The following is a 288,358-nucleotide window of genomic DNA, read 5'->3' as shown; positions in this document are numbered from 1 at the left end:
ATCCCGTGCACAAGACATTCGGGAAAGGTAAAACAAATCCAGCAAGGCCACCTAACATGTCGACGAACCCGATAGGAGTCGTGTATCTCGTTCTCAGGAAACGACCAGATTGTCCAAACTGGCCCGGGGGTTGATTAATTATCCACGGGGTCCCGAAAGTCCCTATGCAATTTTATTATTTAGTAGGCAAATGTGGTACCAATGTTGTGCCTTTACTGAAGAGTTTTCTCGCAGAACAAATATCAAGGGGGTCCCCATAACAACTCCAAGTATGTTAGGATCACTCAATATGGAACATAACACCGATACACAAGTGACTAGGGCGGCAAAGGTGGAACAAAACACCAATCCAAAAGGCTCAAGCCTTCCATACTTTACTAAGTATATAGGTTTATTAAATTAAATAGCAATAATATGGTGATATCTAAATAATATCCATGTTGTCACATGGAAGCATCTGCACCTGCAACTAGCAATGCTATACGAGAGCCAAGCAAATGGTAACATAGCTAAACAAAGGTTTGTTGGGATGTGGAGGATGTTAGGGGATTTTATGACAATGTTGGGTGGATGACATTAACAGGTGGTAGGCAGAGAGACATAACGATAGAAACAAGACAACTAGCATAGCAATGATAGTAGTGGTTTCTAGGGAAATGATCATCTTGCCTGTGATCCCGCTTGCGAGAAGAACAAATCCATGAAGTAGATGAACCGGCGTAGTCGAACGAATCCTCACACTCTGAAGCGGTTCGGAACTCTATCGAGAAGAAACAATCCGGAAATAATAATCAACACACGATAAACATCACACATATGCATGACATGATGCGCAAACAAATATGATGCATGTTCAATTAATTATGTATGGTATGGAAAAGCACAACAATCAACTCATACACATTAAATGAAGTTCAATATGCAATGAGTTGCATATTGCATATTGACGAAACTCCATATTTAAATTCTTTAGTTCACACCCATTTAGGTACACATCAATGTTAAAAGTTGTTAAACATGGCAAGAGGTGAAGCATAATAAACTACACTATCTAGGCATTTTAAATGAGGTTGGAAACAACTTATAGTATTTCTGAAAAGACCCCATATGTTAATTTCGAAATTTGCCCTGATATGTACTAAACACATTTTATATTTATTAAACTGCAAAATAAAGTATACCATGCAATTCTACACGTCTTTCTAGTCGGTTTACAATATATAGATCATCTAAAACGTAGCTACAGTCTAAAAGATATGACCACCGCAAGATAATATGTCATGAATGCGAAATAGATGCAAATGAGAGCCACAAGCATGATAAGACATGGATGAACAAAATATTATGGAATTTTTTATATGAAATTCAAGGAAAGTTTAAATGAGGCCGGAACAACGAATAACACTTCCGGAAAGTCCCCATATGCAAATTCAATTTCGAAACTGTTCTTCCTATAACACAATTTTAGAGTTGTTAAACAACAAAATATATGCTACATGTTGTTCTACACAATTTTCTGGTCAAGTTACATATATGAAACATTTGAATCAGAGCTAAGATTATTTAATTATGAAATTAATCATTTTAACATGGCATTTATGCAAATTAAATGAAAACAACAAGTTAAAATTTTATACTTGGTTGAAAGTTGGATATTGTGAAACTACACAAAATTCTAATCATTTTTCATGTATAAAGTTTTTAAATTCGATGCATGGTTATTTTGCTATGAATTAAATCATGTCAATATGGCATCATGCAAAACAATGCAAACGGCATGTTAAATATTTGTAGACATGCATGAAAGTTGGATATTACGAATCTACACAAAATTTTGGACATTCTAAATATTGAAATCATTTTAATCTGAAGCACGGTTTGTGAGTTATTAATGCATGAACACGCGGGACTAATCTATAAAACGATAATTAACTGGATAATAGAGGAATTCGTAGACAAAAAAACGTGTCCTCGGCTGAATTTGGACGAGCGCAAGATAACAGTATGACGCCATGGGTGAGGGATAGGGTGACAACATCTCACCTTGCAGCCTAATGGGATGGTCCGTGGAGAGGGTTCGATTTGGCCTAGAGACGCTAGGATGGGCCTTGCAGGGCTCGCTTGGTCGCATCGTGATGCGGGAGCTGGGCCGACGGAGGTGCTGGCACAGCTCGACCTGGCCAGTGGTAGAGGCCGGGGTGGACTGGGCTGGCAGGCGTTGCGGCCCAAGTGCTGGTCAACGCGACCGAACCGAGCGCCACACTCATTTGATCCAGAGCTCGCACTGGACGGCAGAAACGACGGCGATGCGGCTTTGTGGCGCCGCCGACGAGGCAGACAAGGGGTGGCGGTGAAGATGCCAGATCCAGCCGATGGTGAGCTCCACAGGCAGCGGTCGGAGCTTGGGGCGCCGAGCTCGACGAGCTCGGCGCCATGGAGAGAGACAGGGAGAGGGAGTAGCGAGGGGGGGGGGGGGAGACCGGAGCGAGTAGGGAGAGACGAGGCCCAACCTGGTCGAGGTCGCTGACGGCGGTGCTCGACGGAGCTCCGGTAGCTGGCTTGCCGGCCGTCGTGGGCATGACAAGGCGGGGTGTGCGTTGCGAGAGGAGCAGCGCAACTGTACTGGGCAGAGGGCTTGATTTTTTCGATAACAGAAGGGACCCAGAAGACTTGAGAACCAAGGCAGAGGACCACGGAGGAGGCCACGAGCCCCCTAGGCGCACCGGGGGGGGGGGGGGGCGCCTAGCAGGCTTGTGCCCCCCCGTGCCTCTTTTGCCCTACCTCTTTCGCCTATAAATTCCCTAAAATCCCCAAACCAACAGAGGGAGCCACGAAAATACTTTTCCGCCGCCGCAAGCCTCTGTTTTCGCGAAATCCCATCTGGGGACCGTTCTGGTGCCCTCTCGGAGGGGGATTCGGACACGGAGGGCTTCGTCCTCAACACCATTGCCTCTCCGGTGATGCGTGAGTAGTTCACGAAAGACGTTCGGGTCCATAGCTAGTAGCTAGATGGCTTCTTCTCTCTCTTGGATCTTCAATACAAAGTTCTCCATGATCTTCATGGAGATCTATCCGATGTAACATTCTTTTGCGGTGTGTTTGCCGAGATCCGATGAATTGTGGATTTATGATCAGATTATCTATGAATATTATTTGAGTCTCCTTTGATTTCTTATATGCATGATTTCGTATCCTTGTAATTCTCTTTGAGTTATGGGTTTCGTTTGGCCAACTTGATCTATAATTCTTGCAATGGGAGAAGTGCTTGGTTTTGGGTTCATATCGTGCGGTGTCCTCACCCGTGACAGATGGGGTAGCGAGGGACGCATCGTGTTGTTTCCATCAAGGGTAAAAAGATGGGGTTTATATCATATTGCATGAATTTATCCCTCTACATCATGTCATCTTGCTTAAGGCGTTACTCTGTTTGTTATGAACTTAATACACTAGATGCATGCTGGATAGCGGTCGATGTGTGGAGTAATAGTAGTAGATGCATAAAGTATCGATCTACTTGTCTTGGACCTGATGCCTATATGTATGATCATTGCCTTAGATATCTTCATGACTTTGCGCGATCCTATCAATTGCTCGACAGTAATTCGTAAACCCACCATAATACTTGCTATCATGAGAGAAGCCTGTAGTGAGCACTATGGCCCCCGGTCTATTTTACACATTATATATTCAGATCTACATACAAATATACCAAAAATACCTTGCTGCACTTTTATTTATTTATTTATATTTACCTATTATCACAATGAGATCTCACTTTGCAAGTAATCGTAAAGGGATTGACAACCCCTTTATCGCGTTGGGTGCAAGTTTGTTTGTTTTTGCGCAGGTGTCTTGGTGCCTCATCTTGATACTCCTACTGGATTGATACCTTGGTTCTCAAACTGAGGGAAATACTTATCTCTACTTTACTGCATCACCCTTTCCTCTTCAAGGGAAAAACCAACGCAAGCTCAAGAAGTAGCAGGAAGAATTTCTGGCGCCGTTGCGGGGGAGTATTCAAGTAAAGCATATCTACCAAGTACCTATCGCAAACTCATCTATTCCATTTACATTATTTTCCATTTGCCTCTTGTTTTCCTCTCCCCCACTTCTAAAACAAAATTTACAAAATATTTGCCTTTCTTTATTTGCCTTTTCATTCGCCCTTTCTTTCGCTTGCTTTCTGTTTGCTTGTGTGCTTGTCTGCTTGCTAAGTCACCATGTGTGAAAACACTAAATTATGTGACTTCTCTAATACTAATAACAATGATTTTATTAGTACTCCAATTGCTCCTGCCACTAGTGCGGATTCATATGAAATTAATGCTGCCTTGTTGAATCTTGTTATGAAAGAGCAATTTTCCGGCCTTCCTAGTGAAGATGCCGCATCCCATCTTAATACCTTTATTGAGTTATGCAATATGCAAAAGAAGAAAGATGTGGATAATGATATGATTAAATTGAAGCTATTTCCTTTCTCATTACGAGATCGAGCAAAAACTTAGTTTTCATCTTTACCCAAAAATAGTATTGATTCATGGAACAAGTGTAAAGATGCCTTTATTTCCAAGTATTTTCCACTTGCTAGGATTATCTCTCTCCGTAATGATATCATGAATTTTAAGCAACTAGATCATGAACATGTTGCACAATCTTGGGAGAGAATGAAATTGATGATTAGAAATTGTCCCGCTCATGGCCTAAGTCTTTAGATGATTATACAAATTTTCTATGCTGGTTTGAATTTTGCTTATAGAAATATCTTGGATTCCGCATCTGGTGGAACTTCTATGGAAATCACACTAGGAGAAGATACAAAACTCCTAGATAATATCATGACAAATTATTCTCAATGGCACACTGAAAGGTCACCTAGTAGTAAAAAAGTGCATGCTATAGAAGAAATTAACCCTTTGAGTTCTAAGATGGATGAGTTAATGAAGTTCTTTGCTAGTAAAAGTGCTCTGCTAGATCCAAATGATATGCCTTTATCTTCCTTGATTGAGAATAGCAATGAAAATTTGGATGTTAATTTTGTTGGTAGGAATAATTTTGGTAACAACAATGCTTATAGAGGTAACTTTAATCCTAGGCCTTTTCCTAGTAATCCCTCTAATAATTTTGGCAATTCCTACAACAATGCTCATGGAAATTATAATAAAATACCCTCTGATCTTGAGAGTAATATTAAAGAGTTTATTAATTCGCAAAAGATTTTCAATGCTTCCATAGAAGAAAAACTACTTAAAATTGATGACTTGGCAAAGACTGTTGATAGAATGTCTCTTGATATTGATGCTTTGTAATTGAGATGTGTTCCTCCCAAGATTAATATGGATGAAACTTTGAAAGCTATGCGTGTTTCCATGAATGAGAGTACAGAAAGAACCGCCCAAATTCGTGCTAGACATGAATGGCTTAAAAAGGCGTGTTCTCGTGATGAGAATCATGAAGATCTTAAAGTGCTTGGTGTGACTCCTATTGAATCCTTGTTTTCTAGTGTCAATCTTAATGATGATGGGGCTGGATGTGAATCCACTTCGGTTGAGAAACGCCCCAATGATTCGGAGTCTATTTATCTTGATGCTAAAAATAATAAAACTGGAGTAGAGGATGTCAAAACTTTGAATAGTGATGAAATTACTACTTTGGATTTCAAGGAGTTTAATTATGATAGTTGCTCTTTGATTGAATGTATTTCCTTGATGCAATCCATGCTAAACTCTCCACATGCTTATAGCCAAAATAAGGCTTTTACCAAACATATCGTTGATGCTATCATGAAATATCTTGAAGAGAAACATGAGTTGGAAATATATATTCCTAGAAAACTTCATGATGAGTGGGAACCTACTATAAAAATTAAGATTAAAAATTATGAATGCCATGCTTTGTGTGATTTGGGTGCTAGTGTTTCCACAATTCCAAAATCTTTATGTGATGTTCTAGGTTTCAATGAGATTGATGAGTGCTCTCTTAATTTGCATCTTGCGAATTCTACTATTAAGAAACCTATAGGAAGGATCAATGATGTCCTTATTATTGTAAATAGGAACTATGTGCCCGTAGATTTCATTTTGCTTGATATTGATTGCAATCTGACATGTCCCATTATTCTTGGTAGACCTTTCCTTAGGACTATTGGTGCTGTTATTGATATGAAGGAAGGGAATATTAAATTTCAATTTCCATTAAAGAAGGGCATGGAACACTTTCCTAGAAAGAAAATAAAATTTCCTTATGAATCCATTATGAAAGCTACTTATGGTTTGAGCACTAAAGATGACAACACTTGAATCTATTGCCTTACGCCTAGCTAAGGGCGTTAAACAATAGCGCTTGTTGGGAGGCAACCCAATGAATAAATTTATTTTTGATTTTTACTTTCTGTTTTGTTGAGTCCACACCATCATGATTCTGTTATGATTGTGTTTTTTATGTTTTAATTAGTGTTTGTGCCAAGTAGAACCTTTATGATTAGTTTTGTTGATAGTTGTTTAATCATGCTGAAAAAAGACAAAAACTTTACGCTCACAAAATTATTTTTAATTCCTATACAGAAAGATCTTTTGAGTTGATTCATTTTTCTGCCGATTGATATGCAAATTTACCTAATTATCATAATTGTTTCAGAATTTTTGGGATAGCATAGGTATACGAAATATACAGATTGCTACAGACTATTCTGTTTTTGACAGATTCTGTTTTTGTTGTGTTGATTGCTTATTTTGATGAAACTATGGTTAGTATCGGGGGGTACGAGCCATGGAGAAGTGAGAATACAGTAATATAACATCAATCTAAATGGAAATTAAGTTTACTACAGTACCTAAAAAGTTGGTGGTTTGTTTTCTTATGCTAATGATATCACGAGTTTCTGTTTAAGTTTTGTGTTGTGAAGTTTTCAAGTTTTGGGTGATGTTCTTATGGACAATGGAATAAAGAGTGGATAGAGCCTAAGATTGGGGATGCCCAAGTCATTCCAACCCAAATTCAAGGACACCAAATAGCCTAAGCTTGGGGATGCCCCGGGAAGGCATCCCCTCTTTCGTCTTCAATCCATCTGTAACGTTACTTGGAGCTATATTTTTATTTACCACATGATATGTGTTTTGCTTGGAGTGTCCTGTATTATAGGAGTATTTGCTTTTTGTTTTATCACAATCATCCTTGCTGCACACCTTTTGCAAGGGACGTGCACTCATCGTGAATTTGTTAGAATACTCAATGAGCTTCACTTATATCTTTTGAGTTAGGCAATTTAGCTCGCATGTGCTTCACTTATATCTTTTGAGCTAGATAATTTTTCTCCCATGAGCTTCATTTATATATTTTTAGCTAGATAATTTTGCTCTAGTGCTTCACTTAAATCTTTGTAAAGCACGGCGTTGTCATATTTTGTAGAAATAAAAACTCTCGATCTTTACTTATATCATTTTGAGAGCGCTCTGTCTAAGTAACTTGGTAATTGGCGTGTGTTATGAAATTAGTCCTAAATATGATAGGAATCCGAAGAGGATATAATAAAAACTTTCATATTCAAGTGCATTAATTATTAAGAGAAGTTTGATCCCTCACAATTAGTTTTGAGATATGGATATGGTAATATTAGAGTTATGATAGTAGGGTGTTGTGAATCTAGAAATACTTGTGTTGAGGTTAGTGATTCCCATAGAATGCACATATGGTGAACCACTATGTTATGAAGTCAGAGCATAATTGATTTATTGATTGTCATCCTTTGTGTGGCGGTCGGGATCGCGCGATGGTTAACTCCTACCAACCCTTCCCCTAGGAGTATGTGTTTAGCACTTTGTTTTGATTACTAATAAAACTTTCGCAATAAGTATATGAGTTCTTCATGACTAATGTGAGTCCATGGTATAGATGCACTCTCACCCTTCCACCATTGCTAGCCTCTCCAGTGCTTCGCAACTTTCGCCGATGCACAAAACCACCATATACCTTCCTCAAAACAGCTACCATACCTACCAATTATGGCATTTTCATAGCCATTCGGAGATATATTGCCATGCAACTTCCACCGTTCCATCTCATGACATGTGCCATCACTTTCATATTGCCATTGCATGATCGTAAGATAACTAGCAAGATGTTTCAACATCGTACACTAAGCTAGATCGTTGCACATCCCGGTACACTGCCGGAGGCATTTCATATAGAGTAATTATTGTTCTAAGTATCGAGTTGTAAGTAAATAAAAGTGTGATGATCATCATTATTAGAGCATTGTACCATGTGAGGAAATAAAAAAAAAGAGGCCAAATATGCCCACCAAAAAAAAGAAAAAAAAGAAATGAAAAAATAGAGGCCAAAGAGCCCAAACAAAAAAATGAGAGAAAAAGAGAGAAGGGACAATGCTACTATCTTTTTCCACACTTGTGCTTCAAAATAGCACCATGTTCTTCATGATAGAGAGTCTCTTGTTTTGTCACTTTCATATACTAGTGGGAATTTTCATTATATAACTTGGCTTGTATATCCAATGATGGGCTTCCTCAAAATTGTCCTAGGTCTTCGTGAGCAAGCAAGTTGGGTGCACACCCACTAGTTTTTTTTGAGCTTGCATAGACTTATAGCTCTAGTGCATCCGTTGCATGACAATCCCTACTCATTCACATTGATATCTATTTATGGGCATCTCCATAGCCCGCTTATACATCGAGTCGATGTGACCATCTCCTCCTTTTGCCTCACAACCTCCACCACACTCTATTCCACCTATAGCGCTATATCCACGACTCATGCTCATGTATTGCGTGAGAGTTGAAAAAGTTTGAGAAAGTAAGAATGCGAAAACAATTACTTGGCCAATACCAGGGTTGTGCATGATTTAAATTCGTTGTGTGGGGATGATGGAGCATAGCCAGACTATATGATTTTGTAGGGATAACTTTCTTTGGCCTTGTTATTTCAAAAGTTCATGATTACTTTACTAGTATGCTTAAAGTATTATTGTTTTCATGTCAATGTTAAACTATTGTTTTGAATCTTATGGATCTGAACATTCATGCCACAATAAAGAAGTTACAAACAAGAAATATGTTAGGTAGCATTCCACGTCAAAAAATTCGGTCTTTATCACTTCCCTACTCGAGGACGAGCAGGAGTTAAGCTTGGAGATGCTTGATACGTCTCCAACGTATCTATAAGTTTTGATTGTTCCATGCTATTATATTATCAACTTGGGATGTTTTATATGCATTTATATGCTATTTTATATCATTTTTGGGACTAACCTATTAACTCAGTGCCCAGTGCCAGTTTCTTTTTTATCCGTGTTTTTGACCTTTTTCAGATAAGAATATTAAACGGAGTCCAAACAGAATAAAACCTTCAGGATAATTTTTCCATAACAGAAGGGATCCAGAAGACTTGAGAACCAAGGCAGAGGGCCATGGAGGAGGTCACGAGCCCCCTAGGCGCGCCCCAGGGGGGGAGCTAGCAGGCTCGTGCCCCCCTGCCTCCTTTGCCCTACCTCTTTCGCCTATAAATTCCCTAAAATCCCCAAACCAACAGATGGAGCCACGAAAATACTTTTCCGCCGCCGCAAGCTTCTGTTTCCGCGAGATCCCATCTGGGGACTGTTCTGGTGCCCTGCCGGAGGGGGATTCGAACACGGAGGGCTTCTTCATCAACACCATTGCCTCTCCAATGATGCGTGAGTAGTTCACCACAAACCTTCGGGCCCATAGCTAGTAGCTAGATGACTTCTTCTCTCTCTTCGATCTTCAATACAAAGTTCTCCATGATCTTCATGGAGATCTATCCGATGTAACTTTCTTTTGCGGTGTGTTTGTCGAGATCCGATGAATTGTGGATTTATCATCAGATTATCTATGAATATTATTTGAGTCTCCTCCGATTTCTTATATGCATGATTTCGTATCCTTGTAATTCTCTTCGAGTTATTGGTTTCGTTTGGCCAACTTGATCTATAATTCTTGCAATGGGAGAAGTGCTTGGTTTTGGGTTCATACCATGCGGTGTCCTCACCTAGTGACAGAAGGGGTAGGGAGTCACGCATCATGTTGTTGACATCAAGGGTAAAAATATGGGGTTTATATCATATTGCATGAATTTATCCCTCTACATCATGTCATCTTGCTTAAGGCGTTACTCTGTTTGTTATGAACTTAATACACTAGATGCATGCTGGATAGCGGTCGATGTGTGGAGTAATAGTAGTAGATGCATAAAGTATCGGTCTACTTGTCTCGGACGTGATGCCTATATGTATGATCATTGCCTTAGATATCGTCATGACTTTGCGCGATTCTATCAATTGCTCGATAGTAGTTCGTTCACCCACCGTAATACTTGCTATCATGAGAGAAGCCTGTAGTGAACACTATGGCCCCCGGGTCTCTTTTACGCATTATATATTTAGATCTACATACAAAAATACCAAAAATACCTTGCTACACTTTTATTTATTTATATTTACCTATTATCACTATCAGATCTCACTTTGCAAGTAATCGTAAAGGGACTGACAACCCCTTTATCGCGTTGGGTGCAAGTTTGTTTGTTTTTGCGCAGGTGGCTTGGTGCCTCATCCTAATACTCCTACGGGATTGATACCTTGGTTCTTAAACTGAGGAAATACTTATCTCTACTTTGCTGCATCACCCATTCCTCTTCAAGGGAAAAACCAACGCAAGCTCAAGAAGTAGCAGGAGGTCATCTATTTATAGTATGGGGGGCTAGGTTTAGCTAATTTCATCCGTTTTCGGACCGTCGGATCCCGATCTGGCTTTCTGGGACATAGGGGTAGGCCTGTGACAGAGTTTTTTATAAACCGAATACGCCCGACGTTTGACCGGCTATAGTATCTCTATACCTTTAATGGTTCAGGTATCAAACGGACTCCGATAGCGATCAAATTTGACAAGCGGCCTACCTACACTATATTAAGACCGAACACAAACTTTCAACCCAATTTGAGAAAGTTTTAGTCACACTGTCGCGGGCGTGTGCGTGTGTGGTTGGTCTTTAACGGTCAACAACAAAAACGGAGAGAACCAACGACTAAAAAATGGATGCAAGGTTTGAAAAATGACGACAACGGAGTGCCGATGCAATGTGGATGATGCGATGATGAATGCGACAAACAAACGAATCACATGATGACAATGGAATAAAAGGGGAATCTTTTATAGCGTCGGTTTCGGGCTGTTACAACTCGCCACTAGAAGCGGAATTCTCCCACGTATCTGGCTGGTAAGAAGGCTAGCAACATCAACAAAGGTATATTTGATAGACATGTTATTGATGTGTACATTACTAGCTCCTCACAGTAGTGCGTGGGTGTTTAATACCAGTTTGGTTGCTCGTATTTGTAACTCGAAACAGGAACTATGGAATAAACGGAGGCTAGCAAAGGACGAAGTGATGATGCGCGTCGGAAATGGTTCCAAGGTTGATGTTGTCGCCATCGGCACGCTCGCTCTTCCATTACATTCGGGATTAGTCTTAAACCTGAATACTTGTTATTTGGTGCCTACGTTCAGCATTAGCATTATATATGGATCTTGTTTATTGTGAGACGGTTATTCATTTAAATAAGATGGCAATGTTTGTACTATTTAGATGAGTAACATATTTTACGGTCATGCATTCAATGTGAATGGTTTATTCTTGTTGAATCTCGATAGTGATGATACACATGTTCATAACATTAATGCCAAAAGATGTGAAGTTAATAATGATAGTACTAGTTCTTGTGGCACTGCCACTTGGGTCATATTGGTATAAAACACATGAAGAAGCTCCATGACGATGGACTTTTGGAATCACTCAATTTTGAATCGCTTGATACATGTGAACCATGGCTTATGGGCAAGATGACGAAAACCCCATTTTCCAAAACAATGGAACAGGCAAGAAACTTGTTGGAAATCATACATACTGATGTGTGCGGTCCAATGAGTGTTGAAGCGCAGTGGATATCATTATTTTCTTACCTTCACTGATGGTTTGAGTAGATATGGATATATTTACATAATGAAGCACTAGTCTGAAATGTTTGAAAAGTTGAAGCAATTTTAGAATGAAGTTGAGAATCATCATACCAAGAAGATAAAGTTTCGGTGATATGATCGTGGAGGAGAATATATGAGTTATGAGTTTGGTATGCATTTGAGACAGTGTGGAATTGTTTCACAGCTCACACCACGTGGAACACCACAGCACAATGGTGTGTCCGAATGTCATAATCGTACCTTATTGGATACGGTGCGTTCTATGATATCTCTTACCGATTTGCTACTATCGTTTTGGAATTATGCATTAGAGATAGTTGCATTCATTTTAAATGGGGCCCCATCTAAATCTATTGAGATGACACCATATGAATTATAGTTTGACAAGAAACCTACACCATCATTTCTTAAAGTTAGTGGCTGCGACGCTTATGTCAAAAAGCTTCAGCGTGATAATCTCGAACGAAAGCGGAGAATTGTGTCTTCATAGGATACCATAAGGAAACAATTGGGTATACCTTCTATCTCAGATCTGAAGGCAAAGTCTTTGTTGCCAAGAATGGATCCTTTCTAGAGAAGGAGTTTCTCTCAAAAACATTGAGTGGGAGGAAGGTAAAGCTTGATGAGGTTATTGAACAATCATTTCAATTAGAGAGTAACAAGACGCAGAAAGGTGTTTTTGTGACGCCTACACCAACTGAGGAGGAAGCTAATGATGATGATCATGAAGCTTCAGATCAAGTCACTACCAAACCTCGTAGGTCGACAAGGACACATATTGCTCCTCACTCAGACGGTAATCCTGTCTTGGAGGTCATGTTGTTGGACAACCGTGAACCTACGAGCTATGAAGAAGAGATGGCGGGCCTGGATTCCAACAAATGTCTAGAGGCCATGAAATTTGAGATAGGATCCATGTATGAAAACAAAGTATGAAATTCTAAGGAATTATTGATACTTGTGATCTGCGTTGGGTTTTCCATGAAGAGGAACGGGTAATCACATCACAATGCAGATAAGTATTTCCCTCTATTAAGAAACCAAGGTTTATCGAACCAATAGGAATATCAATGCTCAATCGTATTTAGTGGTTGCACACAAAAGAGCAAACAACTTGCACCCAAAGCGGGCATGAGGGTTGTCAATCCCCCTGATCTCGTTATTTGCAAGCAAATGAAGTGTGTTGTTAATTGTAGACAGTTGTGACTTGCAAAAAATAAAAGAGAAATAATAACGTCAAGAAAATTATAATTTTTATGAATACATAAGTGAATACACCCGGGGGCCATAGTGTTCTCTAGTGGTATCTCTCATGAAAGCAACATATGGTGGGTAAAAAAATTACTGTTGAGCAATTGATAGAACAACAGATAGTTATGCGATTTCCACGACAATGATCAAGTGTATATAGGCATCACGTCCATAAGCAAATAGGCCGACTCCTGCCTTCACCAAGTAGTATTACTCCACCCATCAACCGCTATCCAGCATGCATCTAGACTATTAAGTGCAACAAAGTAATGCTTGGGGAACGATGACATGATGTAGACAAAGTAAATACAACCAATATGAAGAAACGCCATCATTTTATCCTTAGTGGCAGCAACACAAAGATGCAACTTGTCCCCTTCTGTCACTTGGATATAGAAACTTGCTAGGTTGAACCTACTACAACGCACCCCTCTCACTAAAGACATACCAAACTACTTGGCCAAAGCAATTCCATAAACCCACAATTCATCGGATCCCAACAAACACACCATAAAAAAGAATTATATCGGATAGATCAAAGCAAAGATGCGATGATCATTTTATTCAAGATCAAGAGAAAGAGAGATAGCCATCTAGATACTAACTATTTAGGGTTAGTGATTGGCAATGATATTTAGGGTTTCTGGAATATCTATGAATTTATAGGACAGAGAACGGAGAAAAAGGGGCCACACGTGTGGCTTCAGGTCTCCTCCCAAAGCTTCCATGTCTTCTTTTTGTCGAGAAAATATCATAAAAAAGTTTCGTGGCAATTGGAATTCGTTCGGTACTGAAAACCTGAAAAGCAAAAAACACGATGAAAACAACAAGTGAACATGGGCAATGGGTTAATAGGTTAGTGCTAAAAAGTCATATAATTTGGTGAATTATAAACTAAAAAGTATCCTAGGTTGATAATATGACAACATGGAACAATACAAAATTATAGATATGTTGGAGACGTATCAAGCATCCCCAAGCTTAATTATCGCTCGTCCTCAAGTTGGTAAATGATAAAAACAGAATTTTTGATGTGACAAGCTATCCAATATGTAATCTTTTGCATGTATGCTCATTAAGAAACGATGAATTAACAAACATCAACATAGTAATAATTATAAGCACAAGCAACAAAACTTCATTCTTTCAAAGTACATGATCCTAAAAGAATGTTTACCACCATTAATCTTTCATATTAGAAAAACATGGCTCTGTCTTCGCCACATTAATACAAACGTCAAGCACCACGGTGTCCGAGTGAGACAATTGGATTATACTTTTTCAAAGTGAATCAACTTTTTATTCTTCACGCAGTACATGAGCATGATCCATGGACATAGCATAAGGTGGAATGTAATATGGTGGTAGATATCAAAGGGGTAAAATGGAGAAAATTGTCTCACATCAACTAGGCGTACTAACGGCCTATGGAGATGCCCAAAGGTATATGTAAATGCAAGGAGTAGGGATTGCCATGTAAATGATGCACTAGAGCTATAAGTGTATGAAAGCTCAAATGAAGCTAAGTGGGGCGTGCATCAAACTTGTCTGCTCATGAAGACCTCGAGCATTTGAGGAAGCCCATCATCATAATATGCAAGCCAAGTTTATAATAGTGATAATATGATTCCCAATAGAATATGAAAACGATACACCATGAGACCCTCTCTATGAGGAACATGGTGCCACTTTGAGGCACAAGTGTGGTAAATGATAGGTGCATAGTCCCTTCTCTCTTTTTCTCTCATTCATTTTTTCATCTCTTTTTTATGGTGGGTTCATTTGGTGTCTCCCATTTCTATTTTTCGTCTGGAGTATCTTCCCAACTTGTGGGAGAATCATAGTCGTCATCCTTTCCTCACTGGGACAATGCTCTAATAATGACGATCATCACACTTTTATTTACTTACAACTCATGAAAGCTCGATATGAAGAACTATGACTCAATATGAATGCCTCTGGCAGTGTACTAGGATGTGTAATGATCTAGTGTGACATGTACCAACAATATACTGAATGGTGACTTTGCCACAAATGCTATGTTAGCCCTATGATCATGCAAAGCAATATGATGATGAATGAACTAGTCATATGATGTAAGGGTGGAATTTACATGGCAATATATCTCAGAATGTCTATGGAAATGACATTATAGGTAGGTATGGTGGTTGTTTTGAGGAAGATATAGAAATGTTTATGTGTGACAGATCATATCATGCCACGGGGTTTGGATGCACCGGCGAAGTTCGCACTGATCCTCGAGGTGAGAATGGGCAATGCACGGTGCCGAAGAGGCTAGCAAAATATGAGGATGTGAGAATGCATATGTCCATGGTTTCACATTAGTCATGAAGAACTCATGTACTTATTGCAAAGTTTTATTATTCATATACTTATTACAAAGTTTTATTAGTTTCATCACAAATCAAAGCACTACCCGCATGCCCCGAGGGTGAGGGTTGGGAGGAGTTAACCATCACACGACTCCGACTCAAAACAACACTAGGATTTCAACGAGGAATAGAAATGCTCACACATCCCCGTCATGCCTTTTTAATATTCATAGAAACAAGGAATTAACACCTATTAATACTGCTACTTCTACGAATCAACAATGATGCACTCACACCTTTTTCAAATTACCACATCAATATCATTAACCCACAAATTCTCTATATGTGCTACATGATGGTTTTGATTATCATACATTAAAAACTTATTAAGTTTGGGCCCATTATTGCTACTGTTTATTCACTCTCCAACAAATATAAGTGAAGAACGAGAGTTCAAATATTTCTATAAGATCTACATGCCATCGTGCTCAAAAAGATATAAGTACCAGGGCAACTGCTTAGCTCGAAAGATATAAGTGATGCACAAAGAGTATTGTAACAAATCATGATAAATGTGCGTATGTCTTAGTTTGGTGTGTCCAGAAAAATATGATTGTGGCAAACAAAAAATAAAAAGGAAACTAAAGAAAACGACTCTCCAGGCAAAACTCATATCATGTGACGAATAAAAATGTAGCTCCAAGTGACATACCGATGGATAGAGACGAAAGAGGGGATGCCTTCTGGGACATCTGCAAGCTTAGACGCTTGAGTGTTCCTAGAATATTACCTTGAGCTGACTTGGGAATCCCCAATCGTAGGCTCTTTCCATCCCTAATCCATTTTCCATCGCGGTAACACCCAAAACTTGAAAACCTCAATCATACAAAACTCAACAAAACTTCATGACATCCGTTAGTATAAGCAACATATAAAATACTTAGGCACTATTGTAAATTGATTCATATTTGATTATTCCATAATAGGTATTGTATTCTAACTTCTCCATGGCTTATACCTCCGATACAATCCATAACATCATCGAAACAAGCAAACTATGCAAGAAAAAAAATAAAATCTGTCTAAAACAATACACTCTATAGTAATCTGTAATGAACCTATACGTCTGTGACTCCAAAAATTCTGAAAAAATAGGAAGACATGAGTAATTTGTACAGAAATACTGCATAAACATTCAGATTATAAAGCCATTCCAATAAAATCATAGAAATTCTAAAGTGGACGTCAAAGCTTCTGTTTTTGCATCGTATCAATTATACTTATCATAGAAGTCATCCCCAAGGCTTTACTTGGCATAAACACTAATTGAAGCATAAAAACACAATCATTACAAAGGTAATAATCATGTCATCACACTAAGACCTGAAGTAAAAAGAAAAAAACTAAGATAACTATTGGGTTGCCTCCCAACAAGCACTATTGTTTTATGCCCCTAGCTAGGCATAATGCATATGATCTAGTGTTCGACCCCTTCATGTCCTTCAAAATTAGTTACTCCAAAATTTTACTTAATAAATCACCTCTATCAAACCTAGTTGAAGAGCTCATGTGTTCAAAGATATTTATAATATCAGTGTTCTTCATATAACACATGGATTTCTTTACTCATAGGTTCCGTAATAGTGTTTTCTTGCCATTCTTCACTAAACCCTTCTTTAATTCCTTTTGGAATTGATTCGAATTTATCACAAGTGTGGAGAAATAATTATTAATTCCTTGGGAAGCACATACCTCCTCATATTCATATCAAATCCATGATAGTCATTACATTCCAGCCTACGTATAACATCTTTGTCATGGAGGATTGCTTCTATGGGAGGATGTTCAGATTTTATTCCATAGAAGGCAAAAATTTCTTTCACTTCATACAAAATATAATAAAATTCGGGCATAAGGATAGTCATAGAAAATTTCTTAATCTCGGGATGATGCAAGCTAGGGAGTCCCAAAAATATATTTGGAAGCATAGGGTGGAGATGCACAAATTTTCCATTTTCAATATAAGCATGGTAATAGCATCCACATAAAAAATTATTTCATAAAGTATATATCTTTTAATGAGAGGGGAAGCTAACGAATACTCAAAGAATTCCTGGATGACATGCTTTCCAATAATGTTCCCACTACCCACATGATAAATTTTAGAATTTAGAGTCGTGTGAGTGTTACTAGTAGGGACTTGATTCATAGGAGGATCATGAGTGCAATCAATAAATTTTAGTCTCTCTTCATCCAAGTCACCAGTATTATCTTCACTAGATATTTCAACGATAACTTTTTCAAATGCAGACATGGTAGCAACTTTCAATCAAAGGCGACAAGCTAAGCAAGAAAAGGAGTAACAAGTAAAGATAAATATTTTTGTATTTTTGATTTTTTTGAAGCAAGCAAGATATAATAGCAAATAAAAATAAGAACACGTGAATGATAATTTGCGTGAAGTTACTTGATAGTTGGTGATGATATTCCCCGGCAATGACGTAACATTACAAGGAATATGCTAATACACGATGACATTTTTTCGTCGCTACATCGTCACGGTTTTTAATTTAAGATGATCTCACGACGAAAAACCAAGCGTCGAAAACGGAGCGTCAGAAATGAACAGCAGCGATGTTTTGATCAAAATCGTCGTAACCTTTACGACGATTCCTGGATTGTCGTAACCTTTACGACGATCCTAAATCGTCGTTGGCAATCAAACCCAGTCCTACGTGGCAAAATTACAACAAAATCAAAACGTCATGGTTAAAATTAGCCCAACCCATTTCAATTGATCACATGGGTTGGTTTTATTTTTTTGGGGTTTTGCTTATTGGGCCTTAGCCTATTTACAGCCACTATAATAAAAAAAAATCAATTTTTTGCGCCCTCGCCTTTTAGTGTCCAAATACATTTGGTCCAGTTTTAGTTTTGGCCTTTTTTCATTTTTGAATTCAGCAACTTTTTTCTTTTATGTTGTTAATGGATCTACAAATAACATCCGAGTCATGTGAATTTTCAGTAAATTTTTTAATAAGATAACGCGTCGAAAGAATCCAAACCAACAAGAATGATGCAGTGTTGTTGTTCATTTCAAAACTGATTCGTGCACTTGCACTCGAAGTGCAAATCAGTCAATACATTCACTAGATTAAACTTTCCATGTCACCATCCTACCAAATCATTTCCACAACACCCCAAACTAAAAAAAATACTCGCTCATGGATGAATTTAACAACTTCTACTACTCGCTGCTGGCCCTTCCTTCCTTGTCTTGTCATTCTTCCACAACGCAGGCATTGACTCGCCAAGACAGGCCTTCCTTCGTTCCGTGCAATGAATACAAAAGGAGCTCAGATATAGCACCCAGCAGAACGCCAAGCCATCATTAGACACTTCACACCATACGACATTATCACACACTTCACACCGTATGACACCCAGTCGTCCAACTACAACCAAGTGGCACTACAAGCTCCATCCATCTGGTCTTCTCGCCTTTGCAATATCAAACTTCCCGATGACCTGGGCAGGGAGACACACACACACACACACAGAGATAACAAGATTAACTGGTGGCCTCAACCACCCATAAAGGACAAACAAGCCATAGAGCCAAAGCAACATAAATTTGTAGAACAACGAAAAGAACAATATGTGTTGCATGTATTTTATACCAGGAAAAGGAACATCAGTCTAAAAGCCTACATATGCACTACATTGGCTGATAGCCGCACAACCAAAAAATTATCAAGCTGCAACTATGATACTCTCTTGGTTGCAACTAGCCTGGCCAGTGTCGGATCACGTTGGGACAATGTCTAACCATTTTGTTACTTTGTGCAAGTGGCACTACAGAAAAAATATATTATAAGTTGGGGTGTATCTGAATGTAGGCCAGTCCTCATACTTGTAAGCCGGGTATGAAAGGAAGAAACCACAGCAAACAAAGTGACCTACTTGATTTGCTTATAGGTTGCTGGCGTGGAATTCCGTGTGAAAAATCACAGCGAAATACATATGCATGAATCTCGTCATTGTGTGTAACCGTGAACCTTTTTTTAATTACAATAAAGGGGCCGTATGCATCGTGTTGATGCAGAGGCCGGAGGTAACCCTCTTTTTCTAAAAAAAACTACATTCAGATCAACATGCATGCATGCACGGGGACTAGTGCTACGTGTATTTCATAGTCAGTCAATGACCTGATTAATCTGAACATTTGGTGCATGCATATGGTTGGCCAAAACCTAGGACTCTGAACGTGAGAGTACACACTACACGACTAGGACATGTGGTTTACTTAGCAGACCAGTACTGCATGCATAATTATCTTTTGCTGTTTAATTTGGCAGAAATCACACAAGCTTATTTCAACGACGTATGCAAAAATCCAACGAAACGATTGAAAACTTGAGTTGCGAGCTGAACGCTCAATAATAGAACGATTTTCCTATAAGCTGCAACTAGCCTGGCTTATTTCTAAAAAATATTATGTTCATATTCAGCCCCCATTGAAAATCGCGTGCATGGCATGTACATGCCTGCGTCCAAGCAAAGGAATTTGTCAGATTCTCAGTTCCCTTTCATCCTGATTATTTATTTATTGGAAATAATACAATTATTATATATGGAGAAAATCTATAAATACAATAATAAAAATAACTCCAAAGCATGGTATCATTCACGCATGTAGGATTCACTAAACTGTCCTATCAATCGCTTTTTTGAAAATGAAGGGGGCGAGAGTGTAGGGAAGGTCCACCAAAAGGTTTTGTTCAGTGGACTGTAGGTAGTATGCTCTGAAATAAATGTCTTATCAAGAACTGCACCTGAGCACAATAACATAACACATCAAACTGGTTTCACATTGAAAATGAAGAGCTATCTCCAAATAACATAAGGAAAATTTTAGCTATAGTTCTGAAATGAAACAAAATGTCGTCAAAGGTGTGGCTCACTGGGTGGCAGCAACATAATGTATGCCTAATAACAAAAGTATAAGCAGCACAGTTGTAGCAACTTTGGTTCAGTGGACTCTAGTAACGCAAATGTATGGTCAAGCACTACACAGCCAACAACAATTACATAGTAGACTAGTAGCCAGGGTCGGTCCTGATATTTCGGGGCCCGGGGCAAAACGAGAACGAGGGGACCTTTGATATAAACATAAATAAGATGTTTGGCCTTGGCTCTTGAACAAAAAAAAATCTATGTATATTTAGATAAACTTGCAAGCACAACTTGGATTCTCCTTTTAATATGAACTCCAAAGCACTCATATAGAAAATTCTAGACTATAAATATTGATCCAGTTTACAAAATCGAGAAAACAAGACATCAGGATGTTTAACAGGAAGTTATCTACAGGTTTCATGTTGTAATCAAAAACTGGTTATGCATAAGAATAGATTAGTTCTTCTGAGATAGGAATCGCCTGAACTTGCCAAAAAATATCTACTAAACACTAATCTGATCCAATGATTGGATTATCAAAAACAAGTCTCGGCATCAACTTCAACTAACAATAAACAAATTTAGGAACAAGAAACTACCGGAATGGTTACCTTTCAGCTCTGGAACATGGATTTTAAAATCAATTGATAGTTTTTCTGATCGACCGTATGCAGCACTCGTCTGCTCTTGTCGCTTGTTCCTGGCTGCTGTTGCGCATGCCGTATGTTTCTGGCCGCCCCCTCTGCCCCCCCTCAGGGCCGGCCCTGCTAGTAGCCCTAACTCCCTTCTCACAGAAAACATTCTTGTAATATAGGAGGACATGTTAGTCTTCAAAGGTAAGATCCTAGTCTAACGTTTGTGCAGGTAGTAAGGCGAGACAGAGCATGTGCCAAGGACTTTACACATTGCTCTCCTCAAGCTGAACCAGATGGTACTTTGCCGCGTATTGCAGGAACAGGTGAAGAGCCAGTTGCACCCCAGTAGTCCATCCCTATGTTCAAGTTTGTCGTAGGACCAGCAACTCCTCCTATTCAGAATTCAGAATTCAGAATCAAAGCCATATCAACTACAAGCTCTAGACCATCCCCATTCCTCAACCAGGCCCTTCCAAAACATATATACGTGTCTCAATTTAAACTCTATATAAGCACAGGGAAATCGGAATCATCCAGGCCACATGAAAGATATCGGTGATAAGACCGACCTTGAAGAGGCAGTGGTCAATGCTGATCAGCTGCACGTCCTTGAAGGCCTCGCGCACGCAGCGGCGCTTGGGGGCCTGGTCCAGGCACGCGCGCAGCACCATCCTTTCCAACGCCGGGTCGACCCCGTCCCACCTCCTCGACGAGAAAGAAGTTAGCAATAAGTCGTCTAGGATAATCGTCTAAATATGCATAATTCTATTTTGGAAATAAACTAAGGTAAAAAGGATAATTATTTAGAAGAGGTTGCTCGTACATGTCGTGGCCCACCATTCTGGTTAACATAGCAGAATGTATGAGATTAATTTTTGTTTAATGGCATACAATTATTTTAATCCTAATTTAAGTAAATCACACTTCGAAAATGTTTAATTCGTAATTTCAGCAAATCATAAACAACAGTTGACAAACACCAAAAGATTTACTCGGGCCAACCGATCCACAAGGCTTCACAGGGTAGATCCTTCTATACTTATCTACAACAAATTCAATGACATGCCATTTTAATAACAAAATATGTCTCACAAAACCAATAACAAAACATGTGATTCGCGTGCCTCCAACTTATCAAGGAAACCTGATTAGTGACCTTATGGCACAAATTACCCAACAAGCTTGTAATAACTACTTAGATGATTAGCATCCATAAGGAACCGTTCTAAGGATGACACACGATCCTGCTACTACCAGTAAGTACTGTAAATGGTAATCATATTGCTAACTGAACAAGAACTGTATTAAGAAGAGCTGCTGAATGAGAGGTGTTGAGTCACATGTTGCTTGGGATCATAGGGGTCGGCGCCATGGCCGGTCGGCTGGCCGGTCAATCAACAGGCGCTGGTGAGGCCCCGCACGAGGGAGGGGAGGGGAGAGGCGGGAGCTTCGTATCCTCTGCGGGCCTCCTCTCACGCCGGACTGGACAACGTAGTGGAGCCCTTGGCACATCCACAGAGGCAGACGAGGCCACGCGATGAGGCGCGTATCCTGAAGGCCCGATGTGGCCGTGGCAGAACTGGCGTGGATCCCGAAGACCTCGTCAGCGCGATGGTAGGGGGGTTGGTGGAAGGGAGCGGTCGGAGGTGGTGGTGGTGGGGAGGGGGAGGAAGGAGCCGAGGCTCGATCTGGTCGGCCGGCTGGAGTTAGCGCGAGGGAGCCCCAGCGGCGCCAGGGAGGCCGCCAAGTTGGCTATGGTGGTGGTCTTCCCGACGTGTAGGGGGAGAAGATGGGCAGCAAATGTGGGGGAGAGGGAGGGTGCAGACCGGCGGCAAGGGGAGAGGGAGGTGGGTTCCGGATCTGGATCGGGGAGATGTTTCTGCGAGAGAGAGATAGAGGAGGAGAGGGAGGGTGCAGACCGGCGGCTAGGGTTGGTGTGCGCGAGAGAGAGGGAGATGTTTCTGCGAGAGAGAGAGAGGGGGAGCGCTAGGATGGACCGACGGATGTATGGATGGATGGGGATGGAGAGATGGATGGATGGATGGACGCCATGTCATCGATCCGTGTCACAACCAATTTCACCAATTAGAACAAAGCATATGCAATTGTATTTTTCCTATTGTTTTGCTTCTACTTTTTCACATGATAAAATTCAAAAATGATCTTTTGGAGTAGACAAGCTTGCATCTTGAAATTACAAACAATGTTGCCAAAGGGACTTTTCATTTTCTTTGCACGAAAAAACCATTTCCCATTTTTCGAGTGCCCAAACTAAGTTTTTTTTGTGAAGAATCTACCAAATATCTGTTGCAAAATTGGACAAAATAATTTTTCTAAAATTTAAAGTCTTATTAAATGTACAATTGACCAAATGATTTGGTGTCAAAAGCTTTTGATCCACCTCTCGTGAAAAAGACAAATTTCCATTGATGGAGCTCGAAGCACGTCAAATTTAAACTACAACTGCTTGATAGATTGCTCTTTAATTTTTCCAAAAATCATTTCTAGGTACATAATTATCTATTTAATCATCGAAACACCAAAAGTTTTGCAACATTCAACAACTAGCTAGGGACGGACATGCCCACCGTTTTGACCACATTTTGAAGTGGGCGTGAAAAATTCAAAAAATTTGGAAATTTGCTGAGAAAGATTCACTAGGAAAATTGTTCCGAAAGTTTTCATGAGGCAATGATTTGGATAGGAAAGAGTGCTAAAAAATATGAGGGTAATCAAACAAATAGAAATAGCACTTCCTTCACAAAGTGCTATTCTGAATAGAATAGGAAAATGAATATTGCTGAATTATTTTTGAACTATGGAAGGAAGGTTTTCACATATTTGAGGAATATATGATCCAAAGTATTTATGAGAATTTTTCAAGAATTTGTGGAATGACAGAATAGTAGGTTGCTTCACAAACTAGGCGGGTTTGGCGCATGACATAGAATGGACCCACGAGTGACATGTCAACATAGTTAGCACATGTTACGACATTTTTATAATCGTCGTAAAAGTTATGACGATCTCAACTTATGCAGTTACGACGTTTTCGACTCACATCGTCGTAATTTATATGTAGATTTGATCCCCTCAAATGGTTTACGACAATCTCAGATGAAATCGTCATAGATTTATGATGAATTCATCAACGATGTCTTAAAAAACGTCATATATGAGCATATTTCTTGTAGTGTAAAAAATCCTTCCTGATACTTGTGATCTACATTGGATATTTTGTGAACAGGAATGGGTAATCGTAACACAATGCAGTTAAATATTTTCCTTGATTAAGAAACCAAGGTTTATCGAACCAATAAGAATATCAACCATCAACCGTCTTGAGCGGCCGCACACAAAAGAGCAAACAACTTGCACCCAATGTGAGCAAGAGGGTTGTCAATCCCCCTGATCTCGTTATTTGCAAGAAAATGAGGTGTGTAGATAATTGTGACTTGCAAAATAAAATAAAAGAAAAATAATAACAGCGAGAAAATTATAAATTTTCTGAATATATAAGTTAATAGACCTGGGGGCCATAGTGCTTTCTAGTGGCATCTCTCATGAAATCAACATACGGTGGGTAAAGAAATTACTGTTGGGCAATTGATAGAAGAATGGATAGTTAGGCGATTTTTAGGAAAACGATCATGTGTATATAGGCATCACATCCATAAGAAAGACTGACTCCTGCCTGCACCTACTACTATTACTCCACCCATCGACCACTATCCAACACGCATCTAGAGTATTAAGTAAAACAGAGTAATGCTTGGGGAACGATGACATGATGTAGACGAAGTAAACTCAACCAATATGAATAAACCCGATTGTTTTATCCTTAGTGGCATCAACACAAAGACGCAACCTTTCCCCTTCTGTCAGTGGGATAACGAAACTCGTCAGGTTGAACCCACTACAACGTACCCCTCTCACCGAAGACATACCAAACTACTTGGCCAAAGCAATACAATAGATCAGAGAGAATTACGAAGTTATGATGATCAAATAAATAAGAATCATAATAATTTCATAGAATATTCAAATACTTTTCATGAATAATCTGAACATAAACCCACAATTCATCGGATCCTGCTAAACACACCATACAAAAGAATTACATCGGATAGATCAAAGCGAAGATGCGATGATCATTGCATTGAAGATCAAGAGAAAGAGAGATAGCCATCTAGATACTAACTACAGACCCATAGGTCTAAGGTTAACTATCCACACATCATCACGAGGACATAAAGGTTGATGAAGAGGCCCTCCATGACCGATCCCCCAGGGTGCCGGAACGTTGCTCCAGATGGGGTCGCCGTGGAACAGAGACTTGCGACGGTGTAAAAAGTGTTTGGTGATGATATTTAGGGTTTCTTGATATCTATGAATCTATAGGCCAAAGAACGGAGCAAGAGGGGCCACACGGGAGTCACAAGCCATCAGGGCGCGACCACCCCACTGGTCGCGTCGTGTTGGCTTGTGGGCCGCATATGTGGCTTCGGGTCTCCCCCGAAGCTTCCATGTCTTCTTTTGGTCCAGAAATATCATAAAAAGGTTTCATGGCAATTATACTTCGTTTGGTACTCAAAACCTGAAAAGCAAAAAACATGCAAAAAACAACAACTGGCCCTGTGCACTGGGTTAATATGTTAGTGCTCAAAAATAATATAAATTAGCGAATTATGACCCAAAAAGTATCCTAGGATGATAATATAACAAACTGGAACAATCAAAAATTATAGATACGTTGGAGACCTATCAATTACCTAATGGTCATAAGGCTATTCACAGTAAATGGATATTTAAGAAACAGATGAACACGCACGGTAACATCGCCATCTATAAAGCATGACTTGTTGCAAAAGGGTTTTCACTAGTTTAAAGAGTTGACTATGATCAGACTTTCTCACCCATAGCGATGCTTAAGTCCGCCAGGATTGCGTTAGCAATAGCTGCATTTTTATTATGAAATATGGCAGATGGATGTCAAGACAACGTTCCTTAATGGTTTCCTTAAGAAAGACCTGTATATGATGCAACCAGAAGGTTTTGTCGATCCTAAAAATGTCGACAAAGAATGCAAACTCCAGCGATCCATTTATGGACTGGTGCAAGCATCTCGGAGTTGGAATCTTTGCTTTGATGGGGTGATCAAAGCATTTGGGTTTATACAAGTTTGTGGAGAAGCTTGTATTTACAAAAAAGTGAGTGGGAGCTCTATAGCATTTCTAATATTATATGTGGATGACATATTTCTGATTGGAAACAATACTGAACTTTTGGAAATCATGAAGATATATTTGAGCAAAAGTTTTTTAGTGAAAGATCTCAGAGAAGCAACTTACATATTAGTGATCAAGATCTCTAGAGATAGATCAAGGTGCTTAATAGGACTTTCACAAAGTACATACCTTGCTAGAGTTTTGAAGAAGTTCAAAATGGATCAGTCCAGGAATGGGTTCTTGCCTGTCCTGCAAGGTGTAGATTTGAGTAAGACTCAATGCCCAGCAACTAAAGAGGACAGAGAAAAGACGAGTGTCATCCCCTATGCCTCAACCATAGGCTCTATCATGTATGTACTGTTGTGTATAAGACCAGATGTCACCCTTGCCATAAGTGTGTCTGGAAGGTTTCAGAGTGATCCAGGAGTGGAACACTGGGAATGGTAAAAATTGTCCTTAAGTATCCGAAGAGGACTAATGAGATGTTTCTCATCTATGGAGGTGATCAAGAGTGCATCGTAAAGGGTTACATCAATGCTAGCTTTGACACAAATCTAGATGACTCTAAGTCTCAAACTGGAAGCTTATTTATTCTGAATGGTGGAGCTATTAGCTGGTGTAGTTTCAAGCAAAGTGTGGTAGAAAATTTTACATATGAAGCGGAGTACATAGCTTCTTCGGAAGCAGTAAAGGAAGGTGTCTGAATGAATAAGTTCATGACGGATCTTGGAGTTGTGCCCAGTGCACTGGATCCAATAACCGTCTTTTGTGACAACACTAGTGGCATTGCTCTAGCCAAGGAATCCAGGCTTCACAAAAGGACCATACACATAAAGCACCATTTCAATTCCATCGACGATTATCACAAGAAGGTGTACATCAAAATTTGCAAAGTACACACGGATCTTAATGTTGCAGATCCGTTGACTAAACCTCTCTCACGAGCAAAACATGATCATGTTGGGGAACGTTGCATGGGAAACAAAATTTTTCCTACGCACACAAAGATCTATCATGGTGATGTCCATCTACGAGAGGAGATTTGGATCTATGTACCCATGTAGATCGCACATCAGACAGCGTTAAGAAACGCGGTTGATGTATTGGAACGTCTTCACATCCCTTGAACCACTCCGTGAACCGTCCCGCGATTCGTCCCCCGGTCCGTCCCGCGAACCGTCTCGCGATCCGTCTCATGATCCGTTCCGATCTAGTGCCAAACGGCCGGCACCTCCGCATTCAACACACGTATAGCTCTATGACGATCTCCACCTTCTTAATCCAGAAAGAGTGGGCGGAAAGGTAGAAGAGTTCTCCGGCAGCGTGACGGGGCTCCGGTGGTGGTGACGATCTAACCTTGTAGGGCTCCGCCCGAGCTCCGCAGAAATACGATCTAGAGGAAGAACTATGGTGTCTAGATCTGAGTTGCACGTGGAAAAAAGTTGTCTCAAATCAGCCCTAAATCACCACTATATATAGGAGGGAGGGAGGGGAGGAGGCAGCCTCAAAACCTCAAGGTTTGGCCGAAATTGGAGGTGGAGGAGTCCTACTCCAATCGTACTTGGAGTAGGATTCCACCTTCCCACTTGGAAATCTTTCCACCTTGTGTTTTTTCCTTCTCAAACCTTATGGGCCTTAGTGGGAACTTATTCGAGACCACTAGGGGATGTTTTATCTCTTCCCATAGCCCATGAGACCCCTTGGGGCGTGACACCCCTCCCGATGGTCCCCGACACCCCTCCCGACACTCCCCGTACACTACCAATGAGCTCGAAACTTTTCCGGTGACCAAAACAGGACTTCCTATATAGTAATCTTTACCTCCGGTCCATTCCGGAGCTCCTCGTGACATCTTGGGTCTCATCCGGGACTCCGAACAACTTTCGGTTACCAACACCTATAACTCAACTATACCGAAACATTATCGAACCTTAAGTGTGCAGACCCTGTGGGTTCGAGAACTACGTAGACATGCCCCGAGGTACTCCTCGGTCAATATCCAATAGCGGGACCTGGATGCCCATATTGGATCCTACATATTCTCCGAAGATCTTATCGGTTGAACCTCTATGTCAAGGACTCATATAATCCCGTATGTCATTCCCTTTGTCCTTCGGTATGTTAGTTGCCCGAGATTTGATCGTTGATATCCGCATACCTATTTCAATCTCGTTACCGGCAAGTCTCTTTACTCGTTTCGTAATACAAGATCCCGTGACTTACACTTAGTCACATTGCTTGCAAGGCTTGTGTGTGATGTTGTATTACCGAGTGGGCCCTGAGATACCTCTCCGTCACACGGAGTGACAAATCCCAATCTTGATCCATACTAACTCAATGGACACCTTCGGAGATACCTGCAGAACACCTTTATAGTCACCCAGTTACGTTGTGACGTTTGATGCACACAAGGTATTCCTCCGGTGCCAGTGAGTTATATGATCTCATGGTCATAGGAGCAAATACTTGACACGCAGAAAACAATAGCAATAAAATGACACGATCAATATGCTACATATATAATTTGGGTCTTGCCCATCACATGATTCTCCTAATGATGTGATCCCGTTATCAAGTGACAACACTTGCCTGTGGCCAGGAAACCTTGACCATCTTTGATCAACGAACTAGTCAACTAGAGGCTCACTAGGGACAGTGTGTTGTCTATGTATCCACACATGTATTTGAGTTTCCAATCAATACAATTCTAGCATGGATAATAAACAATTATTATGAACAAGGAAATATAATAATACCTAATTTATTATTGCCTCTAGGGCATATTTCCAACAGTCTCCCACTTGCACTAGAGTAAATAATCTAGTTCACATCACCATGTGATTTTAACGAATCTAACACCCATATAGTTCTGGGGTCTGATATGTCTTGCTCGTGAGAGAGGTTTTAGTCAACGGTTCTGAATCTTTCAGATCTGTGTGTGCTTTACAAATCTTTATGTCATCTTATAGATGCTGCTACTACGTGCTATTCGGAAATACTCCAAATATCTACTCTACTATACAAATTCGTTTTAATACTCATAGTTATTCGGATTAGTGTCAAAGCTTGCATCAACGTAACCCTTTATGACGAACTCTTTAACCACCTCTATAATCAAGAAAAAAAATCCTTAGTTCATTAGTTACTAAGGATAACTTTGGCCGCTATTCCGTGATTCAATCCCGGATCACTCTCTGTACCTGTTAACAGACTTGTGGCAAGGCACACATCAGGTGCGGTACACAACATGGCATACTGTAGAGTCTACGACTAAGCCATAGGGGATGACCTTCGTCCTTTCTCTTTTTTCTGCCGTGGTCGGGCTTTTGAGTCTTACTCAAATTCACACCTCACAACACACCCAAGAACTCCTTCTTTGCTGATCTATTTTGAACTCCTTCAAAAACTTGCCAAGGCATGGATTTCATTTGAAAGTTCTGTTTAGCATTTTGATCTATCTCCATAGATCTTGATGCTCAATGTTCAAGTAGCTCTATCCAGGTCTTCCTTTGAAAAACCCCTTTCAAACAACCTTTATGCTTTACAGAAATTCTACATTACTTCCGATCAACAATATGTCAACCACATATACTTATCAGAAATTCTATAGTGCTCCCACTCACTTCTTTGGAAATACAAGTTACTCATAAACCTTGCACAAACCCAAAAGCTTTGATCATCTCATCAAAGTGTATATTCCAACTCCGAGATGCTTGCACCAGTCTATAAAAGGATCGCTGGTGCTTGCATACTTGTTAGTATCCTTAGGATCGACAAAACCTTCTGATTGTATCACATACAATCTTTCCTCAAGGAAACCGTCGAGGAAACAATGTTTTGACTTCCTATGTGCAATATTTCACAAATAATGCAGCAACTACTAACATAATTCCAACAGACTTTTAGCATCACTACGAGTGAGAAAGTCACATCATAGTCAATTCTTTGATCTTGTCGAAAACATCTTTGCGACAAGTCGAGCTTTTCTTAATAGTGACTTATCACCATCATCGTCTGTCTTCCTTTTAAAGATCCATCTTCACTTAATATTCTTACTACCATCAAGTAGTTCTTCCAAAGTCTACACTTTGTTTTATACATGGATCCTCTCTCAGATTTCATGGCCTCCAGCCATTTGTCAGAATCCGGGCCCACCATTGCTTCTCCATAACTCGTAGGTTCATTGTTGTTCAACAACATGACCTCCAAGACAGGGTTACCGTACCACTCTGTAGTAGTACGCGACCTTTGTCGACCTACGAGGTTTGTAGTAACTTGATACGAAGCTTTAATGATCACCATCATCAGCTTCCACTTCAATTGGTGTAGGCGCCACAGGAACATCTTCCTGCTCCCTGCTACACACTGGTTGAAGTGACAGTTCACTAACCTCATCAAGTTCCACCACCCTCCCACTCAATTCTTTCGAGAGAAAGCTTTCCTCGAGAAAGGACCCGTTTATAGAAACAAACACTTTGCTTCCGGATCTGAGATAGGAGATGTATCCAATTGTTTTGGATATCCTATGAAGATGCATTTATCCGCTTTGGGTTCGAGCTTATCAGACTGAAACTTTTTCAAATAAGCGTCGCAGCCCCAAACTTTCAAGAAATGACAGCTTAGGTTTCTCCAAACGATAATCTATACTATGTCATCTCAACGGAAATACGCGGTGCCCTATTTAAAGTGAATGCGGTTGTCTCTAATGCATAACCCATAAATGATACTAGCAATTCGATAAGAGACATCATAGTATGCAACATATCAAAATAGGGCGTGGCTATGACGTTCGGACACACCATCACACTATGGTGTTCTAGGTGGCATGTATTGCGAAATAATTTCCACATTGTCTTAAATGTGTACCAAAACTCGCAACTCAGATATTCATCTCTATGATCATATCGTAGACAGTTTATCCTCTTGTCACGACGATCTTCACTCTGAAATAGCTTTGAACTTTTCAATATTTCATACTTGTGATTCATCAAGTAAATACTCCTGTATCTACTCAAATCGTCAGTGAAGTAAGAACATAACGATATCCACTGCGTGCCTCAACACTCATTGGACCGCACACATCAAAAATGTATTACTCCCAACAAGTTACTCTCTTGTTTCATGTGGCATGATTTGCATGTCTCAAGTGATTCAAAATCAAGTGAGTCCAAACGATCCATCTCTATGGAGCTTCTTCATGCATTTATACCAACATGACTCAAGTGGCACTGCCACAAGTAAGTGGTACTATCACTATTACTTTGTATCTTTCGGCACCAATATTATGAACATGTGTAGCACTACGATCGAGTTTTAATAAACCATTGAAGGGTAATTATTCAAGCAAATAGAACAGCTATTATTCTCTTTGAATGAATAATCGTATTGCAATAAACACGATCCAATCATGTTCATGCTCAACGCAAACACCAAATAACAATTATTTAGGTTTTACCACCAATCCCGATGATAGAGGGAGCGTGCGATGTTTGATGACATCAACCTTGGAAACACTTCCAACGCTTATCGTCACCTCACCTTTAGCTAGTCTCTATTTATACCGCAGCTTTCATTTCGAGTTACTAATCACTTAGCAAACGAATTGGTATCCAATACCCTCGTGCTACTAGGAGTACTAGTAAAGTACACATCAATATCATGTATATCAAATATACTTCTGTCGACTTTGCCAGCCTTCTTATCTACCAAGCATCTAGGGTAGCTCCGCCTCAGTGACCGTTCCCCTCATAACAAAAGCACTTAGTCTCGGGTTTGGGTTCAATCCTGGGTTTGTTCATTAGAGCAGCAACTGATTTGCTGTTTCATGAAGTATCCCTTCCTTCCCTTGCCTTTCTTGAAACAAGTGGTTTTACTAACCATCAACAATTGATGCTCCTTCTTGATTTCTACTCTTGAAGTGTCAAACATTGCGAATCGCTCAAGGATCATCATATATATCCTTGATATGTTTATAGTTCATCACGAAGCTCTAGCGTCTTGGTGGCAGTGACTTTGGAGAACCATCACTATCTCATCTGGAAGATTAACTCCCACTTGATTCAAGCGATTGTTGTACTCAGACAATCTGAGAACATGCTCAATAATTTTAGTTTTTCTCCTCTACTTTTTAGACAAAGAATCTTGTCGGAGGTCTCACACCTCTCAACAAGGGCACGAGCATGAAATCTCAATTTCATCTCCTAGAACATCTCTTATGTTCCCCGACGTTTCAAAACGTCTTCGGTGCCTTGCTTCTAAGCCATTAAGTATCACGCACTGAACTATCACGTAGTCATCAAAACGTGTACGTCAGATGTTCGCAACACCACAGACGAGGCTCGAGGTGCATGTAATGCCCCAAGTGTGTAACCTTCCATATTTGGAACCTTGTCTTTGTGGCTCCAACTTGTCATTGAGCATGAGGTTATGCAATGTTATATTTCATGTGATGCTCCCTTTGTTTAATACTCTTTTGCATGCAAGCATCCATGCCATATCATTCATACCTTGTCTTGTGTTGTTGCCCTGTGAGCATATGTGTTGGTGTGATTCTTGTGAGGTGGTGATGTCATGTGGTATGTGTTGGCAAGTGGAGTGGTGCATTTGCTTGTAGCACTATGTGGTAGCTCCATGTCAATAAAACTTCCCTTCTCTAGCTTATCCCAAGCCAAATATTCTTTTGCCCCTTCTCTGTTTTATAAATGCCCATGGTTTAGTATATGTTGGGATGGTTTTGAGTTGTGGAAGTGCTGTTTTGAAAAGGTGTTTCAAGACGTGCAAATATTCCCAAAACAGATAAGATAATGCTGTTTTGAAAATATTTAGTTGCCCCAAATAATTCTTTTCTATTTTATTCAAATTGTTCATAATTCCCTTATGACCAGGGTGTATTTGTTTTATTTTTATGCCCCCTCAAATTTGCTTTGAATTTAAAACCTTCTATGGCTTATTTAGAAAAATAGGAAAACCCCTAAGAGAGTCTTTCTATCTTTCTGTCGCTAGCGTGGGCCATTTCTCCTCCCGTGGCCCAACTACTCTCTCCCTCGCGCGGTGGCCCACGCAGTGCGTCCCTCCTTCCTCCTCTGGCGGCGTCTACACCCGGTGCTACTTTCCGTCCGAAGTGCAAAGAGAGGGAGGCGCGACAAGACGGCGTCCATCCCATCAGTGGCTTTATAGACTCGGCGTCCGGGCCTTTCTCCCTAGGGTTTCCCCTTCCCCATCTGTGCCGACACCTCTCTCCATCTCCCTCCTTCCTTCCTTCCCCCTCCGGTAAGTCTCTGCAAATTAGTAGCAGAGAGAGGAGAGCAGCACCTCGCCGGCGTCTACCCCGCTCCTGTCGGCATCCGGCGCCGCCGCCATGTCCAGGGGCTCTGGGATGCTCCCCGCGCTCCATTCCCGCCATCACTGAGGTCGAGGAGCGACCTCACCGATGGGCAGGAGCTCTCCATCATCTCGGTTCTGGTGATCTCCATCTCCTCCCTTGGTTCTGCAGCAGAGCCATATGTCTTCGTCAGGGAGTCTTCTCCGGCTTCTTCCCGCTCGATTGGCGCCCTCTCTTCCTTCCCGAGGTGAGCAAGCCTCTCCTTCCCCTTCCCCATCAGGTAGGTGTGCAGTAGGAGCTCCGGCCGACGATCTTGCTGCCTCTGTTCGAAGAGGGAGACGACAGGTCCCGTGTGGTTTAGAGTTCATGTGATGGTGTCATGTGCTCGTTGGTTTCAGTAGCAGAGAGAGGTTCCTCCTCGTAGCCGTAGTGTTTCCTCCTCGCTGCATGGAAGCAGTAGCAAGGGCGCTCCGGTGGTTCCCTGTCGCTGGCGACCCTGCGCAGGCAGAGCAGAGTGGCATGTTAGTATACCTACCTTACCTCCTTCTCTCTGTCAGATCCCGTTCGGTGTCCTAGTGGTTAGCAGCGTGTGCCTGTTGTGTGTGTTGGCGTCAGGTGCAGGGTTCGAATCCCAGTTGTTGCACCCCCCTTTTTTCGGTCGACAATAGAATAGCTACAGCAGATGAGATATCTCTGTAAGCCTTCCTTCTCTGTCGAATGTAGTGGCAGCAGCAGGGTGGCAAGAGCAGCAGAACATGTTCAGAGGGGCTTGGGTTCGAACCCCCCCCCCCCCAAGCCCTTATAATTTTTCCTGTTTTCTCTTTTGTTGTGTATTTTTTATTGCCAGCAATAGTGGCTGCAGGTGCATGTGAGTCAGGTTATGTAGGCTAGTTTATTTCCATCCTTGTGGTGTCTTTTATTTTGCTGCATGTGAAGGTATGATATGTGTATGTTATGTGGTGATGTGTGTAGGTGAAGGACCTTGTGTAGCATACATGTTGTGATGTGGAGGTGATGTTCATGTGCATGAGTGTGGTGCAAGCACCAAGGATGTTATGCTTGTGCACCTCTTGTGCAATATGTGATGTGATGTGTGTGTGGGTTTTCACCCTCACCTACCTTCGGTATGTAGGAGCTCTTGTCATGATGTGTGTGTAGCTAGTGGTGGTGATACTAGCAAGTGTAGGTGATTATATGCATGTTCTTGATGTGTGTGGTGTGTGGTGGTGTGGTAAGGCACATGAGTATGAGGTCTACCCCTCATGTGCACCTAGGTAATGTTGACAGTGTGCTTGTGCTTATGTGGGTGTTGTTCTAGTGAATAGCACATGTGATGATGCACTATGCACTATTCACTAGATATTATTCCATGTAGATTTTCTTTTCTAGTTTGTGCTCATTTGTTCTATACAAGTGCATAGGTATTTTATATGTTTTGGGGGTAGAATCATCCCAGGAATCCATTGGTGAAGTCAGTTTTGCCATTGGAACATTTTCTGGAGATGGCATATTTCAGATTTGTTCTATGTTTGGAGTTTGGTTCCATGAGATGTGGTGGACCCAAGGGTTTGATTCTTGGTTGTGGCAGTAGAGGGTGACCCCCTCTACCACATATTGGTTTTGTTTCACGCTTAGGAATACATATGTGCAAGTTGTACCCAATCAAAGTAGGCATGTGGCTGAAATTCCAGATTAGTGAAAATCTATGAGATTCTGTTTATATTTTCTGCTCCTATTGATGAGCTTGTGCAGGTCAATGTGTTGTGATGCAGCCTTAGCTTTCAACTAGAAAGTTGATCTTATGTGTTTGTCTAGCTCCCTATAAATGTTCATTCCATTTGGAGTCCTGTAGATATTGTTTTGGGTGCTGTCAAAATGCTTCAGAGCATAAACAGATAGTGAGAATCTGGAATTTTCACCAAGTCCCTCAAATCTGATATTTTTGGGCAAGTTAGCAGCTGTGTAACTTTCTGTGTGAAACTCCTTTGCATTATCTTTTTGCTTGTGCTTGTAGTACTCTTGGATAGCTACTGCCACATATCTTATTTGGCATGTTTGGGTGGCTGTAGCTGCTTTGCATGTAGCTCACAAAGTGCTATGATGCTATTTATGGCAGATTGTGTAGTTTTGGTATTTTGATGTTTGTGAGTGCATAGTTGATGGTGTGGTGATATTCTTGGCACCACCCCATCCATATTGGCTTGTTTTATGTCTTGGCAACCTGGGAATACCAGAGTTATGCCATTGGAGTGTGTGGTGATGTATTTGACACGTAGGACGTCATTTCTTGTTTCGTTGTTTCCCGTTGATCCGTAGCTCCGTTTGTAATGTTCTTTATATGCTTTCGCAGCGTTTTCATGAGACACATCTGATAATGTCCTCCTCATGCATGTCAAGATACCTTAGGGTGCAGTTCTGTACAGGAACATGTATTTACTTCTCATGCTTGTGCTAGTGAGTAGAATAGAGATGCATGTTCATATTCATCTCATGCATCATGTGCTTGTTGCATCTTGATGTGCTGTTGTTCATTGGATGTTATTTTTATGTTGGGTAGGACCAGGATAGGAGAACGAGTACGTGGATTCGGGAGAGTACGTGCAGGACGAACAAGAGCAGTTCCAAGCTGAGGATATCACAGGCAAGATGATATGACCTTGATTCCATCTCTAGACTTGTTATGCTAGATTACGTTTCTTCCATCTTATGCTCGCTGCCTACCACTGAAATAATTGCCTCCTGAATTGCCATGAAACCCAAACACTTATCCCTTCCTAGCAAATCTAGATTGGCTAAGTAGGCTTTGCTAAGCTTCTAATATTAGCGTTGCTAGTTGCAAGTGCTTTGTCTCATGTGATGACATGAGCTTGATATCATTATCTTAATTCTGTTATTTAATTAATGCACCTATATACTTGGTAAATAACGAAAGGCCTAGCCTTTTGCCGGGTATTTAGTTCCATTATTGCCGCCATAGTTACCGGCTGCCGGTGTTTGATTCCATAATGATCGCTCCTAACATGTTCGGGGTTGTTATAGGGACCCCCTCGATAAATCGCGTAGTGTTAAGACTTGTCCGGTAGGACCCAACATTGGTGTTAATTTGCTAATCACTGAATAATAATCTGCATAGGGAATGATCACCCCGAGGATCTTTAATCAACAATCCGGGCGAGTGCTCCTCATGAGTGTTGGTCCAAACTAGAGTCGTGTGCGGGGCCAACCCGGGGCAACTCGGGAGATGTCTATCAGGCCACTGTACGCTGTGCTCATCCGACGTGTCCTGAGACTGAGATACGCGGCTGTTATCAGGTCATCGACACGTCGGGAGGTCCTCCTAGTCTTGTCTTACCTTAGCGATATATCTTGTGTATAGGAATCCCGGTGAAGCTTTCGTTCTCCCCAGAGTTGAGGTTTTCCTCTAAGGAATCCGACGTGATCACGAGATTTGTGATAGAGGATTACTTTGCGGCTCGTGTACGTTTGTGATGGACTAGTTGGAGCACCCTTGTACGGTTTAATCCTTCGAAAAGCCGTGCCCGTGGTTATGTGGCAACTTGGAATGTTTGTTAACATCCGGTAATAGATAAATTAAACACAAGCTAATAAAATTACCAACTGTGTGCGTAACCGTGACTGTCCCCTTCGAAGATCTCTCTTTGATCGAGACACGGTGGGGTTATGATTGACGTAGGTAGGTGTTCAGGAGCACTTAGTGATCATCTATCATCGACCGCTAGAATAGACCACGTTCAATTCAAGTTCTACGTAAGTTAGCCACCATATAAAGCTTAGGATGCTGCAACCCAAATACTCCACCTTTCCAACCTAATAACTTGACTAGTTCTGGCACCGAGGTCATAGATTGCTGAGTCCCCATGGCTCACAGATTCCTTCACCACACCAACAGGTTCAGGTACCCCCAAGACAGGTGATCCCAACGGCACGCAGCTAGCGTGGCAGTACGACGAGGAGAACGACCGCCTGTACGTGAACTATCCAGAAGACTGAGGCGTGGTCGTGATCGTGGGCAAGCATGCAGGGTAGCATAGTCATTTCTCATGTTTTGTAGTCCGTAGCGGAACTACCTTGTTTGGATGCATGATGTACTCTGATATATTTATGAGATAACAGTTGAATCCCTTATTGTCATTCCTCTATTATTATGTATCTGCTATGTTACCATGTTTGCGAAACGCTTAGATGCGCTTCTTTCCAATTCTGGGCCTTGCTACTGCAACAAAAGACCTTCCAACGGCGCCAGAAACACGTGCTGATGGGAGACTATTCTTGTCTTGATACTCCTCAGCAACGACACCAGGAATCCTTCTGCTACGGCTACGCCTTTAGGGACTTCCTAGGAAAATATGCAAAGGATTCCCCCCGTGGCCTTGGAGCCTTGCGTTGGTGTTCCCTCGAAGCGGATAGGGTGATGTAGCACAGCGGCGGTAAGTATTTCCCTCAGTTTTGAAAACCAAGGTATCGATCCAGTGAAGGAATATCACAAGTACCTGCACAAACACAAAGAGCTTCCTCCCAACGCTATGAAGGGCTTGTCAATCCCTTATAGATTGTTTGCCAAGTGATAACTGAAAGCAACAAAGTAACAAAGCAAAGTGAAAGCGAAAGTGGAAACGATAGGTGTGAATAGACCCGGGGGCCATAGTGTTCACTAGTGGCTTCTCTCATGAAAGCAAGTAGACGGTGGGTGAACAAATTACTGTCGAGCAATTGATAGAACCGCGCAAAGTCATGACGTCATCAATGACAATGATTATATCTATAGACATCACGTCCAAAACAAGTAGACCGATACTTTCTGCATCTACTACTATTACTCCACACGTCGACCGCTATCCAGCATGCATCTAGTGTATATAGTCCAAAAGAACAGAGTAATGCCTTAAGCAAGATGACATGATGTAGATGGACAATCTCATATCTACGATAAAAGCCCATCTTGTTACCCTTGATGGCAACAACACGATGCGTGCCTTGCTGCCCCTTCTGTCACTGGGAAAGGTCACCACATGGTACGAACCCAAAACCAAGCACTTCTCCCATTGCAAGAATCATAGATCTAGTTGGCCAAACAAAACCCAAGACTCAGAGAGACTTACAAGGATATCAAATCATGCATATAAAAAATCAGCAAAGACTCAAATATATATCATAGATAATCTGATCACAAAATCCACAATTCATCGGATCTCGACAAACACACCGCCAAACAGGATTACATCGGATAGATATCCATGAAGATCATGAAGAACTTTGTATTGAAGATCCAAGAGAGAGAATAAGCCATCTAGCTACTAACTATGGACCCGTAGGTCTGAAGTGAACTACTCACGAGTCATTGGAGGGGCGATGATGTTGATGTAGAAGCCCTCCAACTCCAAAGTCCCCTCCGGCAGGGCACCGGGAAGGGTCTCTAGATGAGATCTCGCGGAAACGGAAGCTTGCGGCGGCGGGAAAGTGTTTTCGTGGATTCCCTGATTTTTTCTGTATTTTAGGGAATATATAGGCGAAGGAGCTAGGTCAGGGGGGCGCCAGGGAGGCCACAAGCCTGGTAGCCGCCGCCCCCTGGTGGCGGCTACAGGGCTTGTGAGCCCCGTGTAGCTCTCCTGCCTTCGCCCTCAAGCCCCCTGATCTTCTTCCGTTCGGGAAAAAATTATTTTGGGGATTTTATTCCATTTGGACTCCGTTCCAAAATCAGATTTGAAAAGAGCCAAAAACACAGAAAAAACAGGAACTGGCACTTGGCACTGAATTAATAAGTTAGTCCCAAAAAAGATATAAAAGATACATGAAACATCCAAAGATGAAAAGATAACAGCATGAAACCATAAAAAATTATAGATACGTTTGAGAAGTATCATGCCTCGTTCCCCAAATGGAAAAGGACCGTATCTTAGTCGTTACAGTACAGCACACCGAGTGGTGCATTAAGGACATAAGCCTTCCGCGCAGCAATGAGGACAATGCTCAGTTTTACGGAGTTAGTCCGTAAAGTTGCTACTATCAACTTTCAACTAAATTTTCTCTAGGATCATATAAAAACAGTAGAGCTATAGTGCAAGCTACATCATCATTCGCAAAGAACTTTTGACTATGTTCATGATAATTAGAGTTTAACTAATCAAATTACTTAATAAACTCCCACTCAAAAAGTACATCTCTCTAGTCATTTGACTGGTACCTGATCCAAATCCACTAACTCAAGTCCGATCATCACGTGAGTTGAGAATAGTTTCAGTGGTAAGCATCTCTATGCTAATCATATCAACTTTACGATTCATGCTCGACCTTTCGGTCTCTTGTGTTCCGAGGCCATGTCTGCACATGCTAGGGTCGTCAAGTTTAACCCGAGTGTTCCGCATGTGCAACTGTTTTGCACCTGTTGTATGGGAACGTTGAGTCTATCACACCTGATCATCACGTGGTGTCTCGAAACGAAGAACTGTCGCAATGGTGCACAGTCGGGGAGAACACAATTTCATCTTGAAATTTTAGTGAGAGATCACTCATAATGCTACTGTCGTTCTAGGCAAAACAAGGTGTATAAAAGGATTAACATCACATGCAATTCATAAGTGACATGATATGGCCATCGTCTTGTGCTTCTTGATCTCCATCACCAAAGCACCGACACGATCTTCTTGTCACCAGCGCCACACCATGATCTCCATCAACGTTTCGCCATCGAGGTAGTCGTGCTACTTATGCTATTACTACTAAAGCTACGTCCTAACAATATAGTAATCGCATCTGCAAACACAAACGTTAGTTTAAAGACAACCCTATGGCTCCTGCCGGTTGCCGTATCATCGACGTGCAAGTTGATATTAACTATTACAACATGATCATATCATACATCCAATATATCACATCACATCATTGACCATATCATATCACAAGCATACCCTGCAAAAACAAGTTAGATGTCCTCTAATTTGTTGTTGCATGTTTTACGTGGCTGCTATGGGTATTTAGTATGATCGCATCTTACTTACGCAAAAACCCCAACGGAGATGTGCAAATTGCTATTTAACCTCTCCAAGGACCGCCTCAGTCAAAACCAATTCAACTAAAGTTGAAGAAATCGACACCCGCCAGTCATCTTTATGTAATGAGGTTGCATGTCAATCGATGAAACCAGTCTTTCGTAAGCGTACGAATATTGTCGGTCCGGGCCGCTTCAATCCAACAATACCGCCGAATTGAGAAAAGACTAAGGAGGGCAGCAAATCGAACATCACTGTCCAAAAAACCCTTTGTGTTCTACTCGAGATAAAACCTATGCATGAATCTAGCTCATGATGCCACTGTTGGGGAACGTTGCATGGGAAACAAAAAAATTCCTACACACACGAAGACCTATCATGGTGATGTCCATCTACGAGAGGATATTTTGATCTACATACCCTTGTAGATCGCACATGTGGAAGCATTAAGAAACGCGGTTTATGTATTGGAACGTCTTCACGTCCCTCGAACCGCCCCACGAACCATCCCACAAACCGTCCTGCGATTCGTCCCACGAACCGTCTCGCGATCCGTCTCATGATCCGTTCCGATCTAGTGCCGAACGGACGGCACCTCCGCATTCAGCACACGTACATCTCGATGACGATCTCAACCTTCTTGATCCAGCAAGAGGGGGCGCAGAGGTAGAGGAGTTCTCCGACAGCTAACGACGCTCCGATGGTGGTGACGATCTAATCCTGCAGGGCTCCGCTCGAGCTCCGCAGAAATACGATCTAGAGAAAGAACTATGGTGTCTAGATCTGAGTTGCACCTGGCAAAAAGTTGTCTTAAATCAGCCCTAAATCACCACTATATATAGGAGGGAGGGAGGGGAGGTGGCAGCCTCAAAACCTCAAGGTTTTGGCCGAAATTGTAGGTGGAGGAGTCCTACTCCAATCCTACTTGGAGTAGGATTCCACCTTACCACTTCGAAACTCTTTGCACCTTCTTTTTTTTTCCTTCTCAAACCTTATGGGCCTTAGTGGGAACTTATTCCAGCCCACTAGGGGCTGGTTTATCTCTGACCATAGCCCATGAGACCCCTTGGGGCGTGACACCCCTCCTGATGGTCCACGGCACCCCTCCCGGCACTCCCAGTACACTACCGACGAGCCCGAATCTTTTCCGATGACGAAAACAGGACTTCCTATATATTAATCTTTACCTCAGGACCATTCCGGAGCTCCTCGTCATGTCCTGGATCTCATCCGGGACTCCTAACAACTATCGGTTACCAACACCTATAACTCAACTATACCGAAACATCATCGAACCTTAAGTGTGCAGACCCTGCGGGTTTGAGAACTATGTAGACAAGCCCCGAAGTACTCCTCGGTTAATATCCAATAGCGGGACCTGGATGCCCATATTGGATCCTACATATTCTCCGAAGATCTTGTCGGTTGAACCTCAGTGTCAAGGATTCATATAATCCCGTATGTCATTCCCTTTGTCCTTCGGTATGTTACTTGCCCGAGATTTGATCGTCGGTATCCGCATACCTATTTCAATCTCGTTATCGGCAAGTCTCTTTACTCGTTTTGTAATACAAGATCCCGTGACATACACTTAGTCACATTGCTTGCAAGGCTTGTGTGTGATGTTGTATTACCGAGTGGGCCACGAGATACCTCTCCGTCACACGGAGTGACAAATCCCAGTCTTGATCCATACTAACTCAACGAACACCTTCAGAGATACCTGTAGAACACCTTTATAGTCACCCTGTTATGTTGTGACGTTTGATGCACACAAGGTATTCCTCCGGTGCCAGTGAGTTATACGATCTCATGGTCATACGAACAAATACTTGACACACAGAAAACAATAGCAATAAAATGACACGATCAATATGCTACGTATATAATTTGGGTCTTGTCCATCACATGATTCTCCTAATGATGTGATCCCGTTATCAAGTGACAACACTTGCCTATGGCCAGGAAACCTTGACTATCTTTGATAATAGTGACCATCTCCTAATGATGTGATCCCGTTATCAAGTGACAACGAACTAGTCAACTAGAGGCTCATTAGGGATAGTGTGTTGTGTATGTATCCACACATGTATTTGAGTTTCCAATCAATACAATTCTAGCATGTATAATAAATGATTATTATGAACAAGGAAATATAATAATAACTAATTTATTATTGCCTCTAAGGCATATTTCCAACAGATCAACACCAGAACTCTATGTGTGTTAGATTCATTACCTTGTAATGCTAGATTATTGGCTGTAGTGCAAGTGGGAGACTGTTGGAAATATGCCCTAGAGGCAATAATAAAGTGGTTATTATCATATTTCCTTGTTCATGATAATCGTTTATTATCAATGCTATAATTGCATTGATTGGAAACTCGGATACATGTGTGGATACATAGACAACATCGTGTCCCGAGTGATCCTCTACTAGACTAGCTCGTTGATCAATGATGGTTAAGGTTTGTTAACCATAGACATGCGTTGTCATTTGATAACAGTATCACATCATTAGGAGAATGTTGTGATGGACAAGACCCAACTATAAGCATCACATTTGATCGTATCACTAAGATTATTGTTATTGCTTTCTACATGTCAAGTATATGTTGTCAAGACCATGAGATCATGCAACTCCATGACACCGAAGGAATGCCTTGTGTGTATCAAACTTCACCTCGTAACTAGGTCATCATAAAGATGCTCTACAGGTATCTTCGAGGGTGTGTGTTGGATTAGCATGGATCAAGACTGGGATTTGTCACTTTATATGATGGAGAGGTATTTCCGGGCCCTCTCGGTAATACAAACATCATAAGGAGCTTGCAATTAATGTGACTAAGGAGTTATTCACGGGATCTTGTATTATGGGTCGAGTAAAGAGACTTGCCAGAAACAACATTTAACTAGGTATGGTGATACCGATGATCAAATCTCGGGCAAGTAACATACCGTTGGACAAAGAGAACTACATATAGGATTGATTAAATCCTTGGCATCGTGGTTCGACCGATAAAGATCTTCATTGAATATGTAGGAACCAATATGGGCATCCAGGTCCTGCTAATGGTTATTGACCGTAGAGGTGTCTCGGTCATGTCTGCATAGTTCTCGAACCCGTAGGGTCCGCATGCTTAACGTTCAATGATGACGTAGTTTTGTTTAGTTATATATTTTGGTAACCGGATGTTGTTTGGTGTCCCGGATGAGATCCTAGACATAACGAGGAGCTTCAGAATGATCCAGAGGTAAAGAATGATACATTGGAAGTTCCGTTTTGGTCAACGGAAAGAATTCATGCATCACCGTTAATGTATTGGGAGTGTCGTAAGGGTTCCGGGGTCCACTTGAAAGGGCCCACCTGCCCTGGGGGACACATGGCATGAGAAGGGTGCGCACTAGCCCCTGGTGAGCTGGGCCCGTGATACGTCTCAAACGTATCTATAATTTTTGATGGTTTCACGCTGTTATCTTGTCAACTTTGGATGTTTTATATACCTTTTATATCTTTTTTGGGACTAACTTATTAATTCAGTGCCAAGTGTGAGTTCCTGTTTTTCTGTGTTTTTGACTCTTTTCAGATTTGATTTTGGAACAGAGTCCAAACAGAATAAAATCCCCGAAATAAATTTTTCCAGAACAAAAGAAGATCGGGAGGCTTGAGGGCTAAGGCAGGGGGCCCACATGGAGCCCACAAGCCCGGTTACCGCGGCTAGGGGGCCCGCGGCAACCAAGCTTGTGGCCTCCCTGGCGCTTCCCTGCCCTAGCTCTTTGTCCTATAAATTCCGTAAAATCACAGAAAAATCAGGGCATCCACGAAAACACTTTTCCGCCGCTGCAAGCTTCCGTTTCCGCGAGATCTCATCTGGAGACCCTTCCCGGTGCCCTGCCGGAGGGGACTTTGGAGTTGGAGGGCTTCTACATCAACATCATCGCCTCTCCAATGACTCGTGAGTAGTCCACTTCAGACCTACGGGTCCGTAGTTAGTAGCTAGATGGCTTCTTCTCTCTCTTGGATCTTCAATACAAAGTTCTCCATGATCTTTATGGAGATTTATCCGATGTAATCCTCTTTGGCGGTGTGTTTGTCGAGATCCGATGAATTGTGGATTTGTGATCAGATTATCTATGAATTATATTTGAGTCTCTGTTGTTTTCTCTTATGCATGATTTGATATCCTTGTAAGTCTCTTCGAGTCTTGGGTTTTGTTTGGCCAACTAGATATATGATTCTTGCAATGGGAGAAGTGCTTGGTTTTGGGTTCATACCGTGTGGTGACCTTTCCCAGTGACAGAAGGGGCAGCAAGGCATGCATCATGTTGTTGCCATCAAGGGTAACAAGATGGGCTTTTATCGTAGATATGAGATTGTCCATCTACATCATGTCATCTTGCTTAAGGCGTTACTCTGTTCTTTTGGACTTAAGACACTAGATGCATGCTGGATAGCGATCGACGTGTGGAGTAATAGTAGTAGATGCAGAAAGTATCGGTCTACTTTTTATGGACGTGATGCCTATAGATATAATCATTTCCTTAGATAACGTCACGACTTTGCGCGGTTCTATCAATTGCTCGACAGTAATTCGTTCACCCACCGTCTACTTGCTTTCATGAGAGAAGCCACTAGTGAACACTACGGCCCCCGGGTCTATTCACACCTACCGTTTCCACTTTCGCTTTCACTTTGCTTTGTTACTTTGTTGCTTTCAGTTATCACTTGGCAAAAAATCTATAAGGGATTGACAACCCCTTCATAGCGTTGGGAGGAAGCTCTTTGTGTTTGTGCACGTACTTGTGATATTCCTTCACTGGATCGATACCTTGGTTTTCAAAACTGAGGGAAATACTTACCGCTGCTCTGCTACATCACCCTTTCCTCTTCAAGGGAACACCAACGCAAGGCTCCAAGGCCGTGGGGAAATCCTTTGCATATTTGCCAAGGAAGTCCCTATAGGCGTAGCTGTAGCAGCAGAATTCCTGGCACTGTTGCCAGGGAAGGTCTGTTGTCACACTAGCAGAAGGATTTCTGGAGCCGTTGCCGGGGAGGAGAGGTCAAGTCAAGATCTATCCAAGTAGGTGTCACAAACTCATCTCTTGCATTTATCTTTTTTGCCAGTTGCCTCTCGTTTTCCTCTCCCCCACTTCACATTTGCCGTTTTTATTTGCCTTTCTCCCTTGCCGTTTCCTTTTGCCTTTTGCCTTTCTCCCTTGCGTTTCCTTTTCCCTTTTTGTCGCTCTCTTTTTCCCGCTTACTTCTTGCTCGTTTGTGTGTGGGATAGTCCATCAATGGATAGACCCAATACTCCAAACGATACCCCTCAGAACGAAGTTCTCAATTTCAGGCAGAATGAGGAAGAAAATTTAAAGGACGCTTGGTACAGGATTTGCAATGCTCAAAGTAGATCTACTCGTAAGCAATCCACTACCGTTCTTCTTCGCAATTTTTATGTTGGAATCTCTCCTTGGAATAGGTATATCCTTGATACCATCGTAGGCAGGAAGTTTTTGGGGAGCCATACTGTTGACTCCTATGGAGCTATCATGAATTTGGTAGCCTCACCCCCGCTCATGGTTAATGGAACCACCTTGACCTTGGAACACGTGATGCAAAGGCTTGACGCTATTGAAAACAAAATTGCCACAATTGAACATATTGAGGGTTTGGACAGAGTACGGGTCCAAACTGGGAATGGTCTTGAAAAATTAAAGGGAGAAGGAACCTATGATTAATGATTCCTCTTGAATTGGCAAACTAGAAGACGTCATAACCAACTTGGGTTCTGCTTTTGCCGCTGTGCAAAATACTCCAAATCTCACTCTCAAAAAGACCATCAAGTCTCTTTTTGTTCCTAAAGCTAGTGGCGAGTCATCCAATAACGATGAAGATCTTAAGATGATAAATGATCACGCTACTTATGGTTTGAGCACCAAAGAAGACTATACGTGATGCCATCACCTTTTGCCTAGCTAAGGGCGTTACACAATAGTGCTTGTTGGGAGGAAACCCAACGAATCTATCCTTTTTCTTTCTGTTTTGTGTTTTCCACACTTTCATAATTCTGTTATGATTGTGTTTTTTGTGTTTCTTTTTGCGTTTGTGCCAAGCAAAACCGTTATGATTAGTCTTGGGGATGATCGTTTGGTCATGCTGGAAAAGACAGAAACTTTCTGCTCAGGAAAACAATTTTCATATTTTTCTGTAAGAGCTTTTGAGTTGATTCTTTTTTCTGCTGATTGCTACGCAAATTCTTGAGACTGTCATAATTTTTCAGAATTTTTAAGTAACAGAAGTATACGAAGTATACAGATTGCTACAGACTGGTCTTCTCTTAACAGATTCTGTTTTTGTTGAGTTGGTTGCTTATTTTGATGAAACTATGGATAGTATCGGGGGGGGGGGTATTAGCCATGGAAAATTGAAAATACAGTAACCCAACATCAACATGAGTAGAATTTAAGTTTTCTACAGTACCTAAGGAAGTGGTGGTTTGTTTTCTTATACTAATGTTATCACGAGTTTATTTTTAAGTTTCGTGTTGTGAAGTTTTCATGTTTTGGGTGAAGTTCTTATGGATAAAGAGATAAAGAGTGGCAAGAGCTCAAGCTTGGGGATGCCCAAGGCACCCCAAGTTGATTCAAGGATGACGTAAAAGCCTAAGCTTGGGGACGCCCCAGGAAGGCATCCCCTCTTTCGTCTTCAATCCATGGGTAGCTATACTTGGGGCTATATTTTTATTCACCACATGTTATGTGTTTTGCTTGGAGCGTCTTGTATCGTAGGAGTCTTTTATTTTCTTGTGTCACAATCATCCTTGTTGAACACCTAGAGAGAGAGACATGCACTCACCGTGAGTTTGTCGAGCTTCACTTATATCCTTTGGTTAGACAATTCAGCTCACATGTGTTTCACTTATATCTTTTGAGCTAGTTGATTTTTCTCTGTGTGCTTCACTTATATCTTTTAGAGCACAACGGTGCGTGGCTTGGTGGTTTATCTATGCTTTGATAGTAGTCTCAAAAAGGGTAGTTATCCATAGTTATATGAAAACTTCCACCTTCATGTGCATTGAGTAGTTGGAGAAGTTTGATTCATCTCAATTAGTTTTGAGTTGTGGTAGTGGTAATATTGAAGTTATATTAGTAAGGTGTTGTGGATCTAGAAATACTTGTATTGAAGTTAGTGATTCCCGTAGCATGCACGTATGGTGAACCTCTATGTGATGAAGTCTAAGCATGATTAGTCTATTGATTGTCATCCTTTGTGTGGCGGTCGGGATCGCGCGATGGTTCATACCTACCAACCCTTCCCCTAGGAGTATGTGTTGAATGCTTTGTTTCGATTACTACTAAAACTTTTGCAACAAGTATATGAGTTCTTCATGACTAATGTTGAGTCCATGGTTTATATGCACTTTCACCTTCCACCATCACTATCTTCTTTTGTGTCGTGCAATTTTCGTCGGTGCACAAAACCACCCATATAGCCTCCCTCAAAACAGCCACCATACCTACCTACTATGGCTTATTCAAAGCTATTCCGAGATATATTGCCATACGACTACCACCATGACATGTGCCACCACTTCTACATTGCCATTGCATGATCATAAGATAGCTAGCATGATGTTTCCATTGATGTCTATGCCATGCTAGATCATTGTCACGGTACACTACCGAAGGCATTCCATATAGAGTCATCATTGCTCTAAGTTTTGAGTTGTAAGTGTGATGATCATCATTGATGGAGCATTGTCCCATGTGAGGAAATAAAAGAGGCCAAAGATGCCCACCCAAAAAAATATATAAATAAAAAAAAAGAGGCCAAAGAGCCCACAAAAAAAATGAGAGAAAAAGAGAGAAGGGACAATGTTACTATCTTTCCACACTTGTGCATATTAAGCACCATGATCTTCATGATTGAGAGTCTCTCGTTTTGTCACCACCATATAGCTAGTGATAAATATTCATTATATAACTTGGCTTGTATATTCCAATGACAGGCTTCCTCAAAATTTCCTTAGGTCTTCGTGAGCAAGCAAGTTGGATGGACACCCACTAGTTTTCTTTAAGGGCTTTCACTTACTCTTAGCTATAGTGCATCAATTGTATGGTAGTCCCTACTCATTCACTTTGATATCTATTGATGAGCATCTCCATAGCTCATTGATATGCCTAGTCAATGTGACCATCTTCTCCTTGTTTGCCTTGCAACCTCCACCACACTCCACACCACTTATAGTGCTAAAACCATGGCTCACGCTCATGTATTGCGTGAGAGTTGAAAAAGTTTGAGAAAGAAAAGGTGTGAAAACAATTACTTGGCCAATACCGAGGTTGTGCATGATTTAAATTCGTTGTGCAAGGATGATAGAGCATAGCCAGACTATATGATTTTGTAGGGATAACTTTCTTTTGGCCTTGTTATTTTGAAAGTTCATGATTACCTTGCTAGTTTGCTTGAATTATTATTGTCTCCACGTCAATAGAAAACTATTGTTTTGAATCTAATGGATCTGAACATTCACGTCACATAAGAGGAGTTACAAAGGACATCTATGCTAGGTAGCATGAAAGCATCAAAAATTCATTCTTTATCACTTCCCTACTCGAGGACGAGCAGGAGTTAAGCTTGGAGATGCTTGATACGTCTCAAACGTATCTATAATTTTTGATGGTTTCACACTGTTTTATATACCTTTTATATCTTTTTTGGGACTAACTTATTAATTCAGTGCCAAGTGCCAGTTCCTGTTTTTTTCTGTTTTTTTGACTCTTTTCAGATCTGATTTTGGAACGGAGTCCAAACGGAATAAAATCCCCGAAATAAATTTTCCAGAATAGAAGAAGATCTGGAGGCTTGACGGCCAAGGCACGGGGCCTACAGGGAGCCCACAAGCCCCGTTGCTGCGGCCAGGGGGCCCGCGACAATCAGGCTTGTGGCTTCCCTGGCGCTCCCCTTCCCTAGCTCTTTGGCCTATAAATTCCGTAAAATCCCAGATTAAATCAGGGCATCCACGAAAACACTTTTCCGCCGCCGCAAGCTTCCATTTCCGTGAGATCTCATCTGGAGACCCTTCCCGGTGCCTTGCCGGAGGGGACTTTGGAGTTGGAGGGCTTCTACATCAACATCATCGCCTCTCCAATGACTCGTGAGTAGTCCACTTCAGACCTACGGGTCCGTAGTTAGTAGCTAGATGGCTTCTTCTCTCTCTTGGATCTTCAATACAAAGTTCTCCATGATCTTCATGGAGATCTATCCGATGTAATCCTCTTTGGCGGTGCGTTTGTCGAGATCCAATGAATTGTGGATTTGTGATCAAATTATCTATGAATTATATTTGAGTCTTTGCTGATTTCTCTTATGCATGATTTGATATCCTTGTAAGTCTCCCCGAGTCTTGGGTTTTGTTTGGCCAACTAAATCTATGATTCTTGCAATGGGAGAAGTGCTTGGTTTTGGGTTCATACCGTGTGGTGACCTTTCCCAGTGACAGAAGGGGAAGCAAGGCACGCATCGTGTTGTTGCCATCAAGGGTAACAAGATGGGCTTTTATCGTAGATATGAGATTATCCATGTACATCATGTCATCTTGCTTAAGGCGTTACTCTGTTCTTTTGGACTTAATACACTAGATGCATGCTGGATAGCGGTCGACGTGTGGAGTAATAGTAGTAGATGCAGAAAGTATCGGTCTACTTCTTTTGGACGTGATGCCTATAGATATAATCATTGCCTTAGATAACGTCACGACTTTGCGCGGTTCTATCAATTGCTCGACAGTAATTCGTTCACCCATCGTCTACTTGCTTTCATGAGAGAAGCCACTAGTGAACACTACGACCCCCGGGTCTATTCACAACTATCGTCTCCACTTTCACTTTTACTTTGCTTTGTTTACTTTGTTGCTTTCAGTTCTCACTTTGCAAACAATCTATAAGGGATTGACAACCCCTTCATAGCGTTGGGTGCAAGCTCTTTGTGTTTGTGCAGGTACTTGTGACTTGAACGCTCCTCCTACTGGATTGATACCTTGGTTCTCAAACTGAGGGAAATACTTACCACCGCTGTGCTACATCACCCTTTCCTCTTCAAGGGAAGACCAACGCTAGGCTCCAAGGCCGCGGGGAAATCCTTTGCATATTTGCCAAGGAAGTCCCTATAGGCGTAGCCATAGTAGCAGGATTCCTGGCGCCGTTGCCAGGGAAGGTGTGTTGTCACAGTAGCAGCGCCCTTTCCCACCTAGGACTATGTGGCTAGGCTGGTGGAGGGCAAGCCCAAGGGGTAGCGCCACCCTTGCTTGGGTGGCAAGCCACCCTTGGCCGTCGCCCAACCCCGAGGCGAAACCCTAGGGCCGCCCCTCCCCCTTACCCCTATATATATGAGAGGAAAGGGAGGGGAGCCACACACCAAGCATTTTGTGGCACCCCCTCTCTCTAGATCAGTTTTCTCCTCCGTCGCGTCTGCGAGAGTGATATCGCTTGAACTATGTCGGTATTTCCCAAAGACAAAGGGATGATGTAGCACAACAACGGTAGGTATTTACCCTAGTGATGAGAGCAAAATTATTGAACCAGTAGTGGAATCATGCAACACTATGTAGACGGCGCCTGCACACAAATAACAAACACTTGTAACCCGACGTAAGAGAGGGGTTGTCAATCCCTCACTGGTAAAAAGATAGATAGTTTGATGATAGTTTGGATAAATAGATCTCTCATAAACGCGAAATAAAAGAATTAACAAAAAAGTATAGCATGATATTTTTGTGTTTTTGATAATACAGATCTCAAAATAAAAGTTGCAAATAAAGGAAAAGGAAAATAGCAATAGGGATCTGAAAGTATATGATGATGAAATAGACCCGGGAGCCGTAAATTTCACTAGTGGCTTATCTCAAGAAAATAGCAACAGTGGGTGAACAAATTACTGTTGGGAAATTGATAGAACAACAAATAATTATGATGATATCCATGATAATGATCATGTATATAGGCATCATGTACATGGTTAGTAGACCGACTCCTGCCTGCATCTACTACTATTACTCCACACATTGTCGGGACCCCGATCCTAAGCCATAGGAATCTAGCCTGTAACACATCGCATCTCTTTGCGGTCTCACGCACGGTTATCCCCACGGCTGCAGCCTTACCTTAGCCGGGACTGTTTGCGCCTTTTGACTCGCGTATGCAATTGTGTCGCTAGCAATCCAATGAAAGAGAACCCGGATCGACATGTCTAGTCAAAAACCAAAGCGGCAGTTCCGCACAGGGACATGCATACATGACCCAACAAAGCAGGTGTCGGTCACCAGCGAATGTAGACGAGTCGTAGCAATGCTACAAGGACTCCATTATATCCCGTGACATTTCCCCAAAGGGGACAGACACAGCAGCTAAGAAGGACACATGCCGGTCAACCAATGTGTCCGGAGCAGTAGAGAACTACCATGGCTCGTTGGAATCACAAAGGGGCATTTCCCTGTAAGGACTGCTACTAAAGCCTACGACTAGGTATTCGAACCCCATACATATCAAGTACGACACACGTACGCATGTCATACCGATATGTATAGATACATCGATGGCATCACAACATAACCATACACATACAAACTTTATTTAGAAGGCTCGGAAGAGCCACACACATAATATTACAAGGTAGGGGTCTCACGACCTATCATCACAAGTCATACACACAATCCTTACAAGCCAGCGGAAGATTTAAAACTGTCTGAGTATAGACAGAGGGAAAGATAAAGGCACATGGCTTGACTATCTACAGACCCATCCTAGGGCCAGATCGTAGGTGGCATACCAGCTACTCGTCGTCGTCGATGTCTAGGTAGAACCCTCCATAAGGGTCATTAACAACCTCTGCAACAATTATTAAGCAAACGTGAGTACAAAAGTACTCAACAAGACTTTAGGATAAGCTATCTACTCATGCAATGTATCAACAAGGAGTTGTGGGGTTTCATGCAGAAAGCCAGCATTTGACTCATGGCTAGACAACTTGCATTTTTTTAAATAGTTTTGACAACTTTTATTTATCGCACACGAGTCCACTAACACCACAACAATACTCCATCGTGGAATCATTTCGTCTCCCTACGGAAATGCCGTCCACGACACTCACGCTTATCTTGACAATTTTATGAGTAGCCATTATAGTTATCTATGAACAACATATGTCTCCAAGTAGTCCATATCCGCAGACGCGGCTATTCGAATAGATCATAACCCTACAGGGGTGTACTTCTTCACACACGCTCTCGCCACTTATCGCCATGTGCACGTCATGCACCTCGGCAACCTTCAAGCGGAAGCCCAGCGATGGACTCGGGCACGACCGTTAACCACGCTAATACTTAGTCCAGGTCTATCGCCTATCTAAGGTTAACCCGCACGAAAGTCCGACCGAGGTTTCCACCACGGCCCTGAACAATGTGTGCAGATTTCCCAAGCCCACCATCCGGGTGCCACTTGGTACACCGTGCCACTGCCTACCGCATCATAGCCCACCTCTAAGGTCAGCGCTGTGCACGGCCTCCAGCATGACTATAAACACCAGAAACTACTTGCAACTCTTGGACCGAGTACTAAGCGATTAATAAGTCGAGCGGGGTCATATTTCAGGGCCCAACATGTGGTAGTATCTCGTCTTGGATTAGATACACGGAACTCAGTTCCTAAGGACGGTTCCAATGAAACAACCCGCCATGTACTCCTACATAGCCTTTCACCGGTACCTTTACCAAATCAGGTTCAACACACAACCTTTACTTACTGAACACATTCTCACAATTCGGTTCATCACCCAGATGACAGACCATACACAACTCTAAGCATAGCATGCATAGCAGGATAAGGCACATCATGGCTCAAGCATCTACCAGGTATGCTAGGTTGCAAGGTTCAACTATTTACTGTGACAAGGACTGGTCATGCAAAGGAAGTGGGTTCAACTAATGTAGTAAAAGCAGTGAAATCATTTTCCCTAATGCAAGAAATAAGAGCAGAAGCGAGAACATGGGATTTATCGGGATGCTCAAAATGGTTGCTTGCCTTGTTGCTCAGCAGAGGGACAATATCCGTTAGTCGGATATTCGGTGGAATCCGGAGTAGTGGGGCCTACCGGTAAAAACAATATCAATCAATAACAATCATATGCAACAAGATGATGCATGAGCATGGCATGAAAATGAAAGGTGGTAGGCTAATGTAGCTACCATTTCTTAAGTTGAAGTTGATTTGAATCAAGATTCAAATATCACTTCAAACAAGGTATTTTCAAATACCCTTTTAATTGATTCGACCTGATGCTCAGGTAATCTTGTTTTAGCATGCATGATGATGGTACGTTGGGTTGCTGCTTGTGCTTGATCATGGTTTGGTCATAATATTTGAAGTGGAATTCAAATTGATTTCAAATTCCAACTCCAAATTACTTAATAAGGCTATCCTAATCATCATTTAATCTATTTGGTGATGTTAACATCTTCCAACATGTTTGAAAATATCAAAATCAGATTCCTTGGATTTTTCTGATACTTTTTCATATATAAATTATTTTCGTTGGAGTTACATACTATTTTCTATGATTTTTAGAAGTTCTGGGCATTTTCTGGAATTCTTTTAAATCAGAAAATCTCTTTATTGCGGCATAACCACGTCAGCACTGCGTAAGCAGGTCAACCGACCTGGTCAGGTCAAACCTGACAGGTGGGGGTCCTTGGTCAGCGACACAAGAGATAATCCCGCTCTGACCAGCCCCTAAGTGGGTTTGACCCACTGCTAGGGCCCACTGTGAGTGGCTACTTAGCGCTGATTAACGGGGATTAGGCCGGCCACGTCGTCCCCTGCCGGAGACTGACTGGCGGCGACCAGATCCACGACGGATCTTTGCCGGAGATGCACCAGGTTGTGCTGTGGTGCTCGGGATCGAGTGCCGAGAGCACTGGGATGATCCCCAGGCTCGGCCTCATCCTCTACGGGCATCTGGAGGGGCTGAGGGTGGCCGGAGCATGCCGGCGACGAGCCGAGGCGGCTGCCGAACTCGGGTTCGTCGGTCTTGGGGCTAGAGTGCCGGAGAGAGAGGGGAAACAAGGGGAAATGCTCTCAAGCTCACGGTGGAGATGAAGCTGGGCTCAGACTGCTCGGGGAGGGGCTGTAGCCGGCGATCCATCGTCGACTTGTTGGCGGCCGGAGGTTGAAGACGACGATAATGGGCCGTTGCAGGGCTCGGGAGGACGATTCCATTAGCATGCGCGTCGAGCTCGATGTTGCGGAGAGGATGGAGAACTTGGGGGGGGGGGCTTCCCTGTGGCCAGAGAGCTCGGGCTCCTCGAGCTCCAGCTCGTGTCAATGGCGGCAGGAAGAGAGGGGAAGAAACCAAGAGGAGGGGGAGGAATGGAGAGTGGGGAAGGATAGGGATGCGCTCGGGGAGGTCATCCCCGTTGTCGCGCTATCCTGGGGGCACCGGAGAGTGCCACGACGAAGCAGGAGGTGGAGGAGGCCGCCGTCTCGATCTCTCCTATGCCAAAAGGCACATGAAGAAGACGACCCTGCCCGTGGTGGGCTGGGCCTCGCAGGTGAGCGTAGTTTAGGTTTTTTCTTTTCTTCTGTTTTTGTTTTCTATTTTAGTTGCTGACATCGTTGTTATTTATTTTTGGCACTAAATCAAAACTAAAAATAGTTTGAAAAATGCTGGGGTGTTAGTTGGAATATTTCCAATCACCCATAAAGTTTTCAACATTTTTGCAAGCTTATATATTTTTGAATTCAAATATAGGTTTGAATTCAGGGACTTGCTGGTTTTAAATAAAATGCCAAAAGTGATTTCAAAATAGTTTTCTCCCCTGATAATTTGTTTTCAAGATTTATCAGAAATTTTGAACTTTTAAGAAGGCCATTTTGGGTTCATTGATTTTGGCAAGATTTGAATTTCCTTGAATTAGAAGTGGCTAGGGTTTTTGGTTTGAGTTTCACCACTTCTTTGGAGTGTGTTTCAAATTCTTGAATGCAATGGAAGAAGACATGAGCAAAAATACTAAACCTTAGTTAGGGATCCAGGGATGTGACAACTCACCCCCACTCAAAAGAATCTCGTCCCGAGATTTGGAAGTCGTCGGGAATAGCGCAGGATACTCAAGTCGGAGACGATCCTCTCTTTCCCATGTTGCCTCCTTTTCGGAATGATTTGACCATTGAACTTTAAGAAACTTGAGGTTTCGACATCGAGTGGTACACTCAACTTGATCAAGAATACGCACAGGGTATTCTCGGTATGAAAGGTTATCTTGGAGATCAAGCGTTTCATGATCCACTTCACGGATATGATCCGAAAAGCAACGCCTGAGTTGCGAGACGTGGAAAACATCATGAACCTTGGAAAGATGCGGAGGAAGTTCCAACTCGTAGGCAACTTCTCCTCGTTTGGCAAGAATGCGAAAAGGACCAATGTAACGAGGAGCCAACTTGCCCTTGATACCGAATCGATGGGTACCCTTTAAAGGTGTAACCCGAAGGTAAGCCTTCTCGTCAACTTCAAAGGTCACAGCCTTATGATGACGATCATATTGGCTCTTTTGACGAGACTGGGCTGTTTTCAACTTTTCACAAATAATGCGAACCTGTTCTTCTACATCCTGGGTCATATCCGGGCCAAAGAGTTGCCTCTCTCTGGTTTCTGACCAATTAAGATGTGTTCGACATCTTTGTCCATAGAGAACTTCAAAAGAAGCTTTGCCCAAGCTTGATTGATAACTATTGTTATAAGAAAATTCAGCGAATGGAAGGCACTTCTCCCAATTCATACCGAACAATATAACACAAGCTCGGAGCATATCTTCTAGGACTTGATTCACTCTTTCTACTTGAACAATTGATTGAGGATGGAAAGCAGTGCTAAAAGATAAGCGGGTCCCCATAGCATTCTGAAAACTCTCCCAGAAGCGAGAAGTAAAGATACTTCCACGGTCTGAGTTAATCTCCAGGGGAACACCATGAAGAGACACTATTGAGAGATATATAACTCTGCTAGTTGGCTAGCTGTTATACTCTCACGAACTGGAAGAAAATGAGCTACTTTGGAGAGACGGTCAATGACCACAAAGATAGCATTATTTCCTTTCTTGGTCTTGGGAAATCCGGTGATGAAATCCATACTGACTTTATCCCATTTCCATTCAGGAATAGCTAAGGGTTGAAGGGTGCCAGCACGCCTTTGATGTTCTGCCTTAACTCGACGACAAACGTCGCAGTTAGCAACAAACTCATCAATTTCTCTCTTCATCCTAGTCCACCAAAGCCTCTGGCGTAGGTCCTGATACATTTTAGTACTACCAGGATGAATGGTGAGAGGAGAATCATGAGCTTCCTTAAGGATTAACTGCCTTAGATGTGGATTCTTAGGAACCACTAGACGATTCTGAAAGAACACAACACCTTGATCATTCATGGAGAATTCATTAGCGTTTCCGCTAATCATATTCTCCTTTATCCGTGATATACCCTTATCACGCTTCTGGCCAGGTATGATTTGATCCTTAAGAGTAGGATTCGCCACCAGGGTAGAAAGGAATCCTTGAGGAACAATGTGAAGATTTAACTTCCGGAATTCCTCATAGAGATGTGGTTGACCGCGTTGTAGCATCAAATTGTTACAGTAAGACTTATGACTTAGGGCATCAGCCATAACATTGGCCTTCCCCGGGGTGTAAGTTATTCCCAAGTCGTAGTCCGTGATCAACTCCACCACCGTCTTTGCCTGAGATTCAAATCTGGCCGGGTGAAGATATATTTCAGACTTTGGTGATCAGTGAATATTTCGCAACGATTACCAAGAAGGTAATGTCGCCAGGTTTTAAGTGCATGGACTACAGGTGCAAGCTCAAGATCATGTGTGGGATAATTATCCTCATGTGGATGCAACTGTCGAGATGCGTATGCAATCACATGACAATCTTGCATGAGAATGCAACCTAATCCTTGTCGCGAGGCGTCGCAGTAGATAACAAAGTCCTTAGAGAAATCTGGTGGTAGCAACACACGTGCGGAAGTGAGGCGTCTTTTCAGTTCCTGAAAACTATGCTCACACTGTGGTGTCCACTCGAACTTTTTATCTTTCTTGAGGAGTTCAGTTAGAGGCTTCGCAACCTTGGAGAAATTCTCGACAAAGCGGTGACAGTAGCTCGCTAGACCAAGAAAACTCCTAACTTGCTTAACCGATTCAGGTTGAGTCCAATCAAGGACAGCTTGAAATCTCTCGGGATTGACAACAATACCCTTACGAGAGATTACGTGACCTAGATAGATCACTTATGGTAACCAAAATTCACATTTTGAAAACTTGGCATAAAGGCGATGCTCTTGAAGTTTCATCAATACCAGCCTTAGATGCTCGGCATGTTCTTGTTTATTCTTCGATTAGATGAGAATATCGTCGAGGTATACTACGACGAATATATCCAAATACTCCATGAAGATTGAATTCATCAAGCGAGAGAAGGTGGCTGGGGCATTGGTTAAACCGAAGGACATGACGGTGTACTCGTATTGGCCATAACGAGTGACAAAAGCCGTTTTTGGAATGTTCCCGTTCTTGATCTTGATTTGATGGTATCCCAACCTCAAATTCATTTTTGAGAAGACTGAGGATGCAGCGAGCTGATCATACAGGTCGTTGATCCTGGGGAGCGGATATTTGTTCTTTATGGTGACCAGGTTAACTGGTCGGTAATCTACAACCATCCGATCCGTTCCGTCTTTCTTCTTGACGAAGAGGACGGGACAAGCCCAAGGAGAAGAGCTAGGACGAATGAAACCTTTATTCAAGGCCTCATCTAGTTGCTTCTTAAGTTCGGCTAGCTCCAAGGGTGCTATCTTATATGGTCTTCTCGCTATTGGGACAGTTCCCGGAACAAGGTCTATTACAAACTCTACATCTTTGTCAGGTGGAATTCCTGGCAGTTCCTCTGGAAAAACATCCGGGAAGTCACGGACTACAGGAATGTCTTCAAGTTTCGGAAGAGGGTTGGCATTAAGGGAATAGAGTTGGCATTTGGCAACTCGAGTAGAGACATTGACTATCTCACCCGAGGAATGGGTAAGCTGAACATTTCTAGAATGAGTATCAATCTTGGCATCGTGAGCTAACATCCAGTCCATACCCAAGATGATATTGATATCCGAAGATTTCAGGGCTATCAATGATCCTAGAAAAACTAGCCTGTCTACTAGAATTTCATTGTCATAGGTTATCCTGGAGGTTTGCCACTTACTACCAGGAGTTTGGACAACCAATGGGATTGGCATATCACAGAAAGACATGTTATGCAACTGTGCATAACTTTTTGAAATGAAGGAATGAGAAGACCCAGTGTCAAAAAGAACACACGCTGGGTGATGATTAACAAGGAGCGTACCCAGCATGACGTCGGGATCCTGTGCAGCTTCCTCCGCTGAAACATAGTTCACACGGCCACGTGCAAGAGTTGGCTTCACATAGTAAGCTTTGCCCGACTTCCCTTGCCGAACGGACTTTCCGGGTTGCTTGGCACCCACATTCTGAGGACATTCTCGGGAATAGTTCCCTGGTTCTCCACACTTGTAACAAATCACCTGATTGGCACGTGGTGCAACATTGCTAGCTGGACCACCATAGGTTTTTGCTGGAGGGTTGGTCTGATTCGTGTGAGGCGCCACATAGGATGGCTTTCGGAGTGTATTTCGCGGCAGAGAACTATTTGGAACCCACAGCCTGCGTTTTGGGAACGCGGAACCAGATGACGAGCCAAAGTCACGGGAGTGCTTCTTTGTGGCTTCATAGTCGGTATGACCAGTCTCGGCACTGATTGCCTTGTTGACCAGGTCTGGGAAGCTTGTACATTCGTGGAGGCGCAAATCACGACGAAGCCCAGGGCTCAGACCCTTACGGAATCTTGCTTGCTTCTTGGCATCAGTAGACACCTCCTCTGTTGCATAGCAGGCGAGGTTACCGAACTCGCGGCTATAGGCATCCACGGTCAACTTTCCCTGGGTGAATGCACATAACTCCTCTCTCTTTCTGTCCATCAGGCCCTCTGGGATATGGTGCAGACGGAAGGCTGCACTAAAGTCTGCCCATGTGGCTGCTGGTTCAGCAGGACGCATAGCTTCAAAGTTCTCCCACCACAAATTGGCGGGTCCTTCCAGAAAGTACGCCGCAAAGGTCACCTTGTCGGCCTCAAAAACATTCGCAGAGCGAATCTTGCGTGATATACTGCATAGCCAATCATCAGCGTCGAGGGGATCGATGGAGTGATGGAACTTTGGAGGATTCAGCTTCACAAAGTCATTGAGGGGCACTGCAGCATTCCTAGGCTGACGAGCCGTATTTTGCTCAATACGCTCTAACAGACGGTTTGTCTCCCTTTTGTTTCTCTCTGCCTCAAGCATAACTTCCGCCACAGAGGGCGGGTGAGGCAGTTCCTCCTGCGACGCTTGACTACCCTCGCCTTGCTCATGAGCAGGGGCACGGTTCAACCTGGTGAACACCATCCTGACAAACAAACTCACAGCTTATACCAATACCAACATCAAAACTAGCTATGGATTAAGAATGCACTGAGCACATGGAATGCGGAAATGAATATCCGAATAGCATGGTAACAAGCAACTGCTATATATACACCATGGTTCATACACACCATTACATAGTTCAGTACAACCTTAACCGAAGAGCAAACTACTGAAAATATGAAACTACTCATCAGAGGCTTCCAAGCTTCCTATACATTATTTATCTATGCCTCCGGAATTCATTTCACGACACAAGCATACTTCACAAGTCACACAAGACTTTGGAAGTACAACTACTACCATGCTATCCTTCCACTCACGGTTCAGGCATCCGCATAGAACATCTCATAAAGATTGCCTCCATGGCCTGGAAGCTCAACCTGCGGATCAGGAAATACTCGAGCCTGAGACCCCTGGGATCCGTAAGGACACGAGTGTGGCCTTGGTCCCCTGACTGGTGGTAGTAGAGGTCCCCGAAGAGGGGTGACTCCTCCTATAGCAGGCAAGTAAACATGAGCCAGAAGATGGGTCCTAACAGGGTTCAGCATCTCCATATCTCCATACCCTGTCTGGACTACAGGTGCCAGCTGCATCAAAGCCGTCCACAGACGGGCACGTGTAGCATAGAGCTCCATACGAAGGGCACGAGCATCCCTGTCTCTATTCTCTAGCATCTCAGCAGTGGACTGCAGCAGTTAATCCTCCATAGAGGAATCAAAGTAGACGCCACTGAGGTATCCTTCTTCACCTGGCTGAGAGGCAGGAACATAGCAGAACTCTGAATTCTGCAGCAGTGCATGTCTAGCCCTCATGATGGTCAGCAATGAATAGGCAACATCTTGTACCGCCATGTCAACAGTGGCCCCCAATCCATAAGACCAATGGATCGGCTCCTCAGCTCCAGGGTAATCTGGGAATACCCTAACAGTGCAGAGATACTGACTCTGGTTAAAATCTCGGTACTGCTCCTCCACTGTGTACTTAGGGTACCAGCGGTAACCGCACACTAACATCATCCTGAATAGCATGGCCGTATGACCCGACACATCAATGCACCTAGTCAGACAAACCACCTGATGAGAAGGATGGCCAGGCATCTGAAAATAGAGAGTAATGTAAAAGCATTAGAGCTCTAAAGACAAAATTGGGCAGCATAACAGCCGTAAATGCTCAAAAACAATTTTGAGGCAACCCATAAAAATTAAATAGCGTAACCACTCAACTATCAAGTTCAATTCCCTGGTCATCAAAACTTACTTCCTTTTCCTTGGGATAAAATAAACCCGAAATAACTCTCGACCCGTTGTCCTATAATCTACAAATCAGATGTCACATCCCTGACACCTTAATCAAGTTAGCTTTGTGCTCATGTTTTCTTTGCATTGCATCTAGGAAATTTTCAACAAGAACAAAGCAAGTGGTGAAGGAAAATTCTAAAACCCTAGCCACTTTTCAAAATAAAGGAAAATTCAAACTAGTTAAAATCAATGAACCCAAAATGGTGTCAAGAAAAGTTCAATTTTTTTGATAATTCTTGGAAACAAATAAGCAATAAAGGAAACCATTTATTTTATACTCTTGGCATTTTAAATAAATGCAAAAGCTACTGGTTTCAAGTTTTAAATTTGAAATCAGAAACTTTAAACTTTCAAAAATGTTGAAAACTTTAGGAATGGTTGGAAATATTCCAACAAATATTCTGGGGTGTTCAACATTGTTTTTACAAACTATTTGGGAGCTGAAATAAATACTAAGTCAATGAAATAGCAAAACAGAAACAAATCAAAAAAAATAAAAGAGAAAGAAAAGAGGAAACCCTACCTGCCGCTCACCTGGCCCGGCCCAGCTTCTTCCTGTCGTCTTCCTCCCCCGCCAGTGGGTAGCAGGAGGTGGCCGCCGCGTACTCCGGCGCGGCCACGCACCTGTGTGCCTGCCTGGCCGCCGCTCTGCACTGGCACGCGAGGGGACAACCCCCCGGGGCGTGCCCGAGCTCATCCTCTCCTCATTCTCCCCCTCTGCCTCGTTTCTTTCTACCGCCATTGGAGCCCGAGCAGAGCTCGAGCTCGCCGTCATTCTAGCGTACCTTTCTCCCTCCTGACCCGCGCAATAGGTCCTCCGCAACTCCCTGAAGCTTTCTAGCAATGAGCCCGACGCCGAGACGCAGTCGTCTTCTTCCTCGGGTCACCAAAGTTCGTCGCCGGCGTTCTTCCTCTCCAGACCGTCCCCGAGCAAGCTAGCGCCACCACTGCACTCCCCGTGAGCTTGCGCAGCTTTTCCCCAAATTTCCCCCATCGATCCCTTCCTCTAGCCATGATTTCACTGGAGCCCGACGAGATGCGCCGCGGGAGCTCGTGCCGGTAGCCCTCCGGTGATCAGCTCGTCCTTCTGAGGCCACCAGCAGCTTCAGGCCGTCGCATAGATGCCGTAGGAGCTGAGTCCCGTCCGTAGCTCCCTCTGTTTCGATGACCCCGATGACGCCCGAACTTTGGCCGCCGCGAAGCTCGTCGCCGGCGTCATCTCCGGCCAGATCAGCCCCGGCTAAGTACAAAAATGAACCCGCGGGAGAACTGTCGTTCCTCTAGTGCTCTCCGCGCAGAGTTTGGCCCCCTGTGCGCCGTTTCCGAGCCCCTCCGTCGTTCTGGTGGTCGCCGGAGGCTCCCCGCCGGCGAGGACGACCTCGCCGCCGGTGGATCTCAGCTGGCCTGAGCCACTGACGCGTGGGGCCAGCCTCTGGGAGTTTAGGAATAATAAAAAATAAAATCAAATAATTTAATAAGTCACTGACATGTGGGTCCAGTGAGATTAATTAGCTAATTAAGATGAATTCTAATCTAAAACTGACCAGAGTCACTGACCAGTGGGTCCCACTGGTCAGGTTTGACTTTCAACGGCCAGTTGGACCTGCTGATGTCATGCTGATGCAATAAAGAGTTTTCTGATTTAAAATAATTCCAGGAAAATGTTAAAACTTCTAAACTTCATAGAAATTAATCTGTAACTCCAATGAAAGTAATTTATATATGAAAAAGTATCAGAAAAATTCAAGGAATCTGATTATGTAATTTTCAAACATGTTTGAAAAAGTTACAGAACACAAACATGTAGATTAATGAATAAGTTAATTCTTATAAATACTTTGTAGATGGAATTTGGAAAATATTTAAATTTCACTATAAATGACATGATCAAACATTGTCCTAATTACAAACCAGCAACCTAACATGTCATCCCATGCATGTTAACATCAAGTTGATCTGAGCATCAGGTCGAATCAATTAAAACGGTATCCGAGAATACCTCGTTTGAAGTGGTATTTGAATTTGATTCAAATCAACTTCAAACCTAATACATGTTAGCTATAATAGTTTACCATCTTGTATTCTCATGCCATGATCATGCATCATCTTGATTGCATATGTTTGATATTGGTTGTTGTCATTTCTTTCGGTAGGCTCCGCTCCCCCGGATTCCACCGAATATCCGTCTGACGGATATTGTCACTCCTCTGAGCAACAAGGCAAGCAACCATTTTTATCATCCCGATAAATCCCATGTTCTTGCTCCTACACTTACTTATTGCATTAGGATCAAATGCTTCAACTGCCTTTGCCACGTTAGTCGAACCCACTTCCTTTGCATGACCTATCCTTGTCACAGTAAATAGCTGAACCTTGCAACCTAGCATACCTGTAGTTGCTTGAGCCATGATGTGCCTTATCCTGCTATGCATGCTATGCTTAGAGTTGTGTATGGTCTGTCATCTGGGAGATGAACAGAATTGTGAGAATGTGTTCGGTAAGCAAAGGTTGTGTGTTGAACCTGAATTGGTAAAGGTACCGGTGAAAGGTTGTGTAGGAGTACATGGCGGGTTGTTTCATTGGAACCGTCCTTAGGAACTGAGTTCCGTGTATGTAATCCAAGACGAGATACTACCACATGCTGGGCCTGAAATATGACCCCGCTCGACTTATTAATCACTTAGTACTCGGTCTAGGAGTTGCAAGTAGTTTCTGGTGTTTATAGTCATGCTGGAGGCCGTGCATGGTGTTGACCTGAGAGGTGGGCTGTGATGTGGTAGGCAGTGGCACGGTGTGCCAAGTGGCACCCAGATGGTGGTGTTGGGAACCCTGCGCACATCGTTTGAGGCCGTGGCGGAAACCTCGGCCGGACTTCCGTGCGGGTTACCCTCAGATAGGCGATAGACCTGGACTAGGTACTAATGTGGTTAACGGTCGTGGCCGACTCCCTCGCCGGGCTTCCGCTTGAAGGTTGTCGAGGTGCATGACGTGCACATGGCGATAAGTGGCGAGAGCGTGTGTGACGAAGTACACCCCTGCAGGGTTATGATCTATTCGAATAGCCGCGTCCGCGGATATGGACTACTTGGAGATATATGTTGTTCATAGATAACTTAAATGGCTACTCATAAAATTGTCAAGATAAGCATGAGTGTCGTGGATGGCATTTCCGTATGGAGATGGAATGATTCCACGATAGAGATTTGTTGTGGTGTTAGTGGACTCGTGTGCGAGAAATCAAGTTGTCAAAATTATTTAAAAAATGCAAGTTGTCTAGCCACGAGTCAAATGCTGTCTTTCCGCATGAAACCCCACCATACCTTATTGATACATTGCATGAGTAGTTAGTTATCCTAAAGTCTTGCTGAGTACCTCCGTACTCATGTTTGCTTAATAAATGTTGCAGAGGTTGCTAATGACCGTAATGGAGGGTTCTTCATAGACATCGACGACGACGAGTAGCTGGTGTCCCAGCTACGATCTGGCCCTAGGTTGGGTCTGTAGTATAGTCAGGCCATGTGCCTTCTAGTTGCACCTATCTGTACTCAGACAGTTTTAAACACTTCCGCTGGCTTGTAACTGAATGACTGCTATGATGGGTCGCGAGACCCTTACTGTGTAATTTTATGTGTGTGGCTCTGCTGAGCCTGTTAAATAAAGCTTGTATGTTTATGGTTATGTTGTGATGCCATCGTTGTATCTATACATATCGGTATCCCATGCGTACGTGTGTCGTACTTGATATGTATGGGGTTCGATTACCTAGCTGTGAACTTTAGTAGCACTCCTTCCAGGGAAATGCCCCTTTGTGATCCAACGAGCCATGGTAGCTCGCTACTGCTCCGGACACATGGTAGCGACACAATTGCATACGTGAGTCGAAAGGCGCAAACGGTCCCGGCTAAGGTAAGGTTGCAGCCGTGGAGTTAACCGTGCGTGAGACCGCAAAGGGATGCGATGTGTTACAGGCTGGATTCCTATGGCTTAGGATCGGGGTCCCGACAACGTTGGTATCAGAGCCTGACTGACTGTAGGACTACTAAGCCAAACTGGTCGAAGTTGAGTCTAGAATTGCTTTAGTTATATAAAAGGGAATTGTTTGTGGAAGGGAACGTAAGACCCTTGTTCTCTTCTCAAGTTATTCTCATCTTTTCTGCGGGAATTAAGGACTAGGTTACTCATCTTCTTCTAGGCTCGTGTTTCTGATCGGTAGATTATAGGACTACGGGTCAAGAGATATTTGGGTTTCTTTCATTCCTAGGAAAAAGGAAGTAAGTTTGATGATCAGAGAATTGAACTTGATAGTTGAGTGGTTACGCTATTTTGGGTTGTCTCAAAATTTGTTTTTGAGCATTTACAGCTGTTATGCTGCCCAATTTTGCATTGAGAGCTCTAATGCTTTTGCATTACTCTCTATTTACAGATGCCTGGCCGTCCTTCTCGTCAGGTGGTATGTCTGACCAGGTGCATTAATATACCGGGTCATACGGCCATGCTGGTCAGGGTGATGTCGGTGTGTGGTTACCGCTGGTACCCCGAGTACACAGTGGAGGAACAGTACCGAGACTTCAACCAGAGCCAGTATATCTGCACTGTTAGGGTATTTCCAGACTACCCTGGAGCTGAGGACCCAATCCATTGGTCCTATGGGTTGGGAGTCACTGTTGACATGGCAGTACAAGATGCTGCCTATTGAATGCTGACCATTATGAGAGGGATACATGCACTGCTGCAGAATTCAGAGTTCTGCTATGTTCCGGCCTCTCAGCCTGATGAAGAGGGATACCTCAGCGGAGTCTATTTTGATTCTTCTATGGAGGATCCATTACTGCAGTACACCGTTGAGATGTTAGAGAACAGAGACAGGGATGCTCGTGCTCTCCGCATGGAGCTTTATGCTACCCGTGCCCGTCTGTGGACGGCTTTGACGCAGCTGGCACCGGTAGTCCAGACAGGGTACGGAGATATGGATATGCTGAACCCTATTAGGACCCATCTTCCGGCCCACGTTGACTGGCCAGCTATAGGAGGAGTCACCCCTCTTCGGGGACCCCTCTTACCACCAGTCAGGGGACCAAGGCCACATCCGTGTCCTTATGGATCCCAGGGATCTCAGGCTAGAGTGTTTCCTGATCCGCAGGTTGAGCTTCCAGGTCATGGAGGTAATCTCTATGAGATGTTCTATGCGGATGCCTGAGCTATGAGCGGAAGGATAGTATGGTAGTAGCCGTACGTTCACAGTCCTGCGTGACTTGTGAAGTATGCCTGTGATGTGAAATGAATTCCGGAGACCTAGATAAATAATGTATAGGAAGCTTGTAAGCCTCTGATGAGTAGTTTCATAATTTCAGTAGTTTGCTCTTCGGTTAAGGTTGTACTGAACTATGCAAGGGTGTGTATGAACCATGGTGTATATATAGCAGTTGCTTGTTACCATGCTGTTCGGATATTCATTTCCGCATTCCGTGTGTTCAGTACATTCTTAATCCATAGCTAGTACTGATATGATATTGGTCTAAGCTGTGAGTTTGTTTGTCAGGATGGTGTTCACCAGGTTGAACCGTGCCCCTGCTCATGAGCAAGGCGAGGGTAGGCAAGCGTCGCAGGAAGACCTGCCTCACCCGCCCTCTCTGGCGGAAGTTATGCTTGAGGCAGAGAGGAACAAAAGGGAGACCAATCGACTGTTAGAGCGTATTGAGCAGAATACGGCTCGTCAGCCTAGGAATGCTGCAGTGTCCCTCAACGACTTTGTGAAGCTGAATCCTCCAAAGTTTCATCACTCCGTTGATCCCCTCGACGCTGATGACTGGCTGTGCAGCATCTCACGCAAGATTCGCTCTGCGAATGTTTCTGAGGCCGACAAGGTGACCTTTGCGGCGTATTTCTTGGAAGGACCCGCCAATCTGTGGTGGGAGAACTTTGAAGCTATGCGTCCCGCTGAACCAGCGGCCACATGGGCAGACTTCAGTGCAGCCTTTCGTCTGCACCATATTCCAGAGGGCCTGATGGACAGAAAGAGAGAGGAGTTCTGTGCTTTCACCCAGGGCAAGTTGACCGTGGATGCCTATAGCTGCGAGTTCGGTAACCTCGCCCGCTATGCAACAGAGGAGGTGTCTACTAACGCCAAGAAGCAAGCAAGATTCTGTAAGGGTCTGAGCCCTCAGCTTCGTCGTGATCTGCGCCTCCACGAGTGTGCAAGCTTTCAAGCCCTGGTCAACAAGGCGATCAGTGCCGAGACTGGTCATTCTGATTTTGAAGCCACAAGGAAGCACTCCCGTGACTTTGGCTCGTCTTCTGGTTCCGCGTTTCCCAAACGCAGGCTGTGGGTTCCGAACAGTTCTCTGCCGCCAAGATACACTCCGAGGCCATCCTATGTGGCGCCTCAAACGAATCAGCCCAACCCTCCAGCAAAAACTTATGGTGGTCCAGCTAGCAATGCTGCACCACATGCCAACCAAGTGATATGCTACAAGTGTGGAGAACCAGGGCACTACTCCCGTGAGTCTCCTCAAAATGTGGGTGCCAAGCAACCTGGAAAGTCCGTCGAGCAAGGCAAGTCGGGCAAAGCTTACTATGTGAAGCCAACTCCTGCACGTGGCCGTGTGAACTATGTCTCAGCAGAAGAAGCTGCAGAGGATCCCGACGTCATACTAGGTACGCTTCTAGTTAATCATCACCCAGCGTCTATTCTCTTTGACACTGGGTCTTCTCATTCCTTCATTTTAGAAAGTTATGCACAGTTGCATAACATGTCTTTTTGTGATATGCCAATTCCATTGGTTGTCCAAACTCCTGGTAGTAAATGGAAAACCTCTAGGATAACCTATGACAATGAAATTCTAGTAGACAGGCTAGTTTTTCTAGCCTCATTGATAGCCTTGAAATCTTCGGATACTAATATCATCTTGGGTATGGACTGGATGTCAGCTCACTATGCCAAGATTGATACTCATTCTAGAAATGTCCAGCTTACCCATCCCTCGGGTGAGATAGTAAATGTCTCTACTCGAGTTGCCAAATGCCAACTCTATTCCTTAAATGCCAACCCTCTTCCAGAACTTGAAGACATTCCGGTAGTCGGTCACTTTCCGGATGTCTTTCCAAAGGTACTGGAAGGAATTCCACCTGACAGAAATGTAGAGTTTGTGATAGATCTTGTTCCGGGAACTGTCCCAATAGCCAGAAGACCATATAAGATGGCACCCCTGGAGCTAGCCGAACTTAAGAAGCAACTAGATGAGGCCTTCAATAAAGGTTTCGTTCTTCCTAGCTCTTCTCCTTGGGCTTGCCCCGTCCTATTCATCAAGAAGAAAGACGGAACCGATCAGATGGTTGTAGATTATCGACCAGTTAATCTGGTCACCATAAAGAACAAGTATCCGCTCCCCAGGATCAACGATCTGTACGATCAGCTCGCTGGATCCTCAGTCTTCTCCAAAATGGATTTGAGGTTGGGATACCATCAAATCAAGATCAAGAACGGGGACATTCCAAAAACGGATTTGTTACTCGTTATGGCCAATACGAGTACACCATCATGTCCTTCGGTTTAACCAATGCCCCAGCCACCTTCTCTCGTCTGATGAATTCAATCTTCATGGAGTATTTGGATAAATTCGTCGTGGTATACCTCGATGATATTCTCATCTACTCGAAGAATGAACAAGAACATGCCGAGCCTCTAAGGCTGGTATTGATGAAACTTCGAGAGCATCGCCTTTATGCCAAGTTTTCAAAATGTGAATTTTGTTTACCAGAAGTGACCTATCTAGGTCATGTAATCTCTGGTAAGGGTATTGCTGTCAATCCCGAGAGAGTTCAAGCTGTCCTGGATTGGACTCAACCTGAATCGGTTAAGCAAGTTAGGAGTTTTCTTGGTCTAGCGAGCTATTGTCGCCGCTTTGTCGAGAATTTCTCCAAGGTTGCAAAGCCTCTAACTGAACTCCTCAAGAAGGATAAAAAGTTCGAGTGGACACCATAGTGTGAGCATAGTTTTCAGGAACTGAAAAGACGCCTGACTTCCGGACCCGTGTTGCTACCACCAGATTTTTCTAAGGACTTTGTTATCTATTGCGACGCCTCGCGACAAGGATTAGGTTGCATTCTCATGCAAGATCGTCATGTGATCCCATACGCATCTCGACAGTTGCGTCCACATGAGGATAATTATCCCACACATGACCTTGAGCTTGCATCTGTGATCCATGCACTATAAACCTGGCGACATTACCTTCTGGGTAATCGTTGCGAAATATTCACTGATCCCCAAAGTGTGAAATATATCATCACCCAGCCAGATTTGAATCTCAGGCAAAGACGGTGGGTTGAGTTGATCTCGCATTATGACTTAGGGATAACTTACACCCCAGGAAAGGCCAATCTTATGGCCGATGCACTAAGTCGTAAATCTTATTGTAACAATTTGATGCTACAACAAGGTCAACCACATCTCTATGAGGACTTTCGGAAGTTGAATCTTCATATTGTTCCTCAAGGATTCTTTTCTACCCTGGTGGCGAAGCCTACCCTAAAGGATCAAATTATAGCTGGCCAAAAGCGTGACAAGGGTATATCACGGATCAAGCAGAATATTTTTAGCGGAAAAGCTAAAGAATTTTCCATGAACGATCAAGGTGTTGTGTTCTTCCAGAATCGTCTAGTGGTTCCTAAGAACCCACATCTAAGGCAGTTAATCCTTAAGGAGGCTCATGAATCTCCTCTCACCATTCATCCTGGTAGTACTAAGATGTATCAGGACCTACGCCAGAGGTTCTGGCGGACTAGGACGAAGAGAGAAATTGCTGAGTTCGTTGCTAACTGCGACGTTAGTCGTCGAGTTAAGGCAGAACATCAAAGGCCTGCTGGCACCCTTCAACCTCTATCTATTCCTCAATGGAAATGGGATAAAGTTAGCATGGATTTCATTACCGGATTTCCCAAGACCAAGAAAGGAAATAATGCTATCTTTGTGGTCATTGACCGTCTTTCCAAAGTGGCTCATTTTCTTCCCGTTCGTGAGAGTATAATAGCTAGCCAGCTAGCGGAGTTATATATCTCTCGAATAGTGTCTCTTCATGGTGTTCCCCTGGAGATTAACTCGGACCGTGGGAGTATCTTTACTTCTCGCTTCTGGGAAAGTTTTCAGAATACCATGGGGACTCACTTATATTTTAGCACTGCTTTCCATCCCCAATCAAGTGGTCAAGTAGAAAGAGTGAATCAAATCCTAGAAGATATGCTGCGAGCTTGTGTTATATCATTTGGTATGAATTGGGAGAAGTGCCTTCCATTCGCCGAATTATCTTATAACAATAGTTATCAATCAAGCTTGGGCAAAGCTCCTTTTGAAGTTCTCTATGGAGGAAGATGTCGAACACCTCTTAATTGGTCAGAAACCGGAGAGAGGCAACTCTTTGGCCCGGATATGATCCAGGATGCAGAAGAGCAGGTTTGCATTATTCGTGAAAAGTTGAAAACAGCCCAGTCTCGTCAAAAGAGCTAATATGATCGTCATCATAAGGCTGTGACCTTTGAAGTTGACGAGAAGGCTTACCTTCGGGTTACACCTTTGAAGGGTACCCATCGATTCGGTATCAAGGGCAAGTTGGCTCCTCGTTACATTGGTCCTTTTCGCATTCTTGCCAAATGAGGAGAAGTTGCCTACCAATTGGAACTTCCTCCGCATCTTTCCAAGGTTCATGATGTCTTCCATGTCTCGCAACTCAGGCGTTGCTTTTCGGATCCTATCCGTGAAGTGGACCACGAAACGCTTGATCTCCAAGATGACCTTTCATACCGAGAATACCCCGTGCGTATTCTTGATCAAGCTGAGCGTACCACTCGACGTCGAAACCTTAAGTTTCTTAAAGTTCAATGGTCAAATCATTCTGAAAAGGAGGCAACTTGGGAAAGAGAGGATCGTCTCCGATTTGAGTATCCTGCGTTATTCCCGACGACTTCTAAATCTCGGGACGAGATTCTTTTGAGTGGGGGTGAGTTGTCACATCGCTGACACCTTAATCAAGTTAGCTTTGTGCTCATGTTTTATTTGCATTGCATCTAGGAAATTTTCAACAAGAACAAAGCAAGTGGTGAAGGAAAATTCTAAAACCCTAGCCACTTTTCAAAATAAAGGAAAATTCAAACTAGTTAAAATCAATGAACCCAAAATGGTCTCAAGAAAAGTTCAATTTTTCTGATAATTCTTGGAAACAAATAAGCAATAAAGGAAACCATTTATTTTATACTCTTGGCATTTTAAATAAATGCAAAAGCTACTGGTTTCAAGTTTTAAATTTGAAATCAGAAACTTTAAACTTTCAAAAATGTTGAAAACTTTAGGAATGGTTGGAAATATTCCAACAAATATTCTGGGGTGTTCAACATAGTTTTTACAAACTATTTGGGAGCTGAAATAAATAGTAAGTCAATGAAATAGCAAAACAGAAACAAATCAAAAAAAAAAAACAAAAGAGAAAGAAAAGAGGAAACCCTACCTGTCGCTCACCTGGCCCGGCCCAGCTTCTTCCAGTCGTCTTCCTCCCCCGCCAGTGGGCAGCAGGAGGTGGCCGCCGCATACTCCGGCGCGGCCACACACCTCTGCGCCTGCCTGGCCGCCGCTCTGCGCTAGCACGCGAGGGGATAACCCTCCCGAGGCGTGCCCGAGCTCATCCTCTCCTCATTCTCCCGCTCTGCCTCGTTTCTTTCTGCCACCATTGGAGCCCGAGCAGAGCTCGAGCTCGCCGTCATTCTAGCCTACCTTTCTCCCTCCTGAGCTGCGCAATAGGTCCGCCGCAACTCCCTGAAGCTTTCTAGCCACGAGCCCGATGCCGAGACGCAGTGAAACGACGAGACGCAGTCGTCTTCTTCCTCGGGTCACCGAAGTTCGTCGCCGGCGTTCTTCCTCTCCAGACTGTCCCCGAGGAAGCTAGCGCCACCACTGCACTCCCCTTGAGCTTGCGCAGCTTTCCCCCAAGTTTCCCCCTTCGATCCCTTCCTCTAGCCAATATTCCACTGGAGCCCGACGAGATCCGCCGCGGGAGCTCGTCGCCGGTAGCCCTCCGGTGATCAGCTCGTCCTTCTGAGGCCACCACCAGCTTCAGGCCGTCGCGTAGATGCCGTAGGAGCTGAGTCCTGTGCATAGCTCCCTCTGTTTCGATGACCCCGATGACACCCGAACTTTGGCCACCGCCAAGCTCGTCGCCGGTGTCATCTCCGGCCAGATCAGCCCCGGCTAAGTACAAAAATGAACCCGCGGGAGAAGTGTCGTTCCTCTGGTGCTCTCTGCGCAGAGTTTGGCCCCCTGTGCATCGTTTCCAAGCCCCTCCGCCGTTCTGGTGGTCGCTGGAGGCTCCCCGCCGGCGAGGACGACCTCGCCGCCGGTGGATCTCAGCTGGCCTGAGCCACTGACATGTGGGGCCAGCCTCTGGGAGTATAGGAATAATAAAAAATCAAATCAAATAATTTAATAAGTCACTCACATGTGGGTCCAGTGAGATTAATTAGCTAATTAAGATGAATTCTAATCTAAAACTGACCAGAGTCACTGACCAGTGGGTCCCACTAGTCAGGTTTGACTTTCAACGGCCAGTTGGACCTGCTGATGTCATGCTGATGCAATAAAGAGTTTTCTGATTTAAAAGAATTCCAGGAAAATGTTAAAACTTCTAAACTTCATAGAAATTAATCTGTAACTCCAATGAAAATAATTTATATACGAAAAAGTATCAGAAAAATTCAAGGAATCTGACTATGTCATTTTCAAACATGTTTGAAAATGTTATAGAACCAAAACATGTAGATTAATGAATAAGTTAATTCTTATAAATACTTTGTAGATGGAATTTGGAAAATATTTAAATTTCACTATAAATGACATGATCAAACACTGTCCTAATTACAAACCAACAACCTAACATGTCATCCCATGCATGTTAACATCATGTTGATCTGAGCATCAGGTCGAATCAATTAAAACGGTATCCGAGAATACCTCGTTTGAAGTGGTATTTGAATTTGATTCAAATCAACTTCAGACCAAATACATGTTAGCTATAATAGTTTACCATCTTGTATTCTCATGCCTTGCTCATGCATCATCTTGATTGCATATGTTTGATATTGGTTGTTGTCATTCCTTTCGGTAGGCTCCGCTCCCCCGGATTCCACCGAATATCCGTCTGATGGATATTGTCACTCCTCTGAGCAACAAGGCAAGCAACCATTTTTTATCATCCCGATAAATCCCATTTTCTTGCTCCTGCACTTACTTATTGCATTAGGATCAAATGCTTCAATTGCCTTTGCCACGTTAGTCGAACCCACTTCCTTTGCATGACCTATCCTTGTCACAGTAAATAGCTGAACCTTGCAACCTAGCATACCTGTAGTTGCTTGAGCCATGATGTTCCTTATCCTGCTATGCATGCTATGCTTAGAGTTGTGTATGGTCTGTCATCTGGGAGATGAACAGAATTGTGAGAATGTGTTCGGTAAGCAAAGGTTGTGTGTTGAACTTGAATTGGTAAAGGTACCGGTGAAAGGCTCTGTAGGAGTACATGGCGGGTTGTTTAATTGGAACCGTCCTTAGGAACTGAGTTCCGTGTATGTAATCCAAGATGAGATACTACCACATGGTGGGCCCTGAAATATGACCCCGCTCGACTTATTAATCACTTAGTACTCGGTCCACGAGTTGCAAGTAGTTTCTGGTGTTTATAGTCATGCTGGAGGCCGTGCATGGTGCTGACCTGAGAGGTGGGCTGTGATGCGGTAGGCAGTGGCACGGTGTACCAAGTGGCACCCGGATGGTGGGCTTGGGAACCCTGCGCACATCGTTTGAGGCCGTGGCGGAAACCTCGGCCGGACTTCCGTGCGGGTTACCCTCAGATAGGCAATCTGAGGTTAACCCGCACGGAAGTCCGGCCGAGGTTTCTGCCACGGCCCCAAACGATGTGCGCAGGGTTCCCAAGCCCACCATCCGGGTGCCACTTGGTACACCATGCCACTGCCTACCGCATCATAGCCCACCTCTAAGGTCAGCGCTACGCACGGCCTCCAGCATGACTATAAACACGAGAAACTACTTGCAACTCCTGGACCGAGTACTAAGCGATTAATAAGTCGAGCAGGGTCATATTTCAGGGCCCAGCATGTGGTAGTATCTCTTCTTGGATTACATACACGGAACTCAGTTCCTAAGGATGGTTCCAATGAAACAACCCGCCATGTACTCCTACATAGCCTCTCACTGGTACCTGCACCAAATCAGATTCAACACACAACCTTTACTTACTGAAGACATTCTCACATTTGTGTTAATCACCCAGATGACAGGCCATACACAACTCTAAGCATAGCATGCATAGCAGGATAAGGCACATCATGGCTCAAGCATCTACCAGGTATGCTAGGTTGCAAGGTTCAGCTATTTACCGTGACAAGGACATGTCATGCAAAGGAAGTGGGTTCAACTAACGCAGTAAAAGCTGTGAAAGCATTTGCCCTAATGCAAGAAATAAGAGCAGGAGCGAGAACATGGGATTTATCGGGATGATCAAAATGGTTGCTTGCCTTGTTGCTCAGTAGAGGGACAATATCCGTCAGTCGGATATTCGGTGGAATCGGGAGGAGCGGGGCCTACCGGTAAAAACAATATCAATCAATAACAATCATATGCAACAAGATGATGCATGAGCATGGCATGAAAATGAAAGGTGGTAGGCTAATGTAGCTACCATTTCTTCAGTTGAAGTTGATTTGAATCAAGATTCAAATATCACTTCAAACAAGGTATTTTCAAATACCCTTTTAATTGATTCGACCTGATGCTCAGGTAATCTTGTTTTAGCTTGCATGATGATTGTATGTTGGGTTGCTGGTTGTGCTTGATCATAGTTTGGTCATAATATTTGAAGTGGAATTCAAATGGATTTCAAGTTCCAACTCCAAATTATTTAATAAGCTTGTCCTAATCATCATTTAATCTGTTTGGTGATGTTAACATTTTCAAATATGTTTGAAAATATCAAAATCAGATTCCTTGGATTTTTTTGATACTTTTTCATATATAAATTATTTTCATTGGAGTTCGAGATTATTTTCTTTGATTTTTAGAAGTTTTGGGAATTTTCTGGAATTTTTTATAATCAAAAAATCTCTTTATTGTGTCATAACCACGTCAGCACTGCGTCAGCAGGTCAACCGACCTGGTCAGGTCAAACCTGACAGGTGGGGGGCCACTGGTCAGCGACACACGAGATAATCCCGCACTGACCAGCCCCTAAGAGGGTTTGACCCACTGCTAGGGCCCACTGTCAGTGGCTACTTAGCGCTTATTAATGGGGATTAGGCCGGCCACGTCGTCCCCTGCCGGAGACTGACGGCGGTAACCAGATCCGCGGCGGATCTTCGCCAAAGATGCACCAGGGTGTGCTGTGGTTCTCGGGATCGAGTGCCGAGAGCACTCGGATGATCCCCAGGCTCGGCCTCATCCTCTATGGGCATTAGGAGGGGCTGAGGGTGGCCGGAGCATGCCGGCGACGAGCCGAGGCGGCTGCCGGAACTCGGGGCTAGAGTGCCGGAGAGAGAGGGGAAATAGGAGGGAAATGCTCGCAAGCTCACGGTGGAGATGAAGCTGGGCTCAGACTACTCGGGGAGGGGCTGTAGCCGGCAATCCACTGTCGACTTGCCGGTGGCCGGAGGTTGAAGACGACGGCAATGGGGCATTGCAGGGCTCGGGGAGGACGATTCCGTTAGCGTGCGTGTTGAGCTCGATGTTGCGGAGAGGATGGAGCACTCGGGGGGGGGCTTCCCTATGGCCAGAGAGCTCGGGCTCCTCGAGCTCAAGCTTCTGTCTTTGGCAGCACGAAGAGAGGGGAAGAAACCAAGAGAAGGGGGAGGAATGGAAAGCGGGGAAGGATAGGGACGCGCTCGGGGAGGTCATCCCCGTTTTCGCGTTGTCCTGGGGGCACCGGAGAGCGCCACGACGAAGTAGGAGGTGGAGGAGGCCCCCGTGGTCGATCTCTCCTGTGCCAGAAGGCACAGGAAGAAGACGACCCTGCCCCTGGTGGGCTGGGCCTCGCAGATGAGCATAGTTTAGGGTTTTTTTCTTTTCTTCTGTTTTTGTTTTCTATTTTACTTGCTGACATTGTTGCTATTTATTTTTGGCACTAAATCAAAAGTAAAAATAGTTTGAAAAATGCTGGGGTGTTAGTTGGAATATTTCCAATCACCCATAAACTTTTCAGCATTTTTGAAAGCTTACATATTTTTGAATTCAAATATAGGTTTGAATTCAGGGACTTGCTGGTTTTAAATAAAATGCCAAAAGTGATTTCAATATAGTTTTCTCCCCTGATAATTTGTTTTCAATATTTATCAGAAATATTGAACTTTTAAGAATGCCATTTTGGGTTCATTGATTTTGGCAAGATTTGAATTTCCTTGAATTAGAAGTGGCTAGGGTTTTTGGTTTGAGTTTCACCACTTCTTTGGAGTTTGTTTCAAATTCTTGAATGCAATGGAAGAACACATGAGCACAAATACTAAACCCTAGTTAGGGATCCAGGGATGTGACACACATCGACCACTATGCAACATGAATCTAGTGTATTAAGTTCATGAAAAAATGGAGTAATGCCATAAGAACGACGACATGATGTGGACAAGATATATTCATGTAGGAATAGACCCCATCTTTTTATCCTTAATAGCAACGATGCATGTGTGCCTTGCTGCACGTTCTTTCACTGGGAAAGGACACCTCAAGATCGAACCCATCACAAAGCACCTCTTCACATTGCAATAGAAATAGATCAAGTTGGCCAAACAAAACCCAAATATCGGAGAAGAAATACGAGGCGATAATAATCAAGATTGGATATAAAATTGTGGGGACCGCGACTTACGAGTCGAGATCGCCCAATGAACGTGTTCAGTGATCCCAGAGAGCAATGCTCACCGAACACACAGATACTGAACATTAAGAGTCTTACATCCAACATACCGTTTGATACAACAAATGACCATCATGGTAAAGTCTCTCATAGGTGGGGCCTATGAGGCCAATCACACCGATACAACTACTAGCGCAAATCTTGGGAATAAACGGGAGCCCATGCCATCAGCCTTCACCAACAGACATTCTGACTGGGAAGCGTCCTAGTTCGCGTGTCCGTCTCCGATGAAGAATTCTTCTCCAAACTCCGGTTTTTTCATGTGTGGTCAATAACATAACCAGTGGCAAGCCAGTGAGTACTTTGAATGTACTCGCGGGCAGCCCATGATATGGATAATGCAGTTGGTACGATATTCAAGTGATATGCAACATTGGTGGAAAGCAAGCTTTGAATGTAAATGAACATCGCCATAGATGGTTATGCATCATAAGCTAGATGATATTCAAAAGAACAGGTTACAAATATCAACATATCTGTTGAGGGATGAACACTTCGGGTTCACCCGATATGCCAAGTCACCAAACTTGGTCATATCCACTCTTTCACATAACTCCTTGAACACACACACACTCTTGGTTTATGCGGAAACGATTGGACGTAGTTTAAGCAGGATTACCCAACTGTCCTTGACCATGGACATGGGTATTCAAGTAGTTTTACACTCTGCAGACCTTGTACACTGTACCCACGAGATGCGAGAAACTTCCGTGTCATCCACGACTCGCGGTATATAACATACCCGAGGTAAGTACACGATCAATGCCTTTCCCTTGACGACACTATACAAAGAGTTCCACTCGATTGGTACCCAGCCCACTTGATGTACGTCTTACGAGCACCAACTCTAGACAGTAACATCCATGCGGGGACCAACGGTGTGCCCGGAACACGTAAAAAGTCGACCTACCTGGTACGACCCCGTCACGAGAGTGACCACATATCACTCCCACCACTAGTAATGTGCCTCTTTGCTAGCACCGACCAAAGTAATCAACAAAGCCCCATCCCATAAAGGGGTAACGTGGTCACACATGTAAGGTTGGGACGATTGACACATCATAAATCTATTCCTGTTTGCGAAACCACTCACACAAAATATACCACTGCATCACTTCTCCGCAAGTGGCCACCTAACAGATCATCACCTTCGGGTATTAGTGGCACCCGACGGGGTTTTCGTAAACCTTTGATATTTATCATCATCATGCATATGCTTCTACTATTTTTAGCTCTACTGTCTACTTGTCAACATAATATTAGCGTGACCCTCATGGGTGGTAGGATCATGCTCAAATGCATGGGCTCCAGAGGAGCCATCTGTAACATCATATCAATGACTTACCGAATACTCATGATCATATGCAACGGGAATATTACTCTACTTGGTATGCAAATAATACTTTGCTCAAACATGGTCAAAGGTTGCTTGCCTTGGTCACCTAGGTATCCGGGGTCTTCAGGGTCCTCGAGTCCAACTCCTTCGTCAAACGTGGAATCTATTGTAGTAATAATAGTAATAAAATAAGTAGCTCACTCAAAAATAGAACACAAACTCACTTTGAAAATGTTATACTATTCTGATAAATCTATATTATAGTTTTAAAAATATTTGTCTCCGGTTTTGATAAGAAGATTATTTTAAAAATCAATTTAACAGGAGCTAAGGTATTTAAAATAAGCCTTTTAATTATAACTATGCAGAAAAGTTTTCATAAAAAATTGTATAACAGCTCTATTAAATTCTACACATTTTTAGAAAAAATTTGGTGGAAAAAAAATTAAATTTAATTAAATAACAAACTCTGCAAAAAGCTTTTTAAAACAGAATATAAATAAAAATAAAAAGTGGGCTTAGCCCTGGCCTGGCTCGGCCAGTTGTTGCGCCGGCCCAACTGGCCAACTAGCAAGCGAGCCAGCCAGCAGCCTAGGCGCGTGCGCCGTCAGGTTCAAATCTCATGCGCGGGCCCTTGCGGTCAGCGGCTGAGAGAGGAGAGAGGGGGGGAGACGAGCCACCGATAGGTGGGGCACGCCTGTCGGGGTCGTCTTCCTCCTCTGGACAGAGGGGAGGGGAGGCACGCCGATGGTGACACTGATGCCCTCATGCCCCAACGACGGCACGAACCAGCGCATCGCCTCCTACCTGCTGGTGGTCGAAAGAATGACGGGGAGGCCCTGGGTCTCCGGCGACGAGGTGGGAGCGGCGGAGCAGATTCAGGAGGTGGAGGAAATGGGGGCTTCGGGCAGGGATTCGCTCAGGGAAGACGTGGGGAAGCTCCCTGAGCTCACTACGGTCACGAAGGAGGTGAGAGGAGCTCGAGAGCTGGCCTGTAGCCCGAGATCGAGGGAGCTCCGAAATGGTGTGACTGTGCTGGAGCAAGGGGAGGCCTATTTATAGGCCAGCAACGGTGCACCAAGCGGGGAGCGCCGGTGGTGTCACCGTGCCTTGAAGGAGAGGAAGAGAGAGCTCTGGCTGAAACCACGGTATTGCGGATGTGGTTTAGGACCCCAGAGACTCAACGAGAGAGAGAGAGGGAGGGGACGAGGAGCACGCATGCTGCGTGGCCGCGTTCTTCTGGCCGAATCTGCTGCGCGTGGGCACGCATCACCCTGGTTGACGGAGAGGGGGAGGAGGGGCCAGGAGGCTACCTTGATTCAGGTGGGTTGTCAGGTACATGGAGAGGCATCGAGGGGAGGTGAGAACCAAATAGGGCTAGCCACCTTTGCCTCGAGTGCGCCCTATAGCGCACCCAGAGTACTGTTTTGGCGTGCCACGACATGTTGGCGCGCTCTGGGGTGCTTTGGTTGTGTCTGGCATGTTTGGGGGTTGGGTTGGATGATCCCTAGCCATTTGAGAGCCAAGGGTCTCCCTGCTAGTCAAAGGAACTGATTAAAGAGGAGATGCGAGACTTGAGCCAGAAACTAAAATGGATATTTTGGGCTCTTCTGCTCGGAACCAGAGAGGAGCCACTCATCTGCAGCCGAGGAGTGGTGCTGGCAGCTTGCACTAAGAGTTTGGTGGAAAGGGTGTGGGTGTAGAGTAAGTTAAGAGCTGATTTACCAAGATGGCAGAAGGTGTTCCAAAGGTGTCTGTGGTAGTTAACCTCCACCACTGGTGCCGAGAGTTAACAGGATTGGATTTGATGCAAAAATAGGATGCGCCACCAAATTTGAGCTTCATTGGATAAGTTTGGCAGTGCAAACTTGAAATCACCCCCAAATGGTCATTGTGTACTTTCAAAAGGGAATGTGGGTAAATTAATCCCCACAAACCCAAGTTTTGGCAAGGTCTTCTCAGTTGGGGTGTTGAGCACTCCTGCAAAGTTTCACGTCATTTCGACAAACTTTGCTATGTAGAGTTGCTTCAACTTGATTTTGGACAGAAAGGGTTTTTAGGATTGTTTGGTGAACCAAACCACCTTCTAATGAGGTGAAAGTTGGTATGGCCACCAAATATAGCTTGGGAAGCATGCTAGAATGTTCTAGGAATTTATTGGAAATATTTCAAAAGGTCAAAACAGACAGAATATGTTTTCAAGGATTCTCTCAAATATTTTGAACATAAATAGGGGTTGAAAATCTTATGTATGGAAAATATATGTCCTCTAAGTTTCTCCTATTTTTCTCAGATTTTTCTAAAGCAGAAAATTAATTTTCCATACACAAATATCATTTCTGGCCTCAGAAAAGGACATACAAATAAAATAGAAAAATATTTTATAAAATAATTATTTTATTATATTGGAGAGTTATAATAGTTCCAAAACCAGAATACAATCTTTGGGTGGAGGCACACCCTTGAAATGAGGGACTTGTAGTGCAAACGCAAAGCAAGGTTTTGAAATAGCCAAACATGAGAAAGTAATCTTTTTAAAATAACATGTTATAAAAATATGGTTTTTGGATCCACTCACTCAAGCATACACACATACAATGGCAATCATGGCATTCATAACACTTGCTTAAAAACTTTTAATAAACTCAGATTTTTGAAGAGACTACAGTTGAAGTAAGCTATCTAGCTACTTCCTATGGTCCCGTAGGTCTGATATGAACTACTCACGCATCATCGAAGAGGCACCAATGAGGATGATGAACCCCTCCGTGATCGTGTTCCCCTCCGGCGGAGTGCCGAAATAAGGCTCTAGATTGTATCTCGTGGGTTTGGAACTTGCGGCCGCTGGAATTGTTTTTTGTCGACTCTCTTAGGGTTTCACGAATATTGGGGGATTTATAGGGCGAAGAGGCGGTGCAGGAGGCCATCGAGGAGGGCACCACTCACCAAGGCACACCTGGGATCCCTGGCGCGCCCATGTGGGTGGTGCTCCCCTCGGAGCCCCCTTGTGGTACTTCTTTGGCCAATCTTGTGTCTTCTCTCCTAGAAAAATTATCCAAAATGTTTTGCTGCATTTGGACTTCGTTTGGTACTGACTTCCTCCAAAGTAAAAAAAACAAGCAAAAAACAACAAGTGGCACTAGGCACTATGTCAATAGGTTAGTCCAAAAAATGATATAAATTTGCTATAAAATGATTGTAAAACATCCAAGAATGGTAATATAACAGCATGGACCAATCAAAAATTATATATACGTTGGATACGTATCAGCACCCCCAAGCTTAATTCAAGCTCGTCCTCGAGTAGGTAAATGATAAACACAGAATTTTTGATGTGGAATGTTGCCTATCATGTTCATCACATATTCTTTTCTTTGTAGCATGGACATTTGGACTTTTATATGGTTCAAAGAAATACTCAAGCATATCAACAAGCAACCATATCTTTCGAAATATCAACACTAAAGAAAGTTATCCCTAGCCCACCATGCTCTATCATTGATCTATTCATGAAACACACTCACATATTAGCTACACTCAATGCTCAAGTATGATCATGGTGCCCCCTAGTTGGTTCTTTTAATAAGAAAAATAAAGACACAAAGTAAAAATTTCATAAAGTAAATAGAAAGGCCCTTAGCACAGAGAAGTAGGGATTTGTAGAGGTGCTAGAGCTCAAAGTGAAAAATTTAGAGAAAAAACATTTTAGGAGGTATACTTTTCCCGTTAACATGAACGACTTATAGTTCCCCATACTTTCCATTCTTGATACATCATAGGCGGTTCCCAAACAGAAAATAAAGTTTATTCCTTTTCCACCATTTCTTTCACATTCCACGGCTAGCCGTACCCACGGGTACCGTCCATACCAACACTTTCCAAGGAATTTATTATTTAAGAACATTTCTTTTCCATTTCGGGACTGGGCATCCCTATTACCGCCATCCTCTCGTGCGATGACAAGTAAATAAACACTCATCTTGAGAATAACACATCTAGCATGAAAAAAAATATAAGCCACCCTTCACCGCCTCATGAGCTAGTAAGGGTACACAAATTTGCTAATTTATTTTGAAAATTACAGAAATTTATTTTGAAAATTTATTTTGAAAATTACATATGGCACGTACAAATTTGCTTAGATCGGCAAGAAGATACCGCATATAGGTAGGTATAGTGGACTCATATGGGAAAACTGAGTTTAAGTAGTTTGGATGCACAAGTAGTATTCCTACTTAGTACAAGTGAAGACTAGCAAACGATTGGGAAGCATCCAACCAAGAAACAAAGAATCACGTAGACAAGCATTGAGCATAACTAACACCAAAAAATGCACCACAAGTAAGATGTAATTTCATTGCATAAATATTGACTTGCGTGCTTGCATAGGGAATCATAAACCTTAACACCAATATTCTTACTAAAGCATAATTACTCATCAACATGACTCACATATCACTATCATCATATCTAAAAACTATTACAAGGAATCAAGTTTAAATTGTCCAATGATCTTCATGAAAGTTTTTATTATACCCCTCTTGAATATATATCACTTTGGGACTAGTTTCATATGTTGCTATTGCTTTTGACAAGCTCAAATAATTTAAGTGAAGATCATGAGCATAAAAAAATTCATCTCTCAAAACAATCTAAGTGAAGCATGAGAAGATTTCTTCAAAATTACTAACTCTCAAATAGATCTAAGTGAATTATTAGAGCATTTTTTCAAAAATAATAAAGCACACTGTCCTCAAAAAGATATAACTGAAGCAACAGAGCAATTCCATAGCTCTAAAAGGTTTAAGTGAAGCACATAGAGCAATTCTAACAAATCATAGCATATTTTGGATCTCTCAAATAGGTGTATCCAGCAAGGATACAAATGAAAAACTAAAAAGCAAAAGAAGTAAAGACTCATATCATACAAGACGCTCCAAGCAAAACACATAATATGTGACAAATAAAAATATAGTTTCAAGTAGAATACCGATGGTTGTTAGAAGAAATAGGGGATGCCACTCGGGGCATCCCCGAGCTTAGTTGCTTGATAATTCTTGAATATTGTCTTGGTGTGCAGCAAGCATCCCCAAGCTTAGGCTTTTTTACTCATTATTCCTTCATCCATCATGATCTCACCCAAAACTTGAAAACTTCAATCACACAGAACTTAACAAAATTCTCGTGAGATCCATTAGTATAATAAAGCAAAAATTACTACCTTAATTTACTCTTGCAAACCCATTCATGTTTTAATATTGTATTATATCTAATGTATTCCAACTTTACCATGGCTTATACTACCTAATACAAGTGGTTGCTTCATCAAAACAAGCACACAATGCAATGAAAACATAATATATTTTAAACAGAACAGTCTGTAGTAATCTGTACTATAACCATAGTTCTGTAACTCTACAAATTCTTAGAAATTAGTTCGACGTAAAGAATTTGTAGAGAAATATTGTGTTAGAATTTCAGCCCATTATCATGCCCCAGTAAAAAATGAAAATCCGTGCACTGGAGACAAAGTTTCTGTTTCAGATATAGTATTATGAATCATCCTAAAGGTCTTACTTGGAACAAACACTAAATAGAACATAAAATACACAATCATAATAGAAGCATAACTGTACAAACATAAAAAAAGCAAAATAAATTTATTCATTGGTTTGCCTCCCAACAAACGCTATTGTTTTACGCCCCTAGCTAGGCATATAGCATAGATTTCAAGTATTGTCATCCTTGGAGGATGATCCATAGGTTGCCCTCATTATAGATTCATATGGCAATTTTATCTTGGTTCTAGGGAAGTGTCCCATACCCTTTCTTAGTGGAAACTGAAATTTAATATTCCCTTCTTTCATGTCAATCATGTCACCTATAGTACGTAAAATGGTCTACCAAGTATAATGGGACAAGACGGATTGCAATCAATATCAAGGATAATAAAGTCTATGTGCACATAATTCATATTTGCAAGAATAAGAACATCATTAATTCTTCCCAAAGGCTTTTTAATAGTAGAATCCGCCAAGTGCAAATTAAGAGAACATTCTTCAATATTGGTAGGACCAAGAACATTACAAAGAGACTTAGGAATTGTGGAAACACTAGCCCCCAAATCACATAAATCATTGCACTTACAATTTTTAATATTGATTTTGATATTAGGTTCACATTCATCATGCAATTTTCTAGTAATAGAAAACTTCTAATTCCAACTTGTCTTCAAAAGCTTTCATCATGGCATCAACAATATGTGTAGTAAAAGCTTTATTTTGTTCATAGGCATGAGGTGAATTTATCATGGATTGCAACAAAGAAATACAATAAATAAAAGATAAAATATCATAATCAAAGTCTTTGTAATCCAAAATAGTGGGCACATCACTAGTTAAAGTCTTGACCTCTCCAAACCCAGTTTTATCAAAAAAATCAACAAGATTTTCACCCTCTGAATTATCGAGACGCCTTCTGGCTAAATTTGACTCATCTTGAGTCCCTTTTTCTTCAGTCTTAACATTACTAACACAAGAAATCAATAGAAGAAACGCCAATAATTTTAAGATCTTCATCTTTTTTATGAAAGCAATCACTAGAAAATGCTCTTTTAGCTATAATCATAGCGGTTCTTTTCATACTTTAATCCATAGAAACATATAAAGCTTTAATTGATTCCTCTACTTTAGGCGCAAACATTTTCAACTTGAGATTTTTCACATAATTAGAAATTCTATCAGTACTTCTAGCCATATCATCAATCTTACTCAACTTTTCTTCTATCGTAGTGTTTAAAACTTTTTGAGTATTGATAAATTCTTTAATATTATTCTCAAGATCAGAGGGGTTCCTATTATTATTATAAGAGGAATTACAATAGTTATTAGAGGAATTTCCAGGAAAAGGCCTAGGATTGAAGTTTCCTCTATAAGCATTGTTGTTCAAATTGTTTCGCGAGATAAAATTCACATCTATGGCATCACTATTTTTCTCAATCAGAGTATACAAAGGCACATCATTAAGATCAATAGGAGCATTTTTATTATCTACCATTTTCAAAAGAGCATCAAAATTTTCACTCAACGTACTAATTTCTTTTACCGAATTAATCTTCTTACTAGTAGGTGCCCTTTCGGTATGCCATTGCGAATAATTTGCTATAATATTATCTAGCAACTTAGTAGCTTAATCCAAAGTAATCTCCATAAAAGTAAGACCTGTGGAGGATTCTAAAAGATTTCTAGAAACAAAATTCAATCATGCATAATGTTTTTGTATGATTAGCCAAAGATTTAACCCATGAGTTTGGAAATTCCTCAGCATCAATTTCATTATTTCCCAAGATTGCGCAACATGTTCATTGTCAAGTTGCTTAAAATTGAAGATTTGAGTTCTAAGAGAAATAATTTTTGCCTACGGAAAATACTTAGTGACAAAAGCATCTTTGCACTTATTCCAAGAATCAATACTATTGCGAGGCAAATATGAGAACCAAATTTTAGCACCATCAAGCAGAGAAAACGGAAATAATTTCTACTTCACAATATAAGTGTCCACCTCTTTTTTTATTTTGCAAATCGCATAATTCTACAAATGTGTTTAGATGGGATGTGGCATCCCCATTAGGAGTGCCGGAAAATTTCTCCTTCATAACAAGATTCAACAAGGCGGTATTAATATCATAAGACTCCACACTAGCGATGGGAGGAACAATCCGAGTGCCAATAAAATCATAATGTTTGGTGCTAGAAAAGTCACACAACTTGGTGTTTGATACGTCTCCATCGTATCTAATTTTCCAAACTCTTTTGCCCTTGTTTTGGACTCTAATTTGCATGATTTGAATGGAACTAACCCGGACTGACGTTGTTTTCGGCAGAATTGCCATGGTGTTGTTTTTGCGCAGAAATAAAAGTTCTCAGAATGACCTGGAAATTTTCGAGGATTTTTTGTGAAATATATAAAAAATACTAGCGCAAGAATTACTTGGAGGGACAGAGCCAGGAGCCCACAAGCCTAGGAGGCGCCCCCCTGGCCGCGTCTCGCAGGCTTGTGAGGCCCTTGTGGCTCTGCCTCCTCCAACTCCAGCTATATGTAGTCTCTCTCACCCAGAAAAAATTAAGTGATAAGAGTTCATCGCGTTCTACGACACGGAGCCGCCGCCACCACCTGTTCTTCCTCTGGAGGGCCGATCTGGAGTCTGTTCTGGGCTCCGGAGAGGGGAAATTGTCGCCGTCGTCATCACCAACCATCCTTCATCGCTAATTCCATGATGCTCTTCATCGTTCGTGAGTAATCTCATCGTACGCTTGCTGGAAGGTGATGGGTTGGATGAGATCTATCATGTAATCGAGTTAGTTTTGATGGGGTTTGATCCCTAGTATCCACTATGTTCTGAGATTGATTTTGCTACTACTTTGCTATGCTTAATGCTTGTCACTAGGGCCCGAGTGCCATGATTTCAGATCTGAACCTATTATGTTTTCATCAATATATGTGTGTTCTTGATCCTATCTTGGAAGTTGTAGTCACCTACTCTGTGTTATGACCCGGCAACCCCGGAGTGACAATAGTCGGAACCACTCCCGAAGATGACCATAGTATGAGGAGTTCATGTATTCACTAAGTGCTAATGCTTTGTTCCAGTTCTCTATTAAAAGGAGACCTTAATATCCCTTAGTTTCCATTAGGACCCCGCTTCCACGGGAGGGATGGACAATAGATGTCATGCAAGTTCTTTTCCATAAGCACGTATGACTATATACGAAATACATGCCTACATTAAATTGACGAACTGGAGCTAGTTACATATCTCCCCATGTTATAACTGTTACATGATGGATGTCATCCGACATAATTATCCATCACCGATCCAATGCCTACGAGTTTTTCCTACTGGTCCTTGCTAAGTTAGTGCTACCGTTGCTGCTGCCACTGTTACCACTACTGTTGTCACTATTGCTAGTGTTACCGCTGCTACCGTTACTATCACACTACTTTGCTACTGAAACTTTGCTGCAGATACTAAGTCTTTCAGGTGTGGTTGAATTGACAACTCAACTGCTAATACTCGAGAATATTCTTTGGCTTCCCCTTGTGTTGAATCAACAAATTTGGGTTGAATACTTTACCCTCAAAAACTGTTGCGATCCCCTATATTTGTGGGTTATCAATGTTCTCTTACGTCATCATGACTATGCACTGAAGAACAGATCTGACGAGAAAACAACAAATGTTTGTGAAGTGGGGGAGATGAAAACGAGAGACAAAAGGCAAATAATGTAAATTACAAGGAGATGAGATTTGTGACTAGGAACCTGATAACGCTGATGGTGTCTCCCCGACAACAACGCCAGAAATTGGCACGTTGATGGGAGACTATCTTGACTTGATCCTCCCCGGCAACGGCGCCAGAAATTCCTTTTGATGTCGCTTGAACTACGTCGGAATTTTCCCCAAAGAGGAAGGGATGATGCAGCACAACAACGGTAGGTATTTCCCTCAGTGATGAGACCAAGGTTATCGATCCAGTAGGAGAATTATGCAACACTATGTAGACGACGCGTGCACACAAATAACAAACACCTGTAACCCAACATAAGAAAGGGGTTGCCAATCCCTCACGGTTAAAAAGATAGATAGTTTGATGATAGTTTGGATAAATAGATCTCTCGTAAACGCGAAATAAAAGAAGTAACAAAAAAGTGCAGCAAGGTATTTTTGTGTTTTTGATAATATAGATCTGAAAATAAAAGTTGCAAATAAAGAAAAAGGCAAATAGCAATATGGATCTGAAAGTATATGATGATGAAATAGACCCGCGGGCCATAGATTTCACTAGTGGCTTCTCTTAAGAAAATAGCAATGGTGGGTGAACAAATTACTATTGGAAAATTGATAGAACAACAAATAATTATGGCGATATCCAAGAAAATGATCATGTATATAGGCATCACGTCCAAGATTAGTAGACCGAGTCCCGCCTGCATCTACTACTATTACTCCACACATCGACCAATATCGAACATGCATCTAGTGCATTAAGTTCATGGGAAAACGGGGTAATGCAATAAGAACGATGACATGATGTAGACAAGATCTATTCATTTAGGAATAGACCCCATTTTTTATCCATAATAGCAACGATACATGTGTGCCTTGTTGCCCCTTCTGTCACTGGGAAAGTACACCACAATATCAAACCCATCATAAATCACATCTTCACATTGCAAGATAAATAGATAAAGTTGGCTAAACAAAACCCAAATATTGGGGAAGAAATATGAGGCTATAATAATCAAGATTGGATATAAAATTCAAGGCGAAATCAGATCATAAACTCATTGTTCATCGAATCCCATCAAATACACCACACATAAGCTTTACATCAAATAGATCTCCAGGAGACTATCGTATTCAAATACATAGAGAATAAGCCATCTAGCTACTTCCTACGAACTCGTAGGTATGATATGAACTACTCATGCATCATCAGAGAGGCACCAATGAGGATGATGAACCCCTCCGTGATCGTGTTCCCCTCCTACGGAGTGCCGGAACAGGGCTCTAGATTGGATCTCGTGGTTCTGGAACTTGCGGCGGCTGGAATTGTTTTTAGTCGACTCTCTTAGGGTTTCTAGAATATTGGGGGATTTATAGGCGAAGAGGCGATGGAGGAGTCCACCGAGGAGGGCATCACCCACCAAGGTGTACCTGGGCTCCCTGGCGCGCCCATGTGGGTGGTGCTCCCCTCAGGCCCCCCCCCCCCTGTGGTACTTCTTTGGCCCATCATGTGTCTTCTGGCCCAGAAAAATTCTCCAAAAAGTTTCGATGCGTGTAGACTCTGTTTGGTACTGATTTCCTATGGCGACCGGTTTTTGAGAAAACTTTTCCAGAAAACACGTTTGTGTTCAATAGCCCTAGGACTACTGTTAGCTGGTGGACACTCACTTGATACAGAATATCGAGGCAAAATACAAAATCTGGGTGACAAGACTATGAAGGTCTACTCGTTCGAACAAAATTCTGAGGCTGACAGCGGAAGCGACTCGAGGAATCTCTAGTGCCCATGGGACTCCATTCCCATAGGAACAACTGACGTGGATAAATTCCTATCTCACAAGGTTGCTATCGTTGACTCGGAGGTTCTGGTGTTGACGACATCGTGCTTCTCTGCGAGGGCAATCTGGCCAAGACAATAGCCAGGGACAAGCTAGTGAGTACTTTTAATATACTCATAAACATCAAGAAAACAAAGAAGTTAAAGCACGTGAGATGCATGCATAGTTCACTTAATAACTCTATCATGCCATAAGAATTAATTCACAGACGCATTCATGCAGATAAGCTGTTTCCCCCAATGTTTTATAAACAAGCAAGGAAGGGTAACAATAAATAAATAATAGCATGCGTGTCGTAGTCGCGTGTCGAGGCGACACCGCCTAAAGGGCTCACGTACAAGTAATAACAGTTGCCACAGTCGGGCGTCTAAGCGACACCACAGAAAGGGCTTATATGAAAGAAATACCAGTTGCCACAGTTGGGCATCTAAGCGACACCACATGAAGGGCTTATACGAAAGAAATAACAGTTGCCGCAGTCGGGGGTCTAAGCGACACCATAGATAGGGCTTATATGAAAGAAATAACAATTGCCACAGTCGGGCGTCTAAGGGACATCACATAAAGGGCTTATATGAGACAATAATAAATATTGAATATCCAGGAGATAGAAACGTCCCAGGGATATCCACCAATCATAATCATAGGGGTTAGTCCACAGTAAAAAATACTATGATCATCCACCATATTTCACGATTAGTCTCACGATTTCTTTAACTTCCTTCGAAGACTGACACTCAGACCGACACTTTACTAGTCAACCAATCATCCTTGACCGTGGACACGGCTACTCGAATAGTTTTGACTCTGCAGAGGATGTACTCATTACCCACAGCCCACGGGTTTCAATAGTCACTCGGACTAATGTTGCGTACGGTATCTAAAAAATAAACACTCAGAACCAGTACACACCCATCCCCCCCCCCCCCCCCGTGAAAACCGGCCTCACCCGGGCTACGCTATCAGGGAAAAACCATAAGACGGGGAGGCTCCAACCTCGACTAGCATGGGATCAAATTAATACCGCGTGCTACAAGGGAAGAGCTCTTCCCTCTGAGTCCTAGACCGTCAACACCCATGCCCCCTGCCCGGATGACTGGATTTAGTCCAGGGCCATGGATACCTTCATTCCGGCCCCTCTACTTGGTGTGTACCTGGTAATAGGTTTATGACCTACTAAACTGCATTCCCTTTCGGGAAGACCTGTGGCAGCACAAAAGGTAAGGCGACATACTCACAAGACTTGATCTACAGTCGACTTAGGAGGTTAAGCTTTCCTGCAAGGGTTAGTATCACACCATTTTTTTCTAAATGATAAACTTCAGTGTTACCACCATCACACCTCGGTAAGCCCTCACTCACCACTCTCGTCTCGCGAGATGTCAGTCCATGGTCTCATAATATCCACGACAAACCTCCCTTTGAGGTTGTCCGGACCAGCATGGCATACGAGGCATGGGGTATTACCCACTATTGGAAATATGCCCTAGAGGCAATAATAAATTGGTTATTATTATATTTCCTTGTTCATGATAATCATTTATTATCCATGCTAGAATTGTATTGATTGGAAACTCAAATACATGTTGGATACATAGACAACACACTGTCCCTAGTGAGCCTCTAGTTGACTAGATCGTTGATCAAAGATGGTGAAGGTTTCCTTGCCATAGACAAGTGTTGTCACTTGATAACGGGATCACATCATTAGGAGAATGATGTGATTGACAAGACCCAAACTATAAACGTAGCATATGATCGTGTCAGCTTATTGTTCCTATGACCAAGAGATCATGTTACTTCCGGACACCAGAGGAATACCTTCTGTGTATCAAATGTCGCAACGTTACTGGGTGACTGTAAAGGTGCTCTATAGGTATCTGCGAAGGTGTCTGTTGGGTTTGCGTGGATCAAGAATGGGATTTGTCACTCCATTTGACGGAGAGGTATCTCGAGGCCCACTCGGTAATACAACATCACAACAAGCCTTCCAAGCAATGTGCCTAACGAGTTAGTCACGGGATCTTGTATTACGGAATGAGTAAAGAGACTTGCCGGTAACGAGATTGAACTAGGTATGGAGATACCAACGATCGAATCTCGGGCAAGTAACATATCGAAGGACAAAGGGAACAACATACGAGATTAACTGAGTCCTTGACATAGAGGTTCAACCTATAGAGATCTTCATAGAATATGTAGGAGCCAATATGGGCATCCAGGTCCCGCTATTGGTTATTGACCGAGGAGTGTCTCGGGTCATGTGTGCACAGTTCTCGAACCCGTAGGGTTTGCACACTTAAGGTTCAGTGACATTTCGGTATAGTTGTGTTATAGGTGTTGGTGACCGAAGGTTGTTCGGAGTCTCGGATTAGATCCTGGACATCACGAGGAGCTCCAAAATGGTCCCGAGGTAAAGATTGATATATAGGAAGTCCTATTTTGGTCCCTGGAAAGCTTTCGGGCTCATCGGTAGTGTAATAGGAGTGTCGGGAGAGTACCGGGGGACCACCGGGAGGGGTGTGAGGACCCAAAGGCTTCATGGTCTGTGAGTGGAGGCAAACCAGCCCCTGGTGGGCTGTCCAAAGCCTACCCTAAGGGCCCATGCGGCTGGAGTGCAAGGTAAGGAAAAAAGCCAAAGGTGGAAAGAGTTTCAATGTGGGTAGGAAGGAATCCTAATCCTACTAGGATTGGAGGAGGACTCCTCACTTCGGACAACCCAAAGGGGAAACCCTAGGGCGTCAGCCTCCCTCCTATCCTCCAATATATACTAGATATATTGAGGGTTTTTGCACACACAGAAATAAGCCACGGCTGCCTCTCTCTCCCTCTAGATTTGTTTCTCCTCTAATCTAGTTCGTCGGTTCTTAGGTGAAGCCCTGCAGGATTATTTCACCACCACCACCACCACGCCGCCATGCTGGAGAACTCATCTACCTCTCCGGCCCTCTAGCTGTGATCGTTATCGAGTTGTACATGTGCTGAACGCGGAGGTGTCGTCCGTTCGGCACCAGATCGGGATGGGATCGTGGGACGGATCGTGATGAGATCGTGGGACGGGCTGCGATTTGGATCACGAAGATGTTCCACTACATCAACCGCGTTATATACGCTTCCGCTTAGAGATCTACAAGGGTATGTAGATTCACTCTCCCCTCTCGTAGATGATCATCACCGTGGATAGGTATTGCGTGTGCGTTGGAAAGTTTTTGTTTCCCATGCAACGTTCCCCAACAGTGGCATCATGAGCTAGGTTCATGTGTAGACGACATCTCGAGTAGAACACAAAAGAGTTTCTGGGAGTTGACTTTCAATTTTCTGCCCTCCTTAGTCTTTTCCTGATTCGGCGGTATTGTTGGATTGAAGCGGGCCGGACCAACATTACTCGTACGCTTATGAGAGACCGGTTTCATCGACTAACATGCAACTTGTTGCATAAAGATGAGTAGCGGGTGCCTGTTTCTTCAACTTTACTTGAATCGGATTTGACCGAGGCGGTACTTGGAGAAGGTTAAATAGCAACTTGCATATCACCGTTGTGGTTTTGCGTAAGTAAGATGCAATCATATTAGATACCCATAGCAGCCACGTAAACCATGCAACAACAAATTAGTGGACGTCTAACTTGTTTTTGCAGGGTATGCATGTGATGTGATATGGCCAAAGACATTATATGATATATTGGATGTATGAGATGATCATTTTGTAATAGTTAAATATCAACTTGCATGTCGATGCTACGGCAATCGACAGGAGCCATAAGGTTGTCTGTAATTATTTTGCGCTTGGTGATGCTTTGCTTTATCTCTAGTAGTAGCTTTAGTAGTGAAAACATAGTTAGCGCGACAACCTCGATGGAGCACAATGATGGAGATCATGGTGTGGCGTCGGTGGCGATGGATATCATGCCGATGCTTTGATGATGGAGATCAAGAAGCATAAGTTCATGGCCATATCATGCCCTACAAGAATTAGCTTCTTTGTCATCAGCCATCACAGACGGCAAAGAGTAATCCACCGACGGCAAAGAGTAATACACAGACGGCAAAGAAAACTCCTATCGGCAAAAATTCTGCGTCAGCCTATGATGGCATTGTAGCTTCTTTGCCGTCAGCCTCACCGAAGCGGACGGCAAAGAGCTTTGCCGTCAGCTTTTCATAAGAGCAGTCGGCAAACATGTCGAGACGGCAGCCGACAGGCGTTGCCTCTGTTAGGGGCTAACGGAGGCTTTGCCGTCTGCCTCGCCCTCTTCTTTGCCGTCTGCCTCCACCTCCTCCTCCCGTCCACTCTTTGCCGTCTGCCTCCACCTCGACTCTTTGCCGTCTGCCTCCACCTCCTCCCCCCCTCCACTCTTTGCCGTCTGCCTACCCCTCCTCCCCCTCCTTTGTGCCCTCTTCTTTGCCTTCTGCCCCCCAGGAAGAAGATGGCAAAGAGACTATATGGACACCCAGGGAGCACAGCTCAGTGCCATGTGGCACCTTTGCCGTCGGTTAGCTGATGGCAAAGGCCTTTGCCATCAGCTGGCAGACGACAAAGAGCCTATATTGTCACATTTTTGTTTATTTTTCCTATTTCATAGCACACACACACACACACACACACACACATATATATATATATATATAAAGCTCATCAATGCCATTTGTTCATCAACGTACATCCCATATATCAAAAGAACCAACACATACAAAGTTTCATCCATATATACATACATATAGTTGCACATATATTGTTCATCCATATATACATATACATATAGTTCCACATTGTTCATCAACTCAAATAAAAACGAGAACTAAAGCACTCCAATGCCAGCTTCCATGCATGTAGTACATCCAATCTGCAAAATGGGAATAAGAAAGTCAGAAGAAGAAGAACAACAACATATATATGACAAATAAGCTAAATTGAAGAAAAAAGAGAAGAAGCAAGAAGATAAGAAGGAGAAGAAAAAACAAGAATAAGGAGGAGGAGGAGGATGTGGAGAAGGATAAGGAGAAGGAGGAGGAGAATAGGAGAAGAAGAAGGAGAAGAAGAGCAGAAGAAGAGGAGAAGAAGGAGGGAAGAAGAAGGAGAATAAGGAGGGCTCCTTCTCTTCCTTCTCCTTCTTCTCTTCTTCTTCTCCTCCTCCTTCTTCTCCTTCTCCTTCTCTTCTCTTTCTCTTCTTCTTTTTGTTCTTCCTTTTCATTTCTCCTCTTCTCCTCTTCTTGGAGCTAAATTAGCTATCTATGTCTTTTTGGAGCTAAGTGGGCTAATTATTTTATTATAGAGGAAAACAAGCTAAGTATATAATATTAATGAGCTAACCAAGGTTCTTATGCCATTTTGAGCTTATAATGTCTTTTTGGAGCTAAATGAGCTAATTATCTCATTGTTGGGGAAATTAAGGCAAGGAGAATATGAAAGAGGATAAGAAAGAGGAGGAGGAGAAGAAGAAGAAGAAATCAAGAAGAAGGAGGAGAAGGAGGAGGAGGAGGAGAAGGACTAGAAGGTCCTTGGCCTTCTCCTCCTTCTCCTCCTCCTCCTCCTCCTCCTTCTCCTTCTTCTCTTCTTCTTCTCCTCCTCCTTCTTCTCCTTCTCCTTCTCTTGTCTTTCTCTTCTTCTTTTTGTTCTTCCTTTTCATTTCTCCTCTTCTCCTCTTCTTGCAGCTAAATTAGCTAACTATGTTTTTTGGGAGCTAAATGGGCTAATTATGTCATTATAGAGGAAAACAAGCTAAGTATATAATATTAATGAGCTAACCAAGGTTATTATGCCATTTTGAGCTTATAATGTCTTTTTGGAGCTAAATGGGCTAATTATCTCATTGTTGGGGAAATTAAGGCAAGGAGAATATGAAAGAGGAGAAGAAAGAGGAGGAGGAGGAGAAGAAAGAGGAGGAGGAGGAGAAGAAGAAGAAATCAAGAAGGAGGAGAAGGAGGAGGAGGAGGAGAAGGAGGAGGAGGAGGAGAAGGACTAGAAGGTCCTTGGCCTTCTCCTGGTTCTCCTCCTCCTCCTCCTCCTCCTCCTTCTCCTTCTTCTCTTCTTCTTCTCCTCCTCCTTCTTCTCCTTCTCCTCCTCTTCTCTTTCTCTTCTTCTTTTTGTTCTTCGTTTTCATTTCTCCTCTTCTCCTCTTCTTTGAGCTCAATTAGCTAACTATGTCTTTTTGGAGCTAAATGGGCTAATTATCCCATTTTAGAGGAAAACAAGCTAAGTATATAATATTAATGAGCTAACCAAGGTTCTTATGCCATTTTGAGCTTATAATGTCTCCTTGGAGCTAAATGGGCTAATTATGTCATCGTTGGGGAAATTAAGGCAAGGAGAATATGAAAGAGGATAAGAAAGAGGAGGAGAAGAAGAATAAGAAGAAATCAAGAAGAAGGAGGAGAAGGAGGAGGAGGAGAAGGAGAAGGACTAGAAGGTCCTTGGCCTTCTCCTCCTTCTCCTCCTCCTCCTCCTCCTTCTCCTTCTTCTCTTCTTCTTCTTCTTTTTTTTTTCATTTTTCCTATTTCTTCTCCTCTTCTCCTCTTCTTGGAGCTCAATTATCTAACTATGTCTTTTTGGAGCTAAATGGGCTAATTATCCCATTTTAGAGGAAAACAAGCTAAGTATATAATATTAATGAGCTAACCAAGGTTCTTATGCCATTTTGAGCTTATAATGTCTTTTTGGAGCTAAATGGGCTAATTATGTCATTGTTGGGGAAATTAAGGCAAGGAGAATATGAAAGAGGAGAAGAAAGAGGAGGAGGAGAAGAATAAGAATAAATCAAGAAGAAGGAGGAGAAGGAGGAGGAGGAGGAGAAGGGCTAGAAGGTCCTTGGCCTTCTCCTCCTTCTCCTCCTCCTCGTCCTCCTCCTCCTTGTTCTCCTTCTTCTCTTCTTCTTCTTATTATTATTTCTTTTCATTTTTCCTATTTCTTCTCCTCTTCTCCTCTTCTTGGAGCTCAATTATCTAAATATGTCTTTTTGGAGCTAAATGGGCTAATTATCCCAGTTTAGAGGAAAACAAGCTAAGTATATAATATTAATGAGCTAACCAAGGTTCTTATGCCATTTTAAGGTTATTATGGCATTTTGGAGCTAAATGGGCTAATTATGTCATTGTTGGGGAAATTAAGGCAAGGAGAATATGAAAGAGGAGAAGAAAGAGGAGGAGGAGAAGAATAAGAAGAAATCAAGAAGAAGGAGGAGAAGGAGGAGGAGGAGGAGAAGGACTAGAAGGCCCTTGGCATTCTCCTCCTCCTCCTCCTCCTCCTCCTTCTCCTTCTTCTCTTCTTCTTCTTCTTCTTTCTTTCTTTTCATTTTTCCTATTTCTTCTCCTCTTCTCCTCTTCTTGGAGCTCAATTAGATAACTATGTCTTTTTGGAGCTATATGGGCTAATTATCCCATTTTAGAGGAAAACAAGCTAACTATATAATATTAATGAGCTAACCAAGGTTCTGATGCCATTTTGAGGTTATTATGGCATTTTGGAGCTAAATGGGCTAATTATGTCATTGTTGGGGAAATTAAGGCAAGGAGAATATGAAAGAGGAGAAGAGAAACTTACTGTAGTGGTCATCAAGGAGTAGAAACACGTGGAGAAGGGTCGTGCGATGACGCTCGGGAGTTATTCTGCAGAAAAGATATTTTGCAATGTCTGAGTTAGCATGATGACACTCAATTATTAATACTAGTTTATAATGAAACTCACCGTGCCAATCAAAGAGAAGACGGGCATCGGCAGCGGGACTTGACCACTCTTCTCGGACAGACCCTGAAGAGTGGGTCGTATTAGTTAGTAATGAAACAGACATTCCGAGCCCTCTCCTCCTCAATCAATCGTGCTGTGGTCTGGCCCTCTCATCAAGAGTAGCTTGAAGAGCAGCCTGGCTTGCCAATCTCTCTTTCTCAAGAGCAGCCTGCTTTGCCGCTCTCTCTTTCTGAAGAGTAGCCTGAAACACCATTCTCGTTACCACAGTAATGATCTATGGTGACACACATAATGAAATGGATGAAAGTTTTCTGAGTCCGTACAACTAACCTCGATGGCAAGATGGACTGGCTGTGGACGACGCATTATCTCAGGACAGCTGCTCGGTTGGCGCGCCTTGCTCTCCGGGAGAGTGAGTGGACAATGTATTATCCCATCTCCAATGGCTATTGAACCATGGGGCCTCCCACCAACAGATATCATCACCGGCTCTGGATCCAAAGGTTCCTGGCTCGGGTTAAAGTCATCCCCTTTCGTAGCCTTCCCCGTGACCCTGTATGTCACGTTCTTGTGGTGGGATGATATGTTGGTGAAGTTATTTGGATCATCCAGGTCAGACTCAGAGAATGCCTTTGCCTTCTTGTACGAGGCAGTATGGGCCATGCGATAAAGGTCGTACAAGTGTGGCATCTCCGTCTTATTGTGATGCGCCTAAAAGAGAGGAACAAAATATTAGCATGAAGAATGAATTGCATGAATCATGAAGCAAATCACATACCCAGTTTCGTCCGAACTGAAGTAAGCTGGCGCTGCCTTGATGGTGTGGCACACCAACCATTTGGCTACGCCGATCCTTCGCATTCTCGTGGACGGCTCGCCAGCTGCCTGTGCACCACTCATCAACCAACGCCTCCCAACAATCCATCTTATCCACACACCATCTCGGGGGCACCTGTAAGTTATTAGAAAGAATTTTGAGCGCTACGCCTATGAATGAAATCAAGAAAACTACGTAGAAGGACTTATGAATAGGTAATTACCTTCATGTATTGCTCCTTCTTCAGAAACTTTCCGCGGCAATCCTTCTTCTGCTTCTTAATACCACGCGTGGCATAGTAGTCTCGAATAGCCTACGGCCGAGCCTCGTGGCGTAAGTTCTGTAGTAACCGCCTACACCCGGCCTCGAGAACCTTGGCCGCCTCCTCCTCATATCCATCCTCACACTTATAGAAGGTCTGCAATCAAACGTGAAAACACCGATTAGTACAATAATTAGCTATACTGTTGATTTTAGATTGTGTAAAAGGATAATTTACCCAAAAGCTCTTGATCACCATCTCGTCCCTCGTGTGGCACAAGACACCATCTATAATCTCCTCCGGCGGGGCCTGCGCAGCCTGGTAGTGCTCCTAGGAAAATCCTAGTGTAGGAACCAGACCCTCACCACGCAACGTGACAAACCTCGGGAAATTTGTTCGGCAAAGCACACCAAGACGGAGTTCGGCTTGCGGACTACACGAGGGTGCGCCCATCCCCTGCAGTATGATAAGGTCAACGCATTAGATATTTGAACAAACTTGAAGGCAAAAGCTAAAAAAAGAGTAAATGTACTTACCTATCTCCTTCAGGTTTAATCATCGGCCTCCGCTCGCGGGTAGCCGACATGACCGGGAGACGTGTACTACCACGCTTGTACACGCTGGCCCCGTCCACCTGCACATCGCCCTCACTATCCGTAAACTCATCCCCGCCATCCCCGCCCCTTGAGCCACCCGGACCCTCGGTCCAATCCGACAACTCGGTCCGATCCGGCCAGGCATCCCATTCGGGCCTCTCCACGTCGGGTGAAGCCTCCGGAACCGTAGTCTCGTGGGCCAAATGCACCTCGACCCGAGGCTGATCCTGGATGGGATTCTCATGGGACGAATGCCCGTCAACACCAGGCTCCTGGACCGGAGTCCCCGATACCTCCTCCGCAAATGGGTCGACCATAGTAGTCCTATGCTCGGGTGAATGAGATGGTGGTGGTGGCGAGGACGGCTCAACCGACCTCCTGGATCTTCCGCGGCCACCACCTCTCCCTGTACCCTTCCCCTTCTTCCCTACCCGACCGGCACCTCTCCCAGTGGGCAATGCCGCCGACGAATAAGAACCCACGGGTGGTGTCGACAAACTGTTTGCCAAGGCTCTACGGAGAGATAGGGGTGGAAGGGAAGTACCACCCCTCGTGCGGGGCCCCTGGGAAGAACCCGTCGAGCGATCTGGACCAGCGCCCACCATCTTTCAACACCTGGTGACCTGCCATGATAAATATTAAAAGAAATTAGTACAACATAAAAAAATTGAATAACTGACATGAATAATAAATATTAAAATATATATAATTTAAGTTGTGAATCTTACAAACTAATAATCATCATCAATAAATGCATCATCATCATCACTATCACGCATGTCTTCATGAATGACGTGCTCGTCGAGTTCAACGGCGTGAAGTTGTGAAAGGCCTTTCTTTCATCGTTGAAGCATTGACAGGTCATCCGCATCAGTAACCTCTATGAGTTCCAGGTCTTCTTGTTCCGGCTCAGGGGTGGAGTCGGATTCATTGTCGCTGTCTACTTCCATGTTCTTGGGTGAAGCACGGCGGTTCTTGAAATGTTTCTTGGAAAGACGTGTTTCTTGGAAGAATTGTCCATCATATGTGTCTGGGTTAATGTGAGGTTCATAATCCTGTTCATTTGGGAGAGGTGGTCTGACATGTGGCGGCACTTCATAAACAACATACCAACCTTCCAGATTCTTATCCGTTTGGCATGCCCACGGTAGATAGAAAACTTGGGTCGCCTGTTGAGCCGTAATATAGACATCGGGAACATCTAAATGGGTGTTTGGATTGATTTCGACTAGTCCTATATGTTCATGAGTCTTTCTAGTCTCCTTCCGCTGGAACCAATAACATTTGAAGACTACGACATTCGGTGGGTTTTCACCATAGAATTGAAGTTCATAAATTGCTTCAAACTCTTCCATAATACTCGATAACACCTTCGCCGATAGCAGAGACACCACAATTTGTACATTTCCAGTCGGGCATAGATAGCTCTTTGCCAAAGGTACGAAAGAGATACCCGTTGATGTTGTATTTCTCAAATGAACGGACCTTATAGTCAAAACGATTAGCGACTTGTCTCAATTCGGCGTCCATAGACTCTGAATTAGCCTACAAGTTTAATACGAAACGATTGTTGCATTAGCCGCAAGTTAGACCAAGAAATGAAATGGTCCATTATTGATAATTACCGTTTGTTTGAACCAAGAGATGAAACCGGGATAGCCGCCTCCTCTCTTTGACAGAAGCTCATACTCTTCGATGGAATCATTTTTGATCACCGCTCCATCCAAGAATTTGGCGACATAACGACTGTTTGAAATATCCGGGAATAAAAGCAGTTCAAAGGAATTAGAAGTTACGGGAAAATGTGCGGAGAACTCACTCGATGTACGGCCGCACTTCTGTTAGGTTGTTGAAGATATACAAGAAATCTTCCGCCATTCTTCGACATCCAACATTATTGGTTCCGAAGCACCGGCTGGTGCGAGCTTCCCTTTGAATAGGCTGAGGTTGGACCCACCTTTTTTAGGGTCTGCATCATTGTGCCGAGGCTTCGGATTATGCAAATGATGATTTTTGGCTTCGTACTGTGCTGTCACAAAGTTTGCCACCTCCTCAGTAATGAATGCCTCAGCCATAGATGCTTCAATTCTACGCTTATTTTGACATTTAGCTCGAAGGGTCTTCTGCATCCTCTCAGTTGCATAGCACCAATGATCTTGCACGGGCCCACCCAATCTTGCCTCGGTCGGTAGATGTAAAATCAAATGTTGCATTGGATTAAAGAAGCCCGGTGGAAAGATCTTCTCTAACTTGGACAACAACTCCGGTGCAAACTCCTCCATGTCTTCTACCACGCCAGGTGACAATTCTTTCGCACAAAGAACACGGAAGAAATAGCTCAGCTCCGCCAGTACTAGCCATTCATCCTAAGGAATAAAGTGTCACACCCTGTTTTCCACCCCAAGTTTTCTGTATTGCAAAAATCAGAGCTTGTTACAACTTTTCCAAATAATGTTGTGAGTGCAATGTCAACCCTTGTTTGAGTGTATGCTTGCTTGTTTGATGACCCGACCCATGAAAAACTTATTATTTTGCTCTCATCAAAAACCCTTTTCCCTTTACATCAAGATCACCTTCATCATGTTGGGATACACTACTAGCTCTTGAAGCCAAGTGGCACTTTCAACTAAAGTTGGTGATCTGATCCTAATATCATTTTCATTCATTAAAAACACTATTTAGTGATTTAAAATATTATTTTCCTATTTTATATCTATGTCCATTTCTAAGGCCAGTAATGATATTTCCACAAGGAAAATTACTTTCCTGCCTTAGAAAATTCTGAGTAAATTCATGGAAGCTCAGAAGGACATATATTTTCCATACATAAGATTTTCAACACTATTTTATATTAATATTATTTGAGTAAAACCCTGAAAACCATTTCTGTCTGTTTTAGCTTTTTGAGATGTTTCCAAAGGAAAGTATCTCAGTAAATTCCCATAAAATTACAGGAGCCCTCCCAAACCATATTAGGTGCTCACCTAAAATCTCACCTTGATCCAAGGTGGGTAAGTGCACTTAGAGAGCCCAAAACCCTCTCTGTCCAGAGTAGAGTTGGAACAACTCTACATTGCAAAGTTTCTCCAATGGAGCTGAAACTTTGCAGAGGTGTTTAACACCCCAAATGAGGACACCACACCAAAAATGGGATTTGTGAGACCCTGTTTGACAACACTTCCTTTGTAAGGGACAGTACTGGTCACTATGAGACATTTTCAAGTTTACAAAGCCAAACTTGTTCAATGGAGCTCATATTTGGTGGAACCCCATGTTTTTACCCCAGGACCAAACCTGTTAAGTTTCATTTACAGTGGTGGAGTGGAAGCACCCCAAGTCACTGTCGAACACCTACTGACAGGAAGGTAAAAACCTTCCTAGCCACTGTTTTACCCAATGTCAAGGCCCCAAACTTGGTGGGTTAGAGCACCAGAACACCCTGAGCACCCAGTCAACCAGGCCCTCCCCAATTCCAAGCACAAGTGACAAGAACTCCAATTTGAGCTGCAAGACAGTACTGGCAACACCAGTGTTCCTTGCTCCCTTGACCAGCTCGAGCTCCCACTAAACCACAACGACTAAGCACACTCCCAGCAACACTCAGGACATGGAGGACACGTCCCAAGTGCCCCAGAGCGAGCCAGCATGCCGTGGCATGCCAAAACTGCGCTCTGGGCGCGCTGTAGAGAGCCACCCGCAAGGGGCCGACGCTCCGGCCGGTCCCATCCTCCCGAGTTGTGTCCAAGCACTCCCCCGACAGCCCCTCAGTGCAAAGCTACCCCGGGGACCCTCTCCCCCTCGCGCAAGAGCTCAGGTGACGCGTGCCCGTGCGCGCCCGACGCGGCCGAGCATGCACGGTCGATGCAGCTCGTCCCCACTCACTTTCCCTCTGCGGCCGTTGCATCAGGAGGCCCTACACCACGCCCCGAACCCGTGGTTTCGCGGCCAGCGCCTCACTGTGCTTGCACGCGTGCCACGGTGAGTCACCGGCGTGCCCGAGTTGGGTCACCATCGTTGGCCTATAAATAGACCCCCCCCCGGCACTCCAGCACCCTCCAGCAGCTTCAGCACAACCAGTAGACACTCCCTAGCCGCCCAATCGAGCTCGCAGAGCCCCAGTGCTCGAGATCGATCGAGGCCCCTCCGCCTCGGAGCTCCGGTCGATCTCCGGCTACACGTCGGCTCCTGCGCTGCCCGACCTGTCATTACACTCCCCTCGAGACCAGGAACGTTTCCCCTAACCCTCCCGAGCAAATCCATACCTCTAGCCCCTAGTTCAACACGAACCCGAAACCCTTCCGCCACGAGCACCTCGTCGCCGGCGACCCAGACCACCTCCGGTGACGTCCCGACCACGAGCAGGTAGGCGGAGGCACGAGGAACCCGTTCCCGTTCCTAGCTAGGCCTGAGGACAACGGCAGCCTCGCCGGCGTCCATCTCCACCTCTCTGGCCAGAGGTAGGAGAAGGACCCGACAGGTGGAGCCTACCTGTCGGTGTCCTGGGGCAGCCAGCGCGCGCAGCCGCTGACGCTGACCCCAGGGGCCCGCAGATCAGGTTTGAACCTGGCCCGCACGCGCATGGTGGCCAGGCCTGCTGGCTGGGCCGGCTTGATCTCTTTCCCTGGCCTTTTTCTTTTGTTTTAATCCAGCAAACTAAATGATTTTTACAAAAAGATTTAGCCAGTAGAAATATATAATTCTTCCACCAGTATTTTGCTAAAAATGAGTAGTATTTGATTATGTAATAATTTACATTTATCAATAACAGAAACTATTTTGGTAAAATAAAATGATATTAAAAAGCACTTGTTTTCTTCTGTTTGCTTTTAAATAAATATGCTTAGCTAATAAAACAGTAGGGAACATTTTTCAACATAATAACCTGAATTTATTCAAGCCTTGCAACATTTTTAAAAGCACCTTGTGAACTGTTTTAGTAAAAGCTAGTATTTATTTATTCCTTTCTCGATGGTAGAGTTACCGAGTGACGGAGGATCCGGAGCGGAAGACCTCGAAGACCCCGGATACCTAGCTGACCAAGGCAAGCATGCCCTTTTGCCATGACTTAAGTAAATAAAATGATGCATGCTAGAATAGCAAGTATTTTCCTGTTGCATGTGATCACGATGCCGGTTCATCATTGATATGATGGTACCGAAGGCTTGTTCGAAGCATTTGCATTTATAGTGGTGATATTCACATGGCTCCTCGGAGGACAAGCATGATGAGCTGACCCTACCATCTACGAGGATCATGCTACGGTCATGTTGGCTAGTAGACTAGAATCACTGCATTGAGCTTGACCCTACCCCGTGAGGGTCATGATTTTATCATGATGTTATCATATTGACAAGTAATAATAGAGCATTTTATCATGAGCATGATGATGAGTTAAATAAAGAGTTTATGAAAACCCCGTCCGGTGCCCCTAATGCCCGAGGGTGATGATGAGTCGGTGATCACTTTTGGTGAAGTGATGCACCGGTGATTTTGGTGTGAGTATGGTTTCGGAAATGGATTAGATTTATGATGTGTCGACCGTCCCGACCTTACCCAGTACGACCACGATACCCCTTTATGGGACGGGGCTTTGTTGATTACTCTGGTCGGTGCTAGCAAAGAGCCACATTACTAGTGGCGGGAGTGATCGGTGTCACTCTTGTGATGGGGTCGTGCCAGGTAGGACGACTATGCCATTATTATGAGTTCCATGCACACCGTTGGTCCCTGCATGGTTGATATAGTCTAGAGTCGGTGCTCGTAAGACGTACAACATGTGGGCTGGGTACCAATCGAGCGGATCTCTTTGTCTAGTATCGTCAGGGGAAAGATGATGATCGGATACTTACCTCGGGTATATGTGATATACCGCGAGTCATGGATGACACGGAAGTATTCCGTTTCTCGTGGATCCAGCGTACTACCTCTACAGAGTGTAAACTATTCGAATAGCCGTGTCCACGGTCAAGGACAGTTGGGTGCTGCTGCTTAAACTATGTCCTGAGTTTCCGCATAAACCAAGGTTGTGTGTGGTGTTAAAAAGGTGTCGTTATAATCATGATAATCACAATAATATGATCAAGTTCGGTGACTTGACATATAGGGTAAACCCGGATGGTTTAGCCCTCATTAATACCTTGAGATTATGACAAGTCCGATGACTTGGCATCTAGGGTGAACCCGGTGTCTTCAAACCTTTACGGATATGTCAATATTTGTAACCTGATATTCACAAGCAATTCTTTAACCTGATGCATATACATGATCATACCATCTCATCGCATTCCACTCAAGATAACTGTCACTGTTATTCATTACCATTTATGTCATGGGCTGTTTGCGAGTACATTCAAAGTACTCATTCGCTTGCCACTAGTTATGTTATTGACCAGACATGGAAGGACCGGAGTTTGGCGATGCGTACGACGTCGGAGATGGACCTGCGATCTAGGATGCTTCCAAGTCAGAATGCCTGTCGGTGTAGGCTTGACGGCATGGGCACCGCTTAGCCCTTTCGAGTTTCCGCTACTCGATGTATCCCTTTATTTGGCTTTAGGCCTTGCTCTTGAACCCGACCTTCTGGTCATTTGATGTAATAATTTGGTACTTGGATGTAAGATCTATTATTCAGTATCTGTGGTCAGTGAACATTGATCCTTGGGGTCATTGGGCACGGCGAACTCGACTTGCTAGTCAGGGTCCCCACAGAACTGGTATCAGAGCCATCCTGACTATAGGAGGCCTTAGATAGCATGGACGTTAACCAAGAACGTTAGGATGCCAGCCTTGCACAAGACTCTTGCTCAAAAAACCTCCTGACTTCTCTCCTATGCCTTGTAGATGGCTAATGACTCCCCGTCTAGTTGGTTCTTTGAAGGACCACAGATGGGAGAGCTAATGTTGGCAGTGGAGACGGCTGCACGAGAGGTGCTCGTGCAACTCCGCAGCATCCTCCCTGAGATGGATAATGAGCCTGTCACTCGTCATCTACCTTTCATTAAGGAAGGAGTGGATGGGAGTTGGACACTCACCCCCGCCACGGAGGATGGGATGCCACTGAGGTTTCAGACCTACTTCAGTCTCTCGTCAGACACCCTGACACACTTCCTGGTTAAGGAATCAGTCAAGCTTCGCCAAGAGCTGCACCTAGTCAAAGGCCTGCTCCACACCGAGAAGATGCAGAACCGCAAAGTAAAGAAGGCAAGCGCACCTGAAGGGAGGGCAGCTGTTGCCACTACGATTGGTGTGTTACCCATCCAGGCAGTCCCTCTTCAGAGTCGCCGCCTGACAGTGGAAGAGTACACTGAGATCTTCGCCGCCTCTCCCAAGAGGCGCCGAGATGTGTGGATTCTTTCTTCCACTCCTATAAAGGAAGAGGATGTTGATGAAGATGAGGACCCTGTTGAGTCCGCCTTTGAGACCGAGCAGTCCGCCGTGTAGGTTTTAGCGTAGGCTATCAGAGTACCCGAGTATAGGGTATCCTTGTATCCGTTTTTAAATTGCGTATGTGTGCTTGATGTAAGTCACCTATTGCCTTGGGCAGTCTGTAAGTGACTACGTCACCTCGTTGTTATGAATGCAATTTCCAGGTTGTCAAAAACTTTGGTTTTAAAACAAAAAACTTGGCACATGCACGTATTGGACCCCCTCTAACTAGGAGCAAATCCTTGTACTCCCGAGCAAGGTGGCATTTTGACCTGTCTGTTTCTATGACAGGATGGTGAACGCAACCCGCAACAGCACCTTCGGCAACCCCGGCGCCGGCTCCTCAGGGATGCCGTAGGGAACCGAAGGAGAAGCTCACGCTGGAGGTCACCACGAGCAGCCTAGAGACCTTCCGCCGCCACCTCCTCCTGAGAACTTGACGATGGCTCAGTTCCTTCAAGCTCTTCGAGAGGAGCGTCAAGCCAGCAATGCCGCTATCCAGCAGCTGACCCAAATCCTGGTGGACAACCCGCCGCGGAATGAGTATGGTGGTGGTCGCTCTACCCTTTCTGAGTTCATCCGGACTACGCCCCCCATATTCACGGAGTCGACTGAACCCCTGGACGCCGATGACTGGATTCGCACCATTGAAGACCTCCTTGCGCTGGTCAAGTGCACCGATGATCATGAGAAGGTCCTTTTTGCTTCTCACTGTCTCGGAGGCACCGCCAGGGCATGGTGGGATGGATTCCAGATCATGCGGGCAGGGCAAGTCATCATGTGGGAGATGTTCAAGGAAGGATTTTGCGCGGCTCACATTCCGCCTGGACTGATGACCATTAAGAAGCGGGAATTCCGAGCCTTAAGGCAGGGCAGTGGAACTGTTAAGGAGTACGTGCAGAAGTTTAATCTCTTGCGAAGGTACGCACCTGAGGATGTTAACACTGAGACCGCTAAGGTGGAACGCTTCATGGAAGGGTTACAGCAGTCCCTGCAATACCAGCTGGTGGTTTGCGGCTGCCAGACTTTCAGCGAGTTAGTTAACAAAGCGCTTATGCTGGAAGACAACCGTCGTGCAATGGACGACACCCGCAAGCGCAAGCTGATAGGCAGTGGATGACCCGGTAATGCAAGACCAAGACCGTGGCAGTCAGCACCTGCAAGACCCAACTTTCAGCAGCAACAGTACAAGTACCTGGTGTTCCGCCAGAATTATCAGCCTCAGCAGCAAGTCAAGCCAGTAGTCAAACCGCCGAACAACGGTGGAGTCAAGACCAACCCTCCAGGGCAAGTCACCTGCTTTGGGTGTGGTCAGACTGGACACTATTCCAGGCAGTGCCCCAACAAGAAGCCCGACGCACCGCGTCCCAATGCACCCAACCCCGGTCAAGGTGCACCAGGGAGGAACCAGGCTCCCCGCAACCAACAGTTCAATGGTAGGGGCCGGATCAATCACATCACTACAGAAGAAGCACAGGAAGACCCGGACTGCATTCTGGGTACGTTCCTCGTCAACTCAACTCCAGCAACAGTGTTGTTTGCTTGTGGTGCTTCGCATTCTTTTGTCACTCAAGGGTTTGCGGAGAAATGTGGTTTAAAACCCACTTTACTCCGCGGACAGATGGCAATTAAAACCCCAGGAGCAGTATTAAGAACCAACCTAGGGTGTAGAAGGATCGAGGTAGTTATCAATGGGACGAGTTTCTTGGTAGACCTCATTGTGCTTAAATCACAAGGTGTGGAAGTAATCCTCGGTATGGATTGGTTGGCCAAGCACCAGAGTCTTTTGGACTGTGCCAATAGAGCCATCACCATGATAAGCAACCAAGGGGTCAAGGTCAAGTTCGTCTCCGAGCCAGTATCGGCTCACGCACCTCGAGTCAACACTCTCTCCGAGGTAGAGCTTGATCGAGCGCCTATAGTCTGTGAATACCCGGACGTCTTTCCAGACGAGCTACCCGGAATGCCTCCTGACCGAGACATTGAGTTCATCATTGAGCTTATGCCCGGACCGAGGCCTATTTATAAAAAGCCTTACAAGATGGGTTCCGAGGAGTTGGCAGGGCTGAAGAAGCAGCTGGATGAGCAACTCGGGAAAGGGTTCATTCGTCCGACTGCGTCACCTTGGGGATCACCTGTTCTGTTTGTTTCAAAGAAGGATGGTACCATTCGACTCTGCGTCGACTACCGTTCCCTTAATGAAGTCACAATTACGAACAAGTACCCGCTCCCCAAGATCGAAGAACTGTTTGACCAGTTAAACGGGGCCAGGGTATTTTCCAAGATCGATCTCCGATCGGGATACTACCAGTTGAAGATCCGACTAGAAGATATACCCAAGACTGCATTCGTGACCTGGTACGGTCTATATGAATGCACGGTCATGCCCTTCGGTTTGACAAATGCCCCAGCCTAGTTCATGTACCTCATGAACAAGGTCTTCATGGAATATTTGGACAAGTTTGTCGTCGTGTTCATCGATGACATACTAATCTTCTCCAAGTCCTAAGAAGAGCATGAGCAACACCTGAGGCTAGTTCTGGGAAAGCTTCGAGAGCACCAACTTTACGCCAAATTCAGCAAGTGTCAGTTCTGGCTGAACGAAGTTGGATTTCTGGGTTATACCCTGACGGCACGCGGTTTAGCCGTGGATTAGTCCAAGATTTCAACAGTGGCCAACTGGGAATCACCCAAGGACGTGAAGGATGTCAGGAGTTTCCTCGGGCTCGCGGGATACTACCGCAAGTTTGTCGAGGGATTCTAAAGCATCGCTCGACCTATGACTCAGCTCTTGAAGAAAGGCCGGAAGTTCGAGTGGACACCGGCGTGTGAAGCAAGCTTCCAGGAGTTGAAGAAGAGGCTAACTACCGCCCCGATATTGGCTACTCCGGACATCAACAAGGAATTCGTGATATATTGTGATGCCTCGGGAACCGGGCTCGGTGGAGTCCTGATGCAAGACGGCATGGTCGTGGCGTACTTGTCACGGCAACTGCGACCGCATGAGGAGAACTACGCCACCCATGATCTCGAGCTAGCAGCGGTAGTGCATGCTCTGAAGATGTGGCGACATTACCTTCTGGGAAAGCGATGCGAGATATATACAGACCACAAAAGTCTGAAGTATATATTCACCTAGAGAGAGCTGAATATGAGACAGCGGAGATGGCTTGAGTTAATCAAGGATTACGACCTCAGCATTCAGTACCATCCCGGCGAGACGAACGTGGTAGCCGATTCCCTGAGCTGGAAGGCAGGCTCCTTGAACGTCGCGCTCAAGGAAAGGTTACTCATCATGTATGATGAGATGGAGGGCTTAGGACTTGAAATAGTCGAACCAGGGTACCTGGCCAACCTCGAAGTCAAGCCTACTCTGGCAGACGACATCAAGGAAGCCCAGAAGGGGCACAAGAGTATCGAAGGCCTCAAGAGGAAGGTCCGAGAAGGCAAAGCCCCAGGATTCTCGATTGATGAGCAAGGAGTATTGTGGTACGGGAAGCGCTTATGCGTACCCAACAAGGCCGAACTTAAGGACTTGATCCTGCAAGAGGCACATGACACACCGTACTCTATCCATCCAGGTGGTACCAAGATGTACCAAGACATCCGAGAACGATTCTGGTGGCATGGCATGAAGAGGGAAATTGGCTCCTATGTCGCTAAATGCGATGTATGTCAGCGAGTCAAGCTGAACACCAACGACCCGCTGGATTGCTACAACCTCTTCAAGTGCCAGAATGGAAGTAGGATATAGTCGGCATGAACTTCATCACCGGGTTGCCCCGGTCGAATAAGGGTCATAACTCCATTTGGGTCATAGTTGATCATTTGACCAAGGTGGCCCATTTCATTCCCGTTAACACCACTTACGACGGCAGCCAGCTGGCCAGTCTGTACATTCATCGAGTGGTGAGTCTCCATCGAGTCCCCAAAGAGATTGTGTCCGACCGCGGCACACAGTTCACCTCAAGATTCTGGAGGAAGTTTCAAGAAGCTCTCGGAACCAAACTCTCCTTCAGTACGGCTTTCCACCCGCAGACGGGCGGACAGACTGAGAGGGTAAATCAGATACTTGAGGACATGCTCCGCGCTTGTGTTTTGGCCCATGGTGCCAAGTGGGAAGACTGCCTACCATTTGCTGAGTTCTCTTACAACAATAGCTACCAGTCCAGTCTTTAAATGGCCCCATTCGAAGCATTATATGGGCGTAAATGCCGCACCCCGCTCAATTGGTCCGAAACCGGTGAAGGGCTAGTTTTCGGGCCAGAAGCACTGCAGGAAGCAGGGGACAAGGTTCAGCTTGTCCGAGAGAACTTGGAGGCAGCAAAGTCAAAGCAGAAGAGCTATGCGGACCCTCGCCGCAGAAACGTGGAGTTTGTTCCCGGAGACCAAGTGTACTTGCGAGTCACGCCTCTCAAGGGGACCAAGCGTATCCATGTCAAGGGAAAGCTAGCTCCAAGGTTCATTGGACCCTTGAAGATCACGGCAAGGCGCGGGGAAGTAGCTTATCAGTTGGAGCTACCTTCTGAACTTTCGGGTGTGCACAACGTGTTTCACGTGTCACAGCTCAGGAAGTGTTTGCAAGTGCCGAACCGTCCCGATCTTTACAAGGACATTGATCATCAAGCTATTGACCTTCAACCAGATCTTACCTACCGCGAGAGACCGATCCGCATTTTGGACGAAGCAGAGCGTTGCACCAGAAGCCGCATCATCAAGTTTTTCAAGGTTCAGTGGAGCAACCATACCGAAGCAGAAGCCACATGGGAGCGTGAAGACTATCTTCGATCAGAATTTCCCGACCTGTTTACGCTTAGCTTAGGAATCTCGGGGACGAGATTCTTGTAAGGGGGATAGGTCTGTCACACCCTGTTTTCCACCCCAAGTTTTCTGTATTGCAAAAATCAGAGCTTGTTAAAACTTTTCCAAATAATGTTGTGAGTGGAATGTCAACCCTTGTTTGAGTGTATGCTTGCTTGTTTGATGACTCAACCCATGAAAAACTTATTATTTTGCTCTCATCAAAAACCCTTTTTCCTTTACATCAAGATCACCTTCATCATGTTGGGATACACTACTAGCTCATGAAGCCAAGTGGCACTTTCAACTAAAGTTGGTGATCTTATCCTAATATCATTTTCATTCATTAAAAACACTATTTAGTGATTTAAAATATTATTTTCCTATTTTATATCTATGTCTGTTTCTAAGGCCAGTAATGATATTTCCACAAGGAAAATTACTTTCCTGCCTTAGAAAATTCTGAGTAAATTCATGGAAGCTCAGAAGAACATATATTTTCCATACATACGATTTTCAACCCTATTTTATATTAATATTATTTGAGTAAAACCCTGAAAACCATTTCTGTCTGTTTTAGCTTTTTGAGATGTTTCCAAAGGAAAGTATCTCAGTAAATTCCCATAAAATTACAGGAGCCCTCCCAAACCATATTAGGTGCTCACCTAAAATCTCACCTTGATCCAAGGTGGGTAAGTGCACTTAGAGAGCCCAAAACCCTCTCTGTCCAGAGTAGAGTTGGAACAACTCTACATTGCAAATTTTCTCCAATGGAGCTGAAACTTTGCAGAGGTGTTTAACACCCCAAATGAGGACTCCACACCAATAATGGGATTTGTGAGACTCTGTTTGACCACACTTCCTTTGTAAGGGACAGTACTGGTCACTTTGAGACATTTTCAAGTTTACAAAGCCAAACTTGTTCAATGGAGCTCATATTTGGTGGAACCCCATGTATTTACCCCAAGAACAAACCTGTTAAGTTTCATTTACAGTGGTGGAGTGGAAGCACCCCAAGTCACTGTCGAACACCTACTGACAGGAAGGTAAAAACCTTCCTAGCCACTGTTTTACCCAATGTCAAGGCCCCAAACTTGGTGGGTTAGAGCACCAGAACACCCTGAGCACCCAGTCAACCAGCCTCTCCCCAATTCCAAGCACAGGTGACAAGAACTCCAATTTGAGTTGCAGGACAGTACTGGCAACACCAGTGTTCCTTGCTCCCTTGACCAACTCGAGCTCCCACTAAACCACAACGACTAGGCACACTCCTAGCAACACTCAGGACATGGAGGACACGTCCCAAGTACCCCAGAGCGAGCCAGCATGCCGTGGCATGCCAAAATTGCGCTCTGGGCGTGCTGCCGAGAGCCACCCGCAAGGGGCCGACGCTCCGGCCGGTCCCAGCCTCCCCAGTTGTGTCCAAGCACTCCCCCGACAACCCCTCAGTGCAAAGCTACCCCAGGGACCCTCTCCCCCTCACACAAGAGCTCAGGCGACGCGTGCCCGTGCGCGCCCGACACGGTCGAGCATGCATGGTCGCTGCAGCTCTTCCCCACTCACTTTCCCTCTGCGGCTGTTGCATCAGGAGGCCCTAAACCATGTCCCGAACCCGTGGTTTCGCGGCCAGCGCCTCACTGTGCTTGCACGCGTGCCACGGTGAGTCACCGGCGTGCCCGAGTCGGGTCACCGTCGTTGGCCTATAAATAGACCCCCCCGGCACTCCAGCACCCTCCAAGCAGCTTCAGCACAACCAGTAGACACTCCCTAGCCGCCCAATCGAGCTCGCAGAGACCGGTGCTCGAGATCGACCGAGGCCCCTCCGCCTCGGAGCTCCGGTCGATCTCCGGCTACACGTCGGCTCCTGCGTTTCCCGACCTCTCATTACACTCCCCTCGACACGAGGAACGTTTCCCCTAACCCTCCCGAGCAAATCCATACCTCTAGCCCCAAGTTCAACACGAACCCGAAACCCTTCCGCCACGAGCACCTCGTCGCCGGCGACCCAGACCACCTCCGGTGACGTCCCGACCATGAACAGGTAGGCGGAGGCACGAGGAACCCTTTCCCGTTCCTAGCTAGGCCTGAGGACAACGGCAGCCTCGCCGGCGTCCATCTCCACCTCTCTGGCCAGAGGTAGGAGAAGGACCCGGCAGGTGGAGCCCACGTGTCGGTGTCCTGGAGCAGCCAGCGCGCGCAGCCGCTGACGCTGACCCCAGGGGCCCGCAGGTCAGGTTTGAACCTGGCCCGCGCGCGCCTGGTGGCCAGGCCTGCTGGCTGGGCCGGCTGGATCTGTTTCCCTCGCCTTTTTCTTTTGTTTTAATCCAGCAAACTAAATGATTTTTATAAAAAGATTTAGCCAGTAGAAAAATATAATTCTTCCACCAGTATTTTTCTAAAAATGAGTAGTATTTGATTCTGTAATAATTGACATTTATCAATAACAGAAACTATTTTGGTATAATAAAATGATATTAAAAAGCACTTGTTTGCTTCTGTTTGCTTTTAAATAAATATGCTTAGCTAATAAAACAGTAGGGAACATTTTTCAAAAAAAAAACCCTGAATTTATTCAAGCCTTGCAACATTTTTAAAAGCACCTTGTGAACTGTTTTAGTAAAAGCTAGTATTTATTTATTCCTTTCTCGACGGTAGAGTTACCGAGTGACGGAGGATCCGGAGCGGAAGACCTCGAAGACCCCGGATACCTAGCTGACCAAGGCAAGCATGCCCTTTTGCCATGACATAAGAAAATAAAATGATGCATGCTAGAATAGCAAGTATTTTCCTGTTGCATGTGATCACGATGCCGGTTCATCATTGATATGATGGTACCGAAGGCTTCTTCGAAGCACTTGCATTTTATAGTGGTGATATTCACATGGCTCCTCGGAGCACAAGCATGATGAGCTGACCCTACCATCTACGAGGATCATGCTACTGTCATGTTGGCTAGTAGAGTAGAATCAGTGCATTGAGCTTGACCCTACCCCGTGAGGATCATGATTTTATCAGGATGTTATCATGTTGACAAGTAATAATAGAGAATTTTATCATGAGCATGATGATGAGTTAAATAAAGAGTTTATGAAAACCCCGTCGGGTGCCCCTAATGCCTGAGGGTGATGATGAGTCGGTGATCACTTTTGGTGAAGTGATGCACCGGTGATTTTGGTGTGAGTATGGTTTCGCAAATGGATTAGATCTATGATGTGTCGACCGTCCCAACCTTACCTAGTACGACCACGATACCCCTTTATGGGACGGGGCTTTGTTGATTACTCTGGTCGGTGCTAGCAAAGAGCCACATTACTAGTGGCGGGAGTGATCGGTGTCACTCTCGTGATGGGGTCATGCCAGGTAGGACGACTATGCCATTATTATGAGTTCCAGGCACACCGTTGGTCCGTACATGGTTGATACAGTCCAGAGTCGGTGCTCGTAAGACGTACAACATGTGGGCTGGGTACCAATCGAGCGGATCTCTTTGTCTAGTATCGTGAGGGGAGAGATGATGATCGGATACTTACCTCGGGTATATGTGATATACCGCGAGTCGTGGATGACACGGAAGTATTCCGTTTCTCGTGGGTCCAGCGTACTACCTCTGCAGAGTGTAAACTATTTGAATAGCCCTGTCCACGGTCAAGGACAATTTGGTGGTGCTGCTTAAACTACGTCCTTAGTTTCCGCATAAACCAAGTGTGTGTGTGATGTTAAAAAGGTGTCATTATAATCATGATAATAACAATAATATGATCAAGTTCGGTGACTTGACATATAGGGTAAACCCGGATGGTTTAGCCCTCATTAATACGTTGAGATTATGACAAGTCCGATGACTTGGCATCTAGGGTGAACCCGGTGTCTTCAAACCTTTATGGATATGTCAATATCTGTAACCTGATATTCACAAGCAATTCTTTAACCTGATGCATATACATGATCATACCATCTCATCGCATTCCACTCAAGATAACTGTCACTGTTATTCATTACCATTTATGTCATGGGTTGTTTGCGAGTACATTCAAAGTACTCATTTGCTTGCCACTGGTTATGTTACTGACCAGACATGGAAGGACCAGAGTTTGGCGATGAGTACGCCGTTGGAGACGGACCTGCGATCTAGGACGCATCCAAGTCAGAATGCCTGTCGGTGTAGGCTTGATGGCATGGGCACCGCTTAGCCCTTACGAGTTTCCGCTACTCGATGTATCCCTTTATTTGGCTTTAGGCCTTGCTCTTGAACCCGACCTTCTGGTCATTTGATGTAATAATTTGGTACTTGGATGTAAGACTCTATTATTCAGTATCTATGTTCAGTGAACATTGATCCTTGGGGTCACTGAGCACGGCGAAGTCGACTTGCTAGTCGGGGTCCCCACATAAAGCCACGTAACATCACCGGCATTACCCGCTCTATCCAGATGTGCCAATCATGACTCTTGAGACCAAAGATTTTTAATTTTTGAAGACTCGCTCCCCTCTTTAGATTCGCTGCATACCCATCGGGAAACATCAAGTGCATTTTGACCCACAAGATAATTTCCCTCATAGTTGGCCTTCCAAGATTGAACCAGGCCTTTGGCTTCGACCACTTCTGCTTTCGATTGCCTTCTCGCATGTTTTGTAACGCTCTATGACATAGTGTATCTTGATCGACTCTAGCCTTAGTATTATCCTTTGTCTTCCCATCTATGTCGAACAATGTACCAAAAATAGCCTCTCCGATATTCTATTCAGTGTGCATCATGTCGATATTGTGTGGAAGAAGGAGGTCTTTGAAGTAAGGCAGATCCCAGAAGCATGGCTTATGAGTCCGGGCGTGTTTTGAATTATACCCCTTGAGATACCCTGGACGCTCTAGATCAGGCTCGAGGGCGTTTAAATAATCCAAGATCTGTTGGCCTGTCAACGCATGGGGTGCCAAGTTTTTGACAACTTTACCTTTAGTAAAGTTCTTCTTGTCTTTTCTGAACTAATGGTCAGGATCGAGGAACTGTCCATGCAAGTCAAAGCAAGAATACTTCCGACCTTCCTGCAACCAATGAAACTGAAAAGCTGCCTTGCATTGGGGGCATGATGACCCACAAGTATAGGGGATCAATCGTAGTCCTTTCGATAAGTAAGAGTGTCGAACCCAACGAGGAGCGGAAGGCTCTGACAAACGGTTTTCAGCAAGGTAATGACTGCAAGCACTGAAAGTAGCGGTAACAAGTGATGATGTAGCAAGGTGAAACATAGCAAGTGAAAAGTAACAAGTAACAAGTAGTAGCAATGGTGCAGCAAGTGGCCCAACCCCTTTTGTAGTAAGGGACAAGCCTGAACAAAGTCTTACATGAGGAAAAACACTCCCGAGGACACACAGGAATTTTGGTCATGCTAGTTTCATCATGTTCATGTGATTCATGTTCGTTACTTTGATAGTTTGATATGTGGGTGGACCAGCGCTTGGGTACTGCCCTTACTTGGACAAGCATCCCACTTATGATTAACCCCTCTCGCAAGCATCCGCAACTACGAAAGAAGAATGAAGACAACGTCTAACCATAGCATTAAACTAGTGGATCCAAATCAGCCCCTTACGAAGCAACTCATAGACTGGGGTTTAAGCTTCTGTCACTCCAGCAACCCATCATCTACTTAGTACTCCCCAATGCCTTCCTATAGGCCCAAGTATGGTGAAGTGTTATGTAGTCGACGTTCACATAACACCACTAGAGGAAAAGACAACATACATCATATCAAAATACCGAACGAATACCAAATTCACATGACTATTATTAACATGACTTATCCCATGTCCTCATGAACAAAAGTAACTACTCACAAAGCATAATCATAATCATGATCAGAGGTGTAATGAATAGCATCAAGGTTCTGAACATAAACTCTTCCACCAAGTAATCCAACTAGCATCAACTACAAAGAGTAATCAACACTACTGGCAACCTTACAAGTACCAATCGGAGTCGCGAGACGGAGATTGGTTACAAGATATGAACTAGGGATTGGAGAGGAGATGGTGCTGATGAGGATGCCTCCCCTCCGACGAGAGGAGTGTTGGTGATGACGATGTCGACGATTTGCCCCTCTGGGAGGGAAGTTTCCCCAATAGGATCGTCGTGCCGGAGCTCTAGATTGGATCTGCTCAAGTTCCGCCTCGTGGCGGCAGCGAAACCACGAAAAAGCTCCCTCTTGATTTTTCTGGAACGAAACCCTTTATATAGCAAAAGAGGGGGGCAGTGGGCCGTCAGGGAGCTAACAAGCCCTGTAGCCGCCACCAGGGGGTGGCGGCTATCAGGCTGGTGGGGCCCTGGTAGCTCCCCTCTCGTACTTCTTTCGCCCAGTATTTTTTATATATTCCCAAAAAATTCCACGTAATTTTTTTGGGCATTTGGAGTTGTGCAGAATAGAGGACTCAGATTTGCTCTTTTTCCAGTCCAGAATTCCAGCTGCCTGAATTCTCCCTCTTCAAATAAACCTTGCAAAATAAGAGACAAAAGGCATAAATATGGTACCACAAAGTAATATAACAGCCCATAAAGCGATAAATATCAACACGAAAGCATGATGCAAAGTGGACGTATCAGGGCACGGGAACCTTCCGTGCACACACCACCCAGAGAATAGTGCATACGCCGGCAAGTCATGCATAGAGTACATGTACCACACATGCATTTTGAAGTTTGTTTTCTAGCGGCATCGTATGTCTTGACCCCATTATCCCAAGCTTCTTCCAATTCATCCTTAAGCGGCTGCAAGTACACATTTATATTCTTCCCCGGATAATTGGGCCGTGGAATTATCAACGTCAAAAATATGTTCTTTCTTTGCATAATCTGTCCGGGGGGAGATTGAGTGGAATGACAAATACAGGCCAACAACTATATTTGGTTGCCGTCATGCTGAAGGGATTAAAACCATCCGTGGCAATTCAGACTCGAGGATTCCTTGGATCTACCGCTTTATCCTGATGCAATCCATCGAAATGTTTCCACGCTTCCCCATCCGATGTGTGTACCACCATGTTATTCCCATCTGCATCTAGTTCGGTTCTTTTGCCCAACTTGTGCCATGTCATCTGTCTGGCTGTCTCTTCGACCATGAAAAGACGTTGAAGTGTTGGTACGATTGGCATATACCAAAGAACAATAACTGCGATTTTGGTCTGCCTCTTCTCACCCATACCGTTGTCTACCACAAGATACCTGCAAGACTCGCAATTGGGACAATAGTCCAAGTGTGCACACTCCTTCCTAAATAAGACACATCCTTTCTCACATGCATCTATCTTCTCATAGGGCATCTTAAGTACACGAAGTATTTTGTCCGACTGGTACAAGTTTACAGGCATGACACGACCTTTGGGTAGGAATCTCCAAATAGTGTCATCATCGCGTCGTAGCATTCTCTTCCCAAGTTGAACTGAGCCTTGAGAGCCATTACTTGTGCAATTGCATCCAGCTGACAAAGCTCAGTGTGCTCATGGAGAGGACGTTTTGAAGATAGAAGAAATATATTTATATATAATTTAGCATTTATATTCATCAGTTAATCAGGTTCGCCATTTTTATTACGTCCACGCAACCTACACGCTAATAGGTAAAGATAGGTCCTAATCCCACCCGAGTATGTGTAGATTGGGTTCGTTTTCCCATGCTCTGCTCCGGATCCAACGCAAAATTTCGGCAGCACCTCCCCGTTGTTCTCCTGATACACGTCTCCGCAATAAACAGAGAGCCTGTGCATCCGGAGAACAACAGGGAGGCACTGACGAAATTCCGCATCGGATCCAAAGCACAGCATAGGGGAAAACGAACCCAATCTACACATACTCGGGTTGTCCATGGATAATGTTGGACAATTCGAAAGGATGGCGGTTATAAATATGCAAAGACATGCATATTTATAGATGTCGCCCTTTCGAACGGGAGACGCATACTGGTCACGGATACTGATAAATTAATTTAATTACCTAAATCTAGAAAGTTTCATCCGGAAACCGAGCCAGAGCAAATGAAGGGGCGAGGAGGAGATGAAATTTGTACTGACCCACGAATGCAGTGGCGGAGCTCGTACAATGCATGGGGAGGTCTTCGCACACCACACCTCACAGCGACGAGACAACTATCACATGTAAATCCACCCGATCAACACAAATATGCCAATTATGTCATTTTAGTGGAAAACAAGTTAAGAATATAATATTCATGAGCTAACCAAGGTTTTTATGCCATTTTGTAGCTAAATGGGCTAATTATCTCATTGTTGGGGAAAATAAGGTAAGGAGAATAAGAAAGAGGAGAAGAAAGAAGAGGAGGAGAAGAAGAAGAAGAAATCAAGAAGAAGGAGAAGGAGGAGGAGAAGAAGAAGGAGGAGAAGAATGAGAAGGTATTTTTCTTCTCTTCTTCTTCTTCTTCTCCTTTCTTTTCATTTTTCCTATTTCTTCTCCTCTCCTCCTCTTGTTGGAGCTAAATTATCTAATTATGTCTTTTTGGAGCTATATGGGCTAATTACGTCATTTTACAGGAAAACTAGCTAAGAATATAATATTCATGAGCTAACCAAGGTTCTTATGCCATTTTGGACTTATTATGGCATTGTTGAGCTAAATGGGCTAATTATGTCTTGTTCTCTTCTTCTCTTCTTCTCTTCTTCTTCTCTTCTTCTCCTTCTTGTTTTTTTTCTTCTCCTCCTCTTCTTCTTCTTCTTCTTCTCCTCCTCCTCCTCCTCCTCCTCCTCCTCTCCTCTTCTCCTCCTCCTCTTCTTCTACTTCTTCCTCTTCTTTCTATTAAGCTAACTAACTAACTAACCTAACTAACCAAGCTAACTAAACAAATCGCTAAACCTATACAACTCTAAAAAACAACAAAATAACAAAAACATCATCTACCACTAAGTAACTAAAAAAGAATCTAGCTACCACTAATTAACAAAACAGAATCTACCACTAAACTACCTACTAAATCTACTAATTAACTAACTAAATCTACCAACTAACTAAAGATAATCTACCAACTAACTAAACTACCACTATATCTACTAAGTAACTAACCTACCAACTAAACTATATATACCACTAAATCTATTAATTAGCCAAAAAAGAAAAAAAATCACCTTGGTTAGTAGTGGGCAGCCGGGGCGGTGACGGTCGGGCGGTGGGTGACCTGGCCGGAGCTGGTGGAGGAGGGGGTCGCGGGGAGGAGAGGGCACCAGGGCGAGGGGTGGCGCAATGATGGATGAGAGGGGGTCGTGGGGAGAAGGGGGCGGTGGTGGAGGAGGGGTCGCGGGGAAGAGGTGTTGGAATTATGCCCTAGAGGCAATAATAAATATAGTTATTATTATAATTCCTGTATGAAGATAATCGTTTATTATCCATGCTATAATTTTATTAAATGAAGACTTATATACATGTGTGGATACATAGACAAAACACTGTCCCTAGCAAGCCTCTAGTTGGCTAGCCAGTCGATCAAAGAATGTCAGGGTCTTCTGATTATGAACAAGGTGTTGTTGCTTGATAACTAGATCACGTCATTAGGAGAATCATGTGATGGACTAGACCCAAACTAATAGACGTCGCATATCGATCGTGTCATTTTGTTGCTACTGTTTTCTGCGTGTCAAGTATTTGTTCCTATGATCATGAGATCATATAACTCACTGACACCAGAGGAATGATTTGTGTGTATCAAACGTCGCAACGTAACTGGGTGACTATAAAGATGCTCTACAGGTATCTCCGAAGGTGTTCGTTGAGTTAGTATGGATCGAGACTGGGATTTGTCACTCCATGTAACGGAGAGGTATCTCGGGGCCCACTCGGTAATACAACATCACACACAAGCCTTGCAAGCAATGTGACTTAGTGTAAGTTGCGGGATCTTGTATTACGGAACGAGTAAAGAGACTTGTCGGTAAACGAGATTGAAATAGGTATGTGGATACTGACGATCGAATCTCGGGCAAGTAACATACCGAAGGACAAAGGGAATGACATACGGGATTATATGAATCCTTGGCACTGAGGTTCAAACGATAAGATCTTCGTAGAATATGTGGGATCCAATATGGGCATCCAGGTCCCGCTATTGTATATTGACCGAGGAGTCACTCGGGTCATGTCTACATAGTTCTCGAACCCGCAGGGTCTGCACACTTAAGGTTCGACGTTGTTTTATGCGTATTTGAGTTATATGGTTGGTTATCGAATGTTGTTCAGAGTCCCAGATGAGATCACGGACGTCACGAGGGTTTCCGGAATGGTCCGGAAACGAAGATTGATATATAGGATGACCTCATTTGATTACCGGAAGGTTTTCGGAGTTACCGGGAATGTACCGGGAATGACGAATGGGTTCCGGGTGTTCACCGGGGGGGCAACCCACCCCGGGGAAGCCCATAGGCCTTGGGGTGGCGCACCAGCCCTTAGTGGGCTGGTGGGACAGCCCAAGAAGGCCCTATGTGCCTTAGGAAGAAAATCAAAGAGAAAAGGAAAAAAAAAAGAGGAGGTGGGAAAAGGGGGGAAGGACTCCTCCTTCCAAACCTAGTTGGATTCGGTTTGGAAGGGGGGGACTCCCCCCCTTGGCTCGGCCGACCCCCTTGAGGGTCCTTGGACCCCAAGGCAAGGCTCCCCCTCTTCCCCCTATATATACGGAGGTTTTAGGGCTGATTTGAGATAACTTTGCCACGGCAGCCCGACCACATATCTCCACGGTTTTACCTCTAGATCGCGTTTCTGCGGAGCTCGGGCGGAGCCCTGCTGAGATTAGATCACCACCAACCTCCGGAGTGCCGTCACACTGCCGGAGAACTCATCTACCTCTCCGTCTCTCTTGCTGGATCAAGAAGGTCGAGATCATCGTCGAGCTGTACGTGTGCTGAACGCGGAGGTGCCGTCCGTTCGGCACTAGATCGTGGTACTGATCGCGGGACGGTTCGCGGGGCAGATCGAGGGATGTGAGGACGTTCCACTACGTCAACCGCGTTCACTAACGCTTCTGCTGTGCGATCTACAAGGGTACGTAGATCGAATATCCCCTCTCGTAGATGGACATCACCATGATAGGTCTTCGTGCGCGTAGGAAAATTTTTGTTTCCCATGCGACGTTCCCCAACAGTGGCATCATGAGCTAGGTTCATGCGTAGATGTCTTCTCGAGTAGAACACAAAAGTTTTTTGTGGGTGGTGATGTGTGTTTTGCTGCCCTCCTTAGTCTTTTCTTGATTCCGCGGTATTGTTGGATTGAAGCGGCTTGGACCGACATTACTCGTACGCTTACGAGAGACTGGTTTCATCGCTACGAGTAACCCCGTTGCTCAAAGATGAATGGCAAGTGTCAGTTTCTCCAACTTTAGTTGAATCGGATTTGACCGAGGAGGTCCTTGTATAAGGTTAAATAGAAATTCATATATCTCTGTTGTGGTGTTTGCGTAAGTAAGATGCGATCCTACTAGATACCCATGGTCACCACGTAAAACATGCAACAACAAAATTAGAGGACGTCTAACTTGTTTTTGCAGGGTATGCTTGTGATGTGATATGGCCAACGATGTGATGTGATATATTGGATGTATGAGATGATCATGTTGTAATAGATAAATATCGACTTGCACGTCGATGGTACGGCAACCGGCAGGAGCCATAGGGTTGTCTTTAAACTAACGTTTGTGCTTGCAGATGCGTTTACTATTTTGCTAGGATGTAGCTTTAGTAGTAATAGCATGAGTAGCACAATAACCCCGATGGCGACACGTTGATGGAGATCCTGGTGTGGCACCGGTGACAAGAAGATCATGCCGGTGCTTTGGTGATGGAGATCAAGGAGCACGTGATGATGGCCATATCATGTCACTTATGAATTGCATGTGATATTAATCCTTTTATGCACCTTATTTTGCTTAGAACAACGGTAGCATTATAAGGTGATCTCTCACTAAAATTTCAAGACTAAATTGTGTGCTCCCCGACTGTGCACCGTTGCTACAGTTCATCGTTTCGAGACACCACGTGATGATCGGGTGTGATAGACTCAACGTTCACATACAACGGGTGCAAAACAGTTGCACACGCGGAACACTCGGGTTAAGCTTGACGAGCCTAGCGTGTGCACACATGGCCTCGGAACACATGAGACCGAAAGGTCGAGCATGAATCATATAGATGATATGATTAGCATAGGGATGCTTACCACTGAAACTATACTCAACTCACGTCATGATCGGACTTGAGCTAGTGTAAGTGGATCTTGAACCACTCAAATGACTAGAGAGATGTACTTTTTGAGTGGGCGTTTAGCGAGTAATTTGATTAAGTTAAACTCTAATTATCTTGAACATAGTCTAAGTCCACTTTGAATATATTTGTGTTGTAGATCATGGCTCACGCGACAGTCACCCTGAATTTTAATACGTTCCTAGAGAAAGCTAAGTTGAAAGATGATGGAAGCAACTTTGTAGACTGGGCTCGTAATCTTAAGCTAATCTTACAAGCTGGGAAGAAGGATTATGTCCTTAATGCTGCGCTAGGAGATGAACCACTCGCTACGGCTGACCAGGATGTTAAGAACGCTTGGTTAACACATAAGGAGGACTACTCAGTAGTTCAATGTGCAGTCTTGTATGGCTTAGAACCGGGACTTCAACGTCGCTTTGAGCATCATGGAGCATTTGAGATGTTCCAGGAGTTGAAGTTCATCTTTCAGAATAACGCCCGGATCGAGAGGTATGAGACCTCCGATAAATTCTATGCTTGCAAGATGGAGGAGAACTCGTCTGTCAGTGAACATGTGCTCAAAATGTCTGGTACTCAAACCGTCTAGCTAAGCTGGGGATTGAACTCCCGCAAGAGGCTATCACTGACAGAATCCTTCAATCACTGCCGCCAAGCTATAAAGGCTTTGTGTTGAACTACAACATGCAAGGGATGAACAAGTCACCCGGCGAGTTGTTTGCGATGCTGAAAGTCGCAGAGTCTGAACTCCGTAAAGAGCATCAAGTGTTGATGGTGAATAAGACCACTAGTTTCAAGAGAAACGGCAAAGGCAAGAAGGGTAATTCAAAGAAGAGCGGCAATGCTGTTGCCAATGCGACGAAGAAACCCAAAGCTGGACCTAAGCCTGAAACAGAGTGTTACTATTGCAAGGGTATGGTTCACTAGAAGCGCAACTGCCCCAAGTATCTGGTTGATAAGAAGGCGGCCAAAGAAAATCAGGTATATTTGATATACATGTTATTGATGTGTACTTAACCGGCTCTCGTAGTAGTGCCAGGGTATTCGATACCGGTTCTGTTGCTCATATTTGCAACTCGAAACAGGAACTGCGGAATAGACGAAGGTTGGCGAAAGATGAAGTGACGATGCGCGTAGGAAATGGTTCCAAGGTTGATGCAATCGCCGTCGGCACAGTTTCACTTCAGTTACCATCAGGATTAGTTATGAACTTGAATCATTGTTATTTAGTGCCTGCATTGAGCATGAACATTATATCTGGATCTTGTTTATTGCGATACGGTTACTCTTTTAAGTCAGAGAATAATGGTTGTTCTATTTCTATGAGTAACATCTTTTATGGTCATGCACCCAATGGGAGAGGATTGTTCATATTGAATCTTGATAGTGATACACACATACATAACATTGAGACCAAAAGAGTTAGAGTTAACAATGATAGCACCATATTTTTGTGGCACTGCCGCTTAGGTCATATTGGTGTAAAGCGCATGAAGAAACTCCATGCCGATGGACTTTTGGAGTCACTTGACTTTGATTCACTTGACACGTGCGAACCATGCCTCATGGGCAAGATGACTAAAACTCCGTTCTCCGGAACAATGGAGCGTGCAAGTAACTTGTTGGAAATCATACATACCGATGTGTGCGGTCCGATGAGCGTAGAGGCACGCGGCGGATATCGTTATTTTCTCACCTTCACTGACGATTTGAGTAGATATGGTTATGTCTACTTAATGAAGCACAAGTCTGAAACATTTGAAAAGTTCAAGAAATTTCAGAGTGAAGTTGAAAATCATCGTAACAAGAAGATCAAGTTCCTACGGTCTGATCGTGGGGGTGAATATCTGAGTTTCGAATTTGGTGCTCACTTAAGACAATGTGGAATTGTTTCACAGTTGACACCGCCTGGAACACCACGGCGTAATGGTGTGTTCGAACGTCGTAATCGTACTTTATTAGAGATGGTGCGATCAATGATGTCTCTTACCGATTTGTCGTTATCGTTTTGGGGTTATGCATTAGAAACAGCTGCATTCACTTTAAATAGGGCACCATCAAAATCCGTTGAGACGACACCATACGAACTGTGGTATGGCAAAAGGCCAAAGTTGTCGTTTCTTAAAGTTTGGGGATGTGATGCTTATGTCAAAAAGCTTCAGCCTAAAAAGCTGGAACCCAAAGCGGAAAAGTGCATCTTCATAGGTTACCCAAAAGAGACAGTTGGGTACACCTTCTATCTCAAATCCGAGGGCAAAGTGTTTGTTGCTAAAAACGGAGCTTTTCTCGAGAAGGAGTTTCTCTCGAGAGAATTGAGTGGGAGGAAGATAGAACTTGATGAGGTTGTCGAACCTCTCATCCCTCTAGATGGTGGCGCAGGGCAAGGGGAAACCTCTGTCATTGCGACGCCGGTTGAGGAGGAAGTTAATGATGATGATCATGAAACTCCGGTTCAAGTTCCTGTCGAACCACGTAGGTCGACGAGACCACGTGCTGCTCCAGAGTGGTACGGTAATCCCGTCATGTCAATCATGTTGTTAGACAACAATGAACCTGCAAATTATGAAGAAGCAATGGTGGGCCCAGATTCCAACAAATGGCTAGAGGCCATGAAGTCCGAGATAGGATCCATGTATGAGAACAAAGTATGGACTTTGGAAGTACTACCTGAGGACCGCAAGGCTATTCAGAACAAATGGATCTTTAAGAAGAAGACGGAGGCTGACGGCAATGTGACCATTTATAAAGTTCGAGTTGTGGCAAAGGGTTTTTCTCAAGTTCAAGGAGTTGACTACGATGAGACATTCTCACCCGTAGCGATGCTTAAGTCCGCCAGAATCATGTTAGCAATAGCTGCATTTTTCGATTATGAAATCTGGCAGATGGATGTCAAAACGGCGTTCCTTAACGGTTTGCTTAAGGAAGAGTTGTATATGATGCAACCCGAATGTTTTGTCGATCCTAAGAATGCTAACAAGGTGTGCAAGCTCCAGCGATCCATTTATGGGTTGGTGCAAGCATCTCGGAGTTGGAACAAACGCTTTGATGAGGTGATCAAAGCATTTGGGTTTATACAAGTGGTTGGAGAATCTTGTATCTACAAGAAAGTGAGTGGGAGCTCTGTGGAGTTTCTAATATTATATGTGGATGACATATTGCTGATTGGAAGCAACGTAGAGTTTTTGGAGAGCATAAAGGATTACTTGAATAAAAGTTTCTCTATGAAGGACCTAGGAGAAGGTGCTTACATTCTAGGCATTAAGATCTACAGGGATAGATCAAAACGCGTGATAGGACTTTCACAAAGCACATACCTTGATAAAGTTTTGAAGAGGTTCAAAATGGAACAGTCCAAGAAAGGGTCCTTGCCAGTTTTACAAGGTACGAGATTGAGTAAGACTCAGTGCCCAGCAACTGATGAGGATAGAGAGCATATGAGCACCGTCCCCTATGCTTCAGCCATAGGTTCTATCATGTATGGAATGTTGTGCACTAGACCGGATGTTAGCTTGGCCATAAGTATGGCAGGCAGGTTCCAGAGTAATCCAGGAGTGGATCACTGGACGGTGGTCAAGAATATCATGAAGTAACTGAAAAGGACCAAGGAGATGTTTCTCGTGTATGGAGGTGACGAAGAGCTCGCCGTAAAGGGTTACGTCGATGCAAGCTTTGACACAGATCCGAACGACTCTAAGTCGCAGACCGGATACGTATTTATTATTAATGAGGGTGCGGTAAGCTGGTGCAGTTCCAAGCAAAGCGTCGTAGCTGATTCTACATGTGAAGCGGAGTACATGGCTGCCTCGGAGGCGGCTAAGGAGGGTGTCTGGATGAAGCAGTTCATGACGGATCTTGGAGTAGTGCCAAGCGCACTGAATCCAATAACCTTGTTATGTGACAACACGGGTGCCATTGCCCTAGCAAAGGAACCACGGTTTCACAAGAAGTCCAGACACATCAAACGACGCTTCAACCTCATCCGCGACTATGTCGAAGGGGAGGACGTAAATATATGCAAAGTGCACACGGATTTGAATGTAGCAGACCCGCTGACTAAACCTCTTCCACGGGCAAATCATGATCAACACCAGAATTGTATGGGTGTTAGATTTATTACAATGTAATTCGCATGATGATGTGAGGGCTAGATTATTGACTCTAGTGCAAGTGGGAGACTGTTGGAATTATGCCCTAGAGGCAATAATAAATATAGTTATTATTATAATTCCTGTATCAAGATAATCGTTTATTATCCATGCTATAATTGTATTAAATGAAGACTTAAATACATGTGTGGATACATAGACAAAACAATGTCCCTAGCAAGCCTGTAGTTGGCTAGCCAGTTGATCAAAGATAGTCAGGGTCTTCTGATTATGAACAAGGTGTTGTTGCTTGATAACTGGATCACGTCATTAGGAGAATCACGTGATGGACTAGACCCAAACTAATAGACGTAGGATATTGATCGTGTCATTTTGTTGCTACTGTTTCTGCGTTTCAAGTATTTGTTCCTATGACCATGAGATCATATAACTCACTGACACCGGAGGAATGCTTTGTGTGTATCAAACGTCGCAACATAACTGGGTGACTATAAAGATGCTCTACAGGTATCTCCGAAGGTGTTCGTTGAGTTAGTATGGATCGAGACTGCGATTTGTCACTCCGTGTAACGGAGAGGTATCTCGGGGCCCACTCGGTAATACAACGTCACACACAAGCCTTGCAAGCAATGTGACTTAGTGTAAGTTGCGGGATCTTGTATTACGGAACGAGTAAAGAGGCTTGCCGGTAAACGAGATTGAAATAGGTATGCGGATACTGACGATCGAATCTCGGGCAAGTAACATACCGAAGGACAAAGGGAATGACATACGGGATTATATGAATCCTTGGCACTGAGGTTCAAACGATAAGATCTTCGTAGAATATGTGGGATCCAATATGGGCATCCAGGGCCCGCTATTGGATATTGACCGAGGAGTCACTCGGGTCATGTCTACATAGTTCTCGAACCCGCAGGGTCTGCACACTTAAGGTTCGACGTTGTTTTATGCGTATTTGAGTTTATATGGTTGGCTACCGAATGTTGTTCGGAGTCCCAAATGAGATCACGGACTTCACGAGGGTTTCCTGAATGGTCCGAAAACGAAGATTGATATATAGATGACCTCATTTGATTACCGGAAGGTTTTCGGAGTTACCGAGAATGTACCGGGAATGACGAATGGGTTCTGAGTGTTCACCGGGGGGGAACCCACCCCGGGGAAGCCCATAGGCCTTGCGGTGGCGCACCAGCCCTTAGTGGGCTGGTGGGACAGCCCAAGAAGGCCCTATGCGCCATAGGAAGAAAATCAAAGAGAAAAGGAAAAAAAGAGGAGGTGGAAAAGGGGGAAGGACTCCTCCTTCCAAACCTAGTTGGATTCGGTTTGGAAGGGGGGGACTCCCCCCTTGGCTCGGCCGACCCTCTTGAGGGTCCTTGGACCCCAAGGCAAGGCTCCCCCTCTTCCCCCTATATATACGGAGGTTTTAGGGATGATTTGAGATAACTTTGCTACGGCAGCCCGACCACATATCTCCACGGTTTTATCTCTAAATCGCGTTTCTGCGGAGCTCGGGCGGAGCCCTGCTGAGATTAGATCACCACCAACCTCCGGAGCACCGTCACGCTGCCGGAGAACTCATCTACCTCTCCGTCTCTCTTGCTGGATCAAGAAGGCCGAGATCATCGTCGAGTTGTACGTGTGCTGAACGTGGAGGTGTCGTCCGTTCGGCACTAGATCGTGGGACTGATCGCGGGACGGTTCGCGGGGCGGATCGAGGGACGTGAGGACGTTCCACTATATCAACCGCGTTCACTAACGCTCCTGATGTGCGATATACAAGGGTATGTAGATCGAATATCCCCTCTCGTAGATGGACATCACCATGACAGGTCTTCGTGCGCGTAGGAAAATTTTTGTTTCCCATGCGATGTTCCCCAACAGGAGGGGCGGTGGTGGAGGAGGGGGTCGCAGGGAGGAGGAGGGGGCGAGCTCCGGCGGCGGGTCACGGGGAGAAGGGGGCAGTGGGGGGCGCTACCGGGGGCAGTGGAGGGTGCTGCCGGGGGGCTGTGGGCACCGGGGCGGCGGCACCGGGGGCGGTGGGGGGGCGATGTCGGGGGGCTGTGGGCACCGGGGCGGCGCGTGGGGCTGCGGGGCGGCGACGGGGGCGGCGAGGGCGGCGGCGCGACGGTGGTGGCGGCGGTGTGGGTCGGGGGAGGAGAGAGAGTGGCCGTTTGAGAGAGAGAGGGCCGGGGTGGGGGCGGGACGGCCGTTAGTAGATTCATGAACTTTGCTGTCTACTGGCGGACGGCAAAGGGTCTATACTCTTTGTCGTCTGCCTGTGGCATCTTTGCCGTCCGCCAGCAGACGGCAAAGAAGGGTGTAGTTTGACCTAATGTTTCCCCGGCCAGATGAGCATCTTTGCCGTCTGCTGGCCCCTTCTTTGCCGTCTGTGGCAGACGACAAAGAATTGACTACTGGCAAAGACCTTCTTTGCCATCAGCTAGTTCTTTGTTGTCTCCTTTCTGGGAGCTGACGGTACAGACACTCCTTGCCATCAGCCAGCAGACGGCAAAGATTTGGCAGACGGCAAAAAATTGATTTCCAGTAGTAGCTTGTTTTTCTTAGGACGACGATAGCATTATAAGGTGATCCCTCACTAAAATATTAAGAAAAAATTGTGTTCTCCCAGACTGTGCACCGTTGCGACAGTTCGTCATTTTGAGCCACCACGTGATAATCGGGTGTGATAGACTCAACATTCACATACAATGGGTGTAAAACAGTTGCACACACGCAACACTCAGGTTAAACTTGACGAGCCTAGCATGTAGAGACAAGTCCTCAGAACACAAGAGAACGGAAGGCCGAGCATGAATTAAATAGTTGATATGATCAACATGGAGATGTTCACCATTGAAACTAAACTCAACTCACGTGATGATCGGACTTGAGTTAGTGAATTTGGATCATGCGACACTAAAATGACTAGAGGGATGTCAATTTGAGTGTGGGTTCTTAAGTAATATGATTAATTGAACTCATTATCATGAACATAGTCAAAAGGTCTTTGCAAATTATGTTGTAGCTTGCGTTGTAGATCTACTGTTTTTGATACGTTCCTAGAAAAAACTTAGTTGAAAGATGATAGTAGCAATTATGTGGACTGGGTCTGTAAACTGAGGATTGTCCTCGTTGCTGCACATATGGCTTATGTCCTTAATGCACCGCTCGGTGTGCTGAACCCCGAACATCGTCTGTGGATGTTGCGAAAATCTGACATACACGTTTTTTATGACCACGTGATAGTTAAGTGTATAATACTTAACGGCTTAGAATTGAGGCGTCGGAGACATTTTGAACGTCAAAGAACATATGACATGTTCCAAGAGCTGAAATTGGGATTTCAGCCTCGTGCCCACGTCAAGAGGTATGAGGCCTCCGACAAGTTTTTGGCCTGCCAAGTAAGGGAGAAAAGCTCAATTGTTGGGCATGTGCTCAGATTGTCTGAGTACTACAATCGCTTGAATCGACTGGGAGTTGATCTTCCAGATAAGATAGTGATTGACATATTTCTCCAAAGTCAGTGCCACCAAGCTACAAAGCTTCATGATGAACTATAATATATCAGGGATAGATATGATGATCCTTGAGCTATTCGCGATGTTTGACACCGTGAAAGTATAAATCAAGTAGGAGCATCAAGTGTTGATGGTTAGTAAAAGCACTAGTTTCAAGAAGGGCAAGGGCAAGAAGGGATACTTCATGAAACAACAAAACAGTTGCTGCTCTAGTGAACAAACCCAAAGGTTGAACCCAAACCCGAGACTAAGTGCTTCGGTAATGAGCGGAACGGTCACTGAAGCAGAACTACCCTAGATAATTGGTAGATGAGAAGGCTGGCAAAGTTGCCGAAAGTATATTGGATATACATGATACTGATGTGTACCTTACTGGTACTCCTAGTAGCACTAGGGTATAAGATAACGGTAAGGTTGGTAAGTGTTAGTAATTCGAAATAAAGGCTACGGAATAAACGAAGACTAGCTAAAGGCGAGGTGATGATGTGTGTTGGAAGTGTTTCCAAGGTGTATGTGATCACCATTGCACGCTCCCTCTACTTTTGAGATTAGCATTGAACCTAAGTAACTAATATTTGGTGTTTGCGTTGAGCATGAACATGATTATATCGTGTTTATTGCAATACGATTATTCATTTAAATAGAATAATGGTTATTCTATTTGCTTGAATAAATACCTTCAATGGTTTATTGAATCTCGATCGTAGTGATACACATGTTCGTAATATCGATGCCAAAAGATAAAAAGTAGTAATGATAGTACCACTTACTTGTGGCAGTGTCGCTTGAGTCATATTGGTATAAAACGCTCGAAGAAGCTCCATACTGATGGATCTTTGGTCTCACTCGTTTTTGAAACATTTGAGACATGTGAACCATGTCTATTGGTGTAAACGCATGAAGAAACTCCATGCAGATGGATCATTTGGACTCACTTGATTTTGAATCACTTGACACATGCAAATCATGCCACATGGGCAAGATGAGTGAATGCCTCATTTTCAGTGAGATGGAACAAGATAGTAACTTATTGGAAGTAATACATTTTGATGTATGGAGCCCAATGAGTGCTGAGGCACACAATGGATATGTTCTGACTTCACAGATGATTTGAGTAGATACTGGTATATTTACTTGATGAAACACAAGTCTGAATTATTGAAAGCTTCAAATAATTTTAGAGTGAAGTTGAAGATCATCATGACAAGAGGATAAAATATGTACGATATGATCGTAGAGATGAATATCTGAGTTGCGAGTTTTGTACACATTTAAGAAAATGTGGAAATTGTTTCACAACTAATGCCACCTGGAACACCATGATGTGATGGTGTGTCCGAACGTCGTAGCCGCACCCTATTGGATATGGTGCATACTATGATGTTTCTTATCGAATTACCACGATCATTTTGCGTTAGGCATTAGAGACAACCGCATTCACTTTGAATAGGGCACCACGTAACTCCGTTGAGATGATACCGTGTGAACTATGGTTTGGAGAAACCTAAGCCGTCATTTCTTAAAATTTTGGGGCTATGACGCTTATGTGAAAAAGATTCAGCATGATAAGCTTGAACCCAAAGCGGATAACTACATCTTCATAGGACACCCAAAATAGTTAGGTATACCTCCTATCTCAAATCTGGAATCAAAGTGGTTGTTTCTAGAAATGGATCCTTTCTCGAGAAAAAGTTTTTCTTGAAAGAATTGAGTGGGAGGAAGGTAGAACTTGATAAGGTTATTGAACTGTCACTTCAACCAGTGTGTAGCAGGGAGCAGGAAGTTGTTCGTGTGGCGCCTACACCAATTGGAGTGGAAGCTGATGATAGTGATCATGAAGTTTCAGGATCAAGTTCCTACAAACCTCGTAGGTCGACAAGGTCACATACTGCTCCAGAGTGGTACGGTAACTCTGTCTTGGAGGTCATGTTGTTGGACAACAATGAACCTACGAGCTATGGAGAAGCGATGGTGGTCATGGATTCCGACGAATGGCTGGACGCCATGAAATGCGAGGTAGGATGCATGTATGAAAACAAAGTGTAGACTTTGGAAGAACTACTTGATGGTCGTAAGGCTGTTGGGTACAGATGGATTTTTAAAAGGAAGACGAACGAGGATGGTATGTTTCACACTTAAGAAATCTCGACTTATCGCAAAGATGTTTTCGACAAGTTCAAGGAGTTGACTACGATGAGACTTTGTCAGTCGTAGCGATGCTAAGAGTCTGTTGGATTTATGCTAGAAGTTGTTGTATTATTTATGAAGTCTTGTAGATAGGATGTCAAAACATTGTTTCGTCGACGGTTTCCTTGAAGAATGGTTGTATGTGATACAATCAGAAGGTTTTTTCGATCCTAAAGGATGCTATCAAGTATGCAAGCTCCAACGATCCTTCTATGGACTGGAACAAGCATATCGGAGTTGGAATATACGCTTTGATAAGATGATCAATGCCTTTTATTTTATACAAAGTTTTTGAGAAACTTGTATTTCCAAAGAAGTGAGTGGGTGCACTATAGAATTTTAGATAAATATATTTGGTTGACATATTTTGATCAGAAATAATCTAGAATTTCTCAAAAGCATAAAGGGTTGTTTGAAAGGAGTTTTTCGACGGAAAACCTGGATTAACCTACTTAAACATTGAGCATCAAGATCTATGGAGATAGATCAAATCTCTTAATAGAACTTTCAATGAAATGCATGCCTTCACAAGCTTTTGAAGGAGTTCAAAATAGATCGGCAAAGAAGGAGTTCTTGTCTGTTTTGTGAATTTGAGTAAGACTCAAAGCCCGACCATGGCAGAAGAAAGAGAAAGGACGAAGGTCGTCCCCTATAGCCGTAGGCTCTAAAGTATGCCATGTTGTGTACGTCACCTGATGTGTGCCTTGCCATGAGTCTGTCAAGGGGTACAAATAGTGATCCAGGATTGAATCACTGAGCAGCGGTCGAAGTTATCCTTAGTAACTAGTGGACTGATACGTCTCCAACGTATTTATAATTTTTTTATGGTTCCATGCTATTATCTTGTCAACTTTGGATGTTTTGTATGCATGAATATGCTATTTTATATCTTTTTTGAGACTAATCTATTAACTCAGTGCCAAGTGCGACTTTCTGTTTTTTTCACCTTTTTCACAGGAGAATATTAAACGGAGTCCAAACAGAATAAAACTTGCGGAATGATTTTTTCCATAACAGAAGATACACATGGGACTTGAGAACAAATGCAAAGTACTCCGGGGGAGGTCACAAGCCCCCTAGGCGAGGCCTGGGGGGCGCCTAGCAGGCTTGTGGGGCACCCGTGGATCCTTTGCCCTACTTCTTCCACCTATAAATTCTCTAAAAATCCAAAACTGCTAGAGAGAGCCACGAAAATACTTTTCCGCCGCCGCAAGCTCCTGTCTCCGCAAGATCCCATCTGGAGCACGTTCTGGTGCCCTGCCGGAGGGGGGATTCGGACACGGAGGGCTTCTTCATTAACAGCATTGCCTCTCCGATGATGCGTGACTCGTGAGTAGTTCACCACAGACCTTTGGGTCCATAGCTAATAGCTAGATGGCTTCTTCTCTCTCTTGGATCTTCAATACAAAGTTCTCCATGATCTTCATGGAGATCCATCCGATGTAATCTTCTTTTGCGGTGTGTTTGTCGTGATCTGATGAATTGTGGATCTATGATCAGATTATCTATGAATATTATTTGAGTCTCCTCTGATCTCTTATATGCATGATTTCGTATCCTTGTAATTATCTTCGAGTTGTGGGTTTCGTTTGGCCAACTTGATCTATAATTCTTGCAATGGGAGAAGTGCTTGGTTTTGGGTTCATACCGTGCGGTGTTCTCACCTAGTGACAGAAGGGGTAGCGAGGCATGTATCGTGTTGTTGCCATCAAGGGTAAAAAGATGGGGTTTATATCTATTGCATGAATTTATCCCTCTACATCATGTCATCTTGCTTAAGGCGTTACTCTGTTTGTTATGAACTCAATACACTAGATGCATGCTGGATAGCGGTCGATGTGTGGGGTAATAGTAGTAGATGCAAATAGTATCAGTATACTTGTCTCGGACGTGATGCCTATATGTATGATCATTGCCTTAGATATCATCATGACTTTGCACAGTTCTATCAATTGCTCGACAGTAATTCGTTCACCCACCGTAATAATTTCTATCATGAGAGACGCCTCTAGTGAACACTATGGCCCCAGGGTCTACTTCACATCAGACTTTCAGGTCTACACTTTTACTTTGTTGCACTTTCCACCTTCAGATCTAACCTTGCAATTAATCGTGAAGGGATTGACAACCCCTTTATAGCGTTGGGTGCAAGTTTGTTTGTTTTTGCGCAGGTACATTGGTGACTTGTCTTGATACTCCTACTGGATTGATACCTTGGTTCTCAAACTAAGGGAAATACTTACTGCTACTGTGCTGCATCACCCTTTCCTCTTCAAGGGAAAAACCAACGCAAGCTCAAGAAGTAGCAAGAAGAATTTTTGGAGCCGTTGCCGGGGAGTATCAATTCAAGAATAGTCTCCCTTGAACGTGTCAATTTCTGGCGCTGGGGACTATTCTAAGTGAAGCTTATCCAAGTAACTATCGCAAACTCATCTCTTGCATTTACTTTTTTTGCCTTTTGCCTCTCATTTTCCTCTCCCCCACTTCTGAAAAACAAAAATTTACAAAAATATTTGCGTTTTTCATTCACCCTTTTCTTTCGCTTGCTTTCTGTTCGCTTGTGTGCTTGTCTGCTTGCTGAAGTCACCATGACTGAAAACACCAAATTGTGTGACTTCTCGAATACTAATAATAATGATTTTATTAGTACTCCGATTTCTCCAGCCACTAGTGCAGAATCATATGAAATCAATGCTTCTTTGCTTAATATTGTTATGAAAGAGCAATTTTCAGGCCTTCCTAGTGAAGATGCAGTATCCCATCTTAATACCTTCATTGATTTATGCGATATGCAATATTAGAAAGATGTGGATAATGATGTGATTAAGTTGAAGCTATTTCCGTTCTCATTACGAGATCGAGCAAAAACTTGGTTTTCATCTTTACCCAAAAGTAGCATTGATTCTTGGAACAAGTGTAAAGATGCTTATATATCCAAGTATTTTCCATTGGCTAAGATTATCTCTCTCTGTAATGATATCATGAATTTTAAGCAACTAGATCATGAACATGTTGCACAATCTTGGGAGAGAATGAAATTGATGATTAGAAATTGTCCCGCTCATGGCTTGAGACTTTGGATGATTATACGAATCTTCTATGCTGGTTTGAATTTTGCTTCTAGAAATATCTTGGATTCCACCTCCGGTGGAACTTTCATGGAAATCACATTAGGAGAATCCACAAAACTCCTAGACAATATCATGACAAACTATTCTCAATGGCACACTGAAAGGTCACCGACTAGTAAAAAAGTGTATGATATAGAAGAAATTAACTCTTTGAGTGCTAAGATGGATGAGTTAATGAAATTGTTTGCTAGTAAAGGTGCTCCTCTAGATCCAAACGATATGCCTTTGTCTTCCTTGATTGGGAATAGCAATGAGATCTTGGATGTTAATTTTGTTGGTAGGAATAATTTTGGCAACAACAATGCTTATAGAGGTAACTTTATTCCTAGACCTTTTCCTAGTAATCCCTCTAATAACTTTGGCAATTCCTACAACAATGCTCATGGAAATTACAATAAATTACCCTCTGATCTTGAGAGTAATATTAAAGAGTTTATCAACTCACAAAAGATTATCAATGCGTCCATAGAAGAAAAACTGCTCAAAATTGATGACTTGGCTAGGACCGTTGATGGAATGTCTCTTGATATTGATGCTTTCAAATTGAGATGGGCTCCTCCCAAGCTTAATATAGATGAAACTTTGAAAGCTATGCGTGTTTCCATGAATGAGAGTAAAGAAAGAACCGCCCAAATTCGTGCTAGACATGAATGGCTTAAAAAGGCGTGTTCTCGTGATGAGAATCATGAAGATCTTAAAGTGCTTGGTGTGACTCCTATTGAATCTTTGTTTTCTAATGTCAATCCTAATGACTATGGGGCTGGATATGAATCCACTTTGGTTGAAAATACCCCAATGATTCGGAGTCTATCTATCTTGATGCTAAAAGCACGGAAAGTGGAGTAGAGGATATCAAAACTTTGAGTAGCGATGAAATTACTACTTTGGATTTAAAGAAATTCAATTATGATAGTTGCTCTTTGATTGAATGTATTTCCTTGATGCAATCCATGCTAAACTCTCCACGCACTTATAGCCAAAATAAGGCCTTTACCGATCATATCGTTGATGCTATGATGAAATCTCTTGAAGAGAAACTTGAGTTGGAGATATCTATTCCTAGAAAACTTCATGATGAGTGGGAACCTACTATCAAAATCAATATTAAAAACTATGAATGCAATGCTTTGTGTGATTTGGGTGCTAGTGTTTCCGCTATTCCAAAGTCTTTATGTGATGTTCTAGGCTTCAACGAGATTGATGAGTGCTCTCTTAATTTGCATCTTGCGGATTCTACTGTTAAGAAACCTATGGGAAGGATCAATGATGTTCTTATTATTGCAAATAGGAACTATGTACCCGTAGATTTCATTGTGCTTGATATTGATTGCAATCCGACATGTCCCATCATTCTTGGTAGACCTTTCCTTAGGACTATTGGTGCTATCATAGATATGAAGGAAGGGAATATTAGATTTCAATTTCCATTAAAGAAGGACATGGAACACTTTCCTAGAAAGAAAATAAGATTGCCTTATGAATCCATGATGAGGGCTACTTATGGTTTGAGCACCAAAGACGACGATACTTGATTCTATCGCCTTATGCCTAGCTAAGGGCGTTAAACAATAGCGCTTGTTGGGAGGCAACCCAATGAATTTATCTTTGCTTTTTGATTTCTATTTTTTTGTGTCCACACCATCATAATTCTATTATGATTGTGTTTTTTGCGTTCTTTTTGTGTTTGAGCCAAGTAAAACCTTTATGACTAGTTTTGGTGATGGTTGTTTGATCTTGCTCAAAAAGACAGAAACTTTGCGCTCACGAAATTATTTGTAATTCCTATCCAGAAAGAGATTTTGATATGATTCTTTTTGCTGCTCGTTTATATGCCAATTTACCTAATTTTCAAATGTTTTCAGAATTTTTATATACCATAAGTATACAAAGTATACAGATTGCTACAGACTGGTCTGTTTTTGACAGATTCTATTTTTTGTTGTGTTGATTGCTTATTTTGATGAAACTATCGATAGTATCGGGGGTACTAGCCATGGAAAAGTGAGAATACAGTAATCTAACATCAATCTAAATAGAAATCAAGTTTACTACAGTACCTAAAGAGTTGGTAGTTTGTTTTCTTATGCTAATGATATCGCGAGTTTCTGTTTAAGTTTTGTGTTGTGACGTTTTCAAGTTTTGGGTGATGTTCTCATGGACAATGGGATAAAGAGTGCAAAGAGATCAAGCTTGGGGATTCCCAAGGCATCCCAAGCCAAATTCAAGGACACCAAAAAGCCTAAGCTTGGGGATGCCCCGGGAAGGCATCCCCTCTTTCGTCTTTAATCCATCGGTAACGTTACTTGGAGCTATATTTTTATTCACCACATGATATGTGTTTTGCTTGGAGCGTCGTGTATTATAGGAGTCTTTTTTTTGTGTCACAATCATCCTTGTTGCACACCTATTTGATAGAGACATGCACTCATCGGGAATTTGCTAGAATACTCATTGAGCTTCACTTATATCTTTTGAGTTAGGCAATTTAGCTCGCATGTGCCTCACTTATATCTTTTGAGCTAGATAACTTTTCTCTAGTGCTTCACTTATATATTTTTAGAGCACGGCGGTGTCATATTTTGTAGAAATAAAAACTCTCGATCTTCACTTATATCTTTTTGAGAGTGCTCACTCTCAGTAACTTGGTAATTGGTGTGTGCAATGAAAGTAGTCCTAAAGATGATAGGCATCCAAAGAGGATATAATAAAAACTTCCATATTCAAGTGCATTGATTAGTAAGAGAAGTTTGATTCCTAACAATTAAGTTTTGAGATATGGATTTGGTGATACTAGAGTTATGTTAGTAGGGTGTTGTGAATCTAGAAATACTTGTGTTGAAGTTAGTGATTCTCGTAGCATGCACGTATGGTGAACCGCTATGTTAGGAAGTCGAACCATAATTGATTTATTGATTTTCATCCTTTGTGGGGCGGTCAGGATCGCGCAATGGTTAACACCTACCAACCCTTCCCCTAGGAATATCCGTTTAGCACTTTGTTTTGATTACTAATAAAACTTCCGCAATAAGTATATGAGTTTTTCATGACTAATGTGAGTCCATGGTATAGATGCACTTTCACCTTCCACCATTTCTAGCCTCTCGAGTGCCGCACAACTTTCGTCGGTGCACAAACCCACCATATACCTTTCTTAATACAGCCACCATACCTACCTATTATGGCATTTTCATAGCCATTCCGAGATATATTGCCACGCAACTCCCACCGTTCCATCTCATGACTTGTGCCGTCACTTACATTTTGCCATTGCATGATCGTAAGATAGCTAGCGAGATGTTTCAACGTCATACGCCAAGCTAGATCGTTGCACATACCGGTACACTGCCGGAGGCATTTCCTATAGAGTCATCATTGCTCTAAGTATTGAGTTGTGAGTAAATAAAAGTATGATGAGCATCATTATTAGAGCATTGTCCCATGTGAGGAAAAAATAAAAGAGGCCAAAGATGCCCACAAAAAAATGAAAAAAGAAGAGGCCAAAGAGCCCAAAAAAAGAGAGAGGAAAAGAGAGAAGGGACAATGCTACTATCTTTTTCCACACTTGTGCTTCACAATAGCACCATGTTCTTCATGATTGAGAGTCTCTTGTTTTGACACTTCCATTTACTAGTGGGAATTTTCATTATATAACTTGGCTTGTATATTCCAATGATGGGCTTCCTCAAAATTTCCCTAGGTCTTCGTGAGCAAGCAAGTTGGGTGCACACCCACTAGTTCTCCTTTTGAGCTTTCACACACTTATAGCTCTAAGTGCATTCGTTGCATGGTAATCCCTACTCATTCACATTGATATCTATTGATGGGCATGTCCATAGCCCGTTGATACGCCGAGTCGATGTGACCATCTCCTCCTTTTCATCTCACAACCTCCACCACACTCTATTTGGCTCAGGCTCATGTATTGCGTGAGAGTTTAAAAAGTTTGAGACAGTAAGAGTGCGAAAACAATTACTTGGCCAATACCGGGGTTGTGCATGATTTGAATTCGTTGTGTGGGGATGATGGAGCATAGCCAGACTATATGATTTTGTAGGGATAACTTTCTTTGGCCTTGTTATTTCAAAAGTTCATGATCACCATGCTAGTTTGCTTGAAGTATTATTGTTTTCATGTCAATAGTAAACTATTGTTTTGAATCTTACGGATCTGAACATTCATGTCACAAGAAAGAAGTTACAAAGGACAAATATGTTAGGTAGCATTACACATCAAAAATTCAGTCTTTATCACTTCCCTACTCGAGGACGAGCAGGAGTTAAGCTTGGGGATGCTTGATACGTCTCCAACGTACCTATAATTTTTGATGGTTCCATGCTATTATCTGGTCAACTTTGGATGTTTTGTATGCATGAATATGCTATTTTATATCTTTTTTGGGACTAACCTATTAACTCAGTGCCAAGTGCCAGTTTCTGTTTTTTCCGTGTTTTTGACCTTTTTCAGAAGAGAATATTAAACGGAGTCCAAATAGAATAAAACCCGCAGAATGATTTTTTTCATAACAGAAGATACGCAGGGGACTTGAGAACCAAGGCAAAGGACCCCGAGGGAGGTCACAAGCCCCCTAGTCGCGGCCTGGGGGGCGCCTAGCAGGCTTGTGGGCCACCTGTGGCTCCTTTGCCCTACTTCTTCCGCCTATAAATTCTCTAAAAATCCAAAACTTCTAGAGAGAGCCACGAGAATACTTTTTCGCCGCCGCAAGCTTCTGTCTCCGCAAGATCCCATCTGGGGCACGTTCTGGTGCCCTGCAGGAGGGGGATTCGGACATGGAGGGCTTCTTCATCAACACCATTGCCTCTCCAATGATGCGTGAGTAGTTCACCACAGACCTTCTTGTCCATAGCTAGTAGCTAGATGGCTTCTTCTCTCTCTTGGATCTTCAATACAAAGTTCTCCATGATCTTCATGGAGATCTATCCAATGTAATCTTCTTTTGCGGTGTGTTTGTCAAGATCCGATGAATTGTGGATTTATGATCAGATTATCTATGAATATTATTTGAGTCTCCTCTGATCTCTTATATGCATGATTTCGTATCCTTGTAATTCTCTTCAAGTTGTGGGTTTTGTTTGGCCAACTTGATCTATAATTCTTGCAATGGGAGAAGTGCTTGGTTTTGGGTTCATACCGTGCGGTGTTCTCACCTAGTGACAGAAGGGGTAGCGAGGCACGCATCGTGTTGTTGCCATCAAGGGTAAAAAGATGGGGTTTATATGTATTGCATGAATTTATCCCTCTACATAATGTCATCTTGCTTAAGGCGTTACTCTGTATGTTATGAACTCAATACACCAGATGCATGCTGGATAGTGGTCGATGTGTGGAGTAATATTAGTAGATGCAGACAGTATCGGTCTACTTGTCTCGGACGTGATGCCTATATGTATGAGAATTGCCTTAGATATAATCTTGACTTTGCTCGGTTCTATCAATTGCTCGATAGTAATTCGTTCACCCACCGTAATACTTGCTATCATGAGAGAAGCCTCTAGTGAACACTATGGCCCGTGAGTCTACTTCACATCATATCTTCACCTCTACACTTTTACTTCGTTGCACTTTCCACCTTCAGATCTCACCTTGCAATTAATCGTGAAGGGATTGACAACCCCTTTATAGTGTTGGGTGCAAGTTTGTTTGTTTTTGCGCACGTACATTGGTGACTTGTCTTGATACTCCTACAGGATTGATACCTTGGTTCTCAAACTGAGGGAAATACTTACTGCTACTGTGCTGCATCACCCTTTCCTCTTCAAGAGAAAAAGCAACCCAAGCTCAAGAGGTAGCATGTACTAAGGATTTTTTCTTGATTATGGAGGTTATTAAAGAGTTCGTCGTAAAGGGTTACATCGATGCAAGCTTTGACACTAATCCAAATAACTCTTAGTGGTAAACCGGATTCATATAGTGGAGCAGTCATTTGGAATAGTTCCAAATGGTGCGTGGTAGCAACATATATAGGATGATATAGATATTTGTAAAGGACACATGGATCTGAAAGGTTCAGACACGTTGCCTAAAACCTCTCTCACTAGCAAGACATGATCAAGCCCAGAACGGTATGGGTGTTAGATTCATTACAATCACATAGTGATGTGAATTGGATTATTGACTCTAGTGCAAGTGAGAGAGTGTTGGAAATATGCCCAAGAGGCAATAATAAATTAGTTATTATTATATTTACTTATTCATGATAATCGTTAATTATCCATGCTAGAATTGTATTGATTGGAAACTCAAATACATGTGTGGATACATAGACAACACACTGTCCCTAGTGAGCCTCTAGTTGACTAGATCGTTGATCAATGATGGTCAAGGTTTCCTGGCCATAGACAAGTTTTATCACTTGATAACGGGATCACATCATTAGGAGAATGATGTGATGGACAAGACCCAAACTATAAATGTAGCATATGATCGTATCAGTTTATTGTTACTGTTTTCTGCATGTCAATGTATCTGTTCCTATGACCATGAGATCATGCAACTCCCGGACACCGGAGGAATACCTTGTGTGTATCAAATGCCGCAACGTTACTGGGTGACTATAATCATATGTGTATCTCCAAAGGTGTCTGTTGGGTTAGCATGGATCAAGACTGGGATTTGTCACTCCGTGTGACGGAGAGGTATCTCGGGGCCCACTCGGTAATACAACATCACAACAAGCCTTGCAAGCACTATGACCAACGAGATAGTCAAGGGATCTTGTATTACGGAATGAGTAAAGAGACTTGCCGGTAACGAGATTGAAGTAGGTACGGAGATACCAACGATCGAATCTCGGGCAAGTAACATACCGAAGGACAAAGGGAACATCATACAGGATTAACTGAATCCTTGGCATAGAGGTTCAACTGATAGAGATATTCGTAGAATATGTAGGAGCCAATATGGGCATCCAGGTCCCATTATTGGTTATTGATCGGGGAGTGTCTCAGGTCATGTGTGCATAGTTCTCGAACCCGCAGGATCTGCACGCTTAAGGTTCGGTGACGTTTCAGTATAGTTGAGTTATATGTGGTTGTGACCAAAGGTTGTTAGGAGTCCCGGATGAGATACTGGCCGTCACGACGAGCTTCGGAATGGTCCCAAAGTAAATATTGATATATAGGAAGTCATGTTTTGGTCCATAGAAAGGTTTCGGGCTCATCGGTAGTGTATCGGGAGTGCCAGGAGGGTACCGGGGGACCACCGGGAGGGGTGTAACGACCCAAAGGCTTCATGGGCTATTAGAGGAGGCAAACTAGCCCCTCGTGGGATGGCCAAAGCCTCCCCTAAGGGCCCATGCGGTTGGAGTGGAAGGATAAGGCCAAAAGCCAAAGGTGGAAAGAGTTTCCAAGTGGCAAGGAAGGAATCTTAATCCTACTAGGATTGGAGGAGGACTCGTCCTCTCCTCGTCACTTTGGCCAAACCAAAGGGGACACCCTAGGGTGCCGGTCTACCTCCTCTCCTCCTATATATACTAGAGGTATTGAGGGTTTTTGGACACACAGAAATCAGCCACGGCTGCCTCTCTCTCCCTCTAGATCTGATTCTCCTCTAGTCTAGTTCGGCGGTGCTTAGGCGAAGCCCTGCTGGATTATTTCACCACCACCACCACCATGCCTCCATGCTAGAGAACTCATATACCTCTCCACCCCTCTTGCTGGTCAAGAAGGCGGTGATCGTTATCGAGCTGTACGTGTGCTGAACACGGAGGTGCCGTCCGTTCGGCACTAGATCGGGATGGATCGTGATGGGATCGCGAGACAGATCGTGATGAGATTGCTGGACGGCCTGTGATTTGGATCACGAAGATGTCCCACTACATCAACCACATTATATATGCTTTCGCTTAGCGATCTACAAGGGTATGTAGATTCACTCTCCCGTCTTGTAGATTTTCATCACCATGGATAGGTATAGCGTGTGCGTATGAATTTTTTTTCTTTCCCATGCAACGTTCCCCAACACCCACTTACCATTTGCATCACATAAAATCAATAACATACTTAGCTCATGCACACATGCCATGATATGATTTTATGTGGGGTTCTTTATCAACATAACCAAAATCACGCAATTAAAGCATCACAGCAAACATCACACACTTAATGCAAACCAGAGTTCAAGATGCTTGCCTTAGGAGTTGAGGAGGTGGTGTGCACCCCAACATCTTGAAGGAAATTTCCTTCCTCCAAATTCCTATTTGAAAAATATTTAAATTAACACACAATTTCGAAACAGCACATAAAGTTGTTTGAATATTTTAAAAAAAAATTGTAAATAAACTAGAGGAAATTTTAGAGAGGTAGGAAAAGGAATGAGTCCATTTGGAGTTTTCTTTAAAACGTTGTGGCTAGTCAAAGTTTCCGGTCAAATATGTTTCTAAAAGTAATTAAAAATAAAATGTTTCAACTAGGAATATGCTTTCCCGCAGAGGAAACACATCCACTGAAATGCTACGACCGAAGTGCGCTTTATTGAAAGGGAAACGCACCAGGAGGGTTCACACCACTCGGGGCTTGGTTGGCTCACCGACAAGTCCTCTCCTTCCTCCCGCGCGTAGGGACAGGGTCAGGGGCGAGCTCCGACGAGGCTTGCCGACGCCAGGAGGCTCCGTTCCCGGAGCTGGGCACACTGGCATGCTCAGGAGGGATGGCCCCATCCTCTCAAGGCAACAGGATCGGCGGGGGGGCTCGGAGTGAGCACCCTCTCGCCGCGGCGGCAGAGAGTTCTAGTGAACGTGGCTTCGGCCTATGATAACCCACAAGTATAGGGGGTCAGAACAGTTTTCGAGGGTAGAGTATTCAACCCAAATTTATTGATTCGACACAAGGGGAAGCTAAAGAATATTCTCGAGTATTAGCAGTTGAGTTGTCAATTCAACCACACCTGAAAGACTTAGTATCTGCAACAAAGTTTCAGTAACAGGGTAGTGTGATAGTAATGGTAGCAACGGTAACAGTAGCAGCAGTGACAGATGTAGCGGTAAAGTGACGTAGCAAGGACCAGTAGTGAAAGACTCGTAGGCACTGGATCGGTGATGGATAATTATGTCGGATGACATTCATCATGTAACAGTTATAACATGGGGAGATATTTAACTAGTTCCAGTTCGTCAATGTAATGTAGGCATGTATTCCGTATATAGTCATACGTGCTTATGGAAAAGAACTTGCATGACATCTATTGTCCATCCCTCCCGTGGCAGCGGGGTCCTAATGGAAACTAAGGGATATTAAGTACTCCTTTTAATAGAGAACTGGAACAAAGCATTAGCACAAAGTGAATACATGAACTCCTCATACTATGGTCATCTCCGGGAGTGGTTCCGGCTATTGTCACTCCGGGGTTGCCGGGTCATAACACATAGTAGGTGACTACAACTTGCAAGATAGGATCAAGAACACACATATATTGATGAAAACATAATAGGTTCAGATCTGAAATCATGGCACTCGGGCCCTAGTGACAAGCATTAAGCATAGCAAAGTAGTAGCAACATCAATCTCAGAACATAGTGGATACTAGGGATCAATCCCCATCAAAACGAACTCGATTACATGATAGATCTCATCCAACACATCACCGTCCAGCAAGCCTACGATGAGATTACTCACGAATGCTGAAGAGCATCATGGAATTGGCGATGAAGGATGGTTGGTGATGACGATGGCGACGATTTACCCTCTCCAGAGCCCAGAACGGACTCCAGATCTGCCCTCCAAAGGAAGAACAGGTGGTGGCGGCGGCTCCATGTCGTAAAATGCGATGAACTCTTCTCTCTTAATTTTTTCTGGGTGAGAGAGACTATATAGAGCTGGAGTTGGAGGCGACGGAGCCACGAGGGCCTCACAAGCCTGCCAGGCGCGACCAGGGGGGCGCGCCTCCTGGGCTTGTGGGCTCCTGGCTCCGTCCCTCACTACTGGAATTAAGAAAATTTCCCGTCTGCCGTGCCTTTGCCGTCTGCTGACGCATGGCAAAGATGCTCTTTGCCATCAGCTGGCACAAAGCAGACGGCAAAGAGGTTGCTGATGGCAAAGGTTTTATTTTCCATCGGCCACCTCTTTGTCGTCTGCCAGCGGACGGCAAAGATGCGCCAGGCAGACGGCAAAGATTGTTGTCGTCAGCTCCCTCTTTGTCGTGTGCCTCTCCCTCTTTGCCGTCTGCTAGCAGACGACAAAGGGGATGGCCACATAATGGCAGCGCTCGGTCCCTCCCACCCCATCTCCCCACCTCTCTCTCCCCACTCCCGACCTCTATCTCTCTCTCACACTCCCCACCTCTCTGTCTCTCCCACGCCGCCCGCACCACCACCACCGCGCCGCCCCCTCCCTTCCTCCCCTCGCTCACCCTGGGGTCTCCCCGTGCTTCTGGGCCGCGCTCTAGCTCCGGCGCCTTGACCCAGCCTCCGCGGTCACCCTCATGCCCCGGTACGCGCCCCACCTGTGCAACCTCCGCCTCGCCGGTCGCGCCCTTACTTCGCACCGCCGGCCTCAGCTCGCTCCGCCTCTCTGGCTGCTGCGACCTCACTGACGCCGTGCTCGCCGTCCTCGCCGTGCGCCACGGGGCCCTCGCCGAGCTCCACATCAGCCCCGACCTGCTCGATCGAATCTCCAGCGACGCCCTCCGCAGCGTCGCCCTCAGCTGCCCACGCCTCCGCTGCCTCTGCCTCTCTAGCCTCGCCGAGCTCCACATCAGCCCCGACCCGCTCGACCGAAGACTATTTGGATTCTTCTTCCTTCACAACTGCACTTACCCTCTCTTTTGATTCACTAATTTATTTATTTTCAATTTGGATTTAAAGGCTAATGGAGTGGTTGCATCTGGTGGTGTCGATTTTGCAGAAATTCCTGATATTAGAGGCAGCAAACCAATCATTTGATATTTGAGGGACATCAATCAGTAGGATTTTTCCGGAAGCATTGGTGTTGGCAAATAAAAGGATGCTTTAGGTATACTCTATTTTACATTGTTCAATTGGTTCGATGACATCCGTATGTGATTGACTGATTAATTAAGAATGGAAATATTCCTTTCTATTAGAAATTTGTATGGTAGGTTGTGCCTGCTGATTCCTAATTTGATCTAGCTTACTAACTATAAGCTATAGTGTACTTCCACGGTAATGCAGTAAAGGATGAATTACTGGCTATGGATGATTACTATGAGCGGGTTTGATATTATGAGTTGTAGGTTTCTTAAGCTACATGTCTTGTGATGGTTAAGTTGTTTAGGCAATAGCAATACTAGATCATTTTAATTCTGTATCAATGCAACTAAGCAGGGGTACAGTAATGTAGATAAGCAAGGGTTGGAATGCGTCACTCTTTGTTATGAACAAATGGCCTAGGTAGCAGCGATGCTGTTACTGGCTTGTATTTGATCTGAGTGAAGTGTAGCCAATTGAAGGTAATTTGAAGATCCTACATTAGAGTATATTTCGTTTTCATTAACCCACAACATAGTATGTATAGGGAAGTATATAGTTTTGTGGACCGTTTAGTGCTCGCATCTCTTACTGTACTGTATTAGGCTGTTCATGTTCTAATTTTTCAGCATTTTGTTCACATGAAAGATGCTTCCTATAATACCATCATTGAATTTTGACTATTTAAAGGAAGAAAACACAAACTTATCTACACTACAAATTCAGCCTTCTACATTTCATTTGTGTTGAACTATCACCATTTGGTCCATATGTACATTTCCATGCTCAAAGAATGCAGGATATGACGTGGTTGTTTGAAATAATGAAATTTATGGGACACAAAGGCCACATGAACTTGTGTTAGTTCAAGTAACACTCTTCTTATGCTTCCTACTTGTGTTGTACTTCTTCAGTGTCCATAGAATGCGTCCATATTTCCTACTTCTCTTACAAAATTTGTTGAAGTTCAGATATGTAAACCATTTTATTTCTTGCATAAGCTTGATTGTGTTTTTAGTGATAATTATGATAGGATGGATGATCTCACATCGATTATGTACTGCAGGGTCTGCCCTTTGCTGTTCGTGCTACTTTGGCTTGCATTGGATCGATTGTCACATGTACTTCCATAAGGTTGCAAACAATGGTTCAGTACGGCCACTTCCTTCCTAATTTTACTTATCTGTCCACATTATATAGGATGGGCCTAATAACTAACATGAGGTAAATTGTAACGAATGTGGACTATATATATAGTGTCGTATTTCATAAAAATATTGTATGACGTTTATAACTTGGCCATTCTTCTTCAATTTTTGGTTCAATTAGATGTATTTCACAATGCTCCTGCACCATCAGATTCTTGAGTCACATTCGCAAGCTCTTAGCTTGTCCACCATCTGCCTTTAATGCCCCTGGCTTGTTAGTTCCTATTAGCTCCTAGCCTGTTCACCATGTGCGGCATTTGTAGTTTCGTACTGCTATTGTGAAGCATTTTGTTTGTTTGTGTACATGGTTCAGAAATAGATGTGATGTCAATTTTCCATGGCTATGCAAATGGTAGACACGGCCAAGCAGCCCATGTAATTGTAGTTGATGCATTTTCCTAGTCTGTGTTGAGGGTTAAATTGTAGTTGTTGGTCACCATTTATGATTGATATGCTTGCCTGAGTTAGAAGCATTTGTAGTATTGCCAGCTAGCAGGATTACTTTTTTAGAAGACCATGCTTTCCTATTTTTAGTTGTTATTTTCTAAACTCAGAAATTGGCAAACAATAACCTTCACTTTTCAAACAACATTGGTTAAATCTTTCATATTTGTTTACTGTTTCTTCCAGCCACTATTTCTTGTAAGATACGTAGTGTTGTGGTCGTATCAATCTGATCTGAAGGTCATATTTGTCCAATAATATGCGAGCTGACCTGCTTAAGTTGACATGGTTTTGGTGGAGGCCGTGGGCGCCGACCTCGAGCGCCTCGAGTCCATGGCCTTCGGCAATGTCTCCGTCGAGGCCGGTGGCGTGGCGCGGCCCGATGAACCAAGCCAGGGAGTTGCCGGGGCCGGATCTCCCCACGCCCACGGATGAGTCGTCCGCCCCTGCTGTTGTTCCCGTTGCCGCTGGAGAGGAGTAGCAGCAACTTCCCGCCGTCGCTGTTGAGGAGCAGCAGCCACTTCCAACCGCAACGCCATCGGCCGCCGCCCCCACATCAATCTTTGATGTCGGGTAGAGGGGCATCCCAGTGCAGCATCTCCCTCCAACAACCTCAATTTCTAAGGAGAATCCCCTTCCAATTTGTAAGTTTGATGGATGAGGATCTCTGGATCTGGCTGATTAAATTAGCAAATAAATGACATATGATTTGTCTTTGAATTCTAGCTGATTTTTTGACAACCAACCATATTAAGTTTGAATAAGCTCCTTATCAGAAAAAAAAGGTCTGAAGAATATCAACATGATCACATAGTGAATCAAGTAGAAGTATAGGACGAATTTATCCTACAACTATGCATGGTTTTCATACAGGGACAATGACTCCATCTTTTTTTTCTACTACTCTATCGAATGACTATATGGATTAACATATAGACTCATGTGCACATTTTTATTGCAAAAGAGGATCAACAATATGCACATTTTTATTTTATAGTTTTATAAGAGCCAAATCAAGTTGTTATATTTTTATTTTACTTTTTAACACAACATTAGCTGAGAACAAAAAGGGAAAAGGAGAAAAAAATAACAAACTGGCTGAAAATGTTCCACAACAGAACCTATAGTTTGAACGGGCTCCAGGATTATACTACATAATATACTTTCATGCTCCATGTTAGATTTGGAAGCAATATAGCTGCACAAAGATGAGCCGTCGTTCACACTCTGAATCCTGATTATAGCTGCAGGAGAATAATATGATACCTTGTCAGCCATATAAAACAGAGCTAATTACTAGAGCTTCTAAAATAAGGGATCATTTGGAAGAGAACACATGGGAATATATTCTCATCTCAATAGTTATCTAAAATATGAACATATCACAGTCTTTCTACTTTTGTATTTGTTTTGATATAGGTATGAACTGAACATTTGGGGTGATGCGACCTAGTCCTCGAGCGTTCTTAGTTATTTTGGCCGTTTTGATTTTTCTAAATCCTATAATGTACTTTATCCAGCTAAAAACTGTACATTATCAATCAAACCTAGAGCTACATAATGTCCTTTCTCCCTTGTTTCAATTGCAGAGACTCCCGCTTTGAGAGTTTTTTTTTCTAGGGTTGTTTGCTAAGGTTCTTATTTTATTTCAGCTCATTATAGCTTGTGCCGAGGGAGCAACGAGCATTGAAGATCTTACAGAGAAGTTCCCTGATAAGATTGTTAAGGTCATCTATTTCTTTCACTTGATTTTGGATCAATGCATATATATCTTGACTAGCAGCTTCACTTGTCATAAGAGAGATACAACACTACATTTAGTTTGCATCGATTTCATAATCTGTTGGGTAGTCCTATTTAATTGATTGTATGTTGAAAGTAGATGTAATCTTATTGATTTTCACATTAGATGCCTCTTGTAATGTTAGTATTTTTTTGTCAGGCCTTAACAAGTTGTCTACATATATGCAATGAACATTCCCGCATATATGCACCTTCTACCTCTTCTTCTTCTTTTACTTATTATTCTTTTAGTATTTTTTCTTCTTCTACTTCTTCTAACTTTCTTAACTACTCTCCTTTTTGCAGATTTGATTAATTTCATGGAAGCTGGCATTGATGGACTGTTAGTGTTTAGTTTTTTCATTTGTATTGACGAACGATGTAAAACTTATGTATGTATATATATGGATGAACTATGTGAAACTACGTATTGTGCTAGCCTTTGTGTTCTCTAGCTTGTTAAATATTTCATGATGATGTTGGAAATATATATGCTGTGAAATATATGTGTTGAAGATGTCTAAAACTATATATGCTGTGAAATATGTATATAGATATAGTATAATGTGCTAGTCTATGTGTTCTCTAGCTTATTAAATATTTGATGATGATGTTGGAATTATATATGCTGTGAAATATATGTGTTGAAGATGTCTAAAACTATATATGCTGTGAAATATGTATATAGATATAGTATAAAAATGTAGGGAAATAAAAGAAAATAGACAAAAAAGGAGCAATACAGGCTCTTTGCCATCTGCCAGCAGATGGCAAAGCCCTTTGCCTTCTGCCAGCAGACGGCAAAGGGCCGCCCCACGGCAGACGGCAAAGGGCCCAAAGCCCTGGGCTGAAGCAGATTGAGTGCCCCCTTTACCGTCAGCCCCCTCATGGCAAAGGGGGAAGGGCAGACGGCAAAGAGGGGAGAGAGAGGGGTTGTGTGCCCCCTTTGCCATCAGACCCCTCATGGCAAAGGGGGGAGGGCAGACTGCAAAGAGGGGAGGCCTGCCGTTAACACTTAATGGGGCCGTTGCAGTATATGCCGTCCCATTTAATTTGCCGTCTGCCCCCTCATGGCAAAGATTCATTGCCGTCCGCTTTGAAAAAGCAGACGGCAAAGAACCTCTTCACCGGATTTTTTTTTGCCATCTAATTTGCCGTGTGCTGACCGACGGCAAAGGCTTTGCCGTCCGTGGTTCCCCCCTTTGCCGTCCGCCATGGCGGACGGCAAATTCTCAGATTCCTGTAGTGCCTCCAGGTAATTCTTGCGCCAGTATTTTTTATATATTCCACAAAAAATACTCGTAAATATCCAGGTCATTCCGAGAACTTTTATTTCAGCGCAAAAACAACTCCATGGCAATTCTGCTGAAAACAGCATCAGTCCGGGTTAGGTCCATTCAAATCATGCAAATTAGAGTCCAAAACAAGGGCAAAAGAGTTTGAAAAAGTAGATACGATGGAGACATATCAACTCCCCCAAGCTTAAAGCCTTGCTTGTCCTCAAGAAATTCAGTTGACAAACTGAAAGAGACAAAAGAAAAACTTTTACGAACTCTGTTTGACCTTGCTGTTGTAATTATGTCTAACTCATATTCAGATTTTCAGCAAGATCATAAGCTAACCACATAAGCAATGCCATTTAGGTCTCATGGTATACTAATATCAATGGCATAATCAACTAGCGAGCAATAATTGTAAGTTTCAAATGTCAACACTTCAATCAAAGCAATCATAACACAATATGAACAGGTGGTATCTCGCTAGCTCTTTCTGAGACCACAAAACATAAATGCACAGCACCTTCAAAGACCAAGGGCTGACTGAACATTGTAATTTATGGCAAAGAAGAACCAGTCACAGTCATACTCAATAACAATTAATAGCAAAGCATAAAAATGAGGGAGGTGCTCTATAATTAGTGCCTTTATAAGAAGATGATGACTCAACAGAAATGTAAATAGATAGGCCCTTCGCAGAGGAAAGCATTCATTTGCAGAGGTGCCAGAGCTCAAGCTTATAAAACAGAGTTAAATAATTTTGGGTGGCATGCTTTCATTGTCAACGCGATGACCAAAAGTTTTCACCATCTTCCATGCTACACATATTATAGGCGGTTCCCAAAAAAGAAAAGTAAAGTTTTGACTCCCCCACCACCGAACAATCACACTCCACGACTAGCCGAATCCTCGGGTGCCGTCCATACCAACAACAATCCAGGGGGAGTTTTGTTTGCAATTATCTTTTTGATTTGAGCATGGAACTACGCATTCCAATTACCGGCCCCTTTCTCGTGAGTGATAGTGAATAAACACGTACCGAGGATAACATGCCTAGCATGGAAGATATTGATCGCCCCTTGTCACCACATGAGCGGTTCGGGCATGCAAAACAGATTATTACTTGAAGGTTTAGAGAGTGGCACATGCAAATTTACTTGGAACGGCAGGTAGATACCGCATATAGGTAGGTATGGTGGACTCATATGGAACAACTTTGGGTTTATGGAAGTGGATGCACAAGCAGTATTCCCACTTAGTACAAGTGAAGGCTAGCAAAAGATTGGGAAGCGACCAACTAGAGAGCGACAACAGTCATCAATATGCATTGAAATTAACCAACATTGAGTGCAAGCACGAGTAGGACATAAGTCACCATAAACATGAATAACATAGAGGCTATGTTGATTTTGTTTCAACTACATGCATGAATATGTGCCAAGTCAAGCCACTTGAATCATTCAAAGGAGGATACCATCCTATCATACTACATCATAACCATCTTCAAATTCATTTTGGCATCCAAGACAAACCATTATAAGCTCCTAGCTAATTAAGCATGGCATCAGAAACTATGATCTCTAAGTTGTCATCGCAAACATGTTTCTCTCATAACAATGCTGAATTAGGAATGATGAGCTAGTCATATTTACAAAAACAAAATAGATCGAGTTCATACCAGCTTTTCCAGGCTCAGTCACTTCATCATATATCGTCATTATCGCCTTTCACTTGCACGACCGAATGATGTGAATCATAATGAGAGTGTTCGTGCATTGGACTTAGCTGGAATCTGCAAGCAAACTCAAAGGAGAAGACAAAGTAATATGGATCTTTGACGGATAAACAGATATGCATGTGAGAGCCACTAAACATTTTAACCATGGTCTTCTACCTTGACCCAAAGAAAAAGAAAACTATTTACACGGGAGAGCTCCCAACAAGCAAAAGAAGAACGGAAAATCTTTTTGGGTTTTGTTTTTAAACACCACTAAGCAAGCTGGAAAGTAAACTTACAACAATTTTTTTTTAGTTTTTCTCAATCTAAACAAACACACGAGAAGAAAGTGAGAAAAAGGAATAAACTAGCATGGATGATACAGTGGCAAGGTGTGAACACCGACTATCAAAGTGAATGTGTGAGCATGAATATAAAGTCGGTGAGAAACACATACTCCCCCAAGCTTAGGCTTTTGTCCTAGGTTGGTCTACTCCCATGGAGGGAAATAACCGTCTCCGGGGTACTCCGGAGTGTACTGAGGGTGCCACTGCTGGGTGAGCTTCTCTGGCTCCCACTGATAAACTGGCGTCAGGTACTCGACTGGTAACTCGGGAATGGGCGCATGTGGTGGCTCTATGCCCCAATATGTGTAGATGTCCGAGGGCATAATAATGTACCTGCCTAGATGAAGATTGAACAAAGAACGAGCAGGCAAAGTAATAGTCTCACGAGTACCCTGGCTAAAACCAAGTTATAAATCATCCTCTTATTTATATCTTTATCAAGAAAGTCATGGCGAACCATGCTATCATAATCAGGATATCTCTCAGGAAGAAGCATCTCTTCTTCCTCGTACAGTCTAATAGGTATCTCAAAATGTTTAGCAAGACGGGTAGCATAGATACCTCCATAAATAGCGCCTTTATTATGGTTCGTGTTCAACCGTTCAGCCACTATAGCGCCCAAGTTATAAGTTTTATCATTGTAAAGAGCTTCGCGCAAAACCGCAAGATCTGGGGAGCTAAGAGCCCCAGATTTCCCATGGCCAATCAAACATTTTCCCACAAATAATGGGAGATATCGAAGCACGGGAAAATGTACACTAGCAACTCTAGCGCAAGACACTCCTCTCTCCTCTCCTACAACAATAGTATCAATGAAAGCCTCCATGTCCCGTGGACGAGATTCATGAATATCCCAAACATAAGGTAATTTGCAAACATTGCAAAAATCCTAACGCGACAAGCGCTGGGGGATATCATATAACTTGAACTCAACCATAGGAGGGCTCTTCCTTGGATAGAAATTAAAGCTTTGCACGAAAATGTTAGTGAGGAGGAGGTATTGTGGACACTTATCTTCAACAAATGCGGTAAGGACTGCGTTCTCCACCAAGTAATCAAAATCCTCATAAAGATCGGCGGCACGTAAGAACACATCGCTTGGCCACTCGCACGCTCGAACGTCTACAACTCGAGGGACCGGATACTTGGGTTTCTTCTTCTCATTGTCATCTTCCTTGGGCTCACGTCTTGAAGAGCCTCAGAGGAACCTCCTCATCTTTTCCTTTTTCTTTCTTTGAAAATTTCTGAAATTTTTAGTAACTCAAAAGAAAAGTGAACAAAGCTCAAGAAAACTCATAGCAACTACTCGTACAAGTGCCTAGAGGCCATATCATGCATCAGAACTACTTGGGACCAACTAAAATTAACATGCACATCTCAAGAACACGGTCATCAAAGCATCAAAAATATGCAATGAATAAAGCACTAGAGCAAAAACTAATTGGACCAATGGAGGAATCACATACCAAGTAACAATTCCCCCAAAACAGTTTGGTAAATGGGGCTTTGCACAAGGAGATCGAAAAATGCAGCAAGAAGAGCAAGGACACGGGTTTGAGCTATGGAATGATTTTTTTTCTGGAGGTAGAAGAAGGAGATGGGAGCTGGAATAAGTGGAGGGGGCCACGTGGGGCCCACAAGCCTGCCAGGCGCTGCCAGGGGGAGCCCGCGCCTCCTGGGCTTATGGCCCACTGGTGCATCCCCCTGACTAGCTCTCTATCTCAGAATTTTTCAAAAATTCCAAAAAAAATCATACTGGAATTTCACGGCATTTGAAGAACTTCCATTTTCAGGACACTTTTCTAAGGGACGCAAAAAGGAGAAAATGGGAAAATAAAGCTAAATTTATCATTTTTCTTCTAAGCAGCAGAAAGTAAAAGTTCGGAACAGAAGGTTGTGACTCATAGATTCATCCATCTCATGGTCATCAAAAGAAATTCGTCAATGAGGTTGATCAAGTCTCCTTGACAAACTTTTTTCGAATCACATAAAACCAGAGAATTTTCGAATAATCACTAGGTTACCTCAACGTGGATGTGCATATCCCCAACAAGTAAATCATACTTCATCTTGACAGTAGGTATAGGGCATTCAAAGCTTCCAATAAGAATCGATGAAGTTTTTTCAATAACATTGGTGCAATGTACTCGATATTGTTTCTTCGGAAAGTGCACCGTGTTCTCATTACCATTAACATGGAAAGTGTCATTGCCTTTGTTGCAATCAATAACAGCCCCTACAGTGTTTAAAAAGGGTCTTCCAAGGATGACCGCCATGGCATCATCCTCGGGAATATCCAGAATAACAAAGTCAGTTAAGATAGTAACTTTAGCAACCACAACAGGCACATCCTCGCAAATGCCGATAGGAAAAGCAATTGATTTGTCGGCCATTTGCAAAGACATTTCAGTGGGTGTCAACTTATCCAATTCAAGTCTACGATAAAGAGAGAGAGGCATAACACTAACACCAGCTCCAAGATCGCATAAAGCAGTTCTAACATATTTCCCTTTAATGGAGCAAGGTATAGTGGGCACTCCGGGATCACCTAGTTTCTTAGGAGTCCCACCCTTGAAGGTGTAATAAGCAAGCATGGGGAAAATATCAACCTCAGGTATCTTCCTTTTATTAGTCACAATATCTTTCATATACTTAGCATAAGTAGACATTTTGAGCATATCTGTCAAACGCATTTGCAGAAAGACAGGTCTAATCATTTCAACAAAGCGCTCAAAATCCTCATCATCCTTTTTCTTCGATGGTTTGGGAGGAAAGGGCATGGGTTTTTGAACCCATGGTTCTCGTTCTTTACCATGCTTCCTAGCAATAAAGTCGTTCTTATCATATCTCCTGTTCTTAGGTTGTGGGTTATCAAGATCAACACTGGGTTCAATCTCCACATCCTTATCATTACTAGGTTGAGCATCATCATGAACACCACTATCGATATTATCACTAGGCTCATGTTCATCACCAGATTGTGTTTCTTCATCAGAAACAGAGATATCATTTGGATTCTTAGGTGTAACAGCAGCAAGTTTATTAGCATGCAAGTTCCTATCATCTTTCTTTTTCTTCCTATTACTAGGATGACTAGGTGCCTGAGTGCTAACTCCTTGAGAATCTTGTTCAGTTCTCTTAGGATGGCCCTCAGGATACAAAGGTTCCTGACTCATTCTACCACCTCTAGTGACGACTCTAACAGAATTATCATTCAACTCATTGAGCAAGTCATTTTGAGACTTAAGTACTTGTTCTACTTGAGTAGTGACCATAGAGGCATGTTTACTCCAAATCTTAAGATCATTGGCATTTCTATCCACACAAGCACTTAAATGATTAATCATGCGAGCATTTTGTTCCAATTATCTGCTAACATAATCATTGAAACTTTGTTGTTTGGCAACAAAGTTATCAAATTCATCTAAGCATAAGCTAGCAGGTTTATCAAAAGGAATACCACTCTCATTGAATCTACAAAGAGAATTTACCTCTACTACCTGTGTCGTGTTATCAAGACCATGTATCTCTTTGATAGGTGGTAGATTCTTCACATCTTTCGATTTGATACCTTTCTCTTGCATAGATTTCTTGGATTCTTGCATATCTTCAAGACTGAGGAATAGAATACCTCTTTTCCTCGGAGTTGGCTTCGGAGGTGGTTCGGGAATAGTCCAAGCATTATCATTGCTCAAGATATTATTCAATAGAATTTCAGCTTGTTCCACAGTTCGTTCCTCGAAAACACAACCAGCACAACTATCTAGGTGGTCCCTAGAAGCATCGGTTAGTCCATTATAAAAGATATCAAGTATTTCATTTTTCTCGAGAGGGTGATCACGCAAAGCATTCAGTAACTGGATAAGCCTCCCCCAAGCTTGTGGGAGACTCTCTTCTTCAACTTGCACAAAGTTATATATATCCTGCAAGGCAGCTTATTTCTTATGGGCAGGAAAATATTTCTCAGAGAAGTAGTAGATCATATCCTGGGGACTACGCACACAACCAAGAGCAAGAGAAGTAAACCAAGTCTTAGCATCACCCTTTAGCAAGAAAGCAAACAACTTAAGGATATAGTAATGGCGAATCTTTTCCTCACTCGTGAATAGGGTGGCTATATCATTCAGCTTAGTAAGATGTGCTACAACCGTTTTAGACACATAACCATGAAAAGGATCAGATTCAACCAAAGTGATCAACTCAGGATCAACAGAGAATTCATAATCCTTATCAGTCACAAAGATGGGTGAAGTAGCAAACTTAGGATCGTATTTCATTCTAGCATTCAGAGATTTTTCTTTCCACTTGCGCAATAAATTCTCAAGATCATAGCTATCCTTACAAGCAAGAAAGTCTTCAGCTACCTCGCCCTCCATAACATAACCTTCAGGTATATCATGCAATTCATATCTAGGAGAGCTAGTTCTAACAGGTGAAACAACAGGTTCTACTTCAATAATTTTAGCAGTTTCAGAAGTATCATCACATTCAGCAGTAACTCTAGCAATTTCTGCATCAAGGAATGCACCCAATGGCAAAGAAGTATGAAGCAAAGCATCATCATAAGCATCATGGATAGCAGAAGTAGCATCATCAAGCACAGGCGACACATCAGAATTTCTAGTAGGTGGTGGTGTCGCAAACTTACTCATAACCGAAGGTGAATCAAGTGCAATGCTAGATGGCAGTTCCTTACCTGTCCTCGTAGTTGAGGGCAAGACTTTAGTTTTTGGATCTCTCGGATTCCTCATAGTGATCAACAGACGTAAATCCCAAGTGATCCAGAGAATAGAGCTAGGCCTCCCCGGCAGCGGCGCCAGAAAATAGTCTTGATAACCCACAAGTATAGCAATCGCAACAGTTTTCGAGGGTAGAGTATTCAACCCAAATTTGTTGATTCGACACAAGGGGAAGCTAAAGAATATTCTCGAGTATTAGTAGTTGAGTTGTCAATTGAACCACACCTGAAAGACTTAGTATTTGCAGCAAAGTTTCAGTAACAGAGTAGTGTGATAGTAATGGTAGCAACGGTAACAGTACCAACAGTGACAGCAGTAGCGGTAAAATGACGTAGCAAGGACCAGTAGTAAAAGACTCATAGGCATTGGATCGGAGATGGGTAATTATGTCGGATGACATTCATCATGTAACAGTTATAACATGTGGAGATATGTAACTAGCTCCAGTTCGTCAATGTAATGTAGGCATGTATTCCATATATAGTCATACGTGCTTATGGAAAAGAACTTGCATGACATCTATTGTCCATCCCTCCCGTGGCAGCGGGGTCCTAATGGAAACAAAGAGATATTAAGGTCTCCTTTTAATAGAGAACTGGAACAAAGCATTAGCGCAAAGTGAATACATGAACTCCTCATACTATGGTCATCTCCGGGAGTGGTTCCGGCTATTGTCACTCCGGGGTTGCCGGGTCATAACACATAGTAGGTGACTACAACTTGCAAGATAGGATCAAGAACACACATATATTGATGAAAACATAATAGGTTCAGATCTGAAATCATGGCACTCAGGCCCTAGTGACAAGCATTAAGCATAGCAAAGTAGTAGCAACATGAATCTCAGAACATAGTGGATACTAGGGATCAATCCCCATAAAAAATAACTCGATTACATGATAGATATCATCCAACCCATCACCGTCTAGCAAGCCTACGATGAGATTACTCACGAACGGTGAAGAGCATCATGGAATTGGCGATGAAGGATAATTGGTGATGACGACGGCGATGATTTCCCCTCTCCGGAGACCAGAACGGACTCCAGATCTGCCCTCCAGAGGAAGAACAGGTGGTGGCGGCGGCTCCATGTTGTAAAACGCGATGAACTCTTCTCTCTTAATATTATCTGGGTGAGAGAGACTATATAGAGCTAGAGTTGGAGGCGGCGGAGCCACGAGGGCCACACAAGCCTGTCACGCGTGACCAGGGGGGCACATCTCCTGGGCTTGTGGGCTCCTGGCTCCGTCCCTCCAGGTAATTCTTGCGCCAGTATTTTTTATATATTCCACAGAAAATCCTCGTAAATTTCCAAGTCATTCCGAGAACTTTTATTTCTGCGCAAAAACAACACCATGGCAATTCTGCTGAAAACAGCGTCAGTCCGGGTTAGTTCCATTCAAATCATGCAAATTAGAGTCCAAAACAAGGGCAAAAGAGTTTGGAAAAGTAGATACGATGGAGACGTATCAGCCTACGATGGCCATGGCGTGTATTTCACAGGGGAAATGGGTTTGGTGTGGCTTAGGGAGGCTAGCAGTGGCTGGAGAAGAACGACTGGGATCGGGGCTGCCTGAATTTCGCCGTAGACCGCCGACGGCGCTGCCGCTAGAGGCGAGCAGGGAAGTCGATTAGGCAAAATTGAGGCCAGGGGAGAGAGCTACGGGTCTAAGTAGGTTGCTGGATGCTCAAGGGGGCTTGGGGCATCATTTTATAGCCGGTTGAGGCGGTTCCACGATAGCTTGCGGATAGGATCGTTGTCGATCAAAACTGGCGATGCTCAGGTGCGGCAGCTGCAGACTGGCAGAGATGGAAGCAAGGGACGATGCAGGGGGTGGTCCAAGGGGGCAGCTGGCGGCCGGAGACGATTTGGGCGGCTCTGGCCATGGCAGGGCCAAAGTGAACGCCAGCCACAGTGGCTTTGGCGGTGACGGCAGTGCTTCGCGCGATAGGGGTGTGCAGCAGGACACAACAGGGCGGGGGAAATCTTGTCGGGGCTTTGACGCGGCTCTACGAGCTGTCGAGGGAGCAAGGGGCGTGGGGTTGGTGGCGCGGCGGCTCGGGCGTGCATGCTAGCAATTTGCGTGATGTGGGCATGCTTTGGACACACCCACCTACTACTCAACAATACGCTTGGGCGGCCAAAATGGCTAGGTCTCATGCATAAGTTAGCATGGTTGGCGTAGGGGCTAAGGCAAGACTGCTGGACTTGAGGGTTTGGCCGGGGAAGCAACTCCATAGTGTAAATAAAAAACAATGCCAAATCTGCCTATGGACACAAGGTGTTCGATAGGAGGTTAATTGCATAGATATGGTTTTCTTAGGGGCCAAAAACTCCAGATCAAAGTCTCTTTGGGAGCTAAGAATGATGGTGAGGTTAGCTTGGCAAAACATAAAACTTGGTTATGCAAAATTTTCAAAAACACAATACTCGACACCAGGTTGAGGCTATTATTACATGCATTTAAAATCCTCCAATGGGCCTCAACTCATGGACTTAATATTTTGGTAGGGTGTTCTACAAGCTTGAAAAATCTCAAGGTCATTGGAGCAAAAAAAATTGGGCTTGCAGTATAAAACTCCAAACTAGACAAGAATAGAAAAATGATAGTTTTGCTAAATTTTTCCAAAGCACCAAGTTGGGTTTTTGCATAAAACTGAACCTCAAGCATTACTTGACATCTCCAAAGTTTTGTAGAACTTCTGAAAGATTAAATCCAGTGGTTGTAGTGTAAAACTCCAATTGGACTAGAGGAGAAAAGAAGTTAATATGCTCAAAATTTTCAAAACACTTGGCTACGTTTTTACAAAAACTTGATCGAGGAACATCACATGCCACCCAAAATTGTTGTAGAATTTTTAGAAGAAGTTATCAAAAGGTTGCAGTGCAAAACACGTCCTTAAAGGAATTAAAAGTCATTTTTGAATAAAAGAAACTTGGCAAAAATATTAAAAAAATCTCCAATGAATTTGTGAGAAGAAAATAAATGCCTTGATGCAAGCACTCAAGTTCCAACAAAATTTTCAAAACATTTACTTGGGGGAGAACTTTATAATTAGGGAAAATTAGTAGTTCAAAAATCAATTGAAAACCCAAAAATTCAGATTTTAAACAAACATGGCCAAATTAAAAAGAATATCCTCATTTGATGAAATATAGAATTTAAAATGGTCTCAAGTAAGGGCTCAAGCACTAAATGATCTTTTAAAATGCCACTAGAAAGAAAAAAAAATCGAAAGAGGCTTTGAAAAGGGTCACGAAGCAAACTATTTATCAAAAAAATTATTATAAGCAATATTTTAATCTATAGAAATATGATTAATTTTTTTGGGGTGTGACATTTTGTGTGAAGTAAAAAACAAGCAAAAAACAACAATTGGCACTAGGCACTAGGCACTATGTCAATAGGTTAGTCCCAAAAAATGATATAAAGTTGCTATAAAATGATTGTAAAATATCCAAGAATGGTAATATAACAGCATGGAACAATAAAAATAATAGATACATTGGAGACGTATCAGGTAGCGCTTGGCGAAGCCTTGCTGAGATTGCACCACAACTAGTGTCACCACTCCATCATGCTCCCGGAGAACTCATCTACTACTCCGCCCTCGCTCGCTAGATCGAGGAGGCAGAGACGTCATCGAGCTGCAGGTGTGCTGAATGCGGAGGTGTCGTCCATTCGGCGCTAGACCGAGACGGAACATGATTGGATCGCGAAGACATATGACTACATCAACTACGTTTCTAAACGCTTGTGCTTAGCGATCTACAAGGGTATATAGATGCACCCCCCTCTCGTAGGTATACATCTTCATAGATAGATCTTGCGTATGCATAGGAAAATTTTTGTTTCCCATGCAACGTTCCCCACAACAATGGTGGTGTTCTTACATCATTATCTTCTTGAAGGCATTGTTTGGAGCTTGATCGGACTTCCTCTTCAGGGTGAAAACCCAATATTTAACCCTTGTTTGGTGGATCTCGCGATGACGGCACTCGTGTGTCATTTCCTTTTTGAAGGCGTCGTTGTTGAAGCACTTTCCCATTGTCTAGGTGTTGTCATAGATGGCGGTTGATGATGTTTGTTATTTCTGCATGTTATGGCTCACTACAGGATTTTCAAGTTTGCAATTTTTTCCCTCTTTTGTGTGTGTTACTGTTGTTGGGGAACGTTGCGTGGGAAACAAAAAAATTCCTATCCACACGAAGACCTATCATGGTGATGTTCATCTATGAGAGGAGATTAGATCCACATAGCCTTGTTGATCGCTAAGAGGGAAGCGTTAAGAAACGCGTTGATGTAGTGGTACAGCTTTGTGACTCAAATCACCGTCGTCACACGACCCGTTCCGATCTAGCGCCGAACGGACGGCACCTCCACGTTCAAGACACGTACAGCTCGATGATGATCTCGACCTTCTTGATCCAGCAAGAGAGATAGAGAAGTAGATGAGTTCTCCGGCAGCGTGACGGCGCTCCGGTGGTGGTGATGATCTACTCTTGCAGGGCTCTGCCCGAGCTCCGCAGAAATCCGATCTAGAGGAAGAACTACGTGGTATAGGTTTTAGTTGCACGTGGCAAAGTTGTGTCTCAAAAAGCCCTAAACCACCAATATATATAGGAGCAGGGGAGGGGCTAACCTTGGGGCTCAAGGGATCCCCAAGGGCACTGGCCAAGTGGGAGGAGGTGGACTCCCACCCCAATTCGGTTTGGGGGAAGGATTCCCCTCCTTCCTTCCCACCTCCCTCTTTCCTTGTTTTTATTTTCTTTTGGTGTTTTCGACTTGTGGCGCCATGGCCGTCTTGGGCTGGCCTTACCAGCCCACTAAGGGCTGGTGCGTCACCCTAGGGTCTATGGGCTCACTCCCGGGTGGGTGGACCCCTCCCGGTGAATACCCGGAACGCATTCGTCACTCCCGGTACACTATCGGTAATGCCCGAAAACATTCCGATGACCAAATGAAACCATCCTATATATCAATCTTCGTTTCCGGACCATTTCGGAAACCCTCGTGATGTCCGTGAGCTCATACAGGACTCAGAACAACCTTCAGTAACCAACACATATAACTCAACTATACTAAAACATCATAGAACCTTAAGTGTGCACACCCTGCGGGTTCGAGAACTATGTAGACACGACCCGAGACACTCCTCGGTCAATATCCAATAGCAGGACCTGGATGTCCATATTGGATCCTACATATTCTATGAAGATCTTATCGACTGAACCTCTATGCCAAGGATTCATATAATCTCGTATATCATTCCCTTTGTCCTTCGGTATGTTACTTGCCCGAGATTTGATCGTCGGTATCCGTATACCTATTTCAATCTCGTTACCGGCAAGTCTATCTACTCGTTCCGCAATACAAGATCCCGTGACTCACATTTTAGTCACATTGCTTGCAAGGCTTGTATGTGATGTTGTATTACCGAGTGGGCCCCGAGATACCTCTCTGTCACACTGAGTGACAAATCCCAGTCTTGATCCATGCCGACTTAACGGACACCTTTGGAGATACCCGTAGAGCACCTTTATAGTCACCCAGTAACGTTGTGACGTTTGATACACACAAGGTATTCCTCCCGTGTCAGTAAGTTACATGACCTCATGGTCATAGGAATGAATACTAGACACGCAGAAAACAATAGCAATAAAATGAAATGATCACATGCTACGTTCATAGTTTGGGTCTAGTCCATCACATGATTCTCCTAATGATGTGATCTAGTTATCAAGGGACAACACTTGCGTATGGTCAGAAAACCTTAACCATCCTTGAGCAACTGGCTAGCCAACTAGAGGCTTGCTAGGGACATTTTTTGTCTATATATCCACACATGTATCTATGCTTTCATTCAATACAATTATAGCATGGATAATAAACGATTATCTGAAACAGGAAATATAATAATTATTATTTTATCATTGCCTCTAGGGTATATTTCCAACAATTGTTGCCTATGTGCATCCTAGTTATGCGGAGGCCAGATGTGATTTCATCATGATTTATATTCTCTTGATGCAATATTATGAGTTAATAAAAAACATACTTTATCGAAAAAAGATAATCTACAATAACACAAAAATAGTTTAGTAATAAATTAATGTAATTTCGCAATGAAATGCATAATCATTTGAGAAAATTAAGCATCCCACCTATGTGCTAATTAGACCTAGGCTATCCTTTCAGAAACTTCATGGCGTCAAACCATTTAACAATAGGACCATCATCATAGGCTTTTGAGAAATATTTCATGGTAGTCATCAAGTTATTAATATCATGTAGTATCAACCATAATAGAAGAGTTGGACGCGCTCTGTTGCGATGTTGATATTTTGGGGTTTTCATAATTTTGTATTCAATCTATCTTAAAATATAGGTTGTATTAGTTTAAAAAAAAGTCAATCTTCTTTAAATTTGACCACATTTTTGTAGAATTATATCAGTGTCCATAATATCAAACCGGATTTGTAGATTCATCATGAAATAATTTTTATATTTTATTATTTAGTATTGTAGATGTCGATATTTTTATGTGTGAACCTAGTCAAAGTTTTTTAAAAGAGTTGACTTTTCAGTAAACTAATACACCTTAGATTTTAGAACCGAGTGTGAAAGGATCGATATGGTTGACTAGAGGGGGGTGAATATGTTGGGGAACGTAGTAATTTCAAAACAAATCCTACATCACACAAGGTTCTATCTAGGAGAAACCAGCAATGAGCAAAGGGGTAGAGTCGTACTCGTAGCGATTCAGATCGCGCTGGATTCCGATCTAAGCGCCGAAAAACGGCGCCTCCGCGTTCAACACACGTGCAGCCCGTTGATGTCTCCTTCACCTTGATTCAGCAAGGAGACAAGAGGAGTTGAGGGAGAGCTCTGGCGGCACGACGACGTGGTGATGGTGGAGCTGCATGGTACTCCGGCAGGGCTTCGCCAAGCGCTACGGAGGACGAGGAGGAGGAGAAGTAGGGTTGTGCTGAGAGGAAGAACTTGTGTGTTTGCAGCCCCAAACTCCTTGGGTTTATATAGGAGGAGGGGTAGGGCTGGCCGGACACCCTAGGGCTTCCCCTAGGTGGTTCGACGCACCCTAGAAGGAGGAGGGGCGGCGCCCTAGGGTGGGCTTGGCGCCCAATGAAGCCCCCATGCCTAGGGTTTGTCCCCCTTAGCCCCGTTGTGCGCCTTGGGCCCTTGGTGGTGGCGCACCAGCCCATCTAGGGGTTGGTTCCCATCCATTTTTGGCCCACACAGCCCTTCGGTGCTGGTGGACCCCCGAACCCTTCTGGTGGTCCCGGTACAATACCGACGATCCCGGAATCAATTCCCTTTACCTCCACTTCCTATATATGAATCTTTACCTCCGGACCATTTCGGAACTCCTCATGACATCCCGTATATCATTCGGGACTCCGAACGACCTTCGGTAACCACATATACTATTCCCATAACAACTCTAGTGTCATCGAACCTTAAGTGTGTAGACCCTACGGGTTCAGGAACCATGCAGACATGACCGAGACACCTCTCCGGTCAATAACCCACAACGGAGTCTGGATATCCTTGTTGGCTCCCAAATTTTCCAAAGTGATCACATCGGATGAACCACTATGTCGGGGATTCAATCAATCCCATATGCAATTCCCTTTGTCTACCGGTATGATACTTGCCTAAGATTCGATCGTCGGTATCCCTATACCTAGTTCAATCTCGTTACCGGCAAGTCTCTTTACTCATTCCATAACACATCATCCCGCGGCTAACTCCTTAGTCACAACGAGCTCATTACGATGATGTATTACCGAGTGGGCCCAGAGATACCTCTCCATCACACGGACCTGTAGTGCACCTTTATAATCACCCAGTTACGTTGTGATGTTTGGTACACCCAAAGCACTCCTACGGTATCCGGTAGTTGCACAATCTCATGGTCTAAAGAAATGATACTTGACATTAGAAAAACTTTAGCAGACGAACAATACGATCTACTGGTATGCTTAAGGTTGGGTCATGTCCATCACATCATTCTCCTAATGATGTGGTCCCGTTATCAATGACATCCAATGTCCATGATCAGGAAACCATGGCCATCTATTGATCAACGAGCTAGCCAACTAGAGGCTCACTAGGTACACATTGTGGTCTATGTATTCCCACGTGTATTACGGTTTTCGATTAATACAATTATAGCATGAATAATAGACAATTATCATGAACTAGGAAATATAATAATAATAACTTTATTATTGCCTCTAGGTCATATTTCCAATAGTCTCCCACTTGCACTAGAGTCAATAATCTAGTTACATTGTGATGAATGGAACACCCATAGAGTTCTGGTGTTGATCATGTTCTGCTCGTGTAAGAGGTTTAGTCAACGGATCTCCGACATTCAGATCCATACGTATTTTACAAATATCTATATCTTTGTCCTGGATGTATCCACGAATGGAGTTGAAGCGGCGCTTGATGTGCTTGGTATTCTTGTGAAACATGGGCTCCTTGGCAATGGCAATAGCACGAGTGTTGTCACAAAAGAGAGTTATCGGGCCCGACGCACTAGGAATCACTCCTAGGTCGGTGATGGAATCCTTCATCCAGACTCCTCCTTGTGCTACTTCCGAAGCAGCTATGTACTCCGCTTCACATGTAGATGCCGCCTCAACGCTTTGCTTGCAACTGCACCAGCTGACTGCCCCACCATTCAAAATATACACGTATCCGATTTGTGACTTGGAGTCATCAGGATCTGTGTCGACGTAACCCTTTACGACAAGCTTTTTGGCACCTCCATAAACGAGAAACAGATCTTTAGTCCTTTTCAGGTACTTAAGGATGTTCTTGACCGCTGTCTAGTGATCCACTCCTGGATCACTTTGGTACCTCCCTACCAAACTTATGGCAAGGTTCACATCAGGTCTGGAACACAGCATGACATACATAATAGAGCCTATGGCTGAAGCATAGGGGACGGTACTCATCTTTTTTCTATCTTCTGTTGTGGTCGGGCGTTGAGCTATGCTCAATCTCACACCTTGTAATACAGGCAAGAACCCCTTCTTGGCCTTTATCCATATTGAACTTCTTCAATATCTTGTCAAGGTGTGTGCCTTGTGAAAGACCTATGAGGCATCTCGGTCTATCTCTATTGATGCCTAATATGTAAGCAGCTTCTCCAAGGTCTTCCAAAAGTTCTATATCATTTCCCGTCAACAATATGTCATCCACATATAATATGAGAAATGATACACAGCTCCCACTCACTTTCTTGTAAATACAGGCTTCCCCATAAGTATGTACAAACCCAAACGCTTTGATCACCTCAACAAAGAGAATGTTCCAACTCCGATATGCTTGCACCAGCCCATAGATGGAGTGTTGGAGCTTGCATACCTTGTTAGCATTATTAGGACCGACAAAACCTTCCGTTGTATCATATACAATTCTTTCTTAAGAAAGCCGTCCAGGAATGCCGTTTTGACGTCCATTTGCAGATTTCATAATCATAAAATGTGGCAACTGCTAGCATGATTCGGACCGACTTCAACATCGCTACGGGTGAGAAGGTCTCATCGTAGCCAATCCCTTGAACTTGTCGATAACCCTTAGCGACAAGTCGAGCCTTATAGATGGTCACATTACTATCTGTGTCAGTCTTCTTCTTATAAATCCATTTATTTTCTATGGCTCGCCGATCATCGGGCAAGTCTACCAAAGTCCATACTTTGTTCTCATACATGGATCCTATATCGGATTTCATGGCTTCAAGCCATCTGTTGGAATCCGAGCCCGCCATCGCTTCTTCATAGTTTGAAGGTTCACTGTTTCCAACAACATGATTTCCATGATAGGATTGTCATACCACTCTGGTGCGGAACATGCCCTTGTGGACCTTCGAGGTTCAGTAGCAACTTGATATGAAGTTTCACGGTCATCATCATTAACTTCTTCTCTAGCTGGTGCAGACACCTCAGAAACATTTTCTTGTGTTGCACTACTCTCCGGTTCGAGAGGGGGTACAATTACCTCATAAAGTTCTATTTTACTCTCAATTACATCTTTAGAAAGGATCCGTTCATGGCAACAAAGATTTTGCCTTCGGACCTAAGATAGAAGGTATACCCTATAATTTCCTTAGGGTATCCTATGAAGACGCATTTTTCCTCTTTGGGTTCCAGCTTCTCTGGTTGAAGTTTCTTAACATAAGCATCGCAGCCCCAAACTTTCAGAAACGATAGCTTAGGTTTCTTTCCAAACCATAATTCATACGGTGTCGTCTCAACGGATTTAGACGGTGCCCTATTAAAAGTGAATGTGGCAGGTTCCAATGCATATCCCCAAAATGATAGCGGTAAATTTGTAAGAGACATCATAGATCGCACCATATCCAATAGAGTGTGATTACGACGTTCTGACACACCGTTATGCTGCGGTGTGCCACGCGGCATGGGTTGTCAAACAATTCCACATTTCCTTAGGTGCGTACCAAATTCGTGACTCAAATATTCTCCTCCACGATCAGATCATAGGAACTTCATTTTCTTGTCACGTTGATTCTCTACCTCACTATGGAATTCCTTGAACCTTTCAAAGGTTTTAGACTTGTGTTTCATTAAGTAGACATACCAATATCTGCTTAAGTCATCGGTGAGGGTGAGAACATGAAGATAGCCACCGTGAGCCTCAACGCTCATTGGACCGCATACATCGGTATGTATTATTTCCAACAAGTTGGTTGCTCGCTCCATTGTTCTTGAGAACGGACTCTTGGTCATCTTGCCCATGAGGCACGGTTCGCATGTGTCAAATGATTCATAATCAAGTGACTCCAAAAGTCCATCTGTATGGAGTTTCTTCATGCCCTTGGCACTGATATGACCAAGGCGGTAATGCCACAAGTATGTATTACTATCATTATCAACTTTACATCTTTTGGTACTCACACTATGAATATCTGTAACATTACGTTCGAGATTCATCAAGAATAAACCATTGACCAGCGGGCATGACCATAAAACATATCACTCATATAAATGGAACAACCATTATTCTCAGATTTAAATGAGTAGCCATCTCGCATCAAGAAAGATCTCGATACAATGTTCATGATCAAAGCTGGTACTAAATAACAATTATCGAGGTTTAAAACCAATCCCCAAGGTAGATGTAGAGGTAGCGTGTCAACGGCGATCACATCGACCTTGGAACCATTCTCGACGCGCATCGTCACCTCGTCCTTAGCCAACCTCCGTTTATTCCGCAGTTCCTATTTTGAGTTGCAAATGTGAGCAGCAGCACCGGTATCAAATACCCAGGAGCTACTACGTGCATTGGTAAGGTACAGATCGATTACATGTATATCAGATATACCTTTGACGTTGTCGACCTTCTTATCCGCTAAGTACTTGGGGAAATTCTGCTTCCAGTGACCGGTTCTCTTGCAATAATAGCACTCAGTGTCAGGCTTGGGTCCTTTCTTCGGCTTCTTCCCAGCAACTGGTTTACGGGGCGCGGCAACTGCTTTGCCGTCCTTCTTGAAGTTATTTTTACCCTTGCCTTTCTTGAAACTGGTGGTCTTATTCACCATCAACACTTGAAGTTCTTTCTTGATTTCTACCTCTGCTGATTTCAGCATTGAATACAACTCGGGAATGGTTTTCTCCATCCCTTGCATGTTGTAGTTCATCACAAATCCCTTCTAGCTAGGTGGAAGCGACTAGAGGATTCTGTCAATGACCGCGTCATCCGGAAGTTCAACTCCCAGCTGAGTCAAGCGGTTGTTGAACCCAGAGATTCTGAGTATGTACTCACTAACATAACTATTCTCCTCCATCTTGCAACTGAAGAACTTGTTGGAGACTTCATATCTCTCGACCCGGGTATGAGCTTGGAAAACTAGTTTCAGCTCCTCGAACATCTCATATGCTCCATGTTGCTCAAAACGCCTTTGGTGTTGGAAATATGCCCTAGAGGCAATAATAAATTAGTTATTATTATATTTCTTTGTTCATGATAATCATTTATTATCCATGCTATAATTGTATTGATTGGAAACACAAATACATGTGTGGATACATAGATAAAACACTGTCCCTAGTAAGCCTCTAGTTGACTAGCTCGTTGATCAAAGATGGTCAAGGTTTCCTGACCATAGACAAGTGTTGTCACTTGATAACGGGGTCACATCATTGGGAGAATGATGCGATGGACAAGACCCAAACTATAACCGTAGTATATGATCGTGTTAGTTTATTGCTACTATTTTCTGCATGTCAATGTATCTGTTCCTATGACCATGAGATCATGCAACTCCCGGACACCGGAGGAATACCTTGTGTGTATCAAAAGTACCAACTTAACTGGGTGACTATAAAGTTGCTCTAGAGGTATCTCCAAAGGTGTCTGTTGGGTTGGCATGGATCACGACTGGGATTTGTCACTCCGTGTGACGGAGAGGTATCTCAGGGCCCACTCACTAATACAACATCACAACAAGCCTTGCAAGCAATGTGACTAAGGAGTTAGTTACGGGATCTTGTATTACGGAACGAGTAAAGAGACTTGCCGGTAACGAGATTGAACTAGGTATGGTGATACCGACGATCAAATATCGGGCAATTAACATACCAAAGGACAAAGGGAATAGTATACGAGATTATATGAATCCTTGACATAGAGGTTCAACTGATAGAGATCTTCGTAGAATATGTAGGAGCCAATATGCACATCCAGGTCCCGCTATTGGTTATTGACCAGAGAGTGTCTCAGGTCATGTCTGCATAGTTCTTGAACCCGCAGGGTCTGCACACTTAAGGTTCGGTGACGTTTCGATATAGTTGAGTTATATGTGTTGTTGACTGAAGTTTTGTTCAGAGTCCCGGATGAGATCCCGGATGTCACGAGGAGTTCCAGAATGGTCCGGAAACAAAGATTGATATATAGGAAGTTGGTATTTGGATTCCGGAAGGTTTTTGGGCATTGTGGGCAGTGTACCGGCAGTGACAAATGGGTTCCGGGGGCCCACTGGGTCGGACCATGATACGTCTCAAACGTATCTATAATTTTTTATGGTTTCACGCTGTTATCTTGTCAACTTTGGATGTTTGGTTTACCTTTTCTATCTTTTTTGGGACTAACTTATTAACTCAGTGCCAAGCGCGAGTTCCTGTTTTTTCTGTGTTTTTGACTCTTTTCATATCTGATTTTGGAACGGAGTCCAAACGGAATAATTCTTTCGCGATGATTTTTTATGGAAAATATCAAAAATACCGGAAGAAAAAGATACCGGAGGGGGGTCCCAAGGGCTCCACCAGCCCTGTCGCAGCGACCCCCCCCCCTAGGTCAGGCCAATCAATCTTGTGGGGCCCTAGGGGGCCTACTTGATGCAACTCCGCCGCCATATGGTCCTATAAATTCAGAAACCTCTAGAAAGAAACCTAGATCGGGAGTTCCGCCGCCGCAAGTTCCTGTTTCTTCAAGATTTCATCTGGAGACCCTTCCCGGTGCCCTGCCGGAGGGGACTTTGGAGTTGGAGGGCTTCTTCGTCAACATCATCGCCCCTCCAATGACTCGTGAATAGTTCACTTCAGACCTATGGGTCCGTAGTTAGTAGCTAGATGGCTTCTTCTCTCTCTTGGATCTTCAATACTAAGTTCTCCATGACCTTCATGGAGATCTATCCGATGTAATCTTCCTTGGCGGTGTGTTTGTCGAGATCCGATGAATTGTGGATTTGTGATCAGATTATCTATGGTATATATTTGAGTCTTTGCTGATTTTTATATGCATGATTTGATATCCTTGCAAGTCTCTTCGAGTCTTGGATTTTGTTTGGCCAACTAGATCTATGATTCTTGCAATGGGAGAAGTGCTTGGTTTTGGGTTCTTACCGTGTGGTCACCTTTCCCAGTGACAGTAGGGGAAGAAAGGCACACATCATATAGTTGCCATCAAGGGTAACAAGGTGGGTTTTGTCGTAGATATGAGATTGTCCATCTACATCATGTCATCTTGCTTAAGGCGTTACTCTGTTCTTTTGGACTTAATACACTAGATGCATGTTGGATAGCGGTCGACGTGTGGAGTAATAGTAGTAGATGCAGAAAGTATCAGTCTACTTGTTTTGGATGTGATGCCTATAGATATAATCATTGCCATAGATATCGTCACGACTTTGCGCAGTTCTATCAATTGCTCGACAGTAATTCGTTCACCCACCGTCTACTTGCTTTCATGAGAGAATTCACTAGTAAACACTACGGCCCCCGGGTCTATTCACACCTATCATTTACACCTCCGCTTTTACTTTGTTTTGTTACTTTGTTGCTTTCAGTTCTCACTTGGCAAACAATCTATAAGGGATTGACAACCCCTTCATAGCGTTGGGAGCAAGCTCTTTGTGTTTGTGCAGGCAGTTGTGATACTCCTCCACTGGATCGATACCTTGGTTCTCAAAACTGAGGGAAGTACTTACCGACGCTATGCTACATCACCCTTTCCGCTTCGAGGGAACACCAACGCAAGGCTCCAAGGCCACGGGGGAATCCTTTGCATATTTTCCTAGGAAGTCCCTAAAGGCGTAGTCGCAGCACTCGGATTCCTGGCGTCGTACCAGAGAAGGTATGTTGTCGCAGTAGCAGACCACCACACCCCAAGGGGTCCATGTGGGTTTATTGGATGCGCAATAAGGCATAATGGGCTGACAAATTCATCTAAGGAAAGCCCATGAGGAAAAAGTGGAAAATCCAAAAGAGGTGGGAAATTAAGGAAGGAGTCCTAATCCAAGTGGGATTGGAGGAGGACTCGTCGCTCCTCCACTTCGGCCGACACAAGGGAGCCTCCCTTGTGGCGCTAATGCTGCCCCCTCCCTCCTCCTATATATACTAGAGGTTTAGGGCTTTTTGAGACACAACTTTGCCATGTGCAACCCTAAACCTCTACATCGTAGTTCTTCCTCTAGATCGGTTTTCTACGGAGCTCGTGCGGAGCCCTGCAGGAATAGATCATCACCATCAACGGCGCGCCGTCACGCTGCCGGAGAACTCATCTACTTCCCCGTCTCTCTTGCTGGATCAAGAAGGCGGAGATCGTCATCAGACTGTACGTGTGCGGAACGTGGAGGTGCCATCCGTTCGGCACTTGATTGGGACGGATCACGAGACGGTTCGTGGAACGGATTGTGAAGACGTACCACTACATCAACCACATTTATTAACGCTTCCACTTAGTGATCTACAAGGGTATGTTGATCCGATCTCCCTCTCGTAGATGATCATCACCATCGTTCTAAGCAATAAGATGAAAAACATGATAAATATCACATGCAATCATATAGTGACATGATATGTCCATTATCATCTTGCTCCTTTGATCTCCATCTTCGGGGCACGACATGATCATCATTGTTACCGGCATGACACCATGATCTCCATCATTGTGTCTTTGTGAAGTCGTCTCGCCAACTATTACTTCTACTACTATGGCTAACAGTTAGCGATAAAGTAAAGTAAACACATGTCGTTGCATCTCATACAATAAATTAATACAACTCCTATGGCTTTTGTCGGTTGTCATACTCATCGACATGCAAGTCATAAGTCCTATTACAAGAACATGATTAATCTCATACATCACATATGTAACATCACATCCTTTTGGTCATATCACATCACATAGCATACCCTGCAAAAACAAGTTAGACGTCCTCTAATTGTTGTTGCAAGTTTTACGTGACTGATTTGGGTTTGTAGCAAGAACGCTTCTTACCTACGTGACACACACAACGTTGATATGCCAATGGTATTTACCCTTCATAAGGACCCTTTTCATCAAATCCAGTTCGACTAAAGTGGGAGAGACATACACCCGCTAGCCACCTTATGCACCAAGTGCATGTCAGGCGGTGGAACCAGTCTCACGTAAGCGTACGTGTAAAGTCGGCCCGAGCCACTTCATCCCGCAATACCGACGAAAAAAGATAGGACTAGTAACGGCAATCAATTTACAAAATCATCGCCCACAACTTTTGTGTTCTACTCGTGCATAGAATCTACGCATAGAACCTGGCTCTGATACCACTATTGGGGAACGTAGTAATTTCAAAAAAATCCCTATGTCACACAAGGATCTATCTAGGAGAAACCAGCAACGAGCAAAGGGGTAGAGCATCTTCATACCTTTGAAGATCGCTTAGCGGAAGCGTTACTAGAACGCGGTTGATGGAGTTGTACTCGTGGCGATTCAGATCGCGGTGGATTCCGATCTAAGCGTCGAACAATAGCGCCTCCGCATTCAACACACGTGCAGCCCGATGACATCTCCTTCACCTTGATCTAGCAAGCAGAGAGGATGAGTTGAGGGAGAGCTCCGGCAGCACGACGATGTGGTGATGGTGGAGCTGCATGGTACTTCGGCAGGGCTTCGCCAAGCGCTACGGAGGACGAGGAGGAGGAGAGGTAGGGCTGCGTCGAGAGGAGGAAGAACTTGTGTGTTTGTAGCCCCAAACCCTTTGGGTTTATATAAGAGGAGGCTGAGGGCTGGCCGGCCACCCTAGGGTTTCCCCTAGGTGCGCGGTGCCCAAGGCAGCCCCCACGTCTAGGGTTTGGCCCCCTTAGCCCCTTTGTGTGCCTTGGGCCCTTGGTGGTGGTGCACCAGCACATCTAGGGGATGATTCCTATCCACTTTTGGCCCTCACAACCCTTCGGGGCTGGTGGCCCCTCCCGGTGGACCCCCGGAACCCTTCCGGTGGTCCCGGTACAATACTGACGATCCCCGAAACACTTCCAGCGATCAAATCTCCACTTCCTCTATATATGAACCTTTACTTCCGGACCATTCCGAACTACTCGTGACGTTTGAGATCTCATCCGGGACTCCGAACAACCTTCGGTAACCACGTATACTATTCCCACAACAACTCTAGCGTCATCGAACCTTAAGTGTGTAGACCTTACGAGTTCGGGAACCATGCAGACATGACCGAGACACCTCTCCGGTCAATAACCAACAGCGGGGTCTGGATATCCATGTTAGATCCCACATGTTCCATGATGATCTCATTGGATGAACCACGATATCAGGGATTCAATCAATCTCGTATGCAATTCCCTTTGTCTACTGGTATGATACTTGCCCGAGATTCGATCGTTGGTATCCCTATACCTTGTTCAATCTCGTTACTGGCAAGTCTCTTTGCTCATTCCATAACACATCATCCCGTGGCCAACTCCTTAGTCACATCGATCTCATTACTATGATGTATTACCGAGTGGGCCCAGAGATACCTCTCTATAACACGAGTGACAAATCCCAGTCTCGATTCGTACCAACCCAATAGACACTTTCGGAGATACCTCTTGTGCAACTTTATAATCACCCAGTTACGTTGTGACGTTTGATACACCCAAAGCACTCCTACGGTATCTGGGAGTTGCACAATCTCATGCTCTAAGGAAATGATACTTGACATTAGAAAAGCTTTAGCAGACGAACAATACGATCTAGTGTGATGCTTAGGATCGGACCTTGTCCATCACATCATTCTCCTAATGATGTGATCATGTTATCAATGACATCCAATGTCCATATTCAAGAAACCATGACCATCTATTGATTAACTAGCTAGCCAACTAGAGGCTCGCTAGTGACACATTGTGGCCTATGTATTCACACATGTATTACGGTTTCCGGTTAATACAATTATAGATTGAATAATAGGCAATTATCATGAACTAGGAAATATAATAATAACCACTTTATTATTGCCTCTAGGGCATATTTCCAACAAAATAGGCAACTAACCAATTTTAAGCTTTTCTTTTAAAAAATTAAGTTTAGCAACAAATATGTTTTCTAGATATGCAACTAGGTGAGCAACCTATATGATGCTGACAACAACAATAATAAGCAAAGAGTAAATATAAGTAAAGGTAAGAAATGACCACAAGTGGAACCGATGAATACGAGGATGTGTTCTCGAAGTTCCTTCCCTTTGAGGGGAAGTACGTCTCCATTGGAGCGGTGTGGAGGCACAATGCTCCCCAAGATGCCACTAAGGCCACCGTATTCTCCTCACACCCTCACACAATGCAAAGTATCGTGATTCCACTAAGTGGTGTTGTTGAAGGTGGCAACCGGACCTTTACAACAAGGTTGGGCCTCTCGCCACAACTTAATTGGAGGCTCCCAACAAAACCACAGAGCTTTACCACAATGGAATGTAGCTCCGAGGTGACCTCTTCCATCTAGGGTGCTCAAACATCCAAGAGTAACAAAATCCACACAAGAACTTGGGGGGAATCAATTTCCTTTGGTGGAAGTGTAAATCTAGGTCTCCTCCTTCAATCCCTAGCAATACAACAAGTTTGGGTGGCGAGTGAGAGAGATCGGGCAAGAAAGCTTCAGTGCATCAATGGAGGAGAGAGGGAGGAAGAAGAAAACCCTCCTTATATAGGCCCACACTAGATTTCTAACTGTTACAACTATTTTGCACATGGCGGTACAACCGGTCGTTGGGCCGGTACAACTGGCGTTCCTATATTAGCGGAACAACTGTCAACCACTACCCTATAACCGGGCCAAAACAGAAAGTTGGCCCACAGGTGTCACCAGCCATGGCCACTGGGCGTGGCTAAGTCCCAAGCGGTACAACCGTTTGGAACACCTGTAGTACCGGCTATAATTAATATAGAGGTACAACTGGACCAGCACCGCCCAACAACCGCAGTGAAACGAAGCTGTGACTTGTTGTGGACCGGTGCAGGGCCGGTACAACCGCTGATCAGTTGAGCGATACAAGCTCCCGTAGCAGCGGTACAATCGGTCAGTTAAAAAAACAGGGGCTCCTCTCTCAATGATGCGATGGAACACGATGGGTGCAACAGTGTGTGAGAAGAAATGATTCACCCATTGACTTCCAATGTGGAGTTCCTCTTAATAGTACGGGATCCCGACGACCAAATAGAATAAACACGTAGGGAACATGTCTTCGATCTTTTCCGATTGGAGGGAATACCTAACCATATTGTGTCTAACAAATGATACGTGCATACTTGACACTCGATTAGATCACATAGTGAGTTGTCATCATCAACAAAACACTTAAGCAGGAGAATGCCCTTACAATCTCCCCATTTTTGGTGGATGATGACAACAACACGATTTGCATCAATGATCTCTAAAGTTGAAGCGGAGCTCCCCCTTGCTATGTGCCCCAGATGATACAGACCCAAAATTGGAGCTCCCCTTGGTTTTAGAGACCATCCACATGGTACATACGAAAAATTTACATTAAGGAGCATATCTACGAGATAACGTGTAGAGCTATAAATGATACGGGAATGAATAAACATAGTCTCCACAGAAACGCGAATAGTCTCCACACGATAGATTTAAGACAACTAAAAAGCAAATAAGAGTTCAACTTAAAAAACAACACGAAAGATACGACGAAATGACTCCAGAGCCCCCCATGCAAATCCTGTCATGATATAGCTCTCTCCCCCTTTGGCATCAGGACACCAAAAAGGAAATGAACGATGCTAGCGCCCCGATGCTGAGTAAAGCTCGTCACATCTGTCAGACTCATCAGAATCACCACTAGCAGACTCATAATCACCATCACCATCATCACTATCAGACACATCCGGAGCAGCAACAGCAGAGGAGGTAGCTGGCTGACCCGAGACCTTATCATCTATCCAAGAGCTACGACCATAGATCCACTTCTCCTCAGGGGTGATGGACTTCTCAGAACCACTAGGAGCCTCAAGCTTGAGAGCCCTCATAATCAGGATCTGTCTGCGCCTAGCAAGCTTCTCGTTGACATGGGCTTCATAGAGCTTCTGCTGAACATGAGCTTGGAGGTAGAAGGTCTTCTTTAACTTATCTGAGAACTTGGAGACCCAAGAGGGCTTGGCAGCCGCAGGAAGCTCAAAGTCACTGTCACTGGAAGTAGCAAAGACATCCTCAGGTGCGTCGTCGAGGAAGCGAGGAGCAGCATGCTTCTTCTTCCGGAATTGCTTGACCTCATGCTCATTGAGATTATCACGAGAAGAGAGAGGCTCGCGAGGCATACGAACTGCCCACATAGAATTGAAGAAGCACATAATGAATGTGGAATACTTGGGGACCAATTTGTAGTGAACCGTGGAGTAGAGCTCCTCCCATAACCATTTGGAAGAATCAAATGTGGCCCAGTGCCAGCCATCTCCCGCATAGCGACAAGCAGATCAACAAAGTAACCATGAATCTCATCTTGATTGCCCACCTTTGGTAGCAGAACATTCGGGAAAACACGGTGATGAATATCATAGACCGGCAGCAGGTCCTTAGAGGAGCCAGCAATCCCATGCCCAGGATATATACAAGGGAGCAAACTTCACCTTATCCATCGGATGAGCCCGATTGCCACCCTTCCCAGCAAGACTGGTATCATCATACCCAAGACATTGCAGAAGGCAAGCCACAGGACCTCGAAAAGCTCATCATGACACATGAAGGTAAGGGTACGAGCGTCAGTTGTGCCAAAGTGAACCGTTGCATAGACCTGGTGAATGAGCTGCACATCAAAGGGACAATTGAGTGTCATGAGCTTGAGCAAGTCAAATTTTTCTCAGAGAGTATATGCTTCTCCAAAGTAGTCCATGTTATGCTTCCAGTGCTCAATGTCAATAGTCCACTGCTTGGCAAACTTGTTCTTGTGATAGTCATAGAGCTCATGCACAAGGACCATCTGAAGTGCATTTCAGAACTGAGGGGTGGTCCAGGTGGGAGAAATGGGTACCACATATGCATTCGGAAAGCGAACCTACTCCCAATTAGCTTTCTTCCATGAGTGCACTGGCTTGGCATATTTCTGCTTTGCGGCCAAGGCTTTGGCACGACGAGAGGGATTGTTAGGGATCACCACTTCCTCGTTCTCAGAGTCATCCACGAGCCTACACCTGCGAGAACGCTTCTTGGTGTTCTTCCGAGGAGCAGAGCGAGACCAGAGCCTTCTGTAGACACACACCAAAAAAGCACATGGAAAGAAACCAAGAAAAGATCAGAGGAGTCTACGCAAAAACAAGAATATATTAGGTATGCAAAGTAAAACAAAGAAGCAGTGGCATAGGCAGGCTGGTTGTACCGGTCACAGGAGCGGTTGTACTGTTGTTTGAGGGAGACCGGTACATCCGGATTTGAGACTGATGCCAGAGATTCTAGGTACTATAGCATAACTAATAGGAATCATATATAGGATCTCCTCCTATCAATAGTTTGTCCAAAAATGCGGGAACCTAGCAATGCCCTACGAAAAAGTGGATCCAAGGAAGAGGATCCAAATCAAGAAGGAAGAAGGTCACTACCGGCATCCATTGGAGAAGATTAGGGAAGGGAGGGCCTCCATGGAGCAAATCCGAGGGGAGGCACCAGATCCGGGGAACCGGAGGCACTCTGGCGTGGTGGAGACGGCGGAAGGCGACGAGGGCACCGAGGGGAGGAGTTGGGCACGAAGGGGAAACTGAGTACCCCTTCGGCCTGGGCCTCCTGTGTTGGTTGTCGAAACCGGTTGTACCGCTCCAAGGAGCGGTTGTACCGGTCCAGTACAACCTGGGAATTAGGTGTAGAACCGCAAATTCTCGCCGGTTGTACCACTAGGGTGGCACAACGAGTGATTAGCGGTTCTACTGCTGTTGACACCAATTGTACCGCCCTGCCTAAGTCACCGCCACCAGGAAACAATGTGCACAATTTGGAAATGAGAGGGCTTGTGGGGAGAGAAGGGTCGGGGATAAAGAACAAGCAAGGGAGTATGATGGGGTAAGTTCCAAGGTGATCAAGAAGAACCATACAAACAGAATACACACCTTGAAGGATACCACGCCTCAAACTTAAGAGAGGCAAAAAGATGCAACGAAAAGAAACACCAAGGGCAAAGACCTCACTAAGAGGGGTGGTGGCCGAGGCCATCTATGTTTGAGTGAACTGATATGGCACCGCGAAGATTTTAACTTTGGGACCATGACCAAAACTTGTCTTTGAGACACAAATACCATCAAAAATGCCGAATGTGAAAGATTTGATTGTTTTATGCATAATAGGAGGAGGGGTAGTTCATTGAGAGAACTAGAATCCCCCTAAATTCATGCCTACATCTAAATAGAATATAATGATGAGGGTGGCAGTATGTGCCAGATGCAATGTACATTGATCAAATCAGTGATATTTAGCTCATGCCTTAACTCGCGAAATCTTGCTTCATTCAAAGGCTTTGTGAAGATATCTGCAAGCTGTTCATTAGTGTTGAGGTAAATGTGGTCAATCTCCCCATGCTTGATATGCTCTCGAATGAAGTGGTGATGAATACCGATGTGCTTCGTCTTGCAATGTTGAACTGGGTTGTTGGAGATTGACATGGCACTAACATTATCACAATAAAGAGGCACTTTGTCACAAGTGACAACGTAATCCTTTAAAGTTTGCCTCATCCATAGCAACTGAGCGCAGAAACTCGCAGCAGCTACATATTTAGCATCGGTGGACAAGAGGGAAACACAATTTTGTTTCTTGGAAGACCAACTTACCATAGAGCATCAAATGAATTGGCAACCTCCGGAAGTTGACTTCCTATCCACACGGTCTCCCGCCCAATCCGAGTCCGAATATCCTGCGAGATCAAATGAAGCCTCTTTGGGATACAATAAGCCAAAGTTCGGGGTATGAGCCTAATATTGGAAGATTCGTTTGACCGACACATAGAGACTTTCCTTAGGTGCGGATTGAAATCGTGGAAAAATTCCCACACTCAACCTAATATTCGGTCTAGACGCAGAGAGGTAAAGCAGAGATCCAATGATAGAGCGATATACCTTTTGATCCACAACTTTACCATTGGGATCGAGGTCAAGATGGCAGTTGAGAGGCATTGGAGTGTTGGCCTTGGTAGGTTTGAGATCATCCGTCTTGAACCTTTTGAGCATGTCTTGAGTGTATTTTGTTTGATTGATGAAGGTTCCTTGACTTTGTTTCTTGACTTTGAAGCCAACGAAGAACTTCAACTCTCCCATCATAGACATCTCAAACTCTTTAGTCATAAGAGTAGCAAATTCTTCATTAAAAGCTTTGTTAGGAGAACCAAAGTTAATATCATCACCATATGGTTGGCATATGAACAAGTTCCCTATGACCTTCTTAGTAAAAAAGAGTGGGATAAATTTTCCCAACTTCAAAGCCACGGTCATGTAACATCTTGGTAAGGTGGTCATTCCACGCATGTGGGGCTTGTTTAAGGCCAAGGAAGTGCCTTATCGAGAACATACACATGATCAGGGAACTTGGGATCCTCTAACCCCGGGGGTTTCTTGGCATAAACCAACTCCTTAAGGGGACCATTAAGAAATGCACTCTTCACATCCATTTGGTATAATTTGAAGTTATGATGAGAAGCAAAAGCAAGCAACATGCGAATAGATTCAAGGCGAGCGACAGGAGCAAAGGTTTCACCGTAGTCGATACCCTCGACTTGGGAGTGAAGACACTGTTCCTATATTAACGGAACAATCGGTCAACCACCGCGCTACAACCGGGCCAAACCAGAAAGTTGGCCCCGAGGTGTTACCAGCCATGGCCGCTGGGAGTGGCTAATTCCCAAGCAGTACAACATCTTGGAACACCGTTAGTACCAGCTATAATTAATATAGCGGTACAACCGGACCACCACCGCCCAACAACCAAAGTGAGACAGGGTCGTGACCGATTGTGGACCCGTGTAGGGTTTGTATAACCGCCCAACAGTTGAGTGGTACAACCGCCCACAGCAGCGATACAACCGGTCAGTTAGAAAAATAGGGGCTCTTATCTCAATGATGTGATGGAAAATGATGGGTGCAACAATGTGTGAGAAGAATTGATTCACCCATAGACTTCCAATGTGGGTTCCCTCTTAATAGTGTGGGATCCCTACGACCAAAAAGAATAAACACGTAGGGAACACATCTTCTATCTTTTCCGATTGGAGGAAACACCTAACCTTCTTGTGTCTAACAAATGATACTTGCAGACTTGACACCCGATTAGATAACATAGTGAGTTGTCATCATCACCAAAACACTTAAGCAGGATAATGCCCTTAAAGAGTGAGTATTACGTTTCGTTTGGGGGGGAGATGATGGAGTGTATTTTTTATTCATATAATGTGTTGTTCTACTAGGTTTCGTGGTGTGATTTTGTGATCTACTAATCAACTCATACTTAAGTAGGAAAAATTTCAGCATCAGTGGTTGCATGTACTATATTGATGCTATAGTATCATATGTTGACGGTATTTTTTTCAAACCGGATTCTTAGATTCATAATGAAATAATTTTCATATTTTATTATTTAGTATTGTAGATGTTGATATTTTTATGTCTGAACTTGGTCAAAGTTTTAAAAAAGTTCACTTTTCAATAAACTAATGCACCTTAGATTTAAGAACCGAGCGAGTATTAGGTTTGGTTGGGGGGAGATGATGGAGTGTCTTTTTTTATTCATATAATGCAATGTTCTCGTGGGCTGTTGTGGTGTGATTTTTTAATCTACTAATCAACTCATACTTAAGTGGGAAATTTTTCAGCGTTGGTGGGTGCATGTACTATATTGATGCTATAGTATCATATGTTGATGGTAATTTTTTTCTAACCGAATTCTTAGATTCATCATGAAATAATTTTCATATTTTATTATTTAGTATTGTAGATGTCGATATTTTTATGTTTGAACTTGGTCAAAGTTTTTTAAAAAAAGTTGACATTTCAACAAATTAATACACATTAGATTTTAGAACCGAGTGAGCATTACGTTTGGTTAGGGGGGAGATGATGGAGTGCCTTTTTTTTATTCGTATAATGCGTTGTTCTAGTGGGCTTTCGCGGTGTGCTTTTTTATATTACTAATCAACTCATACTTACGTGAAAAAAAATCAGCGTTGGTGGACGCATGTAATATAATGGTGCTATAGTATCATATGTTAACTGTAAAAAAATTTCTAGAAGATGAGAGGGTGCCTAGGATTGATAAGTTTTCACAGATCGGTTGCTTCCAATTGATTTGAGACATTATTGACTGAGTCAAAATCTTTAACGAAATTCACTATTTAATTTTTCAATGAAACAAAAGGTCATAGTTAATTAAAATAATTGAGTGAGAAATTGTTGATTCAGTTAAAATTGAGTGATCAAATTCCAATTGAAGACCTAAATTCATTGTCAGACCTCCAATCTTAAGAAGTTTAATGATATAGTATATTGTTGCACAATTTGCCCGATTAGAATTTCACTGGAGTCACCGCCAAAACTTCACGGTACAATACTTATGCCTTTTCTCTCTTATTTTGCAAGGTTTACATGAAGAGGGAGAATGCCGGCAGCTGGAATTCTAGCCTGAAATTAGAGCAAGTTTGAGATACCTATTCTGCGTAACTCCAAACGCCGTAAAAATCAACGAGGATTTTTTTTCCGGATTTATAAAAAATACTAGGCTGAAGAAGTGCCAAAGGGGCGCCAGCAGGTGGCCACAAGTCTGCTAGGCGCGGCCACCCCCTGGCCGCGGCTAGGGAGCTTCTGGGCACCCAGCTAGCCCACTGGCCCCCCTCTTTTGCTATATGAAGGGTTTCGTCCAAGAAAAAATTAAGAGGAGGCTTTTTCGTGGATTCGCCGCCGCCACGAGGCGGAACTTGAGCAGAACCAATCTAGAGCTCCGGCAGGACGATCCTGCCGGGGAAACTTCCCTCCCGGAGGGGGAAATCGTCGCCATCGTCATCACCAACACTCCTCTCATCGGAGGGGACTCGTCACCATCAACATCTTCATTAGCACCATCTCATCTCCAAACCCTAGTTCATCTCTTGTAACCAATCTCCGTCTCACGACTCCGATTGGTACTTGTAAGGTTGCTAGTAGTGTTAATTACTCTTTGTAGTTGATGCTAGTTGGATTACTTGGTGGAAGAGTTTATGTTCAGATCCTTGATGCTACTCATTACCTCTCTAGTCATGAATATGATTATGCTTTGTGAGTAGTTACTTTTGTTCCTGAGGACATGGGATAAGTCATGCTAATAATAGTCATGTGAATTTGGTATTCGTTCGATATTTTGATGTGTTGTATGTTGTTTTTCCTCTAGTGGTGTTATGTGAACGTCGACTACATAACACTTCACCATTATTTGGGACTAGAGGAAGGCATTGGGAAGTAGTAAGTAGATGATGGGTTGCTAGAGTGACATAGGCTTAAGCCCTAGTTTATGCGTTACTTCGTAAGGGGCTGATTTGGATCCACTAGTTTAATGCTATGGTTAGACTTTGTCTTATTTCTTCTTTCGTAGTTGCGGATGCTTGCGAGAGGGGTTAATCATAAGTGGGATGCTTGTCCAAGTAAGGGCAGTACCCAAGCGCCGGTCCACCCACATATCAAACTATCAAAGTAACGAACGTGAATCATATGAACATGATGAAAACTAGCATGACAGAAATTCCCATGTGTCCTCGGGAGCGTTTTTCCTCCTATAAGACCTTGTCGAGGCTTGTCCCTTGGTACAAAAGGGATTGGGACACTTGTTGTACCGTTGCTACTTTTTTTACTTGTTGCTCACTACGAATCATCTCACCACACAATCACTTGTTACCGATAATTTCAGTGCTTGCAGATTTTACCTTGCTGAAAACCACTTGTGTGATCCTTCTGCTCCTCGTTGGGTTTGACACTCTTACTTATCGAAAGGACTACGATAGATCCCCTATACTTGTGGGTCATCAAGACTCTTTTCTCGTACCGTTGTCGGTGAGTGAAGCGCCTCTGGTAAGTGGAACTTGGTAAGGAAACATTCATATAGTGTGCTGAAATTTATTGTCACTTGTCACTATGGATACCAATCCTTTGAACGGCTTGTTCGGGGTATCTTCACCTTGAACGGAAGCACAAAGAGTTGCTCCTCAACCTGCTGCACCTACTGAAAATATTTGCTTTGAATTTCCTTCGGGTATGCTTGAGAAACTGCTGGCTAATCCTTTTACAGGAGATCTCCTATCACAAGTATTTCGGGGTTTCAATATTATCTTATTTACTAGCTAACTGCTCGCACTCTGTTTGGACTTTTCCTTTGCGTCACAAGTCGGATGTGTTTTCCATTATCTCTAGCTTTCATGCCTTTGTCGCCACATAATTTCAACGTTACATCTTAGCCTTTCAAACCGACAATGGTCGTGAATTTGCTAACCATGCTTCTCGCACCTTTTTCTCACAACTCAGCATCCACCTTCATCTTACATGCCCTTATACATCGCAACAAAACGGTTGCGCTGAACGCATCCTTCGCACATTGAATGATAGTGTCCGTACACTATTATTTCATCCTCATATGCCTCCTAGGTTTTGGGCTGAAGCACTCAATACCGCAACCTATCTTCTCAATTTCCGACCTTGCCGTCCAAAAAATAATCTTCCGCCCCATCAACTTCTTTTCGGTTCCCCACCTGATTACTCTCATCTTTCAGTTTTTGGATGTCTCTGCTACCCCAATACCACCGCCACTACTCCTCATAAACTCGCACCTCGCTGCTTCGCTTGTGTTTTCTTTGGATACCCTCTTGATCACCGTGGATATCGCTGCTATGATCCGGTCAGTCGTCGTGTGCTAACATCACGACATGTTATTTTCAACGAGTGTGATTTTCCTTACACGAACATGCTTCCAGAGTCTCCATCACCATAGGTTTGGTGGATTGGGCCTTCTCCGCCGGATCCCGTCGTTGTTCCCGCACCTCTGGCCACTCGACGTCATGGTGGGACCCTAGTCATGGCCGGCCCTGCATCGACCTCCACAACCACCACGGCGGCTGCCTCTTCTTCTGGGCCGCCCAGCTCGTCGGCTTCCATGGGAGCCAATGGTGGTTCCCCATCATCAGTCGCCTCACTTGACGCCCCTCGGACACCCTCGTCGGCTGCGCCGACACCACTCCCTAGCGACATGGCTGCTGCCTCCAGCAACTCTACAACAGTCGCTACCCGCATGCCATCATCATCCGTGGTGCCCTCTGGCTTTGTCGTTGTGTTCGCTACGCCTTCTCCATCGCTGGTTCAGGCTCTAGCTCCGGTGGTACCCATACGTGCTGCCCCATGGCTCCGCCCCTCTGATATGTCCATACATACGATTACTACGCGAGCACGCCATGTTGTTTTTCAGCCTCGTCGGCGTTTTGCGGATACTCACACGACCACTATTGTGCCCTCGCCACTTCCCACGTCTTCTCGTGTGGCGCTTCGTGATCATGTATGGCATTCTGCCATGCAAGAGGCATATGATGTTGGGGAACGTTGCATGGGGAACAAAAACTTTCCTATGCACACGAAGACCTATCATGGTGATGATCATCTACGAGAGGGAGATCGGATCGACATACCCTTGTAGATCGCTAAGCAGAAGCATTAATAAACACGTTTGATGTAGTGGTACGTCTTCAAGATCCGTCCCACGAACCGTCCCACGATCCGTCCCAATCAAGTGCCAAACGGACGGCACCTCCGCATTCCGCACACGTACAGCTCGATGACGATCTACTCCTTCTTGATCCAGCAAGAGAGGCGGGGAAATAGATGAGTTCTCCGGCAGCGTGACGGCGCGCCGGTGATGGTGATGATCTATTCTTGCAGGGCTCCGCCCGAGATCCGCAGAAAACCGATCTAGAGGAAGAACTATGATCTAGAGAAGAGGACAGCACGTGGCAAAGTTGTATCTCAAAAGCCCTAAACCTCTAGTATATATAGGAGGAGGGAGGAGGCAGCCTTGGCCCGCCAAGGGAGTCTCCCTTGGGTCGGCCGAAGTGGAGGAGGGAGGAGTCCTCCTCCAATCCCACATGGATTAGGACTCCTTCCTTATTTTCCCACCTCTTTTGGATTTTCCACTTTTTCATCATGGGATTTCCTTGAATGACTTTGCCAGTCCATTATGCATTATTGTGCATCCAATAAACCCACGTGAACCCCTTGGGGCGTGGTGGGCCCACCCAGTGGGTCCCCGGAACCCATTCGTCACTCCCGGTACACTGCCGGTAATGCCTGAAATCATTCCGGAATATAAATACCAACTTCCTATATATCAATCTTCATTTCTGGGCCATTTCGGAACTCCTCATGACGTCTGGGATCTCATCTGGGACTCCGAACAAAACTTCGATCACCAACACATATAACTCAACTATACCGAAACATCACCGAACCTTAAGTGTGCAGACCCTGCGGGTTCGAAAACTATGTAAATATGACCTGAGACACTCCCCGGTCAATAACCAGTAGCGGGACCTGGATGTCCATATTGGCTCCTACATATTCTACGAAAACCTCTATCGGTTGAACCTCTATGTCAAGGATTCAATTAATCATGTATGTTATTCCCTTCATCCTTCGGTATGTTACTTGCCCGAGATTCGATCGTTGGTATCTCTATACCTATTTCAATCTCGTTACCGGGAAGTCTCTTTACTCTATCTGTAAAACAAGATCCTGTAACTAAATCCTTAGACACATTGCTTACAAGGCTTGTTGTGATGTTGTATTATCGAGTGGGCCCCGAGATACCTCTCTGTTACACGGAGTGACAAATCCCAGTCTTGATCCATGCCAACCCAACAGACACCTTTGGAGATACCTGTAGAGCACCTTTATAGTCACCCAGTTACGTTGCGACGTTTGATAACCCACAAGGAATTCCTCCGGTGTCCGGGAGTTGCATGATCTCATGGTCATAGGAACAGATACATTGACATGTAGAAAACATTAGCAATAAACTTACATGATCATACGCTACGTTTATAGTTTGGGTATTGTCCATCACATCATTCTCCTAATGATGTGATCCCATTATCAAGTGACAACACTTTTCTATAGTTAGGAAACCTTAACCATCTTTGATCAACAAGCTAGTCAACTAGAGGCTTACTAGGGACAGTGTTTTTTCTACGTATCCACACATGTATTTGCGTTTCCAATCAATACAATTATAGCATGGCTAATAAACGATTATCATGAACAAAGAAATATAATAATAACTAATTTATTATTGCCTCTGGGGCATATTTCCAACAGTCTCCTACTTGAACTAGAGTCAATAATCTAGTTCACATCACTATGTGATATTAACGAATCCAACACCCATACAGTTCTGGGGTTTGATCATGTCTTGCTTGTGAGAGAGGTTTTAGTCAACGAGTCTGAACCTTTCAGATATGTGTGTGCTTTACAAATCTCTATGTTATCATGTAGATGCTGCTACTACATGCCATTTAGAACTATTCCAAATGATTGCTCCACTATGCGAATCTGCTTTATTCCTTAGAGTTATTCGGATTAGTGTCAAAGCTTGCATCGACGTAACCCTTTACGACGAACTCTTTAATCACCTCCATAATCGAGAAAAATTCCTTAGTCCATTAGTCACTAAGGATAACTTTGACCGTTGTTCGGTGATTCAATCCTGGATCACTCTTTGTACCCCTTGACAGACTCATGGCAAGGCACACATCAGGTGTGGTACATAGCATGGCATACTTTAGAGCCTACGGCTAAGGCATAGGGGACGACCTTCGTCCTTTCTCTTTCTTCTGCCGTGGCCGGGCTTTGAGTCTTACTCAAATTCACACCTTACAACACAACCAATAACTCCTTATTTTCTGATCTATTTTGAACTCCTTCAAAAACTTTTCAAGGCATGCATTTCATTGAAAGTTCTATTTAGCGTTTTGATCTATCTCTATAGATCTTGATGTTCAATATTCAAGTAGCTTAATCCAGGTTTCCCTTTGAAAAACTCCTTTCAAACAACCCTTTATGCTTTCCGAAAATTCTACATTACTTCCGATCAACAATATGTCAACCACATATACTTATCAGAAATTCTATAGTGCTCCCACTCACTTCTTTGGAAATACAAGTTTCTCATAAACCTTGTACAAACCCGAAAGCTTTGATCATCTCATCAAAGCGTATATTCCAACTCCGAGATGCTTGCACCAGTCCATAGAAGGATCGCTGGAGCTTGCATACTTGTTAGCATCCTTAGGATCGACAAAACCCTCTGGTTGTATCACATACAACCTTTCCTCAAGGAAACTGTCGAGGAAACAATGTTTTGACATCCTATGTGCAATATTTCATAAATAATGCAGAAACTGCTAACATAATTTCAACAGACTTTTAGCATCGCTATGAGTGAGAAAGTCTCATCATAGTCAACTCTTTGAACTTGTCAAAAGCATCTTTGCGATAAGTCGAGCTTTTCTTTAATGGTGACTTTTCACCATCATCGTTTGTCTTCCTTTTAAAGATCCATATGTACTTAATAGTCTTACGACCATCATGTAGTTCTTCTAAAGTCTACACTTTGTTTTATACACGGATCCTCTCTCGGATTTCATGGCCTCCAGCCATTTGTCGGAATCCAGGACCACCATCGCTTCTCCATAGCTCGTAGGTTCATTGTTGTTCAACAACATGACCTCCTAGACAGGGTTACCATACTACTTTGTAGGAGTACGCGACATTGTCGACCTATGAGGTTTTTAGTAACTTGAACCGAAGCTCCATGATCACTATCATCAGTTTCCACTTCAATTGGTGTAGGCACCACAGGAACAACTTCCTGCGCCCTGCTACACACTGGTTGAAGTGACGGGTCAATAACCTCATCAAGTTCCACCACCCTCCCACTCAATTCTTTCGAGAGAAACCTTTCCTCGAGAAAGGACCCGTTTCTAGAAAAAACACCTTGCTTCCAGATATGAGATAGGAGGTATACCCAACTGTTTTGGGTGTCCTATGAAGATGCATTTATCCGCTTTGGGTTCGAGCTTATCGTACTGAAACTTCTTCACATAAGCGTCGTAGCCCCAAACTTTCAAGAAACGACAGCTTAGGTTTCTCCAAACCATAGTTCATACGGTATCATCTCAACAAAATTACGTGGTGCCCTATTTAAAGTGAATGTGGTTGTCTCTAATGCCTAACCCAGAACGATAGTGGTATTTTGATAAGAGTAATCATAGTATGCGCTATATCCAATAGCGTGCGGCTAAGACGTTCGGGCAAACCATCACACTATGGTGTTCTAGGTGGCATGAATTGCAAAACAATTTCCACATTGTCTTAACTGTGTACCAAAACTCGCAACTCAGATATTCATCTCTATGATCATATCATAGACAGTTTATCCTCTTGTCATGACGATCTTCACTCTGAAATAGCTTTGAACTTTTCGATATTTCATACTTGTGATTCATCAAGTAAATACTCATGTATCTACTCAAAGCGTCAGTGAAGTAAGAACATAAAAAATGTATTACTTCTGACAAAAATGTATTACTTCCAACAAGTTACTTTCTTGTTCCATCTCACTGGAAAACGACGCCTTCAGTCATCTTGCCCATGTGGTATGATTTGCATGTCTCAAGTGATGCAAAATCAAGTGAGTCCAAACGATCCATCTGCATGGAGTTTCTTCATGTGTTTATACCAATAGGTATGGTTTGCATGTCTCAAACGTTTCAAAAATGAGTGAGTACATAGATCTATCAGCATGGAGCTTCTTCATGCATTTTATACCAACATGACTCAAGTGGCAGTGCCACAAGTAAGTGGTACTATCATTACTACTTTGTATCTTTTAGCATCAATATTATGAACATGTGTAGCACTACGATCGAGATTCAATAAACCATTGAAGGTAATTATTCAAGAAAATAGAATAACCATTATTCTCTTTAAATGAATAATCGTATTGCAATAAACACGATCCCATCATGTTCATGCTCAACACAAACACCACATAACAATTATTTAGGTTTAACACCAATCCCGATGGTAGAGGGAGCGTGCGATGTTTGGTCACATCAACCTTAGAATTACTTCCAACACACATCGTCACCTCACCCTTGATAGTATCCTTTTAATCCATATCTATAACTTCGAGTTATTAACACTTAGCAACTGAACCGGTATCTAATACCCTGGTGCTACTAGGAATACTAGTAAGGTACACATCAATATCAGGTATATCCAATATACTTTTGTCGACTTTGCCAGCCTTCTCATCTACCAAGTATCTAGGGTAGTTCCGCCTCTGTGACCGTTTCCCTCATAACAGAAGCACTTAGTCTCGGGTTTGGGTTCAACCCTGGGTGTCTTTACTAGAGTAGCAACTGTTTTGCCGTTTCATAAAGTATCCCTTCTTACCGTTGCCCTTTCTTGAAACTAGTGGTTTTACTAACCATCAACAATTCGTGCTCCTACTTGATTTCTACTTTCGCAGTGTGAAACATTGCGAATAGCTCAAGGATCATCATATGTATCCTTGATATGTTATAGTTCATCACGAAGCTCTAGTAGCTTGGTGGCGGTGACTTTGGAGAACCATCACTATCTCATCTGGAAGATCAACTCCCACTCGACTCAAGCGATTGTAGCACTCAGACAATCTGAGCACATGCTCAACGATTGAGCTTTTCTCCCTTACTTTGTAGACAAAGAATCTTCTGGGAGGTCTCATACCTCTTAACAAGGGAACGAGCATGAAATCCCAATTTCATCTCTTGGAACATCTCATATGTTCCGTGACGTTTCAAAACGTCTTCGGTGCCCCAATTCTAAGTCGTTAAGCATTACTCACTGAACTATCATGTAGTCATCAAAAACGTGTATGTCAGATGTTCGCAACATCCACAGACGATGCTGGAGGATCAGCACACCGAGCGGTGCATTAAGGACACAATCCTTCTGCGCAGCAATGAGGACAATCCTCAGTTCACGGACCCAGTCCGCAAAATTGCTACTGTCATCTTTCAACTAAATTTTCTCTAGGAACATATAAAAATATAGTAGAGCTACAGCGCAAGCTACAACATAATTTGCAAAGACATTTTTGACTATGTTCATGATAATTGAGTTTAGCTAATCATATTACTAATAACTCCCACTCAGAAGATACATCCCTCTAGTCATTTGAGTGGCGCATGATCAATCCACTATCTCAAGTTCGATCATCACGTGAGTTGAGTATAGTTTCAGTGGTGAACATCTCCATGTTGATCATATCAACTATATGATTCATGCTCGACCTTTTGGTCTCTTGTGTTCCGAGGCCATGTCTGTACATGCTAGGCTCGTCAAGTTTAACCCGAGTGTTCCGCGTGTGCAACTGTTTTGCACACGTTGTATGTGAACGTTGAGTCTATCATACCCGCTCATCACGTGGTGTCTCAAAACGACGAACTGTTGTTACGGTGCACAGTCGGGGAGACCACAATTTTATCTTGAAATTTTAGTGAGGGATCACCTGATAATTCTACCTCGTTCTAAGCAAGGTAAGGTGCATAAAAGGATTAACATCACATGCAATTCATACGTGACATGATATGGCCATGATCTTGTGCTTCTTGATCTCCATCACCAAAGCACCGGCATGATCTTCATCGTCACCGGCGCCCCACCATGATCTCCATCATCGTGTCGTCATCGAGGTTGTCGTGCTATCTATGCTATTACTACTACAGCTACAACCTAGCAATATAGTAAACGCATCTACAAGCACAAACATTAGTTAAAAGACAACCCTATGGCTCCTGCCGATTGCTGTAGCATCGACGTGCAAGTCGATATTTAACTATTACAACATGATTATCTCATACATCCGATATATCACATCATGTCTTTGGCCATATCACATCACATGCATACCCTGCAAAAACAAGTTAGACGTCCTCTAATTTGTTGTTGCATGTTTTACGTGGCTGCTATGGGTATCTAGTATGATTGCATCTTACTTACGCAAAACCACAAGGTGATGTGCAAATTGCTATTTAACCTCTCTCCAAGGAACGCCTCGGTCAAATCCGATTCAACTAAAGTTGAATAAATAGACACCCGCCAGTCATCTTTATGCAACAAGTTGCATGTTAGTCGATGAAACCGGTCTCTCGGAAGCGTACGAGTAAGGTTGGTCCGGGGCACTTCAATCCAAAAATACTGCCAAATCGAGAAAATACTAAGGAGGGAAGCAAATCGAACATCAACGCCCACAAAAACTTTTGTGTTCTACTCGAGATTACATCTACGCATGAACCAAGCTCATGATGCCACTGTTGGGGAACGTTGCATGGGAAACAAAAAAAATTCTACGCACATGAAGACCTATCATGGTGATGATCATCTATGAGAGGGAGATCGGATCCACATACCATTGTAGATCGCTAAGCGGAAGCATTAACAAATGCGGTTGATGTAGTGGTACGTCTTCATGATCCGTCCCACGAACCGTCCCACGATCTGTCCCAATCAAGTGCCGAACGGACGGCACCTCCGCGTTCCACACACGTACAGCTCGATGACGATCTCCGCCTTCTTGATCCAGCAAGAGAGGCGGGGAAATATATGAGTTCTCCGGTAGCATGACGGCGCGCCGGTGATGGTGATGATCTATTCCTGCACGGCTCCGCCCAAGCTGCACAGAAAACCGATCTAGAGGAAGAACTATGATCTAGAGGAGAGGGCAGCACGTGGCAAAGTTGTGTCTCAAAAGCCCTAAACCTCTAGTATATGTAGGAGGAGGGAGGACGCAGCCTTGGCGTGCCAAGGGAATCTCCCTGGGGTCGGCCGAAGTGGAGGAGGGAGGAGTCCTCCTCCAATCCCACTTGGATTAGGACTCCTTCCTTATTTTCCCATCTCTTTTGGATTTTCCACTTTTTCCTCATGGGCTTTCCTTGGATGACTTTGTCAGCCCATTATGCCTTATTGCGCATCCAATAAAACCACGTGGACCCCTTGGGGCGTGGTGGGCCCACCCAGTGGGCCCCCGGAACCCATTCATCACTCCCGGCACATAGCCGGTAATGCCCGAAAACCTTGCGGAATCCAAATACCAACTTCCTATACATCAATCTTCGTTTCCGTACCATTCCGGAACTCCTCGTGACGTCCGGGGTCTCATCCAGGACTCCGACCAAAACTTCGGTCAACAACACATATAACTCAACTATACCAAAACGTCATCGAACCTTAAGTGTGCAGACCCTGCGGGTTCGAGAACTATGTAGATATGACCTGAGACACTCCCCGGTCAATAACCAATAGCGGGACCTGGATTTCCATATTTTCTCCTACATATTCTACGAAGATCTTTATCGGTTGAACCTCTATGTCAAGGATTCAGTTAATCTCGTATGTTGTTCCTTTCATCCTTCGGTATGTTACTTGCCCGAGATTCGATCGTCGGTATCTCTATACCTAGTTCAATATCATTACCGGCAAGTCTCTTTACTCGTTCCATAATACAAGATATTGTAACTAACTCCTTAGTCACATTGCTTGCAAGGCTTGTTGTGATGTTGTATTACCGAGTGGGCCCCGAGATACCTCTCTGTTACACGGAGTGACAAATCCCAGTCTTGATCTATGCCAACCCAACAGACACCTTTGGAGATACCTGTAGAGCACCTTTATAGTCACCCAGTTACGTTGCGATGTTTGATAACCCACAAGGTATTCCTCCGGTGTCCGGGAGTTGTATGATCTCATGGTCATTGGAACAGATACATTGACATGCAGAAAACAGTAGTAATAAACTGACACGATCATACGCTACGTTTATAGTTTGGGTCTTGTCCATCACATCATTCTCCTAATGATATGATCTCGTTATCAAGTTACAACACTTGTCTGTGGTTAGGAAACCTTAACTAGATTTGATCAACGAGCTAGTCAACTAGAGGCTTACTAGGGACAGTGTTTTGTCTATGTATCCACACATGTATTTGTGTTTCCAATCAATACAATTATAGCGTGGATAATAAACGATTATCATGAACAAAGAAATATAATAATAACTAATATATTATTGCCTCTAGGGCATATTTCCAACATATGATGCTCTCAAGGCTAATCACACATGGACTCTTGTGCCTCGCCCATGAGGTGCCAACATCGTCACCGGAAAATGGGTGTTTCGACACAAACTCAAACATGATGGTTCTTTGGATCACTATAAAGCTCGTTGGGTCATTCGAGGATTCACACAGTGTGTCGGCATTGACTTTGGTGAGGCTTTCAGTCCCATCGTCAAACGCGCCACAGTTCGTACAGTTTTGCACCTTGCCGCTTCTCGAAATTGGTCGGTTAATCAGTTGGATCTATTTAATGCCTTTCTTCATGGTGTTTTGGATGAGCATGTTTATTGTGCTCAACTGATGGATTTCATCGATACTAACCATCCTAAGCATGTTTTCCTTCTGTCCAAGTCACTCCATGGATTGAAACAGGCTCCACACGCTTGGTACACGCGCATTGGTGATTTTCTTCGGCACCTTGGTTTTACATCGGCTCTTTCGGACACCTCGCTCTTTGTGCTTCTTCGTGGTTCCTACATGTCCTACTTGCTCCTTTATGTCTATGACATTGTACTCACAGCTTCCTCGGTACCATTTCTTTGCATGCTCATCAGTTCCCTCAGCACTAAATTCAAGATGAAGGATCTCGGGCCTCTTCATTTTTTTCTCGTTGTTGCTCTTCTTCGCACAACCATTGGTTTCTTTCTATCTCAGGAGCGATATGGGGAGGATCTTCTTATTCATGTTGATATGTCAAATTTTAAGCCTGTCTCCATGCCCATTGACACGAAACCCAAGGTCTCAGCTGCTGCTGGTGAACTTGTGTCTGATGCCACCTTCCACAGAAGTATTGCCGGTGATCTTCAATACCTCACCTTGACACGACCAGGCATTGCATATGTTGTTCAGCAGATTTGCTTGCATATGCATGCTCCACGTAACACTCATTGGGGATTGATCTAGCGCGTACTTCGCTATCTTCGCGGCATTACTTCTCACGAACTCAGGATTGCCGACAGTTCCTCTATTGCCATTGCTCCTTATTCAGATGCTGACTAGGCTGGTTTTCTAGACACTCGCGGCTCTACTTCAGGATATTACCTCTATCTTGGAGACACTTTGATGTCTTGGTACTCCAAACGACAACCTACTGTCTCTTGCTCGAGTGCTAAAGCCGAATATCGTGTGGTTGCCAATGACATGGCTGAATGTTGCTGGCTTCGTCAACTTCTTGTCGAGATCCATTGTGTCATTGACAAGGCTTCCGTAGTGTTCTGTGATGATATCTCTGCAGTATACCTCTCTTCTAATCCTGTTCATCATCATCAGACGAAGCACATTGAGTTGGACATTCATTTTGTACACGAGAAGGTGGTTTTGGGACAGTTTTGTGTTGTTCACGTCCCAACGACTCATCAACTTAAAGACATCATGACTAAGGGGCTTCCTATGTCTTCATTTGAAGCTTTTCGGTTGAGTCTTGGCATTTCCTCTAATGACGCTTCGACTACGGAGGGTGTAAGAATAAGTTAGCATGTATTAGTATATATACGTGATGTACTCTTTACCTTCCTATCTCTATCTCCACATCTATCATTTCCTTTTAACTAGGATTAGATCTTGGAGTACAAGTATAGGATTGCTTTTGTACCTCTATATATACGGGGAAAGTCTCACCTCTCACCGACTGATCCGGTTGATCTATCTGCCGCCTCCTCGTCCGTTGATCTCGCCTCCATCTGACGGACGAAATCGTGCCCGCACCCAGCGATCTAGCCGCGACCGTTTCCTGAAACAGGAGCATTGTTTCACGAACGGGGGCTGAAGCTGGGGCTCCTCACCCGCTGCTGCGCCCCGGTGAGGCGCGTGCCGGAATCCAGCGAACCTCCATCAGCCGTTGCGCCCCATGTCTGGACGCCTACCTCACGATGCGCCCCATGGCCCGACGCCGACCTCACGCTGCTGTTAGAGCATATTTTTCCATACGTGGTTTTGGTAATTGATGACAATCCCTATGAAATAATGGTTGCCTTAAGTTATATTCAAAGGATTTGTCCATATGCACTTCTTGAAGTCCATCTGTTGGTTTCAAGGAGTTTATATGATAACCAAGGTGGTATTCAAAGTATTATCAAAATATTGGTCATAAAGACACAAGGTTAATCAAGACTAACCAAAGAGTAAATCAAGATGATCAACAAACAAAGCATAAAAGATATACCGAGAAGGATCAAGTGATCCCATGGTATGGTAAGCATTGCCCATAACGCTTTTGTGTACTAACCCATGTCTTTGTGAGAGTTCTATGTGGGGTTAGGTGTGTTTCCATGGGTTTGCGTCAAGAGGAAGATCTTATTCAACCTATGAAGGATGACATAAAGTGGTGATCGTCATCAAGACTATGGTGTGCAAGTTCAAGTGGAGCATCACGAAGATATCATGCTTGAAGCTTGCCGTCCATTGTGATGGTAATGGACTTCGAAGAATGTGCTGAAGTGTGGCTCACCCATAGTGAGTATGGGGGAGCAATCAAGAAATGTGGTCGATCTTGAGGAATCCAAGATCATCATCATCTAGCTCAAGAGTACTAGGTGCAAGGTATAGGTTTTCCCTTGATAGGTTTTCTATTGTAGGATAGTTTGTCATACTCTCAAGGGGGGCTCCCAAGTGAGTAGCTTGAGCATATCATTCGTTGAGAGCTCAAACCATTTGCATCCTTGCATAATATGTTTGTTCTTATTTCGTGTTTCTCCTTGTGAGGTTTAGAGCTTATGGTCATCTTCATGACAAGCTCGAGTTCATCGAAAATGGAGTCCATATGCATCTTCTATGATGTTTTCGATGTTGCAACTTTTTGTCGATTCTTCATTCATAGAGGTCTCATATCTCTATATCATTGGAATTTTCATAACATCATGTTCTTAAGACTTTATGTCGATGTTGGATAGCTCTTGTCGTTGTGAATTCAACAAGCTTGAGTTTGCTCGGTTCGGAGTTCGTGTGCGAAAGTTATAGCAGTTTCACTATCCAGCGGTAGTACCGCTCCTGCTGCCAGCGGTAGTACCGCCCCTGGAGCGGTAGTAAAATATTACCGCTCCCTCAGATGTTCTGGGAGTGGTAGTACCGCCCGGAGCAGCGGTAGTACCACTTCGATCGGGCTGTGAGTGGGGGTACCGATTGTATTCTTTCCCCCACTATATCAAGGAGGTCTTCTTCCCCATTGGACCTAATCTATCCATTGAGCTCGTGTTCTTCCCCTATTGTTGACCTTTTTAGATCTTGCTAACTCTCAATCCCTCCAATGATTCTTGCTAGTTCTTGAGGGAAAAGAGAGAGGAGATCTAGATCCACATCTCCACCAATCACTTTCTCCTCCATGTGAGGGGAACCCCTTGGATCTTGATCTTGGAGTTCTTTGTGAGCTCCTTGTTCTTCCTCTCATATTTCTCCATAACTTTTGTTGTTGTGGAGGGATTTGAGTGTGAGGTACTTGACCACTTCGTATGTTCTTGCCATTGCATTAATTGCATCAGTTTGAGTTCTCCACGGTGATACATGGAAGTGAGAAGTTGAGAAGCTTATTACCCACGGGTTCTTTATACCCCTAGAAGCTTGGTGGTGCCCCGGAGCTCAATCATTGTGGTGTAAAGCTCCAGGAAAGCATCGGGGTGATGACCCACAAGTATAGGGGGTCTATCGTAGCCCTTTTGATAAGTAAGAGTGTCGAACCCAACGAGGAGCAGAAGGAAATGACAAGTGGTTTTCATCAAGGTATTCTCTGCAACCACTGAAATTATCGGTAACAGATAGTTGCGGGATAAGATAATTTGTAACGGGTAACAAGTAACAATTGTAACAAAGGTGCAGCAAGATGGCCCAATCCCTTTTGTACCAAGGGACAAGCCTGGACGAACTCTTATATAAGGTAAAGCACTCTCGAGGACACATGGGAATTTCTGTCAAGCTAGTTTTCATCATGTTCATAGTATTCGCATTCGCTACTTTGATAGTTTGATATGTGGGTGGACCGGTGCTTGGGTGCTGTCCTTACTTGGACAAACATCCCACTTATGATTGACCCCTCTCGCAAGCATCCGTAACTACAAAAGAAGAATGAAGACATAGTCTATCCATAGCATTAAACTGGTGGATACAAATTAGCCCCTTGCGAAGCAACGCATAAACTAGGGTTAAAGCTTCTGTCACTCTAGCAACCCATCATCTACTTATTAATTCCCAATGCCTTCCTCTAGGCCCAAATAATGGTGAAGTGTCATGTACTCGACGTTCACATAACACCACTAGAGGAAAGACAACATTCAACGCTCAAGAACAAACGTAACTACTCACAAAGCATAATTATGTTCATGATCAGAGAGGTATTGAATAGCATTAAGGATCTGAACATATGATCTTCCACCAAGTAATCCAACTAGAATCAACTACAAGGAGTAATTAACACTACTGGCAACCTTACAAGTACCAATCCAAGGCGCGAGACGGAGATTGGGTACAAGAGATGAACTAGGGTTTGGAGATGAGATGGTGCTGATGAAGATGTTGATGGAGATGAGTCCCCTCCGATGAGAGGAGTGTTGGTGATGACGATGGCGACGATTTCCCCCTCCAGGAGGGAAGTTTCCCCGGCAGGACGGCCCTGCCGGAGCTCTAGATTGGTTTTGCTCAAGTTCCGCCTCGTGGCTGCGACGTTTCTTCCCAAAAGCTCTCTCTTGATTATTTTCTGGGACAAAACCCTCTATATAGCACAAGATGGGAGCCGGAGGGGTAACAGGGGGCCCACAAGCCCCCAGGCGTGCCCAGGGGGTGGGGCTCGTCTGACAGGCTCGTGACCTCCTGGTGGCTCCCCTCCAGTATTTCTTCCACCTAGTATTTTTATATATTCCAAAATAATTCCTCGCTGATTTTCATGACTTTTGGAGTTGTGCAGAATAGGTATCCCAAACTTTCTCCTTTTCCAGCCAAGAATTCCATCTGCCGGCATTCTCCCTCTTCATGTAAACCTTATAAAATAAGAGAGAAAAGGCATAAGTTTTGTACCATAATGTGTAATAATAGCCCATAATGCCATAAATATCAATATAAAAGCATGATGCAAAATGGACGTATCAACTCCCCCAAGCTTAGACCTCGCTTGTTCTCAAGCGGAAGCCGAGATCAAGAAATATGCCCACATGTTTAGAGATAGAGGTGTCGATAAAATAAAATACGGACATGCAGGCATCATGATCATACTTAGAATAGCAATATCGTCATATAATCTCTTATGCTAAAGTGACAATTCCTTCACAATGTAAAGTATGGATAAAGAACCTTATTGAGAATTAACAACCAATAGTCTTTAGTCATTGAAGCAATTGCAATTTATCATAACATCGGAAAGAGTCAAATAAGAGCTTGTAGAGCAAATCCACATACTCAATCATCTTTTAGTCTTCTACAATTGCTAAAACTCATGCGGTACTCATGAGATCAAAGTTTCAGTTGGACACAGAGAAAGACAGGGGCTTATAGTTTCGCCTCCCAACTATTTACCTCAAGGGTAATGTCAACAATAATAATTCATGATTACCTACTTCCAAGTTTATATATGAATATAATTCTTTCCCTAGCACATGACGCTTGCCAAGATAATGGTGAAATAAGGAATTGGTGTCGATCACCATGACTCTTTTAAAGATAAAAGTAAAGGTACAAGATAGCCCTTCGCAGAGGGAAGCAGAGGTTGTCATGCGCTTTTGAGGTTTGGATTGTGATCTCTTAGTGTGAAGGAACGTCACTTTATATTGCCTCCTGTGATAAAGAACTTTATTATGCGGTGTGTCGCTTTTATGTCTTCCTCATACAAACCTTATTTTCCACACACTAATAGATCATACATAGTTAGGGAGCAATTTTTATTGCTTGCACCGATGACAACTTACTTGAGGGATCTTATTCAATCCATAGGAAGGTATGGTGGACTCTCATGGCAAAACTGGGTCGAGGGTTTATGGATGCACAAGTAGTATCTCTAATTAGTGCGGAAGTTTTGGCTGATATGAGGTGGAAGCAAGCGTCACATGCTAAGGGATCTCTAGTCATATAACATTGTTCGGAACCAAGCAAACATAATTCATTATGTTGTCTTCCTTGTCCAACATCTACTTCTCAGCATGTAATAGTTTAATGAGTGTTCACAATCATAGACGGTGTCAAAGATGATATATTTATATGTGAACCTCTCTTTCTTTATTACTTCCTATTAATTGCAACAATAACCAAGGTCTAGGTTTGTCCACCCACAATAAGTTTCAATCAACATTCTTTTTATACGTGAAGCCACCACTTCCCATAGGATCATCACATCATCTTTCATGTTTTTGTTCTATTATTATTCTTTTCTTTAGATCATGGCATGAAGCAAAGCCCTTAACTAAAACACTCTTTATTATATAACTCACGAACTCGATTACATTGGGGGTAACACAAAGCAAAACTCAAGCCTAGATCATACTAAGAACTTTAGTCTACTAGATAAAGATATTACCAAAAAGGATCAAACTAAGATAAAGGTAAAGGCAAAAGATGTGATGGTGATACGATACCGGGGCAACTCCCCCAAGATTGGAACAAGCCAAGGGGAGTGCCCATACCCATGTGTTTAATTGTCTTCCTTCGCAGGTGATGGTGGTGGAATTGGAGCAAAATGCTTAAGCTTGTTTAGTTTCCTTTTTAGCACAAAGTTCTGCTCTTTTAGATCGTTAACTTCCTCTTCAAGCCTCAACACCCTTTGACATAATCCTTGCTTACTCTCCTGCAAAAGACGAGAAGGGGTAAACAAAATCTTAGGCTTCTTCCTTGAGTTAGGGAGACTCGACTTCTTGAGCTCCACATGCATGTCCCTAGGTTGGGGTAGAGGAACTTCCTCTTCGTCGAAACTTGTTCCTTCCTTCCCCTTAGGATCATAATCTTCTTCCTCATCTGTGGTCTAATCATAAGGATCTAAGTCTCCGTAGACCTTGGGGTTAGAAAGGTAATTAGCCACATAGCTCTCTCCCTCTGAATCTTGAGAAGACATATTTGCTCTAAATCTGCTACAGAAATAGGCTCGAAACGAAATCAGAGGATATTTGTGTGATACAAGGGTCAGACCTTTCGGGAGATTATATAATGATTTTTTACCGACCATAAGGAGTATTCCACAAGAAAACGGAGTCCGGGAGACACACGTGGTGCTCACGAGCCCCCTAGGCGCGCCGAGGGGGTGGGCGCGCCTGGCAGGCTTGTCACCTCCTCATGCGCTTTCCAAACTACTTTAATTTTTTCTATTTTTCTAAATATTCCAAAACGGAGAAAATTTGCTATTGGAAAAGTTTTGGAGTCGGTTTACTTACCGTATCACATACCTCTTCGTTTTTATAGTCTGAAACAAGCTGGTAAATATCCCTTATGTACTCCTCTAGAGTTATGGTATTAATAATATTGCTTTCAACATTTATGGGGGTACCTGAGATATAATGCTTGATTCTTTGCCCACTTACAACTCTTAAAAAATTACCTTCTGCGTTGTTCATTTTTATGGCACTGGAACGATATACTTCCTCAACAATGTAAGGTCCTTCCCATTTAGAGAGAAGTTTGCCTGCAAAAAATCTTAAACGAGAATTGTATAGCAAGACATAATCACCTACATTGAACTCACGTTTTTGTATCCTTTTATCATGCCACCTCTTAAATTTTTATTTAAACAACTTGGCATTTTCATATGCATGAGTTCTCCATTCATCAAGTGAGCTAATATCAAATAACCTCTTCTCACCAGCAAGTTTGAAAACAAAGTTGAGCTCTTTGATTGCCCAATAAGCCTTATGCTCTAGCTCAAGAGGTAAATGACATGCTTTACCGTAAACTATTTTATACGGAGACATGCCCATGGGATTCTTATAAGCAGTTCTATAAGCCCACAGTGCATCATCAAGTTTCTTGGACCAATTCTTTCTAGACCTGTTAACAGTCTTTTGCAAAATTAATTTTATTTCTCTATTACTTAACTCTACTTGACCACTAGACTGAGGATGGTAAGGAGATGCAATTTTATGGTTGACATCATACTTAGCAAGCATTTTACGGAAAGCACCATGAATAAAATGTGAACCACCATGAGTGATTAAATATCTAGGGACTCCAAATCTACGAAAAATAACTTCTTTAAGCATCTTAATAGAGGTGTTATGATCAGCACTACTAGTTGGAATAACTTCTACCCCAAACATCAAATGGTTCAATAACAAGTGAATAATTCATAGGCATTTCCTCACGTTTACTGATATTACCTATTCTTTGACATTCATCACAAGACAAGACAAACTTATGAGCATCCTTGAAGAGAGTAGGCCAATAAAAACCGGATTGCAATACCTTGTGTGCAATTCTATCTCCCGCATGGTGTCCTCCGTAAGCCTCAGAGTGACACTTCTGTAGGATTTGTCACTGTTCATGCTCAGGTACACAACATCTAATAACACCATCTACTCCTTCTTTATAAAGGTGAGGATCATCCCAAAAGTAATTTCTCAAATCATAAAAGAACTTTTTCTTTTGTTGGTATATATTTAGCAACAATATAATTAGCATAATCACCATACCATGGTGTACTGCGTGAACCATTGATGACATTCAGTTGTTCATCACGAAAGCTATCATCAATAGGTCGTGGGTCATCAAGAACATTCTCTAACCTAGACAAGTTATCACCTACGGGGTTCTCAGCACCCTTCCTATCAACAATATGCAAATCAAATTCTTGTAGCAAGAGAACCCATCTAATAAGTCTAGGTTTACCATCTTTCTTTTCCATGAGATATTTAATAGCAGCATGATCAGTGCGAATAGTAACTTTGGAATCAACAATATAAGATATGAACTTATCACATGCAAACACAACTGCTAAAAATTCTTTTTTAGTAGTAGCATAGTTTCTTTGGGCACTATCTAGAGTTTTACTAGCATAATGAATAATATTTAATTTCTTATCAACTCTTTGTCCTAGAACAGCACCAACAGCACAATCACTAGCATCACACATAATTTCAAAAGGTAGGTTCCAATCAGGTGGTTGACTGATGTCTACTACGCAACCTTCTCCTTATAGACGTTGTTGGGCCTCCAAGTGCAGAGGATTGTAGGACAGTAGCAATTTTCCCTCAAGTGGGTGACCTAAGGTTTATCAATCCGCGGGAGGCGTAGGATGAAGATGGTCTCTCTCAAGCAACCCTGCAACCAAATAACAAAGAGTCTCTTGTGTCCCCAACACACCCAATACAATGGTAAGTTGTATAGGTGCACTAGTTCGGCGAAGAGAAGGTGAAACAAGTGCAATATGGATGGTAGATATAGGTTTTTGTAATCTGAAATTACAAAAACAGCAAGGTAACAAATGGTAAAAGTGAGCACGAACGGTATTGCAATGCGTGGAAACAAGGCCTAGGGTTCATACTTTCACTAGTGAAGTTCTCTCAACAATGATAACATAATTGGATCATATAACTAGCCCTCAACATGTAACAAAGAGTCACTCCAAAGTCACTAATAGCAAGGAACAAACGAAGAGATTATTGTCGGGTACGAAACCACCACAAAGTTATTCTTTCTGATCGATCTATTCAAGAGTCCGTAGTAAAATAACACGAAGCTATTCTTTCCGTTCGATCCACCATAGAGTTTGTACTAGAATAACACCTTAAGATACATATCAACCAAGACCCTAATGTCACCTAGATACTCCATTGTCACCTCAAGTATCTGTGGGCATGATTATGCGATATGCATCACATAATCTCAGAATCATCTATTCAACCAACACATAGAACTTCAAAGAGTGCCCCAAAGTTTCTACCAGAGAGTCAAAACGTGTGCCAACCCCTGTGCATAAGTTCCCAATGTCACGAACCCACAAGTTGATCACCAAAACATACATCAAGTACTCACATGAATCCACGTGTGCCAATCCATATGCATAGGTTCCCAATTATCACAAACCCGCAAGTTGATCACAGCAGATAGACACGTGCAAGACATACATCAAGTGTTCTCAAAGACTCAATTCGATAAGATAACTCCAAAGGGGAAACTCAATTCATTACAAGAAGGAGAGGGGGAAGAACATCATAAGATCCAACTATAGTAGCAAAGCCCATGGTACATCGAGATCAAGACATCTCAAGAACACGAGAGAGAGAGATCAAACACATAGCTACGGGTACATACCCTCAGCCCCGAGGGAGAACTACTCCCTCCTCGTCATGGAGATCACCGGGATGATGAAGATGGCCACCGGAGATGGATTCCCCCTCCGGCAGGATGCCGGAACGGGCTCCAGATTAGTTTTTGGTGGCTACAGAGGCTTGCGGTGGCGGAACTCCCGATCTAGGTTTCTTTTTGGGGGTTTCTGAATTTATAGGAATTTATGGCGGTGGAATTACGTCGGTTGGGCCCACGAGGAGGTCACAAGCCTGGTCGCCACCACCTAAGGGGGTGGTGGCGGCGTCAGGGCTTGTGACTCCCTCGTGGCTCTTCTGGCCTTCTTTCAAAGCTTCGGGGGTCTCTTTTGGTCCAAAAAAATCATCGTAAAGATTCATTCCATTTGGACTCCGTCTGAAAATGGGCCAAAAACATGGAAAAACAGAAACTGGCACTTGGCACTGAGTTAATAGGTTAGTCCAAAAAAAGATATAAAATAGCATATTCATGCATATAAAACATCCAAAGTTGACAAGATGCATGGAACCATCAAAAATTATAGATACGTTGGAGACGTATCATTGACCAATAGGTGCAGTTATTAAGGCCTTCTTAAGTATTTCAAATGCTTCTTCACAATCATCATAAAAAACAAATCGAATATCTTTTCGCAAGAGATTGGTGAGAGACTAGAAATCTTAGAGAAGTATTTAATAAACCTTCTATAGAAACCAACATGACCAAGGAAACTTCTTATACCTTTAATGTCTGTAGGGCATGGCATTTTCTCGATCGCATCAACTTTAGCCTTATCGACTTCAATACCTCTTTCAGAAATTTTATGTCCCAAGACAATGCCTTCATTAACCATAAAGTGGCACTTCTCCGAATTCAAGACAAGGTTAGTATCTTTACATCTCTGCAAAACTCGATCAAGGTTGCTCAAGCAATCATCAAAAGAAGATCTGTAAACGGAGAAATCATCCATGAAAACCTCAACAATCTTTTCACAAAAGTCAGAGAATATAGCCATCATACATCTTTGAAAGGTGGCAGGTGCATTACATAAACCAAAAGGCATACATCTATAAGCAAAGGTACCGAAAGGGCAAGTAAAAGTGGTTTTCTCCTGATCAGATTGTGCAATAGGTATTTGGGAGAAACAAGAATAACCATCAAGAAAGCAAAAGTGTGTATGTTTAGACAATCTTTCTAGCATTTGATCAATAAAAGGTAAAGGGTAATGATCTTTCTTAGTAGCTTTATTTAATTTCCTAAAATCAATTACCATCCTATAGTCAATAACAATTCTTTGTGGGATCAATTGATCTTTATCATTAGGGACAACGGTAATACCTCCCTTCTTAGGGACACAATGCACCGGACTTACCCAATCACTATGAGCAACAGGATAAATAATACCTGCTTCTGGGAGCTTTAGTATTTCTTTTCTTACCACCTCTTTCATCTTATGATTTAATCTTCGTTGGTGATCGGCAACTGGTTTGGAATCAGGATTAGTTTTAATTTTATGCTAGCATAGAGTGGGACTAATGCCCTTAAGATCATCAAGAGTATATCCAATAGCAGCACGGTGCTTCCTCGGAGTTTTCAATAATTTCTTTTCTTCATGCTGTGAAAGGTTAGCACTAATAATAACAGGATATATCTCTTTTTCATCAAGATAAGCATACTTAAGAGTATCAGGTAATTGTTTAAGCTCAAACACAAGATCACACTTTGGTGGAGGTGGATATCCAAGTAATTCAATAGGCAAATTATTCTTAAGGATAGGATGTTGTTCAAAGATAACTCTATCTATCTCATTCCTTTCATCCATATGCATATCATTTTCATGTTCAAGCAAGTATTGCTCTAAAGGATCAGTAGGAGGCACAGCAATAGAAGCAAGAGAAATAATTTCATCCTTACTAGACAATTATTTTTCATGAGGTTGTCTACCAAACTTAGAAAAAATAAATTCATGTGACACACCTCCAAAGCCAACAGTAATAGTTTGTTTCTCACAATCAATTTGAGCATTAACAGTATTGAGGAAAGGTCTACCAAATATGATGGGACAAAATCTATCTTGTGTGGTAGCAAGAACGAGAAAATCAGTAGGATACTTAGTTTTACCACACAAGACTTCAACATCTCTAATAATTCCCAGAGGGCAGATAGTATCTCTATTAGCAAGTTTAATAGTAACATCAATAAATTCCATCTCGACACGTGCAATCTCATCCTTAATTTAATTATATAAAGATTGAGGTATTGCACTAACACTAGCACCCATGTCACATAAACCATGATAACAATGATCTCCTATCTTAACAGAAACAACAGGCATGCCAACAACATGTTTATGTTTGTCTCTAGCATGAGGTTTAGCAATTCTAGCAGCAGCTTCACAGAATTGAATAACATGCCCATCAACATTATCGGCCAAGAGATCTTTAATAATAGCAATACTAGGTTCAACTTTAATTTGCTCAGGGGGTGTAGGTGTTCTAATGTAGCCCTTAAGTATCACAGTTGAAGCTTTAGCATGATCCTTTATTCTAATAGGGAAAGGTGGTTTCTCAATGTAAGCACTAGGAACAATAGAATCATTATAAGCAATAACTTTCTCTACAACTGGATTGGGTTTTACTACATTAACTTATATGGGAGGATGATATTTAAACTACTTCTCCTTAGGGAGATTAATATGAGCAGCAAATGATTCACATAAAGAAGCTACTATCTCAGAGTCAAGTCCATGTTTAGCGCTAAAATCACGAAAAGTATCTGTTTCAACGAAGGATTTAACGCAATCGAACTTAAGATTCATACCTGACTCCTTACCTTCATCAAACTCCCAATCTTCAGAGTTGCGTCTAATTCTTTCCAATAAATCCCATTTTAAATCAATATCTCTCTTCATAAAAGAACCGGTACAAGAAGTGCCAAGCATGGTGCGATTGTCATGAGAAAGTCGAGCATAAAAGTTCATAATAATAATTTCTCTAGGGAGCACATGGTTGGGGCATGAATATAACATTAACTTAAGCCTCCCCCAAGCTTGAGCGATACTTTATCTATCACGAGGCCAAAAATTATAGGTATAATTCCGATCACGATGTACCAAATGCATAGGATAAAACTTTTGATGAAATTCCAATTTCAATCGGTTGTACTTCCATGATCCAGTATCATCACATAGCCTATACCATGTCAATGCTTTATCCCTCAAAGATAAGGGAAATACCTTCTTCTTGACCTCATCCTCGGGCAAACCTGCAAGCTTAAATAAACCACAAACTTCATCTACATAGATTAGATGCAAGTCGGGATGTGATGTTCCATATCTTGTAAAAGCATTAGCCAACGGTTTCTCTAGCATACCCGAAGGAATTTCATAATAAATATTTTCAGTAGGTGCCGTAGGTTGAGGAGAAACTCTTTGTGCTTCCGGTCGAGGTGAAGATACCCCGAACAAGCCCCTCAAAGGATTAGTTTCCATAGTGACAAGTGACAATAAATTTCAGCACACTATATAAATGTTTCCTTACCAAATTCCACTCACCAAAGGTGCTTAACTCCCCGGCAACGACGCCAGAAAAGAGTCTTGGTGACCCACAAGTATAGGGGATCTATTGTAGTCCGTTCTATAAGTAAGAGTGTCGAACCCAACGAGGAGAAGAAGGAAATGACAAGTGGTTTTCAGCAATGTATTCTCTGCAAGCACTGAAATTATCGGTAACAGATAGTTGCGGGATAAGATAATTCGTAACGGGTAACAAGTAACAATAGTAACAAAGGAGCAGCAAGATGGCCCAATCCCATTTGTAGCAAGGGAAAATCCTGGACGAACTCTTATATAAGGTAAAGCGCTCCCGAGGACACATGGGAATTTCTGTCAAGCTAGTTTTCATCATGTTCATATGATTCGCGTTCGCTACTTTGATAGTTTGATATGTGGGTGGACCGGTGCTTGGGTGATGTCCTTACTTGGAAAAACATTCCACTTATGATTAACCCCTCTCGCAAGCATCCGCAACTACGAAATAAGAATTAAGACAATTTCTAACCATAGCATTCAACTGGTGGATCCAAATCAGCCCCTTGCGAAGCAACACATAAACTAGCGTTTAAGCTTCTGTCACTCTAGCAACCCATCATCTACTTATTACTTCCCAATGCCTTCCTCTAGACCCAAATAATGGTGAAGTTTCATGTAGTCGATGTTCACATAACACCACTAGAGGAAAGACAACATACAATGCATCAAAATATCGAACGAATACCAAATTCACATGACTACTTATAGCAAGACTTATCCCATGTCCTCAGGAACAAACGTAACTACTCACAAAGCATAATTATGTTCATGATCAGAGAGGTATTGAATAGCATTAAGGATCTGAACATACGATCTTCCACCAAGTAATCCAACTAGCATCAACTACAAGGAGTAATTAACACTACTGGCAACCTTACAAGTACCAATCGGAGTCGCGACACGGAGATTGGGTACAAGAGATGAACTAGGGTTTGGAGATGAGATGGTACTGATGAAGATGTTGATGGAGATGAGTCCCCTCCGATGAGAGGAGTGCTGCTGATGACGATGGGGACGATTTCCCCCTCCGGGAGGGAAGTTTCCCCAGCAGGACGGCCCTGCCGGAGCTCTAGATTGGTTCTGCTCAAGTTCCGCCTCATGGTGGCGGCGTTTCTTCCCGAAAGATCTCTTTGTATTTTTTCTGGGACGAAACCCTCTATATAGCAGAAGATGGGAGCCGGAGGGGTAACAGGGGGCCCACGAGCCCCCAGGCGTGCCCAGGGGGTGGGGCGTGCCTCGCAGGCTCGTGACTTCCTCGTGGCTCCCCTCCAGTATTTCTTCCGCCCAGTATTTTTTATATATTCCAAAATAATTCCTCGCTGATTTTCATGGCTTTTGGAGTTGTGCAGAATAGGTATCTCAAACTTGCTCCTTGTCCAGCCTAGAATTCCAGCTGCCGGCATTCTCCCTCTTCATGTAAACCTTACAAATTAAGATAGAAAAGGAATAAGTATTGTACCATAATGTGTAATAACAGCCCATAATGCGATAAATATCAATATAAAAGCATGATGCAAAATGGACGTATCACGGGGTCTCCAATTAAGTTGTGGAGATTGCCCCGAGCATTTGTGGTCAATTCCAATCCATATGCCATTGTGGTGAAGCTTCGTGGTGTTGTTGGGAGCCTCCAATTAAGTTGTGGAGATTGCCCCAACCTTGTTTGTAGGGGTTCGGTGAACGCCCTCAAGGGTCCCTTAGTGGAATCACGGCATCTTAAATTGTGTGCGGGCGTGAGGAGATTACGGTGGACTTAGTGGCATCTTGGGGAGCATTGTGCCTCCACACCGCTCCAAACTAAGATTAGCATCCTCAAGGGTGTGAACTTCGGGATACATCATCGTCTCTGTGTGCCTCGGTTATCTCTTAGCCCAAACCCTTTACTTATGCACTTTACTTTGTGATAGTCATATTGTTTCTTGTCATATATCTTGCTATCACTTAGTTGTTTATGTTGCTTAGCATAAGTTGTTGGTGCACATAGGTGAACCTAGTTGTTTTAGATTTTGTGCTCGACAAATTAAACATTAGTTTTATTCTGCATTTGTTCAAGCCTAAAACATAATTATTTTAAAGCGCCTATTCACCCCCCTCTAGGAAACATCCACGTCCTTTAATTAGTATCAGAGCCAGGTTTCTCATTATTAGGTTTAACCACCTAGAGAGTAAGGATGTCGACTAGGGGATTAGGATTCACTGACACTCTTAGTTTCATGGCACAAATTTTGATGTTTGGATAATTCGCATGCTTAATCGCTTTAGGGTCTTGGACCCAAATTTAGAGTGAATTGTAGATATGGGTTTTTCTCCTCCAAAGAATTCTCAAAATATATCTTTAGAGGATAAGAAAAACTCTTATCTCGATGCTCAAGGTTCTAATGTGCTTTTTTGATGCTCTGAGCAATGTAGTTATATTTCAACTCATGCCATTCTGTGATGCTCATGAGTTGTGGACAAAGCTTCAAGATAAACATGGTGTGTCCAAGATTTGTGGGAATGATTGTTCTCCCTCCACCTCCATTCGTTTGGTCTTCTCAAGTTCATCTACTTCACCTACATGTTTTACATTCTTGTGTTGATAGTCCTTGCATATCATGTAAAAACTACTTGACAAAATCTCATAATGATATGCTTTCTATATCTTGTTGCCATGATAAAAATGTACCTATTTCCTCGAGTTGTGCTGCTAACAATGTAGAGGAAATCCATCACTCCATGGAACAAGATGTGGCCTTGAATGATGCTTCAAGGGATCCTACATCATCATCTATTGTTTCTCACTTTTGCTTTATGGCTAAGGCTTCAAAGGTATCTCCTACCTTGAATCCCAATATATCTCTTGATGATGATGATGATAATGAGTATAATGATGAAGAGAGTGATAATATTGCATACTCAAAATTTAAGGGTGAAATGATTTTTAAATCTCTTTATAAGAATAAACTTGTTTGTTCCAACTTCATGGAAATCATGTCTATTGCCGCTGAGGGCAAGAAATACATTGAGGAGTTGGAATCTCATCTCAAGGAGCATGAGGCCACCATTGAGACAATGGAAGGTCATGAGCGTGATTATGCTGATGAGATAGCGGAGCTATCCCAAGCTCTTGAAAATGAACAAACCACCAAGGAATCTCTTGAGGAGACCTTTGCTCTAGAATTATCTAGATTAAAGGTATCCCATTATAGATCCCTCGAGGTGGCTAACAATTTTAGAACTAAAAATGATAATCTTGAAGTTTCTCATGCTAAACTCCTTGAGGACTATGAGCACCTCGAAAACGGATCAATGGCTATTAAGAGTTCGCTCATCGAACTCACCGAGTCTCATGCCCAACTTGAAGCTTCTTCTGCTAAAGAGCTTGCCAAGTTGCCTTCTCCTCTTGTTGTTAACGATGATGCTTGCGCTACTAACTCTCTTTCTTGTGAAGCATCCATATTAAAGGAGAATGTTGAGCTAAGGGCTCAACTTGAGTTGCTATCTAGCAATTATGGGAAATTGCAAGAAATTCATGTAATGCTCACAAGCTCTCATGAGGATCTTCTAGTACCCCATAATGTGCTAAAATTGGCTCGTGAGGCTATTACGGCCAAGGTAACATCAAGTGAGCCCCATGTGGACATTAGCACTACTTCTAGTCAAAATGTTATATTGCCATGTGCTAGTCCTCGTAATTCCTCTACTCATAATGTTGCTACATCTTGTGATGAATTACTTTCCTTGCCTTGTTGCTCTAATAATTATTCTTATACTTACTCTAGTACTTGTCTTGATGCTAACCATGTAGAGGAAATCGAAGACCTCAAGGCCCAAGTCACTTCCTTAAAGAAAGACTTGGAAATGAGTCATGAAGGGATGTAGACACTTAACAATACCTTGTGTGGGCAAAAATCCCCAAATGACAAAGGTGGACTTGGATTCAATTTCAACAAGAAGAAGAAGTCCAAAATCTTAAAGAAGAAGGGCCAAGAACAAGTCAAGAATTCGGCCAAGATTGTTTGCTTCAAGTGCAAAATTGAAGGGAACCATGTTAGATCTTGCCCATTAAAGAAGAAGCCCCAAAGTCACAAGCAACAAGGGAAGCGGCCACAAGTTCAAACACATACTCAACCACAAATTGAAGAAAGGCCTCTCCCCAAGAAGACTCAAGCCAACACTCCTCAAGTTGAGATATCAATTGGGAAGAAAGTAAAGGGTAGATGTTGCTACTTATGTCGTGAGAAGGGTCACTTCACTTCTTCTTGCACGAGAGGTAATTTATCCAACCAAATCATTATTGATGATATATATTATCTTGGCAAGGATAAGGTTGGCAATGTGTTTGCCAAGTTTTTTGGTACTCAAAGTGGTGTCAAAAAAAGAACCATTTGGGTAGCCAAGCCTATTGTGACTAACCTCTTAGGACCCAACATGGTTGGGCACCAACAAGCTCAAACTTGATCAATAGGTGATATTGGAGGACATTGGAGAATTGGATACATAATGAAGAATTAAGGGGTCTTCATCATTCATATTATCTCAAGCCAAGTCATTTATATTATCGAGTTTCTATCTTATATATAATGTGCCTCCTTACGGTAACTTGTACTTAAACTGTTTACATTGTTAGTTACTTGCCCCTTTGCATGTTGTGGTTTTGTACCGTGCATGTGTTTGTATATGGTGTGCTTCCAACTTGCTTATCTTGAGTAATCAAGTATTTGTATATTGGTTTGCACATCGTGTATATGTGAGTCTTGTGTTGAACCTTTTTGCATCCTCTTTGTATCTTTGTTGGCTCTTTTGAGGGATTAATGGATTGTCCCATTGTGGGGGAGTGATGTGCTCTGCGCACCTCACAATCCTATAAATGTGTATGCATGAGTAATACCACTTATTATTGATATTACAAGTTTATCTAGTCTCTATGTGGTATGTCCTACTCATGAGAAATTCAAATTCTAAATGGTCCATTAATTATCTCTTGTTGGTTTTCGTTTGCCACTTGCTAATAGATATTGGGTTATCACATTATGATGGAGTAATATGATATGTGCATATTACAAGCCTAGAAAATGTGTATATTTCAGGTATTGTCACTTAGTGTTGATATTGTAAATTATCTTGTTCCTAGGTGGCATGTTAGCTCTACAAGTGTCATTTGCTTGTGTTTTAGGAGTAAAGTTGATGTTGGATATTTTTGCAATCTACCAATGGGAATTGTTTCCAAATACTTCTTGTCCTTTGACAATTGGTATTCCCTTCATGTGGTAGAAATTGCTAATCATCTTTACATTGGATTTTATGTATCGCTTGTCTTCCTTGCATCTTGTGGATTGGTTTGAACATGTCTTGTGTTTCTACAGATATAGAGAAAGTGATGATACCATCTTGTGCATTTTGTATTCAAATGGAAATTCTATATAATGCACATCCCTTGGGGGAGCTATCCTATTTTCTTTGGAACACGCTCTTTATACGTCTATCATAAAATCTTTTGATCCCCATCAAGTATGTGTTGATGGGAGACAAGTCTTGATCTTTATGATGCTTTGTGCCATCATGAATATTTGTCGAGGGTTTGCTTTGTTTGGAACCTAGCTCTCTTTTGGAAACTAGATACCTCGTATTTGTCTTCCTTCAATTGGTATCTTGTTTCCTTTTGTCTGGCATGTGTCAATGGATATCATTCCTTGATGTATCTTTTAATTGGTATCCTTCAAGTGATAATTTTTCGTTTGGTATTTTATTTTCACTTTATACCTTGTCTTTTGGTGTCTTATCAACTATGTGTTGATTTGATTTTTTTAATGCCATGATCATGCATATTTACTATATATATATATAGTTTCTTTATGCATGCTTTCTTTCCTTGACCCGATATATAGGGAAACTCCACCTTGTCATAAGTTGGCTAAAGTGTGCATGAAATTCAATTTCATATCAATATGCACATATTTATGTGGAGTTTGTCCTATGTATTGTTGGTTTTCTAACTCTTTAGTCCCAATGAGTTTGGGCACCATTTTGTTTGTGTTGTTGTTCTAGAAACAATTGGAGATGCATTGGATGCTTGGCTCACCTACAAGGAAGGTGTTGACACCATGGTCTTATTGGAGCAAAGCTAGGATGAGCGATGAACCATTATCTACTACATCAATCCAATGCTATTCGGTAACAAGTATCTACTTTGTGCATACATTTCTTGCATTCAACCTTTCGTAGGTTGCATCATGGCATGAATTTCTTGATTCGTTCTTGTGGTACTTGTTTCCTTCCTCAAAGCATCCGAACGATGATGTCTTATTGCTAGTTGGGATGTCTTTGATGTTCATAACTTGGAAGTTCATATTGTACAATAAGAAAATATTAGGCCATGTGTTATGCTTTCAAGCAAAGATCTTATTGGTATATTTATGACTTCCTTTTGGATATCTTGTTTGTTCCTTCTTGTAACCATTTTGTGTGTACATCCTTCTTTGTGGATATATATCATAATGATTGTCTCCTACCTAGAATCTTTTACACATGAGAGAGGTTACATCTCTAGTTGATATCCTCTTTTCTATCACGTCCACCGTTGCATTTCCTTTTTTCAGTTTTTGGTGGCTTCGTGAAAGGATTTATCTTGAGTGCAGATCTTTTATCCTTCCATATTGATGCACTTGTTGGTGGTGAAGACTATTTTTCCTCATGCCTGTCTTGACGAGGGTGTCGACCTTTTGGTTCATATCCCTTCTCTTGACAAGGTTTTTATTTCCTTTCTTCACCATGGGTTGTCACAAGTGTGGTTCTCAATTTGTTTATTAGTAAGCTTGTGAACCCATTTGCTAGTAGTGTGTGTGTGGGAAGGATACGTCTTGCACTTTGTTTCTCATTACTTAAAGACTATGTTGATGAGTAATGCTCCTCCTTATCTTAGTCTTCAGAAGTACCTTGACATGACTCACACACATCAATTTGGTTGAGCCTATTGTTATATTGCCTCTTTTACATGTTGCTTAACCATATGGTTTGTGCAAGTGATATGCTTATTGTCTCATCTATTTCCTTGCACTTGTTGTGCGTTTTTATTAATTCTGGGGAAGCAACGATCCTATTTTGTGCACTTGTATCAAATACAAAAAAATCTTATTAGTGCACAAATCATGAGTAGCTTCTCTAGTTTTGATAAAACACTTCTTTGCCCTTATCATAATATCTTTTTTTCATGTGGTTCCTAGGACCATATGATTGCTTGTTCCTATTGGTATATTTTGATTCCTTGCTTCTCTCTTTTGTATGTCTTTGTGACATACGATCCTTCTTGCAATCTTTGGGTCCTCGATATAGTTTGTTTTCCTCCAACATTTATCATTGTATTTGCGTATTTCTTTGCACTTTTATTGAGAAGTACACACTCTTTGGAGGACCACCTACTGTGACATCCTCATTTTTTGCTACAGTGTTGAATGTAATTAAGCTACAGTGATCCCGCGCTAATGATGCCACGTCATCATAATTTTTATCGTTGATCTCGTGTTAATCGAAATCGAGTCAAATTCAAATTTTAAAAATAAATCCAACGAGAAAAGTTTTGGAATGTTAAAATGAAAATGTCGGATGAGTTAGAAATATTCCGTAATAATTTATAGAATTGAAACGGGCATTTTTGAAAGTATTAAAACCCCATATAATTAAAAACAGAAACTATTAGAAAAATAAAAAAGATAAAAAAAACTAATAGTCTCTGGCTCAACTGGGCCAATTTGGCCCAGCCGGCCAAACCCTCGGCCCACCCACCTGGGGGCTTATACCCCAGGGGGAGAAACCATAGCGCCCCCGCTCCCCATTCCCACCCCGCCGCCAGGACGAGGGGAACAACTCCCTCGTCAGCCCCCTCGTCGCTCACCCCCACCTACCGCCCCTCGTCTCCCCCACCTACCCCGTCGCGCCTCTCTCCCTCCCCTCCCGTCACTCACTCCCTCCCCTGGAGCTGCCCGCTCGAGCGCCCCCTCTCCCCATTCCCACCTCGCCCCCAGGACGAGGGGAACAACTCCCTTGTCAGCCCCCTCGTTGCTCACCCCCACCTACCGCCCCTCGTCTCCCCCACCTGCGCCCGTCGCTCCTCTCCCCCGCGCCTCCCGTTCCCCGTCACCCCTGCCTCCACCTCCCCAGAGCCTCCCTCTCGGCCCCCTTCTCCCTGCCTCCCGCCGTCACCCCACCCCATCCCCGCGTCGGGCCGCATCGGGGGCTGCACCAACGCCCTTGGCCGGGACCATCCTCCACGCCGGTCGACCCTCTCCTGCCGGAACCGCCACAGCGTCGGCGCCCTCCGACGTCCCCACTGGCCTCCTCATCATCTCCTCCACCAGCTTCCTCACCCTTCCCAACCGGCTTCCCCAAGCCTCGCCGCCCCGATCCCCGACAACGCCGGTGAGCTTCGGGCCCCGGCCACCCTCTCCTCCTTACCCCCATTCCGATTCCGTTCCGGCGAACACCGCCGCGTTCCGGCGCCGTTGAGGTCTTCTAGGTGGAGGTGGAGGTGGAGTTTGCCTCCGCCTCTCTCTCTGTTGAGAGAGAGGAACAAGGAAGAGAGAGTTAGCACAGAGATGTGAGAGAGAAAAGAAAATAAGAAAAAAAAAAGATAATGTATATGTGTATGTATGTATTAGTGTATGTATGTATGTATGTATTGCGTATGTATGCATGTATGTAGAAAAAAAAAGGCGTAAAATATAAATATATATATGTGTGTGTGTTTTTATTAATAAAATAAATAAATAAATAAATAGATATATTATTTAGTTAATTAGTTAATTAATTAAATAGATAATTAGATAATTTGTTAATTAGATAATTAAATTATCCTATTAGAGTATGACACGTGGGTCCCCCATTAAATTAATCTGATTAATTAATAATTAAATCTTAATTAATAAGTTGTGTCAATCACACATAGGACCCACTGGTCAGTTGACCAGTCAATTGCTGATGTGAGCATGACATCATTGCTGATGTCATAATAACATTTAATTAAATTAGTTAAATCTGTTTTTAATTCTTAAATATTAATGAAAATTTAAAAATTAATATAAAATAATATGTAAGTCGGATCAAAATATTTTTAACATGAAAGTTGATCAGCAGAATGAGACGAACCCGGATACGCGGTCCATCCGTCTGTCACGCGTCCCTAGCATAGCAAACGTGGAACTTTTCCATCGTTTTCAGTCTGACCGGTAGTAGCCAAAGACCCGGAAAATATCATGTGATATTTTCCCGACCCGTCTATGACGGGTGTTATTGCGTTAGCTCATGCCTAGCATGCATATTGTCATGTCATGCTTAGTGTTGCACCGTTGCTATTATTTATTGTTTCTTCTCCCTCTTCTTACCGGTAGACCCCGAGACTGACGCTGCTGTCGGGTACATCTATGACCCTGCCGACTAGCCCTTTGTCGCGGAGCAACAAGGCAAGCAAACCCCCTTGATCATTCCTATATCGCCTATTCTTTCTCCCTCATGCTTGCATTAGTATTTTTGCTACTGTTGTAGTTAGCTCCTATATCTGATGCATAGCCTAATTTTGATGAACTGCTACTTTCAGTATTGTACCTTTAAACTGTTTAGTATAGGTGGAGCAGTCATCCCCTCTGACCCCTTAATTCAGTTGCCTCGCTTATTTTTCGAATCTCGATCCCTGATCGACGAGCCAGACCCGGCACAGCACTTACACCCCCTTAGTTGTGCAACGCTACAGAGATAATATCGGGTACTGAGGGTGACACCTCGTGAAGTACTCCTGATGATATCTCTATAGTACAGCTAGTCGATCGTGGTTATCGAGGATGATTCCTCTTTCACCATTCCCGACGATGCCTCTGGCGTGCACCCCTCAAGTGTGGGACCCTTGAGGGTGATTCCTCTAGGTCCACCTTGACAGATACGTCGTTCGGAATCCAACGCGGGTAATACCTCGGATTCCCCCTGATGTTTCTACCACACATTTACTTGACCATGTTACTGGGATCTTTGTTGAATAGATGTTAGGCGGGTGGATTCCCGCGTGTTTGTGTTGATGATTTAATTAAAATGATAATGGATTTGGGTATTTGATCTGGGTTAGTCGGAGACCTTTCCGCACTAACCGGCTACGCGGGAAGAATTATGGGTACTCGACATCACGGTATCAGCCGAAGCTCTTCAGACGTCAGCGATGGAGCGGCGCGCGCTCGAGTGGTCCCGAGATGCATTGCTCTTGTATTAAGGGGTGCTAGGACTGACCTCGGCCGCCCACGCATCGTGCAGGAGCATGGAGGGCAAGTGGGCCCATGAACCCTTTCTGCTTAGGAGTTAGGTCGGCGGGCTGGCCACTCTGCTGAGCTTAGGTGGGGTTGCGACATGTCGATATTCTAAGGCCGGGCATGACCCAGAAAAGTGTGTCTGGCCAGAGTGTTATCGAGCGTGACGGTAAACTTGGTGCACCCCTGCAGGGATGAAAATTAACTATTCGGATAGCCGTGTCCACGGTTACAGGACGACTTGGAGTTGTGCCCTGATCTTATACAACTACAATTGTTACTTAACTGGAATTAGTTGCCCCGGGATTGCTTCCTCGCAGGGAGTCGAGGAAGGATCTTTGGGCGTGACCTCATGTTAATTTTGCTACAACAATATGACTATTAATTGTGTTACCTTGCTCTACTCTCGTCTATTGTTGCAAGACCCTAAAGATGCTAGTATTCGATAGGACTAGTCCTTCTCTCTATTCTTGCATTGTTGCACTCAGTCCACATATAAAACCCCTTCTTTGATACTGATGCATGCTTAGTATAGTTCTGATGTAAGACTTGTGAGTACTTTGGATGAGTACTCACCGTTGCTTTGCTCCCCCTTTGCCCCCTTGATCCGTTGCTGCGATCAGATGATGGAGCCCAGGAGATGGAGTATCCCGCTGACGAAGACTGCTACCCCGACAGTGCCAACTACTACGTGGAGTCCGCTGAAGACCAGGAGTAGTTAGGAGGTTCCCAGGCAGGAGGCCTCACCTCGTTCAATCGTTGTATATTTTGTGCTAGCCTTCTCTAAGGCACCCCATGTTTTATGTCTGTACTCGAATATTGTTGCTTCCACCGACTCGTGTGTTTATCGAGCTTCTGTATTCTAGCCCTCGAGGCCCCTGGCTTGTAATATGAAGCTGATATTATTTTATTTGTGTCTAGAGTTGTATTGTGATATCTTTCCGTGAGTCCTTGAGTTTGATCGTACACAATTGCATGTATGATTAGCGTACGATTAAATCGAGGGCGTCACACCTACTATATTGGCTTTCTAAACTTTTTGTCCATTTTGGCAATCGATTCCAATGAGGGAGGAGTTTAGAGATTTTAGTTTGGTGATGCTTAGAGGGTTTTTCTTTTATTGCTTAAGCATTTACATCTTGTACGCATGCATTATTGCTTTGTTTGTGTGCACTTGGTTATGCTTATTTCCTTATATAAACTATCTTGTACTGATTGTCATCAATTACCAAAATGGGGGAGATTGTTAGAGCATATTTCTCCATAAGTGGTTTTCGTAATTGATGACAATCCCTATGGACTAATGGTTGCCTTAAGTCATATTCGAAGGATTTTTCCATGGGCACTTCTTGAAGTCCATCTGTTGGTTTAAGGAGTTTATATGATGACCAAGGTGATATTCAAAGTATTATCAAAAGATTGGTCATAAAGACACAAGGTTGATCAAGACTAAGCAGAGAGTAAATCAAGATGATCAACACACAAAGCATACAAGATGTACCGAGAAGGATCAAGTGATCCCATGGTATGGTAAGCATTGTCCATAATGCTTTTGTATACTAAGCCATGTCTTTGTGAGAGTTCTATGTGGGGTTAGGTGTGTTTCCATGGGTTTGCGTCAAGAGGAAGATCTTATTCAACCTATGAAGGATGGCATCAAGTAGTGATCATCATCAAGACTGCGGTGTGCAAGTTCAAGTGGAGCATCACGAAGATATCATGCTTGAAGCTTGCCGTCCATTGTGGTGGCAATGGACTTCCAAGAATGTGCTAAAGTGTGGCTCACCCATAGTGAGTATGGGGGAGCAATCAAGAAAGGTGGTCCATCTTCAGGAAGCCAAGATCATCATCATCTAGCTCAAGAGGACTATGTGCAAGGTATAGGTTTGCCCTTGATAGGTTTTTCTATTGTAGGATAGTTTGTCGTACTGTCAAGGGGGCTGTCAAGTGAGTAGCTTGATCACATCGTTCGTCGAGAGCTCAAACCATTTGCATCCTTGCATCATATCTTGGTTCTTGTTTGGTGTTTCTCCTTGTGAGTTTTAGACATTGTGGTCATCTTCATGACAAGCTCGAGTTCATTGAAAACGGAGTCCATATGCATCTTCTATGATGTTTTCGATGTTGGAAGTTTTTGCCGGTTCTTCATTCATAGAGGTCTCACATCTCTATATCATTGGCATTTTCATAACTGCATGTTCATAAGACTTTATGTCGATGTTGGATAACTCTTGTCGTTGTGAATTCAACAAGATTGAGTTTGCTCGGTTCGGAGTTCGTATGCGAAAGTTATGGCAGTTTCAGTATCCAGTGGTAGTACCGCTCCTGCTGGGAGCGGTAGTACCGCCCCTGGAGTGGTAGTAATTTTTTACTACCGCTCCCGGGCGGTAGTACCGCCCGGAGCAGCGGTAGTACCGCTTCGGTCAGGCTGTGAGTGGGGGTAACGATTGTATTCTTTCCCCCACTATATAAAGGAGGTCTTCTTCCCCATTGGACCTCATCTATCTGTTGAGCTCGTGTTCTTCCCCCATTGTTGACCTTCTTAGAGCTTGCTAACTCTCAATTGCTCCAATGATTCTTGCCAGTTTTTGAGGAAAAAGAGAGAGGAGATCTAGATCCACATCTCCAGCAATCACTTTCTCCTCTATGTGAGGAGAACCCGTTGGATCTTGATCTTGGAGTTCTTTGTGAGCTCCTTGTTCTTCCTCTCATATTTCTCCATAGCTTTTTTTGTTGTGGAGGGATTTGAGTGTGAGGGACTTGACCACTTTGTGTGTTCTTGCCATTGTATTAGTTGCATCGGTTTGAGTTCTCCACGGTGATACATGGAAGTGACAAGTTGAGAAGCTTATTACCCTTGGATACTTGGTACCCCTAGAAGCTTGGTGGTGCCTCGGAGCTCAATCATTATGGTGTAAAGCTCCGGGCAAGCGTCGGGGTCTCCAATTAGGTTGTGGAGATTTCCCCCAGCATTTGTGGTCACTTCGAAGCCATATGCCATTGTGGTGAAGCTTCGTCGTGTTGTTGGGAGCCTCCAATTAAGTTGTGGAGATTGCCCCAACTTTGTTTGTACGGGTTCGGTGAGTGCCCTCAAGGGCCCCTTAGTGGAATCACGACATCTTGCATTGTGCGAGGGCGTGAGGAGATTACGACGGCCTTAGTGGCATCTTGGGGAGCATTGTGCCTCCAAACTGCTCCAAACGGAGATTAGCATCCTCAAGGGTGTGAACTTTGGGATAAATCGTCGACTCCGCGTGCCTCGGTCCTCTCTTACTCAAACCCTTTACTTGTGCACTTTACTTTGTGATAGTCATATTGTTTCTTGTCATATATCTTGCTATCACTTAGTTGTTTATCTTGCTTAGCATAAGTTGTTGGTGCACATAGGTGAACCTAGTTGTTTTAGGTGTTATGCTCGACAAATTAAACGTTAGTTTTGTTCCGCATTTGTTCAATCCTAAACCGTAATTATTTTAAAGCGTCTATTCACCCCCTCGCCCCCTCGCCCCCCCCCCCCCCCCCCGTCTAGGCGACATCCACGTCCTTTCAGCTGCGCCCATGGCCGTCGGCCGCTGCCCCATGGTCTGACGCCGACCTTACGTTGCGCCGTCCGCCGATGCTTCGGCTCGCCCCGCCTCGCCCTTGGTCAGCCCTCGCTTCTCTTTCCCTTTGCTTCCTCTTCCTCTCCTCTAACTTTTCAGCCATTCATCCCCTCTCTAGTTTTCTGCAACGCGACTGTTGTTTCAGGAGTTGGAGAAATTGTTTCTGCAACCCGTTTGTTGTTTCAGGAATTGTTTATGCAACACGATGTCGTTGCAGAAAGACGAAAGAAAATAATTCTGCAACGAAGCGATTGTTTCTGTAACTCGACCATCTTTTCAGAAATCACTGGTACCGGCTGCAGCCCCGCGTGTGTAGATTGGACTGTCATCGAGGTGCTAAACATCCGTCGATGAACGCGTAGCAGCCCCATATATATATATATATATATATATATATATATATATATGCGCCGTATAGGCTGCAATACATGCGATTTATATTCTCAAAATCTCTCTGGTCTACACACTTGTGGAACGGAACCTAGCGGCTCTCAACCCTATCCATTAAATCTACTACTTCCTCTGTGTCAAAATAAATGTGGTGATTTTAGTTGAGAGTCAGTCGGCCACTCCTGCGGTTAATTAATCAGAAGTGGCAAGGAAAAAAGGCGAGCGTGTATTCCATGCAAGTCTCCCCCTTGCCCGCCGGCTCGGACTTGAGCTTTTGGCTTGCTTGGGCGTGCCGGTCTCCCCCGGCCTCCTCCACCACACATCCTTCTCCGTCGGACCGCAACGCATGCAGCAGCAGCAGCAGCGGATAGGGCCGGCAACGCCGCGCGCCACGCAAGCAACACGCCCCGCCCAGGTGTCCGGATCGGCACGAGCGGCCGCGCGACGCCGACCCCGGCGCTTGTCGGCACCCGGCCTGCGCCGCGCCGCGCCACGCCGAAGGTTCCCGGGTGCGAGAAAGAAAGGAACAACAAGCACCATGATGGTTTGAAAAGAAGAGAAAGCCCGTATTTCTTGTCCCTCGATCGTTTTCCATTTGCGAGCGGGAGGAGCAGTTTCCGTTCGTCTGGAACTTTCCAAGCCGGTGCACCCGTCGCTTTCCGTCGGATCATCGTGTGCCGAGCTGTGACCAAATGGGGAGATGACCGGGAAGTCAGGAACGATGTGCCGGTGGTACTCTTGCTGGGCGACTGGAATTGGCGTTGGAGCTGGAGGAGGGAGGGGCCTCCTTCCTTCCAACCGCGGGCTCCACACTTGTGTTACCGTACAACTGTCCAACCCAGGTAGAGCCAAGCTTCGACACAAGGTAGAGTACGTACGGGGTATCGGACTCTCCCTTCCCTTAGCACGCAATCGCTCTACGGCCGGCCAGGGGGACTGTTCGAGCCTGCTCTTTTGTAATAACCTTGCTCATTAAGCAACGCCTAAATGATACGTAGGTCAACAATATGTGGAGTATCGTAACGTAGGTTCTGGCAAGGCAGCTGCCGACTCACCTACTCATGTTAGCAATTAATACAAGTTTTCCTTTGAAAGGGCAATTGATACTTTCTTCGTACCAAAATAAGTGTAGTTGATTTAATACAAAATTTATATTAATTTAATATAAAATTTACGTCACTTATTTTAAAACCGAAGAAGTACAACTTTGTAGTGCTCCATTTTAGCGTCGGTTTGAGATTATCTCCTACAGTTCAACCTCTTCTTTAGCTCATAAGTTGTTGAGTTGTTAACATGGACAAGAACCACATGAGGCAATAACGATAAGAGATGATAGCTACTACTTTGAGAGAACTTGCTGATGGGGCTTTTCTATAATCTGAGGCTTCATGTTAATCTGTTATACACACGCTTTGCTGATGGATCGATCTTAAAGAAAAGGAAGCATCCGAGCATTCTGATCACGACAGGTGTCTGCTTGGCGTCCCGGCTCGGACAAAAGAATCATGTAATGCTATCGCTGTGCAAACGAACGAAACGAACTACGTATCATCATCACCGTCATCTATCACCTCAGTCTAACGGCCAGGAGAGCCCCGAGCACGAGCAGCTTCACCGGCAGCAGGAACAGCCCCAGCAGCCGGGCGTGCTGCTGGACCTGCCTCGCCGTCTCCTTCCCTCCCCGCGCCACCGCGTCCGCCAGCTCGCCGCACCTCCCCCAGCCGCCAATGCCGGTGGCCAGCACGCCGTGCACCGCCAGCGGCCACCACAGGAGGAGCTGCCACCGCTCACGCTCCGCCTCCCGGAGGCGCCGCACCTCCTTGCGCACCACGCCGCGGACCGACCGCAGGTACGAGTTCACGTCGTGGTCGCGGTACACCGTGCCCTTGGGGCCGTAGGCGCCGCCGTCCTTGAGGATCTCCAACGGGTGTGGGGAGTTGAAGAAGGCCGACACGGCGGATTGGAGCAGTTTCAGGGAGATGCCTGCTGAATCGCCCAGGTAGTAGATGCCACTGTCCTGTGGGAGAAGGTGGTGGTGCGGGGAGAGCCTCTTGTCCGGCTGCAAGATGAGGACTTCCCCCATTGGGGCATACAAGAGTTTCTGCAGTGAATCACAGAGAAGGGATTACACCATTATTATTGCTTAAGACTTAATACTAGTAGTGTGATTGCTGGACATGCATTGAGGCTATGTATATTTTCAATGCTTATCCAGAAAAATGGCATCAGTCAATTGCTACTAGTTTTTAGAAGACACATGTTTTAGTCCTACATAATATACTTACATACAGTGAGAAAATCCAACAAAGAAGATATGGCAGATAATCCAACCGATGAATGTACTTATCTATTGTTTTCCATGTCAGAAATCAAACCTACCCTCATAAGTCCTTGCAACAACAAAATGGCTATCATGGACCTCGATTAGCTGGTAAAAGAAATATCTACCGCATAGGTTCGAAAAAACCAATTTACCATTTGTGTTGCAAAATAAAGAGGTCACCAGGCACGAGCGTACCTGGTTTGTAAGGCATGGGTGACTGCGGAAATTTCCATTGGCGAGCTTCAGAATGTTGGCGACGTGATCAGGATAATTGCACGAAAATACTCGAGGAACAATATCCCGATGCATTGTGATTGATTGCACATGACTCTTCGGCAACCCGAGTTTACGGAGTAAGTGGTCACCGCCACACATGATGCATGGGGCACCGAACGTTATTACAGGCAACAATGATGCAGCAGGTGCCTGTCCTCTCATCAGTAACATTAGATTCACAAGCAAAGCCAGACTCCCACCAAGAGAATGGCCAGTGAATCGCAATTCTGCGGATTTACCATAGTTTCTCAAGTGTGATCTGACATACGGCAGCATTTGGTGATACATCCCTTTGGCAGCTTCGTATATTCCCCTGTGGACAAGTACATCGAGTCCCTGGAGTGCATAAGATTTGCAGAGAGATTACATAAATGTGACAGCTGTTCCTTTCAACATCTAGTATAAATGCAAACGTTTAAATATCACTGAATTTGCTTGATGCGTCCATGATGCATAACTAAATGAAGCTACAGACGAAGTTAAAATGATTGAATATCGGGCATACCTCAAATTTGACTGGTTCAAATAGTAGATTGGCCTGCCAAGAAGCGATCGTCTCCGAGCCCTGCAAATAAAATAAGCAATATATGATCAAGCAAATTAAATGGCAGGATCAAGTAACATGCTGAAGACATGCACGGAGACATGAGATATCAGGGAGGAGTTGTACCTGAACTACGAAGTATCTTGTGCTGCCTTGATCATCATCGCAAATAAACCATTCAGAGGGACAGGATCTTGAAGAATTGAGATCATCTGCAACAGCTTGTCTTGTTTCTTCCTTGGCAGCAACCATGGAAGTTACTGAATTTGTTGTGGCCACAAATGAGGCTTCGTCCAAGGTTAAACCTTCACCATTCTCACCACTCACCATGGCCATGATGGTTGTTGGATCATTCTTGCCATTAGTCCTGGAACCAAAGGGATTGATGCCCATGGCCCGTGAATGTAAATATGAGGCAGCAGATGACATGACTTGGTATGCTCCAAAAGGGTTTATCGCCGGGCCGTTTCCTTCTTCCTCCTTGCTCCCCGACGCAGCATTCTTGACAACTCGAGGTTTTTCATCTGGAGATCCACCTTTCTCAGTGCTCTGATCCTGTTTCCTATCAGGATTAGCTCTGTCCTTCTCTTGCACTGATGTTGTCACAAACTGCAAGCTGTACCGGCGGAGACACTTTGGCTGACTTGGTCGAGGAGGAACCAAAAAATGCAGTGTTAGGAAAACTTAAATCGGGTACCAAAATTTTCTATCAAAATGCATTTAAATCAGATACAAGAACAATGAGGTAACTGGTGTAACTCATAAGTCATAATACATCATGAGCACGTCCAGAAGCAGCTTCAGCCAAGTGACACTCGATGGAAACGGAGGGAGAGATGGAGCAGAGTTTGCAGAATAGTAAAACAAGCACTTGACTGACCATCACCCAGAGAGAGGTACAGTAAAGGCCAAAATAGACTAAATCTAGCTTTGCATTCCTAAAAATACCACAGCCTGCTGTAATGTTCACGTATCATGAGGAGCGGGGTTGACCGCGGCTGTGATTGTTAAGCAGGGGACGTGCATGTATGTAACTGGCACAGCTGCAAGCAATGATCGTACCTGAATTTTGGGGATCATGTAGGCGATGTTGCAGAGGTAGGACATCCTGGAGTACTCCTTGGCGTCCTCGATGGACACCTTCCGGAGGAGCCTCGAGAAGGACGCGCGGTCGAACACCTCGCCATCGCCCTCGTCCGCCCCGACGGCGCAGCCTTCCTCCTCCTCTTCCCCGCCGCCGCCGCCGCACGACGCGCACCTCTCGGCCCCGGACACGTCCGGCGACTCGTCCTCCTGCCCTCCGCGACCGCCTCCCCCGCCGGCCCCGGCCGCCTCCGCGTCCGCCTGATCCGCCCACCTGGGTTGCACCCTCAGCATCTGCAGCACCCAGTTGCCCTGCCTCCGCTCCTCCGCGTCGGGCCTCGCCCCGGCCTCCTCGCCGCGCGGCCACATGCGCGGCATCGCGGCGCGCGTCTGCTGCTGCTGCTGCCGCTGCGCCGGCGGCGGCGCCACCGAGGGGGGCTGCGGCGGCGCGGCGGGCCGGACGCCGCCCAGAAACCTCAGCGCGTCCATGGCGTGCGCGCGCGCTCCCAAGCCCAAACCTCCCGCGTTCCCCTCCCCGACCCCCCTGGCTCCGAGGCGCGCGGCGGCTGAGCCCTCTGCGGCCGTGTCGCGGCGCACGAGTTAGTCGTTAGGAATAGCGTGGTTGGCGCAGGAGAGGCGGCAACGAACGAGAAAGAGATGGAGGCATGGGCGGGGGAGAGGTCCTATATATGTGGAGCGCGGTGTGGAGGGGGTCGTGGAGCCATGGAGGTCGGAGGAGAGATGGGATTGTTTGTGGGGAAAGGAGACGGGGGAGATGGGATGGGAGGGAAGGAAAAATCTCTTCGCTTGCGTGCTCCCGCTAGCCGATCTCTTTGGCAGCTTGCGGCGGTGTTGTTTTCGTTTGAATTTGTAGGCGTTTTTCCCACTGTTTCCTTCTATCCATCTACCGTGGATGCACGCACCGCTCCGCTGGATTTTTGGATGTTTGAATCGTTCTATATATATATATATATATATATATATATATATATACACACACATATATATATATGCATATATATATATATATGAATGATGACTTGAAGATAAATCTTTACTAATAAAAGCACGAGAGGGCAGATCCAACTCGTAATCTCAAACGTCTAATCATTTAATCAACGATCTAGATACGTTATTAACGAAACTAACCAGACTTCGTTAGCACTAATTGTCCACCCACGACAAAAACGCAGTTAACCGCCCCCCCCCCCCCCCCCCGACGCGACGCCTCCTCGCCGCTCGCCGCTACGACCCCTGCACCCTGCACCCCGCCCCCCGCGACCCCTCCCCCCCCCCCCCCGCCCCCCCCTGGGCGCCCCTCCCGCCGCGACGCCTAGCTACTGTTATTAAACTGCTGAGGGTTTAGGGTTGGTGTTGATTGGCGAGGTGCGTGTGCGTGTGCAGATTCCTGGCTGTGTCGCCATGGACGGTGTGGAGACCTAGGTCATGGACGACGGAGGGACGCCGCCGCTGGGTGAGTCTCTTGGTTCTTTTCTTTTCGTCGTCGGTTGGTGTAAATGTGCTGCTGACCTTATGTTTGCGGCGGCTGTGGGTAGGGTCTCCGGTTAGCTCCGACGACACGACCCAGAGCGGGGGCGAGGAGGATGGCAACGGTCTGCGATTAGGGTCTCCAGTTAGCTCCGGCGACACGACGCAGAGCGGGGGCGAGGAGGATGGCTGCATGCTGTATGGAGAGACGCAGCCGCTGGACGAGGACGACGAGGAGACCGAGGCGGTTGATGAATTTGAGGGGGAGGGGGAGGAGAGGATTTCTGATGACACATAGGTGGTGGAGGACTCGGAGGATGATGCCGGTGGCGTCGCTGGGCAGACACACGTAGTAGAGGAGGAGGAAGAGGAAGATGGTGGCAGCATGGAGGATGAAGCCGGTGATGGGGATAGGACCCAGTTGGTTGAAGAATGCGAGGTTGAGGATGGTGGGGGTGGCGAGCCCCAGTTGGTCGAGGAATGCCAGGAAGAGGAGATAGAAAATGATAGCAGCGATGATGAGGCTGCTGTTCAACGGGGGACGACCCAGTTGGTTGAAGACCCAGGTGATGGTGATGTTGAGTTGAGCCAGGGCACTCAAGTGCAAAGTGACGACGAGGGCCTGCCAAATAATGAGGGAGATGTGAAGGATTATGCCAAGGATTCGGTTGATTCTGATGCTTCCACGGAAGAAGAGGGTGCCACAGGTTAGTTATCACTGGCTAACTATGCCTTTCTACTCTAACTCAACTAAAAAATGTGGTCTCCTAACACTACCTTGGTCCCATTACGTTTTTGTTCCTTATGTTAGTTATGTCCCGGCAAAGAGGTGATTAAGCTTTAGGTCTCTTGCAGTTATACCCATGATTTTTTCCTTGTTGCTGCAAGAGAAGAACATATTTTGCACTGCCGAGTAAAACTTATCATATACCTTTCTGGAATATATTTCCCAATGGTGGAAGAAAATCATCAATCTACATATGCCCAACAGCTATCTGCCATATTTATTATCTCCAAATGCGTAAGATGTGTACATCGTGGATAAGCTCAACTCTAGATGTTTCTTCTAATAATTGGACATACACTTTTCATCTGTTTTTGCTCTGAAAATCGCTACCAATGTTTTTGCAGTTGGCAGGCTGTGATTAAGATGCCAGAGGGAGAAATAACAGAGTTGCCACACGCACTTAAGAAAGCAGAACCTGCCGATCAGCTGGAGTTCAGCAAGGTCTTCACTATGAATTTACCTGGAAACTACACCCTGAAATAGTAAACAGACTTTAGCTCAAATCTATACACTCGGTAGCATGCTCTTCTTCGATTGTTAGATCTCCTCTCCACTTAAGAACATTGTTTTGGACATCTGTTTAAGATTACAATGACAACATAAAAAACTATTGTTGAGATAGCTCTTCTTTGAATGCGAGTTGTAACATGAACTCTGCATTATATTGTCTGTTGTCTGCGCCTAAATGATCAAAGATAGTTTAAACTTCGCATTTTTAAGAAATATTCAAGTCAATTTTGAAAATCTAAGTTGCATACAGGATGTCCCTTACTTACCTAGGAAAATAATTTCAGTTACTGCTAAGTTTTGCATAGTAGCTTTGAATGCGTGCTACTCCTTGACTCTGCGTGGTTGCCTGCCATACTTGTTGTTTCAAATGCTTGTTAGAATTTGTTTCTCTTGAATAGTTTGGTGGATTGTTCCGGCATCTTATTTTCTTCTGTCGATTGTCAACTCTGCTTGAAAATACTGCCATCCCTCATATAATCTTTCTCAGTGAGTGTGCAAGTACTTATGTATTTGCTAAAGGCCTTGTGTAATTTGGTGCAGGCAAGTGGCAGTGAGTTAACCGAAAAAGCTTCTTGCTATAAAGGTGTATTCTACAACTACCTTAGCATTGGTATTACTTTGTTACTTCATCTACTTCCTTTCCTTGGCTAATTCTGTTATTTCTTGTGAACTTTACATGGTGATCTACATGTACTTGAGAGGTTTTATATTCAGACTAACTGGATAATACATGTAATATCTATTTTCTCTCCAGTTCCTAGGTGTTTAGGGTTGTCTCAAATTATTTGTGTGCACTAAACCTTAATTTGAAATTTTGAATGGCCAAATATTCTTCAGTATCTGGAAGTTCGATGTGAAATATATAATCTAAAACTACACGCACTGTCTCTATGATAATATAAAGTTGTAAGACTACAACTGAAACCACAAGACATGAATGTACCAGGTCAATGATTTTTTGCTAAATTATATGGTTTATTCTTTATTACAATTTGTTAGAGCCTTGATTCGTTGCTGAGTGTGCCATTTATTTTGGATAGGGATGGATGCCCAAGTCGCATATGGCTTCCACCATCTACGAGATGAAAAGCCATATCTTGCTCAAGGACCAGTTGCAAATAAGGTGCGGAAAGAACGTATTTAATGGTGTAATAGGTAGTTGCTTAAACTTTTCATTTCCTCGTTGGTTTAATGGTGTAATATTCTTGCTTCTTTTTTCCTTTCCCCGTTGGTTTCTGCGGGGTGCGAAATTGAACGCTTGTTGTTGTTGTTGTTTTTGTGGCGTCTCAGCAAGATTGCCCTCAAGATGGCCATGGCGCGGATCAAGCTGTTGCGGAATAAGAAGGAGGTGCAGGTGCACCAGATGCGCCGCGAGGTCGCCCAGCTCCTCGAAGGAAACCAGGACCAGACCACGCGCATTAGGGTAAGCCTCGATGTGTTTGTGTGAACTGAGTATCGGGCCAATGGTTGGTCGATTGTGCTAACTTATCTTCCCTGTTACATTAAGCTATTGCCAATTTCTGTGCTCAAGTACGTGACGTCTGACCGCTTGTCACACAATTCTATGCTTCTGCTCGGCATTTTCTTCTACTACTGACCTATGCCATTTCCCCCATAGGTTGAACATGTCATAAGGGAAGAGAAGTTCATGCATGCATACGACCTGATTGAAGTGTACTGCAAACTTATAGTGGCACGCATGTCCATTATTGATTCACAGAAGTAAGCCAAGTTTATATTTCTTGACTGTAAACCAGTACTTATTGCTCCATGTCTTTATCTGATGTTAGTCTGAAATTGCTTTATTTTCATATGGAGAAGCAGACACACGGTTTATAGTTTGAGAACTATCAGTTACATCTCATTTTTGAATTATTTCCGTAGTTGATAGGATAGGACGTTATCTTCTATCCATTATCAGCGAACTATGGTATAGTTTCTTGGGTTATGAGTTACCTTTTATCTTTTCCCTAATCAGCACATCATGATTTAGCTGGTCTCTTCCGAGCTTATAAAAACTGCTCCATATTATTCATGTAGAGTCCTTCCCTGGGTAACCTGAAAACTAAAGGGTGTTTGAATGACCACACTTTACCCTAACAAATATTGGCCATGACCAAAGTGCAGGCATGATTTTTTAGGTGCCAGACAAATAATGGACTAAACATGGGTGAGCCAAAATTTGGCTCAGTCATGCTGACCAGGTAGTCATGCAGATAGGAAGAATGATCCGTCAGGGTAACTTTGATCCAGTTCTCACTAAATTTCTATTGAATACCTCTGCAAGTGTGCATGCGTGTAAACGTGAGCACCATGATATAGACCCTGGCGGGTGAAATCATACCCCCATAACTGCACCACCACAACAAGATGTGGTTCTCGCTGGCCGTGACTTTGTTGAAGGTTGGAAAAGAAGCTTGCTGATTCCCTGGGCCATGCCAGATAATGGCACCATCCAAATGATGACCAAAATTTAGGTTATTGCTAAATGAGCGTAACGTCATCCATCTCGCTCGCTGGGCTGTCCCCGTCGGCTCGATCCCCACAGCCCAATCAACACCAAGCCGGCCGGCCGCCGCGAGCGGGGAGGATTGGTTCCCCATGGCATCGAAGCAGATGGAGGAGATCCAGCGGAAGCTGGCAGTGCTGGCCTACCCGCGCACCTGGTGCTGATGGTTGATTGGGGTTGTGCAGACTTGGCGGAGATCGCGAATTTCCTCGGTATCACGCCTTCAGTCGACACTGAGGCGATTCAGGTGAGTATACCAAAAAGATGTCAAATCTGCAACAGATGGTTCAGGAGCTAGCCTCAAGGGTATTAAAATAAACTTGTACACTTTTAACTGAAATTCCCGTGAATAGCATGTTTGTTAGTTTGTTGACAGTACTCTGCAGTATACTATTTGTGCTAACAGTGTAGTCTCTGCTGTCCAGTATGACTATAATCCGAATGAAGACTATGCCGAGACAGAGTTTAAGTTGAGGAAACATTTGCAATCATTTCTTGAAACAGTAAAATCCTTCAATATGATATACACTAAGGTGAATATCTTATGCATCAGTATGTAATTTTCTCCCTGTATCTCCTCTTTATATTCCAGACAAGCAACCTTGACATGAATATCATTTGTACTTCTGATTATCATTTTCCATGTGTTTTGAGTTGTTAGTTGACAGAAGTTATTTGACATTGTAGGAAATTCATCCTTGGACCCACATGATGGAGGTGCCACAGTTGCATGGGTTTGGTCCAGCTGCTAACCGCTTGTTAGAGGCTTATTACACACTTTTAAAGGTACTATCTGAATTTTTCTATTCGTTTATTATCACTTTGTTGCTCATTTGAATTTCTTGTCTATCTCTGGCCTACATCTCATGGTCTGGTTATTTGAACTTCTGATTGGATGAAATAGTAAAAGTTCATTTGTTAGTAGGCACTCAGTATGTCATAATACTGTCATAGTTCTATGACATTTCTTTCAAGTTTCAATGAACTTGTTATTATTATAGGAAAATTATTTTCCTGCAACATGAACTTAATGCACAGGACAGATGTTTGTTTTTCCCTGTAAAAAACTCAAAAATAGTTTCTGTACTAAACCTTATTGGTGTTATTTTTGAAATGCTGATGGCCGGCAATAATATCTTTTGAACTCTAGCCAACAGGAATTAAACACCCTGCTGGAAATTTAGAATCAAATCTGACTAGCTTCAAATATCTACAAACCTGGAAGTTATGTTTAGTATAATAAATATCAAATATCTGGCTAGCTCCTTGTATTCTACTCTATGAAACATCTCCAAAATATTAGTATGAGATAACATGGTATGGCTTTATGTAGAATTACACAGTATCATCTATTTATCAACAATACCACCTTGTCTTTCAAACTTCTACAGTTCAAGTAGTTAGCATACTCTGGCTAAGTGTTGACAGTGCTAACTACTCATACAAACATGCTTTGACTTGAGTGTTTTATTTGTGATGTGCAGTTCCTTGGAAATTTGAGGAGCCTGCGAGATTCATATACAGCAATGGCAGCTGGGTCACTTTCAAATTCAAGCGAGCCTTCATCCGTCATAAAAATCATTTCAGAATGTGAATCCGCGCTCACGTTCTTAAACAACAGCCTTGCCATCCTTTCAACTTTCGTGGCACGGGAGCGGGGTGAAACGCTGTGATTTTATGGCCATCTTATACCAAGATTCAACTCTGGTACACGGGTGTAAGCTTGTAGTGATTCAGTTGTTTTCCTTTTGGTTTCAGTTGAGGCGCCGAGTAAAGCTTGTGTTCCCATTGCCGGTGTGGTCGTGTATTTGTGTGTGGTTGTTGATTCTTTTGCAGTTGTAACTTGTGACGTTCAGTGAACAATGGGATGCATAGGAAGATTTGCCATGCTTAACAATGCTATAATGTTCTGATATGAAATTTATCACTACACTCAGTGAACCTATGACTATATATTTTATCTACGAAGACATTTGATTGTCTTCGATATGTGACATACTATAAGACTATAAGATTCCTCCTCACAAGGATGAATGAGAAAATTTCATGTTGCGGTTACACGTGCGTTGCACGTGCAATGTTACTAGTAATACTAGTACGTACATGATTATAGTTTTTCGTTGTCTATTTTGACTAGATGAAGGAATTCCTTTTCCTCAAATCTGATATGTAGGAGTATATTATCGGAACAAAAAGTTGGACTGGAAGTATAGACCACGGATGGTGCACGTCTCCGGCCTAACCAGAGAAGAATAACACAGAACAAACAAATACGAGTAATGAATAAGCTTCTTCCTCCCGTCCAAAATAAATGTCGGATTAAAACTGAAGAGAGTAGAGAGGAATGAAGTGAATCGGATGCTTTCATTGATAATGACTGCAAGTTTTATATCTCCTGAAGAGTCGCAAGTACAAGTCGGTTATAATATTTGCATCGTTTTGGAAAGACGCAGCGACGGTTCGCTGGAAACAACGTCTGGACAACGCAGTATCTTAACTGTTGAATGGAATATTCTAAGGAATATGCTAATTCCCTAATTAGCCTAAATCTAAATATATTTTATTCCTAACACTCCCCCTTGGACAACGCTGTTAGTAATCTTCATTGTCTTGAATGCTGAAAAATCTTGCAGTTTCTTGATTGTTTTGATCTTGTAACTTCGAGAATCCTCATCTTACATTGTTTATATTTTCCAAAACAGATCCTGAAAAATATAAGGAAAACAAATAGAATTTGATATATATTGTTAGGATAATTAATTATCTAATTCAACACTACATGAGAAATCCGTTGAAAAGCTCAGAAGTTTATTTCTAGGAAATTTCTCCCTCTGAATTTTGCAAACTTCGTAGTCGTCTCATACCAATGCCATGAATGCATTTTTGAAATGCTGTTGTTGGCAAAGATTTAGTGAACAAGTCTGCAAGATTGTCACAAGATTTTATTTGCAAAATATTAATTTTTCCATCTTTCTGTAACTGGTGAGGGAAAAATAGTTTTGGGGAGATGTGTTTTGTGATATTACTTTTAATATATCCCATATGCATTTGGGCAACACATGCAGCATTATCTTCATAGATAATAGTAGGTGATTCTAATGAACCGATACCACATGATGTCTGAATATGATTTATCATTCTGCGGAGCCATACACATTCTCGTGAAGCTTCAAATAATGCAATTATTTTAGAATGATTAGTGGAAGTTGCTACCAATGTCTGTTTTGTTGACTTCCATGAAATAGCAGTTCCACCATATAAAAATACAAACCATGTTTGTGACCTCGCATTATGGGGGTGAGAAAGATATCCAGCGTCAGTATAACCAATCAGGGTCATGTCTTGATTTTTTCGATAGAATAAACCAAGATCTTTAGTACCTTGTAAATATCTGAAGATATTCTTTACTCCCGTCCAATGACGTTTTATTGGAGTTGCACTATGTCGAGCCAGTAAATTTACTGCAAAGGCAATGTCTGGTCTAGTACAATTTGCAAGGTACATTAGTGCTCCTATGGCACTGAGGTATGGAAACTCAGGTCCCAATACCTCCTCTTTATCATCCCTAGGTCTAAAAGGATCCTTATTCATATCAAGGGATCGGACGACCATAGGTGTTTTGGACGGATATGATTTATCCATGTTGAATTTTTCCAAAATTTTCTGAATATAAGCGGGTTGATAAACAAGTATTCCTAAGGGAAAATGCTCAAGTCGTAATCCTAAGCAGAATTTGGTTTTCCCCAAATCTTTCATCTCAAACTCCGTCATTAAATGATTGCATGCTACAGATATATCTGTTGCGTTGCCAATGATGTTGAGATCATCAACATATACTGAGATGATGCAAAATCCATTTGAGGATTTCTTTATAAATACGCATGGGTAATCATTGTTATTCGAGTATCCTTTACTGAGAAGGAACTCACTAAGTCGGTTATACCACATTTTTCCCGACTACTTCAAGCCATAGAGTAACTTTTGTAATTTTACACAATACATGTTGCGATTTATATTAGGATTCGAAATTTTAAGTCCATCACGGACTTTCATATAAATTTCTGCATCAAGTGACCGATATAGATAAGCAGTCACTACATCCATTAACTGCATTGATAGATTCATTTGTACTGCCAAAGATATTAAGTATCGAAATGTAATTCCACACATTACAGGAGAATATGTATCGTCGTAGTCGATACCGGGTCTCTGCGTAAACCCTTGAGCAACTACTCTCACTTTATATCTCACTACCTCATTGTTTTCGTTCCTTTTTCGAACAAAAACCCATTTAGCTCCCACGGGGAAGACTTTATGAGGAGTAGGCATTATTTTAGAAAATACCTCTCTTTTGTTAAGCGAGTGTAATTCTGCCTCAATTGCTTCCTTCCATTTAGGCTAATCCGAGCGCTTGAGGCACTCTTTCATAGATTTTGGCTCTGGATCCAGTTGAAGGGTTTCAGCAATTTTTGAGGAGAAATCTGTGTCGACAACTGTAGTGCTTCTACTGTATGTTTCTCCTGAATCAATATAATTTATGGATATTTCATTAATTTCTTCAGGAACCGTGTGATTTCCCATAACAACGGAGTCTGATTGTTTCTATATCCCAACATTATAATTTGTGTGCACATTAGGTTGGGTTCTAGATGTTGAACATCTGTTTGGTGTCCATCAACTTGAAGTTGATTTGCATTTACTGTCATAGATTTTGATTTTCTATGTTTCCGCGGAGGCTTTAGAGAAGCCTTTTCCCATGTGATCAGATTTCTCCCCCTTTTATTTGTAATTGGGAGTTGAGTAGTTTTATTTGGTACCTCTACTCGTTCTGGTGCATTAACTGCGGGGATATAAGATTTAGTGACACCTTTGTGATCAGTAAATGCGTCTGGCAGGTTATTTGCAAAGTGTTGCAAATCTATAATTTTCTGAACTTCAGATTCAGATTTTTTTGTACGTGGATCTAAGGATTGAATGTTTGTAACATTCCAATCTATTTCCTGGCATTCTTTGTGGTTTGTTTCTCCCCTAATGCCGGTAAATGGTCCTCATCAAAGATTGAGTCACCGTACCGAGCTGTGAACAGGTCCCCTGTTAGGGGTTCTAAATATTTTATAATTGACGAAGAATTATATCTCACATAGATTCCTAGTTTTATATGGGGGCCCATATATGTACGCTGCGGTGGTGATATCAGTACGTATACAGCGCAACCGAATTTTCCAGGTGGGAAATACTTGGCTGATTGCCACGTACTATTTGAAACGGAGAAGTTTCATGATATGCAGTTGGTATGACTTGCATCAGATCTGCGGCGTGTAAAACCGCATGTCCCCAACAAGAGGTTGGTAAATTGCAATTTTGTAATAGTGGTCTAGCAATTAATTTTACTCTTTTGATTAAAGATTCAACCATTCCATTTTGAGTATGAACATAGGGTACTGAATGTTCTAGATGGATTCCTAAAGCCATACAATAATCATTAAATGCGCGTGAACTAAATTCAGCAGCATTATCCATTCTTATTGTTTTTATCCCGTGTTCAGGATGATTCGCTCTCAATTTGATAATTTGAGCAATTAATTTGGCAAAGGCATGGTTATGTGTGGATAATAGACACACATGTGACCATCTAGTAGATGCATCGATTAGCACCATGAAGTACCTAAATGGTCCGGATAGAGGTTGTATTGGACCACATATATCTCCATGAATTCTTTCAAGAAAATTAAGTGACTCATTTTTAACTTTAAGATAAGATGGCTTAATAATTAATTTCCCGGTAGCACAGGCGGCGCATACAAAATCTGATGATTTGGGAAATCTTTTAATTGGTAAATTATGACCAACATAATTACTTATAATTTTTCTCATCATACCTATTCCAGGATGACCAAGGCGATCATGCCAAGTCTTGAATTTATCAAGATTTTGAAAAATTATTTTGTATGCAACATAAGGTACAGGTTTTATGTATGTAAAGTATAATCCGGATGAAAATGAAGGGAATTTTTCAAGACTTTGTTCCGCATATCCGTTGCTTTTTGTTAAAAGCAAAAATTCTTTGTTATCCACCTCTATTGTTTTTAGATGGAAATTGTTAGATCAGATATCTTTGAAACTTATAAGGGTACGTGTAGATTCAGGATACAAGAGTGCATTATGAATTACGATGGTAGTACCCATAGGGAGTGTGAATGTGGCTCTTCCTGAACCAATAATTGCTTTGTTACTTCCTCTTATGGTCATAACATTTTCCTTTCTCTTAGTAAGAGTTTAGGAATATTTTGCTTCCCTTAGAATCGTGTTAGTGGTAGCACTATCCACTAAACATAACTCTTCTTCCATCGGATTGTTCCCGTTAAAATTCTATAGATAGAAAGAGAATATTTTAGAATAAATTTACTTCTTATTCATATATTCATAAAATTACATACATAATATATATATTACAATCTTAAATTTATTACAACATTATGTTTGATTCACATAATATAATATACATAGTCTCAAAGACTTTATTCTACTTATTGTTATACAATATATAACATCTTGTAGTATTAAATAGCTAAGTGACATCAACTTGTTTATGGAGATTAACTGAGGTCTCCAAAAACATCTCGGGTGTAATCCACAAGCATGTCTTCAGCGAGGATGATATCGTCCTTTGACTTGTATACTTGAATAGCGCTTTGAGAAGGACCAGCTTGAGGGTTATCTTGAATAGCTTTGAAGTGAGCTTCAGCTTTATTTCCTTGAACTTGTTTGCCATTTTCCCTTGAATTTCTGGAAGTTCCTTTTACGATTTCCAAATTTACTAGTAAAATGAGCATTAGCATGTGCTTCAGGGATATGCATGGTACCCGTTGAGCGAGCATTGTGATTCTTCATGAGAAGTTCATCATGCTTCTCGACCTGAAGTAATGTGTATATAAGCTCAGAATACTTTGTGTATTTCTGTTGACGATACTGTTGTTGCAATATCCCCATCGAGGGATGGAAAGTGCATAAGGTTTTCTCTATTAAGTCTGCATATGAAACTTGTTGATTACAAAATCTCAGTTTGGAGTTAATTTTATGCACAACAGAATTATATGCCGCAACAGACTTAAAGTCTTGAAACCTTATGAGAGACCATTCTCTTTGGGCTTCTGGCAACATTACTGCTCTTTGTTGGTCATATCTCTCCTTGAGGGAGTCCCATAAAGCTAATGGGTCCTCCTCCATCAAATATTCAGTTTTTAAATCAGGATGGAGGTGGTGCCTTATGTAGTGCAAGGCTGCATACTTTGCCATTTGAGGTATTTCTGGAGCATTTTCGGGGGTGCGGCAATGCAAGGACCAAGGCTACGGCAATGCAAGGACCATGTTGGGGAACGCCGCATGGGAAACAAAAATTTTCCTACGCGCACGAAGACCTATCATGGTGATGTCCATCTACGAGAGGGGATGAGTGATCTACGTACCCTTGTAGATCATACAGCAGAAGCGTTAGAGAACGCGGTTGATGTAGTGGAACGTCCTCACGTCCCTCGATCCGCCCCGCGAACAATCCCGCGATCAGTCCCACGATCTAGTACCGAACGGACGGCACCTCCGCGTTTAGCACACGTACAGCTCGACAATGATCTCGGCCTTCTTGATCCAGCAAGAGAGACGGAGAGGTAGAAGAGTTCTCCGGCAGCGTGACGGCGCTCCGGAGGTTGGTGATGATCTTGTCTCAGCAGGGCTCCGCCCAAGCTCCGCAGAAACACGATCTAGAGGAAAAACTATGGAGGTATGTGGTCGGGCAGCCGTGAGAAAGTCGTCTCAAATCTGCCCTAAAAGCCCCATATATATAGGAGGAGGGAGGGGGACCTTGCCTTGGGGTCCAAGGGATCCCCAAGGGGTTGGCCGAGCCAGGGGGGAGGACTCTCCCCCCCCAAACCGAGTCCTACTTGGTTTGGTGGGAGGGAGTCCTTCCCCCTTCCCACTTCTTCCCTTTTTTTTTCTCTTTCCTTTGATTTTTTCTCTCTTGGCGCATAGGGGTTTGGTGGGCTGTCCCACCAGCCCACTAAGGGCTGGTGTGACCCCCCCAAATGCCTATGGGCTTCTCCGGAGTGGGTTGCCCCCCTCCGGTGAACTCCCGGAACCCATTCGTCATTCCCGGTACATTCCCGGTAACTCCGAAAACCTTCCGGTAATCAAATGAGGTCATCCTATATATCAATCTTCGTTTCCGGACTATTCCGGAAACCCTCGTGACGCCCGTGATCTCATCCGGGACTCCGAACAGCATTCGGTAACCAACCATATAACTCAAATACGCATAAAACAACGTCGAACCTTAAGTGTGCAGACCATGCGGGTTCGAGAACTATGTAGACATGACCCGAGAGACTCCTCGGTCAATATCCAACAGTGGGACCTGGATGCCCATATTGGATCCTACATATTCTACGAAGATCTTATCGTTTGAACCTCAGTGCCAAGGATTCGTATAATCCCGTATGTCATTCCCTTTGTCCTTCGGTATGTTACTTGCCCGAGATTCGATCGTCAGTATCCGTATACCTATTTCAACCTCGTTTACCGGCAAGTCTCTTTACTCGTTCCGTAATACAAGATCCCGCAACTTACACTAAGTTACATTGCTTGCAAGGCTTGTGTGTGATGTTGTATTACCGAGTGGGCCCCGAGATACCTCTCCGTCACACGGAGTGACAAATCCCAATCTTGATCCATACTAACTCAACTAACACCTTCGGAGATACCTGTAGAGCATCTTTATAGTCACCCAGTTACGTTGCGACGTTTGATACACACAAAGCATTCCTCCGGTGTTAGTGAGTTATATGATCTCATGGTCATAGGAATAAATACTTGACACGCAGAAAACAGTAGCAACAAAATGACACGATCAACATGCTACGTCTATTAGTTTGGGTCTAGTCCATCACGTGATTCTCCCAATGACGTGATCCAGTTATCAAGCAACAACACCTTGTTCATAATCAGAAGACACTGACTATCATCGATCAACTGGCTAGCCAACTAGAGGCATGCTAGGGACGGTGTTTTGTCTATGTATCCACACATGTAAATGAGTCTTCATTCAATACAATTATAGCATGGATAATAAACTATTATCTTGATACAGGAATTATAATAATAACTATACATGTATTATTCTCTCTAGGGCATAATTCCAACAGTCTCCCACTTGCACTAGAGTCAATAATCTAGCCCTCACATCACCATGTGAATTACATTGTAATAAATCTAACACCCATACAGTTCTGGTGTCGATCATGTTTTGGCCGTGGAAGAGGTTTAGTCAGCGGGTCTGCTACATTCAGATCTGTGTGCACTTTGCATATATTTACGTCCTCCTCCTCGACGTAGTCGCGGATGAGGTTGAAGCGTCGTTTGATGTGTCTGGTCTTCTTGTGAAACCTTGGTTCCTTTGCTAAGGCAATGGCACCAGTATTGTCACAGAACAAGGTTATTGGATCCAGTGCACTTGGCACCACTCCAAGATCCGTCATGAACTGCTTCATCCAGACACCCTCCTTAGCCGCCTCCGAGGCAGCCATGTACTCCGCTTCACATGTAGAATCTGCTACGACGCTTTGCTTGGAACCGCACCAGCTTACTGCACCCCCATTAAGAATAAATACGTATCCGGTTTGCGACTTAGAGTCGTCCGGATCTGTGTCAAAGCTTGCGTCGACGTAACCTTTTACGGCGAGCTCTTCGTCACCTCCATACACGAGAAACATCTCCTTAGTCCTTTTCAGGTACTTCAGGATATTCTTGACCGCCGTCCAGTGATCCACTCCTGGATTACTCTGGAACCTACCTGCCATACTTATGGCCAGGCTAACATCCGGTCTAGTGCACAGCATTGCATACATGATAGAGCCTATGGCTGAAGCATAGGGGACGGAGCGCATATGCTCTCTATCTTCATCAGTTGCTGGGCACTGAGTCTTACTCAATCTCGTACCTTGTAACACTGGCAAGAACCCTTTCTTGGACTGTTCCATTTTGAACCTCTTCAAAACTTTATCAAGGTATGTGCTTTGTGAAAGTCCTATCAGGCGTTTTGATCTATCCCTATAGATCTTAATGCCTAGAATGTAAGCAGCTTCTCCTAGGTCCTTCATAGAGAAACTTTTATTCAAGTAACCTTTTATGCTCTCCAAAAGCTCTACGTTGTTTCCAATCAGTAATATGTCATCCACATATAATATTAGAAACGCCACAGAGCTCCCACTCACTTTCTTGTAAATACAAGATTCTCCAACCACTTGTATAAACCCAAATGCTTTGATCACCTCATCAAAGCGTTTGTTCCAACTCCGAGATGCTTGCACCAGTCCATAAATGGATCGCTGGAGCTTGCACACTTTGTCAGCATTTTTAGGATCGACAAAACCTTTGGGTTGCATCATATACAACTCTTACTTAAGGAAACCGTTAAGGAACGCCGTTTTGACATCCATCTGCCAGATTTCATAATCGAAAAATGCAGCTATTGCTAACATGATTCTGACGGACTTAAGCATTGCTACGGGAGAGAAAGTCTCATCGTAGTCAATTCCTGGAACTTGTGAAAAACCCTTTGCCACAAGTCGAGCTTTATAAACGGTCACATTACCGTCAGCGTCCATCTTCTTCTTAAAGATCCATTTGTTCTGAATGGCCTTGCGGCCCTCAGGCAGCATCTCCAAAGTCCACACTTTGTTTTCATACATGGATCCTATCTCGGATTTCATGGCTTCTAGCCATTTGTTGGAATCTGGGCCCACCATTGCTTCTTCATAATTTGCAGGTTCATTGTTGTCTAACAACATAATTGATAAGACGGGATTACCGTACCACTCTGGAGCAGCGCGTGATCTCGTCGACCTGCGTGGTTCAACAGAAACTTGAACTGGAGTTTCATGATCATCATCATTAACTTCCTCCTCAACCGGCGTCGCAATGACAGAGGTTTCCCCTTGCCCTGCGCCACCATCCAGAGGGATGAGAGGTTCGACAACCTCGTCAAGTTCTATCTTCCTCCCACTCAATTCTCTCGAGAGAAACTCCTTCTCGAGAAAAGTTCCGTTCTTAGCAACAAACACTTTGCCCTCGGATTTGAGATAGAAGGTGTACCCAACTGTCTCTTTTGAGTAACCTATGAAGACGCACTTTTCCGCTTTGGGTTCCAGCTTTTCAGGCTGAAGCTTTTTGACATAAGCATCACATCCCCAAACTTTAAGAAACGACAACTTTGGCCTTTTGCCATACCACAGTTCGTATGGTGTCGTCTCAACGGATTTTGATGGTGCCCTATTTAAAGTGAATGTAGCTGTTTCTAATGCATAACCCCAAAACGATAACGGCAAATCAGTAAGAGACATCATAGATCGCACCATTTCTAACAAAGTACGATTACGACGTTCGGACACACCATTACGCTGTGGTGTTCCAGGCGGTGTTAACTGCGAAACAATTCCACATTGTCTAAAGTGAGTACCAAACTCGAAACTCAGATATTCACCCCCACGATCAGACCGTAGGAACTTGATCTTCTTGTTACGATGATTTTCCACTTCACTCAGAAATTGCTTGAACTTTTCAAATGTTTCAGACTTGTGCTTCATCAAGTAGACATAACCATATCTACTTAAATCGTCAGTGAAGGTGAGAAAATAACGATATCCGCCGCGTGCCTCCACGCTCATTGGACCACACACATCGGTATGTATGATTTCCAACAAGTCACTTGCACGCTCCATTGTTCCGGAGAACGGAGTCTTAGTCATCTTGCCCATGAGGCATGGTTCGCACGTGTCAAGTGAATCAAAGTCAAGTGACTCCAAAAGTCCATCAGCATGGAGTTTCTTCATGCGCTCTACACCAATATGACCCAAGCGGCAGTGCCACAAAAATATGGCGCTATCATTGTTTACTCTAACTCTTTTGGTCTCAATGTTATGTATATGTGTATCTCTATCAAGATTCAATATGAACAATCCTCTCACATTCGGTGCATGACCATAAAAGATGTTACTCATAGAAATAGAACAACCATTATTCTCAGACTTAAAAGAGTAACCGTCTCGCAATAAACAAGATCCAGATATAATGTTCATGCTCAACGCAGGCACTAAATAACAATGGTTTAAGTTCATCACTAATCCCGATGGTAGTTGAAGTGACACTGTGCCGACGGCGATTGCATCAACCTTGGAACCGTTTCCTACGCGCATCGTCACTTCGTCTTTCGCCAGCCTTCGTCTATTCCGCAGTTCCTGCTTCGAGTTGCAAATGTGAGCAACAGAACCGGTATCGAATACCCAGGCACTACTACGAGAGCCGGTTAAGTACACATCAATAACATGTATATCAAATATACCTGATTTTTCTTTGCCTGCCTTCTTATCTGCCAGATACTTGGGGCAATTGCGCTTCCAGTGACCCATACCCTTGCAATAGAAGCACTCTGTTTCAGGCTTAGGTCCAGCCTTGGGTTTCTTCGGCGGATTGGCAACAGGCTTGCCGCTCTTCTTCTAATTGCCCTTCTTGCCTTTGCCGTTTCTCTTGAAACTAGTGGTCTTGCTCACCATCAACACTTGATGCTCTTTACGGAGTTCAGACTCTGCGACTTTCAGCATCGCAAACAACTCGCCGGGAGACTTGTTCATCCCTTGCATGTTGTAGTTCAACACAAAGCCTTTATAGCTTGGCGGCAGTGATTGAAGGATTCTGTCAGTGATAGCTTCTTGCGGGAGTTCAATCCCCAGTTCAGCTAGACGGTTTGAGTACCCAGACATTTTGAGCACATGTTCACTGACAGACGAGTTTTCCTCCATCTTGCAAGCATAGAATTTATCGGAGGTCTCATACCTCTCGATCCGGGCGTTCTTCTGAAAGATAAACTTCAACTCCTGGAACATCTCAAATGCTCCATGACGCTCAAAGCGACGTTGAAGTCCCGGTTCTAAGCCATACAAGACTGCACATTGAACTATTGAGTAGTCCTCCTTACGTGCTAACCAAGCGTTCTTAACATCCTGATCAGCCGTAGCGGGTGGTTCATCTCCTAGCGCAGCATTAAGGACATAATCCTTCTTTCCAGCTTGTAAGATAAGCTTAAGATTACGAGCCCAGTCTACAAAGTTGCTTCCATCATCTTTCAACTTAGCTTTCTCTAGGAACGTATTAAAATTCTGGATGACACTTGCGTGAGCCATGATCTACAACACAAATATATTCAAAGTGGACTTAGACTATGTTCAAGATAATTAGAGTTCAACTTAATCAAATTATATGCTAAACTCCCACTCAAAAAGTACATCTCTCTAGTCATTTGAGTGGTTCATGATCCACTTACACTATCCCAAGTCCGATCATCACGTGAGTTGAGTATAGTTTCAGTGGTAAGCATCCCTATGCTAATCATATCAACTATATGATTCATGATCGACCTTTCGGTCTCATGTGTTCCGAGGCCATGTCTGCACATGCTAGGCTCGTCAAGCTTAACTCGAGTGTTCCGCGTGCGCAACTGTTTTGCACCCGTTGTATGTGAACGTTGAGTCTATCACACCCGATCTTCACGTGGTGTCTCGAAACGACGAACTGTAGCAACGGTGCACAGTCGGGGAGAACACAATTTCGTCTTGAAATTTTAGTGAGAGATCACCTCATAATGTTACCGTCGTTCTAAGCAAAACAAGGTGCAAAAAGGATTAACATCACATGCAATTCATAAGTGACATGATATGGCCATCATCACGTGCTTCTTGATCTCCATCACCAAAGCACCGGCACGATCTTCTTGTCACCGGCGCCACACCATGATCATCCATCAACGTGTTGCCATCGGGGTTGTCGTGCTACTTATGCTATTACTACTCAAGCTACATCCTAGCAAAATAGTAAACACATCTGCAAGCACAAACGTTAGTATAAAGACAACCCTATGGCTCCTGCCGGTTGTCGTACCATCGACATGCAAGTCGATATTTCTATTACAACATGATCATCTCATACATCCAATATATCACATCACATCGTTGGCCATATCACATCACAATCATACCCTGCAAAAACAAGTTAGACGTCGTCTAATTTTGTTGTTGCATGTTTTACGTGGTGACCAAGGGTATCTAGTAGGATCGCATCTTACTTACGCAAACACCACAACGGAGATATATGAGTTGCTATTTAACCTCATCCAAGGACCTCCTCGGTCAAATCCGATTCAACTAAAGTTGGAGAAACCGTCACTTGCCAGTCATCTTTGAGCAAAGGGGGTTACTCGTAACGATGAAACCAGTCTCTCGTAAGCGTACGAGTAATGTCGGTCCAAGCCGCTTCAATCCAACAATACCGCGGAATCAAGAAAAGACTAAGGAGGGCAGAAAAACGCACATCACCGCCCACAAAACCTTTTGTGTTCTACTCGAGAAGACATCTACGCATGAACCTAGCTCTGATCCCACTGTTGGGGAACGCCGCATGGGAAACAAAAATTTTCCTACGCGCACGAAGACCTATCATGGTGATGTCCATCTACGAGAGGGGATGAGTGATCTACGTACCCTTGTAGATCATACAGCAGAAGCGTTAGAGAACGCGGTTGATGTAGTGGAACGTCCTCACGTCCCTCGATCCGCCCCGCGAACAATCCCGCGATCAGTCCCACGATCTAGTACCGAACGGACGGCACCTCCGCGTTTAGCACACGTACAGCTCGACGATGATCTCGGCCTTCTTGATCCAGCAAGAGAGACGGAGAGGTAGAAGAGTTCTCCGGCAGCGTGACGGCGCTCCGGAGGTTGGTGATGATCTTGTCTCAGCAGGGCTCCGCCCAAGCTCCGCAGAAACACGATCTAGAGGAAAAACTATGGAGGTATGTGGTCGGGCAGCCGTGAGAAAGTCGTCTCAAATCTGCCCTAAAAGCCCCATATATATAGGAGGAGGGAGGGGGACCTTGCCTTGGGGTCCAAGGGATCCCCAAGGGGTTGGCCGAGCCAGGGGGGAGGACTCTCCCCCCCCAAACCGAGTCCTACTTGGTTTGGTGGGAGGGAGTCCTTCCCCCTTCCCACTTCTTCCCTTTTTTTTCTCTTTCCTTTGATTTTTTCTCTCTTGGCGCATAGGGGTTTGGTGGGCTGTCCCACCAGCCCACTAAGGGCTGGTGTGACCCCCCCAAATGCCTATGGGCTTCTCCGGAGTGGGTTGCCCCCCTCCGGTGAACTCCCGGAACCCATTCGTCATTCCCGGTACATTCCCGGTAACTCCGAAAACCTTCCGGTAATCAAATGAGGTCATCCTATATATCAGTCTTCGTTTCCGGACTATTCCGGAAACCCTCGTGACGTCCGTGATCTCATCCGGGACCCCGAACAACATTCGGTAACCAACCATATAACTCAAATACGCATAAAACAACGTCGAACCTTAAGTGTGCAGACCATGCGGGTTCGAGAACTATGTAGACATGACCCGAGAGACTCCTCGGTCAATATCCAACAGCGGGACCTGGATGCCCATATTGGATCCTACATATTCTACGAAGATCTTATCGTTTGAACCTCAGTGCCAAGGATTCGTATAATCCCGTATGTCATTCCCTTTGTCCTTCGGTATGTTACTTGCCCGAGATTCGATCGTCAGTATCCGTATACCTATTTCAACCTCGTTTACCGGCAAGTCTCTTTACTCATTCCGTAATACAAGATCCCGCAACTTACACTAAGTTACATTGCTTGCAAGGCTTGTGTGTGATGTTGTATTACCGAGTGGGCCCCGAGATACCTCTCTGTCACACGGAGTGACAAATCCCAATCTTGATCCATACTAACTCAACTAACACCTTCGGAGATACCTGTAGAGCATCTTTATAGTCACCCAGTTACGTTGCGACGTTTGATACACACAAAGCATTCCTCCGGTGTCAGTGAGTTATATGATCTCATGGTCATAGGAATAAATACTTGACACGCAGAAAACAGTAGCAACAAAATGACACGATCAACATGCTACGTCTATTAGTTTGGGTCTAGTCCATCACGTGATTCTCCCAATGACGTGATCCAGTTATCAAGCAACAACACCTTGTTCATAATCAGAAGACACTGACTATCATCGATCAACTGGCTAGCCAACTAGAGGCATGCTAGGGACGGTGTTTTGTCTATGTATCCACACATGTAAATGAGTCTTCATTCAATACAATTATAGCATGGATAATAAACTATTATCTTGATACAGGAATTATAATAATAACTATACATGTATTATTGCCTCTAGGGCATAATTCCAACATTATGTAGTGCAAGGCTGCATACTTTGCCATTTGAGGTATTTCTGGAGCATTTTCGGGGGTGCGGCAATGCAAGGACCAAGGCTACGTCCACTTAAGAATATTTTCATATCCATGGCCCATGATAGATAGTTACTTCCATCTATTTGTAGTTCTTGGAATTCTTTCTTATTGATGTCAGCCATATTTTCTGCATGTATGAGCATGCATTTGATTAATTTTACTTGATAGTAAACTTTATTTTGGTAAACAACAAATATGTTCTAGAGGAACATTTATAATTTGTAAGCCATATATGAGAGAATCATCGAATTTTGATATATTTGGAAGAGCATTTATGGAGGCATAAAGAAAATACCTCTGAGTAATAGGCAAACTGTAATATACAGTAGAGATGCCATTACTGTGTGATTGCACAAATATAATTCAAAATAATCTCATATTTTATTTGGCCTTTATCTTATATTAAAAAGAGAATTTTGCAAGAAAAAAATATATTTCAAATGCAAAAATAAAATTGTTGTACCGAATAAAATGTTATAATATACTAAAACAAATAGTAATAAACATGTCATATTACATATATTAATAGATATAAGGGCTTACATATAGATTTACAAATTATACATGGTTAAAGGACAAACTGAGGGTCCTAAACATAGTTTTATAGCACACTTAGTATTGCTAAAGGAGTAGATCTCTAGCTAGGGAATACAAACTAGGAGTACATTTAATTAGTACGTCTAATACAAACTGAACTATATTAGTACTACACATCACGATTGATAGGAGACGTGGCCTGATTTATCTATTCTTTTGTGTGGCCCATATTCTGTAGCACCGCTGAAGCCTGTAAAAGGGATCAGGAAGGAGTGGATAAGGTACGCCCAAATCACACATCCACTCCACCATCGCTCGTTCGAGCTCTGCTTCAGGCCGGCGCTCAGGACCAGCTCCTTCAGCGGCGCCGCGTCCCCCCCCCCCCCCCCCCGCAGAGGAGGAGGGGAGTTGGGTAGCAGCCTCGTGGAGGCTCATATCTGCGACGCGGCCAGTGACGCCAAGTTCTTCCGGTGACCAGGTGCCGATGCGGATTCCAGCGGGGCGAGCAGCCATGGCTGATGCAAAGCGACGGAGTAGTACGCGGGCTTCCGGCGAGGGCGCCGGGAGTGCGGACGGCGGCGCTGCTTCCTGGTGCTCCTCCTCCTCCACTTCCATCGCTGGGAGGTTGAGGTCGGGGAGCGTCGGGACATCAAGCTTCGGCATGGCGGCCTCGATCTCCTCCGTCTTCACCTTTGGCAGGAGGTTGATGACGAGCCGGGGCTTGAGCACGTCCAGGGAGACTGCAGCCGACGGCGAGGAGAACTCTGGCAGTGGATCGTAGCCCGGCGGGTTGAAGTGCTCCGGGTACTCGTCAGATGGTGTCGGGGACGGGAGTCTCGACCCATACCCGTAGGCTGGGCAAGAATACATCAGCGGAGGCGGAGACGGTGCCGCGAGTTCCTCATCGGTGAAGGAGCGATCTGGGTCATCAACGAGCCATCCGGCGCTTGGTCCGGCAAGCATCCATTCCATAGGTGCGTACATCGGCGGAGGAGGCGGCAGTTGAGTGGTGATGTTGGAGGCAGAGGCCTCATCCTCGTGCTCGACCCCGACCCCTGCAGCGTCATTCGACACTGCAGCAACCTGTTCGTCAACATCGTTTGGTGCGACAGCAGCCTCTTGGGGCATGACCGGGACCTCTTCCCTGGGCGCATCCGTCCTGGTACTCGGTCCTGGCGCTCCATGGGGATTGCTTCGGTGCACCGAATGGTGACAACTGTGGAGGCGCTGGTGATGAGCATGGCAGCGAAGGAGGCCACCACGAGGACCGTAGCGACGAAGAGGAGCATGGTATGGTGCACTGCGGCGGCGGAGACCGCCATTCCTGTTCAAGTGACGCTGATGGCGACGTTCAAAGTTCCGACGACGAACAACGGCCAGACCAAAAGTCCGGCGAGGAAAACGGAAACGATGATGCTCCCTGGCCACGAACCTAGCGAAGGCAAAAGCAAGGTCCCCATCTCTTCTCACCTTTCTTATCTCCTGTATCCTATTCTCTCTGTAAGAGCGATGCGTGCATGATAACGTGAAGAGAGTAGAGAGGAATGAAGTGAACCGGATGCTTTCATTGATAATGACGGCAGGTTTTATATCTCCTGAACAGTCGCAAGTATAAGTCGGTTACAATATTGGGACATTCTATTGGGAAGCGCCGCACCGCGGTCACCCCATGCTGCGGCACGCCACGATTCGCGCATGCTATTCATGTGGCTAGACAGCGCCGCACCGACCGTCCACCGTTCTTAACGCAGGGGCGGGGAACTGTTCAAATTTCTCTCCCACCGCCCTGACAGCCACGATCCCCCATTCCTCTCCCACAACGTCAAGAGCTCAGTCCCGCGAGACGAAGAACGGATCCGCGAGCTCCGGCGTGACGAAGGGCGGATCCGGCGCGACGAAGGGCGGATCCGGTGCGTCGGAGGGCGGATCCGATGCGACGAAGGTCGGACCCGCACCGGCGCCGGCGCCGACGCGCGAAAACTCCGGTGAGTCCACTCCCTTTGCTCCCCCTTGCGGAGATGGTGGGTTGGTCGGGGGTCGATCTAGTCGTCGGCTGCAGAGGTGTGGGGCGGGGTTGCACAGGGGATCCACCCTTTTCTGTCGCGGTTGGCGTTGCGCGAGGCCGAGGTCGGAGGAGGCGTTCACATGGACCTCGATGTCGCAGGTGCCCTTGGAGAGATCCCAGTTGGCGACCCTGAAGGTGCTGCGTTCCTAAGAAATCTCGAGGATCTGGTACCTCCAGATGGAGTTCTTGAGGGACGCCATGCCGTCGCGGTCGCATCCGACCTGGAAGGCCCGGTAGCCGCACTCCGGCGGGTGGGTGCCACCGAGCCAGAAGGGATATACGATGCGGAGGCCACCGCACACTGCCGTCTCGCAGGACGTCGAGGACGACGATGGTGTTTGTGGTGTTTTGGGCGCTTGTGGTGGTGCCAGAGATTTCTTAAACGGTAACAACTACATGGCCTGGGTGTTCAAGGAGTAGGAGGGGAGATGGCCTCCTCTACATCATCGATGGCCTCCTCTACCCAGTCGCCAAACCTTCGCCGCGGACGCAGCCTCCAGTATGTTCCTGGTACCAGTAGCGGCAGGACCCAGAACCTCAACCTGTGCGCATGGCACGAATACTTAGTCTAATAATGTTCAGTCGTAAACTGTATATCTACCTTAAACAAGATTTAAGAAGTGCAGACTCGCATATGGCAATTTTAACAAGGAGTAGGAGGATTTTCAGCAACCACGGGCCATGAGCATGGCAATCTCGGCAAACTTAGTTGGCTACTAGAAAGAAATAATCTGGAAACTAGATACAACTAATTTTGACAACTAGGAAGATGAAATCTGAAAACTAGATAGAACTAAATCTGACAACCAGGAACAAGTGATCTGCTCTAGTTGTGTATGCCATGGTTGGGCAGTAGGAACATCATGAGAAGTAGGCACATATTTTTCTGGTGAGTAGGGCAGTCTTTATCTAGCAAATTAGTACGTATTAGAACAAAAAGAAATTCTTAAAATCTGAAACATTATGGTCACTATGCACACATTTTTCTGGTAACTAGGGCAGTTTCTACCTGGAAAACCAGTATAATCCATACCTTTTTGTTAAATCTCAAACATCATGGCAAGTAAGCACATATTTTTCTCGTGACTAGAGCAGTTTTTTTTATCTTGCAAACTAGTAGAGGGCAACACTTTCTCTCAAATCTGAAACATTATGGCAAGTAGGCACACATTTTTTTGGCAAGTAGGTCAGTTTTATCTAGCAAATTAGTAGAATCCAAACATTTTCTTAAATCTCAAACATCATGGCAAGTAAGCACATATTTTTCTGGTGAATAGGGCAGTTTTTTTATCTTGCAAACTAGTAGAGGGCAAAACTTTCATTCAAATCTGAAACATTATGGCAAGTAGGCACACATTTTTTGGCAAGTAGGCCAGTTTTATCTGGCAAATTAGTAGAATCCAAACCTTTTCTTAAATCAGGAACATCATGTCAAGTAAGCACATATTTTTCTGGTGATAGGGCAGTATTTTATCTGGCAAACTAGTAGAATGCAAAACTTTCTCTTAAATATGAAACATTATGGCAAATAGGCACACATTTTTCTGACAGGTAGGCCAGTTTTATCTGGCAAACTAGTAGAATCCATACCTTTCTTAAATCAGGAACATCATGTCAAATAGGTTCAAACTATTCTGGTAACTAATGTGTTTTTTATGTAGCAACTAGTACATTGTAGTGACAACTAGAATAATTTTTGTATGGAAGTTAGATTGGAAACAGAGACCAATTACCTGGTAACTAGTAATGTTACACAATGATGCTTTTTTAAAACAACATGATAATCAAACTAGAAATTATTGGGGGAGATGGGGTGTAAAGTACCAGCAGCCAAAAACTGAGACTCCATTTATGCGAAAGTATGCAAAAGGTTCCGTGAAATGGAAAACATAACAGCTAACCACACTCGCCAAAACCTGGTAGCCTATTGCTATTCGCAAACTTTTGTAGATGCACTTTTGGCCCTTTGGCTTGATGCTTTCCACTTCAGACGTTTGTATATTGGATTGGATGATCACTCTGGCTAGGCTAGGAGAGTCTTCCTTCACCGTCAAGAAGAACTTGTAGTAATTCCAATGCTTGTATACAGCCATATGCTCCAGCTCGATGCTAGCTAGTAAATCTGAAAATCTTAACCTGAACCTGGTAACTATGCATGCTTAAATCTGACAATTAGTGTATATATATCTGGCAACTATGTGTACTTGAATCTGGCAATCAATTTTTCACTCATTGTGTCTTGTATCTCTTTGCACCCACAGCTAAGGTATCTTGATGCTTTGAATTGCGACGGCATGGAGCTTAAGTTACCTGACACCCCGTACACAGTGAACGCATGGTCCAAGACTCATCGTTTGGCAAGTATATTCAATTTTATTTTCCGGTAATAAGGGTCTTTTAAATCTGAAACATCATGGCAAGTAGGTTCAATCTTGTTTGGTAGCTAAGGCACTGTTTTTTCTGATAACTAGTACATATATAGCGGCAACCAGGGCCTTTTTATTTGAAAACTAGACTGGAAGTAGTTAACAACATGAAAACTAGGTTCGATCTATTTTTGGTAGCTAAGGCGTTTTTATTTGGAAACTATATTGAAAGTAGTAAACAACAACCTGACAACAAGGTTCAATCTATTTGGGTAGTTAGGGCGGGGGGTTTTCTTGCAACTAGTAAATATATAGTGGCAACCAAGGCATTTCTTATGTGAAAACTGGTCTGAAAGTAGTAAACAACTTGGCAACTAGGGGTCAGTTACATGAAGCTCTCTTGAAACAGCATATCAACCAAACCATCAACTAGCAGGTGGACTGGGTGTAATTGTTATGTTAGTGATTAGGCTTGAAGGCTTTTTTTCTGCAAATAAGGTAGCAGCAAAAACACAACTAGAACTACGCTTTTTGTGGAAGGATGGTGGTGACACAAATAAAATGGCAACTGTATGGTGGGACAAACCTGTGTCATGAGCATCAACATTAACTGCAGCCAGAAACTGAGAATCCATTTTATGTGTCCTCTTCCTTTGTTGTTTCTTGGGAAGCATTTGTTTTCTTTTCCTGCACGTTTTGTGTGAGATGTAGAATGTATATCAACTAATATTTTTTTTCTCCAACTTTTTTGTTTTGGAACAGGAATTGGAGAGTAAATTAGATGCTGAAGAAAAACTATGCAGTTTTTGTCCTCACACATGCGTCTAAAAGAGGTGCAGATCTGGGGAGAAAGAGAGGTGCTGTTCTGGGGAAGAAAGAAGAGATTTCTCTGTAGGATTTTCTTTTGTACAAAACATCAAGTTTGTAAATAGATTCATGTTTCTTGCAAGGGACCTCCCAGGTACCTGTGATTTATGCTTTTCTGTCAGTTGGTAACTTGGATCAGTGGAGATGCCATCCTTTTGCTCCTTGTTATGCTGTTTTTTTCATCTTTGGATCTTGTTTCTGGCAGTGGAGGCTATGAGGAATAGTTTTTCTAAGGGAGGAAGAAGACGGCAGGGTCTATGGGATGGGGATCTGGGGTGGTTGTGGGATTCAGATGAGTATGAAAGATATTTATTTGCAGATCTACATTGAAAAAGTCGTCTCATAAAAAAAAGCTGGGATCAGCTCATGGATGAGTATGGAAAGATATTTTTATTGCAGACCCACGTGAAAAAAGCTGCATGAGAGAAAAAAACTGATGGAATCAAGGGGAGGGACTGGAAAGCTGACGTAATCAGCCGCCGCACGCGAGCGCGTCTGTGCGGCGCCGCTACATAGCGCGGTCCTACAATATTTGCATCGTTTTGGAAAGACGCAACGACGGTTCGCTGGAAATATAACTGCTGAATGGAATATTCTAAGGAATATGCTAATTCCTTAATTAGCCTAAATCTAAATATATTTTATTCCTAACAAAAACCATACACCCATTTTGAATCGGAGGGAATAGCTAGTGTACATTGGTTTAACCGGAATAATAACAGTGCAATGTAATGATGTCACTATTTTATTTAAAGAATAAACAAGACACAAATTCAATTTGTGACAAGCTGTATTCTATAAGATATTCTCAAAAAGTATATATGATACACTTTTCGGATTTGTTAACACTAGTAAAAAGAGGGTTTTGGTTCTAACCGGATGATAGAAATAGTCCCGATCGCCTTACGAACCGGGACTAATGAGAACATTAGTCCCGGTTTGAGCTGGGGGGGACGTCGGACGAGGCTCGATAGGCATCAGTCCCGGTTTGAATGGGACATTTAGTCCCCATTGGAGACACAAACCGGAACTAAAAGGGTTGCGGCAGGTCCCATACCCTTTAGTCCCGGTTGGTGTCTCCAACCGGGATTAAAAGTCTGTCTCTAGTCCCGATTTTAGATCAAAACCGGGACTAAAAATTTGCATATATATACCATCGTCCATGCCCACCCTCTTCTTTGTTTTTTTCTCACAAAAGGTGGGAGGTATGTGCTAGTTTGTTTTCCTTTTCTATGCACAAGAGGTGTTCGATGAAATGCATGAGAGCATGATGTCATTGATATAAGATGACCGAGCCATACTTAAGCTTTCTCCTCTTTCTTCTCCTCTCTTCTTCCTTCAAGATCTCGTCCCCGTCGTGACCGCCATCGATCGCCCGCGTCGATCTCGTCGACGGCACCACTGTGGTGAGCCTCTTGTTCTTATCTCTTTAAAAAAATCTTACTTGTATGATTTAGACATAGTTACATGTATAGTTTTCTTACTTGTATTATTTTTTGTTATTATATAGTTCCATGGTTTTGATATCCGCCCCCGTCGTATCTCATCCGGTCTATGATTCAGATGTGGTATATTATCTTTTATAACTATTTGTTTCATTTAGAGTTTATAACAATTATGCCGACCAACTTGACATAGATATTTTTACGTAGGAGGTATGTCAACCGGAAATTTCAACCGACCCTCCTGTCGAGAGGTTAAATTTAGTTGAAAAATAAAACAATTTTTTGAAAGAAAAGAATTGAAAAGAATTGAAGATGAGAAGATGAAGTTGGAGTTGCATGTTGTCGATGTCGTCGATCTACACAAGATCCAGATGGATGCAATGCGCTTGAAGATTAGAAAGATTAAAAAACATGTCATTGATAAAGAGGCTTGATATCATTATGTTGTTGGATGAACTGTTATCTTGGCTGCGAATTTGCTCGTATTTGTTGTTGCATTTAAATGTTCTACATAGTTGTATGTTAGCTTCAATGTATGTTTTAGATGCTCTAGATAGTTGTATGTTGTTTTATGAGAACTATGTATGAACTTTATGTATTTATTTTTGCAGTAATAACATTTTATCACTATTGTACTTTTGTTTTAATGTGATGAAATTGCATTAATTTGGTCATTTCTCTATTTATGATGTTCTGTAATGGTTTTTGATATACTTAATTATATAATGCAGATGAACCCGTAATGGATGTACGGTGACCGACGGACTTCCGAGTACATTACGGGCCTGCATAATTTTATCGGTGTGGCTAAGACAAACAGTCTGAATGGTTTTATGTGTTGTCCATGTATTCTTTGTGAGAGTACAAGGGACTAGTCTTGCTCGCAAATCCTTCAAACCCACCTTCTATCGTCCGGTTTCATGGCCAGCTATAATGTTTGGACCAAGCACGGAGAAAGAGGGGTTATGATGAAACACAATGAAGAAGAAGAAGATGGTGACAACTATCCTATGTTCTCTAAATACAGTGATACTACAATGGGGGAAGCTGAAGATCAAGAGGCACTAGATGTGCCCGTTGATGATCTTTGTTGAGACATTGTTAATGGACGGAGATAATGCGAAAGTGAAAAGGAGAAGTTGAAGTTCGATCGCATATTAGAGGATCACAAGAAAGGTTGTACCCACATTAAGAAGATGGCAACACAAAGCTCGGTACCACACTGAAATTAGTGCAATGGAAGGCAGAGAATGGTTTATCTGACAAGGAATTTGAGAAGTTACCGAAACTAATGAAGAAGAATCTTCCAAAGGATAACGACTTGCCTAACAGTATGTACGAAGCAAAGAAGGTTCTTTGTCCTTTAGGATTAGTGGTGCAGAAGATACATGCATGCCCTAATGACTGCATGTTCTACCATGGTGAGGAGTACGAAATTTGAATGCATGCCCAATATATGGTGCATTGTGGTATAAGATCAGATGCGATGACCCTAGTGATGTTGAGGGTGAGCGCCCCAGGAAGAGGGTTCCAGCCGAGGTGATGTGGTATGCTTCTATAATACCACGGTTGAAACGTCTATTCAGAACCAAAGAGCATGCCAAGTTGTTGTGATGGCACAAAGAAGACCGTAAGAAAGACGGGATGTTGAGAGTACCCGCTGATGGGTTGCAGCGGAGAAAAATCGAGAGAAAGTGGCCACAGTTTGCAGATGACGCGAGGAACTTATGGTTTGGTATAAGTGGAGATATCATTAATCCTTTTGGGGAGCAGAATAACAATCATAGCACCTGGCCTGTGACTCTGTGTATCTATGACCTTGCTCCTTGGTTGTGCATGAAGGGAAGTTCATTATGATGCCAGTGCTCATCCAAGGCCCGAAGCAACCCCGCAACGACATTGATGTGTACCTAATGCCATTAGTTAGAAAACTTTTACAACTGTGGGATATAAAAGGTGTACGTGTGTGGGATGAGCACAAACAGTAGGAATTTGACCTACGAGCGTTGCTGTTTGTAACCATCAATGATTGGCCTGCTCTTAGTAACCTTTCAAGACAAACAAACAAGGGATACAATGCATGCACGTAGTTTTTAGATGAGATTGAAAGTATATATCTGGACAAATGTAAGAAGAATGTGTACCTGGGACATCATCGATTACTTCTTAGCAGGCATCCCTTAGGAAAGAAAGGCAAGCATTTTAAAGGTGAGACAAATCATGGAAAAGAAGCATGTCCCCCGTACTGGTGATGATATATTTGATATGGTCAGGGTTTTAAAAGCAGTCTTTGGAAAGGGTCTTGGCGGACAATCTGTTCCGAATGACGCTGACGGACACACACCCATGCGGAAGAACAAATCTATATTTTGGGACCTACCCTATTGGAAATTCCTAGAGGTCCACTCTGTAAGCTACGTGATGCATGTGACGAATAATATTTGAAGAAACCTTGCAGTGTAAATTTTCCAAACCCTAGCAATGGGCAGAAATGGTCTTGACAAGCTTCGATCAAGTTAACTTGTTCTCCAACTTGTGGCACTTTATGGGGGTGATGCTAATGACCATCTAGCAATGTGGTACAAATTTGATATCAATGGGAGAAAGTTGCCATTGTAACTTTGCCAAATCCTAGAGATGGGGGAATTGGTTTTGGCATGCTTTAATCAAGCTAATTTATTCTCCATGATGCACCACTTGGCCTAGATGAATATTTAGATCATTTTAGAAGGTGTGCCAAGTTTGAGCTTATTTGGACATGTTTAGCAATGTAAAGTTGCTTAAACTATAAAATGAACATAGATAGTTTTGAGGGAATTTGATGATGTTATCTTGTTCGCCAACACATGAGACTTGGCAAGATCATCAAATATGACATTTGTGACATGCTAGAATTTTCTTGGAATTTATGCTGCATATTTACTTTGTAATTATTTCAAAAGCTTGAACTATCCAGAAAGGGTAATTGAGGGTTTTGACCAATATTTTGAGCTATGTAAGAGAGAGAGAGAGAGTTACTGGAGGTAGAATTAATATGAGCAGGGCGAGTTGTGGTAAAAAATTGAGCTAAAGGAGAATCCATTTGGTACCCCAATCATTGACCACAAAATTTTGGTCAAACGTGTTTGATGATGAATAGAAATACATAGAGGAATCCAATGGCTTTGAAATTTAAGAGGGATGAGATTGGTATCAATTTGAGCTAGTGTGCAAAATTGAAGCTCATTTGAAGAAACTTTGCAATGTAATTTTTCCAAACCCTAGAAATGGGCAGAAATGGTCTTGAAGAGCTTTGATCAAGTTAACTTGTTCTCCAACTTGTGGCACTTGATGGGGGTGATGCTCATGACCATCTCGCAACGTGGTACAAATATGAGATCAATGGAAGAAAGTTGCCAATGTAACTTTGTCAAACCCTAGAGATGGGAAGAATTGGTTTTGTCATACTTTGACCAAGATAATTTGTTCTCCTTGATGCACCACTTGGCCTAGATGAATATTTAGATCATTTTAGTAGGAGTACCAAGTTTGAGCTAATTTGGACATGTTTAGAAATGTAAAGTTGCTCAAACTAGAAAATGGACAGAGATGGTTTTGAGGGAATTTGATGATGTTATCTTGTTCTCTAACACATGAGACTTTGCAAGATCATCAAATATGGTATTTGTGATGTGCTAGAATTTTCTTGGAATTTATGGTGAATATTTACTTTGTAAATATTTCAAAATAAAAATTAAAACTCCTCATGTTGACTAACAGAAATATAAACTAAAATAATGAAAACAAAGGAAAAAATATAAAACTAAAAGTGCTAAATAGAATCTATTTTTTGACTCAAACACCTATTTAAAATATCTTGAAAAGTTCTAAAACTAAAAGAGCTAAACGAAAAATAGATTTAGTCTCAGTTGATGGCTACAACCGAGACTAAAGGTGTGACGTTCATCCCGGTTGGTGCCATCAACCGGGATTATAGGCCTAAGCATTACCTTTAGTCCCGGTTGGAGCCTCCAACTGGGACTAGATACCCCCTCATCCCGGTTGGTGGCATCAACCGGGACTAAACACCTGCGGTATTTAATCGCACCTTCTCCCTTCCCCCAATCTTCCTCTACATTTTCTCCGTCAATTGACGTGGAACCATAATGAAGCCGCCAGGCTGCCAGAGATCATCGTCATCGTTTCGTCGCCTCAGAGCCATTCCCTCACCCGACAGCTCGCATGACGCTTCTCCCGCCATCGGCCTTCACTCGACGCCATCAGGCCACCCGACCCCCACGCCGAGCAGCTCGTCGTTGTCGCCGTCCCACTCCTCATCTCCGACATCCTCCTTGATGTCATCCAGCTTATCTCTCCCATTCAAGGTGAGGCCCTCGTCCACCTCCTTGCTGACCATCGAATTTGCTGCTGCTCCTCCATGGCGTCGGGGCTCGAGCCACAATGGCGTGCTGCATGTGGGGGGAGAGGGGAGATAATGTGAGGAAGAGATGAGCGGGGTGAAATTTAGATTTGCTCATATATATATATATATATATATATATACTCCCTGCGTTTCTAAATATAAGTCTTTTTAGAGGTTTCACTAGAGAACTACGTACGGATGTATATAGACATACTTTAGAATGTAATTCACTCATTTTACTCCGTATGTAGACCATTAGTGAAATCTCGTAAAAGACTTATATTTAGAAACAGAGGGAGTATATATGTATGTATGTATGCTAATCTAGAAGTTTATGAGAGCCTACCATATGCATCTTACCTATTAAAATAGTGTTTGCCATCATGTTCACTTACTATAAAAGTCGAGAGCTAGCTCAATATGTTCTATTTTTTAGAAAGTTTTCAATGCTAGACTAATTTATGGTATAAAAAATTACTATGTATATGTTTGTGATTATGAGATATATAAAAATCATAAATATTTATCATCTAAAATTATATTCCATATCGTCGTAGGAGTCCGAGATGATCGTCGGAGGAGTCCCCAACGATCGTCAGTGAAGAGTCCCCGACGATCACGAGAGGAGTCCGCGACGATCGCCGGTGAAGAGTCCGCGACGATCGCCGGTGAAGGGTCCCCGACGATCGCCGGAGGAGTCACCAACGATCGCCGGTGAGGTGTCCCCGACGATCGCCGGAGGAGTCCCCGAAGATCGCCGGTGAAGAGTCCCCGATGATCACCAGAGGAGTCCCTAACGGTCGCCGGTGAGGAGTCCCCGACGATTGCCGTAGGAGTCCCCGACGATCGCTGGTGAGGAGTCCCTGACAATCGTCGGTGAAGAGTCCCCAACGATAGCCGGAGGAGTCCCCGACGATCACCGGTGACGAGTTCCCGAGATCGCCGTAGGAGTCACCGACGATCGCCGGAGGTGTCCCTGATGATCGCCGTTGAGGAGTCCCCGACAATCGCCGGTGAGGAGTCCCATGCTGGATAGTTCCTTGTATAATTTCCATGAACATAGGAAATATCATCATCTGACGACGAGGCCCGTGAGTGCCATTTGTGCTGGGATGACAGGGGTATATGCGACCGTTATCCTCAGCTAGACAACAATACATCCTTCACTGTCAAGCTACATGATGACTTTGATATTATTACGATAAGTAAAGATGGCATGTGCTTTTTGTTAATGAAGTATGACGTGTGATTTTTTTTTGCTTTAGTTAACCTTTAATTTTATTTTGTACAATTTGACTAGTCCGTTCCCTGCCATGCAAGATTCGTTGCCTTGGAGAAGTTTCATTTTACTCCGTATGTAGACCATTAGTGAAATCTCGTAAAAGACTTATATTTAGAAACAGAGGGAGTATATATGTATGTATGTATGCTAATCTAGAAGTTTATGAGAGCCTACCATATGCATCTTACCTATTAAAATAGTGTTTGCCATCATGTTCACTTACTATAAAAGTCGAGAGCTAGCTCAATATGTTCTATTTTTTAGAAAGTTTTCAATGCTAGACTAATTTATGGTATAAAAAATTACTATGTATATGTTTGTGATTATGAGATATATAAAAATCATAAATATTTATCATCTAAAATTATATTCCATATCGTCGTAGGAGTCCGAGATGATCGTCGGAGGAGTCCCCAACGATCGTCAGTGAAGAGTCCCCGACGATCACGAGAGGAGTCCGCGACGATCGCCGGTGAAGAGTCCGCGACGATCGCCGGTGAAGGGTCCCCGACGATCGCCGGAGGAGTCACCAACGATCGCCGGTGAGGTGTCCCCGACGATCGCCGGAGGAGTCCCCGAAGATCGCCGGTGAAGAGTCCCCGATGATCACCAGAGGAGTCCCTAACGGTCGCCGGTGAGGAGTCCCCGACGATTGCCGTAGGAGTCCCCGACGATCGCTGGTGAGGAGTCCCTGACAATCGTCGGTGAAGAGTCCCCAACGATAGCCGGAGGAGTCCCCGACGATCACCGGTGACGAGTTCCCGAGATCGCCGTAGGAGTCACCGACGATCGCCGGAGGTGTCCCTGATGATCGCCGTTGAGGAGTCCCCGACAATCGCCGGTGAGGAGTCCCATGCTGGATAGTTCCTTGTATAATTTCCATGAACATAGGAAATATCATCATCTGACGACGAGGCCCGTGAGTGCCATTTGTGCTGGGATGACAGGGGTATATGCGACCGTTATCCTCAGCTAGACAACAATACATCCTTCACTGTCAAGCTACATGATGACTTTGATATTATTACGATAAGTAAAGATGGCATGTGCTTTTTGTTAATGAAGTATGACGTGTGATTTTTTTTTGCTTTAGTTAACCTTTAATTTTATTTTGTACAATTTGACTAGTCCGTTCCCTGCCATGCAAGATTCGTTGCCTTGGAGAAGTTTCATTTTAAAGAGAAGGATAGTACAAAGCCTAAGATAGCTCACCTAAGAAAGGAGCATTACACCTTTGTTGTTAAGGTAAAAAATGAATAAGATCACACATATTTTGGTTGTTCTAATTGAATAGCATTTTGCAAGGCATATGGGTTGGATGAGGACATGCACATTACCTTCGATCTTGGTAATGATGATGTTTATGATAAAAATATAGATATTTGGGTGCATGCGGATGACTTGATTCCAGTTCTACCTCCACGTGAGTTTGTCAACAGATTTGTTAGGTAATGTATATTGATTATTGAAAGATATTTGGTACTCATCCCGAGTAAACTTATTTATTTTAAATTATCACTGTATTTCTCTCCTACAAGAACTACACCATATAATAGACTAGACCTACTACAATTATGGCTCCGAGATTACTTGGTTGAAGAAAAGTTATCTGATCTCATTTATTCATGATGTTCAGTATCATGCTAAATATTACATGATTGGCAACATTTATCATGGATATGCGCCACTAGTGCACCAGTTGAACCCTTACAACATCACTTCAGACAACTTTGTAAGAATTTTTTTACCATTGTGTCACTAGTTCATCTTTTTCATACATTGTTCTTAAGCAAAACTAGTTTGCTAACTATGTCATTATTACTTATGTTTTTAACAGGTACTGCCACGAGAGGCCGTGCCTAAATGGATGTTTACCAATGGTGATTTGCATATGGTTATCTTACGCCCAATTTGGATGGGTTACCTTGGTAAATACAGAATATCTTGAAATGAAGATACCCTGAAAATCAAAGGATGGAGCAATGCAATAAAAGCATCCACGCAACCACTTGGAGATGATAACTTACGCAGGCCACAAGTTGGAGATAGTTTGATCTGTATTCTTCAATGCGGACATACAGGAGTTCATCTTTTTTATGCTATTTACCTAGGAGGGAGCAGTAGTTAGTGTTTCTAACTTGTGATAACTTGGTCACTTGGTAGTATGATAACAACTAAAATGACGAGGAGTTCATCTTTTTTATGCTATTTTACCTACAATGATGAAGAACTGTTTAACTAGCTAGTATATGATAACAACTAGAATGACGAGGAGTTGATTAAGATAATGATGAGTTGTTATATGACATATACTAGTACAAAATAGATGGATGCAAGAGATCAAGTTGAAACACGGCCCCTCCAAAACCCTAAAGCCCCCTCCGAAAACAAAACAAAAAACTGTTGAGTCCTGGTTGGCACAGCCTAATGCGTGGCGGCTTTTAGTCCCGGTTGGTCTTATTAACCGGGACTAAAGGTCCTCCCATGTGAGCTTCCATCAGCGGCTACGTGGAGCTCCTTTAGTCCTGGTTCACAAGACAACCATGACTAAAAATGGAGGGGCCTTTAGTCCCGATTCCTTAGTCCCGGTTGCAGAACCAGGACTAAAGGCCTTTACGATCCGGGACTAAAGTCTCATTTTTCACTAGTGTAATTCTGGATGAGAATTAGATCCTCGTCTAATTTCTACATCATTTGATTTTACAAGAAGATTCATGCCAATGTTTTTCTTCATTTAGTTGAATTAATTTTCTAGAGGAGATTGAGTTAATTCTGCTCTAGATGAGAGCTAGCCACAACCTATACTTTCTTAAGAATGTAACTGAATATTTTGTAGAGAAGAAGTGTATTCCCTAGTTTTGTTCATCTAGTTTCATTCAAAGCCACCTATGTCAGTTTGTAGGCTTAATGGATGAAAACAACACCTTGTTGGAATTATGCCCTAGAGGCAATAATAAATGTATAGTTATTATTATAATTCCTGTATCAAGATAATAGTTTATTATCCATGCTATAATTGTATTGAATGAAGACTCATTTACATGTGTGGATACATAGACAAAACACCATCCCTAGCATGCCTCTAGTTGGCTAGCCAGTTGATCGATGATAATCAGTGTCTTCTGATTATGAACAAGGTGTTGTTGCTTGATAACTGGATCACGTCATTAGGAGAATCCCGTGATGGACTAAGACCCAAACTAATAGACGTAGCATGTTGATCGTGTCATTTTGTTGCTACTGTTTTCTGCGTGTCAAGTATTTATTCCTATGACCATGAGATCATATAACTCACTGACACCGGAGGAATGCTTTGTGTGTATCAAACGTCGCAACGTAACTGGGTGACTATAAAGATGCTCTACAGGTATCTCCGAAGGTGTTAGTTGAGTTAGTATGGATCAAGACTGGGATTTGTCACTCCGTGTGACGGAGAGGTATCTCGGGGCCCACTCGGTAATACAACATCACACACAAGCCTTGCAAGCAATGTAACTTAGTGTAAGTTACGGGATCTTGTATTACGGAACGAGTAAAGAGACTTGCCGGTAAACGAGGTTGAAATAGGTATACGGATACTAACGATCGAATCTCGGGCAAGTAACACACCGAAGGACAAAGGGAATGACATACGGGATTATACGAATCCTTGACACTGAGGTTCAAACGATAAGATCTTCGTAGAATATGTAGGATCCAATATGGGCATCCAGGTCCCGCTATTGGATATTGACCGAGGAGTCTCTCGGGTCATGTCTGCATAGTTCTCGAACCCGCAGGGTCTGCACACTTAAGGTTCGACGTTGTTTTATGCGTATTTGAGTTATATGGTTGGTTACCGAATGTTGTTCGGAGTCCCGGATGAGATCACGGACGTCACGAGGGTTTCCGGAATAGTCCGGAAACGAAGATTGATATATAGGATGACCTCATTTGATTACCGGAAGGTTTTCGGAGTTACCGGGAATGTACCGGGAATGACGAATGGGTTCCGGGAGTTCACCGGAGGGGGGCAACCCACTCCAGGGAAGCCCATAGGCATTTGGGGGGTCACACCAGCCCTTAGTGGGCTGGTGGGACAGCCCACCAATCCCCTATGCGCCAAGGGAGAAAAAATCAAAGGAAAGAAAAAAAAAAGAGGAAGAAGTGGGAAGGGGGAAGGACTCCCTCCCACCAAACCAAGTAGGACTCGGTTTGGGGGGGGAGAGTCCTCCCCCCTGGCTCGGCCGACCCCTTGGGGATCCCTTGGACCCCAAGGCAAGGTCCCCCTCCCTCCTCCTATATATATGGGGCTTTTAGGGCAGATTTGAGACGACTTTCTCACGGCTGCCCGACCACATACCTCCATAGTTTTTCCTCTAGATCGTGTTTCTGCGGAGCTCGGGCGGAGCCCTGCTGAGACAAGATCATCACCAACCTCCGGAGCGCCGTCACGCCGCCGGAGAACTCTTCTACCTCTCCGTCTCTCTTGCTGGATCAAGAAGGCCGAGATCATCGTCGAGCTGTACGTGTGCTGAACGCGGAGGTGCCGTCCGTTCGGTACTAGATCGTGGGACTGATCGCGGGATTGTTCGCGGGGCGGATCGAGGGACGTGAGGACGTTCCACTACATCAACCGCGTTCTTTAACGCTTCTGCTGTACGATCTACAAGGGTACGTAGATCACTCATCCCCTCTCGTAGATGGACATCACCATGATAGGTCTTCGTGCGCGTAGGAAAATTTTTGTTTCCCATGCGACGTTCCCCAACACACCTTACACTTACTACTCGCAAACTGAGTCTTTCTCAATCTCATCGTGCTTTAATAAGAACTAAGAATGAAAAACTTCACCAATAATAACAAATTTATAAATAATTAAAAGTGTTTTAATCTTTTGAGAGAATAAGGTAGATGAACTTCTTCTATGGATATGGCGATTGTTTTATTTGTAAAGCGGTGCGAACACCCACATGCATGTGAGTAAGCAAAATATGTCATAATGAATATTCCCTCTATTTCTAAATATAAGTCTTTTTAGAGATTTCATTATGGACTACATGCAAAGCAAAATGAGTGAACCTACACTATGTCTATATACATCCTTATATAGTCCATAGTGCAATGTAAGATTTATATTTAGAAACGGAGGGAGTACATTTTATCTTGCTAACCCTTCACTTCATATTTTTTTTGCACATCGTGGTCCCTCTTGACCAGATTGATTGATGTGTTTCATTATCTCTTCGTCTTCTTTGGTATTTAGTTTCTAGCTTCAAATATATTGTTACACTCCTTCCCGATCGAGTTGTCTTAAAACTGAAGCAACAATACCAATCCATCGAGCTTATATGATGTTTGCGTCGAATCTTAGTACGCTTAGTGATCCAATAGTGTCCGACACTTTGCTTCGCACACATGAATGGTTTGATCTGCACTGTCCAACGAAAATAATTGATAATAACTCATTTGTAAAATATGTCCACACGGATTCAAGTCCTAGAGTTGCTACATTTTATGAAATTATTTTAGCTTTTCACCACTATTGTTTCAATGATATGACATCAGCGTAGAATAGCACCGCTGAAAGTTGCAAATATTATGATTATCTAAGAGCACAAGAAGACACCAAAAAAAGGCCTTGCACTTTCATCTTGTTACTCTATACAACTGATTTTTCTTTAATGAAAGGTTGAATCGTAACCAAATCCCAGTTAGGATATGTCAAACTAAAACAGGGAATGATGCAAAAAATAAACAACACTAAAACAGGGATACATCATACTGAATAATGATACCGATACAAAAGCAGTGGTGGGGCCAGCCATTTGGCAAGTTTTGGCATCCACCTTTTCCCCATATACCAAGTATATACACATACCACATATTTTTGCTTTTCTTTTTGGGAAAACATCGTTTGTGTTACATGTACAAATATACTCTTTCTGTCTCAAAATAAGTACGGTTGATAAGTATAAAATTTATATTAATTTAATATTATTTCTATGTCATTTATTTTGCGACGGAGGAAGTATTAGTATACTGGCTACATTGTATTCTCTTTCATAAATTTTGACATACCTAAAATTTGTTCTAGCTTTGCCTTTTTTTCTTTTGCGGGTTGTTCCTGCCTTTGCCATCCTCTATTCCTAAATAGATGCCTCCCACTAAGAAATTTTCCTGCCCTCGGGTGATGCCACGTCATTGGCTGACGTCATGCAATTTTATTTACCTCGTGCCACCTCTCCACCCACGGTCCTCTCACTACCCCGCTTGGTCGCCTCTTCTTTTCCAGTCCAACACACACTCACCAAACCTGGCCCATGAGCTCGCCTCTTTTTTCTTTGACCCCGAAAAGTTGGCCCATCAAATCAGACGCAGGTTCCTTCTCCACACAAGTGGATTCCGCCGGCGGCGCTGCTTACCCATGGCGGTGGGTTGTGCCCTTTTCTCCTTCCCCATGGTATGGTTACTTCCTCTTGCCCTGTAATGCCCCAAGTGTGGAACCTTCCCTATTTGGAACCTGTTGCATGTGGGTCCATCCTGTCAGATATATGTTGATGTCACTTGTGTCTATGATTTCCTGTGTTCCTTGCATATCTTCCTTGCATGCATGCTTAGCATAACATAACATGACATCTCCTTGATCTTGTGATTTCATGTGACTCTTATTTTTAGTTTTCTTGCATGAATGTATCCATGCCATACCATCTTTGCCATACCTTGATTCTATGCCATACCTTATGATTGCATGTCATGATCATGGTGGCATATGTTCTTACTAGGAGTTAGTATTGTGGTGAGATAATGCATGTGATCTTGATAGGTGTGAGGGTGTGGTTTAGTAATATTTTGTGTAGATGCTCATGTGATAATGGGGTGTGTAATGTAGGAGTGAGTGCTAGTCATTTTAAGCTCTTGCTATTTAAAATCCTTTTCCCTCCTATTATTCCATGTCAAAATTCCTTCTTTCCAAAAATGATTCTAAAATGTCTGGTGGTTAGATTAAATTGTGATTATGAGGAGGAGTATTTTTGCTGACTTGTTATTTGATTTTTAAAGGTGCAAATAAACCCAAAACAGTTAATTAATTTCTGTTTTGCATTAATTCCAAAAGGCTCCAAATATTGCTTTCCTATTTTATTCTAATGGGCCATAATTCCTTATGTCCAGCAGATATTTCCTTTTGATTTTTTGTCCCAGTAGCTTTTCTTGTGTATTAGCTTTTCTTTCCTGTGTGTTTTAATCCAATTAAGAGGCCCAGCGTTTTCTCCTTCCCCCTGGCGCCACATGGGCTTTCTCCCTCCCTGGCCCAAGTGCCTTCCCTCCAGCAGCCCACTGGTGAGTCGTTTTCTTCTTCCTCCCGACGTCACTCTCGTACGACCAAGGCTCCACCTCCCGATTGCCTCCCCCTCAATCCAGCGGCTCAAGCTCGCCTCCCGAGACCATAAAAGGAGCCCAGGTCCTCCTCCTCCACCCTAGGGTTCCCTCTCCTTCTCCCCAACGCCGCCACCTTCCCCCTTCTCTCTTTCTTTCCCTGGTAAGTTTCTGTAGAAGTAGCAGAGAGAGAGAGTGCAACGCCGCCGCCATCAACCCCGCGTTCCGTCGTCTCCGGCACCGGTGGCCATGCCCAGGGGCTCGGGGTGGTTCCTGTTGGAATTATGCCCTAGAGGCAATAATAAATGTATAGTTATTATTATATTTCCTGTATCAAGATAATAGTTTATTATCCATGCTATAATTGTATTGAATGAAGACTCATTTACATGTGTGGATACATAGACAAAACACCGTCCCTAGCATGCCTCTAGTTGGCTAGCCAGTTGATCGATGATAGTCAGTGTCTTCTGATTATGAACAAGGTGTTGTTTCTTGATAACTGGATCACGTCATTGGGAGAATCACGTGATGGACTAGACCCAAACTAATAGACGTAGCATGTTGATCGTGTCATTTTGTTGCTACTGTTTTCTGCGTGTCAAGTATTTATTCCTATGACCATGAGATCATATAACTCACTGACACCGGAGGAATGCTTTGTGTGTATCAAACGTCGCAACGTAACTGGGTGACTATAAAGATGCTCTACAGGTATCTCCGAAGGTGTTAGTTGAGTTAGTATGGATCAAGACTGGGATTTGTCACTCCGTGTGACGGAGAGGTATCTCGGGGCCCACTCGGTAATACAACATCACACACAAGCCTTGCAAGCAATATAACTTAGTGTAAGTTGCGGGATCTTGTATTACGGAACGAGTAAAGAGACTTGCCGGTAAACGAGGTTGAAATAGGTATACGGATACTGACGATCGAATCTCGGGCAAGTAACATACCGAAGGACAAAGGGAATGACATACGGGATTATACGAATCCTTGGCACTGAGGTTCAAACGATAAGATCTTCGTAGAATATGTAGGATCCAATATGGGCATCCAGGTCCCGCTGTTGGATATTGACCGAGGAGTCTCTCGGGTCATGTCTACATAGTTCTCGAACCCGCAGGGTCTGCACACTTAAGGTTCGACGTTGTTTTATGCGTATTTGAGTTATATGGTTGGTTACCGAATGTTGTTCGGAGTCCCGGATGAGATCACGGACGTCACGAGGGTTTCCGGAATAGTCCGGAAACGAAGATTGATATATAGGATGACCTCATTTGATTACCGGAAGGTTTTCGGAGTTACCGGGAATGTACCGGGAATGACGAATGGGTTCCGGGAGTTCACCGGAGGGGGGCAACCCACTCCGGGGAAGCCCATAGGCATTTGGGGGGGTCACACCAGCCCTTAGTGGGCTGGTGGGACAGCCCACCAATCCCCTATGCGCCAAGAGAAAAAAAATCAAAGAAAAAAAAAGGGAGAAGTGGGAAGGGGGAAGGACTCCCTCCCACCAAACCAAGTAGGACTCGGTTTGGGGGGAGAGTCCTCCCCCCTGGCTCGGCCGACCCCTTGGGGATTCCTTGGACCCCAAGGCAAGGTCCCCCTCCCTCCTCCTATATATATGGGGCTTTTAGGGCAGATTTGAGACGACTTTCTCACAGCTGCCCGACCACATACCTCCATAGTTTTTCCTCTAGATCGCGTTTCTCCGGAGCTCGGGCGGAGCCCTGCTGAGACAAGATCATCACCAACCTCCGGAGCGCCGTCACGCTGCCGGAGAACTCTTCTACCTCTCCGTCTCTCTTGCTGGATCAAGAAGGCCGAGATCATCGTCGAGCTGTACGTGTGCTGAACGCGGAGGTGCCGTCCGTTCGGTACTAGATCGTGGGACTGATCGCGGGATTGTTCGCGGGGCGGATCGAGGGACGTGAAGACGTTCCACTACATCAACCGCGTTCTCTAACGCTTCTGCTGTACGATCTACAAGGGTACGTAGATCACTCATCCCCTCTCGTAGATGGACATCACCATGATAGGTCTTCGTGCGCGTAGGAAAATTTTTGTTTCCCATGCGACGTTCCCCAACAGTGGCATCATGAGCTAGGTTCATGCGTAGATGTCTTCTCGAGTAGAACACAAAAGGTTTTGTGGGCGGTGATGTGCGTTTTGCTGCCCTCCTTAGTCTTTTCTTGATTCCGCGGTATTGTTGGATTGAAGCGGCTTGGACCGACATTACTCGTACGCTTACGAGAGACTGGTTTCATCATTACGAGTAACCCCCTTTGCTCAAAGATGACTGGCAAGTGACGGTTTCTCCAACTTTAGTTGAATCGGATTTGACCGAGGAGGTCCTTGGATGAAGTTAAATAGCAACTCATATATCTCCGTTGTGGTGTTTGCGTAAGTAAGATGCGATCCTACTAGATACCCTTGGTCACCACGTAAAACATGCAACAACAAAATTAGAGGACGTCTAACTTGTTTTTGCAGGGTATGATTGTGATGTGATATGGCCAATGATGTGATGTGATATATTGGATGTATGAGATGATCATGTTGTAATAGAAATATCGACTTGCACGTCGATGGTACGGCAACCGGCAGGAGCCATAGGGTTGTCTTTATACTAACATATGTGCTTGCAGATGCGTTTACTATTTTGCTAGGATGTAGCTTTAGTAGTAATAGCATAAGTAGCACGACAACCCCGATGGCAACACGTTGATGGATGATCATGGTGTGGCGCCGGTGACAAGAAGATCGTGCCGGTGCTTTGGTGATGGAGATCAAGAAGCACGTGATGATGGCCATATCATGTCACTTATGAATTGCATGTGATGTTAATCCTTTTATGCACCTTATTTTGCTTAGAACGACGGTAGCATTATGAGGTGATCTCTCACTAAAATTTCAAGACGAAATTGTGTTCTCCCCGACTGTGCACGGTTGCTACAGTTCGTCGTTTCGAGACACCACGTGATGATCGGGTGTGATAGACTCAACGTTCACATACAACGGGTGCAAAACAGTTGCGCACGCGGAACACTCGGGTTAAGCTTGGCGAGCCTAGCATGTGCAGACATGGCCTCGGAACACATGAGACCGAAAGGTCGATCATGAATCATATAGTTGATATGATTAGCATAGGGATGCTTACCACTGAAACTACTCTCGACTCACGTGATGATCGGACTTGGGATAGTGTAAGTGGATCATGAACCACTCAAATGACTAGAGAGATGTACTTTTTGAGTGGGAGTTTAGCATATAATTTGATTAAGTTGAACTCTAATTATCTTGAACATAGTCTAAGTCCACTTTGAATATATTTGTGTTGTAGATCATGGCTCACGCAAGTGTCATCCTGAATTTTAATACGTTCCTAGAGAAAGCTAAGTTGAAAGATGATGGAAGCAACTTTGTAGACTGGGCTCGTAATCTTAAGCTAATCTTACAAGCTGGAAAGAAGGATTATGTCCTTAATGCTGCGCTAGGAGATGAACCACCCGCTACGGCTGATCAGGATGTTAAGAACGCCTGGTTAGCGCGTAAGGAGGACTACTCAATAGTTCAATGTGCAGTCTTGTATGGCTTGGAACCGGGACTTCAACGTCGCTTTGAGCGTCATGGAGCATTTGAGATGTTCCAGGAGTTGAAGTTTATCTTTCAGAAGAACGCCCGGATCGAGAGGTATGAGACCTCCGATAAATTCTATGCTTGCAAGATGGAGGAAAACTCGTCTGTCAGTGAACATGTGCTTAAAATGTTTGGGTACTCAAACCGTCTGGCTGAACTGGGGATTGAACTCCCGCAAGAAGCTATCACTGACAGAATCCTTCAATCACTGCCGCCAAGCTACAAAGGATTTGTGTTGAACTACAACATGCAAGGGATGAACAAGTCTCCCGGCGAGTTGTTTGCGATGCTGAAAGTCGCAGAGTCTGAACTCCGTAAAGAGCATCAAGTGTTGATGGTAAGCAAGACCACTAGTTTCAAGAGAAACGGCAAAGGCAAGAAGGGCAATTCGAAGAAGAGCGGCAAGCCTGTTGCCAATCCGCCGAAGAAACCCAAGGCTGGACCTAAGCCTGAAACAGAGTGCTTCTATTGCAAGGGTATGGGTCACTGGAAGCGCAATTGCCCCAAGTATCTGGCAGATAAGAAGGCGGGCAAAGAAAAATCAGGTATATTTGATATACATGTTATTGATGTGTACTTAACCGGCTCTCGTAGTAGTGCCTGGGTATTCGATACCGGTTCTGTTGCTCACATTTGCAACTCGAAGCAGGAACTGCGGAATAGACGAAGGCTGGCGAAAGACGAAGTGACGATGCGCGTAGGAAACGGTTCCAAGGTTGATGCAATCGCCGTCGGCACAGTGTCACTTCAACTACCATCGGGATTAGTGATGAACTTAAATCATTGTTATTTAGTGCCTGCGTTGAGCATGAACATTATATCTGGATCTTGTTTATTGCGAGACGGTTACTCTTTTAAGTCTGAGAATAATGGTTGTTCTATTTCTATGAGTAACATCTTTTATGGTCATGCACCGAATGTGAGAGGATTGTTCATATTGAATCTTGATAGAGATACGCATATACATAACATTGAGACCAAAAGAGTTAGAGTAAACAATGATAGCGCCATATTTTTGTGGCACTGCCGCTTGGGTCATATTGGTGTAAAGCGCATGAAGACACTCCATGCTGATGGACTTTTGGAGTCACTTGACTTTGATTCACTTGACACGTGCGAACCATTCCTCATGGGCAAGATGACTAAGACTCCGTTCTCCGGAACAATGGAGCGTGCAAGTGACTTGTTGGAAATCATACATACCGATGTGTGTGGTCCAATGAGCGTGGAGGCACGCGGCGGATATCGTTATTTTCTTACCTTCACTGACGATTTAAGTAGATATGGTTATGTCTACTTGATGAAGCACAAGTCTGAAACATTTGAAAAGTTCAAGCAATTTCAGAGTGAAGTGGAAAATCATCGTAACAAGAAGATCAAGTTCCTACGGTCTGATCGTGGGGGTGAATATTTGAGTTTCGAGTTTGGTACTCACTTAAGACAAAGCGGAATTGTTTCGCAGTTAACACCGCCTGGAACACCACAGCGTAATGGTGTGTCCGAACATCGTAATCGTACTTTGTTAGAAATGGTGCGATCTATGATGTCTCTTACTGATTTGCCGTTATCGTTTTGGGGTTATGCATTAGAAACAGCTGCATTCACTTTAAATAGGGCACCATCGAAATCCGTTGAGACGACACCATACGAACTGTGGTATGGCAAAAGGCCAAAGTTGTCGTTTCTTAAAGTTTGGGGATGTGATGCTTATGTCAAAAAGCTTCAGCCTGAAAAGCTGGAACCCAAAGCGGAAAGGTGCGTCTTCATAGGTTACCCAAAAGAGACAGTTGGGTACACCTTCTATCTCAAATCCAAGGGCAAAGTGTTTGTTGCTAAGAACGGAACTTTTCTCGAGAAGGAGTTTCTCTCGAGAGAATTGAGTGGGAGGAAGATAGAACTTGACGAGGTTGTCGAACCTCTCATCCCTCTGGATGGTGGCGCAGGGCAAGGGGAAACCTCTGTCATTGTGACGCCGGCTGAGGAGGAAGTTAATGATGATGATCATGAAACTCCAGTTCAAGTTTCTGTTGAACCACGCAGGTCGACGAGATCACGCGCTGCTCCAGAGTGGTACGGTAATCCCGTCTTATCAATCATGTTGTTAGACAACAATGAACCTGCAAATTATGAAGAAGCAATGGTGGGCCCAGATTCCAACAAATGGCTAGAAGCCATGAAATCCGAGATAGGATCCATGTATGAGAACAAAGTGTGGACTTTGGAGATGCTGCCTGAGGGCCGCAAGGCTATTCAGAACAAATGGATCTTTAAGAAGAAGACGGACGCTGACGGTAATGTGATCGTTTATAAAGCTCGACTTGTGGCAAAGGGTTTTTCACAAGTTCCAGGAATTGACTACGATGAGACTTTCTCTCCCGTAGCGATGCTTAAGTCCGTCAGAATCATGTTAGCAATAGCTGCATTTTTCGATTATGAAATCTGGCAGATGGATGTCAAAACGGCGTTCCTTAACGGTTTCCTTAAGGAAGAGTTGTATATGATGCAACCCGAAGGTTTTGTCGATCCTAAAAATGCTGACAAAGTGTGCAAGCTCCAGCGATCCATTTATGGACTGGTGCAAGCATCTCAGAGTTGGAACAAACGCTTTGATGAGGTGATCAAAGCATTTGGGTTTATACAAGTGGTTGGAGAATCTTGTATTTACAAGAAAGTGAGTGGGAGCTCTGTGGCGTTTCTAATATTATATGTGGATGACATATTACTGATTGGAAACAACGTAGAGCTTTTGGAGAGCATAAAAGGTTACTTGAATAAAAGTTTCTCTATGAAGGACCTAGGAGAAGCTGCTTACATTCTAGGCATTAAGATCTATAGGGATAGATCAAAACGCCTGATAGGACTTTCACAAAGCACATACCTTGATAAAGTTTTGAAGAGGTTCAAAATGGAACAGTCCAAGAAAGGGTTCTTGCCAGTGTTACAAGGTACGAGATTGAGTAAGACTCAGTGCCCAGCAACTGATGAAGATAGAGAGCATATGCGCTCCGTCCCCTATGCTTCAGCCATAGGCTCTATCATGTATGCAATGCTGTGCACTAGACCGGATGTTAGCCTGGCCATAAGTATGGCAGGTAGGTTCCAGAGTAATCCAGGAGTGGATCACTGGACGGCGGTCAAGAATATCCTGAAGTACCTGAAAAGGACTAAGGAGATGTTTCTCGTGTATGGAGGTGACGAAGAGCTCGCCGTAAAAGGTTACGTCGATGCAAGCTTTGACACAGATCCGGACGACTCTAAGTCGCAAACCGGATACGTATTTATTCTTAATGGGGGTGCAGTAAGCTGGTGCAGTTCCAAGCAAAGCGTCGTAGCAGATTCTACATGTGAAGCAGAGTACATGGCTGCCTCGGAGGCGGCTAAGGAGGGTGTCTGGATGAAGCAGTTCATGATGGATCTTGGAGTGGTGCCAAGTGCACTGGATCCAATAACCTTGTTCTGTGACAACACTGGTGCCATTGCCTTAGCAAAGGAACCAAGGTTTCACAAGAAGACCAGACACATCAAACGACGCTTCAACCTCATCCGCGACTACGTCGAGGAGGAGGACGTAAATATATGCAAAGTGCACACGGATCTGAATGTAGAAGACCCGCTGACTAAACCTCTTCCACGGCCAAAACATGATCGACACCAGAACTGTATGGGTGTTAGATTTATTACAATGTAATTCACATGGTGATGTGAGGGCTAGATTATTGACTCTAGTGCAAGTGGGAGACTGTTGGAATTATGCCCTAGAGGCAATAATAAATGTATAGTTATTATTATATTTCCTGTATCAAGATAATAGTTTATTATCCATGCTATAATTGTATTGAATGAAGACTCATTTACATGTGTGGATACATAGACAAAACACCGTCCCTAGCATGCCTCTAGTTGGCTAGCCAGTTGATCGATGATAGTCAGTGTCTTCTGATTATGAACAAGGTGTTGTTGCTTGATAACTGGATCACGTCATTGGGAGAATCACGTGATGGACTAGACCCAAACTAATAGACGTAGCATGTTGATCGTATCATTTTGTTGCTACTGTTTTCTGCGTGTCAAGTATTTATTCCTATGATCATGAGATCATATAACTCACTGACACCGGAGGAATGCTTTGTGTGTATCAAACGTCGCAACGTAACTGGGTGACTATAAAGATGCTCTACAGGTATCTCCGAAGGTGTTAGTTGAGTTAGTATGGATCAAGACTGGGATTTGTCACTCCGTGTGACGGAGAGGTATCTCGGGGACCACTCGGTAATACAACATCACACACAAGCCTTGCAAGCAATGTAACTTAGTGTAAGTTGCGGGATCTTGTATTACGGAACGAGTAAAGAGACTTGCCGGTAAACGAGGTTGAAATAGGTATACGGATACTGACGATCGAATCTCGGGCAAGTAACATACCGAAGGACAAAGGGAATGACATACGGGATTATACGAATCCTTGGCACTGAGGTTCAAACGATAAGATCTTCGTAGAATATGTAGGATCCAATATGGGCATCCAGGTCCCGCTGTTGGATATTGACCGAGGAGTCTCTCGGGTCATGTCTACATAGTTCTCGAACCCGCAGGGTCTGCACACTTAAGGTTCGACGTTGTTTTATGCGTATTTGAGTTATATGGTTGGTTACCGAATGTTGTTCGGAGTCCCGGATGAGATCACGGACGTCACGAGGGTTTCCGGAATAGTCCGGAAACGAAGATTGATATATAGGATGACCTCATTTGATTACCGGAAGGTTTTCGGAGTTACCGGGAATGTACCGGGAATGACGAATGGGTTCCGGGAGTTCACCGGAGGGGGGCAACCCACTCCGGGGAAGCCCATAGGCATTTGGGGGGGTCACACCAGCCCTTAGTGGGCTGGTGGGACAGCCCACCAATCCCCTATGCGCCAAGAGAAAAAAAATCAAAGAAGAAAAAAAGGGAGAAGTGGGAAGGGGGAAGGACTCCCTCCCACCAAACCAAGTAGGACTCGGTTTGGGGGGAGAGTCCTCCCCCCTGGCTCGGCCGACCCCTTGGGGATTCCTTGGACCCCAAGGCAAGGTCCCCCTCCCTCCTCCTATATATATGGGGCTTTTAGGGCAGATTTGAGACGACTTTCTCACAGCTGCCCGACCACATACCTCCATAGTTTTTCCTCTAGATCGCGTTTCTGCGGAGCTCGGGCGGAGCCCTGCTGAGACAAGATCATCACCAACCTCCGGAGCGCCGTCACGCTGCCGGAGAACTCTTCTACCTCTCCGTCTCTCTTGCTGGATCAAGAAGGCCGAGATCATCGTCGAGCTGTACGTGTGCTGAACGCGGAGGTGCCGTCCGTTCGGTACTAGATCGTGGGACTGATCGCGGGATTGTTCGCGGGGCGGATCGAGGGACGTGAAGACGTTCCACTACATCAACCGCGTTCTCTAACGCTTCTGCTGTACGATCTACAAGGGTACGTAGATCACTCATCCCCTCTCGTAGATGGACATCACCATGATAGGTCTTCGTGCGCGTAGGAAAATTTTTGTTTCCCATGCGACGTTCCCCAACAGTTCCCCGCGCTCCATTCCCGCCATCACTGAGGTCGAGGAGCGACCTCAACGACGGCCAGGACCCCGTCATCGCCTCGGTCCAGGGGTCTTCTTCCTCTTCTTGAGTAGCAGCAGAAGCTCGCCCCTCCCTCTACGTCGTCTCGTCGCCGTGGGTTCCCTCCTTCCTTAACCAAGGTGAGGCGCCTTCCCCTTCCTTCGTCCTTCCTTCTCCCTCGTCGGCTCCGGCTAGCCGTAGTGCGGTGCTTCTGTGCCCGAGCTCGTCTGTGCGTGCGTTGTTGGGTGGAGAGGTGAGTACGCTGTAGCAGTAGCAGGGAACGACGCAGTCTAAGGCAGCAGCTCCTGCTCGTCGTGGGTAGCGGCACTAGGTCGGTCCCGAGGCAGGAATGGATCCTACTTCCTCCTCCGCTGCATAGTACCGCCGTTGGTGCTCGTGGTAGACGCCGCCGTCCCCCTCCGCGTCGTTCGCCGGCGAGCCGTGTAGCAGCAGGAGGGTTCGTGTTTGCTGTGTGTGCGAGGGTGCAGCGTCGTGGTGTCATGTGGTGCTCGCCGGATTCGGTAGCAGGAGGGGCGCCCTCCTCGTAGGCCCAGCGCACCCCGCCACAGCGCAACAGGTACAGCAGGGTGGCGCACCGGAGCTCTCTGTCGCCGGTGCAGTCCAGACAGCCAAGGGGGAGCCTTTTCCCGTGCTCAGGGCGGGAATGGAACCCCTGAGGTTCCCGCGTCCCCCGCCGAGAGCTTCCCCTGCCAGTGGTAGACGGGAGTGGCGTCGCCAGCTCTCTCTGGTCCGGCCGCCGGCGGAGCTCTCCTCTGAAGTGGAGAGTGTTTTTCTGATTTTTCCTTCCTGTTACAGCCAGACTCCGAACCGTAGCTTGATGGTAGTATTGCACTGTCATATGCATGCGCCTGTAGGAGGGCGTGGGTTCGAGTCCCCCCATCGGCGCCTTTTGGTGGTTTGTTTTGATTTTTTTTGTATCAGTGGCCTGCAGGCAACTTACCCTGCATTTTCCCTTCTCCTGTCTACAGCTAGTGCAGCAGCGCAGTGGTATGTTGTGGAGTTGTTGCACTAAGGGATCTGGGGTTCGAATCCCAGTGAGCCCAGATTCTTTTTCTTTTATTTTTTTCCCTGTTTTGCAGTCATTTTTTTCCTTGCTATGGGAGCAACTCCATGTCCAGCTCAGGGAATTCTTTGCCCTATATGTTTCTTCCTTCCATGTTACTTGTTGGAGGTGTAAGAGTAGATTGTGATGGTAGTAGTGGTGTGAATCTATGCCTATGTATTTCTTCCTTTCATGTTATTTGTTGGTTTAGTAGGAGTAGATTGTGATGGTAGTAGTGGTGTGGGTCTAGGGGTTTGTGAGATGGTGCTTGAGGTGTGATGTGTGTGCAAGTGTGTGTAAATTGTTGCCCTCACTTGTGTGCCTTGATAGTCTAGTGCATGTGGGTGCTAGTTGTCCTCATGATGGTGGCCTTGGGCAAGTTCGTGTGAATGTAGGGGTGCCCTCTCTCACCACCTTTAATTATGTGTGAGAGCTTATCCTAGTGTTCATTGCCATCATAACATGTGTAGGTGTGGATTCCTAGTTTAGCTAGGGTGGATTGTTGTGGTGGTTGCATATTGAGGATGACATGATTTCTAGGGTGTTCCTAGTAATGCATGTGAGAGTGTGTACCATCACATGCCCATATGTGGGGAGTGCATACTCTCTTGTTAGCTTAGAGTTATTTTTGTGTTGAGCTTGATGCTAGTGCTAGTGAGGTATTGTGTGTGTTGGTGTTGTTAATGTGCATGGCACAAACATGGGGTTCAAACCCCCATGTCACTTTGTCATTGTGCACATAAAACTCACCTATGTTATTGTCATCTTAGAAGAATACCTTAGGGAGTTGCATTTACATTTTGTTGAAAGTTTGGGCTTTGTTTCCATGGTATAGATGGAGCCCAAGGGCATGGATCTTTGTGTGTTAGTAGTAGGGGTTTGTGCTCAACACCATAGTGGTGTCAATCACCTCTTTGTGACATGTGTGTGCAAACTATGCCTAGACAAAGTGGGCATGTGGCTGGAAAATTCCAGATTTTTGAACTCTGAAAATTTCACTAAGTCTGGAATGCTGGAAACATTTTCTTCCCCTGTAGATGAGGATGTGCTGGTCATTCTGTTGAGAACTGGACTTAGTTCAGTGCTAGTATTTTGAACCTGGTATGCTTGTGAAGCTTCCTGTCAATTTTCAAGTCATTTGGAGTCCAGTAGCTTGTGTTTTGATTGCTGTCAAAAATCTTCAGAACAGAAACAGAAACTAAGGTGCAGGAATTTTCACCAAGTCCCTGAGATCTGATGGTTTTGGGAAAGTTTGTGGCGTTGTATCTTCTAGAGTTTAATTCCTTTTTCTGTGATTCTTGCTGGGACTTGTATTGTTCTTGGTTGGCAACAGCCACATATATTATTTGTCATATTTGAAGACCTGTAGCTATGTTGCATGTTGCTCACAAACAGCTAAGATGCAGAAACTGGCAGATTGCGTAGTTTTGCCATTTTGTTCAAAGCTTGTGCTTAGTTGATGTTGTGTTGTTCTACCTTGCTCCATTTCATTCATGTTGGGTTAATATATGTCTTGGCAACCTGGGAACACTAGATTTGTGCCAATTGTGTGTGTGGTGTTGAATCTTTCACGTAGGGCTTCATATCGTGTTTCGTTGATTCCCGTTGATCCGTAGCTCCGTTTGCAAAGTTCTTTATATGGTTTTGCACCGTTTTTACGAGCTGCATCTGTTCATATCATTCCCATGCATGTCCAAATAGTTAGTGCAAAGTTCTGTCCAGAAACTTGCTGTAGTTTATTTTGCTTGTGCTAGTGATAGAAATAGTGGTGCATGCTCAACTTTCATCTCATGCATCATATGGGTGTTGCATTTTGTGGTGTTGCTATTCATTGGCTGTTATTATCATGTTGGGTAGCACCGGGAGCGGAGAACGAATACGTGGAGTCAGGAGAGTACGTGCAGGACGATCCAGAACCATTCCAAGCTGAGGATATCACAGGCAAGATGATATGACCTTGATCCCATCTCTAGACTTGTTATGTTAGCTTCGATTCCATAACAAATTACTCGCTGCCTATCACTGAAAATTATATTGCCTCTTCATATGCCATGAGCCTAAACACCTTACTCTTTCCTAGCAAACTTGCATGGCTAGGTAGGCTTGCTCAGCTACTAATGTTAGCATTGTTAGTTGCAGGTGTTTTAAACTCATGTGATGACATGATCTTGATATCACTATATTAATTTCTGTTATTTAATTAATGTATCTATATACCTAGTAAATGACGGGAGGCCTAGCCTTTTGCCGGGTGTCTTGTTTCGTCTTTGCCGCCTTAGTTACCGGTTACCGGTGTTTGATTCCATAATGATCGCTCCTAACACGTTCGGGGTTGTTATGGGGACCCCCTTGATAAATCGCGTAGTGCTAAGGCTTGTCCGGCAGGACCCAACTTTGGTGTTAATTTGCTAATCACTTAATAATAAACTGCATAGGGAATAGCTACCCCGAGGATTCTAATCAACAACCCGGGCCAGTGCTCCTCATGAGCGTTGGTCCAAACTTGAGTCGTGTGCGGGGCCAACCCGGGGCAACTCAGGAGATGTCTATCAGGCCACCGTACGCTGTGCTCATCCGGCGTGTCCTGAGACTGAGATATGCGGCTCTTATCAGGGTCGTCGACATGTTGGGAGGTCCTGCTGGTCTTGTCTTACCTTAGCGGTATATCTTGCTATAGGAATCCCAGTGAAGCTTTGGTTTCACCCAGAGTTGAGGTTTTCCTCTAAGGAATCCGACGAGATCACGAGATTCGTGATAGAGGATGCCTTTGCGGCCTGTGTTCGTTTGTGATGGACTAGTTGGAGCACCCCTGCAGGGTTTAATCTTTCGGAAAGCCGTGCCCGCGGTTATGTGGCAACTTGGAATATTTTGTTAACATCCGGTATTAGAGAACTTAAACATAAACTAATAAAATATGCCAACTGTGTGCGTAACCGTGACTGTCCCTTCGAAGATCTCTCTTCGATCGGGAACACGGTGGGGTTATGATTGCCGTAGGTAGGTGTTCAGGATCACTTTCTGATCAAGTATTCCCGATCGTTAGCGTAGACCACTTTCACTTCTCTTTTGCGTAAGATAGCCACTTATTCAATCATAGGTTGCAGCAGCCGGAAACACTTCATCCCTTCCTTACCCAAATAAAGTGACTAGTTTTGGTACCAAGGTCCTAGATTGCTGAGTCCCCGTGGCTCACGGATTCCTCCGAAACTCCCAGCAGGTACAGGTACCCCAGAGACGGATGATCCCGACGGCACCCAGCTGGCGTGGCAGTACGACGAGGAGACAGATCGCCTTTACGTGAACTATCCAGAGGACTGAGCCGTGGTCGTGATCGTGGGCCTGCAGCGGGTAGCATAGCATTTCCTTGTTTTGTAGTCCGTACCGGAACTACCCTCATTGTATCTGCGTTGTACTCTGTATTGTTAATAAGAAGACAGTTGAATCCCAGATTGTCTACTGTATTTATTATTACGTGCTATGTTTACTTGCTTGCGAAACGCGTAGATGCGCTTCTTTCCTATTCGGGGGCCTCGATCCCCAGATCGGAAAGGACCGTATCTTGGTCGTTACATGCCCTTCCCCACAACAGGGCTCCCCCTCTTCACCTTCTCCATCATCAATTAAATCTCATAGAAATGGATGTACTTAATTCTCCTTGCACACGTAACTGACCCAGTTCCTCTCACCATAAATCAATGGAGCCGCTCGAGAGATCAGCCATGCCCACCGCCTGCTGGTGCCCTGCAAGTTGGCACGGACACATCTGAACCCTCAACGCCATGTCCCGTGTCTACACGTGCTTCCCCATCCTCATTCTTCCTATAGGTCAGCCAACAAGATACCAAGTTGTTATTGAAAATTGTTTGCAAAGCTATTCTGAATTGCAATTATAGGTATGCCTTCTTTTTACCACAATTTGCTTTTGCAATAATTTTCCAGAGGTTGGAAAGATACAAGCCGGATCACATATGTGCCCTCGACGCCACCTGATCTTGTGTTTGTACGAGGTTCTTCCTGATTCCTTCATTCCCAACCTCCTTGCACCATGTTGTTTCTTTGATGTTAGATTACTAGAAGTTGACCTATTGATTGGTTACCAAACATACATAGCTGCAGGATATTCAATTTTGTTGGTTGCTGACCGCACAATCTGAAATATATATCTGACAGTAGATTAGAGTCTTTCCTCTTGAGTGTCTCTTGAGACTTGAGAGATGTTGTAATATTGCCATATAAGAGTTGGTGTAACATTGCCATATAAGATCTGTTGTCACGTTGCCATATAAGAGCTGTTGAGCGTTGCTATATAAATATATCTCTTGTTGTAATGTTGCCATATAAGAGATGGTGTAGCATTGCTATATAAATAGATTTCTTGCTACTTGATTGTCTAATATAGATGTGTAGGTCAGAGTTCAAGTTGAATTATAATATCAGGTTTAGAGATGCATGGTCAATGATCTCAAACGTGTAGCAGCGTATATGTATATGCAGTTATGGGCATTGACTTACTTGATACTACGGCCATTTAGGAAAACTGCATTATTTGCTAGATCACTGTATATGTCACTTTATTATAACAATTTGAAGGTTAATTAGTAAGCATAACACAAAAGGTACCATTATTACTTTAGGTGATCACCGGTCCTTAATAATTTTTTAATCAAACCCTTGTGTTTATAAGATTGTGCGAGATGGATGTACCAGAAAGTTCTTCACATGGTCTCTCTGTTCGACGAGGTCGTGGTCGTCCTGCATACTAACTTTGACTATGAATCATTTGTAGTCATCTCAAAGCAAGGATCTATTGTCCCTTTCAAGTTCCATCAACACAAGTATGGACATGTTTGCTATCATCCATCAAATGGAAGTTTCAATTCTATTTCAAAGCATATCTCAAATATATCTAACCAACACTGGTGGGTAGTCCAACAATCCTTAGCCAAGGGACATCACAAGATAATACATCACCAGTTAGTGTAGCTCCTTCTCATGATACAGAAAATATACGAACAAGGTACTGCTCATATATATCTATATAAAATTATTTAATTTGTTGATCAACAAATTCTCTTTCGCAGAAACTCTGGTACAAAACGAAAACTCGACTTTACCGAAGATGTTACCGATAAATCCCAAAGGTATATAACCCTTCAACACCCAGCAAGCTAAGGAAACAATTTTTATTCTATAAAATAATTAAATTTATGACATTTTCTTAGTGTTTTCTTATCCATATTTAATTAGTACAGATTCATGGAAAGACTACTATTACCTATCACAGTTTACCACGACACTCTCATTTTACATTTTCATGCAGCAGTACAAACAACAAGAATGCATGAAACAATTCAGGACACGCAGAGTAATGCTGCCAGGGGAAAGGTATGGAGGTATTATGCAACACATAGCAGATCAAACAAGTCCTTCTGCATCATTCTATCCTCTTAATACCTTCCTAACAATAATACAAATTCTAAACCATGAAGGGGAACGTTCAGCTATGCTACAACGAAGATACAAGCTTCAATGCCTTCCATACCAATTACTTATAGTATAGCATTATCAATAATCATTACCTTGATCGCTACCTATTGTAACTAAGAAACATTCGCATAATTCTAGATGTCTTTCAGCGGTATAAAACTACACATATATATGATGTGAGAACATGTATCTGCAACAACTGTTGACATCATCTGTACCTTTTGTTTGTGCAAGTTTCCACTTAGATTCATCGACATGAAGTGCAAGCTCTCGAGAATCTAAAGTTAGTTGTGCAGTTTTGTCATCTCATTCTTGATACAAAACTTTCTTAGAAAATTCATGACAAAAATTCACGCAGCAACGCACGGGGCATTAATATGTAGTTGTACAAAACTGAAATGTACTTACGTCAATTATTTAGTGAGCTGAGTAATACACAGTATGAATTGCTCATGAGTGTGTAAGTCTGTTTGATGATGATATACATGGAACTTTTTTTTTCTGAAGGCAGCCATCGAACACTGTTGGGGCCATCGAATTTCCTTTTCCTTTTTCGAGGGAGCCAGTCCACTGGTTTATTTTAATAATAGTACTAACACAAGCGTTTATATGAACGCACATATATTTATTTTTACAAATGCACATATGCATATCTTATCCGTATAAACAACTTCAAGAGACTGTACAGGTAGATCATCTTGAGATTTACAAAGTTATCATAGACGTATTGTCGTTAACGGAAACGTCTCCTTACACTAAACGCGAATCATCAAAAATCCTGACGAGAAATAATGGGAACTTAAAAACTTAAACCCTTATAGAATTGATATATCACTCTCGGTCTAGCCATTTAATCATAGGTTGGTTCGCTTCATTAAACTGTTGGGACTTGATATATTCATGACACGTTTGGCTTAGTAATCACACGTTGGTTTGCGCCATCGAACTGTTGGGTGCATGTGGTTATACCGAAGAATGTCATCATATTCATGACACGTTTGGCTTAGCTGTGACGTGTTTCCATTGGAGATAAATACATTTGTGGTCATTGTATTTGAATTCCAAACACGATACGGTCACTCGACTTCAGAATGTCTTCGTTACAGTCACTATGTCGTGGGAATTATTCCGACAATAGAGAGGGGTAGTGTAAGGGAGCCTGATCTATCGAGATGCAAATGGGTGACACGGTGGTTTTAGCGAGTTCAGGCCTCTCACGGTGGAGATAACAACCCTACGTCTCGTGCTCCGAAGAGGCTTTACTTTATCTGTCATGAACACGGGGTTACATGGTGTATGAGAGAGAGGGGGATAACGTATCTCCATGGTTGAGCTATGTCTGACCTAATGATGAGAGAGAGGAGAAGAATCATCGCCCCTAGCTATGTGGAGGAGGGTGGCTTATATAGAGTGTGCCACTCCCTCACCTCTTATTTTACAAGATGGGGCATTGATGCCATAATGTCAGCCCACTACTGATGTTCTGCCGACTGTTGGTATTTGCATGCCTGAGTGAGTCATACTGCTGAGTGATTGACTGTCATCCGAGTGGATGGAATGTACTTGTCCGAGTGGATCCATACCGAGTGGATTAGATGTTGTTACGATCTAGTAGGAATTTCCCTTGTAGTCCTTAAACTAATAATGATGTCCCCTTGGGTAGGACGTATAGGTCAGGCCTATGACCCTACCCTAGGGCTATGTCCCCGTCACACTATATAACTGGAGCGGTGATTATAGGTCACTGACTCACCGTATAGCACCGTATTCCACCCTGTTGACCAGTCAAATGAATCTACTGACAGTCACCTCCCCAACTGCTCCTGCCGCTTCTCGCCTGCGCCTCGCCACTCGCGACTTGCTAGCCGTCGCTCGCCTCGCTCCGTGTCGCACCCACATAAACTGCTCTCTGCTTTTGGACGAGGCCACACCGGAGCTGCTGCGGCGGCTGCGCTGCGGCGTGAAGCAGTATGGGTGCGGCCGGGGGAGGCTCTGTGCTTGTCGGGCCAGAGTCAGCACCGCCGCCGCCTTCGGACGCCAAGAAAACTAGCGCGCTAACCGAGCTGTCTTGGTAGCCTTCTCCGTTGTCGTCGTCGCTCTTGGTGACCGGGCCGGCCAGCAAGCAATGTCGCGATACTAAGCTA

The 288,358-nt window shown here is 43.6% G+C and overlaps 2 protein-coding genes across 2 annotated transcripts; one reads left to right on the top strand and one right to left on the bottom strand.

Annotated features, from left to right (window-relative positions):
* Positions 1-225,570: 225,570 nt before the first annotated feature.
* LOC123443386 (phospholipase A1 PLIP2, chloroplastic-like) lies at positions 225,571-228,942 on the bottom strand. Its single transcript, XM_045119735.1, has 5 exons — positions 228,433-228,942; positions 227,497-228,009; positions 227,332-227,391; positions 226,746-227,162; positions 225,571-226,328 (listed from the first exon to the last, which is right to left on the bottom strand). The coding sequence occupies exons 1-5, from the start codon at positions 228,940-228,942 to the stop codon at positions 225,795-225,797; spliced, it is 2,034 nt and encodes a 677-aa protein (XP_044975670.1). The 3' UTR covers positions 225,571-225,794.
* A 4,802-nt stretch (positions 228,943-233,744) lies between these two features.
* LOC123443385 (AUGMIN subunit 7-like) lies at positions 233,745-235,660 on the top strand. The gene is made up of 4 exons (XM_045119734.1): positions 233,745-233,994; positions 234,173-234,280; positions 234,435-234,533; positions 235,232-235,660. Exons 1-4 carry the CDS (start codon positions 233,911-233,913, stop codon positions 235,418-235,420), a joined length of 480 nt encoding a protein of 159 aa, XP_044975669.1. The 5' UTR covers positions 233,745-233,910; the 3' UTR covers positions 235,421-235,660.
* Positions 235,661-288,358: the final 52,698 nt, after the last annotated feature.

The sequence above is a fragment of the Hordeum vulgare genome, chromosome 3H (assembly GCF_904849725.1).
Source record: "Hordeum vulgare subsp. vulgare chromosome 3H, MorexV3_pseudomolecules_assembly, whole genome shotgun sequence".
NCBI classification, from domain to species: domain Eukaryota; kingdom Viridiplantae; phylum Streptophyta; class Magnoliopsida; order Poales; family Poaceae; genus Hordeum; species Hordeum vulgare.
The sequence above is the reverse complement of the archived record's forward strand: the minus strand, read 5'-3'. Positions and strand labels throughout refer to the sequence as shown.

Excerpts from the sequence above, each read along its gene's own strand:
- LOC123443386 (XM_045119735.1), bottom strand. The coding sequence starts at position 228,942 with ATGGACGCGCTGAGGTTTCTGGGCGGCGTCCGGCCCGCCGCGCCGCCG. Across the intron at positions 228,010-228,432 it reads ACATGATCCCCAAAATTCAG|CCAAAGTGTCTCCGCCGGTA; the intron begins GTACGATCATTG and ends CGACCAAGTCAG. Across the intron at positions 227,163-227,331 it reads TTGAACCAGTCAAATTTGAG|GGACTCGATGTACTTGTCCA; the intron begins GTATGCCCGATA and ends TATGCACTCCAG.
- LOC123443385 (XM_045119734.1), top strand. The coding sequence starts at position 233,911 with ATGGTTGATTGGGGTTGTGCAGACTTGGCGGAGATCGCGAATTTCCTC. Across the intron at positions 233,995-234,172 it reads TCGACACTGAGGCGATTCAG|TATGACTATAATCCGAATGA; the intron begins GTGAGTATACCA and ends TCTGCTGTCCAG. Across the intron at positions 234,281-234,434 it reads TCAATATGATATACACTAAG|GAAATTCATCCTTGGACCCA; the intron begins GTGAATATCTTA and ends TTGACATTGTAG.